This window comes from Chelmon rostratus, chromosome 13 (genome assembly GCF_017976325.1).
Source record: "Chelmon rostratus isolate fCheRos1 chromosome 13, fCheRos1.pri, whole genome shotgun sequence".
Lineage (NCBI taxonomy): Eukaryota > Metazoa > Chordata > Actinopteri > Chaetodontiformes > Chaetodontidae > Chelmon > Chelmon rostratus.
The window spans coordinates 8,044,020-8,285,146 of NC_055670.1; the positions used below are offsets into that span (position 1 = coordinate 8,044,020).

At 43.8% G+C, this 241,127-nt stretch overlaps 15 protein-coding genes across 28 annotated transcripts; 11 read left to right on the forward strand and 4 right to left on the reverse strand.

The window, feature by feature from the left end:
- Positions 1-25,361: 25,361 nt before the first annotated feature.
- kctd12.1 (potassium channel tetramerisation domain containing 12.1) lies at positions 25,362-26,776 on the reverse strand. Its single transcript, XM_041951222.1, has one exon. The coding sequence runs from the start codon at positions 26,757-26,759 to the stop codon at positions 25,893-25,895; it is 867 nt and encodes a 288-aa protein (XP_041807156.1). The 5' UTR covers positions 26,760-26,776; the 3' UTR covers positions 25,362-25,892.
- A 2,554-nt stretch (positions 26,777-29,330) lies between these two features.
- acod1 (aconitate decarboxylase 1) lies at positions 29,331-32,311 on the forward strand. Its single transcript, XM_041950495.1, has 5 exons — positions 29,331-29,436; positions 29,647-29,808; positions 30,203-30,292; positions 30,399-30,598; positions 31,224-32,311. The coding sequence occupies exons 1-5, from the start codon at positions 29,425-29,427 to the stop codon at positions 32,155-32,157; spliced, it is 1,398 nt and encodes a 465-aa protein (XP_041806429.1). The 5' UTR covers positions 29,331-29,424; the 3' UTR covers positions 32,158-32,311.
- On the reverse strand, positions 32,304-35,174 carry zgc:162944 (uncharacterized protein LOC569993 homolog). The gene is made up of 4 exons (XM_041950497.1): positions 34,930-35,174; positions 33,768-33,939; positions 33,329-33,527; positions 32,304-32,841 (listed from the first exon to the last, which is right to left on the reverse strand). Exons 1-4 carry the CDS (start codon positions 35,122-35,124, stop codon positions 32,646-32,648), a joined length of 762 nt encoding a protein of 253 aa, XP_041806431.1. The 5' UTR covers positions 35,125-35,174; the 3' UTR covers positions 32,304-32,645.
- Positions 35,175-35,828: 654 nt separating this feature from the next.
- cln5 (CLN5 intracellular trafficking protein) lies at positions 35,829-38,645 on the forward strand. The gene is made up of 4 exons (XM_041951217.1): positions 35,829-36,004; positions 36,749-36,923; positions 37,121-37,346; positions 38,006-38,645. Exons 1-4 carry the CDS (start codon positions 35,901-35,903, stop codon positions 38,491-38,493), a joined length of 993 nt encoding a protein of 330 aa, XP_041807151.1. The 5' UTR covers positions 35,829-35,900; the 3' UTR covers positions 38,494-38,645.
- Positions 38,646-39,972: 1,327 nt separating this feature from the next.
- Positions 39,973-48,182, reverse strand: fbxl3a (F-box and leucine-rich repeat protein 3a). The gene is made up of 5 exons (XM_041951514.1): positions 47,925-48,182; positions 46,674-47,055; positions 46,419-46,541; positions 44,310-44,481; positions 39,973-43,726 (listed from the first exon to the last, which is right to left on the reverse strand). The coding sequence occupies exons 2-5, from the start codon at positions 47,052-47,054 to the stop codon at positions 43,086-43,088; spliced, it is 1,317 nt and encodes a 438-aa protein (XP_041807448.1). The 5' UTR covers position 47,055; positions 47,925-48,182; the 3' UTR covers positions 39,973-43,085.
- A 1,174-nt stretch (positions 48,183-49,356) lies between these two features.
- On the reverse strand, positions 49,357-112,945 carry mycbp2 (MYC binding protein 2). 11 transcript variants are annotated; one of them, XM_041951354.1, is made up of 83 exons: positions 112,334-112,945; positions 109,973-110,048; positions 101,911-102,126; positions 99,962-100,115; positions 99,493-99,689; positions 97,809-98,051; positions 96,801-96,872; positions 96,577-96,673; positions 96,397-96,470; positions 94,077-94,215; positions 93,789-93,865; positions 92,120-92,324; positions 91,835-91,999; positions 91,502-91,660; positions 91,194-91,398; positions 90,867-91,012; positions 90,254-90,340; positions 89,805-89,909; positions 87,414-87,533; positions 87,206-87,287; positions 86,721-86,838; positions 86,170-86,528; positions 85,841-86,013; positions 85,235-85,360; positions 84,837-84,964; positions 84,372-84,463; positions 84,104-84,238; positions 83,924-84,007; positions 83,724-83,820; positions 83,405-83,597; positions 82,847-83,121; positions 82,333-82,554; positions 81,921-82,112; positions 80,643-80,849; positions 80,371-80,508; positions 80,045-80,223; positions 79,815-79,957; positions 79,608-79,708; positions 79,288-79,506; positions 78,949-79,171; positions 77,905-78,023; positions 77,627-77,714; positions 77,416-77,465; positions 77,124-77,296; positions 76,794-76,938; positions 76,437-76,643; positions 75,935-75,990; positions 75,747-75,862; positions 75,452-75,549; positions 73,573-73,689; positions 72,722-72,862; positions 69,186-69,410; positions 68,021-68,153; positions 67,810-67,935; positions 63,968-64,147; positions 60,029-61,669; positions 59,704-59,873; positions 59,337-59,584; positions 59,057-59,224; positions 58,443-58,600; positions 58,149-58,348; positions 57,771-57,920; positions 57,527-57,687; positions 57,036-57,192; positions 56,658-56,882; positions 56,463-56,528; positions 56,050-56,289; positions 55,820-55,909; positions 55,647-55,727; positions 55,295-55,561; positions 54,549-54,832; positions 54,314-54,410; positions 54,019-54,138; positions 53,820-53,921; positions 53,593-53,721; positions 53,306-53,438; positions 53,111-53,214; positions 52,037-52,225; positions 51,839-51,946; positions 51,463-51,672; positions 51,268-51,375; positions 50,106-50,271; positions 49,357-49,968 (listed from the first exon to the last, which is right to left on the reverse strand). In XM_041951354.1, the coding sequence occupies exons 1-83, from the start codon at positions 112,603-112,605 to the stop codon at positions 49,853-49,855; spliced, it is 14,157 nt and encodes a 4,718-aa protein (XP_041807288.1). In that variant the 5' UTR covers positions 112,606-112,945; the 3' UTR covers positions 49,357-49,852. The 11 variants fall into 11 exon arrangements, with proteins under 11 accessions (XP_041807288.1, XP_041807294.1, XP_041807291.1 ...); XM_041951360.1 differs by having other exon boundaries at positions 69,375-69,410; positions 90,254-90,364; XM_041951357.1 differs by having other exon boundaries at positions 69,294-69,410; positions 90,254-90,364.
- A 3,354-nt stretch (positions 112,946-116,299) lies between these two features.
- Positions 116,300-125,421, forward strand: scel (sciellin). The gene is made up of 26 exons (XM_041951466.1): positions 116,300-116,428; positions 117,766-117,797; positions 118,474-118,540; positions 118,777-118,839; positions 118,985-119,059; positions 119,161-119,193; positions 119,335-119,376; positions 119,469-119,504; positions 119,676-119,744; positions 119,831-119,893; positions 120,371-120,439; positions 120,542-120,613; positions 120,709-120,765; positions 121,482-121,550; positions 121,637-121,690; positions 121,778-121,816; positions 121,900-121,968; positions 122,051-122,098; positions 122,199-122,249; positions 123,003-123,071; positions 123,234-123,287; positions 123,402-123,464; positions 123,559-123,624; positions 123,741-123,849; positions 124,795-124,897; positions 125,038-125,421. The coding sequence occupies exons 2-26, from the start codon at positions 117,779-117,781 to the stop codon at positions 125,052-125,054; spliced, it is 1,476 nt and encodes a 491-aa protein (XP_041807400.1). The 5' UTR covers positions 116,300-116,428; positions 117,766-117,778; the 3' UTR covers positions 125,055-125,421.
- Positions 125,422-127,533: 2,112 nt separating this feature from the next.
- On the forward strand, positions 127,534-138,778 carry slain1a (SLAIN motif family, member 1a). 2 transcript variants are annotated; one of them, XM_041951367.1, is made up of 9 exons: positions 127,534-127,985; positions 129,558-129,694; positions 132,888-133,004; positions 134,416-134,526; positions 134,748-134,897; positions 135,674-136,003; positions 137,156-137,344; positions 137,515-137,848; positions 138,660-138,778. In XM_041951367.1, exons 1-9 carry the CDS (start codon positions 127,534-127,536, stop codon positions 138,733-138,735), a joined length of 1,896 nt encoding a protein of 631 aa, XP_041807301.1. In that variant the 3' UTR covers positions 138,736-138,778. The 2 variants fall into 2 exon arrangements, with proteins under 2 accessions (XP_041807301.1, XP_041807302.1); XM_041951368.1 differs by lacking the exons at positions 127,534-127,985; positions 129,558-129,694; positions 132,888-133,004; positions 134,416-134,526; positions 135,674-136,003 and having other exon boundaries at positions 134,837-134,897.
- A 1,680-nt stretch (positions 138,779-140,458) lies between these two features.
- On the forward strand, positions 140,459-141,276 carry wu:fc50b12 (uncharacterized protein LOC103911624 homolog). Its single transcript, XM_041951034.1, has 3 exons — positions 140,459-140,479; positions 140,556-140,719; positions 141,042-141,276. Exons 1-3 carry the CDS (start codon positions 140,459-140,461, stop codon positions 141,274-141,276), a joined length of 420 nt encoding a protein of 139 aa, XP_041806968.1.
- A 1,869-nt stretch (positions 141,277-143,145) lies between these two features.
- kbtbd7 (kelch repeat and BTB (POZ) domain containing 7) lies at positions 143,146-147,636 on the forward strand. The gene has a single exon (XM_041950918.1). It carries the CDS (start codon positions 143,500-143,502, stop codon positions 145,372-145,374), a length of 1,875 nt encoding a protein of 624 aa, XP_041806852.1. The 5' UTR covers positions 143,146-143,499; the 3' UTR covers positions 145,375-147,636.
- A 1,287-nt stretch (positions 147,637-148,923) lies between these two features.
- zgc:101559 (uncharacterized protein LOC492776 homolog) lies at positions 148,924-151,584 on the forward strand. The gene is made up of 2 exons (XM_041950920.1): positions 148,924-149,189; positions 150,302-151,584. Exons 1-2 carry the CDS (start codon positions 148,932-148,934, stop codon positions 150,746-150,748), a joined length of 705 nt encoding a protein of 234 aa, XP_041806854.1. The 5' UTR covers positions 148,924-148,931; the 3' UTR covers positions 150,749-151,584.
- Positions 151,585-152,930: 1,346 nt separating this feature from the next.
- Positions 152,931-164,347, forward strand: katnal1 (katanin p60 subunit A-like 1). The gene is made up of 10 exons (XM_041951272.1): positions 152,931-153,104; positions 153,927-154,087; positions 154,639-154,807; positions 154,919-155,046; positions 155,148-155,253; positions 159,419-159,577; positions 159,697-159,823; positions 160,156-160,290; positions 160,417-160,543; positions 163,107-164,347. The coding sequence occupies exons 1-10, from the start codon at positions 152,943-152,945 to the stop codon at positions 163,303-163,305; spliced, it is 1,473 nt and encodes a 490-aa protein (XP_041807206.1). The 5' UTR covers positions 152,931-152,942; the 3' UTR covers positions 163,306-164,347.
- Positions 164,348-167,877: 3,530 nt separating this feature from the next.
- Positions 167,878-179,171, forward strand: tspan7b (tetraspanin 7b). Its single transcript, XM_041950731.1, has 8 exons — positions 167,878-168,000; positions 173,254-173,442; positions 173,745-173,819; positions 173,929-174,024; positions 174,652-174,807; positions 175,053-175,136; positions 175,689-175,774; positions 176,577-179,171. Exons 1-7 carry the CDS (start codon positions 167,935-167,937, stop codon positions 175,755-175,757), a joined length of 735 nt encoding a protein of 244 aa, XP_041806665.1. The 5' UTR covers positions 167,878-167,934; the 3' UTR covers positions 175,758-175,774; positions 176,577-179,171.
- A 7,755-nt stretch (positions 179,172-186,926) lies between these two features.
- Positions 186,927-188,614, forward strand: LOC121616062 (mid1-interacting protein 1-B-like). Its single transcript, XM_041950673.1, has one exon. It carries the CDS (start codon positions 187,255-187,257, stop codon positions 187,744-187,746), a length of 492 nt encoding a protein of 163 aa, XP_041806607.1. The 5' UTR covers positions 186,927-187,254; the 3' UTR covers positions 187,747-188,614.
- Positions 188,615-190,640: 2,026 nt separating this feature from the next.
- si:dkey-100n23.5 (cyclic AMP receptor-like protein A) lies at positions 190,641-234,482 on the forward strand. 3 transcript variants are annotated; one of them, XM_041951410.1, is made up of 13 exons: positions 190,641-190,789; positions 194,224-194,276; positions 196,351-196,405; positions 197,421-197,477; positions 197,567-197,627; positions 199,894-199,981; positions 202,951-203,040; positions 203,547-203,585; positions 208,109-208,187; positions 210,780-210,827; positions 215,651-215,733; positions 227,119-227,266; positions 232,717-234,482. In XM_041951410.1, the coding sequence occupies exons 1-13, from the start codon at positions 190,709-190,711 to the stop codon at positions 232,882-232,884; spliced, it is 1,050 nt and encodes a 349-aa protein (XP_041807344.1). In that variant the 5' UTR covers positions 190,641-190,708; the 3' UTR covers positions 232,885-234,482. The 3 variants fall into 3 exon arrangements, with proteins under 3 accessions (XP_041807344.1, XP_041807345.1, XP_041807346.1); XM_041951411.1 differs by lacking the exon at positions 196,351-196,405 and having other exon boundaries at positions 190,649-190,736; XM_041951412.1 differs by lacking the exon at positions 196,351-196,405 and having other exon boundaries at positions 190,653-190,789.
- The last annotated feature ends 6,645 nt before the right edge of the window (positions 234,483-241,127 follow it).

A 241,127-nucleotide genomic window follows, 5' to 3' on the forward strand; every position in this document is an offset into this window, starting at 1 on the left:
AAGGAGAATCAAATGGCGTGTGTGTGCATGTGTGTGTGTGTGTGTGCTGGAGCTTACAGAGAAACATTATGCTTGGCTGCTCAGAGGAATAGGCTCTGTAAAGAGCTGGAACACAGCTGGATGAGCTTAGATGTGCCTGCTCTCCCTTCCATCAAAAAGTCATTCCTAACCCTAACAGCTCATTGTAAGCTGCTTTTTTAATGCACTCCTCGTGGACGAGGGAAGGAGTTCACATTTTTTCTGGGGATTTCCAGCCGGGCCCGTGTGGATGATTTTTCACCTCACAATCAACACAGAAGAGCGAGGCCAATAATCATGCTCCATTTCCACCCCTCGGTCGCGTTTTGATGCTTTTTTAAAAAAACTTAGGTGTAGCTTAGACTCACCAGAAGGGGGCACTGTGATTTAAGATTTACACCAAAGAGGACTGCAGCTGGATGTTAACTGCTGTTGCTTGCACTGCCAAGCATGACATTTACCAGCACATACTTTATGAGAAGTATAGCTGCTGCGTGTCCTTAAAATTCAGCCACAGTAGTTCACAAGCATAACGTTTTACCGGATATGTCAGAACATGAGCTCTGGCTCTGAGCACTCAGCAGCTTGGCTGTTAAACCAGGACAATCCGTGCATTAATTGGGTTTTATTTCTCAGTGAAAAGAACATGTTTTTGAAGTCATTTTGACCTACAAGTCGACAGTGTTTCATCTGGAGACATCTCGGACGTGCAGCACCTCCTGCCGTTTGCCACTTAGGAGGAATGCCTTTCACACTTTAGAGAAGCCATTAGGCGCTAATTCACCTGCAGCTTCAACCGGTGCTATTATTAGTCATGTAATTGCAGACACCGTCTCACCAGACCTGTTGCTATGGCTTGCAGGCACCACGCGCCCTGCTCGAAGCGCCGTCATAAAGTTCAATTAACTGCACACAGTAAAGAAAATGGACTTGTAAATTCCTAAAACATGTGCTTATGTCTCAGGGGAGAATCTTTAACCAGGAAAAAGGTGCAGCAATTTCATTTTTTTTTTAATTTAGCACAATTTAATTGAATTCTCTTCTGCCATTTTCTTGCTCCTTCTGTCTTTTATTTCATTCTCTTTTTTTATTCTTTTATCTTTGACACTTTTAGCAGTATTGTTACTTGATGTGCCAAAAAAGAAGCGTACTGTATTGAAGCAAATGAATAAATCACAGATAATGTGAGCAGGCAGTGGTTTGAGAGATACAGAGACATTTCACACAACAGTGAAAATGCTGCCTTTGCACTATCTGTTATGCGTTCACGTAAGCTGTGATTACGTGGCAGTTACAGCTCTCATAGCTAAAGCATGACTGCACTGAATTGATTTGATTACGGCACACCTGCAGCTATTGGAGATAATCTGATAATGTTAACAGGTGAAGATGAGTATGCTGTGCATGTGAATGGAAGTAATTGTCCCATATCTTGTAAGGCTATAGCGGCTATTATGAAGTGTGTTTTTGCTCAGCAGCATCTCACAAGCCATGCTTTTATTTTAATTCTTTATCTTAAAACTGAAAGGATTTGCAAAATAAAAGCGCTCGTGATGTGGAATAAGTTAAACACTTGGCAGTCAGGTGTCCTTCATGGGAGGCACAGGTGGATATCAGTTATTGATTATCAACAGATAATCACCTCTCATCCGCTGACATGAAGACATTTCTTCAGACTTGTATAGGGATATTGATCTGTGACCTTTGGTTCAATGAGGAACAGCCTGGATTCCTACTTGTCCTCATTAGGAATGTTGTCTCTAATCCCCGACTCACAAAAGGGCAATGGTGTGTGCTTTTAAAGTGGGTTAATTTGATGACTGAGGGCTTAACAGTAAATATGACACACTCACAAGAGCAGGTAAGTTGTCTGCAGTCGATCATTAAACATGAGTCATCATGAGCTCCTTTCTTATACCCGCTTTGACAGAGGAAGACATTTTTCTCCTGTTTTCTAAAAAACAGTCTGTCTCAACAGAGGGGAAAAGGAATAAAAAAGCTTTTCCTTTATCTCTCTTCCCCTGAAGAGAGGGGAAGAGAGATAAAGCCAGAAGACTCCATGCAGCCATGTTACAATCAGGAACAAGAACATCTGTGATTTCTCTCCGTGACCTTAAAGAGCACTCCGATTTATTTTCGTTCCTCTGCATAGTGGCTGAGGAGGGAAACATATCGCCGGCAACGAGACGCACTGGAGTTGCTTTTCCGGTTGGCAGGGAGTAGCAAAGGAGTGTAGAAAGTGTTACGCGGTGGTGAAATGATAAGACCGCATGGTCACAGCTGGGGCACCCTGATATGCTTGAGACTGCATTATGCCCAGGGTGACAGGGGACCACGTTTTCTGTCCCCGTACTAATTCATCCTGCTTCAGTCCTATAGCTGTGCATGAGCTGGAATAGTGATTCTCTGTTAAGCATTTCCCACTCTTTATCTGGTGTTTTTGTGCTTTTCAAGCAGGGGAGGATGTACGGAGGAGAGCAATAATTTGCTGAGACTGAATACTATCAAATTTATCCACATGCCCGGCATTGTGCTCCGCTCACGTTTTCTATTCGGAGTCTGGATGCTGCAGCGGTACCCGTTCATTAAAGCAGCACCACCTCACAATCTGCTGCATCTGTTCAAACATTACCCTGACAGGAAGACAGATGTGCGAGGGGAGCGGATGCAGCGTATTTGGCGGCACGTCACTCACAGTCCAACTCAGTCACACTGAACAAAGCAGAATTCGCTTAATGAGTTGCAGCAGCAGGCACACTGGTTGACTTGGAAAGGTGTGTGAGCCCACAGATGGGAACTGCAACGCTTGTCTGTCACAAGCTGACAGAGACGTCACACTGAGGTTCATCACAGACGCCCATTGCCCCCGCCGCCGCCGCTCCCAACCCCTTGTCCTCACTTGTCACCCAGGATTGAAGTTAATTAGAATTTTATCAGAGGAAAACTTAAAAGAGAGGGTGGCGCGCTCTCGAATCTGCCCTTCATGTGATGTCAGGAGAATCATTTTGACATTTGTGCTGCACACATCGCTGCAAAGAAAGACGGGGTGGCGTGATGGAGGTCCTGTTTGTACCTGCCACCCACATCATCCAGCCCACCGTCATACTCACATTAGCTTAAATGTCATCACGTAGTACGCAGTTTGGCTGTTTACAACATTTACAGCAGGTACACAGAAAACATTCACATCCGAAGTGACAGAACCCAAATACACATCACAACCATGTACCCAGCTGTCTCTATAGTACATCAACCCTCAAGCATATCACAATACTAATAGAATAGCAGCAGGTTCATTATCTTACAGCACAAAAAAACAATAATAAATGTCAGAATTTAACACATTACAGAGATAAGAGATTTTGTCGCATTTAAAGTACCATCCAGGATTCAAAGAGGTCCTGGCTTTCAGAAATGACTTCTCTTACTCATAGATAATCAAATGCAGCTGTTCACCCCTCCCCCAAACAGCTGGCTCTTGCTCTTAACAGCAAAAATGAGCATTTGTGCTGACTTCGATCTTTTGTTGTGTTTCTGTTACAGGTTACGTTACAAAGAGACTCTAACGAGCAAGCTCTGCTCTTCAGCACGAGAGCAATGCTGCTGCGTCCTTTCCACGTCTTCCACGTGGATCATCAGCATGTGAGCGTGCAGGCCGGGACGTACCGGAGCTTCTGCACCGCTCCTTCTTTCTATCATGGAAGTGAATTAGTACAGTATCATGTCTGCAGCCATCAAAGGGAAACGTACAGTAAGACCCTTTTGCAGGTTTCTCATCAAACACTGAAAAGTCGGTCAGAGGTGGAGTTCAACTGACTCCTGCTGTTTAATTAACTCTTGTTACGGCGAGCTGGCTACTGCTGCAATTTTTTATTTCAGATTGCAAAATCAACAGTGGCAACTAAAAATGAGAAGTCTGGGCTGCTGTGTCGTCAGGGTGGCGAGAAGTGATTGGCAGACATTCAGTACTTTTTTAATGAAATAAATAAATGTACCAAGTGATAAATCTGCTCCTGTTATCATCCTGAACTGCATACATGCATCTGACAGGTGTAGCGTAGCAACAGTAACTATGGGGTTGGTAGAGCTTAATTTTATGTTGAGTTTTCCGCTGAGTGACGGAGGTTTTGAAGCAGCGGTTCGACATGTGTGTTAAATTCCTTGTGTGTTAAATATTTACCTGGAGCCAGCAGCTGCTTAGCTTAGCTTAGCATAAATACTTCTTGTTGTAGCTTCTTCGTTATTTTTCCCCCCACGCGTATTCGAAGAAGACCCACCCTACTCTGCCTCTGATTGGCTCAGACCCTTACATTTTTTCCCCTAACTCTAACCAAGAGTTAGGGGACACTAGCCAATCGAAAGGACACTGAATGGCTCATTTCAGACATTTTTATTTCAACTATCAGGGTTTCGGAACAATGAGCACAGCCTGGCCAGTGGAGACCTGGTTTTAGATGAGCAAAAATGCTAAAATTTGTTGCTTTTACACATTTTGGTTGCTTCTCAGATTAAACAAACAAGAGATAGCCTGTTAATTCTGGAACTTTTTAGTTGTTGGAAGCGGGGTTGCGTAACCTTTGGACAGAGCTGACAGTGGTATAAATCTACTGATCTAACTCTAAAAAAGAAAGCAAATAAAAGCAAATATCCCAAGATGTTGAACTACTCCTTTAAACACACCTACACGAGTGTTTTCAGTTACTCTGACTGATTAAACCTCTCCTCAGGTTGAAGCCGGGTGAGGCTTGTGATATCACAAAACTCTATTGAGCATGACCAATAATAACAGGGTGAGTGGTCCCGTCCTAATAGACAGGAGAGTCTGGTTCACACCCCCACACTGTCCTGAGAAGAGGCCTAAACCTGCATGTGTGGATATCATCATGTCCTCATCTTCAGAAAAACCTGAAGGGTGCAGAGTAACTGTTTATACAGGAAATAGGATGTACGAACTAAATACTTCTCTGTTTGGAAACTGTGCAGGTCAAGGCTGTTTGTGTTACCTCGTATTTGGAATATGCTTTAGTATGTGAGGTGAATTGAAAAAATCTCACGTTTCTGGTATGTCGAGATTAGATTACAGATATGCAGAAAAAGTGTACTCCTTCAAATGATTTGTGTCTGAGCTGTGCTTGGATTGAGTTCACGATAAATCTAAATGTGCAGCTCCAGGACCCATTAACCATCTGTGTCATATACACAAGGCAAGGGCAAATGAGGTAAGAGTGTGTGTGCGTGTGTGTGTGTGTGTGTGTGGCTATGCGGAGAGTATACAAAAGGGAAGCAGAGCCGTTAAACTCATCTCTGGCAGGACAGTGTCACACTCTACGAGCCACAGGGAGCTCTGCAGAGCGTTTGTGATTGTGCTCGAGTGCTGCTCATTCACCGCTGGCTGCAGTAATGCCAGGACTTTGTTCCACTCTCTCTCTTTGAGTAGCCATATGGGCGACTCAGTAATCCTCTGGATAGCCTCAAGCCAACCTGAAACAGCAGAAACAGCCCGATTAACACACTGACGGCAAAGCCATTTACTGTCTTTGTTTCAATTGATTATGTAACACATGAGAGTGAAGCGGGGACTGAAACATATATTTTGGTTTATGCTAATGCAGAATGTGTTATACCTTTGAGGATATGTACTCTTTAGCAACCTGTTGAGAGACTCTGAATGACCAGCGGTGAGGTTTACTAAAAGGCTGTCGTGAACGCAGTTCATCTGTGGATTCATCTGCTTTGTTCTAATCCTTCCTTTCATTTGGCCTGAAATAGGGTATTTTTGTGGAACTCTAACCACTTTAGGCAGAATGCTCTGTTATGCAGATTATATAATGGCAAATGTTCGGCTCAGTGCAACAGAGAATTTGGTTGCCAGGTTTTGACAGCCCAGATGATGCAGCGGGGTCACGTTTTACAGGACCGGTTAACTAACAGGTAGAAAAATCTGGATCTACAGACACAGTTTGTGTTTCAACAGCCATGCACAGAGACTGAGAGAGTCTGCTTTCTCAGATGTACACCTTGAAGCAGCTATAACTGATATTGTTATGATAATATATCCAGTGACAATGTGATTTATCACTCAAATCTGCGGTTACACTCGACTTTACAGAGATTTATAGTGAGTTTCAGTTCATTGTTTAGCTGTCTGGCTGCAATTTGACCGTTCTGGTTCACTCTCACCTTCTCGATTTGAGCAGCAGCCGTACACGAGCTGCTCAGCTGCAAACAGCGGACAGAGTTAGTGATGAGGCGGTGAACACAGTGGAGCATCTAGCAGCTAACAGAGGCAGGTATTTCCCTGAAACAGAGCTAACAGAGATGGAAGACTGGACTTGCGTTCATCAGGTGGCCTGATAATGTTTCTCTGCAGCTGCAGGATGTGTAATTGATCGCTTACGCCGCCCCCGAGTGATCAGAAAAATCAGTTATCGCAGGTTTAACATGCAGCCATGTTCATTCATACAGGCACAACCCAAACTGCCCCTCCAGTGTGTCTTTCTGTTCTTTTACAGCCTTAATAAAATATAAAGGATACAGGATAGGAAGTTCCAATCATGAGTCAGAAGCTCTTTTCAACAGCTCAGTTAGACTCGCTCTCAGGATTATCTCTAGAGCTATGGTCAGTGAAAGATAATGCAGTATAATGGATAACATAAGGGATCTTTTTTTTTTTTGGATTTGCTGGTGAAGCAGGAAATGGATCAGATTCTATTGCTTCCTTTCTCTGGCCTGAAAAGCTCTTAACCCAGAGTGACACAGTGAGTAAGATCATGTTGTTCTGTGTCAGAGTCGGAAGTTATTTGCTCTTTTTTGAGCTTCTGGTTTGTGTGAAACGTTTCCTTTGATGATGTGTAAAAACCAGACTGATGACACGCTCGTTTCAAGCATCTTGTTTCTCAGTGCATCTTTTCAGAGCTGCGGACGTCACTTACACAAAGCAGCACTTTATGTGCCTGACAGTGACTCCGCTGCCTGACACACAAGTCATCTTCACCGTGTGTGTGTGTGTGTGTGTGTGTGTGTGTGTGTGTGTGTGTGTGTGTGCGTTTTTAGACAGCGGTATAACAGTGAAATGCGTTCTTCCCCCCGGGCGTAGCTAACACACAGTATCTAACACAGAGTGTGTCAGGTTTTGACTTTGATTGATGTCAAGCATCGGCCCTTTCATCTCAGACGTTTGTAACACATATTGATGTTCTCAAAGTGTATTTTGGGCCCGTGGTTGGTCATGCTGCGCACCATCTTTACTTTCTGGAGTTTTATATGTCGCCGCCCTCCTGGGAAAAGAGTTTCCTTGCTTTTGTTTCTTCTTGGCTGTCTGTCTTGTGGGAAGATCCAACCACCAAAACAGGAAACATGTAAAGCTAAATTCTTGTAAATAGCAGTTATGTCATTTCCTGTGATTATCTCTCTTGTCCTGCCTTGTCTGTGTCTGGCCTACGCAATGTTAAATGCATGGGAATCAGTTATTTCTGACTTTGTTAATTGTAAGAAATCAAAAGGGAGAGGCACTAATTGCTGTAATAAGTGCTGCGTAGATTTAGAATTTAATTTGTGAGGCCATTAAATGGTATTACGAAACCAAGTTGTACTGACAATTATCAAATTATCAATTAGGGATTAAAGCACAGATCCTTCCTCATCCTCTGTCTCCTGACTTGCTGAATGCTCCTCTCACTGCCCTGACTTTGTGTCTCCATCGAGAAACACGAGACCGTGGAGAGAATAGATTCCTGAAAGGGCGGCAGGCCAGTCAAGATGGGACTTTATCGTCGCCACTGCTGCAAACGGGCAATATTTCATCTGAAAAGCACCACTAGAACGTGAAGCTGTGAGTCCAGTCCTTTGTTTGTGGTCCATTCAATGTCATTATCTCCCATGCAGAGCTGTAATTACTGTATGGTGAATAGCCTTCTAGAACCCATCATTTCCTGCACTGTAAGCCTCTTGTTTTGTTCGCGCTGCAACAGAGGAGCTGAGCTATTGTGAGTGTATTGATATTAACAATTTTCATGACGGCAACACTGGAGGTGGTTTTGTGCCTGTGCCATCTACATACAAAGAATGAAAATGGACATCAATGAGAAGAAGGGGCCCTGACAGTCCCTGACATGACATGAGCTGAGCTGCACTCATTGTGAAGCAGAGGCTGTAAAGGAGCATAATATTAGCAGCGTGCTGTACACCCATGGGGCTGATGGAAATCTAAGCACTTGCTTTATTTGAAAAAAAGAACTTATTCCTCAGATTTTTTACTGTCAGACTGCTGTCAGTGCTTTAATTTGGACTTTTAGGCTGCGAAAGGGTGAGTTCATCTTTCCAAGGCTTTTGCCCTGAAGTCCCAGGGGGACGGGACGTTGATACGCCAGCTGCTATCTGCTTCATACTTGACTGCAGGTCCGCGGGGAATGGAGCTGGAACTGGAGCTGGAACAGGGTGCCCCTTAGAGATTCCTCCAGAGCCGTCGCTCCTAAATCACTGTTTGACAATTTGTTTGTTTTGGATGAATGCTCGTCATTCATATTCACATTCTGAAGGCTCTCAGTGGAGAATTAAACTCCAGTGGCTGTTCCCCTCATATCCTCGTTAATTTAATATAAATACAGAACCTTTGCCATTGCTCCAATGTACGCAAAGCTGAATTAAAAACCTTTTCACCTTGGGAGCAAAGGTAAATCCTGAGCTCTCTGTTGTGTTTTATTAGCCAGCACACCTCGTCTCATTTGTCTCTCAATTAAAGTCTGGCTGTGCATGTGCAAACTCTCCTCTCTGATGAATTCACGTCCTTGAGATTATATTGTCTTAGCTATAATGCAGACATCAGTGTGGCGCTGGAACAAATGTCCAAGGGGGCCACGAGGCTTATAGCAGGGGGGCACAGTGGCAACATGGTCATGCACAGTGAAAGTGAAATCATTCGAGGGTACGCTCCCCAGGAGAGGATTTTAAATCACAAAAATGCGACATTCTTGGACTTTCACCAGTAACCAGTGACTTTCAGACTTAGCTGACTTACTATTAGCAGAATAGCTGAATAGTGTAAACGTCATATTTTGACGATGCTAGAACACTCAGGAAGGAAAAAGCTTTGCGATGGAATTCCATTTGTCACACTCTTTGCTGGACTTACTCTGATGACGGAGAAAATATTGATATGCTTTTATACGAGTGAAGTGGCACTGTGAATGAAGTGTGAATGAAGCACGGTGGGACGCTGCCCCTGGTGTCCCCTCGTGGAGCCGACGCTTGCAAGCATTGATTACCGGACAGAAATCTCCACCAGCTTCACTCAGAGTGCTTTCATGTTCACAGTCTTAGCCACAGATTCCACGGTTGGGAAACAGAGTGACCACCGCTGTACCCTTGCCTGTTTGCAATCCAGCATTACCTCTGTTCATCATTAAACCGCGTTAAGTGCTCCGAAGTCGTAACAAAGCAAAGAGAAGAGCTACGCTTGTTAGAGTGTTTGGCTTGTTAACTTGCTAATGGCCTGGGTGTTTGCTCGGGGTTAGCGTGGAAACATCACTTACTCCCATTTGGGCCTAAACTCAATTTCATGCTCTCCTGAGCTGACACTTTATGTCCTTAGGAGGAAAAGAAATGCAGCGGTTTGAGCAGAGGGGACCATCCCTGTTCCACGCCTCATACATGTGCGTTTACTGTGTCTGTGCAGGAACAACACTGGACCCATGAAGTGTCCCCGTCAGGGTTTAAAGCCTTTAGATCCTTAACAGTCCTGCTGCTGTGGTACAAATATCACATCTCCCACTTGTATCCTGATCCTGCCTGCATTTTGCTCCAGAAGATCTTATAAAGGGCTCACACATTTACACTGCACACATATGAGTTATAGTACAACTGCAAAACATTTTACAAAAATGCCACAGAAATATGACGATTGGTGTTTTGATGCCTGTGTTGGATTGTGCATTGATTCCAGCCGCATTACGTTTCACACATGCTACGTGATCTGTGTCATGAAGGAGTGACACATCCTTCATTATGAAATGTGGCGTGTTCCTCTGACACTTAGTGCCCGACAGGGTCTGCTTTTGTGCTTGCCATTATATCTATCTATGGGGCTACAAAACTAATTTTCACCACATTCAGCCTTTATAGCCCACACAACGGTCTTATTGTTGCCATGGTTACCACATACGCAATGCTTCAGGCTCGAGAGCCTCTATGATTTTATATCTTTAATTAGATATTAACAGTATTGACAACCTCAGCTGTCTGACAATCAGCAAACCAAAACATCTTCCAGCTAAAAGCCAGTTGTCTCCTTGCGATCAGAGTTTCTGCCGTGCGACATTCCTGCGGTTCAGTTCAAATCATTCTGGAGAATAATCCCTTTTCTTAATTAACACCACTAAGCCGGGCAGTTTTTGATAAACACCCGGTTTTCATTGTAATGCAAGCCACTTGAGGATCTTAAGACTGAGCATGTTTCTCTAAACCGCTGACGGCTTTCTGAGGACTTCACACAAACCACGCCAGCTACTTCAAGCTTTCTCACTGGCGGTGGCGTCTCACGAGAGGTTACATCGTTCACGTATCACAATTAGTATTTTTCTGCTTTTGCTTGAGAAATCACCCTCTAAAACCAACAAACTGACATTTTTACACTCGGTACTCGGTTTTTGCATGCAAATAAACACACAAGACAAAATTGTGAGCTCACTGAATGCACAGATATGAGAGTGAAGTCGATGTTCTCTTCCAAACTGTCAAGCTATTCATTTAAGTTGTGTAATGTGTGTTAGACTTACAGTTACTGCCAAACCAAGAGATAGCAGTACATCTTCTTCACTGAGGATGATGGAGCAGAGCAGGGAACATTAAAGGGGGATCAGTAGATGGTGCATTGTTGTGTTTGTATGTTCTTTCATCTCACATCTTTTGTTGTGCTCATTAATCCTCCTGTGCCCTTTAGTAATCTCTCCCAGCCAGCCTGATTTCCTGACTGAGGAGTGGCAGCTGTTGACCTCTGCTACGGAGACAGATTTAACTCCGATTCCAGAGGGTTGATTCGTTTTTTCAACTGTAGGCCGTGCTAAAGCAGCTATCTGGTGATTCACCAGCTGGAACGCAGCTGTTGTAGGCTGCATTTCCTCCAAAGCACCACCCTCGGTCTTCCTGACAAACCCTCTTCAATCCAATAAGTGATCAATACCACTAATATGTTATCCCATCTGGCCTTGTCCTACATGCAGAATGTCTTGCATTGGGTCAATCGCTGCCCAGGTAGGGGGGAGATTAGCTAACTAAAGTGAGCAGGATGAGGCAGAAGGTGCACCCTGGGAGAGGCTGGCTGCTCACCTCAGTCCTGTGTGGGGCTGGCGGGGGGCTGACAGGAAAACCCGCTGCACTGCCCGTCTTCTTCTCTCCGAGATCAGAGCGCTGTTCGAGCGCACACACACATCTGCTGTCTGCTAAGACTGAAAAAGAGGAAGTAAAATGCAGGACAGAATAGATCCTCTTTTACCCACAAGCAGGATTTCTTTCATTCAGTTGCACCAGCGAAGTTTTCTTCTTTCATCTTCAAACAGGTTTGGCCATGAAGTCCATCAATATCCTGCTTCATCAGTCATGCTTAAAGCAGGCAAATCAATCTGCAATATTCAGTGTGTGTAGATATTACCAAGCTGTACTATAAATGCTCTAAGGTGCTGATGAGGGTGTCAATTGCTTCCCTCATTTGCTGGCACTATCATTACACTATTACATAATTTCTTTTATATAATTGTTCTTGTTCCCCAATGGCATCGCAGGAGAGGGAGCCAAGCTGACAGCCAAGTACCAGTCAGCTCTTATTATACCTGTAATTTAAATCAGCATAAATGTCCCGCCGTGATCCAATGAAAAGGCTGACTGCAGAACACATGATATCATTGCACATTGCTGATAATGATGTCGCTGCAGCAGGATTTGGTCGTGGGTGACTCACTGTAATGAATTCAGCCACCTCTGCATTTCAAAGTCGTATCTGTGACTTATCACTCTGCTGTTTTTAATCAATATTTCATGGCTGAAAGAGGATCAAGACTTTCTCTGGCTGAAATGATTCCTTGTAAGTACCAAAGGATGTCCTGGGAGACATGTTCAAATAGAGGAAAAGCATTTCCCCTTTGATAATACAAGGGCTCTCGCATGCAGAGACTCGGCGAGTTTCCTTCCAGGTTCACTTCCCCCTTTTAAAGGAAAAAAGGCTCGAGCAGCACTGCTAAACCAACTCTGAGTTACAGCAAGAGTGCTGACAAAACATGGCTGGTGGAAATCTTTGCCACGAAGCTAACATTAATAATTTAGGGAAGCAAAATAACCTGAATATAGCAATTTGAAGAAAAAAGAGGAAATGAACACAACACTCTGAGAGAACTGTGCCAGGAAACAGAGGCCGGTAATTAGGTCCCTGTAAATTCAATTGACTTCCACACCAATTCAAGCAAGCATTAATTGTAAGGGCGAACCGCGCAGCACATGGGTCAGCCCGTTAGAAGCGGATATTAATTTCAGTTGAATCACCGACTGTCTCCTCTAGTTGAGCCGTTGTCGGCAATTAAACAGCGCCGGGGCTCAGACAGCGCCTCGTTCTGAGCACAGCTATTCCTCCAGGAGCCACACACACATTCCAGCACCGGACAAACAACAGCAAAGGGGGCTGAAGAGAGAGTCAACGGCATCAAAGCCGGCTGGCTGGCAAACACCACTCCTGTAAACACACACACACACACACACACACACACACACAGAGAAATGAAATAGCCTCAATGCAACAAAAGACGAGGTCGTCACAAGCCAACGGTGTAAAGGTTTGACAGAATTATTTACCTAATGGGAGTCCAGCTGTGCGTAATCACACAGAGGTCAAGTGTCAGCTCACCTTTCCCTGAAAAACATATCAGCTGTTCTTTTCTTTTCTTAGCTCCTATTTTTTAATACTATTAATATTGTATTTGAGGAAATCGGCTCACTGTATCTGCTCTTGCTGAGAGTTTGATATGTGAAGACTGATACCACTGACAAACTATGTTGCTTCAGGCAGGCTGCAGCTAGCTTAGCTTAGCATAAAGGCTGGAAGCAGGTGAAAACAGCTAGCCTGGCTCTGTCCAATGGTTAAAAAATAAGTTCACTTCCCATGATGCTTTGGGGGATGTAAACATGAAGTAGTTACTCAGTAAATTACGCTCTGTGCTACAACTTGAGCCCAGTTTTTTATTTGATAACATTTTGGCAAACAGACGCCAGTAAAAGTCTCCCAAATAAGATGTTAGCACTTCCTGGTTGCAACCCATGGATGTACAGACAGCATGAACTTACTTTACTAACGGATACTGAAGAAAACTGAGGCACACTCTGGAGTTATAACTATTATATACTATATATACTACTACTATTATATCTGCTGCTGCTGGCTGTTGATCAACGGGCCAATAACTGACTTCAGAACTAGTAAACACCTGTCGCTTTCACCTCACGCAGTGCCCGCCTCACCCCGCTGCACATCCCCTTCAACGCTGCTTCCTGGGGAGGAACGTCTCCCAGTCTGAATACCTGTGCTCTGAAAAATTTACACACCTCACAGTGGGTAGGCTTCACTGGCACAATTTCCATGGTGAAACATACCAAAGAAATGGAGCAAAGCAAAAGTATCTGCATAGCCAGCAACACTTAAAAACAAGAGTTTCCTTTAATTACCTGCATGCTGATAAAGCAAACTGATTACTGAGTGCTGTCTTATCTTTCCTGCAGGACCATATACTGATGTTTTTCTTTGTGAGCAGGCATGATGGGTCCCAGCAGTCAGTGGACTTTCTATCTGTCATTTTGGTGCTTTTGATCAGAAGAAAGTGAAATCACACCCTTCAAATCCCACTTGGGTGAGTGGAAAACAACAAAGGCGAGAACAGAAGCGAGATGTAAGTGATGAAGAAAAGCACATGTTGCCTCAGCGATAATTCATTGTACACTGTCGAATGCAAAAATCTGCTCCAGTAGGATTATTCTTTTGACCTGATGGACCTGAAAATTGTGACCGCTGACAGACACAATTGATTCGAGGACAGTGGTTCTCAAACTTGGTGGCTTGTGACCTGTTAAAGTGAAACTGTGCATGCGTCATCACAGCTGTACGGAGCCCCGAAACTGACAAAATCAATAAAAGATACGTCACAGGTACAGCAAAATTCAGCAGTAAACAATACAGTTAGTTCAATAATTAAGAGCATAATTTAATCACGCATTTTCCTCTTTCCCCCAAACATCATTTCCCATTTTCTTCGTGCATGCAAGAGGACTGTGAGGCTAGCTAGCTTACCTGAAAACAAGCTAAAAGCTAAATGCCAGCAGCCTCTTCAGTCAGATAAATTAGCTGACATTCATGAAACTACACCAGCCACTGCTTGGACTGGTTATCGTCCATACACTGGATACCGCTAAAGTAACAGTAGCTAACAAATTTTACCCAGCTGGCTAACACTAGCGCTAGCTAAGCTTGGTAGTGTTAATCTATATGTTAGCCTCAATGTAGCAGAAATATGTGATGTTTTTGCTACTGTCTGCATTGTTAAGCGTATCGCCACCACTCACGCTGATCTCACAGCCACCAATTTTTATTAGCAGGACGTCTGACGGTTAAACTACAATGATTTCGACTCAGATTCAACCAACAAAAGAGCCCATAGTCAGGTCACCGCTGCCTCCCTGAAAAAACAAGCAGCTGACAGGTTGTTGGTATTTTCTGCCACCCTGGCACCATGTGACCTTTACATTTCCAGAAAACCCCCCACGAACGACCGCGGCGTCGCTTAAATGTCACCTGTCTCGGTGTGATCCGTGCTTCGCGGTGAAAAAGGAATGCACCGAGTGCGACTCTGCGGGCCACCTGTCGCACTGTCGTCACGAGCCACAATGTGATCTGCGTGCATCAGAGAGAAGCGTTTATTTACAGCCAGTGAGTCATCTAGAGCTCGTGCCATTAAACCTGGATTCAAGATAATTAATGCACTCAGCAATAAACTCAACAAGCATGTTAATAAATAAAATAATTTTAATTTCTTTGGCTATCTTGGCAGTAAAGAGTGAAATCTAAACTGGCAGCTTTTTCCCAGTGCTCTTAAATCTTTCACTTCCCACCATCTCCTCTAATCCACCACTTGAATTTGATCCAGTTGAAATGATGAAGGAGACGCTGCCACGTCATGATCAGCCCTCTAAACCTGCTGCCATTTCCACAGAGCTGTTTTTATTTACAGCAGTCGCGCACAAGACTTCCTACCTGCTCCCACGTCACATGATAATGAGCTCTTAGCAGCGATTAAAGTTCTCACACTACAGTTTTGGCTGCTGGTAAAACACAAGCGTGCATTCGTGGTGACTAACATTTGGGATTTAGATGCAGTGATCAATGTTTTAGCAGCACTTTGTCATAGTCAGGCAGTTCACCGGTCTGACAGAGCCAGGCTGCTTTTCTGATGCACTGTGGGGGATCCAAGTGAAAAACCTTTGTAAACAGCAGAAAATATTGAATCAGAGTCAATACATAAGTGGCAGGCTGCTGATCCTTCTGCATTAATGGCCGAGGCTGACGCACGGTTAAATGTTCCTCTGTGAGAGGCGGGTCAGCGCTCGGTTTGACAATAGCATCCAACACCTTGTCTGGTGAGTCAGGAAACCCTCTGAAGTCTTGACTGAGTGGCCCTGCTTTATAAAAGGTAGGACCTGACAATGTAATTATGTTCCAAATAGTAGTGATTTTCATTAAGCATAATTAGATTTTGGAATACTTTCTACTAAAATATGTCAACATTTTGCAAAATGGAAGGAAATAGTTGCCTTAATCACAATGATTCAAAATCATTAATTTTCTCGTATTCAGTTTTAAGATAGGATAAGAGATAAAATTAGATAAGACTTTATCAATCCCCAGATTAATAATAACTCATAAATTTGGGTGTTACAGGCAGCAACATATCAACGGAATAGAGAAATACAAAATACAAAATAAAAGCTATATATACTATATACTATATATGTATAATTTATACAAAGGACTATATAAAAGAAAAAATAAATATATTATTATATATGTATATAATATTGTCACAAATAACTCTAAGAAAATTTGCCATATATATATATATATAAACTGCCGAATATTCTGTAGAATTTCACAGTTTTTACACAAATTGCACATGGTGGGTACGGATAAAGTAAGTACAGCATTTACACTATTGCACAGTAATGAATATGTATGTGTCACAGTAGAATACCACTATGTATGCATAGGTTGAGTACTTAATGAGAGAGAGAAAAAGTAATATTGCACAAGGTTATCTGAGTATGATAAATCACACATCAGTGCAAAAACTGAATATGGACCCAGTGCTACAATAAGCAATGCTGGAGTTGAACACTCTGACAGCTGTTGCAAATATGACACAAGACAACGTCTGCAGGAACAGTAAATGATTGTAAAGGAAATAACACAACAAACAGGTCAAATCTGAGCAGATGAAAAGTTGCCTACAGATGAGATAAAACAACTATACAAAAAAAAAAGCATACAAATACATTCGAATCATGACAGTCATAGAAAAATTTACTTCATATTATATTACACCCTTTTTTAAAAATGAGAGTAAAAATCAGATCATCAATCATATATAATTTAAACTTTAAATTCAAACTACATTCAGAAGTAACAATGTCCAATTTAAAGAATAAAGGTGGTGTTATTCTAGGTTTTTCTTACTTTCAGTGCATATCACGAAAAGGCCAAGACTAAATTCTTTGTATAGTTTCATTTTTTTTTAAAAGGCTTACAAACTTCCTAAAACAGCTGGGCACTGCAGCTTTTCGCAAGTGTTGGATAAATTGGAGTAAATATTGCATTTGTTGGGGACTATATTCAGCTGTGGATTAATCCACTTTTTGTGTGTGGTGAATATTTACAGGATGTGGGATTGACTAAAATAAACTTCACAGCTCCCAAAGTGTTTCAGTTCTTCTTCTCCAGGCCACAGTTCCATTCATAAGTATCCACAGATCTATTCACAGGTCTGGACACATGTCGTTCACCCCGTTACACCCCAACCAGTGACTTTGCAGAATTATTCCTGACAGGGGGGAGAGATTATTGAATGTTGACATAGAAACTGAAAAGGGGGAAACGCACGCTCACGTGCCTTTTGCAGGATTGTTGCAGAAGTGATAAGTAACATGCCGTCCAAAATGCATTTTCAAAAGTTGTTCTCTGGCATGATGCTTTTCTAGCATCAAAATAACTCCACTGATGCTTGCCAGAGCATGCAGTCTAAGCTTTGCCTCAAGGTTGAAGCTCCAGTGGCACAACATTTGATTTGGATTTTCCGTCAAACAGAAACTCGCCTCTCTGCATCTCTATCAAAAACTGCAACGCTGATGAGTTGATGCATTTGCATTTTTGCTTAAGCGTGTCTATGGCAGACTGTGTCATACATGTTAATTGCTGGAACAAAAGAAGACTTTTACGTGCCCTTACACGTGTGCCATGTCTGAACATTAAAGGCTGTTTGCAGAAGAGGAGGATTATTCGACCTAGTTATCTAATCAAGCTTTAACCTGTAAACAAGTCCTGCAGAGGAGGCGGACATCTGTCAGAAAAGAGTCAAGCAGATGTTAGATGTTTGGTGTTTTTTAAGCCAGTTTTTCTATAGCTCTCCACGGCACATCCTCGCTGTGCTCACTCCTGAGCATGGCAGCAATCATCGCCGTGATCACGCATGTCACGCCACAGACTTCCTGCACAGCTCATGCTTTAGTTCTGTGCTGCTGACATCTCCCTCTGTTAACGCCGGCTTTGATGGATATCTCCTGCCTGTCTGTCAGCCTGACGGAGCTCCTCAGAGACAAGTGTTATTTCTCTGTTAATGTAAGCGCAAAAATTAAAGGGAAAAACCACCCAAAAGAAGCACCGTGCACCTCCATAGTGTCCCCGTTGGCTGATATTGATTTTAGCGTGTTACATAATATCTGTAGGGGCTTCCATCGACTCCTCCGGTGTTTTTCCTCCTGCTACAAATAGAGGGTTGTCAGACAGCCAGTGTGCAGATGAGCAATGCAGCAAAGCTCAAAGCTGGATGAAATCACCTGTGAAATGCTGTGTACATAATGTTTTTTTCCACCAAGTCCTGCTTTGGATCTGATACGGCAGATACAGACATTTATTCCTTTTTATCTGAGCACCACAGCTGTCTCTGCGGTCGTGAGAGTTGTTGTTATTTGCAGCATTGAGACTCGTATCATCTTAATGTTTCCTGGTTTGCATCTATTGTAGTTTGGAGAACACCTGTACCCTTTTGTTTTGAATCTTGACTAATGCGAATTTTTAAATGATGTTCGAGGAAGCAAAGAGAAATAAAATAAAGAATAAAGATGAGCCTAATAGATCTACCCTTGCACCCTTTAACTATATATTTTATGTTTTCTCATTTTAATTTAAAAGTACAAGGGGGGATGGGCATTCAATAAAAACAAGCGAGAGAAGAGGACAAAGTTTTGTGCAGAAATATGAAATATGCAACGAGAAAGAAGTACAACAAATTGGCCCTTTTTGACAGATTTGAATTTATTACTGGCTTCAGATGTAACTCAACAATGCATGGTTTTCTATGAATGACAGCTCTTGTGGCTCAGTTTGACTATTTTAAGAGAAGAGGTCATTGATCACGGCAGTCCTGCCTGAAGAAAAACACTTCATTCACATTAAAATGGAAGTAGTACGACCATACCCCTGTATACTGTGCTCTCCTCGTAGGTAGAGACAGGGTTGCGTTTGTGCTTTCCTCTCAAAGTCAGGACTTACGTGTGCAAAAACAAACAACGTCCTCAGAGCATTTTAGACCACAGTATTGTTGGACTGCGTTTATTTCAGACCGCAAATGATCAGTCTGAATCTTTTGGCTTTTGTGTCCTCAGCGTTCTGGCCAAAAAGAAATGTGCAAACTCAAACAAAACCTAATCACATAATAATGACACGCTTCAAAGTGCTTCCTCTGCATGAAAACCAAAACCAGATTCTGAATGTCGGTTGCACTTTTTGGGGAATTAGGAAGGCTTTGGCAGCACAACACGACTAAAAGTATTTGTAATCAATACCAAAGGAACAATCTTTGTCAGCTGCTCCACATTACATCAGTGGGTAATTTTTCATTTGCGCGCTTTTTGTATTTTCCAGAACACTTTTACAGCATAAAGTTATCTTTAAATGTCCTGATGTGCATTAATTGGTCCAAATCAGGGAAAAAAAACTTTGCAGCGTAGTGTGCAAGAGCTGCAGCTCAACATGGATTAAGTGATCGTTTAGCTACTTTACACCAAATGAATCCCACTAAGTTTGGTTCAAAGGAATACTTCGACAAAAAAGTGTTCAGAGCAGAGTTCACCATGTTTTCCTCAGGGTTATCTGACAGACTGTTGCTTGGCCAGGAGCAGCTGGTGTACATTCACCGTACAGACGTGAGAGTGCTGCTCTTTTCCTCTAACTCTCGACGAGAAAGAGAATAAGCCTATTTCCCGGACTGCTGAATGATTCCCTTACATAGCAAAAGCACAGTCAGGGTTCAGTCCAGTGACTTGCAGAGCCGCTTGTGGTGAGCCATTATCCTGCACTACAGTGGAGAAACTGGCAGAAAACCTTTCAATTTTTATTCATATTTTCTTCTCGTCGGACAAAAACAACCGCGCGAGGGTTCTCGTGTTAAGTTCACGTCACTGAAACTGGAGCGCGCTCCCTTGGTGGACTGTGAATGTTGTTTATCAAGTGGATTTAATGGCTAAAGAAGAGGCTGTAAAAGAAACCCGAGGTGCTGTGGTTCATGTTCAAGCCTATAATTTCAATTATTCCTGCAGTGTATTACATGTATTAAGTGCAGTTCTTTGATTGGACCAAGAATGTTGTTGAACATTTGAGAGAAGCTGTTCAAGGCTGAGTCGGACTTTCTGAGGTAAAAAAAAAAGTTGTTAAGAATTAATTGCCTTTTCCCTGTTAGTGCAGTGCATTGTACTGTATCAGTTGCTGCAATTAGTCCCATAATTTCACCTGATTCTGCTTTGCACTTTGGTCCAGAGTAAACACATCAATACATTAATCAAACCTATTTCTGAACTCAGACGTAAGCATCTCATTTGATGCTTTGCCCTTCCACAGTGATTATTTATTCGACTGCACCCTGTAATTTGGTCTCCCATACGCAGAAAGGCGTCTTCTCAAAACCAAGCCAGATGTGGAAAACCCAAAAACTAGACCGATGGCTACGAAAAACCAAATCCTCTGAATTCATGTGAATACCACCGGACCACATGCGTGCAGATGTAACCCTGTCATCGTGGACTAATTCTGCTCTCACAGGGTGACTCAGACAGCTCGTAACAACCTCCCAGATTCAGCTAGACAAGAGAAACACTTCTGACATTATGCTATACATTATGTGACATTATATACATCATTGAAAGTATGTTGTACTTCTTATTGTTCCCACAGCCAAGAAGCGAAAACATGCCTCCCCATGAAGAAAGGAAAGAAATATATTCGAAAAAAAAAACGATCAAAACTGGTTTTTCATACACCCGTCTTTGGTGCAGGGATCAAATATAAACCAGCGTAAAGGGTATGTGCAATCAGGCACAGCCACACAGGCATTAAAACCGTTCAGAACATCAAGCAGATAACAAAATGGCTCGCTTGCTTAAAAGAACATCTGATTTGCAATAACCCTAGAAATGCAGAGAACACTGAAATGAAAGGCCTCCATGTGAGACGAGTGGCCCCAAGTCAGCTTTTATAGAAGCGGAAAGAGCATTTTCTATTCGATGGCTGTAATTTTCAAAGGAACGCAGCTGGCATGAAAGGTGGGAGGCTTAATGGCCACATGAATGAGCAGAGCAGCATCTCAGCTCAGGTGATCAGGACACATGACATTAGTCTGGATGCTGCTGATCACAAATGATGACGATTGCAATCATCCGGCGGGAGTCTAAAAGGAAAGGAGTCTAAAATAAGCAGGCCGTGAACATTAGAAACTCTCATGAAAATCGATTTTCCATGCAATGCACTGTCAGCGACACCATTTGCCATATGTGTGATGTGCTCAGTCTGGTGTTATAAGAATATCAGCAGCAGATCCGGCGACATCGTACTTAAGGCTCAGCAGGACGTGTTCTTCTGTCTCATGTGTTGTCTAATATTTTTTATTTGTGTCAGTAATTTAGGTCTTTCATCCAAATGAGAGCACATGCACACATGGTGGCTGCAGTGGTTCCAGTTTGCTGCACCTTTGCCCCGTGGACCACATAAATAATCATCTCTATCACTAATAGATGATTCCAGGTGATGCTCTTATTGTTGGTCTTGCTGCTGTTATTCTCACATCGCCCCTTCATGCTGTCCTCTCCTCTAACAAGCAGTGAGGTCATGGTCTTCAGTGAGATCAGAGGGTCTGTGCATGTTCCTGTTTACCTGGTTTCATTTCTATTCTGTGCTCACATTAAAGCTGCCGTGCGGCACTTTCACATAGAAATGAATGTCTGTGATATTTGAGCCCTTGCCAGAGGAGTTCACACACTGTTGATTAAGCCTGTCACCGCCAGGTAAATCGCTCTGTATTTCGCAGTATACTGGAGTAGTTTTTAAATCTGGGGTCTGCAGCAGCACCGGGTTGCCAGTACTGATGTGTTTTACGTCAAGCTGCAGGGATTGCTCCGTCAGAGTTGAAGCTGGAAGCAACCGTAGCAACAGCGCAGGCTACAGCAATGCTAGTTTTACATCTTAAGTGCACCACCTGTGTTTGTGTAATTACTGCCACTGCCAATAGGGGGAGACAAAAGTTCCACAAAAACAATCCGATCAAAAGCAGGTGATTTAGGGCTCTAACAAGATGTCAGCATCCTCAGACGTGTTGCTTCTTTTTCTTACAGAAAGTAAAGTGCAGCACATTTTGCTGTGGTTAAATCTAACATCAGACATTATGTTTACATCACTCCAACACCACGCTCACTGATGGAGTTTCTTGTTGCTGCTGCTGAGCCTTTTTACCCCATGAAACACTGTAATATTATGCCTTCACAAAACAGCTTTCCTCCTAAGAACACTGACTGATGCACATCCCCTGTTGTGAATCAAGTTCAAAATGTATTTCTGACTCGGAATTTAATTAGAATAATGAAGCCTTTGGTCTGGAGTCACTGTTGTGATGCGCTAATGAAACCGACTTTGATCTAAAATAAGTCAGGAAGCTGATGCGCATCCTGGACCCATGCGTGGAGCTCAAACAGTCCTGATGTGCTGGGGTTCATGTCAGGGAGCTGCACGTGGAGCATGCGCACAGAGAGAAAAGACCAAATGTCACGAATGGTAGATAAGCATGTTTGAAAGGAGACAACATTAATGTTGTTTGACAATCAAAATGTAATTTTCTCTCAGTCTTGCTGTTTTCCTTCAGTCCTTGACTCACTTTGTCTCACAGCTTCCTTCCTCTGTTCTTTGTTATCCCATCATCACTCACTCTGGAAAACCTGCCAACCCATTTATTGCATTTCCACTTTACTGAAAGGTTACACAGCCACGGGAATATTAAGTAATTGTCAGTAACTCAATCATGTTTATTGTATTATTCTACGTACAGTATAATGTTACAACAATCCCATTACCCGTTTATTTCTTCTCACAATTAGCAGCATCAATACCAACAACAATCATATTGCTTGTTCTGCTCTGTGTTCTTTCATTTTTCCTCCCCAGCGGTCATTAAACAGTACAAATCAATAAGAAATGCACAGGACAACACATTTGCAGTCAGATACTGTGGCTAGTATATCCAAATAATTGCCCATTAAATATCTGTGGCTGACCACTAAAAAGAAGAGCGAAGTCTCGCCTGAATGAAGCATTATCAGAATAAAGATACATCTGAACAAAACTGCAGTGGAGACGAGTAAAAACAAAACATCTAAATGGACTCTCATTTGGGATTTCTTATCATTTAATTTGAATTAGAGATAACGAGCGTCCCTCGGGAGGTGTTAAATCCTGCTCTCTGGCTGAAATGTTTTCATTTAAGTGCACAGTGGGATTGCAAACGCATGTGTTGCAACAGCTTGAACGATGCGTTCAGCAGCGAATGACAGGTTTTGCTGCACATGTTCGAGTGGGTTTCCTCCCACAGTCCACAGACATGTCCTGATGTGTGTGTGTTTGTGTGTCAGTGTGGGTGTGAGTCAGTGATTGTTTGCAGGTCGGTATCTGTGACAGACTGGCGACTGATCCAGGGTGCTTCCCTGAATTTGGGCCAATGAAAGCGGGTGCAGGCACCAGCAGAGTAATTATTGGTCTGGTGTGTAAACATCAAAGAATTTTGATATAAGCCTGTCTTTATACTTTAATATTATCAAAGCCTGAACTGGACCAAGCCGGGTTTGGCAGGGAAGTTTATTCAAATTCAAATCTCAAGATCACCACATGTGTTCATTCCTCTGAACACCACAAGAAACAAAATCCATAAAAAAATGGAAATATTTGGACGTTCTTTACGAGACATCTTGTGTTTGTCCCGATTATTGTGTTTTTACGATATAACACATTTATTTACAGCAAATGTCAGCTTGTTGAAAATGCACCTTCCCATCAGAAAAAGAATCATTTACATATATGAAGGCGTGTGCCAGTATCTTGGCTATTGATTTCCAATGCCAGATACGTTTGAGTCTATCAAGGCTCCTGTTACTGCAGACGTCTGTGAGGAGTCATCTCAGTTACTGCAGCTGCTACTCGTGCACTGTGTCACCCATCTGGATTATGCCGTCTGAACCTGCACACTCTTACACTGCCGCATGTCTGCCTGTCATCCTGTGAGCCCGACTCAGAGAAGCCACCAGCAAATCTGAGGCTTTGTTGCATACTGACACACATGATTGAGCCAGTCTGGGTCTTCAAACACGGCACGCTTCCCCAAACCCTCACAATACGGATCAGGAAATCCAAAAAGTTGCAATGGAAAATATCTACTAAAGGGAGCCAAGTTCAGATTTTAAGAAGTAGCAGCAAACCACTGAAGCTATAAAAAACAGATCTACAATCAGATTTTCAACTCAAGGCTGCACAGATGAATAAGAGGGGAAGAAGATCAACTGGTCCTCAACCTGTGGCTGTCCCAGCGTTCACTCCAGAGGCGCCAGCAGGAAACACTCTGTGAGTGGATGCCAGAACAGGAATTCAGCCGTCATCAGATCGGCTTTTACACCTGGGCTTTTGCTGCTGTAACGTGTCAAAATGTTCCTCAATGAAAAAGGCTGATCTGGATAGTAAGTACCAGCTGTAAACTCATTTTGAGTCATCTATGTGTCCACTATGATCCCCAAACAGATCGCTGTTGTTTATGTGTGTTTTGTTCCTGTCCAAGCAGCACATTCCAGGCCAAACTGAACCAGGCGTATTTAGCACACGAAAACCCAAAGATGCTCCCTTTGGGAGGATGTCCCCGGACCCCCACAGAGGTTACATCACTACCTCTGGTCGATCGGCCCCTCAGTGTGCTATAATCCCACCAATGGCTCTGAATGTAAGGCCGTGTTTTTCATGTCTGATCTGAATGAAGCACATAATCCAGGGCTGGCTGTACACTACGCAGTCAAATCATTCTGCTTTCCCAGCAGAGGTGCACCAATCTACTCTCCATTCACCCAGAGCCCCCTGGCAGGCTGGACCCTCCTATTTTTGTGCAGCTGGACCCTTTCATTATTTACACTTGAAATGATAATGACATCATGTGTGCACAGCTGCACTATTTGCATCCACACGGCATGCATCTGAATAAGTGTGGCCAAACGGAAAGGTGGAAACGGATCCTCCAGGAATATTTACATGCTAACTGCATTCAGATGTGGAGGTTTTCTGCCTGTGCGATTTAATAACAGGGCGAAGTTGAATAGAAAACGCTTTGAAATGGGACTGACGGGCTAAGTCGGAGCTGCGGTCAGGATCAGCTGTAAACACAGTGAGAAACACAGACACATCACTGCCACTCATATTTCAGTCCTGCGTGGCTGCTTCTGGGTTAAAACTGTGCGACAGGGTTTGCTGAGCTGGCAGCTTCGGTGCCATGATGGTTCCTGGGTAGGGCATCTCTCTTTGAGGCTCACTCTTTGATTCCCCACTGAGCAAAGTTTAAAAGGCCGGAGGCAGATGAATGAGGCTGTTTTGTCGCTCTGTACACTTTGTGCAGGTGTTAAGAAGACGACAGGATGACTGGCAAAGGGCTGAGAATGGCAGAGTAGAAGATTTTATTTCAACTCAACAGGTTTAACAAATACATTTCTACCAAGCAAGCACATACACTTACAGTCATGTCAGCGATGGAACTGCTATACGAACCTACTAGATAATACAAAACTCAGCCAAACATGTGATCAACAAGCCTAGAAGTTACAATGACACTGAATACTAATCGCTGCTTGTCTGTTCTTGGATCCCGCTCAGTTCACACAGCACTGAGTCAGTGATGACTGAAGCATTGACATGCAGTTCTCAGAGATGGACGTGGTGGCATTTTCTTGGTGTTTTCCAGGCAGAGGGAGCTTTGGATGGGTGTGTCCACGCAAATGATGCTCTGATCACTGTGAACACCCACATTTCAGGATCCTCTGCTTGTGGAGGATCTCTTCAGGGGCATTTAGTGTCTCTGGTTTTTAACACTGCTGTTTGGCTCATAATGGAGCAACATGTTTGCACTCACTCGCCCTTGACAAACGTTACCATTCAACACAGCAATACTTCTTAAAGACGCCCCCTGTAGATTGTGAAATGTCTATTTACATCAGCGTGACACGTCTGCTGTTTGTTATTCCCGACAGAAGACATATTCAGTGTAGCTTGTCCAGATTTTGTCCTCGTTAGGATCATTGCTGGTGTAGGCGCAGGTGCCTGTGGAGCTGCAGGCCACCATGTGGAAGCCCGCCTCTGTCAGCTTGTCAAACGCCTGCTCTAGAAAATTATACTTCAGGTAGTAGCGGGATGTGTACCTCTCCGGGGGCCTGTCCGGGTCCCTGCTCTCGTTCAGCGTGTCCCCGAACACCTCCTTGGCCAGAGACGTCTTGCCGCAAACCGTGATGCGCGCCACCCTCCTGAATTTGGCGTCGGTTTGGATGTCTCTGCCGATGGTGTACGAACCGCGGTACCCTACCGTGATGTAGCCCGACTTTCTGGAGTCCAGCGACGGGGAGCGCATGGCCCCGCTGACCGACATGGTGCGTAAAGTCTCCGCGCCGCCGGAGGAGCCGCACTGCTGCGCACCTTCCTCCGTGTCACTCTGGCTAATCTCCTCGCTGATTGAATTGTCCTTACTCACCCGGGGGCTGAGGCGTTTGGCAAGGTCCCGCAGCTGGAAAAAGTCAGCCTCCCTCTGCAGTCGACTTTTCTCGGGGAAGTAGTCCGGCAGGACCAAGTTCAGGTCTCGGAGATAATCTAAGATGTAGCGGAACAGGAACCCGTCCCTGTCCAGAAAGAAGCGCCCCTTGCTGTCTCTCGCCAACTCCTTGGGTGACTTCTTGCTGAACATGTTCCACAGCAGCGAGTCCGGGACGGCGATGAGAGTTTTGTGTCTGGTCACGTAAACCTGGCCGCCGACGTTCAGCTCAATGATCTCTGAAAACGGGGAGCCCGAGTCGGCGCAGGTGGACGCTGCGCGCTCCGTGTCGGCCAGTGCCATCTTCTGCACTGATGTGGGATCAGTGGGAGCACTGAGCAAGTCGGTGGCGGCGGCTTGTTTATGAAGCCTGGGCTTACCGCGCGCGTGAGTGTGCGTGCGTGCGAAGATGGGGAGGGTTGACTGCTAAACTGACATTTAACTATAACATGACTGTCCTGCCAAAACTGGAGGCAAGCGGCCCCGCGCGAGCGCCTGTGCAGCCCTCTCTCTCTCTCTCTCAGTGTGTGTGTGTGTGTGTGTGTGTCTGTGTGTGTATAAGAGAGAAAGGGAGAGATTCCTCCAGCATCACTTGAAGCCAGCATCCACGTTTGATCATGTGTCATTTGTTTTTTGTTTTTTTCCTTTCCTGTCGGGTATAAACATAAATGCAGTTTACCCTCCGATGATTGGTTGATCAATGAGAGCAGTTCAATTAGATTTTTTTTTTTTGCATATTCTCACAGAACACACAGAACCAGAAACCACACAGCTGCTGAGACTGATTCCAGCCTTGAAATCAAGAAATGGCTGGAAAATATGGAAAGAGTGACACCCGTTGCAACTCTGATGGAAATGCAGCCATCTACCACACACACACACACACACGCACACGCACACAGACACACACACACACACAGAGTGGGAGAGAGAGTCTTAACCCTGAAACAGCCCTTTGAAGAAGTGAGCACTGGCAATAATGTTCACTCTCAGGGCTTAAAATTCAAACTGGTGCTCGCAGTCAGTCGGCTGCAGCAGGAGCGCTCAGACCGACCAGTTTTCACCGCTGCATCAACTTCTGCATGACAATCATTCCCTGAAGTCTTACTTAAGACAAACCACAACGGCTACCTGCCTAACAAACCGACCGAGCCTTCACTTAGCTCTGCCCCAGACCAGAGGCCGAGGCTGAACCCTGTAATGTGATGTTTAACTGTGTGGGGGCCGATCTGTGCACAGATTGAAGAGAAGTTCTCGTTCTGTGACTGTGTGGACAGACAGGAGTGATCCTACAGCATTGATTCCCAACCCGTGGGCCATTTGGTACTGGGCCGCACAGAAAGAAAAAATGATTTCCATTATTTTGTTTTTTCACAATTTGAAAAACAGGTGGTGCCTGACAGTGCCAGTCTGCAGCCAGGTCCTCTTGACATGATTAAAAAGTGGATTTACGTTCATTATTATTGTTATTATTATTATTAAAGAGAAAATACCACAGTTTTTAATGCCGATCTTATCATTTAATTTTGTTTTTATCTGCTACACCTTTAGACTGGGCCGTGAAAATATTGTCAGACATTAAACTGGGCCATGGTACAGAAAAGGTTGGGGACCACTGTCCTACAGGACTGGGACAAAACACACACACACACACACACACACCATCTCTGCTACCCAGTGAATTACTGCTGTTTAAGTGATATTTGATGTGTCACTATGACATTATCAACAGCACACAGCACTGCTGATGACCTCTGTCACTGCTCATAAGAGCCATTTAAACCCTGCCAAACCGAAAATGCAGTCGTCAGCTGCTTTTGTTCTGTGTGAGGGTTCGACAGTGCTACAGGCCAAAAAACAAACAGACTATTGGAAAAAGAGGCATCATGGCAATATTTACTGAAACGTCTGATGCACATAAGTTCAGAGAGAAAAAAATACTGCAAAAGACCCTCTTTTCTGTATTCTTGGAATAAGACCCACCAACTCTGACATGGATAATGAACAAGAATCAATAAATGATACTTGTACATGTGGGCTGTTCAGGTCTGAGCATTTTGTTCATTAGAGCAGTGATTCCAGGGCCAGTTGTACCTCAGCAGCTCCTTCAGTCGGCGGGGGGTACATGCAAAGCTCAACTGAAAAATTAGCTCAACTGAAAAATAGAAATTGTGATGTGTTTAAAAGTATATCCAGTTATTGGGTTGTGGGACGTGGCTGTGTCAGACAACCACTGAGTTACAGGGTTGATCCGTCTGTATATACACGTTCATATGAACATGCCTTTTCACCATTCACTTCACAGCTGAGGTCAGCGCTGGCTTGTTATTACTGTCTTCTCAGCAGTTTGATGGCAAACATCCCTCTGTCATGTGATTGTCATGAGTGATTTGGTCAAAACTTGTGTCATTTTCCTATTCAAAACTTCCCATTGCAGAGACATGAATTTCCAATGTGTGTCATGTAAAAAAGAAACTGATTGCAAAAGGCAGCAGATAATAAGTGTCCAAGTCAGTTATTTGACCCGATTAAGCCCTCTTACCACTATATTATACAGGATGAATTATAATCTCACAGTCGCACAGGCTTAAAACAGCCAACAAAGTTATAGGCATGCGTTCACTGTGATGACTTTTAGGTCTGCTCATTTTTGTTAACCTTTCTGTCTCAGAGGCAACCAGGATGTTTGGAACTTCTTTGCCATCTGAAGCTACATTTTGCTTTCAAGCTTCAGCATTTGTAATTAAAACGAAGAAAAATTAAGAGTCGATTGGCCAATATGGTCAAAATGATGACAAACGAACCGAATATTGCGTCCAGTCATTGTGAAACTACCCACTTCTCATCATGATGGTTTCTTTTGCCACTTTGGAAATTTGGAAGAACAGGCTTCAGATAGTGAAATTACCTTTAAAAGACGCCTGCTCTTGGATGTTTAGTCACTTGAAGACGTTGTTGATCTGCAACAATGCTACGGAAGGTACTACTGCTTTCTTTCATACTTACATATTTTCTTTGATTAGATTTTTTCACTATTTCACTAAATGAGATTGAATTTTTGGGTTTAAAGACAGACAGATGCTGCATATTGTAGCTCCTCTGCCTGGATAGATCATGTACAACTGCACTGTCTCTGGAGAGGTTTGCATTGCAGAGGTTTGGACTGACTGGCCCGGTTTCACCTTTCCAGGGTATTACAGAGAGCTTTGGAGCTGCTATCCATGCCCTCAACACCACTCAGCTGACAGATGGCGTGATTAACAGGAGCAAACGGATGATGCTGGACACCCTGGGTGTTGGTCTGTTAGGAACCAGGACAGCTGTCTTCAACAAGGCTCTCAAGTACAGTCAGGTACGTTGAATTGAATCCCATACCTTTACATATCCACTATATCTCTGTCATTGTGTGTGATCAACACCAAATCCTTCGTTATTCTGGCTCATCAGAAGTTGTCTGTGTTGATCTAAAACTAAAATAATTAGCTACTGATTGTCAAAGTTCTCCTCCAGTTGACAAATGCTACTAATTGAACTGGTCTGACCCACTATTGTGCGCTGTTCGTGATTCATTTCATTAGTCCGCTTCCTGTACTTCTTCAATAAGCCAATTAGTTGATTCAACCCCTTTTATGATGCCATTTGTTCATTATTTTGTTGGCTGGAAATTGGGAGTGTCTCCTCTGAGCTCAGAGCGACATCTATAATTAAATGCACACTTACCCTCCTGTTAATTTGTCTGATTGCAGTCGTTCGCGTCGAATGAGAGGAGCAGTGTTTGGGGTAAATCACGGATAACTCTTCCTCCTCCTTACGCTGCATTTGTCAATGGCATTGCGGTAAGCTCGCTAAAATAAATGCATCATAATATATAGAAAACAGAAACATGATATGGTGGCTGGTTGGACCTCTGGTCATCGGTTCTGTCCCATTGTTTGGTAACAGGTTCACTCCATGGACTTTGACGACACGTGGCACCCTGCTACTCATCCCTCAGGAGCCGTGCTACCGGCCCTGCTGGCCCTCACAGAGTCACTGCCCAGCCGGCCCTCGGGTCTAGACCTGCTGCTGGCCTTTAATGTTGGCATCGAGGTGCAGGGCAGACTCTTGAAGTTCTCCAGAGAGGCCTACAACATCCCTGAGAGGTGAGACATTCAATGATATTAACCAACATCAGTGTTAATGCTCAGCTCTTCTGTCCAACTGTAAGTCAAAGCACTCTGGAGAGTGTATTAAAGGGTTGATTCACCCAAATTACAAGAAGCGCAACACCTACATCTAGTGGTGCAGTATGTAGCCATGCAGATGGAGGTGGAGCTGATCAATGACTTTTAGTTTGTGGTTCTTACAGCACTAAAAAAAAAACACATTTCAAGAATGCGGCAGCTGTCAACATCTGTCTCCAGAAAGTGTCCCTATCTCAATAATCCATACACCTCGCTGTCAGCGGTTTTCATACAGACAATTTCTTCAGTAGAAATTAGTTCTAATAGTAATAAAAAAAATTCTCACAGCAAAGTCGATGGATTAATAAAAAAGCAAGCTGCTGTGAAGTTTTTCAAACAGAATTTTGGAAAGCTGTAATGTTCCGTTAGACATCTTAAACTGACCCTTTAAAGTATCAGAACTAGAGCACCAGCTAATGGTTCATTCCTTTTGACTAATTAATTTATTGATCTATAAAATGTAAGAACTTTGTTTCAGTTTCTTGCAGTAATTAAAACTCCAGTAGTGACACTAATGTTTGTTCACGTTTCCCAACACTCTCAGATTCCACCCTCCCAGCGTTGTCGGGGTGATGGGCAGTGCCGCGGCCTCGGCTAAGCTCCTGGGTCTGTCCCCTGCACAGTGTGGTCATGCTCTGGCTATCGCAGCCTCCTCTGCTGGGGCCCCGTTGGCCAACGCTGCCACACAAACCAAACCTCTCCATATTGGAAATGCTGCTCGGAGAGGCCTGGAGGCCGCTCAGCTGGCCCAGATGGGTCTGGAGGGGAATCCGGCCATCCTGGATATGGACTGCGGGTTTGGTGTTTACTACAGGGACTACAGTCCGTCAGCGATGCCAGATTCTACTTCTAGGGACTTTAAATGGATTTTGGAAGATCAGGATGTGGCCTTCAAGCGCATCCCTGCTCATCTGGGGATGCACTGGGTTGTGGATGCAGCACTGGAAGCCCGCGCAATGCTTAAAAATACAGTCGGGAACTTTGACCTCAGCCAGATCAGGCGGGTCACGCTTCGGGTGCCTGCGTCCAAGTACATCGACTGCCCCTTACCCGCCACAGAGCACCAGGCCAGGCACTCGTTTCAGTTCAACGCCTGCTCTGCCCTGCTGGACAACAAAGTGACGGTGTCTTCTTACAGCCAAGCTCAGATTAACCGGCCCGCTCTGACGGAAATCTTGTCCAAAGTCAAGGTGGAGACCCCTACAGTTAACCAGCCCAGCTTTGACAAGATGTACTGCGAGGTTGAGCTAGAAACAGATCTGGGGCAGAGTTTTGTGGCCAGATGTGATACCTTTTACGGCCACTGGAGGAAGCCGCTGAGTCAAGAGGACCTGGTGGAGAAGTTCAGCGGCCATGCGTCGTCCGTGCTGTGCACAGAGGGAGTGGAGGGCGTGATTGATGTGGTGGGAAACATTGAGGAAGTGAGAGACAGCTCAGTCCTGGGTTCATATCTGAGAATGACAAGCAGTCAACACTAGCAGTTAACCATCTCTCACACTCTGTGATTCTGCAGTGATCGACGAAGACGGAGCGTGACGACGTGTGTGAGGTCATTTCAGATTTTAAACTTGTACATGAATGAAATATCATAATGTAAATAAATAATTATACTGGAAATAAAGTGAACTGGAAAGTGGACATTTTATTGCTTTTTTTTTTTTTTTACAACACCACACCAGCTGTTGCTTTTCTAAAATGTGATCAACATTGCCATCATGAGGCTGATCCACTGCATCAGAACACAGCCCGGCAAGACTGAGTCAAACAGACTTTTGCTAAATAAATCAGATCATATAGTGCACATTACCACGACAAGCGGATCTGGAAGTGATTCTGATCGAGGAGTTGCTGTAACATAATTTTCTATTTATCTCAGTCCAGCAGGCAGCTACTGTTAAGCTCACTGAAATCACATCCCGCCATTTTCTTTGCTCCCCCCCTTTCTTTCTTTTGAGTGTCGGCAGAATCAGGCAAGTTTCAGCACGTCCTGCACCATCGCTCCGATTCCGTCGAATATCTCGTGTATCGGGGCGTTGCACATGAAGGCAGAGGTGGTGACCAGCTTGTTCTTCTCGTCAACGTGGCTCTCGCCGACACTCTTGCTCACGTGCTTGCAGCCCAGCTGGCCGATGGCCGCGGCAGTGCCGGTAGTGTCGGGGTACCTGAGAGCAGACGGAGGCAACACACGATGTTTAGCTGCATGAATTTGTCACAAGCACAAACAGTATGTGCGGTGAAAATGTGCAGGTCACAATTTTAAGGCTGGAGTGTCCAAATATGCAAATGTAAATGTAGGCAAAGCCCGGCTCCTACATTACCCACAATGCAACTCCACCACCGACAGTTCGGCTGGGGATTTGGGCTACTATGGTAGTAGCGGCTAACACAGCCTTGAGCTGCTAGCCTCAAGCAGGTGAGGAACAGCTACAGGTCTGATGAGCTCACTTCACGCCCATATTTCTTCATTTCTAACTTGAAGTCTTCAGACCCAACCTGCACCGACTCAAGTGACATCACCTGAGGTAATTTAGCAGATATCACACAGCTTCCTCTGGAGCCACAAAAGGATTCATACAACTTTTTTCACCTTTGCAGAAGTTCAAATCTGTATATCCTATATCCGGGGGGGTTCAGATGAGTTAGACTCACTTGTCATCCTTCTCGAGGCCGACGGTGACCTCACAGCCGGGAAACACCTTGGCAGCCAGGACGGGTGAGATGCAGCACAGGCCGATTGGTTTACCCTCGCCGTGGAACGCCTGCAGCGTGGCCTTAACCTCGTCATTGACAGAGCAGTCCTTCCCCTGCACTGCCCATGTACAGAGGTTCTTCGCTGCCCCAAATCCACCTACGAGACATCGCAAACATGAGATTCATTTATACGATAATCACCTGAACAGCAGTGCAAAGTTTAAGTTATTCAAGCACTCTTAAGAGCATTTTAGTCAGGAATACTATAGGTTTTTATTAGACCTTGTGCTACTGAGGAGTACCTCCAGAGCTTTTCAGTGTATTTGACTGAATCAACAAAGCACGAAACAACACAAGATGAGATGAGTAACAGGCTGCTGTGTTGTTGTGACCACACCTGGGAATATAATAGCGTCATGGTCCTTGACACTGAGTTTAGACAGGTCCTGGATGTCTCCACGGGCCAGTCTTGCACTCTCCACCAACACGTTTCTCTTCTCCTCAGATGGCTCTCCTTTCAGGTGATTCACCACATGCATCTGATCAATGTTGGGGGCAAACATTTTTACCTGCAGGGGATGAAGCACAGGTGAGGACTCTCATTTCATTAACAAAAAAATACCCAGCACTCATTCAGACCACTACTGGTCATTAGTTTCAACTGGAACATTTTTCTTCTGTCTATAAAATTTGAATAAACAGGAAAAAATGTCCATCACAAGCTCCTAAAATCCAACATGATGTTAGCTAACTAACAAAGATATTTAACTTATAATATATACATAAAATGGGGAAAAACGACAGCCAATTCTCTCATTGGAGCATCAGGAACCAGAGAACGTTTTGCATTTTGGTGAATAAATAACTTAATAATAATAAGCAATTGTCAAAATTGAAGTCAGTTATCGTCAACATTGATTAATTGATAAATCCCATAACCGTTTAAGCACTAGACACATTTATTTATTTTTATTCAATTTATTTATTTATTAGATTTACAGAGTGCACTGCCTGCGACAGGTTGCCAGTTAGAGCTCTGAGACTGTGTTTTGTTTTTGGTAATCCTGTAGATGTGAGGATTCAACACTCTCAGTAAGACAGCTGAAGTGGGTATTTTGGAAAGTTTATAATAATAATAATAATAATAATAATAACGTACTTTATTTGTATAGCAGCTTTCACTTTGCAGCTCATTTACAGTGGCTGATAACATGTGAGTGTGGGCATGTGAGTGTTGTTTTAAGACCAACAGGTAAAAGGTGAAAAAGTCCTCTAAAAGCATTACAATACAATGTGTACCTTGGTCAGGGTGCATCAAACAGTGTGGATGGCAGTTTGAGGTCAGGCCACCATGAAGGAAGTTATAGCTGTTGTTCAAATCTTACAGCATGCTGCATTAAAGCAGGCCACACTGGAAGCTAACTTTTAATGAGGAGACAGACAGACAGACAGACAGACAGACAGACACACACACACACACACACACACACACACACACACACACACACACAAAGCATACAGTATCAGCAGCACTTGCGGAGCAGTGCTGTCTAACTTACACTTGCACCTCCTCTGCTCAGGTGGACCAAAACAGCGGAGGCCTCGTGGATCTCACTGCCATCATAGACCCCGCAGCCCGCCAACACCACGGCCACGCGCTTACCCATCTGCGTTGTGTAGTAACTTTTGTTCACTGCCTGGACTGTCCTGACTGTCAGTATGCTACGACCACAGTGGTGCAGCAGGGTGAGCATGGCGGACTGTCAGCGGGGAGGAAGGACGCTGTTTCTTCTTCTTCTTCTTCTTCTCCTTCTGCGCTGAGCGGCTCTTTGAATCAGGCTTCTCGGAGCGTTTGGCGCCATCTTCTGTATGAACATGTGCACTGCAGCTTTTCACTAAAATAAGATGTTTAGAGGGGGAAACTCAGATGCGATATAACACAATATTACCGTCATACACTCAGTAGACGTTAGTTTCTTTCAACCTTTTCAGCTTTTTAAGTTTTCTCTGAACTTCAATGCGATTTGCTCCGAGGACATACCGAAATTATCACATAAAACAGCAAAAAAAAAAAACAAAAAAAAAAACATAAAATGTAATATGTATAACTACTGCAATAATTAAATAAGTTGGAGCTGATTTATAAACAAATAAATATTGATCAATTTAATTTGATATTACATTTATTGACAGGTAGTTCATTGCTTTTTTAAATATTCCACCAGAATTCAAACCATTTTTTTGTTTTGTTTCCTGTTTTCAATTATTTAAAAAATGTTGCAATATATTCATTCATCTATTTTACATAATTTCATCAACGTTACCCAAAAGTGACATGAGAAATAAATAGTGAAATGCAGGTCAATCAGATAAATGAATGTTGCTTTCACGTGGATAACTCTTGTCATGTGATTTCGTATCATCAACAAAACCATGTGACCAGTAATGAGGAAGTCGCTTCAGAGAGGAAGGATCATGGGAAGAGTACGTGCCTAACTTTGGCCGTTTCGTGTGTTCTTGAGGCTGCAGCATGACTCACGCGAAGGCTGTGGTGTGTTTAAAGCTGCTGCTGTTTCTTCATGTTGTCGCTCAGTTCCGGGACGGTGGACAGCAGCAGTGGCCCGTTCCCTACAGGTACGAACCCCGCAGACCGTCGCCTCTCCGTGTTGGCTCTGCTCTGGATCGTGAAGTCATGTGACACAGAAAATAAAGTATCTGATGGGAGAAAGTTTCATGGTTTATACTTTCTTCGTCTCTCTCCAGATCAGCCAAATGTCGATGTTATGCCTTCTTTCTTTTGTTAACCAGACATTATGTGAATTTTAAACACATGTCGCATTCATGAACTGAGTTATCTGAAACTAGTTTATCAAGGTGTCGCAGGTGCGTTCATATGACTTTGGAAACGTTGGAATCTGGAGCATCTCGCTCTATGAACTTATGACAAATGTCATTTTAGAGACGTGAGATGCAACAAGTCTTGAATTTGAAGAATTTTGTGCAACAACAGAGCTAAAGATCACAGTTCTAAGTATTGCTTATGGTTTTGATGTAATGACGAATGAAGATTGGCTGATTGATACAGGGCAGTTTTTACTGAACAGCAGAAATCACATGAACATTTCCCAATCTCCAAAATTGGAGTTACTGCAGGTACTAATTATAGCCATTTTTCACATTTATGAAACCGTATTGTCTGTTTTATGTAATTAAAGACCTCATTGGACATGGTCTAGATTGTACTAGAGGTAGTCAAATCTGACCTGAATAGGGACCACAGAGACTTAATGGTGGTTAATCATGTTAGAGAAAAGCTTTTGCAGTGGTATAAAGTCTCCTTGGTGCTGCCATGGCCGGCATCCCTCGTGTCATCCACAGACGGTTTGATCGTCGCCCTGCCGTGGACTCTTACTGTGAAGCTCTCTACCCGTTCTGTCCCACTGGAGACCGAGATGGACGGATCCCCTACATGAGAGACAGCGACGTCATCTCGGTTTACCGACTGCAAACGCCTGTGTGGGAGTTCAAGTATGGAGATTTGCTGGGGAAATTTGTAAGTACATGAAACCTCTAGATTAAACTCTAAAATCAAAACAATTGGAAATCGCTACTGCGTTGCTGTAGATGGTTAAACAGGCCATATCTGACTCAGGCTCTTAAAATGGAAGTGCAACTTGCGACTTTATTCATAGAAACCCAGCTGCACAACCCTCACCAATGTCTGCTGCAATGTCCCTGTCTGGTTCACAGCACATCATGCATGACGCCGTTGGGTTCAGCAGCTCAGATACGGGGGCCAACTACACCATGGAGTGGTATGAGCTCTTTCAGCTGGGTAACTGCACCTTCCCTCACCTCAGACCCGAGGCGCCTGCACCTTTCTGGTGCAACCAGGGAGCCGCCTGTTTCTTTGAAGGCATCGATGACTTACACTGGTCACAGAACGGCACCTTGGAGAAACTAGGAGAGATCACAGGTACAACTTGACTTGTGTGATCGTGTATCTTTGCTCAGAGAGACCAACAGAAAAGTCTAAACACAGTATGAGTGGATTGGTTTTGGAATTTAAGCTATGACATCTAACATTGGTAAAAGGCTGGTGACAATCTTTGAGCATTTCCTCCCATTGGCGTCCTTAAAAAATTAAAAACGCATCTGTGAGCCACACGTTCCTTCATTATTTTGCTGTGTTTTGAGGCAATTCTACATTCACCTACCTGGTGCTGTAAATACTCACTAGTACAGCAAATATGTGCTAATCCGCAGCTGAAAATAGTCCCCAACAATTGTGCTACTTATTCCTTTATTCCTACGCAGTTCTGCATTTTAGAATTAAAATAAGTCAGGTTTTGGAGGCACAATGCTGGTGATAGCAAGAAAATTGTTATTGGAGTCAGAAGTTTGTGGTGCCCTTCCTCAGCCTAAAACTGGCAGTTCGGATGGTGTCGTCCATGTCTTTCTCCCAGTGCATTCTGGGAGCAGCTACAACACCTCTGTTGACATGGAAATAAACTTCTTGGGTTTAGGAAACTGATAATGCTGCTCTGTCACCATGACTACACAGTATTTTGACTTTACTTTTACATTCTCCCTTTGGGGTTCCTGGTCCTACATTTTTTTTCCTTCCTTCACCAGGCAGCCAGTTTAACGACATGGCCCAGTGGGTCCAGGACGACAACGAGACTGGGATCTACTATGAGACATGGACGGTTCGCTCTGACCCCGGCCCGAATGCCAGCGTGTGGTTCGAGTCTTACGACTGCTCCCAGTTTGTCCACCGCACATACAGGAAACTGACGGAGCTGGGGGCCAAACTGTCCAGCAGAACTCAAACCAATTACACCAAGATCTACCTGTACAGCGGAGAGCCCACCTTCCTCGGCAACGACAGCGCCATATTTGGACAGCCTGCCCTAAAGAATCTGGCAGTGGACATCCAGAAATTTTACCACACGTTCCGACCACACCAGTCGTTTATAGACTTTGCCATCAGTCTGTTGGAGGCTTACAAAAAGGTCGTGTTGGACAAGAGCTTCTATCTCTACTACAACTTTGAGTATTGGCATCTGCCAATGAAGCCTCCCTATGTGCAGATTACATATGAAGAGGTGCCTTTGCCTTAAGTGAAACCTTCACTACTGTGTCTTCATCAGTGGCTGCCAATAATAATTCTTTTCATTAATAATGAATCTGTTTTTTGTTTCTGTGTTTCTTGCTTCTTGATTAAAGGACTGTCCAAAAGACAAAGATATTAATACTAATAATAAAAAACAGAAAAGCAGCAAGTCTTCAGGTTTTTGAATTTTAACTCAACAAATGTTTGCAATTTTTTTTCATGATAAATGATTTTAACAATTCACCAATAATGAAACGATTGATGGAGTTCTAAGTTCTTGACCCTGGAACAGCAGTTGACAAAACAATGTCGTCACAAGGTCCATTTAGTTCCTGTTCTGGAGCTCTCAATCATATTCTATGATCTTCATAAGCAGATGGAGTATGCCCAGTTAAAGGTGCCCTGTCCTGTTTGCATTCAGTGTTTTTTTAACAGAACTCACCGTGTGCATCCTCGAAGCATCACGTTGTCTCCACTTGAAGGGAAACCTGTGAGGGTGGCTGACTTCTTACACACTGGTCCACTACAGAGGACACTTCATCATGTTCAATATGTCCAAAGACATGTCTGTCTATCCATAGACATGGTTTCCATAGTTTGTCTTATGCTTATAAGATTCAAAGAGAGACAAACAGCAAACATACAGTACACCGGTCGGGCTGGGGCGCCCTGAAGAGGGTGGTGTCAGTGGTCTGGGTGGAGAGGCAGGGTCCGGGTCTTCAGATGGTGCTTGGTGCCTGAACAGTTGTTTAGTGCTGCTGCGTCCTCCTGGAATGATTGGTTGGTTGAGTCTCTAACCACTGATTTCTCTGGAGACTTTTCGTAAATGTTAGTATTTATTACTTCGGTCTGTTAACAAACGAGGACGGGGCGAGCTCCACCACTTAATGAACCGATTGAATATAGGAGATTACTACAGGTGCTCAGGAAGACTTTGTAAAACTCTTGTCTGTAAACAGTTCTTTTGCAAATGATTGTTCTTTTTGTTTAGTGTCAACTTTTTCGGAATCAGTGTTGCAAAATTATGGAAATATAGAAGCTTGTTTTACTGTATTTACATAATTGATGAAGTAAGCACAATGAGCGCTACGAAGAGCTCAGTGCTGTTATAATGTTGAGACCATATTTAAGCCAGCTGACTGTATTCTTTGAATACAGCCTAATGTTGGTGGATCAAAACTCATTTGGATCGGAGTATTTCTGAATTAAAACCCCCACTGAAAGTTTATGAGGATATATTTGACATTCAAAATGAGAGCAAAAGTTGAAAACACTATTCTTGAGAGGCCATAAAAAAAGGACGAGGTCGTTTCCATTTTTCTTGGGCTGAAAATGCAAGCAAGAGGAAAACTGCACAACACGGGATATGACGAAACGTCAGCGGGACGAGGTCAACAATCGCAGTGGAGAATCCAACTACCGGACCTGTGTGTGCACAAGAATGACTGCGGTGTTTGGAAAACAATCAAATGACAGATGCGAAGAGTACATTCACAATTTTTTATTACCAGTATAAGATCACATGTCTAAAACAATAATTTTAATTTCAAGACAGGTGACCAGTAAAGCAAAGTAGACAAAGCATTTGCCATACAGAAGCCAAACTAAAGGACAGTACTGTCAACACCAGTTTACTCCTTTCAGAACTTACTGGAGGACTCTCTCAACAAATGAGGTTAAAATAGCTGTACTGAAGTGAAACACGTTTTACTCGTCCGGCTGGATTTTCCAATAAAGACAACAGGAAAATGATTAAAACCAGAGCATTGAGACACAACCTTCACTTTAGAGCTGCTGGCACTGCAACCATTTAATGCACTGCACAAATTATGAGACATAATCAGGAGATATGTTGCTGTACCATTGAGATGCTAACGGACATGAGCACAGACTCTAAGCACAGGAATCTACTTCAGTGATAAGAGACCAACACGATCAACAGACGATGTTAGTTCAAGCGTCTGCACTTCCTGCACTAATCTGACAGTTTTAGTCTACATGGCTGTTATTACATGAAATGTCTGAGATGACATGAATAACAGGGATGAAGTTTGGAAAAAAGCTCTAGATCTGCATCATCTTCAGATCCTATTGACATGCAGTGTAGTCCAAAGGTTTTTCCACCAGATAACTCATTTAGCTTTTTAGGAATATAAACATTTTGTCAATTTAAGTTGTCAACACAATTATGTAGCTTTTAATGATATATATATATATATTGACATACTAAGTCAAAAGGTTTAATTTTTTGAGCAATTTCTCCTTCTAGCTGCTTCTGCTGATTTTTACAGCCTCGTATTCTGGCTTTTGTTGTTGTTGTTGTTGTTGTTGTTGTTGAGCCACCTTTCTGCCAGAAAGTGGATGATCTTTCACACAGTGTAAGACACAAACTGTGGCATTCCTCTGCAGAGAGAGTGCCGGGTTTGATTCACTGACTGGAATGTAACTTCAGGTTCTGCTCTGGATTAATATTACTTGCTAAATCCTGTGTTAAATGATTGTAATAGTGGACTTTCTGGACCACCTGCATGCAACAAAATCAGAGTGACCGAGGTGGAAGTGTCAAAACCATAAAAGTCTAATCTTCTGCTGGTCAGCTTGCTGGTTATAACGACTGCTTGTTTTGCATAACTGATTAACACGAGTTCATTACAAAAGCAAAGTCCATATCAATAAATTACACAGCTTATCTTCTCTAGTGACTACAGTATGAAAAAGATCCATCTAGTAAAGGATAACTCGCACTCTGGTTTTATAAAAGACATGAGCCGTTGGTTAAGGAAACTTCAAACCCTGACAGAGGGCGAAATAAAGAAATAAGTACATTTCTATCCATAATAATCAAACACACAGCGTTTTATATACAGATGCATTTGACTTCCTTCTTAAAGGAAAAAAGTTTGTTTCACTCATCTGACTTGCCAAATCTCTCTCAACTGAAATGAACGGATGTTTCGGACAGGAGCACTAGCTGTATCTGCAACGACAGGGTTCGTAATGACAAGATGAGTATTGCTTCCCCTCCTGTATGTCCGATGTGGTAACGCGATACAGAGCAAACGTGGGCTAACAGAGGGCAGATATTCATGACAGGTTTAGAGCTTGAACAGGCAAATAGCAGAAGATACAAATGAAACCTATTTAGGAAATATCATTTAATGCACCTGAGAAACACAAAGGGTGAGTTCTGCATTCCCAGCGTGAATTGTAAGCTAATAGCCGCAGAGACTAGCCTATAGAATCGTTATGAAGCAATCTGATCATGAAGGTTAGATACTCACCCAGATCCACCTCCAAATTCAGACATTTCTGTGCACTATCTATATTTACATAGAATTATTTCTGATTTATTTTTTCAAAAATCAGTATTTCTTCAATATACTGTCCTTGAGATCTGACTCAACAGAACCCCAAGCACAATCTAAATAATTATCATTAAATCTGGGTCCAACTAAGAAAAATTGGAGCATTATAAAGATTGTTTCCTTGCTTTCATTAGGACAGCAGGAGGAGTTTTTCCTGACTGTCATTTGGTGTTCATCTAAGGTGCTTACGAAATCTATGACTGTACAGAAACTGACTTTGTACAAAACCGAGAAATTACGTTGTCAAGCCAACTGATGTGTGATGCGAGAAAGAAAATAAATCTGCATAACCTGGAGAAAATAAAAGCCTATGACATCGATCAACACTGTACACCTTCATGTCACAAAGACAGACACTTGTATACACATTTCTGTTTCTCTCCTGGCCAACTAACATCTTCCACAATCACAGGTTCTCTTCTGATGCATGGCGAGGAGGAAAAGCAATATGTCGTCAACTCTACTGCTGTTATTTATGTTTAAATTAGATTAAAATTAGGTGTAGGACCCAGCCACTCTTCTGCAAAATTAAGTGAATCTCCCACCCCCACCCTGACTACCCCTGACAGAACACCTTCTGCCACAAACTATATACAAATAACATTGCAGCCATTTGGAAACCTCCAATGCCGTATTTTGTTAGAGTGCAGAGCTGCTATCTCAGACAGGATTTAAGTAGGCCAAGTGGTAGTGTAACGACATGCAATTGTGCACCTAATCGCCACAACGTAAAAAAAAAACATTAAAACACGCACTCAAATTTACAGACACACCCGCACGCACACTCACACAGACATTTCTCATAATACAGATTATCATAACTAGGCTACAATGTCCATATAACTCTACTTGCAGTTATAAAAACATTGCTTTTTAGTCAAATAATTCCACCTGCACTGGTGTGCGTGCTGATTGTCCAATACGTGAAGAAGCCAGCCTGTCGAGGTCTTTCTCCAGATTAGGCACAGCACGATTCAACGGTCTATTCTGAAGCTAACTGGCAAACATCTGTGTGGTATTTGCATGCCATGATAACACTGAATAGCCGTCAGATGCTTACATCCCTGCCCTGCCCAGCACACAGGAGTTCAGCAAGTTTATGCTCTTCATGTTGGCACCCCGTATTCCACTACAGCCGAGCACTTTCAGGCTTTTCAATGCAAATGTGGAGGCCATGAATTCTCCACACCACAAACTTGACGTACTGAACTCTGTGTGCCTCTTTGGCTTCACTTTACCAAGTCGGCATCATGTCTGGGAACCAGACACGGCCCAGGTGCTTAGAAACCTCCCAGTGGATCTCATCCAGGGAGTATTTGTGATCTGGAATCAGCACCTCCTCCATGATGGACAGCTGGGAAAGCCTCCGGCCGCACATCTTGACAAACTCCACAAACGCGCTACAGGAAACCTCGCACTCACCCAGGCCGATGGCTGACAGCTGGGTGCAGTGCTTCGCGATGCGGATCAGCTCCTCATCCAGGGGGCGCAGGCCGTTGGCGCACACCACCAGCTCCACCAGCCGAGGGCAGTGGAGGCCAACGCGGCCCAAGACCTCCTTACTGACTGAGCGACCAAAGTAGAGGTGCGTGACAGGGATCTCCTCGTTGAAGAAAGGGCCGAACTCGTCCTCATAGAGGAAGAAGTACATGACCAGGTTGAATTTTGGCGAGTGTCGCACCATGGCATCCCAGCTGCTCTTCTTGATGGTGTGGAAGTGCTGGCCGGGGTTCTCACTCACCACGTCGATCCGCAAGTGTTCCAGGTGGACGTGTTTCTCTGAGGAGAGGGCCAGCAGGAGTTCATCACTCAAGAGGTGGTAGTTAAGGGCTAGCTCTCTCAGCCCATGACACTGGTCTGCCACACACAGGATCCCTGCAAATATGGACAGATTATTTGTTTTTGTTCTAAATCCAACTCAGCATGAAGTTCATTTTTAATTTTCAAAAAAGGGTAAAGAATTCCTGAAAACATGACAATTTGGAGGAGGACACATATTGGACATTGCTCATAAGCAATAAAAACTATGTATTTGCAAGACGAGGAGCGTTTTGTTCATTATCGTAGCTAACAATTAAAAACAGTTCCAGGAAAATGTGTGCAAGAAAGAGAAACAGGATAACCACATAAAAGTTCATTCATAATACATCATGCTACGTCTGGCAGTACACTACCTGAAATGACAATGCTGTATGAGGGCAGACAAGAAAATTACAGGCTCCAAGTAAACCACTGACTGAATGGAAACACTTACAGCCTTATGACTCAAAAGAGGAAGTCAAAACCATTTGACTGAAAGGCTAACACAGGCATTGCTTGAAAATACTTGGCACTGAATATTATCCAACAACCACAATAAAAACCAAAGAAAACAAACATACACAAAAACCATGACAAGGCTGCTTTCTCTCATCTTAAGAACTGAAAACTCCTACAAGAGTGTTTGCGGCCACTTTACCTGCCGGGGAGACGTGAGGGCAGCTGCTCATCTTCAGCAGTTTCAGGGTGTCACTGTTGTTTGCCACCAGCACTTTCAGTGACGGATCATCCACTGGCGTGTCGTCAATCTTGAGCGAAGACAATGATTTGGAGTTGACGAACACCACAGTCAGAGCCGAGATGAAATGAGACTGTGGGAGGACAAAGACAGCACGATGAATTAGAACACTGTCAGAGCCTGAGAGGACCTTTAAGAAGTCGCTATCAAGACAGCAGGTCTCAGCTTTTGGTGGCATCATCTAAATAATATATATTTAGAATGATGGTGGCCCATATGAACTGTGCATTATCACATATCATACATTTTTGGTTGTAGTCACATAGAAATACACACAGATTGGTGCCATGGATTTTAGCAAAAATAAGTTGCTCAGATTCACTAGTTATCCAAAGTACAATTAACAATAACAGACTAACGTTAATACATTGAAATTACAACATTTAGAGCATTTACACGTTAATGTATTCCAAGGTTAAAAATAGGGACATTTATTTTTTTCATGCAAACCTGTCCAGTCTGTAATTCATGGCCAGTATAAAGACAAGACATTTCTGCTCTGGAGATGTGGCAAACACGTTATACAAGGTGAGAATACAGTACTACATGGTGTTGTACCCACTGTGTGGGTGCACCTGCTGTCGCACCCTCTGCCTCCTCAGGCTTGGCCAACAACTACTAACTGGACAATTCCTCTCCAGCCTTGGTGCATCTCATCGTGGCTTAAGTGGGATTAGTGCATGATCTACCTTAAACTCAGTTGTGCCTGGATTACAACACATACTGAATGTAAACATTTGGACAATGGGTTCCTCAAGCATTGGCTGCCTGATAAATAACTGACAAAAGACTATCTGGCTCACTACTACTTGATTCCTGGGATTATCAGAAAAACCTACCAAACATTTTATTGGACAATGGCAGAAATTTGATGTTGACCTACAGCTAGTTGCCTTTGTATTAGGTACACCTAGCTAAAACTGATGTAGTCTAATATATCAGCACTGCAATAAATTCTAGCTACATAAAAGCTTTAAGTCAGTTTTGGTTACAGCTATTTTAGAGAGGAGCTAATTTAACTCTCTAGTAACTTTGAAGCCTGTTGTTTGTGATACTGTTAAACTGTACTGCATTATACTGAAAGGTGTTTCTAATATTTAGTCTACAAGGTAGACAACACAAAATCATCTGCTGTCGTTATCATATTTGTGACTGTGTTCAAATCTCCAATTGTTTCAAAACATAAAAACAGCAGTCCCCTTTGTTTACATCTCCTTCTGTTTGATTGGAATATGGATTTAAAGGGGCTAAGCAGTATAGACACTGGCCTTTCCAGCTGTATCTTTGAAGTTTATGAATTAAGCATTTTGATTTAAGTCACAACTGCAACTGCAACACCTTCAATCCCAAAACAACAGTCGTTTTTTGTTAGTCCAACAATCAGTCAACAAACTTCTGCAACTGAACAGAAAAACGTCTGCATAGAATGACTGAGAAAAGGCAAGCACAACACTTTCACTGTCTCCTTCCTGCAGCAAAAGCTAATACTTCTTGTGCATGCAAAGGTTCTGCAGGTTTCTGCTGACATTAAAAAGAGATTCTTCGAAACCCGGATATGGAGAATGTGGGGACACAAAGTAGACGTAGACGTTTGTGTGAAAGTTTCAAGTTTCAATGATAACAACTGATGACAGCTTCCCAAGACAGCACGATTTTCAAGAGTTCATAGAAAGAATCTCAGAGTGCACTCAGAGAGACAAAATAAAGCTCAAAAACAACATCCTGTGTCCTTCAGAGGACTTGAAATTGATTGCATTCCTGTCCTTTGCCACGCATGAGAACAAACACTGCTTTTCAGCTCAATCCTCAGATGAAAAGAGACTAGAAAAACTATGCTGCTGACCAATTACTGACATCCTCAGTTTCAGCTTTAAGGACAGCACCATGGACAGACAATAGCAATACATAATAAAACAAAATTGTTAAGTGAAATTCCTTTGATTTTCCTTGTACATCTGACGAACAGAATACTATAAAGACCAAGATCCCTCGTGTTCATGTGAACTATACCTTTGGAACCTCCATGAAACTGGGCCTGGCTGTAGAGATGAGACCCAAGGTCTTCAGTGAGCAATTCACCAGCTGGGAAAGAATGTCACATGCTGCCTCTGCAGACTCTGTACTGCTGTCCACCTGCCAAGCATAAACAAAGACTGAGTGTCACTTCAGGAAGATATAACCATTTTTAGCCAAATGGTGCTAGCGCTTAAGCCCAGAATCAGGGTGCACATTTTGACACAGACTCAAGCGCCTTTCCACGCTTACCTTGAAGCTGACATACTGCAGGTGGTTGGAGTGCCTCTTTATGATCTGTTTGATGAGGTCTGGATGTGTGGCTTTCAGGTAAGAGCTGGCAGGCTGGTTAAGCTCAAACTCAAAACATCTCCACAACTCGGGCATGTGGAAAGCCTGGTTCCACCCGCGGCACACCTGAGAGGCATAAGCCCGATCCAGCAGTGGAAGGTACTGGAAGATATGCAGCAGCAGCTCCTGAGGCAGTCGTGCCCAGTCACTGGCACGTGACCCACTGGCCACCACTGCCTCCGGATCCTCGCTCGTCTGCTTCCGCACCTTCTTGCAAATCTCTGGTGGACTGCTACTGGGGGAGCCGTTGCTGCCCTCCTCTCCTCCTTTCATCCTCTTCATCCTAAGCAATGGCGGTAACAACCTTGTTATAGTCCAGCATGGCGAAACACACAGATATTTAACTACACAGCTCAATTATACTAATTAACTGACTATGAATCAAATCACTAACTTAAATATCTAATATAAATGTACGGCATGCTTTCAAATATAACTTTGAATGTAGATGTATGTGTGCTCTTCCTGCATTTTTAAATTGTAATATAGTGCAGCATCAGGGGTTTGACTGAACTTATCCATTTAATATTTGTTTGTTTCTTGCTGTGATTGTTTTCCTTGAGCTCGCATGTGTTCATCTCTTTTGGTTCTGTGTACGTGCATTTAAAAAAGAAACCAGGATATGACCAATATAACAGAGGTGTAAACTGATTGAATGTTCCTCATCTCAGTAAAAATATAGATGTTAATTACGCAGTGATGATAATGCTAATTTTGGAAGAAACGTGTCGGTTATGATATGACGTTAAGCTATATTAGCTGGAGGCCAGGCTGAAGCAGGTGGCCATCCATATACTCATGTTATGCGCAATATTAATAGCTCACTGTGCAACTTACCAAGTTGCAACAACGCTCAGGTTAAATTGAGCGAACAAGACATGATTTACATTACTCGGTAAGTCACTGTGACAACGCAAGGTAACTTAAGGCTAGCTAGGTTAGCTGGCTAGACTTCGCGTGACACGAGTAAACACAGAATTCAACAGCAGCAATCACGCAAACTCGTGATAGGACTCTGCCTCCAAATAGTATCTTGCCCATGCAGTTAAAATACAGGTCTTTATTCACAGAATGGCCCACTGCGCATTCCATTGTGGGATATTTGCTAATTCAACCACAACACAGCTAGCCAAGATTGACCACCCATCGTACCTTGTTTACACTCAGCTAGCCGACTAGCCGTTAGCAGGAAAATCCGACAACTGCTTTGACACTTCAGCCCGGGCCCACGCTGGAAAAGCTCATTCGCACCAACCAAATAACACGCATCGGAGAGCAATAACTAAGCCGTTTGACGATAGAGAAGAGGTAAGAGACGTTTTAAATGAAGACACGGCCAGAACCTAGTATCTCCACTTGGATGACCCAATTCCTTCGCGGGAGTTACGGTTCCCCTAAACCTGAAATGGCGAATTGTTGTTGTGACAGCAGCGGTGCACCATGGGAAATGCAATGCGAAATGGCTGTTGATAAGATCGTCTGAATTCGGCAGATGACTCACTCGAAGGGCAAAAAACATACACATATCCTGTCTTGTTTTTGCTAAAGCGACTTCAACATTTCACTTCAAGAAGAACAAGTAAGTAGAGAAAGTGACACCTGACTGAATTAGTTTTGTAGAGTGCCACCAAGAAATAAATGTCAGAGTAATGCATCCTCGTATTTTTACAGTCTCTGCTGAGATGCACCAGAGTTTCAGACTTTTTATTTTTGTATTTACAGAAATGATGTACACATGAAAAATTGAAGCCTTCAGCTGGGTCTGGTACCTCCATGTCTTCAATATGAACAAATCGGAGATTGAATGGAACTGTCACCACTCAATAAAATAAATGACACATGTATACTTTGCGAAACAGAGAACCTGGTTTATTACCATTCAACTCCATCCACCACAGATATTACAGAGCAGATTCACAAGTATTAAGCTTTTTTTATATATAACAGCAGCTGCTTTTTTTCCACACTCTGTTCCCCTGACCCCCAATCCCCCTGCCTCCTACTAGGGAAAAGCATTACAGGTGCACAATTTTATTTGGTGTGAAGACTGGCCCCACAAATCATTCAGCTGTAATCAGTCTCACTGCGAGGTTTTTTGTTTGTTTTTGTATTACTGTAGGATTTGGTACTTTTTTTTTGACAGAGCTACAAGTAGGATTTACATCCAGCTTCATTCACTGCAGGCGCCAGGCTCCTCCTTCTCATTCCCAGACAACAGAAGAGATCTGACATTTAGAAGAGGGGGAATTACGACTGTCTACTGTATAAAAATGTACAGTGGCTTTATTGACATACATTCCATAGGTTAAACAGCTGCAAAATAGGAGGCACACCCAGTATTGCACTTCATTAAAAGTTCTGGCTCAAAACATAACCCAGAATATCAAACAAAACTGAAGTGAAGAGTAGCAACTTCGGAATACAGCTATTTTGAATAGTATCATTATATACAAGATTAGATAAATCGTACACTATTTTCCTCCCAAACATAATATTCTTAACAGTCTTATCCACCAACTCATCTTTTTTTTTGTCCGTCAACCCATGATGCACTTGACAGTGGAGAATACTGTACAAGATTACGAAAAAAAGTTTACATACAACAATGTTTTAAATTTATAGTTAGGAAGCTGGAAATACGGCCTGTTCCTTTTTTTTTTTAAACCCACGCTGATCCACAGTTGCCTTTAAGCAAATTTATTTCATATTCAATGTTTAATCTGTTACACTTCAGTGATCAGGAGGTGTGCAACGTCTATAGAAGCCGAGGGAATACAACGGCCGCATGCAAACACGTCACAAGTTATTTTCTTTTTTTTTTTCTTCTTTTTTAAAACTCTATTGTTCTTTTCCCCCCGTTCAGGTTACTCTGAATCCCAAGGAGTCGCAGCTCGTGTTGGTGGCAGAGCCTGGATACTGATGTTGGTAGAAGAGCAGACCTGAGGACTCTTGACGTAGAGCAGAAACCTGGTCCAGTGTCCAGGAGACTTGACAATGCAAGAGCCGAGTTTCACGGCTGGGCTTCAGCAGCAGCCAGAAATCACAGTAGACGAACTGGTTTTCAGTAAAAGTCTTGTTGTTTAGAAGGTGTGGGCATTTCTGCACACCCCACAGCCCAGTGCGAACTCCTCCCCCGTTGGGGGGTGAACCACATGTAAAGGGCACTCCGTACCCTCCAGCTGCTTGCCTTTGGGCCCTGTGATGGAAAGAGAAAAGACAACATGTTGCTTATTTTTTCTTAGTTATTTTTGTCTGGTATTTCCTGTCAGCCATGTACACTCTGAATAATTCAACATTTTCCATAAGAGTGCAGTCAACAGATTCGCTAAACACCTGCAGGACAATGGGGGAGTTCCTCCTTGGGGACACTGGTCATCCTCTGGAAGTCGTCATGGCAGGCGTTGCAGAAGTGTGTGGTGCCAAAGCAGAAGAAAACAGCCACAGAGCAGCAGTACCGGCACTTATACTCCAGGAAGTCTGTGCCATGCTTGGAGCACATCTGGTGAAAAACACATACTAATTATAGCTGTTGTGCAGCAGTGACTCAGGGCTAAACATTGTAAAGAGGAGGAAGAGGAAGAAAAAAGGAAGAGGGGGAATACAAATACAAATACAGGAGGGTCCATCGGCAGAGCTGTCTGGAGAAAACAATAAAACTGAACCTCTAAGCACAATGGCCTGAGTAGGTATAAGATGCTCATTCTGCATCACCTGGGTCTTGTATTCACAACCTTTGCCACCCATGACACGTTGTGGTCATGCTGAGCTACCGAGAGAAATGTGGTCTATTAAGTAAGATGCCCACGTGATGAGATTTATGCTGGTGAAATTACACACACCTTAAAAAAAAAGCATTGCATCAGACATAATGATGGCATGCACTTTAATTTATGGGTGAATGGTTTATGTGAAGAGAGACTCCAACATTCACAAAGAAAAAGAAACTAAAGGGAACTAAAGAACAAGATGAAGAAATAGTAGCACTGTAGCTGCAATCAATTGTGGATAGGTTGATCTGATATCGCTCAAAACTGTACTAAGCAACCAACTGACTGACAGAAACTGCAACACATTTGTATTCCCACTGACCACAACAGGTTACATGATAGAACTCAAAATACTGTTAAAAATTCTGTTTTGAGATACAATTCTCAAGTTTCTCACACAACATCTACCATGAAATCACTTCTTTTCCTGAACACTGAAGATTTATTGAGCGAGAATTGGCAGTTTGCAGTTTTTACAGTAAACCATTCTGATGCACCGTGGGGTCAATTTCTGATAATTCACAAATCTGGCCAGATGGTTGATGGAGGACAGTCTGAAGATGAGAGTGTGGGAGGAGACAGTTTTACAGTTTTTGAGAAAACCAGAGTGATGGACTTCATAATACCTGCCAGCTCAGAGCATCTGAGTTTGGCCTAGGACTGGCCCTATGTGCAAACTTTGTTTAGGCATGGGAAGGGAGATTTATTAATAATAATCATTTACCCACCTGAGCCCTGGAGACATCCGAACACGCTCCACAGATCAGCTCGCTGGGGTCGTAGTCATCTCCCTGTCCTGCCTCCGCATCGCAGCGAGCCTCTCCCCCAAAATAGGCCTGGAAATACAGCCAGCCATTAATTCTCATACCTCTAAATGACATCATTTAAAAAAAAAACAAAAAACTTTATAGTTTGTATGGTACCTTCTTGCACTTGTAGCAGACATAGTATGCATATCTGTTCATGGCAAAGCCTGCAGGGTCGTTGTGGAAACGTGCTCCTGGTGTAGTTATCGCCTCACTCTTATGTAGACCCTCATACTCCAGCCTCATCAGAGCCTTTCTCCTCACATCCTCATAGAGCTCTTTAATTGGGTCGAGCAGGTCCTTGATCACAGAGTGATTGATTTTGTTCTGGAGGCAAACAATGACACAAACAGACCAGCCCATGTTCATAAAGAAAGTTCTGTGTAATTGCTGATAGTGTCAATGTCTATGGCATGTCACAAAGAAGACAGCAGTCATAGTCAGCCTGCTGGGTTAATCTCTTCAGTTAGAGAGGCTCACGTTAACAGCTTACCTTACAAATGGGACATAACATGAACCCAAATGTGATTCGGGGCCCGAGCCAGCGATTTTCAAGCACACGACGAGTACACTGAAGGTGGAACACATGAGTGCAGTCCAGCTGAAGACGCAACAAAGAGTTAAACATTAAATGAGAAGAAATTGAAGGGAAACTCTTTCACCAATTGGTCAAACTGATAGTTAGAGCTACCTGTACTGCAGGAGCAGCAGAGAGCGCCTCTGTGAAGCAGATCATACACATGTCATCTGCATCCTGTTTCAGACAGCCAGTGTTCTTGTCACAGCCATGCAGACATGGAAGGCAGCTGTCCTCATTCTTGACTCCTCCACAGGGGTGTCCACAAGGATGAGTTTTACTGCAGGCCAGTTTAGCGTACTCCTGAGGGAGACAACATGAGAAACTGGTGAGGCCGAGGAGCCACAGTAAAATATACACTTTGCTGCATAACTCTACATTGCTCAATATGTGCCTTGGGTATGTATATGTGTAAGCAAACAACGGCACATCTATGCAGCATAGCTAAAGCGTGCTGCTAGCTGGCTAAGCTTAGCTTATCTTAGCTTCTAGTAGAAAGCAATCGTTAGTTGTGCAACTTGAACCGTTGAGCACTGTTTGTCATAATACAGAACGTATCATGGATCATGGATCACATTAGCTAGTTTAGTGTTTGGCAAGCTAGCCAACTAGCATATCCATTCAGATAGCATTCTGCCATTGTACTACAGCAATGTTAGCGAGCAAGAAAGCTACGATTAGCTAGCTAGCTGTAACTCCGTAAAGCTAGCTGATAACGTAATTTGCAAATGGCAAGAAATTACCAGCCAGGTCAGCCATGGCAGTCTGGATGAATTAGCTGATGTTATCCACTCGATAATATTTTGCTATATGAGCGTGCTCAGAATTTGTCCAAATTAGCAAGCAAGCTTGTGTTAGCTAACATTAGTCAGCTAAAACAACAATATCACAATATATTTGCTTTGCAGTAATGGTAGCTTTGGCTTTAGACTTTGTGTTGGACTCTGTGGTGTAGTGGATGCCATACAAAGAACTGCTTCACATTCTTATATATTGCACATTTAATTAATGTGATTGTTTTCGTTGTACGTACTGTGAAATGTAAAAAAATTAATACTTTTTTAAAGATTGTTTTTGGCTTCAACCAGGTAAACACAATGTTAATGAACTACCCAGATGACAAGACAGCCAGATAATAAGTGTGCAAGTCTTCTTGTTAACAGCTGATTAATAGTTGATGTTCAGTACCTGGCAGTCTGGGTCTGAGCAGACACTGCCCACTGCCGACAGCTCTGTTCCATTCCTCGTACCACAGAACCTGCAGGCATCTGAGCTGCTGGAGGCTGGTTTACCTGTACAAAAAATAAGACATGTCGGGGTAGAAATATAAGATAAAGTCATAGTCAAGAAAAAGCACAGTGGTATGCTCTGTTGCTATATTACCTGTGTGCTCTCTGAACTCCACCATAGCCTTCATAGTCTTAGAGTCTGCCAGAGCCATGAGCCAGAAGAGCTTGGTCCTCCCACAGCCTTCATGGAGATCCACCTTTATGGCCTCCTCTTCCTCCTTGAACACCTGAAAACAGCCATAAAGGTAAGTTTAAACTCTTGCTCATTCTACTCCATATTCCTTTAATAAACTGTTTCATATTATCCAACTAAAGAGCAGTTAACACTGCTGGAAGAACCACAATGCTAACAAAATGGGAGGTGGGCTGACTAACACCAACCTGTCTCTGGTGAGAGCGTGTGCGTCGGTGCAGGTGGAGGAAGCGGTCACAGTCGGTGCATAGGTTGCCACACATGTTGCACAGGATGATGGCTGCCGTCTCACCATCGTCATGGTTGTCACACATGGGCTGTGGCGAGAAGAGGAGGAAATCAGTTTGTTGTTCTTCTGATTATCTGTCACTTATTTTCACACACTGTAGCTCTTCGCCTTTTATATCTCTCTTACCATCTGCTTCTGCTGTCCATCTTTGCCCATCCAGCGACCAGAGGACAACCTGTCAACATGGTCCTGGTCCAGCACACACAGCGAAGCTAAGGCCAGCCACAGCTATGGGACAGAAGGGGATATGACATCAGATTAATTAATATCAGGTATTTGTAAATATAGATACATGCTGTGCGTACGATGGCATTTGAGTCCTTACCCTTGTGGTGGCGATACAGCGCACAGGAGACCGATGCTCCTCCTCCATTTTGGTCAGGGCTATGATGGTCTCAGCTATTGCATTTTTGGTGACTCTGGACCAAGCATCTGACAGGTGGCCCTAAAAATGGCAAATTAATGTCTTAGAGGTGCTTTCCCCAGTGCAACAATACACGAAACATGACATTTTTGACAAACAAAATTAACATACCAACATGTCAAAAGATGGTTCCATATCAAAATTAGGCTCGAAGGGAGCTAAAAGGAAAGATAGAATGAAACAATAGGAAACTTACAGCTGCCATGTCTTTAACCAGCTTTATGATGATCTCTGCTATCTGAGGAGGAGTGGAGCCTTTCATCCACCAGTGGCTCTCCCCTCTGCGGATGTAGCTGAGCATGACAGAAAAAGGGGCAATAAGTAAGAAATTCAAAGGCAAATGCCATTTACTGTATCTAAAAAAAAAACAAGTCTCATATAGTAATATCTTGTTTATCCAAATTTTGGAGGCCTAGCAGAAACTAACTCACCTGGAGTTGAAGATCATGGGCAGCGTGACAGTGGTGACCCCTTTGCCGGCAGCCATGCCGGCAGTGCCAGAGATGGTGGTGCCTTTGGCTTTCAGCTGCACAGTGAGGGCTTTTGCGATGCAGCCCAGGAACATGTCAAGGATGCAGAGCTTGTTCCAGTCACCCTTTTCTGTGGAGTGGATGATGTCGCTGATGTCTGCTGGCGGCAGAGCCTTCACTCCAATGATGCTGGCAAGTCGCACTGGTGTAACCTCTGGAAGGACGCGCCGAAGCAGTGACGTGACCTGAGGTGAGGGTTAGTGGTTATCAGATCAGATAGCAAACAAGACATACTTGTGCAGTGTCATGTTTACTAACTTCAAACCACACATTTATTTCAATGATCAACAACCGAGTTAGATCAATATCACATAAAAATGTATAAAAATGGTCACCACACCCATATATGCATATATAGGCTGATGCTCTCTATAATGGCAGGTGTTACTCTCTTCAACTACTGCATGCTGATTTTAAAAACCCTTGCATTTATCACAGCCATAAAAGTTTAAACATAATTGGCATTCCCCATGTTAGCAGTCTATGCAAACAGATGAAGAGTTATACACCTACACAGCAGTATAATGCTTATTTCATAACATAAGATAATGTGCTATAAAGAACAGACAATCTATAAAAACATTTTTTTACCTTTAAACACTAAAATGCACATGACAGAATCTCTAGTTGTGTGTACCCTCGCCCACCTGTCTCTGTACTCTCGGGGAAGCCGTGTGCAGCAGAGAAAATAAGTCTTGCATGAGTGTTAGCTGCTGAGCTAGGTACTGGCGGCCCACATTGGAGCCACTCAGAGCCAGAACCATGGACAGGAGCTCAAAGCAGTAGGCATCTGAGGAGGCATCATCGTCACTGGGCTGCGAGTTAGCGTTCTCTTTGCTGGAGATGGCGTGCTCCCACTCCTCCCTCACACGTGTGGCCTCCATACGAATGGCCTGGACTATGTGCGCACACACCTGGTAATAAATACACCCATTAGGTCAGAGGGCTGAGAGTGTAATAACTCATTCTGTTGAATGATTTGAGGAACTGACTATTTACCTGCTTCTGGAGGTTGGTCAGCTTGCTCCTGCTAAAAATGATTCCCACCATGTGCTCTTTAAGGTCTGCATCAGACGGAGCCTATTTGTGAAACATGAAAAGATGTAAAATATCAGGTTGAAGGTTAACAAATCAGATAAACTGCCCATTAGTCACAATGTGACAATACAGACCTTGTCTTCTCCCTCAGGTGAGGAAAGGAGGTTTTTCTCCTCCTGTTCTGGAGTTGGCTCTGCATCTCCACAGATGAGTTTTCCAAAGACCTAAATGTACACAACAAAGTAGAAACAAAACAAAATTTCCAAGAGGCTCCAGCTATTTGCACCAAACATGTGCATTAAGGTTTCAAACAGACAGTACAGTACAATAATAGAAAAAGAACTTTTGAAGCAGTTAGACAGACCTGTGAGGTGATGAGGCGAAACACTCGTAGAGTCTCAGCCTCACAGTTCTTTTGCTGGGCCATGCTGGCTGAGATCTGTCCGAGGATCTTGATGCTCTCGCCCTCTTTCCAACCGAGGACCTTCACCTGGCGTACCCTCAGGGTGTTCTCTGGGCCTTTCAGTTCCACCTTGATCACATGATGATCCCCTCCAGGAAGCTCGCTCGTCACCCAGCCCATGTGACGTGAGTCCAGGTCAACCTTGGATGAAAAGGCATCAGGATACTCACACTGTTCTGCCATGTGTGCATGTAAATCTGTAGTGTATTGTAATTCTAGATCAACCAAGGTGCCCCTCATAAAAACAACCCATTGAACATCCCACATATTACACTGGTTACACTTTACATTACTACCAAAGAAACTGACCATACCTGCTTGATTCTGCAGAGGTCCTCTATTGCTTTTCCACACAGGAATGTCACTGATGTCACTTTGTTCTGCGGATATAAAACCAGACATCCCTTATACATACATATCATCATGGCCTTAATTATGCATTTATTCTACAAGATGCAGCATTTTATCCCTCAAACACATAAATGTCTGGTTTACAGTTGCTTCCTTACCCCGATGTCTCTGGAGTTGTCCACATGAACAGACACATTGGAGGCATTAATGCCTTTCACACAGCTGATGGTAATGCTCTTGGTTTTGTTCTTGTCCTCATCTCCAGACTCCCAGAAGGTCTCTGTGGAGCCGTCAGTTAGGCTGCCAATCATGGCTGGACGACTGGACGTCTTGATGTCTACTACACTCGTGAGATCCTTCAGACAGGTCACCAGGCAGAGATCCTAACATCGCACACAGATATGTCAGCGCCAGGTTAGTGCATGTCATAATCACAGATGCATAACAAACAATGGGACCGTTATTGCCGGTTCAATCTGTGTTGACCAAGAGAAGGCAGATCCAATGTGTAAGTAAATCAGTGGCCTTTTTCTTGCCTGGCTCATTGCTTCATAGCCTGACTGCACACTGATGTTGAAGCTCTCCTCGCTGTCTCCATCATCTGACTTGGACAAGATATTGTTGATGTGATGGAAAACATTGCTCTGGTGGAGGAACTGATGGTCGGACTGCTTGAACTTGAGACTCCAGCATCTAGAAGAATAAGTCGAAAAGTTACTTTCCCATAATGTGCACAAGAAGCTCAGAACTGAAAATAGACGCAGTGATAATTCCAAGTATCATATTACTGTTGACAAGTAACATCACAGTGCACAAAACTAGCTTGTGACAGGTTGTTGCCTCTCTTATCTTTTTGCAAGTTTGCATTTTCCTTTAATTAAGTAAACACATCAAAGCTCTTCCCTACAATGTAGAAAGAAGCCAGGATCAAGGCCATGATCTGTGAATCAGAATAATTTGAAGTCGAACCATTTGAAAATGTAGGTTTTTGGGTTGGTATCATTCTCCAGTCATTCAGAAACCGTACCTAAGCGCCATCTGCTGAAGTGAGCTGCCACTAGGGAGTGACATCATGAGGTCAGAGATGGTCTGAAGGAGGCGGTGGAAGGTGTGGGGGAGTGGATGAGCTGCCTCCCCAGCAATAACAATGTCTGACAGAGGATGTTCACAAACGCCAAGGTCTCTTTCCTGTAGGGCGAAGAGAGTAGATGTTTATAATCAGAAGATGCAACAAATTTCTGCATAATTTCTGACATTTAACAAATCATTACCTGTTCCACGATTTCTTTGTTCCCCTTGTTCTCATCATCTTCCTCGTCCTCAGGTTCAAAAGGTGATGGGGTAAGAGATGCTACAAAATGCCAAAGGATGTCGTGCAGGGAGGTGGTCTGGATCACATTGCACAGCAGCCAGTTGAATGCCTGACAGTGACATCAAGAGAAAACCATACTAATGAGTCTTATTACTATACACAAACAGTACTAAAGTGCAGCTTCAGTCTATTAGCTAATTAACCATATAACTGCTTAACGATCAATTTCAAGCCAACTAACTGCCTTTAACCCTGAGTTACACAATAAAAGTAGTAATAATTTCTGAAAGACTGAGTTCAGAGATTCAGAGAGATATTGCAGCTGAAACATCTGTACCTCCATGGCAAACACCCTGCAGGCAGACTTCCTCAGTGCATGCCTCATGGCCACCTCCAGGCCCTCTAGGTCATGGTGCTGGATAACAAAAGCCAGGACAGGCCACTGGAAGTTCCTCTCCCCCTTACTGAGGGAGCCATGGGCTGAGATCAGCCTGGATAGCTCAGGAGATGGGTGCCGCAACAGGGATGATCCCACCTCTGTATGGGGGACAGAGCACGTTGAAGTTACAGATGATGCATCATTTTTCCTTGAGTACCAGTAATCACTTCTCAAATGATTACGTGTTATTACCTGCATCACCACTATGGACCCTGCGTCTGGGCACAGCTTTGACCCGGGCTGGAGAAGGTGAGTGCTGCTTGTCATACTCAGACGCTACGACTGAGTAAGACCTCTGAAACACTGTTCGCTTCGCCGTGTCGCTGTCTGTGATTGGACTGGTCTCAAGACTAAAAGAGAGCAGATACGTATCAACCATTCAGAGTTTAAATAAAGGGCTAGAAGAAGTGTTTTTTTCTGTAGGAAACTACTTAGATAACTACATAACACCGTTTAATTTGTATTGCTTGACAGAAACACCTAAATTGGTCCTAACCAGAGAATGCGGCAGCCATGCTCTTTTGTACTGTAATAGATGAGACTGGTCATAATAAAAAAGGCCTAACAATTAAGGCACTTTTTCTGAAAAAAATGCTTGCTGTCAAACTATGCAGGGTACAGGGGTGACAGTGGGTATATGGGTGGTATATCTGGAGGTCTGCTCTAAACATTTGTTCATGAGTATGGGAAAATGACTTAATATCATGTTTGAATGCCTATGACAAAATCTATAATAATAAGCGACAGCTACAATTAAATAAGCAGGATAATAAGGGAAGTAGGAAGCAATTAAAAACATGTGTTACCTGGGAGGCATTGATTTCATGTTGCTCTCTGGTTCCTCAAACACATTAGGACAGGCGTCAGGTGTGACTGAAATGTAGGGCGCGGGTACAGATGTTGAGCGCAAATACCTCATCTCATCTTGGAAGAGGTTATCATCTGGGTAGGCCCCAAAGTTCTCAGTGTGTTGCCTGAGGGATGAGAGTAGAGTGGGAGAGACTCAAATCATTAAACAAGCACATGTTACTGTGGGGGTTTCTTTTCTGTAAAAGAAAACCTGTTATTAACTGAGCTGCTAGCTACCTAGCTAGTGTCTGAAGGTAGAGGCAGCCCATTTTATTGGGGAGTTCGTCTGACACTCCCTCCTTGAGGCTGGGAAGCAGCTGGGAGTGCAGGGGCCGGGGAGGGTGATGGCACAGCATGCTGGGCTCTGCAGCACTGCTGAGGGACAGCAGGAACAAAGCGTTCGCCCGGATCACCTGGTGGGCCTCCATAGTGGGCAGCGCCCTTGGGGTCTTCACCTGCAGAGGTTTCTTCCTGGATTGCTTCACCTGGCAAAGAACATGCAGACCGCTGTTGATACAAGTCTGAGAAGTCCGTATGATGCAAAATTCTGACAATGTCACACGGACATTCATTCAAGCACTTAAAGCCTGCAGCATTAGGCTACCTTTTCCCTAGCAGCCGTCTGTTTCTCTCTCAGGTATTTTTCCCGACAGCGATCACACACCAGGTACCAGGTGCTGCCTCCTATGCCTCCATCTCCACAGTTCCCAGCCCAACCACCACAGAAGTGGCCAATGCTGTTGTAGCCCTGGCCTCCAGCATAGCGGCCACAACCTACCAAGGAGGGATGTTACAGTACATTTTGATACAAATTCTAAGTCACTTTAATCAAAACATTTCTGTGAATACAACATGCAAAGAAATATTTAAATGACTCATGCCTTTATTAAAAATTACAAAACCCTTCCCAGAACCTCCAGTATTCTTACCTGGGTGAGCCTGTCTCATATGGTAGGTGACAGGGTAAGGGTGAGATTCCCCACACAGTTCACAGATGGTGTCTTTCTCCGGTCCACCCATGGCGAGCTGTGCCATCTCTCCAAACAGATTGCCTCTTGGGCGCACCTCAGCCTTCTCCCTTTTCTTCTTCTCCTTCTTTGACTTTTTACTGTCTTTCTCATGTTCCTTCTTTTTCAGGATGGCACTGGACCCAGGGCTGGGGAAGATCATGTTCTGAGTGGCTGCCTTGATGGTGGCCATAGAAATGTCCTCCCAGAATGCCACCAGATGTTGTAATGTTAACGGCAAGATTGACTTCGCCCTCAAAGAGGGATGAGAAGTTGTCTCATAGGAAATGGCATCTCCTTTGCCGTCCTCACACTTCTCTGGCAGCGGGGGTTCTTTCAGCATGGACAGCACCTTATTTTTGTTGATGCTTCCCATTTTGGAGATGTCTGGGCCATGTGGAGCAATATTAAACATGTTAAGTGCAGAGGAAATCTCTAAGGAGTGGCGGTTCTTTAACTTGCTCTCCTTCTCCTCAGCACCCTGTCCTCCCAGGGAGCTGCGGATGGGGGCGTGCTCTTTGGTTAAGTCTGGGTTGAACTTGAGGAAGGAGGAGCAGGCCATTGCATCGTGGACAATACCCTCATGCCACAGGAATGCTGCAAAGACTGCCCGTGCACATTCAGCCACAGAGGGTGACATGGCCTGTTTGGCAGGCTCTGTGACCCTTGATGTACTCTCACCTTTAAACAGAGGCCCAGATTTGTCCTTCTTAGGGCGCGTGTGTCGACTGGAGGGTTTGCGACTGACTTTGGGTGAAGAGCGGCTCTCCAGCTCCTCTTTGACAGGGGCTTTGCCAATGCTAAAGTGCACCTTGCATGATCCCTCCTCAGCATTACGGAGCTCAACATTCTCATCATTGGCATCCTCGTTGGAGAGGAGAGCACTGGAGGTGCACACCTCAACCACTTCACTGTGGAGGTTCTCTTGGGTCACATGAGGAGAAGGAACACGGTTCTCTGTATTACTGATGACTCCTTTGTTTGGATCTTTAGGAGACAGTTTGGGTTTGGGAGAGGTGGACCTGCCCCTAAGTGGCTCTGTAAGTGGAACCTTCTTCTTTCTAAGCGTGTCTGGGTCCAAAGTGTATGAATCTGATTTGGACCTCTCTCTGGGAGGGTCTAGCCGGGCTTTGGAGGAAGGGCTAACTTTAGGTGGGAGGTTCTTGTCATGGTGAGTTGAAGAGGAGAGCTGGGAGGAGGAGGTGCTGGAGGGACTCGACCTGCCTGAAGAGGATACGCCTTTTTGTTTTGGGGAGGAGGAGCGAGAGCCAGGGTTCGGGGACTCAGCCCGAAGTCCTGGGGTTCTCCCATCTGCCTTTAGGGCCTGCAGAGTGTTGTGATTGGGCGAGTGAGAGCGGCTGTGAGAGTCAGACCTCAGTTTGCCCGTGTCTGAGCGCAGGATGAGGGCCTCACTGGCTGAGAGTCCACCCTCCCCTGTCTTGATCCTGCTCTGTTCCAACGAACGGCTTCCGCGACTCTCCTGCTTGGGCGAGCGATTCTCCTGCCGGTGTTTGGAGGCTGGGGACATGGGGCGTGCACCGGACATCAGGTTCCCTCGCTCACCTAAATGTTAACAATTCAAACACAGTTACACTACAAAAGTGGACTAAATCATTGGAGAGAGTGTAACAATTAAACTCTAAGGGCAACGCTTAAGACCTGAGTGAAAAAAAAATGTAATGTTGAAAATAAGGTAAAATGAAATGAAGGGCAGAAAGAGAGACAATGCAAGTCCCAAAAGTGAAAGATGTTGTACCTTGTAAAGCAAATATGAAAGCAGTGAGTGATATTTTTACTTTACTAGCTGGGTGTTTTCCCACAGCTTGTCTGTCTATTACTGTAGGAGACAAACTCTGGTATGGATGAAGATGGCTTGTGGACCATGAAAGAGCTGATGAAAGTTGGATTCCAGCCCAGTCCTTGGACCTCTCCTTACTGGATCTAGCCTCAGTGTTAACTAAAGAGTGGAAACTTTAATAGCCATGAGTCAGTAACCACAAGCACCCTGGGACTCAATAGAATTTAAGGTCCACATATTTTTAAATGTTACTTTAAACTAATATTCATATGTGTTCATTATGCAACTTCACCATTTCCTCTTTATTAGAACATTGTGTTTAGTCATGTCCTACTTTAGGGCCATAGTTTCTAAGGTTGGCACAAACCAAAATATTTTTCACAAGCTAACATACAAAACCCTTTTTTCATCCCAGAGCAGACTGTGTTTTTTATTGCTACCCACCCTCTGTTGAGTCGGTGGGAGGCATGCATGCTGTGATTACCCACCCTTTTGCCTTAGAGCGACAGATGAGAGAGCAGTACCATGCCCAGCCACGGACACACTGCTTTTGTGCACACGCTCACGAGAAGCAAGGCTGCGTGATGAACCATCTACAGCGGAAAACAGTGGAGCAGGTAAACGAACAGGGCATGGAATGCAAGGGGGCCACCGCAGAGAGAAAGAAAGGAAGCATAGAGAGGCAATGGGGTCAAGTCAAGAACTTGAAGTAGAAAGAGGCAAAAGGATAACACGTTAAAGTGATGGGAAAATCAACAGAGATGTAGAGAAACTGACAGACATGAAGAGAGAAACAGTTATATAAGAGGAAAAAAAGAAATTACAGAGCCCTGGAGGTGTTGTGCGCACGATACAGCAGTCTGTGCTCTAACTTTAATGGCTCTAGTGGAGAGCAGCAACCTTTGGTGTGTCACATTCAGACAGCTGGAAGTTGAAGACGATGACAAGGAAAACATTTATGAAATGCTCCAACAATTGTCATCAAGTTTTTATGGAGAAACCGTCTGTAATGTAGGTTTAAAATATCTCAAAGATAATACAGCATTGTCCACATATCTCAGACCAAGATCAAAATAAAACTGTATTAAATCCAAATGATCCATAGTGAGTGTGAAGGACAAGAAGACTGACAGCAAGAAAGTGAAAAATTATCTGTATGCTAAATTTAGAGCACAAATTATTATTTTATGCACACACACACACCATTTTTGATTCTCCACAACACTTCCTGGGCCCCGCGAGAAATAGACAACCACATAGAAAATTAAAAATAAACGACTACCACAAGTAGAGAGACAGTTGCAACAGAGAGGAAAAGACCAACAGGCAGAAGGAGAGCTACACAGGCTGAAAAAGTTACAAACAGATAAACACATATTCTGGATCCTGTTTGAAGATAATCTATTTCATATTGTAGTATTTTGTATTTGAAGTATCCAGTGTAAGTACAAACTACTAGTGGGTGTTATCTGTAATGTTGTTAATAGGCGGATATTTCTAGGAGTTGTTGCAGCCTGAAAACTATTTAGACTACTGTTGTTTCTATTTGCAGTGAAGCTCCGGGCTGGTTGAGTGAGAAAATGAAACAAGTCATTAATAAAGGATGGAAAATGCAGATCTGAAGTCAAAGCAGCAAGGAAGGCGATGAGGAAAAGAAGAAAAAGCTGACTTAGCAAGAGAGCAAGCAGAAAAATAAGCAACTCAGCTTATTACTTAGCATATGGCAAAAATATACCTTTTAACAAGACGTTTAGCCTAGTATTTAAGTTTGAAATCTTGTTTGCAAAAACAACTGAAAATACCTGTCGATGCATATTTTATGAAGGTGGTGTCACCTGATTTGTTTTTTAGAAACAAGATTCAAACACTGAATAATAGACACGGTGGCTTGTTCAGGATATTTCAGCACTTTAGAACATAACTGCACTGTTATGTGTCACACATCACTCCCGCCCTCCCCAGAAAATCCATAAAATAGAACACAGAACAAATCAGGAAAACGAAAAGCTGGGAGGAAAAACACCTGTGCAAGCAAGCGCTGTCAGAAAGCAGGACAGACTTACTCAGAAGCTGTGGTTGTGGCTGAGACAGTTGGGAGGGGGATTGTCCAAACACAAATGGGCTGTGGACAAGGGAGGAGGAGGAGGGAGGTTGGGCGGCTTGCTCAAATACGGAGGAGGAGGGAGCTGCTGAGAGGAAGGGCCCAGACTGAATGGAATTCAGTATGGCACTCAACCGGTCACCTGCAAACATGGAGACAGAGGATGGGGAAAAACTACAGCTTATGCTATGGTTTGAGGTTTCCAAAGGGGGTGAGGATCATTCAGAGTTTATTTTCTATCAGTCATTCAGTCATCTCCCACAATGCAACAGATGCACGAAATGGGAGGAGTGATTTGAGCCGCCAGGGTCCCAGAAGTAAAAGTCCTTCTCGCTTTCTGTACGGACAATTCTAGAAGACTGGCAGGAGGAGCACTCCAAAAGCTTGGATGGGCACCCTAATGTGAGCAGCTGGGTGAGGAATCATCTGGTCCGACTAGATGATTAAGAAGTCGAAAGCTACGAGGCTGTCTACGTTAAACATTTGGAACAAAGTGAACTATGACTCCCAAGAGCTGTAGTTTGGGAAGAAACCTCATCAAGCTTACGTACATTTCAGTTGCTTACACTGCTAATAGCAAGGTGAAGCGAAACACTAAACTTTTTAGAAACCTGTCGATATATTTAGCTGTTAGAAAAAGATTACTTTTAGATTCAGTGCCGATGTTTGATAAATCCAGCTGCTATTGTGTCATGCTTTGTTACCGTTTGCAATGACGACGCGTGATCAGTTGTTTTTTTTTTTTTCCCAACTCTCAGTCACATCTCTGATTGGCTTCCTCTCTAGAACAATGTGAGCTGTAGCTCAGGGGTATTGTACTGTTTATAGTCACATATTCCTTTTGTATACAACGATAATGTCAACATTTTTTAAAATTAATTAATAGTTTTTTATTATTAAAATCGAAAAAAAGGTCTTTGGGGAAATATCAGAAATGTCAGCTGGAGGGGAGTGTCAGTGTTACACCTCGGAAATCGAAGGACAAAGGAAACAAACTGTTGGCGGTGTTGAAGACTAAAAACCCCGCCGCATCTAACCGGACTGAAGTGACATTTACAGGTAAATTTATACATGTCCTTTCATGGTGATGACATTATTTGATTTTGTTTTAATCAAATTAAAAAGCAGGTTAAAGGAATATTTTTTTCGCTCTATGTTGCAGAGCATTGCAATATCATTAACATGAAACCTTCCAACAGCGTGTTAAAAAATGACTTCCAGAACCAGCAGCTCCTCCCATTTCGCAGCTGTATTTGGGAAAAGGATGTATACAGTGGGGGGCGGGGCAAAGAGGGGTCTCACTCTTCACAAGCGTGTCCTCATCAGAAATACTGTATATTGAGCTGACACTGCATCAGTCATCAATCAAAAGTCTTCTACTCTCTTGACACCAATGCTTCAGCTAACGACTATTTTTATAGTTAATAAATCTGTCAACTATTTTCTCATTAATCGATTAATCCTTGTTTGGTCTATAAAATGTCAGAAATGGTGGAAAAACAGCCCAGGATGACATTCTTAAATGTCTTGTTTTGTCCAAAACTCAAATATATTCAGTTTCCTGTCACATTGGAGTGAAGAAACCAGAAAGTGTTGACATTTAAGAAGTTGGAATCAGAGAATTTTGATTTTTTCTTCTTAAAAAATGACTCAAAGCAATGAATCGATAATCAAAATAGTTGCCAGTTAAGTTAATTTAAACACAAGATACTTGTGCTCAAAAAGAGGATTCATTCTCAGTGAAGAACCTTGGAGCTCTAATCTGCCTCTATACATGCCAAAGACTGAACCATTAATTGTTGCAGCTCTTCTTGACACAACTGACTAGCTGTCAACTAGATACAAAACACAGTCACTATGTAGTTTTTGAGCACAGCTGCAATGCAGGTTTCTGAAGAGACATTTTGAAGTCTGGAGTTTATATTTGTTGCCATTTCATGAGGTGTTGGAGCCAGAAATGGGAGGCTGCTTCAGTGAAGCTGAGATGGGGAAATCAACCACCGTGACCGGATACTGCAGCCTGAGAGACCTGTCTGGAAGGTTGCTCTCCAACTTGCTCAAAGAGCTTTGGCACAGGCTGCCATATCAAGCTGACCAGTGTGAAGGTGATTTATTTATGACGCTGCCTCACAGCATGATGGATCAATCACACAGGTGGCTCCAGATTCAAACCTTCCGTTAGAAGGTTCAGGGGCTATCACAAAGTCCTAGAGTTACAGAGGCCTGCAGCCTCCAGAGGGCTTGCACAAACATTCAACATGCTTGTTTAGAGGGGTTACTATTCAGGATACATGTGTTTACTCCTGTAATATAAAAATATATAAAGAAAAAATGCAACCAAGGAGCATCTCTGACTTCAGGAGTGCTATCTGATTGCTCAAACCACTTCCAGAGGAGATGGTGAAAAGACCAAATGTTTAAAAGGTATAAATGCATCCATCTCTCCATGTCACAGAGACTTTACTTCTCCCAGGTGTCACCACATCAATAAGCGGTCTATGCCTCTTACACGGTCTTGCCGGTGCTAATGCCAGCCAAAGTGACAATGAAATTAGTCAACTTTCTTCTTGTCAGAAGCATTTGCAGCTGTACAGAAGGCTTAACAGCATGTTAGCGTCCTGCGTAGCAAACAGATTCAAGTGTATTCCCATCACCCTCCAGAGTGGAGAAAGGCCTAAACATATTTACATTTAGCACAGCAGACGAAAGCTGGAGGCGGCCAGACAAAGACACAGCCTTTATTCACAGTAACAGGAAGCACTGTGATAGTGAGAGAGAACACTGTACTATCTGGATAAACACGGTGCTCTGATTAGCGTAGCTAAGTGTCTCAACAGGTCAGCCTCCTTTATCAAGCAGGAAGAGGTAAGCCGTTTGAAAGACAATTGACACAGCGTCAGCATCATATTCAGGCAGAAAGATACACAGACATATTTGGGGCCGGCCGATCTATGATGGTGGAGCAGAACTGATGAGTTCATTCAGGTGATGCTTTCAGTATGCAACCATATTTTTAGGAAAACAATGATTATGTGAAATGATCAAAGGTTTTCTAAGAGGCTAATCTAAGGCAACGGTGGGTGAAAGGGTGAAATCACAGACATGTGTTCAGGGCCAGATATTGGTGTTGAGCTAGCCCACAGTACCCCCAACTCAACGGACCCTACAGTAGTCCAAATGAACAAAAGCACATTGACTGGCCCATGCACACAGACACAGGCATATGCCTGGCATTGCAGAGATGTTGGGCATGAAATAACGAGAGTAGACGCAATAAAAAGCATGCATAAATAAAAAGAGATGACAGATCAGTGACTGACGGCATCTGTGACGTCAAAGACACTGACTGACCCGTATCGGATCACATATACCTTGTGAATGTGCTGCTATAAAATCGTGGAGGTCAAGTGATTTGCAAATCCCTCGTGTTTTGAATAAAAGAGGAAGTAGCACTTGCTATTGTGATAGAACTGCATAACCAAAGATGGTGAAAATGTCTATATTTCTACAACTAAAATGGGGTAATGTGTTGAACAACTTATCAGTCCAAAGCATGTGGAGATGTCAAATTGAGTGTATGTTAAGATAAAGCAGGGAATAGTCAAGCCAAGGGTGAAGAGTGAAGTCAGAGGTGAGGACACGTCAGTTATATTTGGCTCGAGCCCGAGGACTCAAACTGTAAATGTGTAAATGTGAATGACAGCACAAAGTGGATGTTGAAAGCAAAGTGATATGCAGATCACGGATATGTTATTGATATTTTATTTGTCTCTTAAAACCTACTCTAAACCGAGCTGACCTCACCTTTGTTGTTGGAGATGCCATAGTCAAAGCCCTGCGCTCCGTTTGACGCTGTGGCTCTGTTGAAGGCCTGTACAGAGAAAGGGCTGGGTGGCGGGGTCTGGGCCCCGTGCTCAAGCAGTGCTTGTTCTAGAAGAGCAAATGAAATGACGCATTCTTACAATTCATCACATTTTGAGGTTCACAAGTTTTCCCCCCATTGAGCGTGGCTTACCGTCATCGTGGCGAAGGTACTGATTTCCGCCGCGGTCTCTGGCCAGTGACCAGGCCTCTCCTTCATCACTCTCACAGAACTCCACTACACTGTTCTTATCCAGCTGTACCCAAGTCCCCTCTGAGTTGACCACCTGATATACAAACAACACTCTTTATCCATACTCACACACACTTGAACACTTGTCACTCGCACACAGCACATCCGCACGCTCTGTCAACCCTCATCTATCAGAAAAACAGTCACAGCCATTTTCCATATCAACCTCAGTCCATCCATGTTATCACTGCACAGACAAAACCATGACACAAACTCTACTACAGTAGATCACTAACATGCAAACATTCAATTCATCTGATTGACACATACAAAATCCACAGCAGTAGATCACATGAATTTGATTTTGTGTATCAGCAGACACTGCGGGACAAAACTGATGTAGCTAAAATCAAAAAAAAAAACTTACTATAAGAAAGGGGTAGCTTATTGAAAGGTAAATGCATGAGGTTGTTTTTTCTCAATTCCCTGAAATATTATCATTTTGGAAAAACAGACATAGACGGAAGTATTAGTATTAGTATTAGTATTATGTGCAGGCTGCACCCCTCAGATCCAGACAAGGCATTCCAGTACAGACTCAGAGAGGAAACTATTGAACAGCATGACACACCACAGCAGCCAATGACAGGTCATATCCAAAAGAAGGGGAGGCTCCATTCATCACCAAGCCAAAGACAATTTAGACGATTCAAAGTACCAAGTTATTGAAAGGATTGTTAAAAGTGCAAGAAAGGTACAGTCAAGGCACAGAAAGGCTCCAGCATTGTGTGATCAGACTTCCACTGGGAGGTCTTGAGGCAGCTGAATTTGACACCCTGAAACTGCAATGGATTTATAAAAACTGAAATTAGTAAGTCAGGAAGCACGCGAAAATGTTGCAGCCACAGGAGTTGATAAGACCTCAACAAGCGGAAAGATACAGAACACACACCCACACCCAGAAGCACCTGATGTATTCCCGTTTGACAGAGAGATTACATCCTTTCTGAGAATGAAGGCCAAAATCTACTAACATGAGCTACAGTACATTACGTGATCTAAACAGACTGATTTATTCAAATCCTGCCACAAAAAACACATTGCATTATTTGGGGTGAGTGCGTACCTCGCCTATGGCCTTGACCTTGTTGCCAAGAACTAACATTCCAATGGGGATACCCCTAAGGTTTGGACAGCTTCTGATGTTGTGACCAGAGGGGCCAGTCTTCACTACCTTATAAAGCCCCGGGCCGCCGCCCTGCCCTGCCCTGCTCTGCACCCGAATGGGGGCCTCGTGGGAAGGGCAGCTGCTCACCTCCTTTACGTTCTCCTCCGATTGGCCCCTGACCTCCTGCAAGAGGTAAGAGCATGGGTTAGAGCCAAAGTACAACAACACAACAACAGGCTGGAAAAATGTAAAAGACCAGGACAAGGTTCAGACGACTAAGTCCTGAAATACTATCGTGAAGAGCCACTGTAAGCACTGTCACAGAGTGTAAAGACCTACCAACCTAGTCTGTATAAACATAATTAAATTATTCATATTAAAGGTGGACCCTGGTTCATTTCTCATATGGACACCTGGACGTGTGCTGTGTGGTCTTCAAGGTCTTAGAGCAATACACATTTTGGGAATTCTTTGCTTTCTTGCCAAGAGTTAAATGAGACGATTGATACTACTCTAATATGTGCTCATTAAATATGAAGCTACAACCAGCACCTGGTTATCTTAACTCAAGACAGACTCAATCGTTTGAGATCCTAAATATTAAAACAACAATTTGCAGTTCACAGGGGTGTGATGAGTGAGCCTATTGTTTGATCGTCCAGCACATAAGCCCCATAAAACTGTTCTCACACTTCAGTTATGTGTGGATTAACCAAACGAGATATAATGTGTTCATTAGTGAACTTCAAAGATATCGGCAGATGGATTTTGTTATAAAAGTCAGTCAGGCTCGCAGTCCCTGTTTCCAGTCTTTATGCTAAGATCTAACCAGCAGCTAGCTGTAGTGTTATATTTACTGGACAAACCTGAGAGTGGTTATCTGTCTTATCTAACTCTCAGCACAAAGCAAATAAACGTGTTTCCTTATAACTATTCATACTATTTCTTTACACTACTTTGAGAGGCTGATGACTACAAACCTGATTTGAAAAAAGTTGGAAAGCTGTGTAAAACATAAATGCAATCATTCGCAGATGAACTGTGTTCACCAACAGTTTTACAAAGTGTACCCAAGTCCATGTAGTAACATCCTTCATCCAATCACATGTTCACAAAGTGGTGAACCTCGCTCCATCCCCGCTTGTGAAGCTCCTTTTATACCCAATCATGATACTATCACCTGTTACCAATCACCCTGTTGCCCTGTGGAATGATCCAAACAGGTGTTTTTGGAGCGTTTCACAACTTTCCCAGTCTTTTGTTGCTCCAGTCCCAACTTGTTTGAAACATATTGCTTCATCAAATTCGGAATAAGCAATTATTTACAAAAATCAATGAAGCTGATGAGGTCAAACATTAAATATATTGTCTTTGTACTATTTTCAATTGAGTATATATGAAAACGGATTAGCAAATTATCACATTCTGTTTCAGTTATGTTTTACACAGTGTCCCTTTTTTTTTTTAATCAGGATTGTAGATATCACGACACGGATAACAGAAAACCTATATTGACTTTCATCCTCAGCAACAGTATGTGATATTCCAAAACTAAATAAAATGCATGTAGTGTACATACACTTTACAAGTTTTAATATAACCGAAGATCCACGTACTTGCAGTAGATACAACATATGAATTCAACATCCATTCAATATTGCAGTGATGCAGTTAAATGACCAACAGACCATGGACCAACTTATATTAAGTGGAATGTTCACTAAGTTTCAGACAGTCTGAAGGGAGGCATGCTATGACACACATGGACACAGCATTATATATCACAAGCCTTTCAAACAAGACCTCATGCAACAGACTGGACATTAGTATCTTCAACCCCATGCAACACACAAGCTTGAACAGTAATTACTTTAAAAAATCCAAAATGTGATCACTGCAGGAGTCCATGGGACAGCAGCCGCTGACATACTACACGTCACTGTATTGTCAAACGTAAACAAAACAACCATGCAACTGTTGTTCGACGTCTTATGCCTGATTGTAACACTGTGAGAAGACTACAAAGTCACAAGGGGTTCAAGAGGACAAGTAGAGTAACAGATAATCTATGGGGCAGTCAAGCTATTTATCCCTGCTTCATACAACTCACCTGTGGCGGGAATATAGTTAAGGGAGTCCACGACAAAAAGCCGATATCCCTGACTCCTTGGCTAGCGTTAAAGACATTCTGAGCAACAAATTGTGAGACAGTCAAGAAACAGTAGACGACTTGAGAGAGGAGAGAAAAAGGGATGGGGGAAGACGCTCATGTATTTTTTTGGAAGAAAAAAAAATGCTTTGGCTTGGCTCCTCTGGTTTTCCAGCACCACGGGTTATTTGAGTGGGTGAAGAAGAGAGGACAGACTCTGACTGGTGTCAGACAGGCCAGTTAGTGAAATCGTGGAGCACTGATAACAGGGGGCCATGAGGAACAGCGAATACAGGCAAAGCCTTGCAATAAGTGTAGGATCAAATGCATCAAATACAAATGTCCAGTTGCAGGGGCAGAAAAAGAATTGAACGTTTACTCCAAACACCTAAGGGTAATGATTTCCAAATCTCTGACCAAATGAAAGACATATGAAGAAGAAACTTCCAAAAAAATTCCCCACTTGGATGATGTAGTGTGTCATGCTGTTCAGACAGAGACCTTACATGAAAGCCTCCGAGCACCTAAAGCATCCCAATGCAAAGGTGGAATTGTAGAGCAATAGAGGTACAACTTCCCACTGAAACGTTCTGTGGACCAGTGATTGCTTCATGACAGAAAACCACCACCTGGATATTAATGTCTGATCGCTTTGCGAAACTTACTGCAATATTCATGTCTTAAATCATACCCAGCCAAGTTCCTTATTTAATTCTGTTGCGTACTATGGCGGTTTTTGTGGCATGGAGCAAAATGTGAGAGAAACCTTCATTATCACATGCTGGGTGTGTGAGTGTTTATGAACAGTGAGTGAGAGGCAATGAGGAAAAGAAGACTGAACAGTGCAGACCAACCAACTTTAGCACAGGATGAAATTGCTCCTTCACTACCTTCGTCATTGTCTGTCAATTCCTGCATTGGGCTTCACTTGAATGCACTAAACATATACGACCTTGGCACGTGAGCATTTGCAAGTGTTGCATCAAACTAAACACACGATGGTCACATTACGGTAAACTTTTCGCCTTCAAACATGAGTTAATGCATGCACGCTCCCAGCTCCTGCTCTTTTGCACAGTGTGTTAGTGAAAGATTCATAGTCAGTGTTGCTCAAATAGATGTTTCATGCAAGAGAAGACCCCAACAGTTATACTCTGATGAAGTTCTCAATTTACCATGCTTCGAGTACATTTGGGGAGTGGGTGCCAAACGCTAGAGTCCTTGAAAAAAACATTGTTGTTCAACAGCAAAGATGATCTCTGAGCTTTTCCCCAAATGAACAGCGCAGGAGCCACTGTCATTATTAAAGTGGGACAGACTGCTCGGCAGGCCTTCTTCTACTTACGTCGGCTGGGACCAGTAGGCTCCTGCCCAGGTGCTGGTTAAAAGAGAGGCACCAGGCTTCAGTGTACCCATTCATGCTGGGAACATACTTCTTTACTGTTTCATCATTGAGCCTGAGCCACACACCATCATCATTGTGGATCTATGGGAAAACAAGCAACAGAGCAGAGCCATGCCGTCCTGTTACTATGGAAACAGGATGGGCAGCACCCACACGCACCCACACACACGCACACATACACACACGCACACGCACGCACGCACGCACGCACGCACACACACACACACACACACACACACACACTTCTGAGGCTGCAGGAAAGTCGGTTGTAGGGTGAGACATACAGGAAATGTCACTAGTGCTGCTAAAGTGAAGCTAAAGAGTAGGAGTGTAGATATTGTGCAGGTTCTGCAAAATATACTAAACATGTGTTGCATTACAGCTAAGCCATTGAGTAAATGCTGTGAGCGCTATGATTTTATTCAATAATGGATTTAAATGCATCACATTCTTTGGATTTATGCTGCAGGTATTCAAGCCTTTCATGTAGCCTCAGAGTGCTTTGCAAAAGTATGAAGCAAAATAAAGGAAGAGCAACAAATTTATAAGCTTTGAAAGAAAGTAGTTTAGAGAGGTAATAACACATAATACATAGAAGCCATCAAAGAGGACTCAAAACTGCTTTAAACTATTAATCTAGACAAAAAAGTTTAGGATTACGATGCCTATGATTGTATCTTTACTGATTTAAAGACGACACAAGGAAATAGAATAAAAGTGGATCGTGCCCCAGCTAGTATACTTATATAGCATAACTACAGCATAATTCTGCCTGGTCTAGAGTCAATTACCTCGTCAATGAAAGTGATGGTGCCATTGACATGCACTATGCCTATCTGTTCACTCTGCAGGGAGGGGTGACTACGCACACGCAGGCCTGCGCTGTCCTTGGACACAAATTTGCGGACCTGAGAGAAGCAGAGGGGAGATGGAGACTGTGAGCGGCAGGAGCAAAGAATAGGAAGAAAAAAAAAAAAGAAAGACAAGAAGTGCAGCAGGAGGAGAAAGAATAGGAAGCAGGACACGTTGACAGTGGGAGACTGCATGCATTAACCCACACAGAGTCTGCTTCCAAGTACACGCAGAGAAACAGCGAAAGATGAGGAGTTTTAGGAGCTCTATTTTCAGTAGCACCAGTTGGATAGCCTTAAACTTGTTTTCTCGATCTACATTTATACTAAAACACATTCCAAAGCAATTGACACAGTGCTGACTGAAAGCACATACTTTTGCACGTTTCCCCATTATGGATTGCAAAATCCAAATACCATAAGTTTCACAAAATGATGCTTACCCCAACATGCCTAATGTCACTTTGATGCATTATTAGCAGAGCTGTGACTGTCTGAGTATTCGTGCTGAACCGTCACCCCACAGGGGGTCACGGTTTGGTGCATGCAGTCGCATGCAGACTACACAGCATGTTGACTGGTGCACAAACTCGGAACCAAAGTGCAAAAGCGAGTTCCGCCTGGAAGCTTGGAAAATAGCTGTATGTCGTTAGCAACATGGGTTGAGGTCAGCACAACAAGCCGATCGGCGTGCGAGTCAGTCACACTATGGCGAGCTCGAATGAAACAACAGAGCTGGAAGACCCATCTGTGTCCTTTAAATCAGTTGTCTGAAAAGAATTCGGGCTCTTGGTCAGCTACAACAGCTGCGGAATGAGAGTTGTGGTTAAGACAACGATGGTGTTTCAGCGATGCTATACCACTGTGCAATACATATGTTTTGGTGCATTGAATGTTTGAATATAGCGAAGGCAGGACTAACTGAAACATTCCTCCTAACACATAAGTTCTCTTTTTATTTTCTATTTTCCAATTTCATAGCAGATAGAAGATGTTTTGCTGTTTTCTGGCTTACTGTCACCTATCGCCTTTAGGGAAAGTGTTTGTTCAGTGATTTAGTATGTCGTTGACACTGCTGTCTGTTCAAATTAAATGAAAAAGAACGTATTCTTATGCATTCAGGGTTTTTCTTCTTGTTGTACTGAGCTTGCACTGAACTGTGACTCCTAAACCGTGTTACGCACTGAACTGAGAATTGTACCGTTACATCCCTAATTACTTGCATTGGATATTAAGTGCAATATATTCACAAGGGGATCATTTGCTCATTCAACAAAGTAAAGTAACATCACACTGGAGTCTTTCTTATCACAAATGTATAGGAGTTTAAAGTCTGGTAGCCATGGTTTAGTCTGCCAAGTCCTGATAAACGTTTCTGCCTCTCTTTGCCACGCCAAATTTCCACATTTGTTTATTTTTAACCCCCATAATCTTGCACTGCAGAGATAACGTCAATCAAACAATTTTTGTGTCCATTGCTTTCTATGGACCGCCATTTGTTTTGTTTGTCAGACCAGCAAACTAAAACAAACCCAGCTAAAAGCTGCAAACAGGTGTAAGATGTCAGTTCTTAGTGAGAAGGACAATACTAGCAACCCTTTCACATTACAGGGAGCTAAATATTGGGCCCTACAAACATGTGGTTTTTAGGGTAAGAGTTTGGTTGAAGTAGATATCGTTACAATTAATACTGACATGTAAAAAAAACAGGGTAAACTGTTTCTGTATTTGATGGGTTATTGAAAGCATACATGCAGTTCATAGGTGTGTTTATGTGCATGTTCATGCCCCTGTTGGTTAATCAAAAGAAACAGCTCACCTTGCTAGGCTGAGGTTCAGCCTTTGGTTTGACCATCTGAGTGCCAGGTGGTATCATGCCTTTGGGTGGGTCTTTGACTTCTACCTCCAAACCAGCATCTAAAAGACAAGACCGTTTACAGCTCAGCACTGCAAGACAGCAGTTCACTGTCCATTCTGAAGGCCTCATTATATTTATTCCAATGCATAGCAGCAGCATTATAGCACGCTACTTGGTGGGTGTTAAACAGTTGGTGTTGGTCATCAGTGCATTCACTGCATGGGAAGTAACTGTAAAGGCTGTTTTTTTGACATACCTATTTCAATGCCATCAATGGTGACGTGGATTGTGTAGAGGCCTACAGCTCCAGGAGTCCAGTTGGCGCTGTAGGTTCCATCAGTGTTGGCACGAATCAACATGTTCTCACTGGGTCTGGATGGGAAATGATCAATAAGTATAAGTTTGTCTGGATATCACGCTTAGTTTCTGCATCACTTCACTTACCTCTTTGGGGTCGGGGAAGCAAAGCGTAGCTCTTCAAATGAGTAGTTTTCATATGCCTAAAAAAAGAAAGTATGTATGATGATTAATGATGTTGATGTACCCTAAATCAAAACTGTGCTTCTAAACAGGTCTGTAATACTTATCTCAGACCTATGGAATTCTAAATTGTGTTTCTACACGAATCCTTTGGCCAGATTTCATTACTTGTTTTTTAAAGTTTTATTTTGTACTGCTTCCTCAGTGTTACCTCAATTCCTCATACCTCCTTCTATTTGACCTACATAGGTAAAATATGAGGCAAATGCAAACACAAAAAAACAGTAGCTATTAAAAATGCAAAATCCTAAACTGACATTACTTGTATTTCCAACAGGGGCTACAGGTTGGCACATAACAGATCTGATAATGACCAAATGGCTCCCCCTTGTGAAGCATCTGCAGCCTTCTCAATGTAAACAAGTGAGTCTGTGAGTGAGTTATGAGCCAGTTACATGAGGCTGACCTTCATCATGGTAATAGCGATGTATCGAGCCTCTTTCACGATCATCGGCTCGTACGTGGCCTCCAGCTTGGGCATCGGCAGGCCACCGAAGGTTAGGTCAGGGCCAGAGGACGAAGGCGAGGAGCTTCCAGGTAGCCGCTGCAGCTTCTTCACATTCTCAGGCTGCATCGACTTCTTCTGTGAAACAGGAACGGCCTTCACCTCCACCTGGACATGCGAGAGAAAGGAAACATAAGTCAGAGGTGTGTGACACTGGAAGGATGGTGAATAATACTTAAATGACCTGCTTCAGTGATCTGTCACTGCAGGTAAAATTATTCTGTCATTTCAGGTCAATAAAATATTCATCCATCTGACCTTCATGTTAGGAACATGCACCACATCCCCATACTGGTCTTTGGTCTGTACAACCACAGTAGCTGGCCATCCACAGCGTATGTCATCTTTGTTCAGGATGAGTGATGTCTTCTGGGGGTCTGCATAGGAGTCTGGCTGTAGCCACCTGGAAGGAAGAAAAGAACAAATGGAGAGACACGGGGTAATAAATTCTTCATGTGGAATGAGGGAATTTTAAATTTGCAGGTACAAAACTAAAATAAAATTTACAACCAACACATATTTCAAAATAAAAAAATTCATAGTTCATCTTTTGCTCTTGTCATATAAGCAGGATTGGCAGAGACAGACCTGGCCAGACGTCCTCCACTTGAGTTCTGTACACAGGTGATGAAGTCCTCAAGGAAAGAGTGCTCATTGGTTTGAAGGTGCAGGGGCAGATTTCCCTCTAGGGCCTCCAGAATGGTGGGGGAGTGAGACAAGGCCAGACCCTTCCCCAGGATCCCTGAGTGGGACTTACACACCTGGGTAAGGTCAAGGGAAATAAGAATCAAGAAAGAAACAGTGCTGAGGAGATGAAAAAAAAAAAAAAATCCTTTAAACGAGACCGCAATAACATCTCTGAATTTAAGAGACGCCTCACCTGAAGAGAGGCTTCCTCAAGAATCTCGAGATCCTCCTCCAATTCATTACCTCAAATTAAAAAAAGATTAAATAACACGTGAATGATATACTCACAATGCTACACAACATTCATCTGCTCCCAGCACACACACAACTGGTATCATGGATTTTTAGGAAAACACAATATTCATGACAGCACCAGTGAATTCCCTCATTCACTGTTTCCATACCTATAGGTAGGGCCAGGTCTTTCTTCATCAGAGCTGCAGCACACACACTGCCCAGGTAGGCTAATTCTTTCTCAAGCAGGATGGTGCCCTGAAATGTCCATAATGCTACGTCAGGAAACATTTTTTCGGCCTGGGACAATGCACAAACTTAACACTTTACAGATGACACACAGAATGCAGCACAGTCATGAGATCTAACAAATCTCAGACACAATACAGAAAGATGGAAAGCCAGCCTGCTACGCAGTTGACAGAGGAATAAACCAGCGTGTCTGTACCTCATCAGGACCAGGGTTGAATTCATATCCCACAGCCACACACTTGAAGCCATAAAAGCAAGCTTTCTCATCTTTGACGTAGTCTGAGGCGGTTTCCAGTGAGAACAGAACTTCATTTCCTGAAAGTGGAGAAGACAGTAAAATAGAAGATGAAAAGAGACATGTGAGCTGAGTTCTGTGGGTATTCATTGGTAAACTAATGGCTGGCTGCTGTGGCAGGTGGCTCAGTAAAGCATCATTTAGATTGTAATTAAAGCACATATGAGAAAAATTAAGATCAATTTCGCATTTGCCTGCTTTTCTTGCTCAGCATAGACATTCTTGGCACAATGAAGGCAACTGTGGGGCTTTTCTGCCCTCAGTTTCTCCTTTAAGGTATGCAGCAACCTCAGACTGTGAACTTGAAAGAGCTACAGAGCTTGAGAGGAAGTGCTACCGCCAAACAGGCTTCATTCTTGCTGAGAAAGTTGCTTGATCCTGTGATCCTATCTAGGATGTTATTGCACAGATATAACTTGTGGATGGAGCCACTGAACACATGCTTTTCCTCATACTGTTAATTAATGTGTGCAATTAAATATCAGAGAAGTGTAACATCTTTATCTTATCACTTACTAGCCAAACATGCTTTTAATATAATGTTAAAAGCACTAATATTAGGAAGCAGAAGCTGTCAAATGTAATTATTACTTCAGAAAGGTTATTGTCTTGATTTGAAAGTGAAGAAATGTATTTTTTTTATTTTTAGCGAACATTTCTGTCTCTATACTTAGTCTCAGTGAAATGTGGTAGGTGTTTCAGGTATTCAAGTTCATGTCATGATTGCTGGAGCACTTAAAGAGACTTGAGAAGAATCAAAGACAGTTATGATATCAGTCTTTTCAAGGTAAACTTTATTTGTACTAAACTACAGTATATTGAGGCATCTAAGTCTACTAAGTCTCTTGTCTTTTAGAATTTGTTTGTGATTCTGCTCTTGACAAAACAACACTGTTGTAACGTTCGTCACTGTCAGTAAATGTTCAACTGCTCGCCCTCTCTTACCTGGCAGCACTAGGACAGTGGTTGGCCAGCCCGTGGAGCCTGAGAATTTCTTGAGCTCAGTCCAAGTGTTGATGGTATCATGGATCAAAGGTTTGCCCCCCAGGCTGGACAGGTGAAGGGTACGGCTGGGGATGAGCAGGCGAAGGACATCCTCTGGCTGCGCTGTGCCACACTGCGGATCAAACTCGATGGTGGTCCAGCGGACACAGTCTGGGAATGATACCTAAGGCAAGGTGAGACAGAGCAACATTAGTTTAGACTCAAATCATATTTGTGTCTCTTACTTTTTCCAGATGTAACTTACTTGCTAAACTGTTAGCATGCCAGAGGATATCTTACCCTGTATTGTGTGACGCCAGCTTGTTTGTAAGGGTGGTCGCTCTCGATTACTGAGTAGTGGTTTGAGGTGGTACAAGCTGACAGGCCCTGCTCAGGCTGGTTGCCAGTCGTGCTGTCTGTTGACTGGTTAGGATTGAAGGTGGGTGGGGCATATTTTTGGTTGAGGGCAGAGACAGCAGGTAGCAGCTCCTGAACAAGTCCAAAGACCTCAACAGCAGCCTGGATAAGGAAGAGGAGGCATTTCACCACAATACCACAACAAGGAGAGACAACTGAGTAACTCCAGATGAAGGGTTTGCCATCCTGGTTTAACCTCTTACCTTGGGCACGGATGCAGCCACAGGGCCAATATAGGCCAGGATAAGGGGCAGGAGCATGGAGAAGAGGCTGGAGGAACTTAATAGCTCAGGAATATCATCCACTGGAGACAATAAAGGACAATGGTTAAACAAATATGATCCAAATTCAATATAAGGGGCTCTATAGCAGTTACCATTGCTTTCCTATTACAGGTTTTTCCTGCTTACCATCGACAGCAAAAGCTCTGTGAAGCAGGTCCTTTGCAGCTCTGACCACAGCACTGACCACAGACAGAGCTCTGCTACAGTTCTTGTCCTCCTCATTGGCTTTGCTCAGCAGCTGAGACTGGAGATCCCCGTCATACTCACTCCTTCAGCCACAAGAAAAACTCAATTCAGGAAAACAAAAAGAAATACTTCAGAGATGGGATATCAGAAACTGTTGGCTTTGAGTTTACCTGTAGTAGAGAATCTGTGGGATCTGTCCTCTGGTCTGGTTGGTCCCATTGCTACTCAAGCTGCATGTGCTGAAGGTGAAGGACACACCATCAGAGCACTGCACAGTGGTCATACCTCCATCCCCATTGGCTGTCCGGCTGCCGTAGTTACGCAATCGGACAGCATACTTCACCCCCTCCTGCAACAGAATAAATTCATTAGTAAGACAGTACGCATTATAACCAAAATGTAGAAAGTCAGAAAATAGCTATAGCACGTCACATTCTAACGTCTGTATCTCAGCAGAAGGTCACTGGCATGTATTATTCCTCTATATCCCGGGTACCTTGAGTGGCACAGCCTTGTCCAGGCGAATCTCTGAAATATCACTGGGAGAATCATCAGTGCTGTAGGTGCCCTTCACCAGCTCCAGGGACGTCCACCTGTGGGAATGTGCTGAGTCTCCTGGGTGCTCTGTCTGCGCCTGAAGGGTGAGGGAACAAAAGTTGCAAAAATGAACAAATAAACAAATAAAAAGGCTGAAAACTACTCAAGCAACACCACAATACGCATAAAATCTAACACAATAAAAGCTGAAAATTCCTTCTAATCGCTTACATCATCTGCCAGCACCTCCAGTTCATACTCATGGATGCCCCCTCCTCCGTAGACGCAGACGCCCACCAGCACAACGCCTGGCTTGTCCACTGTCAGACAGATGGCATCCGGAGAGCCATTGCCTGTGTTCCAACTCCGGCCCTGGCTCGTTTTGGTGAACCGGTTGGGAGACGCTTTCACGGAATGGAGCGAGTTCAGTCCATCAACCTAAAAAGCAAGGACACGACAAGAGATGTAGCCAATCACCTCAAACTGATTGCATAACCACATCGGACTGATGAACACATTTGAGGGGGAATGCCTCTAAGCTTTACGGCAAATATCAGCAAACAGCAAAACCCTGAATAAGCATCATCCTCCGCATAAATGTCAATACTGAGGAAAAACATTAAAACATTTCAAATTATGCTGTACCAGTGATGGATGTCATGTAAATGTGACGGGCAGAAAGTATTTTATTTTGAGACAAAAACAGATTATGGATGGTCTTTAAATGATACATTGTCTGAAATAATCTGAAAGAAACGTCTGAGACAAAAACACCTCGTGTTTGTGGTGCGTTAAGTAATACAAACTGTTACTATTTATGTCATCCTGCTGACTACAGAGAGCCAGACACAACTGCAGAGGGACCTAACCAGGTGCTCTGGGGAGGAAGAGCCGTTTCCCTGACAACAGACTGGGGAGAAAAACAGTGGTGCCGAGGGCTGCTGTCCAGTGACGGTAACTATGGCAACGGGAGCTTAAAGTCCTGACTGCAGTACACGGGGGTACGTGTGTGAAGAAAGAGTGATGATAATTAAATGAAGAGTGTGAAAGTATCTATCCCACCCACACAATGACTCAACATACCGTAAAAAACAAAACAAAATCCAATTCCACCCTTTCTATTACTGTTTGTTGGCAACGGTAAAAACACCCCCTTGTTCCACACATAGGCAGTAAGTATGAAAAGTTAGTTTGGAATATATGGTACAAGGAATGAGGAAAGACATGCAGTCTAGGCACCAGATCTAATCTACAACTTATAAAGTTGAACTGTGAGGATTCTGACTTTTAACATAAAGAGGAGCTGATTCAACTGTGATCCAATCTGTTTGAAAACGAAAATGCAATGACTATGACTAGCACAAAAGACACAACAGATGACACTTAGATGAAGTGTCTGCTTAAATGTTTGGATACATGTTAGCCAAAGATAAGCCCTGCGGCCCCGCATACATGTCTGCTGTGTGTTTTTGTTTAGATGCTTGTGACCATCAGTGCGGGTTAAGTCACCTCAGAGCCAAGAGCAGAGGCGGTGAGCTCGGAGACGATGGAGGCCAGCAGACCACAGGTGTTGGAGACCAGGTGTGGAGAGAACAGCTCCACCTCCTTCCTCAAACTCTTCCTCACCGGCAGCACCACAATCACCAGCATCTTCTCCAGTACTTCTCGGAAGCTGGTCATGCCCATCAGGTTCTCCTCCGTCTGCAGGAGGAATAGATGGGGAAAAAATATTATATTACGCTTATGATTTTTTTATCCGAGGTATTTTAAAGAGAATGGGACGTGGCGATGACAAAATGCTCTACATGTTCTCCATCCATCACACATTTCCTGGGTCACCAACCACGACCATTAAGCTCCAATGTCCACCATTTTGAAGTGAGGAGACCTGATTTACAGGACATGACGTGCAAAAACTCACATGGCTTAGTTTCTCCATATGAGCCACCAGCAGGGGGAAGCGGTGAGCGAGGGCAGAGTCATTCTCTGTGCTGACTTGTTTGACCAGTGAACGTAACAGCACTTCCCCGTCGTACGCGATGGGCAGGATGGATGTCAACTTGACTGAGGTGTTGCACAGGGCTGACATTACGGCCGCCAGCAGACGGCTGCTGGACGTTCGGAAGTTGGCTTCAGCAATGTCCTAAAAAACATGGAGGACAAGAATGAATTTCTGAGTCTAGAATTTGAAATTTTCTACCATGTTGTAGAACTTTAAATGACTCCTGATCATCTTTATAGCTTGAAAAAATCAGTTGATAAATTGATTGTCAGAAAATTATTAAGTATTTTGATAATCATCGCTAGGTTCAGGTTCTCAAATGTGCTTCTGTTATTGGAAACTGAATAACTTTGTGTTAAAGACTATTGCTTAGACCAAATAAACAATCTGAAGTTTTTTCAGAAGCACAGTGAGATGCTCTGCTGTTACTGACCTGGTCCAGGCAGTTGAGCAGGTCACAGAGGCAGGCCCACTGCAGAGCTGGGGTTGGGTAGAAAGAGTGGAAGCAGGCAGTGAAGGTGTTGTGGCACTCCTGCAGCACAGCCTCCAGCAGGGTTAAAGGCTGAGACAAGTAGCCCTGTGGGTCGTTGTCCAGCTTGGTCAGGCAGTTGTCCATGCCTTCTGACAGGATCTTCTTCAGCAGACTGCGTGTCTTTCCCACGCATTCTGCCAGCTTGCTCGACTCCTCCACCACAGCTTTGGTGCTGGCTAGAAATCAAAGAAACACAGAAAACAATGTGAGATCTTATCAGAGGCTGCACTCTAAACACGAGTAAACCTGAAATGTTTACTACTTTATATCAAAGAAATATAAACACAATGTAGTGTGCATAGGTTTTAATGGAAGTTTTAAATAGCACATACAGTTGTTGTATACAGTTATAATTTCTAGCTATAATATACAGTAAAAGCAGCAGAACTGTGATTTTTGCCAGGAACAAGCGATTAAACTGCCATGACTAAATTGATGTTAACTTCTCTGTGCTCCTACCAGCGATGGGAAAGATCTCACAGATGTAGACCCTGAGCAGGCGGAGGCAGCACGTGCCAACAAAGCGCAGTCTCTCCAGGTCCAGCAGGGTGGCTGTGTACTGGAAACCCTTCAGGCCTCGCAGCTCCTCCACACCCAAAACCAAGGTGGTCCAGCTCCAGTGAAGGATACTGAGCAGAGACTCAAAGCACTCCTACAGAAAGGCAGAGGAAGACAATCACACACAGCGCTGTAAAGAAAATAATCAAATGTCCAGGCACTTCTGCAGGTAGAAACAAGGGGGAGGCAAAACCCTTTTCAAATCAGAGACGGTACTCACAACTGAGACTGTACGAGCGAATGAGCGTTTGAGGATATGGACTGGTTCACTGGTCTGCTGTTTCCCTTTCGATGCATTGCCATCATTTGAAGGAAGCCTAATGTTGACATACGAAGAAGCAATTAAAACAATTACTTGACAAGCATATGGACAAAGTCAGCATGTATCGCTGTTCATAAAATGCAAGGAATTTTGCTTGCCTGTAAAGCAGCTGTGGTATCTGACCCGCGTTAACATCTGTACCGTTGTTTGACTTCTTGGAGCTTTTGAACTGAAAGACCACACTAAAGGGGCAGAAAAAAAAGACAAATTAAAGGGCTATATAACATGAAATGTGTATAAATGCACAAGTATTATGTATGCTGTGGGATCAGCTTTACCCATCATCAGTAGTAATGGTAGCCTGTCCATGGGAGCCACAATCACTGCTGGGACCAGACACTCGGGCCCACGCCACATACCACCAGCCCAGCTGCAGCAGCACCGGCTCATCAAACATCATGGCATATTTCTCCCTACAATTTAAAAAAGAAAAGAGAGACCAACATTAATAGCTATCAAATATGGCGATCATATCATTGCATAACATCTTTAAAAGAAATTGTTTAGGGAACCGAGGACAAAAAATAAGGAATTCATAAACTTTACCTGGCAGCGCAGTCATAGGCCAGTACGTCAGTCTCAGCCAGCAGGTCACCGTCTGTCTCATGGTCACCCCCATCAGGTCCCAGCTCAAAAAGCTGCACAACAACAGGACTGGGTTAACAAACTGCAAATGCCTGTAATTTGATGCCAGGTCCACCTAATCCACTGGATCACTTTTAGCAATTGTATCTATTACAATGCAGCATTTCAAGCTTAAGGTCTTTGCCATATTTTCAATTGCTGAGTGAGAAAAGTGAGCAACATTCCAACTGACAGCCCAGTGTTACTTTAATATGGCACATTTGAGATACCAGTGTAGAGAATTTGCAGCAGAACAAGCTATGGATTAATTGTCAGTCGTGGCACAAAGAAGGTTAATTCTGAAATTGCAGCCGTGATGAAAAAAAAAAAGCCTGAAATGAACATTGAATGAAAGGCCAAGAAATCAAATGTCTCAAGGCGGCTCACCTTGATCTTGGCAGTGTACTCCCCACGTCCCCCGAACAGGCCCAGCCCACCCAGCAGGATGTCTGCATCAGCACAGAAGCGGATGGCCTCCACAGAGTGGGCCGAGTAGCCCCAGCCACCACCGTGACCTAGAACATCAAACACGGGATCAACGCGGCTGTGCGAGGTACACAGAAGTTGTTTATCCATTCATAACCACTTGGGTTGTTTACAAAAGAGAATGATAAACTGACCTGACCTGAATATTTAGCTTTCACATATTCAGCAGCTTTGACTTAAAAGGTAAAATGTTAGCCTAGCTTGATATAATTACAAACCAAAACACATAAAAGCCAAATGTATCTCTCAGTGACTTCATACATCATTTACCATGTATCCCGTACAAAGAACCCACTTACTCTCAAAGCGGTTCACCACACTGTAGTCCTCCTTGGAGTAGACCTTCATCACAGCCTGGGTTTCTTCCTCTGCACTGGCTACACCCATCTTAAGCTCTTGCATGGCTGCCAGTGTATCCAAGCACCCTGAGTGGATAACCCAGTATACTTCCTCTCAGTATTCCTTTTTGACTCAAATTCATAACCTGAGCATACCTGCAAATACCTAATCTATGGTTCCCAAGAATTTTTATTTAACTGAATTATTATTATAATAATTATTATAAGACTTTAACTATAATACAACAGACAATCAAGACAGCAAAATGAAAAACTTACAATGATTACTGCTTAAATTGAAGGTTTCACAATTTACAATTAACACAAGTTTTAAAATCAGATCCTACATAAAATCTTTCGGTCTTCTAAACAGTTCCCAGAATGATGAGCTACAGCTGATTAAATTAAAGGCAATGAAAATTAAAAATAAAGGAGTGACACTGACTACACCATAGCCCAATAAGAGGAGTTGGGTTTAGACACTGATAACATCTGCTTTGAAGAAACACAGACATTCATGAAAAATGAATATGACCAAAGGCACTTTGCAGAATGGCTGAGGATTACCAAGGATGTGTAGGGCTCCATGAGAGCGGGTAGTGGTGGCATGTGATCCTGAGGGCAATGCAAGCTCTGGACTAAGGATGCTACAGCGAGCCTGTAGGTCCGTGGCAGAGGGCATCCTGGCATCAGCTATTACTGCATTGTAGCACAGCATCTCTCTTGAGATTGGCAGGAACCTAAAAGCCCGAATAGGGCAGCAGGGAAGACACATGAAAAGTCAAAAAAGTTAAATTCATCTATGTAGCATTTTAACTAAATCTTTTAACATAGGAGTAGTACATAACATGGAATGCAAACTGCATTTTACTGCTCTATATAGTCCTTGGACTGACCTCCATATGACATCATACACAGGGTCCAAACACAGGCCGAATCCCTGCAGGTCCTCCTGCTCAGAGTCATTGAAGGTCCTACAGCTTCCATCCATTTTGTTGATGAGCAAGCATTTAAATGGAGGCGGTTCAGACACTGAGGAGGGCACAAGGCCAATAATGTGTTTGCTGGCAAAGATCTCTGAAGTAGCTAGGACATGGGAGTTGATAAGAGCCTCATCGATCCGCAGGAACGTCTGGTCGCCGCTGGCACCAATCCAGGTAGCCTTTCGTCCATATTTGGCACCAATGTTGGGCATGGGGGATGGCTTGGCATTCCAGTAGGGCATGTCTAGGATGGGCCGGCCAAGCTGCCCTTTCTGAATAACAAGGAGATATATATTCACTCTCGAGAGCAATTTGTGGTCAACTATGTCAAATCAAGTGTAAATCAATGGACATTTAAAGTACTGCCATCGTCACTAAAACATTACGTTTCAGATTTCAACAGGAATTCTGCACGCTCTAAAAAAAGCAGGCGATTACACATTCAGAAACAATGATTTTCTTACCGAGAAGCTGCCAAATGTAAACACCTGTCCATCCATGAGAAGAACGGCTGTGTGGTTGCTGCCTGCCGTCACCTGTATGCTGGGACCTGGAAGGGCCTGCACCAGAGTTGGAGAACCCCTAGTAGGTAGAAACATGCAGTTTAGGTTGTGCGTCCACATGAGTGCAGTTTGTTTATCTATGTATGTAATAAAATTCTAAATACTTCAAAATGACAAAGCGAGACACTGGACCTTTAGTCTGAATGAACAAATATTGGCCTGTAATACCCACAATAAGTGGGTAGCTTTCTACACACGAATCTAGCAACAACAAACTTTGTGTTATCTCTTCCTGGTGTGTTGAATTATGTGCATGTATTGTTGTATTTCATGTAGTCTTTCACACCTGACATGGAGACTTGTTTGTCCACTCTGTTACCATTACTTGACTTGTCAACTACAATAGCAGACTGTACTTCATTTTCCCATGAACAGTCATGATGTACCTGGAGTTGACATCTCCGTGCCCGAGCTGCCCGTGTTGGCCGTACCCAAACGTGTAGACATCTCCATTCTCCATCAGCACCACTGAAAATCAACATTATCATGACTGTTATTTTCTCTACTTCAAGATAAGCCCCTCTTGATAGGTGATATGCAGACAAATACACCCTGGTGGCTGACCGGAAGCAGCTATGAAGGAACTTAACCTACCTGAGTGGTGAAAACCGCAGCTGACCTGCACAGCTCGCAGCTCGCAGTCAAACCTCACTGCCCCCGGGGGGTAGGTGGTGATTTTACTGGCATCCTTCTCCCCACGCTCACTGCTGCCATCTACAAGGCAAACACTCAAGTCAGAACATTAGAGTAGAGAACGGGGGAAAGAAAGTGAGGTTTAGTGGCAACTTCAGACCGCAGAGGTGGGTGTCTCTGCACAGTCCTGGAAAACGGAGCTGGAGGGAAAAGAGGATTCAAAAGAAAACAGGGAGAAAGGGGAAAAGCATGCCGAAACAGAACCGAGGGAACAACACCTCTATAACAGAAAGGCTTTTGGCAACCAGTCCCATTGCAGGTGGACAGACTGTTTGTTTAGCAAATAATTTCAATTTTCTTTTAAACATCTGTCAGTGTTCAATAAGGAAGAGGAAAACTGGTTTACCCTGAGCCCTGTGTAAGAGGTCCCAGTTGTGGGTGTGAGTGGAAAAAGTTGGATAGACCCATGCATTACAGCAAATACAATGACTGTCGATACCTTTTTGGACCAGGAACCAGCTCATTGTGGTTCACCTCTGTAACTGAGGACAGCCAGATGAGATACCAGCTCGGTTCAATACTTGAACTTCACAGAAAATGGCTCATGGCCCAAACATTCCTAAGGGAGGGTTGATAAGCTGAAGAGGAAAGTTGAGCTCAAATTGAGCTCATGGAGTCTCAATGCCAGTGAAAAACAGAAGTGCTCTTGAGGACATCCAAAGCACACTTGGAGCTTAATTGAGAGGTCACACACAGAAACATCAGTATTGTCAGTGGGGGAGATCGGAGCACCCGTCCCTCCTCATGAGTGTAAAACCATGAAGAAGGATGCTCAGGGGAAGTACCCCATTAACCTAGCCTTACAACTGTGTATCAGCCACGATGAATGGTTCCATAAAAGGAAAGTTTTTCAGCAAACTGGAACAGCCTCAGTTTCTTAAGTGACATTAAGGAGGAAACGACTGCTGCTCAGAAATAGAATACGATGTGGCGTCATTGTTTCCATATGTAACAGCAGAACAGGCCACTTAGCCTTAACATTGAATTTCTCTTAGCAGGGTTCTCAAATCATACATGTTAAATGGATGATTAGCATCATCAAGGGCACAATGCTAGGCCCCAACAATTAAGCCAACTAATGTCATCCACCAGCAGTTTCAGACCTGCAATTCCACTCCAACCTGCACCACCTACTGGCAAGAAAAGCAGCAACACAGACAGGCAGATGTAGAACTGCAGACTTGCAGAAGCTACAGACACAAATACCAGCTGTTCTTTTTATATTTGTGCAGGCAGCAACTGTTTATATGTGTTTGATATTTCATGTTTTAAATATTGTCAGCTAAAATATAAAGTCAATAGGAGAGAGAGTTCAGAAGGCTACAGGTGTCATTGTGTGTCCTCCTTGTAGTTACTTAACAAAGGAAAGAAAGATGGTTTTGTTGTAACCACATTTTGTTTTTCCACAGGAAAAAACCCTAGAGAGGGATTCAGGGGACAAAACAAAACAAGTAAACTACAAATCTAGCCTGTCTAGACTGTGTTCTGCTGTTGGTGCTGAATCAGAAATGTGGGACTTAAAGAGATAATTTACGTATCAGTTGTTCACTGGTTCAATAGTCAGCTTCAGACTATGAACATGTACACTCTGACAGTCAAGTGGCCTGAAAAGCTTAATGTTGTGCCACGATCATGGATGTTCAGCTGTTTGTGAGTGATTTCTAAGCCCTTCCCCTGAGATGCTTCACATCTAAAACATGTATTTTAAAACAATCCTGCTCCCTTCCTTCAGTGTCATATCTGTCAGCCTGTCATTCATCAAAGCTTGCTCTCCCCAGTGCTCGCAGTTTCGTCTGCTTGCAATGCTGCAGCCGTGCCCACAAAGTGACAAATCAGCTTCTATGGGAGTGATGGTAAATCCAGTTAGACAAGGACATTGATTTCTGTTTGGGTCTAAACAACAGCAGTGGGCAGAGCAGGCATCCTACTCAGAGAATTAGAACTGTTAAACCAGAAAATGAATTAGCATAACAGACTTTATATTTATCGTACCTCGGTATTTTCCTGTGTTAATATGATCAACGCAACACAAAATCAATCAAATTCAAAAGGGAAGCAGCCTGACGAGATTGGTCCTTAAACAGGTCTAAAGGTTTCACAGTCATTTCCCCACTGTGAGTCACAGTGAGCCCTCTGAGCCAGCAGGCTACACTGTTTGTTGCCATGAGACCCGGTGACGACTTAAGAGTCCTGACGTCAGAGAGTGAGAGAGGAGGTGGGCGGGACAGCCAGGTTTTGAGACGAGTCAAAGGGGTGTCTCTGCACCCGTTGAGTTAGTGAAGACCGTAGTACCTTTGTGCTTGTCCCGTTTATGCCTTAGTGCTTGAAGGGGTCTTATTCTGGCTAGGGCCTGCTCACGCTGGTTCATAAAAATGGGACCAGGAAAAACAAGGGGGCCTGGGGGAGAAAGAAACTTTCACATGCATGCAAAATGCTCACAAATGGGAAAGAACACATGATAATACTGCACCACAACAATGCACACACGCTGAAAAATAATTGAGACACAAGCAAGGGGGAAGTCACCAGGGCACAACACCCAAGCTCACTCAGCACCTGAAAGTTACTCAAAACTAAAGGGATGGACATACTGTTTGTAGCTTCACTCTATTCGTTAACCTCCACTCCCACCTTCTCACTCGCCTGCGTTTGATTATCTATCATAGAAATCTTAACTTCATAAAGTAAAAAAAAACAAAAAAAAAAATCTTTCCATAGCTCTGTTTAGCCCTGATCCATACCTCTGCCCTCCTCCAGCCTGTGGCGGCGGTTGATCCTCTGTCGTTTCTCCTCCTGACGAATCTGAATGTGCTCCTCAATGTTTACTCCTGGAGGGGGAGGGACAGGCACAGCTGAAAACACAAAAGGCCCCAGGTACAGGCAGCCCAGACAGGATGCAGGAGGAGCGGGAGGAGGAGGGACGACGGAGCAGAGCAGAACAAAACAAGACAGACATCAATGAGTGATGAAGAGACGTGATGGACAAGCAATGACTCGGCACGACAAAAACAGAAGGATGAGCGACGTGTGCGAAATACTGCTTCCAAGCAAATGCAACAGACAGTGTGATATGTGTAGCATAAGCAATGTGCTAGCATAGCTCAGAAGGATGTACAGCTTGCACGCATCCCTGCTGAAGACTGAATACAATATACTGCAAACCACTGAAAATTGGAGTATTACATCACGTATGTATGTGCACGAGATTAACATGCATGTGATTTTATCAGACTTTGCGGCTTTAAGTGAAATGCAAACAATGTGAGTGGTGACACAGGTAGGATGTGAATATCGTATGGATGACACAGCAAAACAGGGAGAACATGAAGTCATGTCGGATAACAGCTGGCATACCGAGCAGCAGGTCCAGCGGAATCATCTCCTTCACAGCGTCGAAGATGCCTCTCTGTCTGGCCTCTTGACCATCCAGCTCCCTTGCACAGGCTTTGCAGCAGCCACACGCAGAGCAGCCAGACTCTCCAGACCCGCAGCCACAGATACTGGGTGGTGGACAAATACACAGGTGCAAACAAAGATAGAAAAAAAAATATTATATTCCCATAGCTAAGAAGATCATCCCAGTCAGTTGGTGGCTCTTGGCAGCACTAACTGATAAACACAAGTGCTGGACAGACACTGTAATGACCACCTTCATCCCTCCCAGCTTTTGTGTCCTCTTACCCTCCTGGCACTCTGTCTGGCCGTCCACTGCTGACACAGCTGGCACCGTAGCCAGTGCAGTCTCCACACACCGTGCAGACCATGCACTGGTCCAACTTCCACTTGTGCATGCCAGGCTGGCACATCATGCTCTTCTCTTCCTTCTCTTCTAGCTCGTCCTCCAGGTCTTCATCCATGGCTGTGGCCATGCTCTCCACGCCGAACGCTACAACAAACGCACGCACAGACAGCAAAGCCAGATTGAGCAAAGTACATGTTAACATGACGATGTTAAGGATGCTGTATGTGAGACACCATAATCTGCTCACTTTTCCCTGCTTGGCTCATCGATCCGGTGTCTCTGCCACACTGGCCCTTGTTATTCACGCCAAATGTCCACACTTCACCGCTCTTGGTCAGAACACACGTATGGGCCTTACCCATGGCAACCTGAGTTACGAATTGACCTTTGAGGTCTGTCACCTGGCCTGTGGAAGAAAATAGTGATTATTGTCAAGTGAATAAAAGGGCTTCCAAAGGAGAAATATTTATAGACAGCTTAATGTTTATTCTTAAAAAGTCTTTAATCTGTCTTTATCAACACAATGCAGACAATGACAAGAAACTGAGGATTTGAAATAGCCCTGTCCCAGTTAACTCACAGGTGCTGTCACTGTAAATAGCATCTTTGCCAAACATGTAGAGCTCTCCATCCTTGGTGACGATGCTGCTGCTGCCATTGTTACAAGCGGTGTACACTGCTGTCTTAGTCTCCAATTTGATCATCTTCTTGGGCTTGTACGGCTTGGGCTGTCTGCGACTTTTAGCTGTGAAGGAAATTAAAAACAGATGTCACCATCAGAATTTGATAAGATATGGCTTTGATTCTGTGTTTAACAAAGGCTGAATGGAATGAACAGTTTGCAGATAGTTTGAAATTGTCTTACTGGACTCTCCATCCTCTCCCTTGCTGGCAGAGCCGGTAAAGAACACACTTCCGTCTTCAGCCACAAGCAGTGCATGAGACCCATCATGGCCGACGGAGAACTGAGCGATCTTGGGAGACTTGGTGACGGGCAGTTCCACCCATTTACCTGCTGACGGGCCGCCCTGCTTTATACCCAGGCTCTGGTACTTTCCTGTGTAGTAAATCTATGAGGGGAAGAGGAGGGAAGGAGATCAAACACAAGGATCGAGGATCCACAGTATGTCCAGTTTGTGGCAAAAGCTTAATTAAGGTGAGTTTGTTTGGCATTTTTTTGCCAGAGGCCACTGTAGTAGCCAACAACCCTGTTACATCAACACAATGTTCTTAGTGAAACAAATGAGGACCCTTTGTTTTCTGAACACAGCCTTAGCCCATGTGTGTTGTAAGTAAGTCTGCTGCTGGAGGTGAGAGAATTTTTATAACACAAATCATTTGACATTCACTTTGCAAATTACAATTACACAATCGCAACAGCACTGCGTGCAGAGAGAACAGTAGCTTGTAAGCCACAAGCAGTCAGCCTTTGAATCTTATCCTAATATCACATGTCTGGCATAATTTCCAGCCCAAGTGATGAGTGAACTTTGTGCCAAGACACAGGTCAGCTGCTCCTATTTTTACTCATCCAGCCAGCCTGGGTTTGGGTAATCTGCAGATAAAGTGTGCAGTGAGATTAGGCCTCGACACAGACACATATGTGCAACAGGCAACTGCTCTGGACTACTATCTACAGAAGAAGCACAGTGCACCACACCTACAGTGCAGACACACACCCAACCACACCTTCCACGCACCCATTCAAACGACATAGTTAGCATTCTCTTCTCACTAACACGGTCTGCATAAAAAATGCCAACTATCTTTCTCAACAAAGCACTGCTTCCCTACAGTGATTAGTCGAAGACCCTGCAGTCTAACAGTCGAGCACTGAGCCAGACACACACATATTATCTACACTGTTCACCATCAATCAAATTTGTTAAAATTTATATTCAAGTTTGTGTTTCTACTCTTACATAAGTTCAGAAACAACAAAGCTTCACTTGCAGTAGGCCCTTGTGTGCTTTCCTGAAAGTGGACATTACACTATAGGCCAGAGCCGCTGCTTAGCTTGGTGAAATACTCTAATCACTTCCAGTTAGTTAAGCACGGACGTCACTTTATAAGCTCTGGGTGCATATAACCACTAACAAGAGAAGTCCAGAGCACAATAAACAGTGCAAAGACCATGAGACATCCAAGTACAGCTCCCTCATTCTGTATTATTTAAAGACAATTTAGCTTAGAGGGCCACCAAATATTTCCAAAACAAGAAGACATGTCTTATTTTTGTGCTTTAGTACAGCCTGATCCTAGGAAAATCTGACTATAGCTAACTACATACAGATGTAACTAAGGGAATGTTAATTTTGTACGATGGGTTTCATGTGGCCAGTGTAACATATAAGGAAGAAAACATAATGGTGAAACACAATTAATTTAGAGCCCCCCCACAGGTTCACCGTCTAAAGTGCCTGGCCTGTCATTAGCAAGACAAAAGCTGTTGGAGCACGATGGCTGAAACTGTTCCAACTTTCATTTTTCTTCCACATTGTAGGCACACCACCAGAGAACATGTTCCTTCTCACCTTTCCCGAGGCAGTTTTCATCAGAGCAAACTCCCTGCCCGCTCCAAGCAATGCTGCCTCTTCATCAAAGCCTGTGCCTGAGAGAACAACATACTATTTAGAGACAAATACACATAGAGACAACGTTTGGAAGTATGCTTTCTTTTTATCCTTTTGAACAATTTCTGACACATTTGCAACTCTGTCCACGCACACACATGCGTACAGTGTGAAATGCCTGCAGCAGGTGTACGTATGCATATGGAAATCACTACTCACGGCCTCATTCAGACATTGTGCATCACTTACTGATGATGTGCAGATCCTTCTCGAGGTCAAAGAGAGAGATGCCGCAGGCGTGCAGACATTTCCTTGCCAGCTTCAGCTGCAGTTCCTGCTGCAGGGCCGGGTCTGAGCTCATAGTATAGATCCGCACCACAAAACCATCCTGCAGGAGTCAGGGCCAACAGGAGGAAATGTGGTTTAGTTTCATGACTCAACATTGCTACAGTATGCCATTTAGAGTCCACCGAACAATGTTAAGACACAAGAAATCCCCAATTTAATGAAAACATATTCCCACTTCACCAATAATCAAAATGAATCAAGCTCTTACAGGAACAGTTTTCAGAGATACACTTATTGGTGCTGTTGCTGAGAGTGAGAAGACTAAAGACACGCAGAATTCTGCACAATAAATATGACCATTTAGTGTGCACACATTAGAGTGATATCAATAAATACAAATATTTCGAGTAGAGATGGCAAAAAAGCAAATAAGCACATTTCCCAAAATGTCACAATAATTTGTGTTGAGGACACATGGTATTTCAGACTTCAAAACATTTAGCTATGCATGTGTGAGTGACTGTTAATGCATGTATCTGTTTTTGCACAGTGGGGAATGAGGTAAATCATTACAACTGGGCCTCACATACCCCCCACACACTCATAGCTAATGTGCTGGATGCAGTTTGGATTAACACATGGATTACAACCCTATTAGAGAGAGGTCTATCAACTGTAGCTGCAGTACGTTTAGGTCAGTCTACAGGGGGGCCTGGCTTAGAGTTACAAAATCTGTGCATACAGTTTTTAATATTAGTGAACATAGCAACTTAAAAGCCCAGCCACGTCAGTGATAAAAGCCTATCCATTTATCTTAACAACACCATGAAGTGTGTGACCTCTATCAACCACTCACACACTCAATGCAAAGCACAGGACGAATGATACAACTGCCAAAGATGTGGGTTACTCAGACTACAGGGGATGTGGCTGAGAGGGACAATTTACAGGGAGGGAAGAGAGTTGACAGAGGCACACAACAAGAAGATAGAAAATAGAAAATAATTGGGAGACAACAGGGATATAAAAAAGTATGAAGGGTAGCGTTGGGGTGATCTGGTTTCACTGTGTGCTAATGATGACAGACTCATCTATTGTGCTTTGATTCCTGCAGAGCAGAGCACATGTGTCATTCAAATCATTAAATAAGCCCCTCTGTTGCCCCCCGGCCTTCCTGATTTTCCTCCCTACATGTTACCTTCTTCCTTTGACTATCCTCTTGACCTCCTATTGTTTACCCACATCATCCTCTTTCTCCTTTTTCCAGCATCTGAAACCCCCTCATTGTGTGTCTCACAGGGTTTTCCTCAACCGTTAAGCGTTCTGCGCGGTGGTTGCATTTGCTGGCTGCTCACTTAAAATGCATGTAGCTTCTGAGGACTTCCCAATCCCCCCCATCCACCCAGCCACCGACCCACCCCCCACAGTATCCCATCCCCTTGATTAGCCTAGAAACCGCTATCCGGGAGGAAGGCTAGTTTCAAGGCAGCTATATGGATTTCACATCTCCCCCTCCCCCACTCACATTACAGAGTGCTTATGCAGATAACTGCTTGAGAGATTAAGCTCTCTGGAGTATACCAACATCTGGTGCCACTGCCCTCGCTGCCACGCCCACATATACACAACACACATATAAACACAGACGCAGCTATACCCCTTCTGTGGCACAGCTGGTGATCAGCTGAGGGCCACTCAAAGTGAGGCTGGGACCTCTACAGCAGGGGAAGTGACAGACGCTTCACAAAACAAAAGATTTGGTTTTCATGAGGGGAACAACACACATTGAAAGAGACGTTACTCAGCTGCACTAGATAAAAAAAGATGACAAACGAGAAGCAGGGAATGGTTTGATTGCCCCAGTGTGTGTATGATCTTCAGTAGGGACAACTGCTCACAAAAGCTCACTGACAAACACTATCTGAGATTGAAACCATCCATACATTAGCCACTGTAATGTAGTTCAAGATGACCGAGACAATGACTGTTCGAAAGTACAACTGAGTGCCTGCAGGGAATCTAACAGTACTACAGTCTCATAAGACTTTAAATGCACATAAAGGCAATAATAAAGTCCAGTATCTCCACCATGTTTCCAGCACACATAGGGAATTTTTTTTTCTGGCATCGATTACACTTGTAGGGGAACTCCTGAAAACGCTGCTGATTTCCCTCACCGATACGGACTCAATTTCAAATTTCACACTAAAATTTGCTCAAGAGAGGTCATGCATGTCATTGTCATGGTGACAGGGAGCTTTAGCATGAGCATTAAACTTACATCTTTACAGGCAGCAATCTGGTTGATGTACTCTCCGTCCGTGAAGATGATGTTCTGTCCGTCTGAATGTTGACCTGCAAAGAAAAGCAAAGTGATGATGAATATCCCCGATATTTTGTTTGTCGTAATTTTGATGACTTAGCTCTCACTGGCTATTTCTGATTCCTGTTTTCTTTGCACCTGGCATGATGACAGTCCCCTCATGCTCCAGAGTCTCAGGGTTGATCTTGATGGCCGACATAGTGTGGTTGCTTGTGTCCCGATACAACAAGTACCCCTGAAAACACAACACAAACACTGCTGCTGATCTACAATCAGTAAGGACTATCTCTAATGGAAACGTTACACACTCAAAGTTTCTTCAAAGCCACTTCACTGAAACAAGCGTCTTGATGAAAACCTACCTGAGCAAAGCCCAGCCACGATCTCTTCTCCTTTCGATTCCTGATACGAGACGTGGAGTTGTACACGTGGCCCTGTGAGGCATTGATGGCACATTAGCAGGCGATCACATACACTGACAAACCTTAACTTAGTGTTGGCTGCTGAAAAATCAAAAGATGACTACAAACACTGGTCAATCATCACAAAACTACTGCTGCTAGCTGACAATCTCCAGCTGGGAAACACTACATATGGTGCCTTTGTGTTTAAATTTGATTTCGTCACATGATCCTGTGCACAACAGTGAATAAAGGCTTAAACTCAGTGTTTCAATAGGGTTGATGAGGAGCTACTGCTGCTTTCAAGAGCCACTGCTAGCATGTGCTGCGTTTTGTTGCATACATCAGACACAGACATACTACTCAGTTGCCAGTTTATCAGGTAAACCAAGTGATTATACCGTGTTGGGCCCTAACCCCAGGGAACAAAGACAGACCTGCATGTAAAGCCAAAAGTCTCAACAAACACCCACAGGTGAAAGCTAAAGCCTGATAAAATTAACTCTCTCTCCCCACAAACACCCATATTTGCAACACACTTGCTTGTTAGTGTAGTTGCTTGTGTTATAGTAGTAGCTTGTATCATCCAATCCAAACCTGAGCATTGTAACCTTCGTGAAATTAGGATTTGTTGTAGGACTGTTGTATTAGACTGTATTAGATGTAGTTAGGCGTACCTAATACGATGGCAACTGAGAGTATACATAGTTGCAAATCCAGTGAAAACAATGTATCTCTACTAAATTGTCAACTTCTCCAGAGCCAAGAAAAACAACCCATCCTTCCTTTAAGCTTTGTGACGGTGCAGTTTTAAATAATCCAATTTAACAGTTTGTTTATCTTGAGAATTTTCCCAACCCACCACGAAGCACTTAATCCTTCTGTTTATCTTACAAATTCTAAGCCACCAAATTTGGAGATAAGTGGTCGTCTCGACAGTGACAGCACGCAGCTTCGAGTGCGACGTACCCTGACAGTGCCGCTGTATCCAGAGCCCACTTTGTAGAGCCCGTCCTTGCAGAGCAAGTAGAGGAAGGAGCCATCAGTCTGTAGAAGACAGCGCTCATCCTCGTCGATGGCCACCTCTTTCAGGACCCACTTGTTCATCAGGGCTGCGCGTTTGATGCCATTCCCAAACCAATCCTGAATTTGAATCTTTCCCACCAGGACAGCCTGTACACTCCTCTGTAGCGCGTTCAGTATGGTGGGCACCTGGTGAGATTTAGGAAGACAAGGAGCTGAAAGATTGTAGGGTGGCAAAAGACATAATGGAGTGTATTTTCTGAAGCTGATCATGCACCAGGTGGGAACTGGCTTCTGAGCTTATTTCTTGCTGATCAAGTCAGATTCTCACATTAGTGACTGACACTGTGGTTACTGTACTGGCATTATTGCCTTTTTTTCATTTTACCTGAATGCATTTTCACACACACATTTTTCACATCATTTCTATGGCAGGTATAACACACACATGGCTGATCTCACCGGTAAAACACACACACACACACACACACACACACACACACACACACACAGAGGCGTGTACAGCCCGTCAGCCTGCCTGCCATTCTGATGATTCATACACAGTCCGGTCAATGCCTTAAAGATTAGCAACCATGCACGCACGCACGCACATGCACATGCACATGCACACACACACAGGCCACAAAGTCCCTCTGCAGCCGTGGTCAAGTGTATCCTTATGCATCCCCATGCAGGTACAGGTGAGACATTCTTCATCACAAAGCCTGCACATGAATGTATGTACTGTTTAAGTTATAGCTTTAGCTTTTAAAGCAGAATAAATAATTTAAAAAAACCCAAAGGAGTGGAGAGAGAGAGATCTAGAGATTGACGCAACCAGAGGACCAGCTAATTGGCGTAAGAATGCAGGAAGGGTAATGTAATCAAACAGGAGAATCACAGCAGCCTGACATTTTCCAAAACTCAATTTGTGCTGTCCAGACACTCCCAAGTCTCTCTGCTCAGAGTAAATGCATGGATGAGCCAGAGGTTATTTTTTCCTTCCAAAACACACTCTGGTGATCTAAAGCATTCTTACAAATCTGAAGGAAACACTTGGATAATAGAAGGAAGTGGTTTAGAGAACATGACAATTCAAATTTAATTGTGTATATAGGAAAAACGTCATCCCGGCTTGTGCTTCACTGAATATAAGCACCAGGGTCACCTGGAATTCCTCTCCTGAGATAAAGACGTTTGTTCAGATAAGACAGTGGTGTGAACAGGTGGTCAGTGCAAAGGTAAGATCTGATTATCTCTAGCTACTCGTGCCAGGAAAGCCTAGCACAGGCATGTCCAAACTATTCCATAAAGGGCCATGTGGCTGCAGGTTTTTGTTCCAACCAATCAAGACGTCACCTAATTATCAGCTGAAGACTGAGATCAGCTGATTAAATGAGACCAGCCTGGTGTGCTCCTCCTTAGTTGGAAAGAAAACCTGCAGCCACACAGCCCTTTATGGAATAGTTGGGCATGCAGACTGGCCTAGTATAACAAAACAAGACAAGTGCAAAGCATAGTTCAGACTCATATTTATCTTATTTTAAGAGATGTAAAGATAAAGATGAAGCAAGCAGGCAATTGTGGAATCAAATCACCAAATAAAGTCCAATTCAAATTGGGTAACTACCTGTATTGTCTGGCAGGCATGGCTGCCGTTGTTGGTGAGGATGGCGGAGACGGCCTGCAGGATTTTGCCGGTGTCACCCCAGGCCACCACCAGACTGAAGAGGCAGGCGCAGGACAGAGCAGTGATGGCCTGTCCTGTCGGGTCATTGGGCCCTGTGCTCCGGACCGTGGTCTCCAACAACAACTGGAAGAGAGATTCTGAGCAAGCACACAAGTAGTTGGCGGGTTAGAAATTTGTAAAAAGAGAAATACGAATGCAAGGCTGAAAAAATATATGAAACAAATTACAATAAAATGCAGTCCAATACAAAGAGCATCTCAAAATGATTCTCAGGGTGCAAGAGCATATCTTTGATAATAAAACTGAAAATTTCCTAACTTCACAAACAAGCTCTGTTGCACGGCTATTGCACTGTATTGTGTACACATGCAGCAAATAAAGTCTTACGTGTGCGCATTTTCAGCCTTACCTAGCACATCGGGAGGCTCAGTCTGAAAGCCCTCAGGCTGTTGTCCCTGCAGCATGTCCAACAAGGCCTGCAGGCTACGCAGGCACAGCGAGGGGTGAGAGAACCGAGTCTCCTTAATCAGCTCAAATACCCCACACAGGCCGATGCCAATGATCTGCGCACACACAGACGGATGCACATTTCTATGAGCTAGTGAACATCACGTTGTCATACTGCAGTCCAAGTCTAGCTAGGCAAGCTGTCGTACCGCTTTCCACAGCGAATGAAGATGAGACATACTGACATTGTGCACGGAAGCAGTTTTAAAAACAATCACCACTTTCTGTCCACTGTGTCAGTTCACACGTAACTGCCTTGTAGTATTCTAACTGAAAAACAATTGGTAAACAGACTGCTGGAGTGGATGTTTTCTTTAAATAGCAAGGCCTCATGAAACAACCTACATTTAGCTGTGGGGCTGCAGTATGTACAGTTACTAAGGCTTCAACATCCACTATTAACATTTTGAGTAATGACAGACCCACTGGAGTGAGTGGGGAAGGGAGGCAGGCAAAGGAGTTTGGCCTAGAAAAGGATGCCATTCTGTCTCTCAGTATGGCTTGTTAGTGAGTCAAATAATGCTTTAATGTTCCTTCCTATCTCAGTGAAGAACTTGTTTCGTAACAGCGAAATGAAAGCTCAGCATCAGGGATAACTAATGTGAAAAAGTATGATAGATGTTGGAAGAGACAAACAGTAACAAGACATGCACAATACTGTGCACAAAACACTGACTAGATATAGCTTAACAGATATTAAATAGCCATTCTAGATCTTTCTGTTCTAGCTAGTAACCGACATAATATTTTGCCATGGATTACAGCCACTCTGTCAGTGTTACTTTGGTTAAATACACACACAAGTATGTGCACACACACAGCAAAGATTCTCAACACATGGCTTGTTAACAAACGTTATTAAAGCAGAAATTAAAACTAGATCACCCCAAAATATTATATCAACAGTAGGCATTTCATTTAGACGATAAAATGGATACAGACTGTTACAAAATGAAAACTTTCCATCTGTGACCTGCTAACCAATATGTACGGCGAGCACAAAAGTTGAAATCGACATACAACTCTCTTCATGCACGTTTGTACACACAATTGTACAATAACTGTGCTGTCACACTGTAGAGATGTTTGTCCTGTTGTAGTACCCCTCTGTCAGATACAGAAAAGTAGGGTGTCAGATCATTTGAAGGCATCTCTGCAGCCTCATCCTAAACTATGTTTACAATTGATGTTCAGCTCATTTACGGTGCTGCCGCTGCCTCACTTGGATGACAAGCTGACGGGCGACTCCTCAGATTTGTGGAAAGGAAGCCTTTTACAAAGTCAGGAAGCACTGTTAGCTTTATCCCTTAATTCTGCCATTTGTGGCATAGAACCTAAAATAAACCTCTGACACAGCAATAGGCTGGTTAGTTTACTGACAGGGCAACAGGGCATGCAACAAGCCCACATGACAGTTCATTTTTGTGACATTTTACTGGAGTACAAGGCAAAATAATCAAAACAGTCCACTGTACTTATAGACAGGATGTTAGAAAATTATTGTCGTTACAGGTTGAATATTAATTTGTCCTCACTTACAAAAAATAGTTGACTTCTCAGATAAAAACTGACAGCCCTGATACGGAGTAATACAGACAAACTGTAGGCTCACAGTAGAAGAGGGAGTTGGGCCAACAGAGCAGAGGCTGTAATCCTCACAGGATGAGCGATTCAAACCTCTGTTAGTGTGTCTCCAATTAACACAACAATAAAAATGAGAAGCCCGACATAAAAGGCCAAGGAGATAGAGGACTGTTGCATCTATACGATAAAGAGCACAGGCTGGCTCTTGTCTTGATACTGCACACTACTAACACCACACAAGCGGCCAGTGCAACCCCCTGTTCATACCTTTGGCAGCTTCACGGCTGGCTCGCGGTACTCTTCCTCCTCCTCGCTGTCTGAGTCGCCGCTCTGCACCGAGCTCCTGGAAGCCAGCGCTAGGGAGGCCTCTCTCTGCTGCCAGTCCAGCACACAGTGCCGCACGTTGCAGTAGACATTGAATGCAGATGGGTTGCTGTGCAGCTTGATGTCCGGCACGCAGAGGGCTCCATCTAGACTCTCGGCCTGTGGAAAAACAGAGAGCGGTGGGTGGTTGGCAAGATCAGCAAAACCTTTCCTTGGTGACCACAAGTATGATATCTTTTGTTCAATTGATACACTCTTTGGCACACCAATCATATATGAACAGCAATGTCAATTAACTGTACAGATTTACAGTTGGTTGGTTTCTGTAGTTTGCTTGAATTGGTTCACTAAAAAAATTACATCACTTTAAGCCTTAACATCATTTTACTAAGTGTGATGCTGCACTTTGGGTCCTGTCTCTTATCACTGACATGTTTATGCAACAGGAGTTGTAAACATTATATTACATGTACTGGCCATTAGTTTCAGTTTGTGTTCGTCGACTGTTCGTGCAGCAGTTGCTTCAGAGGGAATTTTAGTGTACATCCGTTAATGACACCTAACCAAAACAAGTCCCAAGTGACCACAATAAGTGGGGTAATTTCTGAAGTGAGATGTGATTTTCCTTGGCTTTGCAAGGAAACTCACATCTGAGAGGCAGAGGCTCCTAAATCTAAACCAAAGGGACTGTCGGCAGATGTTAGCTGTTACGTTTGACTTGAAACACAATTATATAACTGCAATAGGTTGGGAGTGTGAAACCTCAGTTGAACGCAGTTAGGCTTTATGCAATCGGTTCTGGCATTGTCCTCATGTCTAGTCAGTGACACAGTTGTGACATGAAATGACGCCTCCTTTTTCTTTGACTCCTCAGGAAGCTCACTTTTGTACGCACTGAGCTTGGCAAGTGTTAACCCATTTCAAGTTCAGCTCAACACAGCCATCAGTGTTACAAAATGGCTTACCCAACATTTTACATAACCACCGCAGAACATTTTCAACTCAAACTCGAACACAGCATTGACATATTATCACGTTAATGGCTGACAGTTGCTTATTTATATATCCGGCACTTATGGAGAAACATCAGCTTTCATTTGAAGTCCCGTTTCTGGCTACCTGGCAAACTCCGGTCCAATAGTCGCTGTGTTTTAGCTCTGTTTTTGGTCTCTACCAGCGCCTGAGGGAAACATCTGGCTCTTTAGCTGCTAAATGCTTCACTGTGTTCACCAGGTAATTGCTTGCTGTGTGTGTCTGCTGTTTGGTGCTGGGAAGGTAGTGTACAGTGGGGTTTTAGAGTTTTTGTCTGTCTGCTACAGCCAGAAACGACAGTATGAGAGCGGTGAGAGTGAACCAAAACAGTGAAGTTGTGGACTGAACAGCTAAACAAAACTAACTAAAGAGAATCAACAAACCCAATCTTTATCAAATTAGACGCACAAAAAATTAAGACTTGGTCAACTTTAAACCAGGTCAAATGGACAGTCTTTATATAGCGCTCTAGTCTGCTGACCACTCAAAGTGCTTTACAACACAAGCCTGCATTCACCCATTCACACATGGTAGCTAGGCCAGCGGCTCATTACGAGCATTGACACACTCACACACCGATGCAACTTGGGGTCAGTATCTTGGCTTGGAAGGATACTTCGACATGTAGACCGCTCTTCCTCCCGAGCCACAGTCCCACACACATTATGTACAAAGAAAAAAAAAATTACTACCTGGAAGCGTCCAAAAGTTGTTTAAAAAGAGACAATGTCTACATGATTTGAGAGGAATTTGCATTTTTTAAAGTTAATTAAAGAACTAAAGTAAAATGACTGTTTTTGTTTTGATAGTTTGTATGTTTGCTGTTGTCTGATAGTACCTTTCGAGGGTGAACATGATGTAATGTAAAAAGCGCTGTCACTGTAAGCTGCAGCTTTAGCCGACACTTTGTTCAGACTGCAGAATTATTTCATTTTATTTTTATTTTTATATTTGATTTGAGACCAAAATAGCAACAAAATGCCTGGTTTTATGTATTTCAAAGAATAAATAACTATAATTACCTTCATTTCACAGCAACCTTTACAGCGCAGCAGAGAGCTGCAAATTTCAGAGATAATTCTCTGTAGGTTTAACACTACAAGCAACCCCCCTTCACATCGTCTTCACTTTAGTTAGCGGGGGGCTTTAGTTAGCGGTGTTGTATTGTATTGCTTTATACTATGAGGAGTTTGTAATATTGAGTCTATCATCAGTGATATAAATCAGGTGGACGAGCCAAAAGGGAAAATTTACAATAAAATCATTACAGCACAGCTTAAGCACTTACAACCGAATAATCATTCTGATTAGAGAAACAACACTCCACCGAGAAACTTGATAAGCTCACTAATTGATAAGCCTTCTCATCCCACCAAGCAATGCATTTTTAACTACAGTCCTGAGGTAACCTCCGGAGAATCCTATTGATCGATTGTGCCTCTCTTGCAGTGTTGCGCTTTTGGCATCACAATCACAGAGGTGATGTCATTTATTTGGGGAGAGAGGTCATTCATTCTCAGCTCAAACCGGTGGGGAGGATATTAGCTGCCCTCTGCGCTCCTGCCTTGCTGCTAGAGTAGCATTTGGGACAAAGTGACTGTAGAGCATACACAAAGGGGCACATTGCCTGGAAAGAGCATTTCAAACGATTTAAAACAGACGCTATAATAACCCAAACCTATAAAGCAAAGGAGAGATAATAGGTTTCTTGGGAGATGACAGGAAAACAAAAGGGTGGAGTAGGGACCAAAATACTGCATGTTGGGACTAAGCATTTCAGATAGAACATTTAGCCTTTTTGGCCCACATGTGCAAGATCCTGGCGGTTGATTTGTCTAATATTCTTGTGCACGCAATATTCTGATTGTCTCCATTGTTTGGAAGCAGTTAAAAGTCCTAAGTTGACGGTTCCTTTCATTAAACCTAATATTCATGAGATCAAATGTGATACTCTTACAATAACAGGAGTATTAGTTCCCTATTATAATGTTTTGCTAAACTTGGAAATCACAAGTAAAGAAAAGGGCAGCCCTGGTAGCACTGACAACAAAATCTGCATTCGGCCTACACAACACTAGACCAGGGCTGCATAGTGCTCGCGCTACGAAAAAGTTGGTCTGTGTGATGACTGAAACTACAACAGCAGCACCTGTGCAACAGAGCTTTGAAAAGCCTGCGTGTGAGACAGTTTGAAACGGTGCTAAAATGCTCATCTGGCCGGAGATCGTTTTCGTTTTAAAACGCTGCTCTAAATTAAAACATATTTGTGTGGAATCAGCCAGGGCCGCTTGTTCGTGGGAGGCGTGTGCTTGTCTGTGAGTGAACTGATGGTACATCGCTATTCTCCTCGGTACACGTAGTCTATCATGAGCTTAAAAATCACGTCCCTGCTGTGAAAAATCCTTACAGCCAACACCAATTCCCACAATCCCTGGGGATCTGCAGCCTTAGTGGTACAGGGAAGCCATGCTTCCTAATGCATGCTGGATTGTGCAGAGTTGCAGTTACATACAAGACATTACAACAGATGACTAACATACATTTAGCTCTAATCTCATATAGAGTAAATGTATAAAAAGACTGATAATTGACTTTCACTGACACATCTCTTTTTTGAATCTGCCATAGGCTAAGTTAGTTAACTTGGTATCAGGACAGTCATGTTATCTTACTTATTGTGATGCATCAAATTCGAAATGCTTGTAACAGTCTTGTTAAATAATTTTTGCACCCGTGAAATGATATCACTGCTGCCTGCCCAAAAGCAGCACTAAAATCTGGCACTTTCTACCACTTGAAAGGGTCAGACCCTGCTGCAAATTGGTGGTGGCAGACAAAGAAGAAGAAGAATCTCGGAAGCCAGATGCGTCAGCTACTGGGTATACCTCTGAGCGAGATGTGCTACACGACATGGGAGATGAAGCAGGATGTTCAGGTTATCAACCAAAACCAAAACCAAAACGAGCCAGCAAGGAAGAAACAACGGACTTAATTTAATGTCTGCCCACCCTAGTTGTGGCCAATGGCTTCAATCTTTGGATCCTAGTTTTTAATTGTACACTGATTCCCATCTGTGTAAACCACTAATAAGAGAACAAAAACACTACATATATTCATACTGTATGACCAATATGAACTTAAAATGATACTGTATGTAGGCATATGATGATATAAGTTTACAGAGATATGTACTACTCATTTAAAGTGAAATACATGGATACAACCCTTACTAGACCATAGCTAAACCCAACTTTCTTGTTTCTGCGAGAGCTATTATTAGTAGTAGTATTATTTTATTATCTGAAGCAAAGATATCCTGAGTGTTACTCCAAAGATGACTGATCTTGTACATTTCCATTGTGCATCGTTTGTTTGGGATGGTTGCTTTGATTTGGGTGAACTTTCAATATTTCAATGTTTCAATCAACAATTTCAGACATGTTAGGTCACATCTGATTGGTTACATCTCGTAAACAGAACGTGAAGCAGCTGGAACATGGTCTTCATGGTGCTAGTGATTTGTAACTGACAGGTTTCACTGGCGCTGACAGTTTCCAATTTAAAACCGAACACATCATCAGAAGCTTGTCATTAAAAGTGAAACCCTCAAGCTACGTCATAATGCGTGCATACGTAAGGCCCGATGACCTGCTGATGTTTTGTGGTTTCTTCTCACTTTGTAACAGCAACAACCCATAACACAAACATGCTGCTGACCTGATGGTCTCTTTTGTGCTTCTGTCTGCACCTCACTGCTGATTTAATGGCCATCTAAGAGCTTTGGAGAAGGCGGCTATAGAAACCCTGACCGCACTTAGACAGCTAAACATTTCAGATGGCTGGCTTCACGGAAAAATGAGGAAAAAAAAATAAAAGTTGTCTTCCAAAGCAGAAGCTCAAGGCAGAGTGATTGCTAGTTTGCATGACCACATCAGATAATATGCAATAAGAGACGATGAAACTCCTTAATATTCATCCAGTAATCCCTCATGATGTTAAAGGCAGAACGTGCCTGTCTCAAACTCTGACTATACAAAATCATGTCTTGTCCCCATGCCCTGGTCTAGGTGTGCAGGGGTGGAGGGAGCACTTTGCCCGACAGGGTTACATAGAAAAATCATCGAAGACTCTATTTAAACGGACTGACAGATTTTTAACTCATTTCCCAGGTTGCACCTGTGTTTCCTATCCAGGTAACTACTTGACACCATCTTTGATGGATTTGGAAACAGGAGTCAAAACAGCAAATATTTCCCATCCAGATAATTGAAAACCCTGAAAACCTTGTGAGTTGAGTTGTGTTCAGCTTTGTTCAATACCTTCTTACCGTCGCTTCTTGTTTAGCTTTCTGAGATACAAATGCTTCACTCAAGTGTAGCACTAATGCTAATACATGAGAGGCACAAACTGGGGCTACTATCTGTCATACTTAAAAGGCAAACAACTTTCACAATCAATCCTTTTAATAGTTATTCTGTCTATAATCTATCATCTATCAATCATTTGAAAAATGACATGCTGTACAGTTTTATTTTACTTGATGGACCCGTTCATTTTGCCATCTAACTTCCACTAATCCACAACATCTCTGTCATATCTATTTCAGTTTACCCAGCAATAGCTTTTTGTGCACCACAGGTTATGAGTACATCAAATTCATTTCAGTCTCATATAAATTATGCTCATATGTAGCTATTCTGCATTATAAGATCAACAGCTATATTCAGTTTAATACAGAAAGCAGTGTGACATATCTATAGTGCAATAAAAAGTAAGGATATGCAGATGGTGGATGGGCATATTCCCCTCAACAATGGCATCTTTGAAACTCTTCACACACTAACTATGACCAGTTTTTTAATTATGACCAACTGCTTTTTTCTGCCTAACCTTTCCGAACACTAATATCATTGCAATACATAGCTGAAAAAAGGAGCCAATTAATGTTTTGCAGATACAGCTACAATATGGATATTGTGATAGACTGAAAAGTAAATGTCGGGTACTGCTTGTACACAAGACGTTACATCACCATCTTTATTGGGATGATGAGACCCGAATCGCCTTTTGTTGTGACTCAGCTTTCACATGTTTCTAAGCACAGATGCAGACAAAAGGAGAGACCCTTTCAAACCGCACTCTTGTCCGACTATGACGGTGTGAGAGGCTTGACAGAGCAAGAGCGAGTACAACATACACGGATTAAGCATGACTGCCCATGCAACTGCCCATGTTATTATGCCTGCCTGTCATCCAGCCTTGACTCCTACTCCATTCTCTGTCTCTATAGTTTATCTTCTGCTGTTCCAGGACATCAAATCACTGACCAAGTCAACCTGAAGAGGACTGAACTGACTAGCCCACTGTACATTGAATTTCCTGTCTGGGATAGTTTTGAGGTGAAAGGTGACAGAGCAGTAGAGCCTCTTGCCCTTCTCTGCTACTTTCACAATTATCACTTTTGCTTTTGCCTGCCTAGTTGTTGAAAGAAAATCAGTATAATATACTTACATCCAAATACCAACTAACAATATTACAGGCCAACCATAGAAAGGGCTACTCGCTCACTCTCGGAGAAAAACAGCAAGGAGATGAGTCAATATAATCTGAGTGGATTATATTTGTTGTCATAACTTCAGGATGAACGAGTTAGCCTATGTTGTCCACGCAGGGCCTGCAGCACGAGCAAAAACAAAACCACATCCACTGATAAAGACTAGGTTGCCACTTTGAATGAAGGAGATGGAGGCAGGCAACTGTTGCCGTGGAGATGTGGAACACATTAGGTCGCTCGGCAACAGGCCATCATGCACAAGCCAGAGCCACTCCCATGTGTCTCACATTGTGCCTATCCACCTCTCCAGCTTCATGTGTGGATAGGCTTCCTGGCACCTGACCAGTCCAGCCAATGAAAATTAGGATTCTGCCATCACCTTCAGGACTGCAGAGAATCGGACCTAATCTATAATTCCATCGTCAATCTGTTAAACTCATTCAGTACAGAGTTAAACCAGCTGTAGGGACTTATCATGGCATACCTATGGCTCTGACAGTACCAAATTAAAACTGTCAGCCATATTGTTCTTATTAATATATAGAGAACACATAAAATACAACATGTAGTAGAAATCAAAGGATGTCTACAAAATGCTGTAAGTAGTACTAAGAATGTTGGGCATGACTATACACCCCTAATAAATATTGCTCCTACTTATGACTTAATACTGCAACAATTTACAACCCTGATTCCCAAAAAAATTGGGACGCTGTGTAAAACGTAAATAAAAACAGAATGCAATCATTTGCAGACAGACTGTGTTTTCAGACAACAGTCCTCCCAAGCCCAATTATCCAATCATGTGTTGACAAAGTGGTGAACCTCGCTCCATCCTTGCTTGTGAACCACTGAGTCTTTCCAGGATGCTCCTTTCACACCCAATCATGATACTATCACCTGTTACCAATCAACCTGTTTACCTGTGGAATGATCCAAACAGGTGTTTTTGGAGCGTTCCACAGCTTTCCCAGTCTTTTGTTGCTCCTGTCACAACTTGTTTGGAATGTTTTGCTGCATCAAATTCAGAATAAGCAGATATTTACAGAAACTAATGAAGCTAATAAGGTAAAAGACAAATATATTGTCTTTGTACTGTTTTCAGTTGAGTGTGTGTCAAAAAGGATTATCAAATTATCACATTATATTATATTCTGTTTTACACAGCTACCTATTTTGGAATCGAGGTTATATATTCTGTGGTATCATGGTATCATGTATTTATTGAGAGAAATAAACAATTTTGGCAATTTAGTAAATATTGTAATGGTTTAAAAACAGCCATTCCAAAGTGTAGCCTTGTCCTTACAACCCCTGTGAACATATCTATTAATAACATCCAAATATAAATCCAGCAGTAGCAGCATCACATAGAATGACAAGTGTAACATTGTGTAACAGTTGGTACTGGTCTCTCACCTTTGTTCTTGATTTTACTTTTGACTTGACCTTCTGTCGCCTTTTCAGTTTCTTCTTACTCAAGGCCTTCTTTCCCCTGAAACGATATAGTGATCACTCAGTATTGCAATATATAGGCTACTGCATGATTCGGCAATGTTTACACTTAAACACAGCATAACATTCAAGGCATTTTACTTTATCTTATCACAGACTTTATTATAAATATGATGATGTGATGAGAATGGGAGGTAAAGATACTTGTCATCAACACATTCTTCTTCAAGGCAGTCAGGATGTTGGAACAACAAATCATTTATCCTTGTATTTGTTTAGAATAGCTATCAGAATCATGAATCTGTTACTGATGTCTTTAACAGTGATCTCATTTTCACTTTCTCACCCTTGCAGAGCAAGTCTACATCTTATGCACTTCTGAAGTGTGGTGTATCCAACTTACATAACTGTCAGAGGTGTAGCAGTTGTCACCAGACTCAGTTGTTTGCCTTTGCAGAAAATCCAGAGATGCTTTTGAACTCTCTCTGAATCTGTGCATGGGCTTTTTATGATAAATTTTACTTGCAAATCGGGCTGCCAATGACCACTGCTAGGGACCACAAATAGACTTACAACTAAAAACAAACAGGCAGTCCAGGAATTGATAATCATTATCGCTCACTACTAAATACAGAAGGGCAATGCATTTTAAATGTGCCGCTGATCAGCTGTTTTAAAAACAGTGATATAAGGATTCGGTCCACTACTTGCTTGACGATTTATCTATTTATTTTAAAGCACAGATCCAAATTTTATCATTTGAGAGTGCAACTCAATATCAACTTCTAGTTGCGTGTCACCATACAAAAGAAGGTTCTTGAGCATACAGCAATGGGCTGGGTTAGCCTTACTCATCAAAAAAAAAACCACTGAAATCAGACTGGCAAAATCACACAGACACTGATATTTACAGTGGCAAAGTAAATGTCAACAAATCCATAAAAGAAAAAAAAAAAGACTAACTGGCAGCTGCTCCCAAAACAGCTTCCTAAAGCTTGTATGTATCTCTGTGTATACAAGCTGCATCTTATGCATAAGCAACTGCAAAATCCGTCACAATCAGATAAACAAAAACAGACCGGAATTAGATATTTGTTCAAAATAGCATGATACCACTGGAGGGGTTGAAGCACCAGCAGATTTTTTTTTTTTTTTTTTCTCTTCTTGCTCACTTGTAGAGACCTGTGTGTATTCAGGAGTTGGTTGTGAGTCCACTGGCGCACTGAGAGTAATGTCAGACACTTGAAAAACCCGTGCTTAAAGCGAGCATTGTAAATGTGAGGCCGAGAATAACAGTTCAGTTTGTGAGGGAGGATGCTGCAATCATCCAGCTACTCAGTCTACAACCTGACTGACTACAATGACGTAACTGTATTGCCCGCTCATGCCAGAAAAGCAAATGAGTTCATCCACCTCCCATCACATCCTCACCCGTACACGTCCAACGCTTGACACAATTTTGCGTACAAGAGCAAAACGCTGTATTTATCACGTGTTTGCGTGAATGTCTGGTCATCATCATCTCCAGGTTTCCTGAAAGATAAATCGCCGGTTTACTTTCGGGTGACCTGGGGAAGGGCTGATGCTCCTCAACGTCAGTTAACGTTAGTTAGCTGTCGAAACAGTGACGCCGTTGGGCCTAAATACACACAGCCCACTATCCCAAATTATATTAAATGACTTGGTAATGTAAAACATGGCGACAACCCAAGCAGTGACTGTTTAAAGATGTTTTACAGAAAATGTCAGTATTACACGAGAGGCACGTGTGTTTACGTTTAGCTGGTTCCGTTAACAGCTAACGTTATTGCTCAAAACAAATTGACTGTTGTCAAACTGCTGTCATGACGGTTAGCCAGCTAGCTTCTTTGGATATAGACTTTTTGACTTTTTTCTGGTCGCTCTGACCTCAGTGGGTAGTGATTTTATTTCACTGAGTCAACGTTGAACCATAACACAATACCTAGAGCAGCCAGGGTGCAAACCACTCGCGCAAGAGTGGACTAACGTTACGTTAGCTTAGCTTTATCCGATAAGCTAGGGAAGTCAAAGCCAAAAGGCTACACAGCAAGCTGATCCCCACAGGAGAATGAACCCAAATTATGGAGTTCTTGGCTAATTGTTTGCTGTCAAAACAGTGACTTGTGTGGCAAAAGCCTGACTAGCTCAATAATCATACAACACAGTTAACTTGGGCATTAGCTGATGTTCAGTGACGTACCGCTAAGCAAGGGTTAATGTTAGCTTACGGTCGTTAGCTCAGTTAGCCCCAGAAATGACAGACCAGCATCGGCGATATTTGTATTTTACACGTTTGCCACTCACCTTCCTTGATTTATGCCTTGCTCTTTATCATTGATAGCGGTGGTATAAATCCGCCTGTATCTTTCGGCCAGAGCTCGCCCTGAGAGTAAAAGCTGGTACCGAGTCCGACAATCCGACTGGGCTCCGGGTGTCGGACAAGAACCCATTCCCGAACCAATGGTGGAGAGATCGGCTCCTGCTCCAGAAATGACCCTGACACCCAGCCCCATCGACGGCGATGAGGAGGGCAGAATCCCTCCACCGGCGGCCGCTGCCGCAGCAGCACACATCATCGTTTTGGAGAACAATGCATATATCACACAAAAGATATCACAGCTAGATAATATCTAGCCATCAGATGCAACCCACTTGTCATTAAATCCGCCACATGTCACATTATTTGTCCATTCCGAGTCGCAGAAATACCACAATTAGCATCCACGGTCCCCAGTTATTATAAGCGCAAATCGTAGCCAATCTGGTGGTGCAGCTACAGCGTATGGTCTTCCGATCCGGCCACAGCGTCAACACGGTGCTTGACTCCTGAAAACATATCTCCTCGAGCCATAACGCATAGTCTTGTGCGATAGCAGAAACGTCACCGTTAATTTCCACGGATCGCCTTGTCGTGTTTCGGTTTCATTCGTTCCTTGAATATTTCTTGACCCCAGAGAGGCAGCACCCTCAGTTGGGCTGCCATCTTAGCTCCATCATCCCTCCCCTCCCTGGCTGAGTCTTGCGTCGCTAGCATGCCGGGATATTTTCATACGACTAAAACCGGGCGATGCTATCATTGATTTATTTGAATGATTTCCTTTCCGTGTACAATTATTCTGACATACAGTTCATTTGTCAGCACAATCGCAGGAGAGAAGGATGTAGCATAGATGGAAGATAGGACCATTGAGGCTATTATGCATTTAACATTTAATTTGTAGAGGTCCATCCAGAGCCCCTCCCAGTTTGATCTAAAATTGGCACATTTAGATACTTTTATAAGCAGTCCTGTTAAAAAAAACACCAGCTTGACCCTTAAAAACAGTGTTGCATTGGATCTGTCTTCAGCCCACTCTGATTTCATAGTTTCATATCTTCTGATCTTTCACAATCCAGCTACTATGGCTCCATGAGTAGCAGCTGGGATAGTGGTCAGTGATAGCATGGTGCTTCCCTCCCCAGTGACCAATGTGTGGCTGTGAAAGGTTGCCATTTGATCTCAAACGTGCCTGTTAAAACAACTCATTACTTTGCACAAGAATAGCAGCCATCCTTCGGTTGTATCATAGTGGCACAGTGGTCCTCATGACTGAGCAGGCCCTAGCTGAGGTCTACATAGCTCTATGTACCTACTCTATGGCAAAAGATGCCCCTGTGTATAAATACAGATGATGTTGCTTGGTGAGATAATCGATGCGCTGTATGTTTATGTATGCCTAAAAATCTAATTGCATGCATGGCATACTGAAGTGCCTCAGTCATGCAACATGCGGGCTATAATGATGGTAATGCATTTTCAGCTTCTGACAGGACTGAGGGTGCAGGAGGAGCAGGAACACTGCAGGGGGAAGCTGGGAGTCACCGTGTGTTTGGTAAACATCAGTCAAAATGGCAGCAAAGGCCAAAACACTCTGCAATGCAAAGGTGGACGCAGAAAGCAGGTGCAAGCGGTGCGTACTAAACAGATATGTACATGGTATGTCACTCATGCATGTGTGTCTGACTGAGTGCATGTGTCAACATGCTGTTAGCAAGTAAAATTTCCAAACTGCTCCGTCCTGCTGAATCTCTCCCTAACGTAAAACTTGTATCTAATGTCATCTTTTTGAAAAGGTGGTGGGGATTTATGTAGTTGTGGATGTGCGTGCGCATTTGTTGAGAGAGAGTGGGAAATAGAGAAAGAGATTTACTGAGGCCGTAGTGGTGCTTTATTGGCTGTGAGGCTCTGCAATGGCCCAATGACAAGAGAGGGGTCGGTCTACAGTCTCTTCTCATAGCAACCCAGGAAACATTCAGAGATTATCATGCGCAATATCAAAGTGCCATCATGTATCACTGATGACAAGTGACTGAAGAAGAATTTATCAACACTGAACTGAGGGACAGGCCTGTTAGGCCTGCTGGATATGAAAAGCAGCTCAGTTGAAGCATCTTGTAAAAATCTATCACAGATGCAGGATCAGAAACTGCTGACATCGATGGCCTTCCCTCTCTTAGTGGACTTTTGGTAGAAGGTTATAAAAAGAGAGATGATTTGGAGCTGGACTGTGTCACCTGAAGATGCAGCCACATCCAGAGGCTGCTCATTTAACCCCTGGTTGTCTCAGCTCCGTGCTGCTAGGACAAACGGAGGGAGGAGGGGTGAGGTATCTGGGCCAAGATGATGCCATGGGTCAGGCAGGAACGTCACAAGCGTGAGGTGAAGTAGCTGAGATGAAATCCAGTTGGTATACACCCATCCAGGAACTGGGGTTGCGGTGAAAAGTCTCGATAAAGTGCCGGAATGATATGAAGGTGAGTCACTGTTTGTCCTGACACAACACCTGTGACAGTGCTTCAGTCCAGAAAGACTGGAGTGGTGGTGTTCATAACTGAGGGCACAATTATTGTGCCAGTTTGTGTTTCTCTCTGGAAATGAAACACACATCGTTTCTGAAGCTGGTGTGACTTTCACGCTCACTACTCTCTTCACTCTCTTCCAGTCACCAAAATAGAGGAGGTTACAGTCATGCTGTCATACAGTGCTGTTTTGACTAACTGCCTGTTAAATGATCAGGACATGTGTTGCCTTGAGCAACTCCTTATATTTATTTATTTATTTTAAAAGAGTTGCACAACCGGTATTGTCATTTCCATATAGCTCTATCGCCACCCAGTGTTGGTCATTTCCACTTGAATTTATGCACCTATAACAAGGGCAGGACGTTAAACAGGACAGTGCTAAACTTGAGCTTGATTGTTCTTATTTTGTTCCTTAAATAATTCCCTTTTTAAATGTGATATTCAGCCCTGCTTGTTAATACAGCTGTAACTTTCTCTTAAAAATGAGCCTTGGACTGGTGACACTAATAGTCTGATGATTGGAAGGAGTCAGCATTCCTTTCGTGCTGTCAGTCGTGACTAGGAGGGGTTCACCTCTCGGGATCATGCCGTCACACCCCGGTGTGCTATGCACCTTTCATGCCTCTTATAGTGGCACTCCCACTATAATGAAGGTAGCTGCCACAGACGAGACATTTAGTTCAAGTGTGACTGTCACTTAAGTTTTACGTGCACTCCTGATGATTTATCAAAGAGCCCCGTGTCTCCTGAAACTGTTACCGCCGTCTCCTACTACAGGCATTCTGATTGGTACGACTAGTCATGGCTTTGTCTTAATTGATAACACATGACATTAGTTGCCATTCAGTAGACGTTTCATTCAAGGTTTCAGTGCTTAAGGCTGTACTGAGACCTGCTCAGGCATCGGTGACCATTTGTGTGAAACTGTGTGAGCCCATCTTCATGTTTAAGTTTCTTAATGACCTGATGGTAAAAGCGTAAGTCTTCTCTCAGGTTTTATGGCGTTTGCTGGACCTCAGTGAAAGACGATTAATTGTATAACCTGAGACTGAAAATCATTACTTTTATTAGCATACAGGTGTTAAGTCCACTCTGTCAGCCAGGTATTGTATTACAAAGCCAACAGGATATTAATACATATTTAAAATGCAGGATAATATGTATATATTCAAGTTCACTTCTATTGTACACACCCACGCCCACTTCGCAGCTAAGCTTCCTTGACACCTAAGTTGATTTGCAGGTCTTTCAGCACCTCCACCCAATTCCATTTTTTCTCAAACCTACAAACAGACGGCAGAAGAATTATTACTAAGGTCTAACTGGTGATGATGGAAAGAGAAAAACCTAGAGTGAGAGGTGGGGAGAGAGTAGGAAGGTTCTTTGATTGTTGTCTGAAGCCACACCCTTGGGTGGCCTTGGAATCTCCTCCCGTAAGGTTAAAAGCAGAAGGAATGACAAGGGTGTGATTTCAAAGTACAGAGTGATAGACAGGCGTTAAGACCTGAGCTCCAGTGAGAGTTTCTACCCAGGGGAGTCGTAAAGCTTTCTGTGGAGGTACGTACCCTGTCTCTTTCCGTCCTTTGTCAGTTTCCATTTTACACTAAGATTTTTATGTCTTGATTTCAGGCTTAGATAAAAAAAAAAACTGCTTAAATGGAAATGTTATGATTTTATGTGTGATATTGAGAGGGTTGACACAAGATGCTTTGCACTACGGTGCAATGGTTCTGCGAAAAGAGAGGCAAAAACATTTTGTAATCCAGGATTATGTAATGGTGTAACAATGTGTTCATTACAGAATGTACTTTTTTGAAAAGTACCGTAGCGTGAGGAATGAAATGCATGTCTGACTGATATACTGATTCAGACATCACACACACACATACACTCACAGTAGGATTTCATGAAAATGATATCTGTGAAACAGGTGGATCCTCGCAAACATTAGCAATTTGCATTTTTTAAGCTCTAACTTGTGGAACAGCAGTTTCTGCCTTGATGAGTTTTCAGTCAACGCTGCTAAACTACATGAAGATCATTGATCTACTCTGCTACATAATAATGTAGAAATAAAATATTTAAAGCGTCCTTCAGGGATCCAAATAAGAACTGAACTGTGTTATTGGGCAGTGTATTGGCATTATTAATATACAATCCTTCATCTATCTTAAAACTGGTTTATTTTTGACGATCATCGACAATCTCAACAGTTCGGAAACTCCAAAACAAGTTCTGCTTTACCTGAAAACATAGTGCAGACAAACACATCACTCAACTCACTAACAACACTCGTCAGACAGTGAGATAACTGATAACTGGACAAATGTTGCATTTACAATCATAACTTCCCTCCCAGCTCTCGACATCCGCATTAAGCTCTCTGATATGGAAGCACTAATGCTGGAGTGTGCATGTTGTTGAAAGGGCGCAATCTTTATGATCAATAGCTCGTGGCATGTCGCCAGCATGCCCCTCTGTTTTGCTGACAAAGGTGTGTTTGAAGAAGGTGTGTCATGGAGGTATGGTGGGCGTGACTTGTCAGTACGGATCAGGACAAACCAGTTTAGGGCTTGATCAGTGAGTCTGGGCTTGAGCAAAACTTTAGTTGATGTACTTCAGACACAGAGACACAATGTTCACAAAACCAACCTGATGAGAAAGAACATAAGAGGAGTACACAAGACTCACATGTGCTGTAGATAAAAAGCATTTATTCCTAAGCTGAGTTGACTTCACATGTCTACTGATCTCAGGTCAAACTTCAGCACAGAGAAAGCTGCAGCTATACTATACTGTACTCTCAGCCTAAAGTGCCACCTAGTGGCTAATGCACTGTAGTGTCATTATTACCTGATTACCTGAATTTCTTGTTTCTTCTTTCACACTTGCAGGCCAAGTTACAAAATGAGCCGGTATTCAGCCGGTAAGTGTTAAATATCAAATGATGAAATAGCAAGAGTGAAACTCCATACAGTGATGATAATTTAGAAAAGAGATTCCATATTCAAAGTTTCAATTTGTCACATGATGTTCAGACATTCCTATTTCACCTTTTGTTCTAATCATTATTATTTATTGCACACTAATCTTTAACCACAGCCTTAAGAGTATCCCAACCTTGCATTTCACTGCACATACGGAGCATGTGGCAAATAAAATGTATATTTAATAATTAATTTATTCATCATCAAGTGCAGCAGAGGCATACCAATCCATCAATTAGTCCATTTCAAAGTAGTCTACAGATGACTGATCAAGTAGATGATAAGACAGTACGAATGTAAACAGTAAAACTATTTGACACTAATGCACATGAAATGAAATAATATGAAAAAATAAAACTTGTTAAGTAGATAAAGGACAACAAAATAAAAGCATGCTCTTGAGGCTGTGCGAAAAAGGTTTGTGTACGCTAAGAATTACAAAGGATTAAAAAATAAATATATGTAATCTAATTATTAAAATGAACGCAGATGATAATTAGTACATATTTCAACGGCTCTGCTGTGTTAAGTGATAACCTGCTTGAAAGATGTGCAGCTGCTGCTTTGTGCATGTGAGCTGGAGGCACTCAGGTTTTCCCCGTGTTATGTTTGCAGCCAAGAGCACTCTCCTGAAAGACAACAGCTGGATCAGAAAGACGGATGATGAGGATGAAGACATCGAGTAAGTCGTGTAAACATGATGGGTGAAACACAGGCGCAGCACTCCACACCACGCAAAGGCGCTTGCATACATACACACAATCTGAGGAAATGGCAGAGCTGCGACCTGTGATTCATATCTCAGTTTAACCTCATCTTAAAAAAAGCCTCCCTCTGCATTTCTTTTGCAAGACGCAGTGTTGAGTCATTGCTTGTACTATGACTTAATTAATGTGTTATTCTTTTTCCCTCCTCCAGCCGCGACCCAAACTTTGGCAAATTTGTTCTAAGCCACCACAGATCCAATGAAAATCTCGAAAGGTAAAACAAACAGTTAAATTTTTCCTCAAATAAAGAATAAAATAATGAGAAACTATTGTTTACTGTGGCAACTGGGTGTAATGCAAATAATCGTTTGAGTCATTAATCCTTTCACTTATTGTGATATATTGTCTATTGCTCACAGTCCAGGGGCTGAAGAAACGAATACCACCAAACCATCAGTGCGCCCGTCAACATCTGTGCAGGCGCTCACCAAAAGGTATCATTTTTATTAGGAGCTGGTCTATTTCTATTATATTTATGAACTGATTTAGATAGCAGATTGTGACAACAACATCCGACTGATTTGTGTCATTGCAGATTCAGTGGAAGTCTGGATGAACCGAGGAGCAGGTTGGTGCAGTCTTTATGCAGCATTATATTTTTGTCCTCTGCAGACACAAAGTGCAGAACTGTAACGCCTTAACTCTTTAATACTGACCAATCCTTCATCCGAGCCAAGGCACTATGGTAATGCTTTTATTCTATTGGCAGCACCCTCCCTCCCAGCAAGACTACATCCTCCTACACCAAAAGGTACATATCCATAAGGGCAAAATGCAACAATGCAACAATATCTTAGTGACATTTTTAGGGATTTATCTGAATAATCTGCCTCTTTTTTGCAGCACATATTCAAGCCCCAAACCAGATTCTTTCAAGACGTATGTAAAGCTCCAGTCTATTACACATAATGCAAAAATTAGCAGAGGAACAATTAATACATTGTGCAATTTTTTGTTTATCATGCAACCAGAGGAGCCTAAAACAAACCAACAAACAAAAATACTACGCCTATGCATTTATTAATTTGATTTATATTAATCCTCCTTTAGCACCACAACCAGTACGGTCACCAAGGATGGAACCAGTGGGACCACCACCACCACCACCCAAACTCTAAAGTACAGAATATTACACAATTAATATGTTATCATCTTGTCATATATTGAGTCTGTGTCACTCTGATGACAGCTGGCTTTCCTTGCAGATCTCCTGGGGCTACTTCTCCCACCAAGACATTCACTGAGCGGGTCAAGTCCTCAAGCAAAGGGTAAAAATATGCTAACATTCAGTACTCTTTAAGTACCAGTACTTTCCTCAAGTTAAAGTGCCAGTGCAACAGTGTAAAAATACTCAATCAGCAGTCCTGCATTCAAAAAGTAGAGCAGAGGTATCATCAGCAAAATGTACTTCAAGATTTAAAAGTGAAAGTACTCGATGTGCAGGAAAATGGCCCCTGTGTTAGTGTGTAAATACACCAGCACAAGTGATCCAGTGATGTAATAATATAAAAACACTGATCGAGAGCATTCTGCATAGTCATTCATACTTAACCAGCTGTTCTAAGTGGATCTCAAAATAAATCTGAGGGCTCATGAGGTGATTAATGGGGTAGGCAAAAGATGTAAAATTCTGCTACACAAAATTTAGATTCATTTTTTGTAAACCATGAAGACGCTGTGTTGCTGCAGAGGTGGAATACTGAGGCTTCATTGATCACATTAACACATCTGTGATCTTCACACAGGGCACAGTACTCACAATACTCACCCACCAGAACAACCAAAGTGACTGAGACGGTTACCACCAAAACAGAGTAAGATTTTTTATTATTTTATTAGATTATTTAAACGTCTTGATTTAATCATAGTAGAATTGAAATCTTTGCATCGCCTTTAATTTAACCCGTGTTTCCAAGCAGTGCGGAGGACAAACTATACGACACACTCATCCCCTTCTCTGCCAAGGATGATTTGACAACTACAGACAGGTGATATTTTCAGCCTAGAAAATGATTTATATTGATCATGACACCAGGCAATCAGCAGTTAAACACCATAATAAAGTATATTTTCTACTTTACAGCAAAACAACTGTCTCCATGACTAAAACTGTGCCAGTGAACAGCAGCGCTGACACTAAGTGAGTTTTATTTATTGGCTTGGTGTCCTTATATTCAAGCTGAGTTCCAGTACCTTTATTTTTCATAATTAATATTAAGTAATATGTCTGATCAGTAATTATCGACAATAATTGCCATCAAAGTCTCAAATATCTTACGCCTCTGTGCCACAGAGCTCCACTGTTGTCGAAAACACGTAAAAACACATCCGTGACCGGTTGACATGTTCTTTCATTACAAACAACATGGCCCCTGTACTTCATTTTCAGTCAATCCCACATAAAACATCCTGCTGCAATAGATACACAGTATAATACCTAATGTGTATTAGTCCACCACTGAAAATGGTCCCCAACAAATGCACCATTTACCCGTTTGAGTAAAGTTTGCTAAAAACTACAGTTTTATCAGGTACTGAGAGATGAACTAACATATTGTTGGTGTTGTGGGATTTGCTGCTGAAAAGAAAAAAAATCTAGACTAATGTTAAAACTATGACTTCAAACTATGAGTGTATAGTATGGTCTCCCGGGGCTTGGTGCCCCCCTCAGTATGTCTCTGTGCTTTACAGCCATAGAGCTAGGTGAGCAATGGAGAGTTAGCCTATTGCTTTTTTTGTTTCTTTGTTTATTTAAGTGAGACTACGTAACTTTTGTAACAATTATAATATTCTTTTTAGAAAATAAAGTTGAAGACTTAGACTTAAATGTACAATATAACCTGTTTTTCTGTGCAGAGTGGAGGACAGCCTTTACGACACACTCATCCCCTCAGCTGTCAAGGGTGATAGCTCACCCACAGACAGGTGATATTTTCATTCATCAAGCCTGTTGTAAATTAATCATAGAGATAATCAGCAAGTATAAATGAAGCATGTTTTTTCCTTTACAGCAAAACCTTTGTCTCCAGTACTGAGACTGTGACAGTGAACAGCAGTCCTGATGGGTGAGTTAGCGAAGGACAACTTTTACACAGTGACAGTGACATTAGATACCAGACAGTCACATGAAATGTCTTGTTTTGTTTTTCCAGAGATGGTTTCAAGACTACAACCACAACAAGGACTTCTACGTAAGATTAAACCCAGTATCGATAATTGTTTTACATATATATACTCTAATCACCACATATTAATTATATTTTTGTGTTTGCAGGGCTGAGGATGACCTGTATGGCACCCTCCTGCCTAAATCCATTACGTCTGATCTTCCTTCTCCTGTGAGGTGAGACGTCTCATGAATAACCTTCAACAAAACACAACCATTTAATTATCCTGTCAATCAAACATCACATTGTCATTTCCAGTTCCAGCATCACAAGGAGAGAGATAGTCACAGTGGACAGCAGCAAAGGGTGAGTGCAGGAAAGGAATGACTGAGATTGTGCAATGGTTCTTTCAATGTGCAGTACAGTTATCCCAGTTTCTTCTGGCTTTGTCTTTTGTGCCATTTAGAGGGGAAAGCCCAACTCTGGCATCACCATCTCCCACCAAAAGAACCAGCAGGTAAACATGCAGATTACCGGGCAGTACAGACCTTTAAAGAGGGAGTTAGGATAATAGAAAACAGAGAAAACTGTGTTGCAATGTATGTATGTACAGTGTAATACTCCAGCTGTAAAATCCAGAAAATAAGTAATTTTGGTTTTAGCTATATACGGGTTATATAATGTACATAAAATACTATAATCAAGAGCATTTTTTAATTTGTCATACACAGTGAAAATCTTTAAAGGCAAAGGCTACTTTTAAGCTTGTAAAGGTTTAGCCCTCAAACAAAAGACCAAACAATGTTTCAATTATTTTGCATTTTAAAGAGAGGTCTATGACTGAATGACTTGTTCTTCATTTCTTTTTTTTAAGTGTGTTGACTGTATTTCGCACATTTACGTAAATGCTAACATCAGCATGTTAATATGCTCAGGATGACAAAGCTAACATGCTAATGTTAAGCATGTGTAATGTCTATACTATGTTCACAGTCATAATTTAGTGTGTTAGCATGTTAGCATTTGCTAATTAGCCAAGTACAGCTGAGGCTGACGGCATTTTGTTAGTTTTGCAAGTATTTACTAAACAATTAAGAATCAATATCTAACAAAATCACTATCTAGGATTATAATTATATATATATATATATATATATATAATGGTATCTGAATTAGAATAGCAATAGAAACATTCAAATCAACACATGAATAACAGAAATGTTCATTTGATACCATGTCCAACTCATTCGTATGCCTCTTTGACATGCAGCTACAGCTCGTACACTGATGATATTCCCTCCACTCGCACCACCTCCTACACCGTCAGCACCACACCCAGGTAATCATTTAACTATTATCAACTCAACTATCATCTCCCACACTCACACACAGACACACACACACACACCTCTTGCAGGGGTGTCTCTGCCTATACAACCGGTTGACAATGTGGCTGCAGTCTTTCTATTATGCCTGATCTGTTGTGTGTTTGCACACACAGTGACGACTACAGCAGCGACCGTAAAACCTACTCCTACTCCAGACCAAACTCCAGGTAGGAAGCCGATCACACTGAAACTTTTTTCTTTTCATGTTCTCTGAGTGTACAGCGAGGAAGAAGTCTTCTAAATCTCACATGTGATCTGTGGTTTGTTTTCATTTTCTACAGTTATGAGTACAGCAGTGTCACCAGTCCCACCGTCTACACCACACCATCGTACAGGAGCAGCAGGTATCTGATGGTTGATACTAATGCACAGACATTGCATGAAAGTAAAGCAAGACTCTCTCCCTTGTAGAAATTGTTAACTGTGTAACTCTCAAAGCAGATCAGATGATATTCTGGCTGATCCTAGCTCCTCCATGAAGAGTGCTTATGCACCTCCTGAGAGGTTGGAAAAGTGTGACATCGTTCTCTCTTGATCTTAGTAGTTCACAACTACTAATGAATGCAGAGTATATAATGATATTCTTTCAGTATACTATAATCAACGTCTGTCCCACACAGGACGGTGCTTGAGAAAGACCTGTGCAGCTACTGCCGTAAGCCCTTCATTGGTGATGCCAAGATGGTCCTGGAAGACGTGAAGATCAACTGCCACGCTTCCTGCTTTAAAGTGAGCACATTAGTTAGTCTCTCCTTCCATAAAAGCTGTGGATGATGAAGTAAAAGGAATAGTATCACACTGTAAAATTGACTCTATTACAACTGAAATATTACTTAAATAAAACTACACAAGAATTTCGTACAAAAAAAGTATACTATTGATTTCTTACTACTAGCATTAAAGTGCATTTTAATGCTGTAGCCGGTCAAGGTACTGTAGAGCAAATACTTGCACTGTTTGTAGTTTAATCTGAAAGAATGCGTCCTGTTTGAAAAAGTGATATTTTGCATATATGCCTTTTTTGCATACTAGACCTCTTCACCCTCACCCTTCAGTCGGTGTTGTTGTACCTGTTAGGGTGGGACAGCTTTTCCCACAGGCCTTTCTCACAGCAGTTATTTTAATCTGTCATCATGAAGCACAAGGTCATGTCATGTTTCACCTAGTTTGTTGCTCACAAATTCCACATAAATTTGTGAGACCTGCAGGGCACTTGCATGCCCATGCATGGTGGTTCCCAGTGATGGTGTCTGTTTTGATTAGTGACGCGTCAAAGTCATCTCAACAAGAAATGACCTCACGTTGGAAATCACAGCCTGCATGCCACAAATCTGGTAAAACAGGCCCCTCAAGTCAAAACAGCTAAACCCATTCAGCCATCATTTATATTAAGATTCACACCATCAAAATATCTTCTGTGAAGCTCTTACTGGGACATCACAAAATTCCCTTACTTACAGTATACCCAAACTAGACATCTTATCAGCTGGAGTGATTGAAAACACGTGCATGCATGTTCAGAGCCTTCAATCTGCAAAGTAACAAGTAACCGCAGCTGTCGGGTGAAAGCAGTGGAGTAAAAGGCACAACATGTTGTTTGTGGAGTGTAACTGTGCAGCTGACTGCTCAGCATGTACCTCTTCCCTCATGCGAGTGTTTGTTTGCGTTTGGCAGTGCGAGGTGTGTCACAGCACTCTGGGTCATATGAAAGCCGGGGACAGCCTGTGGATCTACAAACACATGGTGCACTGTGAGAACTGCTTTGAGGTCACCAGAGGTAAAAAAAAAAGAAAAAAAAAGTTTCCTTTCAGTCCTTTATCTTTTTGAGTCCAGTAAGAAGAGTTTATATGTATTTGTTTATTTTGTTTGCTGAAAACACCTTGAAATAACAGGCACTATATTTATTTCCCCCCACAGAGAAGTGGCGACGCTGAGTTTTCCCCAAACCTTTGCTGGAGGCATGAAGACGTGTGATTAAAGATAAAAATGGATTACTGTTCATCAGTATGTTGTGGGGGACATGGGTTCTGCTATGCTTATGTTTTAAAGCTAACAGCGCTTTATCTGGGTGCACTAACAAAAACTTTCTGAACCCTTTCTAGCAACGTAGTTGTTACTGTATTGTTGACACCATGATATTGCTGTGTCTGTATCTACCCCTTTCACAAATATGAGGAGGCATTTCTGATGTAGTCTGGAGCTTTCAGGGAGAATCTTGTGGGTAACATGATCGAGATATTGCAATATTTAGGGCCGGGGGCTTTTTTGTGTGTGCAATAAAATATATCTTTATCTGAAAAATGAGTGAAGTTATTTTATTTTGTTCATATTGTTTACTCACATCATCTCATATTTATGAATTATGGTGATTAATAAGGATTAAGACCATGTATTAGGAAGATTTTCACAGGATAAAATCATTACCAAATTTTACTAATTGTATTTAAATTCTTCAGTACTTATTCCATTGTTAATTCCTTTATTTTACCCACATAAAATGGAATATATTCAGATTTTAATAGATTCTATTTAATATAAGAGAACACATTTTTAGTGTTGTATTATAAAAAATTATTATCTTTATTGGATATATTCTATTTAAAAAAAGTAATTTAGAAACCTTAAAATTAAAAAAGACCACAAAAACATAATTTATACAGGTGTGCAGCCGTATCCTGCTATAAAGACAATAACATTTGACTGTCCCTATAATAACTTTGCTGTACTCACAATGACTTTACTGTGCCCCCAGTGATGGTCTGAATCTCCTTGTGTTATTTGCCTGATTATGTGACGACCCATGAAGACGTTTTTGCGCAGCACTGAATAACAATTGATTGAACCTTTTCAATACAGACGTAGCCCATCTGACCTAAACTCACGTCTTGTATGCACAATGGTCAGATTTACAGTATATGACGACACAGAGGTCATGTCCTCTGCACTTCCTCTGGGAATCTGTGTGTTTACCTGTCCTGAGTTACTTATTTATACATTCACAAGTTTGTGTGTTAAGTCCTCACCAAATTCTTGATAACTACTAGGGAGTCAAAAGGGATTGAGTCGCACCAATGAAACTTAAATGTCTTACCTACTACAGACTTTACTGATGTGTCACTATGTTAGCAACGAAATATTTGTAGCACTCTCAAATCAAACAGAAAGTCACTGTAGCATCACAAACTGTACCATAATGGGCAAATTTAACAGGCTAAATTTAACAGCCGGTTCTTCATGAAAGTATTAGCTAAAAATGTGTTAGCAAAGTTAGCATCATTCATGCTTTTCAGAGTGAGAGGATACCGATAATGCTAAACTAACTGACTATTAGCATAACACCTGGTTTGATTTATTACTTTTGTGAAATGCAATTTATCATTTTCAGTTTCCATCAGTATTAACTATACATTTATCAATTGTCATTTTACATAGTTATGCCCACCATATTGAATAAAACCTGTTGTGCTCTTCAATCTAAACGAGTCATAAATTAGCAAGCTAACGGCAGCTAACAGGTTGGTTCGTCAGTTAGCTCAGTTAGCTACAGTCTTGCATCGTCTTACGTTAATCGGTGTAAATGTTTAGTAACAGCAAATCTCATTTGTGTGATGCAACCTGGTTTATTTCATTAATCTTCACAAAAGTATACAAATCTGTTATAACTGGGCTAAACTTTGACTTCTGAAGAGCTAGCTCAGGTGGCTGCTGGGGGTCTAAGCTAAATTCAACAAAAGATAACACATGGCTCTATAAACAGTAGATATCTTACTGTGATTAGGCAACCAGATGGTTTCTTAGATGAATTCAAAGATTATTAAACTTTCCTCCAGCATAAATGTATTCCTGACAGTATGGAGAAGAGCATAATGGCTTTAATTTAGGAGAAACAGTGTAGAAATGCCAATTAAACAATGACATGCAGACCATTTTCGAGACTTTCCTGATGGTTTCTGGGATTGGGGACATGGACTCATGAATTCAGTATTTCTCCAATGAAATCATGATTTAGGTGTGAATTTTATGTTTGTACTTAAAGGCTACCAATTTGTACAAAAATACCGCTTGCATCCATTATGATTTAAAAACCTGGGAGGAGATGCAGAAAACGTGGAAACGTCAAAGAGAACAGCAAACACTCATTTCAGAGCTGGACGTGTCCATAATAAGTGGTTCCTCAGCGGTGGTGTGATGGGAGTTGAACTCCGAGCTGCTGACCAATGAGATGCAGCCTGTGCAATCATCCCAGCAGCAGCAGCATCAGTGTGTGTGTGAGAGTGTGTGTGAGTGAGTGTGTGTGTGAGAGAGAGTGTATAGTAGCCTCAAACGGGGGAATCTGGACACCCTCTCTGGATTGAATAGGACCCTCTGCAGGCAGGCCGTGCTTTTTGCCCCTCTCAATGTGCTTTTTACCAAATGGAAGCAGAGGTGTTGAACCCCCAGATGATGGCAGACGTCAATGGCAACAATAAAATCACCAACGCGGAGCTGGAGGTGTTAAAGCTTCAGGAATTGGTCCGAAAATTGGAGAAGCAAAACGAACAATTGCGGACTCGAGCGAACGCTGTAAACAATTGCTCCGTCGGCCCTCATCTCCAGACCTCGTTGTCGTGTCTGCACGGAGGCACGTCGTGCCCGGCTGACAATTTCTCCAGTAAATATGGCACTCCGAGCCCGACGCAGTCGCATCCGTGTGCCCCCGGACCCCGAGGCTCAGCCGACGAACCGTTCGCCTATTTTCAGCCGAGCTCGGTGTCTCCCGACGCCGCTGGGGAGGACAGCGGCGCCGCCGGAGCCGCAACTGTTTTGGATGAGGTGGATGTTTTGGACCTCAGCGTCGTGCTCCCTGTCGGAGAGCCTGATAGCTGGTAAACTACTCTGCTTCTCTCAGCCGCTTCGTGTTTGTGAGCTTACAGGAGAAAAGCAGTTTCTGTGACCCTAATAGATGCTTCATAGGCCACAACTAGCCACAGTTCTGTCACATTACGTGTAATGCTACCCTGCCTGTACCCCTTTATTGATCACTGTATTGATTCATCTCTTGGTGGGATAGACTTGCAGGCACTGGCAGGCAGAGAGACTTCTTAGAGGAGGAAAAGGAAGAAAAAACAGATTTGGCTGAAGCTATGAGCATCCCAGAATGCACAGTGCATGCAGCATGGGTATCTATTCAGAGCAAGTGGGATGAAATTAGAAACAATGACCCCCTTCAGCCTGTGATCAAACAGCTCGGCTGTGTGCGTGGTGTTCAGCCCCGGGCTGAACTACTTTGAAGCGCTGTATCTGCTGACTTGGGTAGCTCACACACTGACATGCTGACTGCTGAGCCGTCTCCAGCTTTATGTATCCGGTGTGATGAAGTGGAAAATGTAGCACACGGCCGAATGCAGCACTGATGGGATCCAGCAATCGCCCACCGTGCCAGTGCATCCTCACCCCGTTTAACATAACTGACTGACCCCCGAGCCAGTGTAGCACCGTGGCCTAGTGGCCGAGTGAAACGCCAGCTCTTCTTGGTTCTTGTTCCTCTGCCTGATGCAGAGTGACACATCATTTTTTTAACAGACAACAACTGAAGTCAGCTTGTGTCATTGGTCAGATACACTGATAGCAAGCAGCCGATGAACGGGGATCCAGTTTCCTGAGGTGATAAACTCCATTTCTCCTGTTTTTTGTCTCGCTGAGGCACAGATAGCTATGGCTGCAACAAACACTTATTTTCAGTGGTCCTTTGATTATTTTCTCCATTAATAGATTCATCATTTGGTGTATAAAACGTCAGAAAATTGCGAAAATTATATTAAGATTATAATTTCCCATGCAGAGCTCAAGGTGGCATCTTCAAGATCCAAAACCCCCAAATTTTCAATGTACTGTCATATATAACAAGGAGGCAGTAAATCCTCAAACTTCTGAAGCTGAAGTCACAGAGAATATTTGGCATTTTTTGTTTAAAAAAAATGACTGAAATATTTAATTGATCACCCAGATCAATTATCTACCGCCCACAGTGAGAGGAAATAACATCACAAACCCTCCTGTGTCTCACGGTAGCAGTCACATCCTGTACATCACTGCACTGAAAGCAGCTGTCACCGCTCGAATTTCTGTTTCACGCTGTTGGTCCCTTAGTTTATGTTGTTGCCAGTAAAATGCCAATTGCTCCTTGTGGAAATTTTGAACTTCTAGGGTGTATTGGCATTTGGATTTTATGAAAATCCCTCCCTGTACGCAGTCAGGGGTTTACCTTTGCTAGAAAGTGTCCTTTCCTCACTGCCCTGAGAAATATTGCCACTGTAAAACACGTCCCTCCAGATCTCTACAATATACAACAAAACAGCCTCTAGCTTCATTCGCTTCAGATCTCCCCGTAAAGCAACAATATGGCCCGTGTTATAAAGGTGTCAGGACTAAACTGTGGCTTGTGCTGTGCGTTCCAGGCTGTACGTGAGTCCCAGAGCCAGGCTGCAGGGTGAGAGCGTCCTCAGCCCTCTCCAGTGGTGCAGGCAGGTACTGGACCACCCGGGGCCCGAGGTGGAGCTGGCTAAGATGACCCTCTGTCACAGACTGGACCAGGGTACAGTGTATTTTCCGCTCAGATTAACAGCCTTCATCTGCGACAGCATCTGGACATCTGTCCCTCTGGCTGTTGACATGTGATCATAAGCCGTGACACACTTCACCCACAAAATGTCTCCACGTGCAGCAGGATTTCTGCCGCTATCTCAGCCGTGGGAGCGTTCCTCTGCACACAGCTCAATGGTTCCCAAACCCTTTGACCATTTAAATAGCCCTCTTTAAATTTATGGGTTTTAAAGTACCACAGCCACCTTCCCACAGAGTGATTATTTCTGTGGTCGTTGGAAAGTCTCCCATTCACACCTATCAGTATCTCCAGAGAACAATTAAGATTGATTGAAGGGATTTGCTAATGTGCTGATATAAAAACCATTCCATTTGGAGGAACTCGTGCTGAGCTGTTGGATGGCATTACACTGCGTTAAGTGGAAAACAGTGCAGAGAGGATTATAAAGCTGTGGTAAAATGATCATTACGCTGCACCACCAGCAAGTGGTTCTGCATGCACGTGTTTTCCATGTTTTAAAGGAATGTTGAAAGAGCAGAATTTGAGAGAATAAATATATATTTTAAATTCAAATTCATGTTTTTAAAATATTAAATGAGTACATGTTAAGGCGTATGCTTAGTGACTTTGCTGCCCAGAGGTAGATGAGGAGATGCCACTCTTTTATCTGTATGTTGAAGAATGTAGCTGGAGCCAGCAGCTGGTTAGCATAGCTTAGCTTAAACACCGGAAAAAGGGGTAAAAGCTAGCCTGGCAGGTAGCCAGTGAAGAGTCCAGGAAGTCACTGTTCCAGTTAAATAGTCCATATAACCCCCTTAAAAAAACAAATTCTCATCTTTACCCTTTTTTTTTTTTTGCAGCTGTCAACGGGCTGATAGGTGGACTTTGTTACTGTCTGACAGAGCCAGGCTAGCTGTTTTTATGCTACGCTAGAATAACCGACTGCTAGCTCCTGCTTAATACTGAAGCGACAGACATGAAAGTGGAATCGATCTTCTGTGTGTCGTGGCAAAGCTTAAACTTAAAGCCACTGAGGGACTGTATAGACGAGTTAATAACTGACTGTCCACAACGCACCGCATGTCTGGTGAAACAAACACAGTCCAAACATCCCTCCGTCTGGCTTTACATGGTGCATTTATTGCTCAAAGCTCACAGATTTTCTCAGTGTAACAGTCAAACGGACCCTTCCGTCTGGCAACACCTGACACCTCCTTGAAAGTTCCTACCTATATCCTATATTATTGACAGCACAAAGGTGACATCCCATGTACAACCTGAACTACAAACAATACACCGATCTCACTTTAGGAAAAGGCTCCTGCAGAGTGTATTTACTGTACGTGCACACTAGCGTCCTGGTTTTGAATCTTGGTTTTTATTATATTTAGAATATACTGGAACAGACTAATAACCGGGTATTAAGCTCGCTGTGTACATGTTTATAACATTATCCAGATTTTCTGATCGCCCGTGGTGTTGCTGTCTTTGACTCATCCACATCAAACAGATCTGTCATTTCCGTACCGACTGAGTCACCTCAACCGCTGAAGACGAGCCCACTTTGATTTTAGCTGGATTTTTTCCCTAATCATCAGTAATGTAGGATGAGAGTGAAGAAACAATTTATTCACTGTCAGACTTTCATTTTCATTTCAGCATGTAGACTAGTGTTTCATCATATATCGTCATATTATCATCATATTTTGGGTTTTTCTGAGTAAACCTACAAGTTGAGGATGCTTCCTCACTCATGACAGACCTGGACGCAGTGTTTACCACAATATCCATTGTTTCTACAATAGATGATTCTACAGGTGATGTTTAAAACAGGAACCAGGATAGCACAAAAACCGTTCATTACCAGGATACTAGTGTGCTACCGAAGGACATTTGCTGCTGGACCCAGTTCTGGATATGGTGCTTAAGAGTTTCTACACTCATGCACAGGGATATGGTTGCCATAGAAACCATGCTTACATTAACTGGGTTTTTGAAGCAGATTTGCCCAGCACTCACTGCTCAAACAGCCTGTACAAGAGACTCTTGTACTGTTGCACGCCGCCGTATACACCGCGTCTATGTGTGTGCTTTGATTTTAAGTGTTTTCTGAGATCAGCAGTTATATTCAAACTGTTGTGTCCAAACAGTGGTTCAGTAATGTATATTTGTTAAGTGTTTATTTGGATGTTCATTACCCTGTGTGTGTGTGTGTGTGCATGGTTCAAGGTCCTCTTCTTCCTCTAAAGCTGTATTCAGTGAAGGTTGGCTCTCCTCCTCTGGGTCATGAATGCATCCTTGTCCCTGAGCTTCAGTAGCTGTTGTTTGTGTAACTTGCAGTGAATGCTAGTTTTATCCAGTAGTGGTTGAGCCTAATTGTGTCAGGAATGCCAAATGCTGCACTCTGACAGGTGTGTGCCACTTTGACTACCAATCAGTGGGGGCGAACTCAGTGTTTGCACACTGAACACACATTATCTAATGTCAGTCAAGTCACTCCAAGCCACATTTACTCTCTGCCAGGCAGCATCAATAAGTGTAAAAGAATAGTACCACTTTCTAATCAGACATATTCTATTAGCAGTTTAACAAGGCTTTACAGATTGTTAATAAGCCATTAAAAAGGACGTTATTTGAGCTGACAGACAAACCTGGCAACCCAAAATCAATAGACTGTCAAACCGTCCATAACAGTGGTTTGCTGATCTATACACTTTATTGTGTTTTAACCATTATTGAAGCCATTAGCTACAACTCACAAACCTTTAATAAAGTGCACTTAACAATATTGTTATACCATGAAATTAATACAGCAGGGAAAATCTAATTTAAGCAGCGTAAATGTGACTTCTTCCCTCAAAGTAGACCATCATAGATCTCATTCTAATTTTGGGAATGGGTTGTAGCCTACATGCACAATCCCTGCTTATCCTAAGATCCCTCTAAAAATCTGTAGTTTAGCCCAATAAGCTGCAGCAGTAAGCTAAACCTCGTCTTAGTGCATGAACCTCTTCTGTGGCCCAATCATTTCAAACATCAATACTGATCTGTAAAAAGCAGATTAACAGTTGGCCAGAGTGTGTTCAAATATGATCGATGCACTCTGTGTGTGTGTGTGTGTGTGTGTGTGTTGCATGGTAAAGAAATCAGACTAACATGTCCTCCGCTGCAATCTTGTGTCTAGCTAAGCGGAGGCGAGGACTCTCCTCCGTCCGTCCATACAGCTGCATAGAGGGGCTCTCCACCCTCAGCTGCCCCGTCCTGCCTTACACCAAATCTGCTGCACTAACCGAGTCCCCAGGTAACGCAAACATGTGCTGCACCCGCATTTAACTCCTGCTAACCGCTAAAGGGTCCCTAACTTCTGATGGGCTTCATGCAGATCAACGATACACACTCACCTGGACTGGCTTTAAGTAGCCTCACTGTTATCTGTAGATCACCTATTTTAAGGTGGATCTCTGTTTAACATGTGTCAAAGAGGACAAAGTAGAGCGAAACCCAGTGTTTCAGTGACGTGACCTTTGCAAGAGAAAAAAATGTTGATGATGTTGGCATTTGTTTAAGTGCTGCAGCGATTAACTGAGTCAATGAATTGATTAGTTGACTGACAGAAAACTAGTCAGTGAGTCCAGTCCATTACAATCAATTGATCATTTAAGTCAGTTTTCAAGCCTAAATGCCAAACATTATCATTCTGGGTTGTTAATATTAGTAGTATTAAACTGTTATCGTGTTTTATTACATAAGTATCTCAAAAATGATGACATTTATTGCCAGGAAATTTTGATGTAGACATATACATGGTCCCAAGCAGATAAATCCTAAACAATTAAGGTGATCTTGTGATTTCTCTCAACACATATAAGATGGATTTGTTTCCCATGAGCCTTACGTGTACTTTGTATTTGATGTGAGTTAGCACATGCTAGTATGCTAGCATTCTGAACTAAGATGATGGGCATGGTCAGCATTAAATGTCTGCATGTTCGTATTGCCGTTATGAGCATGTTAGCATGCTAAGCATAGACAGTAGTAGTAGGTTTAAGCTTCTTCATTTTTCTTTAAGCAGGGTAGTTTCACTGAGTCTCTTTTTTTCTGCTCCACATTCCCACAGTGACACACAGTGACACATTGAAACTGCCCAGTACAACCTCAGTCTGATCTGCTGGCCTCTGAACAGTGCTGCTTTTTCATTTTCCCCACCCAGTTTTATCCTGCTACCCAACCCCGCTGCTGCCCTCCTTCTGAAATCCAACAACATCACAAAATAACAACTAAAACAACTGAAATTTGAATGTGCCAATGAAGACAGACATCTTAAATTTGGCCTAACATTTAAAGTGACCTTCATTGCTCCAATTTAAACTCTTTCTGGACCTCGTAGTCTCCATTTAACATCCAAATTAATAGGAAAGCAGAGCCAAAAGCATCTGTTGCTTCCAAAATACTTCTGGAGCTCACAGCATAAACATAACCCAGATTCTTAAACAACCTGTTACTTGCAGTTTACAATCAGATTACAGCAAATTCCAGCGAAGAGATTATAAGGTCGTAGCCTTAGACAGATGGAGACAAGCGAGCTCGAACTCCACCAGAAAACACCCTTCTGCCCCTTCATCCATATTTTAGATCGACACAAATGTCACAAAGTGAGTGTTAGGCTGGTCGTCAGTGATGAATCTTCTCCCTCCTTTGCTGTGTTTCTCAAGCCCCGTTGCCGTCGTCAGGTCAGTCTTTTCTCCAGTCGACTCTCCCGCTCAGGCCCAGCTGCAGCCTCAGCGACAGAGCGCCCACCTTCCTGTCAAACTCCGCTCTCCACAGTAAGTCCTCACTGACAACGTGCCCTCCCTGCTCTGCCACTCATGTCTGCAGTTTCACCTGGCGCGATTCACCGCCCACCTCTCACGATTATACACACTCAAACGTCACATGTTGTGGAAACGTCTTCTCTCAGTGCCTGTATCTGATGCATATTGTTAAAATCACTGCAGTTGTCCCCGTTTTTCTTGGCTATAGAAAGTGTGTGTGTGTGTGTTTTTAGGTGTGGGTCGCCGGCATGCAGCAATCAGCCCCCAGTCTTCCTTGGACAGCGAGGTGGGTGTGTCAGAGCTGGAGGAGGACTCCATCTCGATGAGCTACAAACTGCATGACATGACAGACGTGGAGGTCATGGCACGACTTCAGGAGGAGAGTGAGTCCACTGTCTGAGTGTCTTGTAGGCCCTGTGGGGGGTTGAAAAAAACAAATATACCCTTCATAAAAAGTGGACCTGAAGTTTGGAGTAAACAAGTCACCACTGCAAATATTGCTATGAATACTAGGTTGCAAATAAACAGCATTTGTCCACCTCTATGTATGAATATCTTTGATTAAATCATTGCATATATCTGACCTACATGTAACAGGAGACCGCAGCAAGGACGCACTATTCTATTGCGTCGTGTCTTAAAATGATTTTGCAGATTTTTTAACCGATGCATCCCACTATGGAGCTCTGTCAGTTGTCACATGCTGCAGAATTGAAATCCCATAAATTTGCTCTGCATCTCATATTTAACAAATTCACACTTGCCTCTTAATGAAAATATTTGAGCAGTGTTCTTTTATATAAATACTGTGCATTGATACTGCTCTCTATTCTTTGAAGACTTGAGATGATGCAGGCGAATGACATTCATAGCCTTCTGAAGAGGCTGAAATGGATTACTACGTTGCCGATGTATGACTAAAACTAAGATGAAGATTTGACCTTTGAACAGTTGAACTAACCCCAGTATGCAGCAATAGACGTTTTGTCTTGTTGTTAAATTATGCAGGAGATTTCAGAAAAACACTTTCCTGTATCAGTCTGGTCCTGATTCAGAGACTGAATAATGGATGAGGGGCGCCTCCACAAGGAAATGTATCAGATGAGGGTGAGGTTCATGTTTTTTCCGCAGATTAAAGCATTGATCTGTCACACCGTAGGTCTCCGACAGGACTACGCCTCTACCTCAGCCACAGCCAGCCGTCGCAGCTCCAGCTTCTCCTTACACTCCCTCAGGCGCAGCGAGATGGATCTGGAGGAGGAGGACGAGGAGGACGAGGTGTACGACCAGCTCCCTCCTCCGCAGCCTCGACTGTTCCGCACAGGGTCTATGCAGCGGGGCAGCCTGCCCCACTCTCACACCTTCTCTAGTATCAGAGACTGCAGACGCAGCTCGGCCACGCCTCAGTTTTCACTCAGTGGACTCTCCCAGTACTCTGGACCCTCCAGCCTGACCACAGAAACACACACAGGGTACAGGAATAGCACAGGTGAGTGCTTAATGAGGTCCTTGACCACTTGACGTTGTGAGATCTGTAAATATCCTCCTGAATAACGACGTGATGAGGGTTCAGGTTTTTTCAGTGAAGTGAATATAAATGTCCCAGTTCAGACTGAAAGCATCTTAACAGAATTACCCACATTCACGACGTCACTAATTTCTGACCAGACGACTTCTGTATGTGCCAAGAAGGATTTGAAGAGTGTTTCTTGGTTACAGGATTTAAAAAGCATCCTCGGTTAGGGTCAGTGTGTCAGTGCTCTTTTCTGTCAGTAGCATGACATGGCTGCCATGTGTGACGCTGATTTGGATTTTATTATTTATTTAATGAAGTGAATGAATGGAAATAGTCTTGGAAATTTTGGCAAATATGCTTATTTGCTTTCTAGCTGAGAGTTAGCTAGCAGTTAGCTCAGCATAAAGACAAGATCACTATTTAAAATGTTTGATCTTTTTTGTTTAATTTGTACAAAAACCAAATTGTAACATGACAAGGCGCTCAGACACAATGAGGCTGGACTCAAAAGCAAAAACTCATAGACACACTTGGAACTCAAAAAGAGGCTTGAAGCCGGTTTAACGACAAAAACTCTCAGTATACAAAATACAACTAAAGGTGTTCAGAGAAAAAGGTAACTAAAGGCGCTAAGGTTTCTCAAAAAGGCAAACAATGAACAAAAAACACAAGTCGACAAGGCAAGATTTTGACAAGGTAACTAGACAGGACTGACGTGGACCAATGACTATACAAGACAATCTGGCACAGGACAGGGGAAAACGCAGACAATATATACACGAGGTAACGAGCAACAGGTGGAGACAATCAGGGCGGGGCAGACAATCAAACAGGCGGGAAACACACCAGGAAGTCAAGGGCCTGAAATGAGAGGGAAGTTAGGTTTCACAATAAAACAGGAAGTGCAAGACACAACATGACGCTAGTGAACAAAACCTCAACAAACACGACGAGACATGACACAACAATGACAAGTTGTGGTTGGAGAGGAGGTTGTGTGCAGGATTGTTTCCTGGCTGGAAGCAGTGACTTTCATACTCCCCAAAGTGTTCCTTTAATATTGGAAATGTGAGTGAAAAAAAGAGTCGACACCTACAATACCTGATCTGGTTTGTGGTTGCATAGACAAGCTACGGAGAAGCATGCCCAACCTGATCCGAGCTCCCAGCATGCCCAGTGTTCCCAGCATTCCATGCCTGGCTTCCCCCGTCAACCCACCCTCCCACGGTCCCTCCTCCTTGCCAACGATATCCTCCCTGCGGAGCAGCCAGAGCTTTGACTCATCCAATGGGCTCGCACGACTCCAGTCCTCCAGTAAGACTCTTTTCTTAAAGCCTATGAATAAATCAGCCATACGCGGCTCATTTTTATTCATGAGTGAATGTCGAGCACTGTTTTCTGGCTGCAGTGCGATCCCAACTGCAGTAATTGCAGTTCTTCTTCTTGCTTTTATCTGCAGTAACTGTTCTCTTGCTGTGTTTCAGTTCCTTCCCCAGGGCAGCTCAGTCAGCGGGTCCAGAGCGTGGGCAACTTCCCCACCACTCCCCGACACCCACTAAAAGCCACAGCCTACGTAAGCCCCACAGTGCTGCAGGGCCCCACCTCTACCTCCCTGTCCACCTCCGTCAGTCTACACTCCATCCCCAGCAGTGCCGCGCTGCCTCAGCCCCTCAAACCCAGCAGCAGTTTGGTACCACAGCCCCTAAAAGTCAGCGCCAACCCGCCGGCCATCCCTCGCAGCTCCCTTCCTCGCCCGGCTTCCTTTGTAGGAACGAGTGGAGTTCCGCGTGCAAGCAAAATCACCCAACCCACACGCAGGTGAGGGCAGATATACTGTATGCAGTCTACTCTGTGAAACCTTTTAAACATGGCGCTTTTTGAAACTGGGTTGGAGCCGTGTCCCAAATCCATACTGCATTCTAATTTTAGCTATTCTAAGTTTTGATTGTGTAGGGTGTTCATGCTAGGAAAGTGACACAGTAAAGTACATTCATTTTGCACGAACTGTTCTCCCACAATGCAGTGCACAATAGACATAAAGGAGCTACCCACAGCCGGAAAATAAAGAAAAATAATTATGTTTTGAACAACTTAAAAAACAAACAAAACACAAACAAAAAGATCAAATGTTAATGTTAATTTTTATTCTAAAGTTGTAGGTACTATATATATGATTAATATATAGTACACTCTGTATTATAAGGCAGTTGAAAGAAATCCAATCTGCCAATGTTTTGATCACTGATTTATTGGTGGAGTCATTTTTCAAGCAACAAGGCCAAACATTTTATTTTCCCAGGTTCTCATGTGTGAGAATTTGCTGCCTTTCTTGCTCTGACATTACAGAAAATTGAGTATTTGGTTGATTAATTAATCAAAAGAAATAATTGGCAGATTAATTGGTGATGAAAATAATCATTGGCTGCAGCCCTGTGCTCTATCAGTCTGTCATGTGGCACTGGGACAGAGCGCAGGTGTTTAAAATGGTGCACTGATTGTCCTGAGGGAGGCGCTAAAGTTAGAGGTCAGACTTTGAGAGGCAAGCTGAATCATATGCTCGAGGAGATGATGCATCTTTTGATTCACTTTGATTCATTCAGGCATTGATTCAATTTCTCTCTGCCTGCAGTTTGCTGACCCCTCCAAAGAGCCTGGCTGCCCTGAGCGCCCTGAGGGATGGCAGCTGGAAAGACGGCTGCTACTGAACCCAAACAACATTAAGCGGTACACAGGGTAACGCTGCACGGGACCCAACTGATTTCAAATTTTGCCGTCAGGAGGGCCCAGTCTTGGGCTGTGACCCAAGAGAGAGTGACTGTTAACATTTGCAAAAGGCACTGCTTCTCGCTGAGAACAGTTCGGGTCCAGCAGGCTGGATCTTTACTTTACTACCTGCTGAAACACAGACTGGCATACTATGACTCAACCTGGCAATATTCTGATAATCAGTTGTTAAATGTGAACTGGATCTTCTTTGATATGTGTTTTTTGAGTTGTCATTGTGGATAGTTACGGCTTTCTTTTAACAGAATGAACATTTCTCTCCAGTTGAAGGCTTAGAAAAGAATAGGCCACGCTCTTGTACATGCTTTTGATGATTTCATATGCCTAACTTTGCGATTATTAATTTTTTGTCAGACTGTGGTGTGAGATATGAAGTTGAACCTTTTGTTACATCCCGTGCCTGTTTAAAAGTAGTGTTATTCATGTCAGTTATATTTATCGGCTGGACCTCGCAGCACTTTTGATCAGAATTCTGATTAACGCGTTAAAATAAATGATCTGCTTTGTTTCTTAAGTTCGACATTCCGTTACGGTAAGTGTGCAGACATTATCTTTTGGCTACTTCCTTGTCATTGTCGTTTACATAAGAGCTGAGATTTCTAATGTTCTTTGATAAACGCTGCAATGATATTGCACATAGAGCCCTGATGCTTTTTATGGATGACAAGAATTTAAAGAGGAGGTGAGTTTTTAAAGTGAATAAAAGCCTTTGAAAATATTTTTGTATTCCCCCTGTCTGTCTTGAATATAGTTCACTCTGTGGTTTAAAGGAAATAAAATAAATTCTCACAGCGTTTAACTCTGCACTGTTACCCCGCTGTGCACAGTTGACAAGCTGACATTCTGTAATCATATCTGTCAGTAATTGATGTACTTTTTGAGTGAGTGACATATTTATTTAAAAGGAACAATTGATGTTAAACACGTGTGTTTCTAAAAAGCATTGCTGTAAATGTGTAAGCTTCTCATTTTGACTAAAAACAACATTTGTCACCTGTTTGTCTCAACAGTCGAACTTAATGAGGCAAGATGCCCAACTGAAAATGCATTTTTCCAAAAGGAAATATTGTCTTGTAGCCCCAAATGTGAAGCTAAAGGTATGTGAAACAGTTAAGGCAGCTGTGGCATAAAGGTGAGGTGCCATCAGGCGAATAGCGTTTCCTGGTTAATTCAAGTTAAACAATGAAAAATGCAACAGATACAAAGCAGCACGAATCACCTGCCACACTCTGCAGATGTACAATTCCATGCATACAAGTCCAATTACTGATGAGCTGTCTTAAGTCCTCTAAAATATAACTGCAAGAGCCTCACTCTGATTTTAGCACAGCAGATTTGTTTACCTGCAAGGGAGGGTAGTTTAACCTGACAGTTGTTAGCTCCACCAGGGCTCCTGCAGCTTAAGTGGCTAATGTTTAACAGATTAGTATGTTGATGGTGAATCTCCCCAGTAACACTCAAACCACACTCATTTTTTGGCAGACTGTACCTCAAGGTAAGTGAATACAATCTCTGTCTGCTATCTGGAATTTTGTACCATAAATGTTTGTTTATTTTTTGTTTTTTACAGAAATCACTGACATCTGTGCATCTCTCTGTTAAATTAGGTTTATGAAGACAGTTACTGCTGATCTTTTGGAGATAATGCCCAACAAAGCCCAAGAGGTATGTGCAATCTGTTTTCATTTTCACTTTTGTGTACCTTAAATCAACAAAGATATTTCATCTAAGTTTTTTTTAGGACGCTGTAATTAACCTGAAGACGCTGCAGGAGATTTCCAGCCAGCTCGCTTTTGAGTGGACGGTCTTGGCGTATGAGCTTGGCTTCAACAGAACTGAGATAAGGCGATTTCACGCCAAATCTACACAGAAGAGTGTCCAAGCTAGGAGCATGTTGGAGAGCTGGTACAGTGTGTGTGCATGTGTGTCTGAGCGTCACTGTTAGCATGCAGAAGACTGTATATTGTATCTGTCGCATCATTGTGTGCATTTATTGCTTTAAATGTCATATTTAAAACCCACATGCATGGGTCATTTGAAACAATTGCATACTTCATAGATTCAAATAGGTGCTCAGGACTTCTCATGTAATGCCTTTAGCTCTACTGGGCTTTGACTCACACTGTCTCCCTCTGATACAACTCCATTGCACTGTGTCTATCACTGACTTCCTCCTGTTCCCTTCCTCTGTCTCAAATGACTCTCAGATGTCCACCTTCATCCACAGGTACGAGAAGTCATGGGACAAGCTCAATAAGACCAAGCTGCTGCAAGACGGACTGGAGCGAGCAGGAAGAAGGGACCTGGCTGAGAGGCTGCGCTGCCTCCACTGGGGCCACCAGAAGCTGAGCCATAGGGTGGAGCTTCCCTCCGCCTTTCCCTTCCTTATCACAGTCCACAAGACCATCCACAACCAAGACGCACTACGCAGGATCAACGAGCTCAACCGTAGACACACTTAAAGCTGGGTTAAAGTGCTCATAGCTGTGGCTATGCACACAACCATACAGTATAGTAGGTGACACTGCACACTTTAAGTGATATGAAAAAATTCTATTTAATGTCACTGAAGAAACAAATGAGAAGCACAGGCCATGTAGATGTTCATGCCACTTTTTTTTCTCTTATAAGAAATTTTAAGTTTTGCAAAGCCCTTTTTTGGACCCGTCTCAAATTCCTTTCATTTAATTAAAATTATATATTTTTCTTCAAAATCTTGAAAAGCAATTCAGTCTACTGTGATTTTAAAAAGAAAATGTTTGACATTTTTGCATGAGATGTGACAGAAATGCTTAATTGATTATCAAAATCATCGTAGATTAGTTAAATGAATAGACTATTTCTAAGGGTGGCAGGCACATGGGGTTGTAGTCACCTGAGTTAATAAGAACTACATTACAGAATCTGGAACAGAATCAACTTTATTGGCCAAACATGTTGACACATACAAGGAATTTGATTCAGTTTTTCAGTTGCTCTTAATGTGCTTACAGTATGTGTATACACAAAGAATTATGGACATAAGACAACAAAAAACTAAACAAAGCTAAATAAGCAAACATACAGCTATAATGTACAGGCAAGTATGAAAAAAGTTATTAACAGAAATGAGCAGAAAATAAACAATATGCATGTGAAAGTCAACTACGTGTGAAAGTTTAACTGTGTAAGGTTGTAGTATGGCTGTTTATGTGCATCTAACACTCTGCTTTAACAAATGTGTCAATAAAAGGACATTACTGTTACTGAGCAATGTGTATATTTAACAGCAGCAGAATTGAAAAATACAGGGATTTTTTTCATATTGCAGGAGTTTTGTTCAGACATTACATGGATGATTTGTTCATGAGTATGATGCCATCCTTTTGTATGGTTGTTTTGTCATACAGTGCTCTTATAACGTCTACAAGATGGAAAGAGTGATAAATAACATACCCCAGGTGTGGTGGTGGCATCAGAATTGAATATTAATTGAAAATGGGTTTGGGAAGTTACAGGTATTTAAAAGGACATGTTGTAGGTTTTACAACAGGGTTACGTGCGGAACTGTTTCTTCACCAGGAGCAGTAACTTTCTGCAAACCCATAAATATATGTGTCAATTCTACACCTTGGTTTTTATGTGGATTAAACACAACAACAACAACAACAACAACAACAATAATAATAATAGATAATTTAAATTCAAATATCTCTGATATGTTAAATCTAATCATTTTAATGGGTAAATATCATATTCACTGTGCGAAGTGGAGAAATAGTAAACCCTCCTTTCTCTGGTTTATTAATGACTTTAAGACTGACTTTAATAAAAAAATAAAAAAATAAAAAAATTAAAATAATAATAAAATAATAATAATAATAGTAATAATAATAATAATAATAATTGGATAGCATTTAGATTAAATAATTCAAGTGTAATATTAGCAGTCCAGGACTTTCACGCTTCATTTTAAAGGAATCTTGAAATCGATCCCGATCAACCAAACATATATTTTTACACTAACCAATCACAGAGGTGAAGCCTATCTTAGCAAGGTTGTGTGAGAGACCAGTGAGCCAGAGCGGAAGTCAGGTAATATTTCCTTCAAAGTAAGACGTTAACTTTCTTTCATTTTGGGGTAAAACAACTAATTTAAGAAGTTGAAAGCGGGAAACGTGAAAAATGCCATCAAAATAATGTAATGTATTATCGAATCTCATACAAAATGAAACGAGGAACAATTGCTACAACGCTTTTACATGACATGGAGCTTTATTTTGGCTATCTCTCCCGGAAAATGTAGTACCGACCCCGGTCAAATGACTGTTGTTTTACGCGAACCCTGACCATCTCCTACACTCAAAACAGATGACAGCATTGACTTGAAAGATCAAGGAGAATTGACAGTACTACCGCAGCGACTCTCGACATATCATTTCTAGACTTTGTCTGATTTAAACTCGACATTATGGCCACTTGCAGACCGAGAACCGTTTGCTTTCAGACACACAGGCGACCGTTCAGCTGGTAAATCGCTGGTAATGCATTTTTCTCAGCATATGTCTGATTTTCTCTTATAAACGGATGTGTCATCATCAGCGCACGGAGCCCTTCTCGTTATTGAGCATGTTAACCGCGTGACAGCGGGCTGTTCGAAACCTTCACCGACGCTAAACGGCAAATCGCCCACTGAAGTTGCAGCAATGGCTTCGGCGCTGAGCTGCTTCAGTGGTCCCGAGGTGTTGGAGGACGTCAATCACGCTCGGGCTCTGATGAAGGAGCTGAAGTTGCTATACGAATGTCGGCTGCTCGGAGACGTTACTATCGGAGTCGAGTGTGATGAGGAGGAGGCTTTGGGGCACGGCGGCGAGACGGCCAGAGGTGACATTGACCAACTTTTCCTGTGTAGCCGCAACGTCCTCGCCGCCGCCAGCCCGTACTTCAAAAGCATGTTCACCGGGGGCTTAAACGAGAGCGTGCAGGAGAGAGTGGTCATCCGCGGGGTGGACGCCGAGTCCATGTCCGTCATCATCGACTACTGTTACACGGGCAGGGTGACCATCACCGAGGGCAACGTCCAGAGGCTGTACGCCGCGGCCAACATGCTCCAGCTGGAGTACATCAGGAAAGCCTGCTCCAGCTTTATGACAAGGAGGTTGGACCTCTCTAACTGTGTGGGGATGCTGAAATTTGCAGACACCTATGACAACCCCGAGCTGAAGGACAACGCGCAAGCTTTCATAGCCAGGAACTTCAGCCAGGTGTGCAGTGGAGGGGAGCTGTGTGAGCTGGACTTGATGCAGCTGAAGGAGCTGCTGTCTCTGAACACCCTGGACGTGGACTGTGAGAGGAATGTATGCTCGGCCGCTTTGCAGTGGATAGAGGCCAATGCGCCACAGAAAAGGGAGGACGCGTTCCAGGCGCTGAAGTGCGTCCGCTGGAACCTGTTTGCGGAGAAGGACAAATGCTACCTGGAGGGCCTCATGGCGAGGCCTGTAATTGAAAAATACCTGGCATCCTTCTTCAACAGGTCCGCAGAGGACGGCTGTGGAATGTCTGGAACTCTGGATGCACCGAAGCACAGAATAGGCGTGAGCGCAAAAGAAATGATTCTCTTCTTCGGCCTACCCAACGACAACATAATGTGCTGTGATCCGTATTCAGAGGACCTGTATTTCATGGCTCCTCCTTTAGAAGACCTCAGCAGTCAGGATTACAAACGTTCCACCATGGAGTCCTTAATAGCCTGTGCCACACCTGAAAACAACTTGTTCCTAGCCTCCCACCTCTCAAAACACTTCTGGCTGTACAACCCTGTGCTCAACAGCTGGCAGGAGTTGGCAGAGAGACCACTGGGGAGGATACACTCTGGGATGGGCTACCTCAACGGCCATGTGTACCTTCTGGGAGGAAGAAATCCAGTGACAGATGCCAGACTGAAGGAGGTCGAGTGTTACAGCGTGCAGAGGAACCAGTGGACGTTTGTGGCTCCTCTGCCTCACTCTTTAGGTAAAATGCAGGTGGTGGCGCTAAATGACCACTTGTATGTGGTGAACAAAAGGAGAATGCTCTGTTATGATCCCAAGAGGAACCGCTGGCGCCACTGTGGCTCACTGAGAAGAGACAAGCTTCACAAGGCCTGCGTGTTTCAGGACCAGATCATCTGCGTGTGTGACATCCCTGTGGTGAAAGCCTACAGCCCCACCAGGGGGGAATGGAAGAGGCTGGGTGACATTCCCATCGACAGCCGTGCTCTGAATTACCAGGTGATCCAGCACAACAGCAAGCTGCTCCTCCTCACACAGACTTTGCTGCAGCACAACAAAAACAGGGTCCTCATCCACGAGTACGACCCAGCCAGGGACACCTGGAAGAACGTCATGGCCGTGTATGTGTCCACCCTGGGGCCCGTGTGTGTTTCAACACGCGTGTACCCAGCATGCCTGGGCTCCGCGCACAGCTTCTCTACAGAGGAGGACGACGACAGTGGCTCCAGTGCCGACTGGGACTTTGATGGGTTGACGGACGCGGACTCGGACTCTGGCAGCTCAAGCTCTTTCTCGGATGAAAACTGGTAGTGACAATGTGTTCCTGTGTCAAAGAAAAGTTTAATTTATTTATAATTTAATGGATTTTTACAGGGTTCTGTCTGCCAGGAGAGGTCACGCATCCGGATTCAATTCAGTATTAAGACCAGTCATGTACAGTAGAAGCCATCACAGCCTTTACTTCACCCGTATGGCTGATGGTTATTTAGAAAAGGAGATAAAAAAAATAAATTAATTAAAAGTGTGAGGACAAAATGCCAAGAGACAAGGGCTTTGTTCTTCATTATGGATCATGTCCTGCTAGCATGAAGGACAGTATGATGTCTGGTGTCTTGTTTGCACATCAACTCAAGTCAGGCACATGATAGAAGTATAGCTGTCCAGCAGTTGGTTCCCCGGTGGAGTGGATGATCTGCCTTCATACTTTGGCACATTAGTAAGGGCAGCTGAATGAGGGTAAACCAGAAGTGTTCCACTCCATAAAATTAGGGGAACTGGCGAGAGACAAATGAACAGAGAATGTTCAAAAATCAAAGCAGCTGTAACTTGTCTGTAAGGTCACGCTTAAAAAAACACTGAATCCTACACTTCCCATAATGCAGTGGTTTCCAAACTGAGCCTTTGCAGTGAAGATGCACAAGACCAAAGGAAAATTGTGGAATGAAACTAAAGTGTAATATACTTTTTCACATCAGAGACGTTTTAACTTATCAAACACAGGTGTTACTGACGAGATAATTAATTGGCGGAACTTAGCCATGGTTAATGTAGTTACGTCCATCTTTGCGCTTCCTGCCAGGACGAGTCAAAATGTTTGTGAATATAATTGCTCTGATGCCACCAAGGCTGTTGAGATTCATGCAGGGAGTAAAATGGCATTTAAAGTACAGGATTCACAGACTTTTGACAGGGAAGAAAAGGAAAAATGGTGACGCTCGTCAATCAAATCCAAAATACAAAGACATCCGTTCTTGCTCTTGAGTTTACTGTCAATATTGCAGGCGAGCTTTGTGTCTTTTGTGTGTAACGCCTCAGTTAGCTATTTTCCTAAGGGGGACTTTACAAAAGGGTGTTCTACTGGCTTAATGCATATAAATTGCTTTTTTTTTTGTCAGAACCACACACTCCTAGCTTGCAAAGCAGCAGGTATTTCTTTATACTCGACAATGCTCCTCCAGAGCTACAAAAGACATCACAGGTAAAACTGTTTGCACTAGTACTCCCCATGACTAGTAACTAACTTACTTTAACATGTTAAAATGGTGGAAAGCTCCTTTAATGCTTGTGCTGTGTTAACGTGTGTGACAGAAATAATCGCTAATAACGTTTTATTTAGCTTGAAGAAAAGAGCACACCTGCTAATGACTGGTGTAAAATCATAATTGTGACTTTTGGGACATCGGGCAGCTCAAGTGCTCATGTTTATGACAGACAACTGGTCATTTACAGGGCTTTACAAGTCGCTGTCCTTTTTACGTGGGTGATGCCCACCGAGACGTCACACACAGCTGGTGTTGTGAAAACTACAGTATGAAATGCAGAAGCCAATGCACTGTATGCTCACTCAGGTTTAGGCTTCAGCCTGTATGCCATGATTGACTTCTTTTTTTTAGATGTAGTATAATGAGCTGGTTTTGGTGACAAAAGATACATTTTATGAAGTTTATTTGAAATTATGCTATACGGAGTGTATGTGTGTGTGTTTTCTTATCTATGATTTTTTTTTTTTTTTTCCTTTGGTAACTTAACATTTTTGTCACAGTCAGGAATCAAAAGTCACCAGTGTCTTGAGTATTGTTTGGTCCTGATGAATTGTTTCAGTTGAAGGATATTTTGTCTGCATGTAATAAAACTCTTTGGAAGCCATTGTCCTCCCCGGCCACCCCGTACGCTCATTAACCAGTTTATTAGCTGTGTTGAAACACACAGAGGTCTCTGATCTGTTGCAGACAAAATACCAGAACCACCTCTCAGTTTACAGCTCATAGCATCGACACCTCTGTAAAGCAGTTTCTACAAACACTGAACATTAAAACCTTCATGAACGTAGGGATTGTTACAGGGCTGTTGAATGAGATTGTGCTTGTTTTAGCTGTTTTAGTTGTACCAAATACACTGGTCAATGAGTGTAGCTCTCACAGTTGTGTCCCTGTATGGTGGATAGAAGTTGCATTGTTATAGTGTGTGTGTGAGTGCGTGTGTGTGTTTTTGAAGGTGAAGGGGTGATTGCTTGTGGTATGGTCTGGATTAAAAGCTGTTTTGGTGTACAGTATGTGTCAAATAAATATCGTGTCTGATGCAGAGGAGCATTTGTGTGTGTGTGTTTTTTCTGTAATTGTATCTGAGTTAGTGTGCAGAGTATAAAGTACAAAACAAGTGCACAACACAAGGTCACATTTTCAACATTGTAGTATGAATGTATTTATATTGCGCTACATGTTGAAACTGGAGGTTACAGGGGGGCAGCAAATTGTGTTTTAAAAAGGTAAAGCACCACACTTGGAGTGGAATGGAGGATGGAGTTTTAACTGAACACCCTTTTCTTCCTTTTCTGAATATTTCTAAAGCACGAAATAGGAAAATAACAGATGATTGATTAATGTGCATTACAGACTTTGTTATTTATTCATGAACTATATACAACATGCAGTGTGTTGATGGTCAGGAACTGGTGCATAAATAGAGATTTTGTTTGTTTATATTTGCATATTATGTTTGCATTTGAATTTATGGGAGGATGTGTGCATATATTAGTTTAATATCCATGTTGGATATCAACTGGGTTACCGACTGTGGGTTGCACATATTTGTATGAGGTAAAAATATTGTGCTGTTCAAGGGTGAGTGTACATACAGCACTGTTTGGTTTATTGTTTATTAACATGTCTGACTAATGCCATGACATGTCATGTGAAATGCCAGACAAGAAAACAAAACTGAATTCATACATTTATTCATTCACAATACAAACAATATAATAATAACACAAGTGAATGAAATGAAAGATAAATATTAAAAATGAAAGTTGAATCAGATAAGAATCCTTGCAGATAATAAGGAAATACAAGAAGGCAAATATAGTTCTGTATTGTTTTAAGATTAGTTTTATATTGTTTGGCAAACGTATAGATAGATAGATAGATAGATAGATAGATAGATAGATAGATAGATAGATAGATAGATAGATAGATAGATAGATAGATAGATATACTTTATTAATCCCAAGCTGGGGAATTGCAGTGCAGCAGCAGCATTACACACAGTGAAATAAGTGAAAATAAGACTATAAAGAACAAACTATACATAATAAAAATATAAAAATAGTGAGCAGTAAAACGATTATATACATAACAAATAGCGAGCAGTAAAAAGATTACATACATATTCGAGAAAATATGGAAATAATTGTGAGAGCTGAAAAAGACGTTTGCTCGTGAAGAATTCACCAAATGAATTAGAAAAATTGTGACCAAAATTGTGAACTACAGTGTCTCAACCGTGAAACACATTCCAGCGACAGCTATTGGTCCATCACATTCTCGCGATGTTTCAGCACCGTTCACATCCAGACCGCGAGAAGATGAGCGATGGCAAGGGAAAACAAACCTGGGGAGGAATTTGACACCGTTTTCAGTCAAAACGACTCTTTAGAGCTCTCTGCCCACCACGATTATGACACCTCACAAGTTAGGATTTTCAAGATAATCGTCATCGGAGACTCAAACGTGGGAAAGACGTGTTTGACCTACAGATTCTGCGGGGGCACTTTCCTGAAAAACCCCGAGGCAACGATCGGGGTCGATTTCAGAGAGAGGACGCTGCAGCTCGATGGGGAGAGTATCAAGGTGAGAGGATCCCACACACACCCAGGCTTTAATGTCGCACACACACCTCAGCGTCCTGCACGATTAACACAGCCATCTGCCAGAGCTAGTGGACACAGAGGAGAGACTGACCTGGAGTCTGTTTTCAGACATTCAGAGGCTGTGCATGGTGATGGCGGCTCCACAATACATAGGCCCACCTCTGGAAAGTGACCAGCTGGAAGGCTACGAGGCCCACCATCCCTCTGTGAAATAGAGTATCACTTTATAGCAGACATTAGAACCTTAGAAGAAAAGGTATACAGCAGAGGTGGAACAAGTCTTCGTCTCTGTGGAGGTTTTTTTCTTTCATCAAATTGGAGTCATAACAGCATCTTGACTTGTCATAGCAGGAAAAGCAGGTGTTACTAATAACCATTAACTGTGACTGTACTTCTGTCCCAGTAAGTCATGACAGTGAGCCAGCATGCACAGAACCAGGACCCCGAAACTGAAGCGGCTAATCCAGCCTACATGAATGTACTTGCACCTGTGCATACTGTGATCTCTGTGGGGGAAAGGGCCTGTCCCTCTCTCCAAGGTGCCACATCTCCAGGTTTTGATTTGAGTTACATTTTCTGCTGCCTTCCACACTCGCACTTCTTTAAAGTGAAGCATTCCGTTTGGCTTGTCCACCCGAGCCAGTTTGTGACAGCTGATATTCAGTATTTTTCTTATTGTCAACAAATCCCCCGAAAAGACCAAACCAAACGATCAATCAGTCCTGGTAAGAAGTGTATTATATAGTAAACAATAAGTTAACTTTGAGTCTATCCCACATACACAACACATACTCAGTCATTTGTATTAATTTGTTGCCGAGTTGTCCCAACAAATGCACCATTTATTCCTACCGAAAAACTACACAGCCCAGCTTTTCCAGGAAATCACTCTTTTAATTAGTCTTTTTCAAAAATGAAACCAAAAATCTTCTCTCTAAATCTAACTCTCTCTAAAATGGTCACAGATTTGTCAGGAAGTATTGACAGATAACACATTGTTTGAAAATTGGCTGACAGTAAGACAAATATTACACCTGCCTTTTCCTTTGAGTATAATGTAGTCATGTCAGTGTCTGGTTTCTGCTGTGCCAGTTGCAGATCTGGGACACTGCAGGTCAGGAGCGTTTCAGGAAGAGCATGGTGGAGCACTACTACCGCAGCGTCCACGCCGTCATCTTCGTGTACGACGTGACCAGCCTCTCCTCCTTCGAGAGCGTCCCCGAGTGGATTGACGAGTGCAGCCGACACTCTGTGGGGCCCATGGTGCCGCGCATCATGGTGGGCAACAAGTGCGACCTGAGGGACCGCCGGGAGGTCCCCACCTCTGCTGCGCAGTGTCTCGCCGATAGCTACAACTTCCCTCTGTTTGAGACTTCAGCCAAGGACCCTGCTGAGAAGGAACATGTTGACGCTATCTTTCTGACTTTGGCTTATAGACTGAAGAGCCACAAACCCATGAGACTGAAGCAGCTGAGTGAGAGCAGCGTCAGGCAACTGTGGAACCAGAGAGAGCAGGAGGCAGAAATATGTCAGTGCTGAGGTCACCTTTATCCTGTGTGAATGTACTCAGAGTGTGTACAAAGGTTATCACAGCCTTCAGGACCAGTAATGGTGCTGAGGGAAACAGTGTTTCTCCCTGATGCCGAGACTGAACACAGATAAGCTTCTTATGATCATGAGATAGAAAAGAAAGAATCTCACAGATTTGACCCTTTTTCCTGCCTGATGTAAGGCACAGCTAGTGACAGTATGGAACTATAAATATGCACAATATTAAATCAACATTTCAATGAAATGCATGAATGGATATGGAGGTATGCCAAACATGTGTAGCTCAAACTGCACATAAAATAAGCATTGCAGAGTGCACTTTAGTACCTACACAAATTATATGCAATCAGCCATCTAGTAGCACGACAACTTATCTTCAATATTCAATGCAGACTGTGAATTAAGGAACAAAATAGATTTCAGTGTAAAGGGACCAATAAGGTAAATTGAAACAGTCACAACTGTGAAACTGAAACTGTGCAATCATTTTTCTTTAAGAAATGTCTTGAAGTAATATTTCAGCTCTTAAAAAATAAATATGTAAGCGCAGCATGAGTTTTGTGTCGGCTCGTTCACCCGCACAGTTCATTGGACAGAGCTCACTAATGACAAAATGTAGCCGCCTCTTGGGACAAAATGCAAATCCACATAGTTTGCTTGAAACGCATGAGTGAATACATGCTCAGTGGTCTTGTCATGCCAGAAGGTATTGATGATGTGAGGTAAAGTCACAACTGACTTTTGTTGCATGTGTACAATAATGCAAACACTATCCAACAGTGTGGAGATTTGTGACAATTTTAAGCTGCAAATCAATAAAAGTGTTTTTATCAGTATATTTTTTGGATTTTTGAGGTTTCTGCTGTGTCATAATATATTTATAAAGTCCTGCACACAAAGAAGGATAAAATAACACATTCTATTTGTTGACTTTTTTCCTATTTGGTTAGTGTATTTGAGGATAAGGACTGAAAAGCAGTAACTTCATCCTTCATCCAACCAGTCAGCCAACATGGATGAGAAATGTTCAGAAAAACATAAAAATTGGAACATCTACAATTGTATTACAACTCTGTTAATGAAGATCATGTAATGTAACCGAAAGGCCCAAAACAACTATTAAAGGGAGCTCAACCCCTTGTGATGAGCCTGTTTCCCCACCTTCATCCTCGTTTGAAATATTTGACTGGATTTTAGCGACAACTAGTGGCCAGTTTCTGCACAGCTACAGCACTGATGATACGTTACTGAAATCCTGTAAAGTAGAAATAGTTTTACTTCAAAGGTGTCACCAACATTTAATGTTATCTATGAAATACAGCTTGTAATGCAACTCCGAAACGACATCAAATTTTGTACTGTGTAAATGTGGAAATTTTATCGTGACACTTTGCTTGAGTAACGTGAGGTTACCAACAGCTCTCTTTGGTGTTGACCTCGATTAATGATCACGCAGCAGAGTTCTCATATTTACGAGCTTGCCGTGAAGTCAGTGAATGCAGCACAATAAATGAGTCGTCTGTATTCTTCACGCGGCGTCTGTTTGCGGCCATGGTAACACTTTCCTCAATGCTGGACCTCTGATTCAAAAAAGCAGCACAAACAAGTGCTTTTCATGCAGGTATGAGAATTATTTCCACGTTTTATATGCTGCTAAAGAATATAGTTTAAGTTGTCGGTCGTTTGTTTTTGTCTACATGCATATTTTACACATGCTGGGAGGATTAAATCGCGTTTACGTTATTTATTGCCACACGATTCGTTTTGTTTTCAGTCTGTGGCCTAGCAGCAAGCTAGCAAAGCTAACGTCGGCAAGATGACAGGGTGTAGACAAGAAAAGGAGCTAATTTAAACTGGCTTGATTTAACCGTCAGGTGGACTGTGCGATAAACATGTTCATTTAAAATCGTGCCTGACATTAGCTAGCGTAAGCAACTTGCTTTGCTGGGTGTAGTAGTTTAATCTGATTGGTAACTGAATTGCACAGAGCTGCACCATCCTTTAATAAGTAACTTAGGATTTACAATGAGGAGACCGGCCTCGTTGATCAAAATGTAGTATTGACCTAGATTAAAACGTTGTAGCGAGCAAACATTAACCAACAGATTGTTTCAGCTCTCAGGGAAAGTATTTAACGCTAGCTTACTTGTTTTGTCCCCTCACCATATAGCTGTTATTCAGCATGAATTTGGCAGAGATATGTGACAACGCCAAGAAGGGCCGTGAGTATGCTTTGCTGGGCAACTACGACTCCTCCGTTGTGTACTACCAGGGCGTCATTCAACAGATCCACAAGCACTGTCAGTCCCTGAGAGACCCTGCACTTAAAGTCAAATGGCAACAGGTGAGTCCCCCAAACCCCAGACCCTGGCATTCTTCCACCAGACATCCTTACAGACGAGCCTGTGCTGTGACTGCAGCTCAGCACTACAAATCACTGTGATATTTAGTCAAGAGGAAGCAGGAAATGAGACAATGTCTAACACTTTCCTTTAATGCCAACACTGGTTTTATGTATAAAAAGAGAAAGCAAAGATTGTTCTTCTTAAAAAGCTTGCAGGTGAAAGTGTTGATTTCTCTGTTTATAGTGTTCTGCCATCATTGGGTCAGTACCTGCATCTGCTGTGTGCTGCTCATCTGATAATGTCAGTCTATCCAAAATATGTAGTGAGAAACATTGTAAAAGCTTGCTGTAATGATACAGTATCAGTTAACTTTGCCAACGCTCACTCTGTTTACTGGACCCCCAGTACCCTTTACTCTGTGACTTTAATTTGCTTCCATCAGGACAGAGGTTTTGTCTCCAAATGGTTGGCACCAACAGACATTAGGTATTATGTTTTTGAGCAAAATCTAATTTGGCCTGTTACTAGCTGTGGTGCAACAGGGTGGTCCTCTTGTTTCTGGCTTCTTATTTTGTCTAGATTGGTTTGTTAGCAAGTATTTTTTGTACTTATTTAGTTTTATTCATGGCTAGACTTTTTTGTATTTGTTATCTATTGCGTGCTGTCTGTAAGCCAAATAACCCCCCTGGAACATTATAGCATTACTCTAAACCCTGTGTTGTTTTTTACTACATTCGTATACACACATCATCTGCAGTATTTCCAGTAGGATGTTCTGTGATGCAATGCTAATATAATACACTCCTTCTGTTGGTGATCAGGTCAGGCAGGAACTGACTGAGGAGTATGAGCAGGTGAAAGGCATCATGGGGACGCTCGAGAGCTTTAAGGCAGAGAAGCCAGTTGACATCCTTGCCCCTCAGTCTGAAGAGAGATCTGAGGATCCAGCAGTGTGGCCTCCTCCCACCCCTGCGGAACACAGGTGTGTGTGTGTGTGTGTGTGTGTGTGTGTAGAAGTTACATGTTTGACCCAGAACCTTTGTGTGGGCCAGTTCTTATGTCGTTCCATGTGGGATAAAGGACAGCAGTGTGCTGGTATTATATTTTTTTCTTCCAGTGTGGTTCCTTTTTTCACCTGCTTAGAATCTAAATGTGATCTTCTTCTTTACTTCTTTACTTTCCAGCAGAACTGGTTATTGATACTGCCCAGAAAGTGTGTGGAACAAAATACCTCTACAAGGAAGCACTTTGAAGTCCAAAGAGACATATTTTGCATAATCTGTTTCATTACTACCACCACAATGTGACTCACCATGTATTTTTTACTGTCTGGTCATTAAACGGCACATCCATCTCCACTGAGAATTAGCAGGGCTTGTTTAAAGTTAATGCCAACCTGTTAAAAACATATTCACACTATGTTATTGCCAGTGTTTCTCCATTTGAAAATTGTCTTTGATGTTTCCCTCTGCAGGTGTGTCTTACTATTAGCCTTGTGTGTAGTTTTATTCTTGTGTATTTGTGTCTCTGTAGGAATCCTGTTGCAGTGAAGCGCCCCAACAGTGCGGTGAAGCAGCAGAGGAAGGAATCCCCCGGTCTGCAGCATCGAGGGGCAGGGCCAGGAGGCCGGGGTCAGGCCAACCTTAAACCAGACCGGCCGGGATTCAGAGACGCCCGAGGCACGAAGGCCAAAGATGATAAGGTTAGACTACAGCAGGTGACTGGATGGATTGATGGATGGCTGAAAAAAATCCAAAATCAGTCACTGAAAAACACCTCTTTTTGTTTTTATTATCTTTTTATTCTTAATCAGGGAAAGAAAGGGGTTGGAGACACATCAGGGGATGCAGAGCAGAAGAAGTTTGATGGCACGGGATACGACAGCGACCTGGTGGACTCACTGGAGAGAGATATTGTGTCCCGTAACCCTAACGTACACTGGTATGGTAGCATGCAGTATGCACATTCTTACTTTATACGTTTTGCTGCTGGGGAAGTTTTTTTCTTAGCACTGCTGACTGAGGTCTCTGGATGAACTGCAGGGATGATATTGCTGATCTAGAAGATGCTAAGAAGCTGCTGAGAGAAGCAGTGGTTTTGCCCATGTGGATGCCTGACTTCTTTAAGGGCATTCGTCGCCCCTGGAAGGTACACACACACACACACACACACACACACACACACACACACACAAATTATCTTAAGTAAATACTCAGAGCTGTGGAAAAACAAGAAAAAGAAAGTAAAGTGTGCAATCATGTGTGAACTAGTGAATGAAGGGCATAGTATGTTGCAACACATGTTTTATCTTATAGATAATTCAGTCATCTGCTTATCGTTCACTTGTGTTCTACTTTGATGTTTCTTTGCTAAGGTGAGGATGACTGAATTACACAGAAATATGTTCATAAATAAACAAATCATCATAGCTGCATTTCAGGTAAATGCATCATAAAATCATCTAATCCAAGTAACAGTAATTTGGCAGCACAGCACCAAGTGTGCATGTCAGTGGCATCATAAATGTTATTGGATGTAGTCTTTCACAGGCAATGTGCTCCAGGTGTAAATGCTGGAGAAAAAATACGCTCTGGCTCCTCTGAATCTCTTCCAGTTCTCACCTGTAAATAATGACGTAGACCTGCTCAGGGCTGAGTGAACATTTTAAGATCTGTCGTAGCTCCACGGTGTAGCGAACTTGTTTGGTGCAACCTGTTTTTACAAAGCTATAGCTCAACTCCCACGCTATGCTCAAACTAAGCTACATTCGTGCCCAGTACAACAGCCTGCTGTTATTTTGCTCAAATCTGAACACAAACTTTAATGTGAATGTTTACACATGTTTGCATCGCTATCATCTTTCCTTGTGCCTGTGCAGTCATGCTGCCTCTCAGCATTTACATGACTCTGCTGAATGACCAGTTAGGGAGTTTTCTTCTGTACCAGCCTCTGTTGAACTTCATCATGTGAGGCCTCTTCCCCTCAGGTCCACCATGTGAGGGCTAATTTATTATCGGTTTCATAGCAGCACAGGGCCTTTCATTTTTCTGATGTATGCATAATTGAACGCTTTACTTAGAGCCCCTTTTCAGATTACTGAAATGCAAGATTAAAAAGTTAGCTATAGAAAAAAAAGACATATTAAGTTTATGATTGTTTTATCAGCACACATTTAGGCTATTTGTTTCATTACAGGTGACATTTAGTGTAGACGTTAGCAGGTCGTCCCCTGCAGGATTTCTTTTTATTACTGCATTCTTATGCAGCCAGCCTAATCCCACCTGCTCCTACAGAGATTCTGATCAGGCCCGCCTGCATCAGTGTTTTTTACAATTTCATGAAAACAGGGTTTGTACAAAGCCTTGAAAATGCTTAATTTTAATGGTGAGGTTTTCAAAGTTAAGGAATATGCTTGAATTCAAATATGCTCCTTGACAAATGCTTGATTTTCAACAATCATTTCATCTTCACAATCACTCATCTAAAGTGAAAATATTTGAAAAATATTTCAAATGAAATGATGACATCATTGTATTTGTTTGTTGAAATTAGCAGTTAGCATGAACAGCTGTTACAAGTCAGTGAGTAAAGCTTACAATAAGCAACATGACGATATACACTGATTGCTGTGGGTATAAACGAATTCTGTAAACTTCATTTTTCGCAGTTACATTTATCGTAACAATTTAGATGTGCTGATAAAGGTTTTGAGAGTCTGGACCTTTTTGATTTAGAAACTGTGAAGACTGCTTGAATTTTACTCTTAAAAACGCTGTGAAAACCCTGTGAAAATGTTGTGGGTTGGGCCACAGGTCCTTTTGTGAGTCATGTAGTCACCATAGCAACGACACAAGCCAGTTGCAGAAATGTCAGACATCAGAGCAGCAGTGACAGTTTACAAAGGAGATTTGCATCAGGGATGGCAGTTTTGTTTAATAGCACTGACATTTAGACAAAATGTATGTAACACCACAGTGAGAGTCGACAGTGACAAAGTAGACTGGAACTTTATTTGCTTGTGGGGGGTTTACAGTTTAGTGGAAGACAATTCATTTGCATGCATGGCTAAGCCCAATAACATAATAACAGCCTCTCTTATTTTCATGTATCAGATTTCATCCTGTGCTCATCCAGCGATGATGATGCTGAACACTGGCATTACCCCGAGTCTACAGTGGTTGTGCTGTAGCCTCATGATCTCGTTTCTTCCTGCTAACTAAGTGCAGCTCTGGCTTTTACATAAAACACATTGACGAAACAGCTACAAGTCAGTGTTGTTTTTGTATTAGGTCTCTGTTGAGTTTCCATGAATCAGACCTTAAACAACAAACACCAGGCAGAATATTTAAGTTTTTCCTTTATTTTACCTGTTTACATTTGAGGCGACATGTTCCTGGCCAATTATACCTCATATGTCACTAATTAAACGCGAATCGAATGGTTAAACATACTTGTTCTGTCTCACATAATCTCTCTCTTGCTCGCTCTGTTGTAGACACACACATGTAGAATTCACAATTAACTCAGGTCATCAATTATGCAATTAAGGCATTGATATACATGTTTGTTGTTTATATGCAAGGCATTACATGTGTTTAGTATTTTAAAATCATTCTAACAGGCAAGCTTAATCAGATGTGTAGGTTGTCAGTCATGGAGTGGATGCAGCATAGCCTGCTCTGGTTTATCAGCCCTGTTGATGTAAATGCTGTACTTCCATACTTGTTCGTCTCTTATGGGTCTGAATGACATACAGCGTGTGCAGCAATTTAATATATTTGAAAGCTGCCACACAGGGGCTTAATGCTGAGGATTACCAGTAAAATCACTGTTGTCCAGCATTGTCCAGACTCAGTGACGTAGTTGTTTGCTGTTCCCACTTGTGAATTTCCCGTTTCTATCAAGAGATAGATAGTTAGTGTACCTAATTAATACCCAAAGGGAAAGTAAATCATTGCAGCAGCCAGAGACATTAAAATACACGACAACAGGATATAGATAAAATGACAACAAGTGCACAAAATATTTCCAGAAGTTTCATCTCAATGCGATAAATGTGGCTCACCAAATGCAAACTTATTGCACAGCTATGTCCTGTGTCCCAACCTGCATAACCTTTTGGTCAGGGATATTTAGAATATTCTCAAAGATGTTGAAGGTGGGGTTAGAACCAGACCCAGTGCTAATCACTTTAGGAATTTCAGTAGGCACAAGGAGACTACAGGTAGCTCAGCAATGTCAACTATCTCATGGACTTCTCACTGCTAAAAAGCTCATTCTTCGTTTTTTGGAAGAAGAAAGAAGTGCCCACTGTCAAACACTGGCTCACTGAGTTAACAGAAACTCTGCATGTGGAAAGAATTAGGTTCTTTCTGAGAGACAAACTCAGAGAATTTGATAAGATTTGGCACCCCTTAATCTCCTATTTGAAAGGCTAAACTAATTCAAATCCTGTATATCAACTACATCATGCGTAACATTAGGTAACACTCCAGGGAGGGGCTGAGGGTCTGAGTGTGAGGATGGGTGGGTCAGGTTTTTTTTTTTCTCTCTCCCTTTTCTTCTCTTCAACTTCTTTCTGTTTATGTTCTATGTTCATATTATAATGTGAGGACCATTTCCTTTTTTTAAAAAAACAAAAACAAATGATGAATAGCCCTCCTCACTGTTGTTCACACTGTATGTGATAAAAAAAAGAAGAGAAAATGTTTTTCTGGCTGCCATGTACCATGATGCCACTCTTTGCAATAAAAATATTTGAAACAAAAATGACAACAAGTACAAATACAATAACAACAGGTACATGAACACAACAGTCACAAGGAGCTGCTACGTCAGACTGCTACTAGCACGGAGCTACAAAGGATGCATTAATTGCATTTATTACACATATTCGGCCTGGTTCCAGACCTCTGAATAATTGCCCACATCTCCATGTTTGTTCAGTGATTCAAATAGAATGAATGAGTCCAAGCGAAGGAAGAGAAAATAAAATCTAGTCTGATTATCAAGCTTTACAGTTGAGGTTTGCTAGATCTTAAGTATTTTTGCACCATTAAATAACCTGCTAAAAATTGACTCTGCGCATACATCGTTATGTGAAGATCAAACATCCAATAAGAAAAACACGTTTGACTGGAGCGGGTGTCAAGATAAGTTGGATAAATAAAGGTTACTGGAGAGGGCAAGTGGATGGATGATCAGTTCAGAGAACATACCAGCCCGCTCAATGAGAGCCACTGGCTGATAGTAAGAAGCTGGTTGAGAAAATACTCTAGGTGCACATGTGTTGACACCGTGTCTTTTGCTTTAGGGCGTGTTAATGGTTGGCCCTCCTGGGACAGGGAAGACCATGTTAGCCAAAGCTGTGGCCACAGAATGCGGGACTACCTTCTTCAATGTGTCCTCCTCCACCCTCACCTCCAAATACAGGGGCGAGTCAGAGAAACTTGTTCGGCTGCTCTTCGAAATGGTAAGTTGCATGTACACGCACGTGGTCCGTTTAGCAAAACCTCACAACACCAAACTGAATGTCTCAATATTTTGTCACACAGCAGCAAAAAAGTCTCTTGAACTATTTATTTTTCATAGGCGCGGTTCTATGCGCCAACGACCATCTTCATAGACGAGATCGACTCCATCTGTGGAAGAAGAGGAACATCTGATGAACATGAAGCCAGCCGCAGGGTCAAATCAGAACTTCTGGTTCAGATGGATGGTGAGTGGAATAGAGAAGTACAAAAATACAGGCAGAGGGCAGCGTGCCTGCAGATAGATACACAGCCACACATTTCTAGTGGGTCATAAGTGGTAATTGAGAGGAATTACTTTTATGTGAGTCTGTGCATTGTTTTTTAGGAAAATGTTGCATAGTATACCTTTAAACACGGACAAATATGTCAATCAAAAGCATAAATTGTAGCTCAGTATGAAACTAAAACAAATTCAGTAAAGTATACTCGACAGATTCCAAGCTCGTATGTCACCTGAGTGGCATAGTAATACGCAGTTTGTACTTTAATGTTGCTTTTGTGTGTGTTTTGTGACCAGGTGTCGGAGGAGCTCTGGAGAATGATGACCCCTCTAAAATGGTGATGGTCCTCGCCGCCACCAACTTCCCGTGGGACATCGACGAGGCGTTACGACGTCGGCTGGAGAAGCGGATCTACATCCCCCTGCCTACAGGTGACCTCATCACCCACAACAAACCAGACCACGGTCACTGTAGTGGTCTAACCATGGCTGCACACAACAGTCCCAATCCTCATATGTGATTTATCCTGTTTTTTATGTTTGTGTGTGTGAGTGTAGCTGAGGGACGTGTAGAGCTTCTAAAGATCAACCTGAGGGAGGTGGAGGTGGCTGCTGACGTGGACCTGGACCTCATCGCTGAGAAGATTGAGGGCTACTCTGGCGCAGACATCACCAATGTCTGCAGGTGTGTGTGGTAGTGTGTGCACAAAATGGAGAAATTGATTATCAGCTCATCCCCTTTTTGGAGAACACAGTAATGTAAGCATATCACAGCTCTAAAATGTGTCCATTGCTCGAGTGTGTTTTGACTGATGATCAGCACACGTCACTACTGGAGCAATCAGTGCTTGTGATTGCACCAGAAGCACTGCAGCGCTTTTCAGAAGAGGCTCTCCACTCTGCTGCGCTGAAAAGGAAGCCACATAAAGCTGCACAGAGCTGGGCAGGAAGTCAGATACAGGAATGGTGTAGAGAATCAGGTCCATTCGTATATCAACAATAATACTCATGGTAGAAGCAAAAACATCAAGGAGAAATGACCAAATCAACAAAATCAGGCTGAACGCTTTTACAACACTCCCTGTGCGATATGAAACAGTGGGGAGAACAGAACAAAACCACATCACAGCCGGAACGTGACGCCAACCTGCCTGGTGGAATGAAGCCATTAAGTTATGTAAAATAATCTCCAGCACGCCATGACAGTGCTCAGAGATATAGAGAGGCAGAGAACTGAGGAGAAGTGTCTCTAACCTTCTGACTGGTCTGAATTTAATACTTGAGAACAACAGGGACATGGCAAAAAATGTAAGCGCATGTTTGCCTTATTTTACCTTGTAAATACAGTATAACTGCTCAGCCACACAGAGACTGACCTCCAAATGATGTCAGCAGTCACGAGTGCGTATGGCCTCAGGAAGACTCTTCTGTATTCTTTTAGTTTTCTGATCCCGCTGGCACACATGAAATGGCAGCGTTCAAGTTCAAATAAATGAGTGCAGATCAAAGGACACGCATTAACTTCGTCCATGTTCACATGATGTGGGTTATTTTTACATACTGATAAACTCACTAAGCTGTCTGTTGATGAGGTTTCTGTTTCTGTTACTTGGTCTCTATCTCTCTGCTACCTCTCTGAGTGCAGTGTGTGGTCATTTGTTGACAGAAGTGGAAATGTATCTAAGTAGGTAGACTTCTTCTTCACTACAGTTTGGAGGTAAACATTATGCATACTCATCTACATGTAATTGATAGCTTTAATTACAGTTACTTCAGATTTTTAATATTAATATAATCAACCAATCAATCATGATGTGTTGCCCTGCAGTATATAAAGTAGTTCAAATTAGCTCCACCTTTGCTATCTGCAACATTTGTGATGCTTGTACATTAATGCATCAATAATTATAATTCAGAATAATCTGATAAAGTATCATTCTGTAATGGACCATTGTGCATAATGATCTTTTTTACTTTAAACACTTTGAGTATATTTTGATGATAATACTTCTACACTTTTTCTTAAGTGAAATTTTTAATGCAGGACTTTTTCCAGTGTCACTGATCTGTGTGACTTTTTTTTACAGTCTACACAACAATCCCTTAAGTTTCAATCAGTGCAGCCGTCATAAATTTGATTTTAAATAATAGTTTATATTAATGGGTTTTATCGTTCCCCTGATTTACATTTGAACCACTATTTCCCTGTTAATGATCAATGAGCTCTGTAAAGTGATCATTAATCACCCTTTTGATGTTCAACAATGATAACCGAGACATCGTCGCTGATGATGGTCTACATATGGTGAATCAGTGGTGTGGTTGCTATAAATAGCCACAGTCACGTGTAGTAGTCGTGCGTAATGACAGCTGCTCTGGTGCTGTTGGAGAGTCTCGCGGATGCAACACAGTCGGTAAAACCACACTTTTTCTTTGCCATTCTTCTCGTTGATGGGTCTAATGGTGGAACAAGCAGACTTATTGGTATTCAAACAGATGGTTAAGTGGGTTTCTATGTCCATTTATGGAGTGGAAATGGAGCTTGTGCATGTGCGCCCAGTACCACAATGACTGAGATTTATAAACAGAACCAGACATACGCACAGTTCGGAAATGGAGTTTTATGCTTCTACCCACTGCTCTTCATAGACCATTTCCTCTTGTCCTGTGAACTCATGGTATTACTACAGATTCACACAAAAAGAGGCTCAGAGGGAAGACTTCAGCGTATTAACACAAATGACGGTGACTGCCAGAAGTCACCTTTTCTTTGTCTCTAATTGTTTTTGTTTCCTGTTTTTGCTGTTTGTTTGTTTCCCGGGAGCCGTCTCTTCACACACAGTCGGGATTGACTCACATGTATGCATTATGCATTGATCACTGGAATATGTTCATAAGCTGAACATTACTTCTAGTTGGAGTTTAGTCATTGCTTTAGTTAAACCCTTCTTGCCATCCCGTCTCTGTCCTTGCGGCCCTATCTGCCGTAGCTATGCTGGGAATGGCCGGTATTTGACATTGCCCACGTTTTCTCTGCTCATCTCCAGCTTGCATTGTTTCTTGACCTTAGATGTGTGTGTCAGTATCATCCACACACAGCATGTAGCCAGCAGGAGTTCAGCCGGTTGTGGCTTGCTGATCACAGCCTAGACTCTATCAAGTAAGACTCCTCAAATATGGAATCCAGATTGGCAGAAATACTATGCAATACTAACATCCTTGACCCACTCTGCTCCCGTTTTTACCAGAGATGCATCTATGATGGCGATGCGCCGTCGAATCCAAGGCCTGAGCCCCGAGGAGATCCGAGCTCTGTCCAAAGACGAGCTGCAGATGCCTGTGACCATGGAGGACTTCACCCTCACGCTTAAGAAGATCTCCAAGTCCGTCTCTGCAGCTGACCTGGAAAAATACGAAGCCTGGATGGCCGAGTTTGGGTCAGTATAAAGAGTGGTACCATTTTCAACCCAGAGGGACCAGAACCTTGAAAGGAGGACTCCCAGCTTTGAAAATAATGAAAGCCTTGCAGAGGTGGGACTCGGGGAGTGTGTGTCACAGAGCGTAGTGAACTCTAGTATGTGAACCAGGCAACACGTCGGGGATAAAGATTGTACTGGGGCTCAAGTTCACATCAGAAGACCGGTGCCTTTGAGAGAGCATGATGAGAGCTTTCAGTGGCTTCGCTCCTGCCCTTCCACATATTCTCCTCTCGTTGTTGCTTTGACACGATTGGCGCGTAGAGACTATCAATCATCCAGCTGCCGACTGACTTAAGAGACCTGAGGAAGCATGGGGGGATTTTCTCTAACACAGGGAACTTTTAATGTAAAGAGTAGCCTAATACACACAGCTAGACCAGGGAATGCACACTAGTTTTACTTACATATTATGCCTCTTACAAGAAGAAGATTTCTGTTTTCTTATCCTACACTCCTCTTGCTTTGTCTGTGAAGCATGTTCTTGTGTTCAGAGTCAGATGAATCAAACTCTGTTAACAGCACAAACTTGTTTTAAATGCTTGTTTCAACCTGACAAATGCCAAGTGTTTACAAGTAGGTGAGTGATCTTGAGATTTGATTATTTGGATAATCAAAGATTATGGCAATATGGTGAACGAAATATTGATTTTGCAGTGTTTGAGTTATATGTTTTAGTTGCTTTATGTAACATAGTTCATCTGCAGATTCACTCAAATTAAGGCATTATAATTCCAACTTTCTGTGTGTGACTTGAGGTCACACTTGTCCTTTTCATTAGAGAAATTAAAAACTTTAAATTACAAGAAGACATGAAGAGCAGCAAGAGCAAGAGGCCCATTGTCTTAAAGAAGTGTGTGTTTGAGCACTTTTAATGCATTTCCCTGAGCCCGTGTACTTAGTACTGACTGAACACACTTGAAGAAACACAGTGTCTGTGTAATGAAGTGACTGATTATATGTTTGTGTTATTTTGTTTTAATATTTGTTTTTAGTTTAAGTTCTGTTGAGACAAGCAAATGTAGGAACATGGCCACTAGACCCACGGATTGTTTATTAAAGGATACAGTTCATTCTCGCCTACTTATTGGTCTTGAAGTCTCTTAAATTGAGCCCTAAACTGAGTCAGGTTGTGTCTCGCATTCAAGGAGCTTAAGTAGATTGTAGACAGACCGTCCAGCTGGAATTCATCAGGCTCTTCAGTACTCAGGTGAAGAGTCTTCCTTGAGGTGGAAACACACAGTGACTTGAGCAATAACATGTACACACAGCCTCAATCCATAACCTGTGGATGTTTGTTCCTGGTCTGTTTTTCCTGTTGGTTTTACATGTAATTTTAGGATGACTCTAGTGTTAAGGTCATCCTGCTTAGGACAAATAAACCACTGAAAGCTCCATTCACTGTCTGCCAGACGCTGCCAGTAATATCTGTTAGTGCTTCTTGTTTCCTGCACTGTAAATAATCTTGTTAGTCACATTCCACATTAAATCTCACTAGAATTATTCCAAGAGGCTATTGAAATATTTAATATGAAAGTTCATTCTTGAAAAAGCAGTTTGACCCCCCCCCTCAAAAAAAGGAGAAGCTGTTTAACCGTAACACACTGTCTTCATCATCAGATTGCCGTTTCTCATTTGTCATGGAGATGGATCTGCTGAGAATGAACTCCGCTGACTTTAACCAAGCATGAACAATAAATCAAATTAGTGCTATGGATGACATCATAAAGGCTACTGAGCCTGCAAGACAACATTTCCGTTTCCACGACAACTGAGCAAACTCCCTGTGATAGGGCGAAAAGCTCAGAAAAAAAGCTAATAAAATTTAACTTAAAATATTTTTGGATTTATTAAACCACAGTGATTCCTGTTCCATCCATGTTTTGGATCTGTAGCAGCTGTGTAACAGGAACATGTATAGAACAATGTGTGTATTTGGAAAAGACTGAAACAGCATCATATGGTACGTAGCACACTTTGCTATTCTTCATGAATGTCATTGTTAACATTTTGAGAGATGCACTCTGTCATATGTTTCTTTATTGGTTTTCACTTCTCCAGCTTTTAAACACTCCTGCATTTCTTTTCTAGGTCAAGAGATGTGCATTTCACATTTGCCTGCTTATTACTTTTCAAATGTAGGATAAATTGTGCAGAGGACTCGTCTCTGTGCTGCTGCTCAAATGATTGTTTGTCCTTTGATGAATCTAAAATGGTTTTTACTGCAAGTGGCTTCAATGTCAAGCAGTCTTTGTATCCCCTAAATGTGCAAACATTGCACTGCACTGGTACTGTAACTCTGTTATAAATGCAAAACATTTTCCAGAACCCCTGAATGAAACCTGATAACCCCATAAGACACCTGAAGCTGTGTCCCTGTAAAGCATAGATTTGGTTTCCAGAGTGATAAAATATTTAGCTAGGAAACAAAAAATATTCAAGTATTTTGAAATTATTTTGCAGCACATAATTGATAGCACATCATTTTATCCTATGTATGATGCTGGTGTCCTCTGTCTATTAATGGTGGCGCTTGTAGTACGTGACAACCACTTGTCCATTGTTATTAGACTTGTTTTCAGTCATATTAAGGCAACGATTCAGAGCAAAGCAAAGCAGCAGGATGTCAAGAAGGTGGATGTGTTGGATGTCTTTCTAACTGCGGAGACTTACCCCTCGGGGCCAGAGAGCCCTTGATAGGAACCCTGGTCAGGTGGGTCATTGTACATTGATTACCAGTAGCTGCAGTATTCAAGTATATATTATGCATGAGCAACATGAATTAATTTTCCTTGTGTGGGATCAATACAGTTAATCTCATTTTATAAATCAGTCACACCCTCTTTAAATAAGAATCAGCCCTGTCTGCTGTCTATAGATTGATCATTTTTATGGCAATATCCAAATTAACGCTACACTTAAATATATACACAGGTTGAAATAAACTATTTGCTTTTAGTCTCCTTTACATGTGCTTCAGTACAATTTAAAAAGTATTTTTGTGTGAGTAGACCTGGTAATTCTCCATACTGTAAGTGCTTAGTAATAGAACAGTTGTGCATGTAAAACACACAATCAGCTCAGATTCTGCACTTTTTAACTTGAACCTAATAAACTAAAGTCACTCAGCAATTGTCTTGATACAAGTGAGTCATCATCTCTCAGTTTCTAATAAGCGATTTTGGTCCACATGTCCTGCAGACCTGTTCCAGAAGGTAAGTAGTCCAACAGTCTATTGGAGGGGTCTTCCTGATGAATTAAAGAGCTTCCACAACCTGGCAACCCAATCGTTATTATGGATGCCTCTAAACTCTTAATAAAGAGTGACATATCACAAAGTGGCACCCTGTGTTATGGTAGCACTTTTTCTGATTTATGCTCATGGTCATTGATAGGAGTCAGTGGTTCAGAGTGAGGGACCTAGAGATGTTGCCAGAAAAATGAAGAAAAATTGAAATTCAGTTTAATTGCGTCACCCGTTTTAGTTGGATCTGTTCAGAAATGTGTTTTACATGCTGCTCCTTCACCTGGATGTTTGACCTTCACTGCACAGAATGATGCACAGTATGAGCATTTTTCAAGTACGTCTGCTCAAAGATATCTCTATGTATTCACCTCAAATATCAGTTGTTTTTTTTTTAAATCCTGACAAACATGACTTTGTAGCATCACAAGTAGTTCAGAGGCCAATGGTGACTTACTAAAGCACAGCACTTAAGTATAGTTGGGCTAAAAAAGCGAGTGAGTGTTTGAGTGCTTCCATTTCATGCAACTCTATACTTGTACTTTTAAGAGGGAAATATGGTGGACTGCTTTTTCCACCTCATCATTCATCCGACAGCTGTAGTTACTGGATACAGTTTAACATTTTCCATACAACATCTATAACCACTGAATAAAACATGATGCATGGTTATAATGTTGCATTGTTACAAATGTATAGGAGCTCTCCACCAGAGACAACATAAAGATGCTGCTTCCATCTTAATGCATCAGTACAAACATCATCTGCTCACAGGAGCCATTCTCTCACAGTATGAGTAGATACTCTTGCTGTAGATACCGCAATTACAATAATAATTCTGTACTTTTGCTTGAATAATATGTTGAATGCAATTACTGGTGGTGGAGTAGTTTTGCAGTGTGGTATTGCTACTCTTAGTAAAGGCTCTGGATACTTGTTCCACCACCACCTGACAAATACTTTGCATCGTCACAGATTCTGCATTTTTCAATAAGGGAGAAGCAATAGATGTAATTATAAGATTTCTTTACTTTTTTTGAAAAAAGAAAAACGCATATTAGACACAAATAGCATTCTAAGAGAGTATTTTTTTAACATCTAGATAATAATAACAATGACTGTTTTGGCCATAATTTACATAACATTTTAGGCTTCACCTAATTGATTTTAATTGCCTCGGCTCTCGTTTGACTGGGGAATAAAAATGCCATGAATCATAGCACGCGCTGGTGCGGCGCGTTGCTCCAGTGACGCTGTGTGGCTGCATCAGCGCGTGGCTGCAACGCGACAGCTCGCGCAGAGAGACGGTTTCCTTCCCCCGTTATTAACACAGTGGGTGTAACGTAGCGCTCCAGGATGGAAACTAAACCGGTTATCACCTGCCTCAAAACGCTCCTCATCGTCTATTCCTTCGTGTTTTGGGTACGTAGCCTCTCGGTGTCGTTTTCTAAATAACAGCCTCGCGGAAAATGATCGCAGTCCGCCGCTGTGTGTGTGTGTCTGTGCGTGTGGTTTTTTTTGTCGTGCGTGTTGAAGGGGTGGACAGTGAGAGCATCATCGACGGAATTGTGCTGTTGTTTGATTCTTTCGACGTTGCTAACTTACCGCCGTTTCAGATGTGTATTTTGTGGTCTTCTGTGATGTAACTTGCGTTAAGGTTACGCATATTTTTGGCTGCTGGGCGTCAGTGGCGTGAGCGCATAGCACACATAGCTTCATGGTTGTTGTCAGCAAGCTAGCGCCGAGGAGGATGTTAACATCACCGCGACGGTTTAACTTAAACGTGACGGGCCTTCTGTGTGTGATAAGGCCCGTTCAAAGACCATTTTCTGACGGCACAATGGACATTTTTGAGTCGTTGCTATAGATTCTTAAAGGGATCTTGCGCCGTTAGTGGGCTGTATTCTGCCGTACACATATACTGAACCCATTGACTCCTATAGAAACACCTGTTTAACAGTGAGAGTCCAGGAAAACAGCAACACTTGAACCATTTAATGTGAATAAAACACAACAGCAGGCCACTGCTGTAAATACCTGCAATAAAAACTACTGCAGTTGTTTGTTTGTTTGTTGATGCCAAGGCTGTACTTTGTGTTGAAGCTGTATACTACAGCATTGTACTAAACTAGGGCTGCAACTAACTGTCATTTTTAAATTATTAGTTCATCTGCCAATAATTTCTGGTTTCAGAATAGACTGTTTTTCTAAAGCCTAGAACAACGTCTACAAATGTCTTTCTTGAGCAACCAGAAGTCCAAAACCAGGATATATTCAGATTACTATAATGTAGTGTAATGCTCACGCCGGAGAAGCTTGAGCCAGAGAGGGTTTTACCATTTTTGCCTGATAAATGACATAAATGATTGTGGCGATTGTTTGCAGTGTTTATGATATTTTGTCCACAGAGAAAAATGAGGTAGTAAGCACACTGAAACTTGCAAACTCTTGATAATTTTAGTGATGCAGTATTTCGATCTCCTAAGTCTTTGTCAGGCAAACATCCACGTGAACCAAGAGCAGGAGATATACAGTATACAGGCTAAATAAATGAAAATAATCATTTATTGACATTTATTGGGAGCTTGCAAATTTCAGTGTGTGGACAATCTCTCCTTTTCCTTTGTTTGCTTCTTTTTGTGCTGCACCTGCACCCAGCTGGGGCTGTGCACTGGCAGCCATCTCTGCTTGATATTATGTTTAACGCATTTACATACTGTATAATGGAGGAGCAAAAACATTAGACACACCCTACAAAATATACATAACACAGCACCACAATAGCCTCAAATTATACCAGTGTTGAATCAGTACCTCTGGAGGATTGTAGCAAAGCCTTGCTCTGGTTTGAATTTATAAAAAAAGCCATTTTTACAATGCTAAGCAAGCAGTATTCAACAACACTCATTTGAAGAACAGCTTCTGCCCATGTTTCCACTGTAATTAACGCTCTTTGTAGTACGTGTCCTCAGGATTTGAGGCAGTGGATCACTCAGAAAGCATCTCTCAAACCAAATACATTTGGTTCAGACTGCTCTCAATTTCAGGAGGAATTACTTTGGGATTATCTTCAGGACTGAAACAGTATCTCTTCTTCTCTGTTTGGTTTTCTGTGGTTTGGAGATGCCTTCATCTTTCGATTAGCCGTTGAGTCTCATCCGTGCAGGCCACAATATGAATGTAAGACCACGTATTAGCCAAGATAGCCACAGTACAGTGTGACTAACTGACAAGCAGAATGATGAACTTAGTACGGTCTTGACCATAATAGTGAGTCATCACAGGCTCATTCTTGTTTGTTAGATTTCTGATTGCAGCCGGATAGAGCCAGGGTGAGAACACGTGCACCAGATTTATGTGGCTATAATGTGTTTCGAACGTGAGGAGTGCTTTCTCTGCATTCACTCTGAACAGGAGGAAGTGAAGATAGCTTAAACTCTGCTACTTGTCCCTATACAAAAACAAAACTAACCCCTAAAAGATTGCAGAAGAACATGGTGGTGGAACACAGAAGTGAAATCAGCTGTTCAGTGGTAGTATGCAGGACTGCGTACTGCAGACATGTGCTACGGATATGAACTTTTATATTTAGTCAGGATTGGGCCATCTCTTGGCGCTCCCTTACATCTACAGCATCAGGTTTCAGATGTCAAAAGTGCAGAAGAGCCTCACAGCTCAGTGGCTCCCATCAACCCCGAGGGTGAAGCGGCGAGACGTTCGCTGGCACAGAGTTCCGAGCGAGAGAGCTGCCTCCGTGTCGGGCCTCGGTTTCACTGTCATCAGCTTGTCGTGGCGAATAACGTCCTAAGTGTGAATAGCTACGTCGCGCACACAGACGGGACAGTTAAATGCAGAGCAGGTGGTGGAGTCTGCGTGGTGTCCTCGCCAGCATATTTTGTCATCGCACCTTCTGTTTCTTTATTAGGCCCGGGGGAGGAGGAGGGACGAGGGGCGACCTGCTTTAAACTCTGTGCTGTAACCAGGGTGGCCGGCCTGGCATTGAATTTCAAACAAAACGTGCAGGGTGGAGGGAATGGGGGGGTTCTCTGCTCCAGGGAGGAGGAGGAGGGCGACGAGAAAGGGGGTCTGAAGCTGTTTGGGATTCAGCAACACACATGAAGTCGAGATGACTTGCCCCTGTTCCTTGGATTTGATTTCCCTGTTGGCTTCGAAATGAACACTTTAGCACTGACAAGGTGATCCTTTTATTTGTATGCGCCAGCAGCTCTTCGGCAGCCAGACATTTTGCTGCCGATGATATAAACAGTGTCATCCAGAGCACCGTCCTCTAAAATGTCAGTCTCATGCTCTGCCTCTTAGAATCACTGTTACAAGAAACCGTAGCTGTCATTACTGACGAATGAAAACATCAGCTTGCTGGCCTTCAGTACAGCCGAGCAGGGGCTTGAAGGAAGGGAGGCTTCATATTAGAGCTGCAACAGTTAGTCGATTCACAGAAAATGAGTCAGTAGATTAATCAATAATGAAAATATTTGTTAGTTGCAGCCCTACTTTATACATTACATGACATCAATTTGACTGACACTTCTGTCTAAAGGGTGGTTGGGCAATATGGTGATATACAGTATGGTGTGCAATTATGACTTCAGCGCAGACCTTTCTGGTTCTTCTCAACCTTTTTGCCTTTTAAAACAGATCTTCATTTGGATATTATGCAGTCTCAGTGCCAGAGCATTTATACACACTCACAGAAAGTGATGATTACATGATATATGATTGCACTACATGAAAATCAACACCTTGAGAAACCGCATCCCTCCTGAAACCAGGATACTGGTAGGCTTATAGGAAAATGTCATCCATGTGCACACGTAGCAACTGCAGGAAACAACAGGATGAGGATAAAGAGATTACAAAAACATTAAACAGCTCTTCAGATGACTTTAAATAGAAAATCTAGTGGCTCTCAGTTCTCTCTATGTGGTTCAGCTCCATCAAATGTCGTGCCACTGAGGATTTATCACCTCGCATCTAACTGCCCACAAGTTGTCAATAATACCCACTTTTAAAGGTTTTTGCTTACGTAACAGAAACCACAGCTACATGTTAAAGCCATAAATACCAAGAGATAAGTATATTAGCTTTATTGTCGGAAACCAACAACGATTCTGATAATCAGTTAACAAGTTGTTTTTTAAGCAAAAATGCCCAAAACATACTGAATACAGTTTCTCAAATGTAAATATTTTGTCGTTTTCTTAGTTTTCTATGACAGTAAACTGCAACCTTTGTCAGCTTGGGCTTTAGGAAGTTGTGATGGGCATTTCTTACCCATTACTTATATGTATTTTCAATTTATAGGCCAAATGATTGATCAATGATGAAAATAATCATCAGTTACAGCCATAAACCATCAAATCTGTGATTTAAAACTCCAGTTTTAGCTTGTCAGGAGCTGCCATTCTGTGTGTTTCAGTACATGCGCTTTCTCTCACTGTTACTCTCAATCTCATCAACTCCCCCGCACCTTAAACTCATTGTCCTTGTGTGTCATAGTGTTGATATGGAAATTCATGTGTGTGGATGTTTGCATGAGGCGCCGTCAGGTTCAGCCATTTTACTCAGCAGCTGTTGTAGACATTTTCAACTGCCTGCTGATGTCTGCCAGCTATTCTCACCGTGTTGATGTCAAAAAGGCGCCTTATACCTGTGTTTAAACTGCAACCAAATTCAGAACAAAACAGCAGTGGGAGGAACAGGCGGAGACAGGGGAACCTTTGCCCAGTCCTTATTACGTGCACACCCTGCCAGCAGGCCGAAGTGTAAACGTTGTTAACACAGTGATTAACCTGCAGAGACTCGTTTCAGCTTTAGGCAGAGAGGGACATGGCAGCCTAAGTGTATGCAAAGAAATATTTTTTGCATTGTGGTAAATCACTTCTGTATTATTGTCATTTTTTTGCAACATGACATTAGGCCGTAGGACATCGCTGAATTGCTGAGTTTTTTCGAAGAGCAAAACTGATGGAGTCTCCCCACTGCTCTTTCAGTCATATTGGCTCATTTTGTGCTGCAAGCTTCTTCTCATCAGTTTTCAGGGTGCACAGAGACATTTTGTACAGACTGCTCGCTCTCTAACCAGAGGGCCTGGCAGCGGGACGGCGAGCGGCCTCCTCTTGGAAGGAAGGAGGGTAGCATGATGAGTTGGCGAGAACCAGATCATCAGCAGCCGTTCCACACCCCGCTCTCTTTCCAATGCCAGCAAGACATACCCAGCTGAGACACACGCCGCTTCAGCTGCCTCGTACAACACGCTCTTTTATCCGCAGCCTTCATTTGAAATGCTAAGAGAGGCGCAACAGGAGGAAGCGTCTCGCCTCGGATCAAAGAGCTTCTTTGACATGTCCCCTTTCCTTTTCTCTTTTTTTTTTCTGTGTGTGTGTGAGTGCAGGCATATTCATAAAGCAGGTGATCACTATCCCACACTCCAGATAAATTTGTGTCTTCTGTCTCTCGTCTCTTCCTCTTTACTCTAATTGCTCTCCTTTCTTGTTCCACCTTGATCCTCTTTCTCCTCCTCCTCCCCCTCACCACGCAACTAAAACACAGCCATTGTAATACTGCAGAAGTGCGGAGATAAAGGCCTTTTCCCTGCTTTCATTCTGTTCCCTGTGGTCTCTCTGTTACATCCATCTCTCCAACCCCACCCTCTAGATAACAGGAGCCATCCTGCTGGCAGTGGGAGTATGGGGGAAGTTGATGCTGGGCCCGTACATCTCTCTGATAGCCGACAACTCCACCAACGCCCCGTACGTCCTCATTGGCACCGGCACCGTCATCATTGTTTTTGGTCTGTTTGGATGCTTCGCCACCTGCAGAGGAAGCCCATGGATGCTGAAGCTGGTGAGAGGTTGTGGGAGGTTGGGTGGGGTGTTAACATTGCAGCAGGAGAGAAGAGTGTTGTGGATGCTGATTAATTAGCCTCAGGTCACATGATAAAGGGAATAATGGCTGACCTCTATCCTGTGGAGAGGGATCAGAAATCGAATAGATGCTGCAGGGCACTTTGTTCAGTTAATGGTGGAGAAGTGAGTGTGTTTAAGTGTGTGTAAGTGCATGTGTTTGCAGGCAAATGATAAATATCTAAGGCAGGGGTTTTTATGCAAACTATGCAACTCTCCTTCTTCCGTCTTCTCTCTCTGTAGTATGCCATGTTTCTATCGCTTGTCTTCCTCGCTGAGTTAGTGGCTGGGATCTCTGGATTTGTGTTTCGCCACGAGGTCAGCATGCATCACATTTAGCAACTTTTTAAGTCCAGCACTAAAGCTGTGTAAAGTGCCCCTCTGCTGTTAACCTGTGTGATTGTGTGTGTATGTTTGCATGCTGTAGATAAAGGGAACCTTTCACAGGACATACACTGACGCAGTCCTCAACTACAATGCTGAGGATGAGGCGAGCCGCGCTGTTGATAACTTGCAGCACAAGGTAAGTGCCCTTAACACCAGCTGTCTTTTTAATATCAACAGTAAATCCCACAAAAAGACTAAAAGAAGAAGAATTCATTTATGCTACTAACAAGCGTTGTCTGTGTAGCAGTAGCATATAGCATAGCTTATTTGACTGTGCCATAGAGTTCCATTGTTGTCCAAAAACTCACATCAGTGAGCTTCACTGTTTCAGTGTGACATATTATTTCATTATGATGAACAAGGGAACTGTAATTTACTTTGAGTCATTCCCACATATTCATACACACCATGAATACTCACTTGTGCACAAAACATGGATTAAACCCTTGGCTGAAAATAGCCCATATTAAATGCACTACTTTCTCCTGTTTGATTAGAACTGCAGTGTGCAGGTGTTTAGGAAATGATTTCCAAGTGAAACTATATATTTTGGACTTGTTTCTAAAGATTTACACCTTCAGTAAGAACCAATAGGTGCTGAGTGCAACAGACGAGGTAGAGAAGTTGGAAACTATTCAGGGACAGACTGACGCGTTGTTTTGGTCTCCACATGGGGTTTGTATTTTGAAAAATGTGAAATAATACCTTATGTTTTAATCTTCAGCTGCTCTCAATGTTCCCTCTTTTTCTGTGCATTTTCTAGCTGCGCTGCTGTGGAGTTTATAACTACACCAGTTGGTTTGGCAGTGTGTATTACCCATCCAATGGCATTCCTGCCAGCTGCTGCTTTAACTCCTCTGACTGCAACCCAGAAGACCTCCGCGATGCAACTCTAGCCCCGAGCAAGGTCTACCACCAGGTCAGTATGTCATGTCGTATTTTCCTACTTCTCACTTGTCTGTTGCTAGGAGCTTTATTTAGTCTGCGAATCTTTATAAACTGTATTTACATCTGCAGGTCCTCGTTCACCTTTACAAACCATCTGCCTATTCCACACACTAACAACTGCCTCAGATACTCTCCCAGATATCCATCTTGCCTCTAATTTGCACATATAACTTGTCCCTGTACCCTCTGCAAACTAACCTGCCACCTGTGTTTCAGGGATGCTATGAGCTGGTCACTTCCTTCATGGAAACCAACATGGCCATTATTGCAGGAGTGACGTTCGGGATCGCTTTCTCACAGGTAACAGTCGAGAAGAGTTGATGTTGTGCAGGCGATGGTGTGCAAATAAAAGGTAGCACATGTAGTGTTTTAGCATCAATAAATGGCGTAAAAGAACACATTTAGATATGAAGACGTTACTGAAAACGGAAGAAACTACAGACACAGCTTAGTTTTGGCTTGACAGGAAATTCACTGCATCTCTTAGTGAAATATATATATATATATATGTGTGTGTGTATGTATATATATATGCATGTATGTATGTATGTATATATATATATATGTGTGTGTGTGTATATATATATATATATATATATATATATATATATATATATATATATGTATATATGTTTAATAGTCCTCTTTTGTGGAACAAGGTCTGACATGTAGTGTATGTATTCCTTCCTTCTTCTACTACACAAACACATGGAACAATGCTAGTAGATGAAGGACATACTGTTAGTGCCATCAACGTTACAACAGGAATGAGTTGGTTTCACAGGAAATGATGATTTGAATGTTAAACTAAAACTTAAACTTTTTTGAAGCCCTTTTCTGTCTGTCTTTCAGCTGATTGGCATGTTGCTAGCCTGCTGTCTGTCCAGGATCATCACAGCCAATCAGTATGAAATGGTCTAGCTGATGTGACGTGGCAGGTGAGAGACATTTAAAAATGCACCCTCACAGACAACCACACACATTTTGGGTTAACGCTGCTACAATTATTATTTTTATATGAACAATGAGTACAATTACTAATGTAATGTAAAAGGTTGGTGGAGACCAAAACAAGTTAAAAGGAAAGTAGGTATTGGTCTTAAACCTCTTTCACATATAGTTCCCAGTAAATGACTGGGGTAACCTTTCAGGCACTGCAGGTGATTTTCACTGTTCACACATGCAGCTACATTCAGGAACATTTTATCTTACACCTTTCATACATGCCACAGCAGTGCCGGAACAGATTCCAGCAGATAGCGGTAATGCAACACTTGTGGATTCCAACTACAGTAAAACTCGACAGAAGAAGAAGAAGATGCAGCAAGACCAGATGTACGTGTACGTGGTGGAAGATGCGTCTTATTATTTTTAGTAACACTTTCATCAGACAGATTTAATCCTCTACGTGCCTCTAGCTGTACTGTTACTGGTTTCATTCACACCGCAGCCGTGCCGTCATTCTTGAAATGTTACCAGGTCTTGATCGGAGAAATTGATGGTACAAATTTCCCTGAATATCGATCCCTGCTCCCATTAACGCATGGCCCTCTGCAGGAAATGTCCCTGGATATTGTGCTTATCTGTGCGTGTGTGAAAGGTGCTTAACATTCTCCGGGTGGCCAGAAACAAATCTCCAGATGTGTCAACAACAGCTTTCTAAGTGATAATATGTCAGTGTTGCTGCCCCGGTACTCATGCACAATTCACCCTTCTTTCTTTGTGTTTTTGTCTTTTCAGGGAGATGAAGAGAAGAAGAGACAAACAGCCTTGACACATGACAAGAGTAAATTCCCGAAACACTATCACATGTCTGTATTGGAATTTACCTCCCTCCGTCTCTCTGCCTGTGATCTTAATGTAATATCTTAATGTATCTTATTGTAAAGCACCATTCCTTGACTCACTGCTGTTGCATCAAAACGTTCTATACCACACATCACACTGCTGCTTGATGTAGAAGTTGCTCATGAGCACATGTCTCGGATCAGTACGGCCTGCGACCTACAACGACCAGGTAACCCAGAGTTGTCGGAGTTGACAGTGGTGTTGGTCTCGGATAGGTGACCGGGTGCAACTTGGCTTCTCAGTTGGTTGCAGCATGCTTCACCGACCGCCATCAGAGGACCACTGCACATCTTTGTACAGAATGACATTACTAAAGCTTGAAAGTAACTCTTTAATAGATAGGTTTAGTTTTGCATTTGACTTTGCTATCGCTCACCATTGTATATTCCTATGGTTGTGACATTTTGTGAACTGATTATGTGTACTGAGGATGATGTTTTAAGTTTATATGAAAAATAAGGGCACTGACAAAGGAGAGAAAAGGGAGAATTCTTAGAGAGTATTTTTAACAGCAGACAAGGCACTATATTGTTTTTTGACGTGATAATTTAACTCAGTAGCACATTACAAGATACGTTACATGTTTAAAAGTATGAGCTCAAGTCTGGGATAAATACAGAACAACACAGATTCCATGTGGGAAATTTTACAGGCAAACTCCCCCAGTACCCTAAAATAATGCTCTACTTTGCCCTAATTTACAGCCAGTACCCACGCTTAAAGTGAAAGAAATCTATTCATCAGGCAAAGTGAAAGAATACAAATCAGTCACAGTGTAGACTGAAGGCCAGGTCACACCAGAATGTTGCTAATGGACTAATAAGTTCACACAGTTTATTCAAAAGATGGAGTTGTACCATCGACTCCTGTCTCATAACTGTCTGCAAGTCATCCCTGTTGTTTGCAGCAGTTTAGACTCCGACAGAGGAGGTTAAATAGTGGATGATGCAACACAGTTAAAAGCAACAAAAGCGTCATCAGTGTTGTCCCTCTGTTCCCTTATAGGTCAGTTCTGTTAGTATGTCCATGGTCAGCACTGTCAGGATGACTTGCTATTGGTCAGTGGCACGAATTCACTTATGCAAAGTTGAACTGACGTGAAAATGTGTGCAGATTTACTGTACATGGTCCCCGCTAACAAATCCACTTATTGCAGAGATTTTATTCTAATGAATTGATTTTGCTGCGGCATTCAACACTGCTGGTGTGACCCGGCCGGTTAGCGCGTTCGAATGGCAACATGGTCTCCCGCTGTTTGGAACAACCATTGCCGTCGTCTTAGGGAGTGTTGAGATGTAATGAATCATACAATTGGGGATGAAAAGTGATGAAGCTGTGTGAACAACAAAGAGATTAAGACAGAGGTTTAAATCCTGCCAACTTTCACACCTCCACACACTTGGCCAATCTGAAAAGTGGCTTAAGTCCAGAATGTCACCATTTAGCTTGAAAGCTGAAAATATTGTCTTTGCTGACCTCCATTGGTTGAAGTTCTCACCTTGTTTCAGTGATGTAGAGGTGTACCTGACATCACTGTTGGGTATTGTTACAGGTGCAGCAAAACCAGGATCATGGGTGTGAACAGGCTTGAGATTTTCAACCACAAGAGGTCAGTGAAGCACAGATTTTCAGCCTGTTCTGTTCATATCAAACCGTTCGGGTCATTAAATGCTTTCTTCTGGTGGAACACGATGCCAGCTGTGTGCTACAGAGAGAGACCTCGGCATTAGAGATTTGCAGGACTCAAGCAGTGTTCATCTAGTATTTACAGTATTCTATGTCGTGCATCAACATGCCATCATCATCATCTGTAGATATTTATTGGAAATGTACTTTATATGATGTAATGTTTCTCATTCTAATATGCTAATCAGTATAAATGTCGTGTCACAGTTTTGATTCTGCACTCTGTGCTGTTAATCTGTATTTGTTTGATAGTTTATAGGAATATCGCACTGAAAAAATACTTGTGGCCAATGTTTTGTTGAGAGTAACGTGCAACATGTAGCTGTTTGAATTTAGCTGTATATTTATTATGGTTTGGTTGGCATTAAGTTTACACTTTCACCAAGTGATTTTCTGTCTCTCTTTCAGTGTGAGTGTGAGCGTGTGTGAGATTTTGTTCTCTATTTTTATTTGTCTCCTTAACCTCGAGTGTGTATTTTCCTTGAATGACAAGGGATGTGTGTGTGTGTGTGTGTGTGTGTGTGTGTGTGTGTGTGTGTGTGTGTGTGTGTGGGAGAGAGAGATTCCTGCTGTATTCAGTTTTGGTCAGTATTTGGTTGTGGCTTTTCAAACCTCGTTGCTTTTCAAGCTGTACATTTATTTAGTGAATGTATGTTTTCCAACACTCTGAAGCTTATTTTCCTTCCCCAAACTGACATTGTCTTGTAAATACTAAATTGTAATACCATCCTGCTTACACATGGGGTCACCAGACACTCAAAAAGAATTGCACCCTGCTGTCTACTATTGACTAAGTCACCATCAGTGGTCTTATTATCAATAAATATACAGAATAACACTCATAGCGTTTGTCCATTTTGTTTAAATTTGATGTCTTATGTGTTTACTAAAGCTGTATGTGAACGATGCTTGTGATGATCTTGGTCGAAAATGTCTCCACGTGATTACTTCTGAAGGTGAAACCGTTCTTAAACTAGTAGACTTTGCTGCAAAGCGCTGATACATTTGTCAGGTTATAATATGAACAACACATTTTATTTTTGATTTATTAGCTGTTTTATCATTTGGAAAACATAAAGTGGTCATTTGGGCTGTTTTCACATATTGATGGAGACACGCGATATTTTTAGCTTCAGGATTGGTGTTAGAAGAGGTACAGTGAAACATAAAGGAAAAGCTGGGTGGATAAAGGAATGTGATTCCTACGTCAAACTGTAGGACTCAAGCAGCAAAGAATGAGGAGAAGAAAATCCATATCAGGCACAGGACAACCAAAATGTGGGACTTGTAGCTCAAGAAAAAGACTACTTTGGTTGTATCTGAGTTGTCAGCAGCAGCAATTTCCTCCTGCTCAATGGAGGCAACAGAAATCAACCTGGTGGGCTTTGAGTTGTTGATATAGGTCATTTTCACTCCATTGACTAAACGTCACACACAAGGATGCATGTTTATGACTAAAGACCTAAATCTGCAGACAATTTCAACTTGCCTGTGAATGAGAAATAGGTGAACTTTGAGTCCCATAAAAGAATCTACACACTTTTAACAATGTGGTGACGAGCGCTGCCAACAAACACTGGGCGCTGGGTTAAATTAGGAAAACAGCCCATTTTCATTAATTAGAAGGAGAAGATGGAGAGAATTTCCCTCATTCCGAGACAGACACGCAGGGGATGTTGTGGCAGATTATCAGCACCACGGACCCGAAAAGTGACAAAGACAGATTGACACTATAATACAGACTGCGTGACCACAAGCTGCCATTGAGGCACAGACATGCCAGCTGAGAGGAGACAGACAGTTGTGCCAGCAGGAGGTTGTCACACCGCGGTGAGGTTTGTCCCGTCTTGGGTTTTTGTCTTGTTATTTCCTGTTTTTGTTTTGTGAACCTAACTCTCCTCTCGTTTCAGAGCACTTGCCCTCCCTCATGTGTCACTGGTGCGTCCTCCTGATTACCTATTGTCTCCACCTGTTGCCTATTACCCTCCATGTGTTTAAATAGTCTGCGTCTCCCTTGTCCCGTGCCAGTGTGTTTTTCGTCAGATGGTCGTTTCACCCGTGCCCCCCAAGATCCACAGCCATAGTTCAAGTTGCCAAGTAAGCCTTTGATCCTCTTCGTGAGCGTTTTGTGTTTTGAAAATTTTCATAGTCTAGTTCTGAGTTTTTGAGTTCCTTAGTTATTTCCTTGTATAATCATAGTCCTCCTTGTGAGTGTTTTTTTGTTGTTCAGGTTTAGTAGTCTTTGTCCTAGATATTTCATAGTCCTCCTTGTGAGAGTTTTTCAGTTGTTTTAGCCTAATAGTCCAGTATCGAAATTACCTCGTAGCCTAATCATTATCCTCCTTGTGAGCGCCTTTTGTTTCATAATTTTCAGAGATAATTGTTGATAGTTTTGTTATTTTTCCTCCTTCTGGAGCGATTTCTGTTTTCTAAATTTTATAGCCTCGATCCCTCTCTTCAGAGCGTTTTGTGTTGTTTTTCTTATAGGTTAATTTGTTCCCTCATGTTCTGGCCACTACCTGGTCCAGGACGTGTCAATCTAGAATAAGTTTCATAGCCACTTGCTTTCACGTTCATCGAAGAGGTCACTGGTTGTTTTTGTGTGTACAATAAAAGCCTGTTACGTTGCCACTCTGCACCTGAGTCCTCTATTCAGTCCCGGCCTGACAGAGGTGAGGACAAAAACACCCTTTGTGCTATACGCTGCAGCATGTATGGAGACAGAGGAGGCAAGTTCTGTTTTAACACCGAGAATGTGACCCACTTTCAGACCAAAGCAAAATTCACTATTTATAAGAGGAAGCAATGAGTTTGCATTAGAGGCAGACGATGTCACAGCCTGAGAGAAAACCATGAAAACACACATGAAACTCCTCTGACTCACATACAGGCGTATTATTTGTTTGGAACAGTTGGTTTCTCACTGTAAAATGCTAAAAAGAGAGGGGGAAAAAACATGATTCATCTTTTCTGAAACTGTGGCAGATTTTCTTCGACATCCGCTGAACCTCCCGACGCTCGTTTACTTGATGACATCACTGAGTACCGTCCACGTCCACGTGGGGGCGCTTAGGCATCAGCGGAAAACGGAGCTGTGGAGCGCGCGAGAGAGAGAGAAAAAAGGCCGCATGTGTGGGAGATAACACACACACACACACACACACACACACACATTCTCCGTCTTTCGTGCGCACGTCCTCCTGCTGCTGCGTGCTGCATCGGAAACAAGGCCGGAAAAGGCGGTGGGAAGACGGATAAGAGAGGCTGTTACTCGGGGAGATCGCGCTAACCGGGCTCGCTCCAGTCTCGTTACGCAAATTACCGGCAGAGCGGCGCGGCAGTGGGTCCGCTAATGGAGCGTGCGTGCCGCTGGCTTCCGCGCCTCCGCCTCCCCCAGCCCCCCCTCGCCTCCTGAATACACTTAATGGGTTATAGGCTGGAGGGAGGCATCCACCGGGGAAGCGCTATTACTCACACAGGCGCACAGCAGCCCCGCGCTCAGGAGCGCACGGACACGTTCAAGTGCAGTCAGTCCAATTATGGAAAAAACGGCTGGTTGGAACCGCTACATTTTACAGCATGATGTCTGACTCTGAGCATGTGTTTCTGACACAAAAACCTGTGCAGAACTAACATCCATCTGTGCCGAAACAGGTGACACCGTTGCATTGGTGGAACAGTCATGCAGGGAAACAGGAGCACCAGTGTTTTAGAAACACTGCTCATGATCTGAAGTAGCTCACCCCTCCAAACACAAACCTTTGACCTGACTCTGATTGGAAACTCTTTTTTTTTAAATCACTTGAATTTGTGGTATTATATATTCTGTCTATTTTACTCCCAACGTGAAGGTCTGTGTGTTCTTCCAAAGTCTTTTTCTTACAATAAATTTGAGTCAATCTACTTAAAATATCCAGAAATCCAGTTACCGCGAATAAAGGTGCAGGTTCAAGGTACCATACATTAATATCTTTTTCTTAAGCTTACTGAAAATTAAATTGTGGTTATTTAATTTGAAACAGAGAAAGAAACTGATAAACTTAACTAACTTAATGTCTCAGCGGTTTAAAAGCGTACTCCTCTGACTCAGCATTGCACTCCTATAGCACACTCAGACTCCTGATGGACACTTTAAAATAAAAATTGACACAGAATAGCAGCCGAACCAGAGATATGTCGTTTTCATTCCAAACATTCCTCTTACATTACCCATGGTGCAACCTGACTGCTGACAGTTCAGAGCTTACTGCACGCTCCTGGCTGCTAAAGTCGCCCCGAGCTGCTAGCCTCGAGCAGAAACGAGGCGCAGCTCGAGGTCTGTTGAGGCTTTCTATCCCCCCCCCCAACGTTCTTCATTCTCTGACTAGTAGTCTTCAGCCCGGCCACTGCCGACTCAAGTGACATCACTTGAGGCAGTTCACCAGATTGCACACAGCTCCCTCTGTGTTTGCACATGCAGGATTACTTCCCAGGATCTGCCAACGGTCTTTGGTGTGTGAGATTGACGGGTTTCCTCTTCAAGTTAAATAAGTCAGCGTGACTTAACAGGCCCCAGCGTTCATGTAGCACCTGAGCTTTCCCTGCAACGACAAGTCAAAATGTCTGCAGTGCAAAAGGTCGATTGAAAGCTTCTGTTTGTCTCACTAGAGTTCAGGAAACTGACTGCGTTAGAATAATTGAATGCAGCAAATAATGATTAGCCAGGTTTTTTTTAATTTAAATTTGGTTTTGAGCAGAGGCAACTCTCTATTTAAGTAGATAAACAGTTTTAGCATCATAAAGCTAAATCTTTATCCCTGGTCTAACATGGGAGTTCAACAAGGCTGCATGGCACAGATACTGATACCAATATTCACTTTAAGTCTCACCTCCTCATATTTCACCAGACTATGGATTACATGCTATGAGCTGAAGCAAAACAAATGCAACACGGGGAATGTTTCACTGTTGAGCTGCAGTGGAAGGAAAGCAGCAAACACAGGGCATGTTCTTCTTAAAAGATGGCAACTTTGGAAGATATCCACTCTGTTTTGTCTAGCCCAGACTGCTGGAGCCTCACATCCATGTCACATAAACTTTTGATTTTTTCTGTCTGTCTCTCTTCACAGATCATAAACTTTTGTGCAGCATCACCTCCACCAAAAGCACAGTTGGAAGGGATTTTTTAATGGCCAGTATGAACAGGAGGAAGCAAAAGCAAATCCTGTTCTCATGGGCACCTGACTCTCGTCAACCTATCCTTTGAAGCGGTCAGATTTTATGTATGCAGTGTTGACAGTGGGATTAGCCCCTTCAGTCCCAGCCGGAGAGATGAGCCGAGGTGCTGCCTGGCTGCTGAAAGGGAGCGCGCCGGGTTCGCGGAGAGGGTCTCGCGCCACACGTGGTCACGCTCAGTGTGCTGCTCATCACAAGAATCATTTGTTTCAGCGAAGATTACCGGCTTCAAATCATAACATTAAGTGGCTCGGCGCAAAAGGAATGTGTTTCCAAATGGCAATTTGATCAGATTAGAAATCTCATTAAATCTACGACGGGAATGACTTCACTGCTTTAATGTGATCTTTTTTATGAATTTCATTTTCACGAACTTGCGTCAGGAGCACATGAGCTTTCTGTCTTCCGAGCACACACAGGAGACGTCTCTCTTCTCATCCACCGTGATACCTCATTTACCGCCTTATAAAGTAATGTAGCAGGACTGGCCCGCTCCACCCGTCTGTTTGTGATGCGAGTCGTCGCAGCTGCTGTTGTTCTAATTGCTCTTGCTGCTTCGCCTCCAGCTTCCCTGCTGAACTAAGACACCTGTGCCTGAACTCTTTTCAGTAACATACAGTTGTGATGACAAGTACTAAGGTTCCCACTCAGGCTGCCTGTTCCTATAGCGTAGCACCCCACCCCTCCCTTCTTCCTCTTCCTCCACTTCCTCCTCCTCTCTCCCCCCCTCTCCTTGAAGCCTTGTGGGATGATGATGACACCCGGCGTAATCGGTGGATGCTCAGCTTCTGACATGACACACAATCGAGAAAACCCTTCCGAACTGATCCAGGTTTCATCGCTGCGCTCAGGCTCTGCGCGTCCTCTGACAAGTGGAAGGGCCTCTCGCAGGAGAATAGAGGAAGTCAGTGAGGTGGGGGCTTGATTGACAGCCCTGTTGAAAAAGCAAACGCGGCTCCTGTTCCTATCTGATCTCTGCTCACCAGTGGTGCGCATTTGCTCTGCTGACCTGCTTTTTTCCCTCCCTAACTGGATTGCGTTTGTGCAGCTTTGCTTCCGAGGCAGATTTGAAGGATTGAGGGGATGCAGTTGGACAGTCAGTGGTGGAAATGACATAATTACATGTACTCAACTACAGTGTTCAAGTACAGCTCAAGTACAGTTTCATTTATTTGACAGCTTTAGGTCATTAATTTGCAGAGTAAGATTATAGATACAAAACCTATGAACATATTATGATATATGATGAATGGAGAGTAAAACCAGCTTCACCCTCATACATCATTATGTATCAGTATTAACAGTCCAATAATATCTAATATAATAATCGAACACCAACAATCATTCTGTTGCATTTGCAACAGAATGCGATTTTTTTTACTTTAAATGGAGCATTATTGCAACGTGGAAAAATTCTGCTTTTGAATTAAGCAATGGATATGTATACGTCACCACGCTGGCTTCAGGACAGGGAGTTCTGGTGCTGGCAGAGGTGTAAACAAGAGAGACACGCCAGGGATAAACCAAGAGGAGGCGGAAGTAGGATGGGACAGAGGCAGAGAGAGAAACTAACACAGCAGGTTTTGCCGTCCATGTTCACATTCTCCCCATGCTTGTTGAGCAACAATTTTTGCACAGTGATTCATTCACCAGTATCTAGTACAAACTGCCTATAGACTTCTCTTAATGGGCACGGAGTATCAATCAGCCATACCCTTCCCTTCCTAATTTTTATCATTCCTTTGAGCCTATCTCTTCATACATGTGCATCCATTTCAAATTCAGTCATTATGAATCACTCAGACATGTTTGTGTTGGACAGCAGACAGGTGGATTTCTTTTTGTTGATGGCCCCGCAGTGAAAAACATGTTTCTATAGTTTCAGTCTGACCAGAGGTGTTTACCAGAGCTCAGATTTCAGAGTGGGTACTTCCTCGTACTGCATGGAGCACTTACGGCAGGCTCTCTCTGTGTGGGAGTCCCCGTGTTTACCGGCCGTTACAAGAGTGGGGGGAAATCAGCTGTCCACCATCACTGCTGGAAACTCACTGGCACAACAGTTTGGTTTTAAGTGTAATCAGATAAGCTTGTCAGTACTGTAACTGGCTTAGACTAAAGTTACCCTGAGGGGAAATATCCCGGCCCATGATGTATCCGTAGGGACTGCTAGTTCGGATGTTGTACTCAGTAAAGAGTCAATTTGTACTTTAATGACATTTTCATTCAGCATTTTATCTCTGCAATTATGTTAGAATTGGATGACTGCAGGAGGAATCTATTTTGTGGGGGTGCTCATTGATGTGGCACTTGGACAATTAGTCAAAATGAAAGACGGAATAACACAAATTCCATTTTTTTCATGAACAGTGGTGGAAAGTACATTTCCTCAACTGCTGTACTTTACTTGAGTATTTCAGTTTTATGCTACTGTATACTCCTTTTCAGAGGGAAATGTTATACTTTTTACTGTATTTGGCAGCTGTTGTTACTTTTAAGAGTAAGATTTTGCATAAATCCACCTTTTTGGATATGTCACGTCTTCCAAAAAGGCCATGTCATGCATCAGATGTTTGTGAGTTTGTAGCAGTTCCACCAAAGATACATGTCAGGACAATGTACATAATAACAACAACAATAATAATAATAATAATAATAATAATAATAATAATAATAATAATAATAATAATAATAATAATAATAATAATAATAATAATATTAATAATAATAATAATAATGGTCGTTACACACACTATAAAGACAGACAATATGAATTAAATCAGTGATTAGTATAAAGCCGGAGTGTTCCACCACGTGTTGCTTCTGTTTTCTATATGTGAGCCGTTCAACAGTGCCTTCCTCATTGGCCAAACGTCCACCTGTCCCGCCTCCGAGACAAGGCTAGTCGTCTGATTGGCTTCACTGCAAGACCAAGCAGTGGGCTGATGGCTTGGTTGATGAATATGCATGAAACCGGTCCGCTCGGTCAGGCCTCACCCAGTCTGCCTCATCGGAACAGAATGTGGGAAGTGGTGATGTAACATCAGCCGCTGTTTCACCGAAAGACAAATCATAGTTTATACAGACTGGACAGCACATTGCACGGTAAGTTATGCTCGGGATGAGGCAGCGTTGACCGGTTAACCGGCAGCTGCTGTGCGTAAATACGCGCGGAGAAGCGCTGAGCGTATTCGTTGGATAAATGACAGCTGTTTGTTCCTATAGAGCTTCTGTTTGAAGTTGAAAACAGCCCTAACTGTCAATCTGGAGCAACCCCTCCTCTTGAAAATGTGCCAAACATCTCTGCTCTGCTGTGTGCTATTTCAGGTCATTTGGGTCCGGTTACAACTGCAGTGGGAGAACTTGCCAAACAGGTTGTGTACCCGCCTTGAAAGCACGACAGCGAGTGCATGTATATAAATGCGCAGACGTCTTCACACGAACGAGAAACTACGAGAGGGGCACGAACACTCATCAAAGGGGAAAACTCAACCACAAGCACAGCTCGCCTGATTTCCAGGACAGCCAATCCCCGTTACAGGCAAGCAGACGCTCCTTTAAGCCGATCAGCCCGGAATTAAAGCAGGGCACTCTCAGAGGAGAAACAAACAAGACACGCAAGTAAGAGCTTCGCTTTCCTCTCTGCTCCAGAAGAAAATCACCTCTCGGCAAGATGATGATGCAGCCACTAGAAACCCCCAACCAGAAGAACTCCCTCTTCAACGCCATGAACCGCTTCATCGGCGCCGTCAACAACATGGACCAGACCATCATGGTGCCCAGCCTGCTGCGGGACGTCCCGCTGGAGGAGGACAGGGGGATGAGCTCCCTGAAATCGGACGAGGACGAGGGGGACATGTACAGCTACTACCAGCTGCTCAAGTCCATCCGCAGGGACATCGAGTGGGGCGTCAGGTGCGCCGCTGCCGATGAGAGGCGCAAGGAGAGCATGATGATCACCCGAATGAACTCGTCCGCGTCCATCTCCTCCTCCACGTCGCTGTCGTCCGAGGAGGACGACGAGGAGGAGGACGAGGATCTGGAGAAGCAGTTCCAGTACCACCTGACCGGGCTGCAAGGGGTGCTCTCCAAGCTCACGCTGCAGGCCAACTCTCTCACCAACCGCTACAAGGAGGAGATTGGGATCGGAGGATGGGGGCATTAAACCCGGCATCCCCAGAAACTGAAAGCCCCCAGATTTACTTTTTATTTTTTAATAGACTGGCTGAACTGAATTCTCTCGATAGGCGTCTATTGCTGCTGCTGCTGCTGCTGCTGCTACTGATGAAATTTGTGGACAAACATTTGAATGGTAGTGAAAAGGGCAGCTCGTTTGTTTTCCTCAGGCCTACGTGGTGTTGGTCTACTCTGTGCTAAATACTGTAGATGTGTTGATCCTGAAGAAAGCCTGTGCATACTTAACACCACACTCATCTTTGCACTCCAGAGTGTGGTGCACATTACGCGTTCAGCCGGGAGACACAGATGAAACATATTTAAACCATTATTTAATGTATAATTTATTACCTCACACTGTGTGTTTGGGAGCCAGATGTTATTTCAAAAGTTGGAGAGGAAGTGGACTGAATGAACTACAGGACTTGCCGCCTGAACCGCCCCGCTGAGTGAGGGCCGCTGACAGGAGATTTCTCCTGTCTGTGATGCTGATGATGTCAGCGGGGTTCAGATGTATTTGTCTGTGTATGACTAGTTCTCCTTTCAAATCCGATGTGTCTGTGTCTTTAAATCGTGCATGCATGGAAGGAGGCAGACGCTTACTGTAAAGCTGCCTGTGATCTCCTCATGTCCTACATGGTCAGTGAACCAGAATCAGCTGACAGTTCATCTGCATAGGGAATAACGAGGGTTTCCATGAGATGCTTTGTTGTTATTGTCATTTGTCCGCTATTGTCACGGTACTGATGGAGAGAGTCCATCTGTCAAAGTCAACGCTTTTGTACGCACCTTCTGCAACATTTTGTACTGAAAGCCTTAATATTTGTTTCTAAAATAAAACTTTTGTATGAACTTCATTCGTTTGTTATGTGTTTTTTCATGAATGCAATTATATTGAACATTAAGCTTTAGCACAAAACTGAATTTGGGAAATATGCAATACACACTTAGAAAATGTTGGACAAAACAAAAGCCTGACACCATGAACGCTATTTTCTGCATCTCTTCTTGGAAGAGTCTTCAGTTCTTATTCCCTCGGCTCAGAAAACAGGTGTCATCTTTTGCAAATCACAGACAGCATGTAAACACTGCGATGAGTCAGTTTCAACTGCTGCCGTCCTGTTGTCAACTGCTGTTCAAGAGTTTAAGATAATGTTTAAGTTCTGCACCTAAAACGTCCAGGTATTTGGTTTCAGAAGCGGGTAATTTGAGTTTCCCAGATCATTTGTGTTGTGTGAGCTAAACACTACTGAATAAGAACAACAGTTTATGACACTGTGTTTTTTTGCCACCACCTCATAAGGTGAAACAAAAATCACATTTGTTAGAAACACCATCATTTTCACACAGCTTCCCTCAGCCACTAGCAACGTTACAATAAATGTGTCAAAGGGGAGAGGTGGTTTCAGAATTGCCTGCAGGCTGAGGAATGCTGCCTGTCATTTAAATTTCAAGTGACAACACCTTGACCCATCTGAACTCTGCAACGAAAGAGCCTGAGGGATAGTGGTGGTTAGTGCTCAGTGATAAAACATCTGTAGGGCCCATTCAAATACATCAGCAGTTAAAAGTTTGCTTTTTATGTTAACATTTATATATATTTAGAAGAATCATATATGCACACATGTTGTTTTATGTAATACTTTGACAGTAGGAAAAAAAAACAGATCCCCCCTCATTGTTGTTTGAGTAACTGACAGTGACAGCCTCAAAGGCCACCAAGGGAAATGGTGCGGATGGAGTTTCAGTGTCTCAAAAGGTCAATAGAGTGCAACACACCCACTTTCCACTGGCATTCTCTCTCTCTCTCTCTCTCTCTCTCTCTCTCTCTCTCTCTCAATAATATAAGAATTATTCAAATAATTGTTTATGTCAAAAAATATCATCCATCCACCCTTTTCAGTCAATACCTAGAATGACGAATGACTTAGCAAAGTTAATCAATTTTAATATTGCTCCATTTGTCCTTTCAGAGCAACACGAAACAAACTCTGCTGGAAATGCAGATGAAGCCTCACAAAGGGAGCACTCCTCCAACATGCTAAAAGAGACACACCTCCAAAATTCTTTCTTTTCTCTGATTTGGGCTGTTCACAGGCAACGCAGCTGCATTTAGGACAAAGGTAACATGCCTCCCTGCATCAACTGAGCTCACTGGTTTCTGAAGACACCCACTGAGATAACCTTATCATTAACTTTAAAATGAATATCTTAACTTTATCATTAGCCTGAAGGTGAGGTCCTTTACTTGAACACAAGAAGCATCACCGAAGTATTAAAGTACCCCATTACAAGTAAAGTTTGGGCATGCAAAATCTTACTTAAGTAAAAAAAGGTAAATATGAGGAGAAAGTTCAATGTACTTCAAGCATCAGCAATAAAAGTATTGCTGATGCATTGATGTGAGAGGAGCATTTACTGTTATAGGTAGTTTATCCTACAACACTGCATTTTATTCTTTACGCTTGTTTTATATGTAAAAAAAAAAGATAGTCAGATAGGTCTGGTGAGGTAAAATGTTCAATATCCCCCTCTGAGATATCGTGGAGTACAAGTACAAATTAGTAGAAAAGGGAAATAATAATTTCACATCTAAATACTATAAAAATGTACCTTCCTTTTGTAAATGCATTTAGTTACAAACACATCCCTGACTCGTGTTGAACTCCACATAAACCAACCAACAAGTATGGAATGGGATTTTCCCCATACATAAAGTGTTGTTTATTCTAATTAATGTTAAGTACAACAAAGAAGCAGTGACACTCAGTGAGTATTGCGACAAAAACGTTACAAAGAAGCCTCTGCACCTCGTCGGCGGCACACAAGTCATTTCGGCCAGTGGAACTATTTGTCCCTTCGTGCGCGCCGTAGAATCAGGAAGTGCACGAAAAGCGACAGCAAAACAAAAACAAATTGGAACGAAATCATTTCAAAATCATTGTCTTGAAATGGACGGTGAAAATCCAAAGTCCACGGGTAATGAGTCACGCTGCGTTTTTTTCAATACAGATTCAGACGACTATCGATGCGTAAGTAACGTCAGCTAGCGTCACTGTAAAAAACACACTTTTAGCTTTTTAGCTAATGTGCTAGTTAGCTACACAACGTTTACGTTACTCGGGAGCATTGCTAGTTGTGGTTAATTATTAACTCAAACTGATTGGTTATTTGTTGATCGATTTATAAGTTAACGAATGCAGGCCAAGCACCAGCATGGTTCCCAATGCTAAACTGTCACCGTACTACTAAGATGTCAGTTATCTAACATACTAACTGCATTAACCTATATTGCTCTGTCGGACATTAGCGTTACATTGCAACTAATGAAAACAGAACTAGCTTACTAATGGAGAGCTAACATTACTCAGTTGTGTCTGTCAAGCTTATAAGCTAACTAAAGCTAACGGACCTGAGCATTATCAACTGTACGCCTCTCAGCTGTTGTTAACTTAGTCATACCCCCCAAAACATTTCGTTTTCGTTAACGGTACTAAAAAGATTTGGGTCACAGATATGCGGGAAGAGTCTGTTATGGATAAGATGAATAAAGATAGGTTTCTTATCGTGACATGATAGTTGAACCTGTTTGGCCACATCAGATGTTATCTGAATGTGAAGGAGAGCAACAGAACAACAGTGGTAGAAAGGTTAAGTGCAATGTTGAAGGGCGTGTGCTTTACTAAAGCATGTCAGTCTGTCTATATGCTTTACCTTTACTGCACTGCATTTCTCAGTGAAATATTACACTTTTTACTCCAATACAGTTACTTCACAGCCATAGTTACTCATTACTTTGCAGATTAAGACTTTATAAACCGAATCCATGATCATTTCATTAAAAAAAACAATGTGTCTTTACAGATTTAACTGCCCAACAATATTAAAAGCAGCAAATAATTTCCCTGCATTGCACAACATGAAAGTATTGCTAACATGATGCTTATATGCTGATAATACTTCAATACTAAAATTTTGAATGCAGGTAATGCAGTAAATGATCTCCAACCACTCTACAACACTAAGGCAGCTGTACAGTAGTTTCTAGCCAATTCACGATGACGCATTTTTAATGACGTCTAGCTCTCATTCAATGAAGTTTTACCTTGCTTACTGTTAGCTGCTTTGGACAAAGCATCAGACAAATGAATACAGTGTAATGGTTTGTAATGTTGTTATGTGCGATTGCAATTTACTGTAAGTCGTTCCTGCAGGATCACTTTACAGCATAGTGCAGTCTAATATGACAGCACTAACCAAAGAGTTGAATTAACACCTATCCGGCAAAGTCTCAAGCACAGTAACTGCATATTGTGAGCTTCACAAATGTAACTTAAAATTAGTTTGCGTTGAATTTACACCCTGGACTGGGGTGAAAGATGATGATAAACCTTTCAGTAGTTCCCTCATCTTCAGTATCACCAATATGGATCAGTTGTAGTTTGTTGCTGAATCAAGGCTGACATACGGGCAGATTAGTTAAAGAAGCAGTGTTGTTTCTGATGCAGTGAACTTGTTCTCGTGAGTAGGCAGAACTTTGTGTCCCTGCAGCAGTAGGCTGCTCTCTGGCTCTGACTATATCAAGGGAAGAATGCTGCAGTAATGCTGTCTTGCCTAGAGCCCAGATCCCTCTAGTCACTCATAATTATAGATACAGATGGCCCACATAGACCAAGCCAGCTACACCAGTTTAAGTTTGGTTCATAGAGCTGGACTAAGGTTAATACTATATTGACATAGCTAACAGTTGTTGTTTACTAGTCGTATTTGTACTATTTTGGATTTTATCTTGGGACGTTCACTTCTGGTCAGTTCCGTTCAGTTAATGGACCTTAAGGGACGGTGTTAAAGCAGATTGTGTAGTCACTAATGGATTAGTCAATCAACAGAAAAATAATCACTAATATTTTGATTGACTAATCATTTGTAATTTTTCAAACATTTCCCAGTTCCAGCTTCTTAATTTTGAAGATTTACTGCTTTTCTTTGTTTTATCTAATAATAAACTGAATATATTTAGGTTTTGGAGTGTCAGTCAAAGAAGATAAATTGGAAATTGTCAATTGTGTTTTTTTGAAACTGTTTTCTGACATTTTACGGACACGAATAATCGAGAACATAATTGGCTCGTTAATTGACAGTAAAAGGTCATTAGTTGCAGCTCTCATTACTGTCCTCATTCAAAGTGAACAGTCAGATCTCTGTTAATATGATAAGGCTGTCGTGACTTCAGGTTTATGGCTCATCCTTTCAGTATGTAGTTGAGATGAAAATGAGAGGGTAGCTCATGATAATGTATTTGCCCATCATTACCATGTTACAGCTGTTTGTGTGACTTGCATATCACGGGGAGAAAAATCCATCCCCCAAAATAGCATAATCAACTTTTCAGAAAGCAAGATCCCTCGATCACTCATGCACTATTTATGAAACAATTTGTAACAAAGTGCAGAGTCTGAGCCTTTTTAACACTCCTGCAGTTCCATGTTGGGAGCCATCATTCAAATGTAATTAAAACAGTAATAAACTGGCAAAAAAGGCCTCAGAGAAAAAAGTGGCAGTGGTCCGTCTCTCTTAGTGAATCAAATCCTTTCTGTCCGTGCAGTATAAGTGTATCCAGAAAGCATACGTTACTGCAAAGACAGGTAACTACGTGAAGCTGGAAATCTGCTTCTGTACATCTAATAAAAACAGTCACATGTCCTGGCTTTGTGGCAGTAAACGGCTCTGTGTTCTGTATAGGGTAGCACATGGCAGCAGCGTTTTTGCACAGGTGATTACATGTTATGAAACTGATTGAAGGCAATTGTTGTGACTGCTCCAGGGAAGCAGGTGTCTGACACTGTGCGGTAAAGACCGCAGCAGTGATGTACCATTCTTTTCATTCCGTCCTTCTTCTCCTTTCTTGTCTCTCTCCGACTAGCTCTCAGATCAGCTTCTGCCTGAATGTTGCTTTGCGCGAAATATGTCGAGTTTCAGGTTCCAGCCCTGTTCACACATCTGCCTCTCCTTATTTCATTTCGCTCGGCTGTCAGTTGACAGCCCTCTGTTTTATTGCATGTTAAAATGGGCGAAATGCATGTGGAGGAGCCATGCGCCTAACACCTTAGATATCTTTGGTAACCCTATGTGTTTGCAGTTCTCGTGCTGTGGGTTGCCTAAGGGTGTGCAGATTCCATTTTATTATACTTCCTGTACACATGCTTGCACAAACATACACAAACACACAAAAGACACGCTTAAGCAAATGGCAGTCTTGTCAACCCAGTAATTTCTAAGCCTATGATTATAATGATGGCAGGACCGTATTTGTATTGCACTTCTCAATAAGTTTGCACAGTGCTTTTCTTTAAACAAAAACATTACACAGAGTCAGCACTGCAGATGTCACCTTTACACTTTAATACATTGTTTTTATTATTTATTGGTATGAGCCATAGAGTAATACATTGTTTCTGATTTACAGGTGGTGATTTTAACAGTAAAACGAGCCACAGGAACCTTCTCCTTAGTAGGATGGTAAATATTTGCTCAAATTATTTCTTTCTCAAGTGATATTTTGTCTTGAACACCAAACACTGCAGCTCAACTGTTCATACCGATAGTGTTCTGTAAGGTAAATTCTGTCTATGGTTCAGTTCTTGAGTAGAATTGTTACATTTGTGTGTCAGCGTGAGGGACATCGCTAAGGATCAAGATTAAAAAATTGGATTTATAATCTTGTTTTCAAATGAAGCTGAACAATTTATCTCCAACCCCATCCCAGGCTTACAGACTGCAGTACAACCCTGTTTCAGAAAAGTTGGGACAGGGTCATGTTTAGCACTCTGTTGCATCACCAACTGCTGTCATTTTGAAAGTGGACATTTTCCCATCCTTGCTTGATGTCCGATTTCAGCTGCTCAGCAGTTCAGGGTCTCATTTGTTGTGTTTTACGTTTCTTAGTGCACCAAACATTTTCGATTGTTGACATGTCGGGACTACAGGCAGGCCAGTTTAGCAGCCGGACTCTTTTACTACGGAGCCGTGCCATTGGAGTATGTGCAGAATGTGGTTTGGCATCGTCTTGCTGAAATAAGCAAGGCCTCTCCTGAAAGAGACGTTGTCTTCTTGGCAGCGTGTGTTGCTGCAAAACCTGTATGAATCGTTCAACGTTAATGGATCCTTCACATATATGCAGGTTACCCATGTGTCATGTGCACTAATGCACCCCCATACCATCACGGATGCTGGCTTTTGAACTGTGCTGATAACAAGCCGGATGGTGCCCCTCCTCTTTAGCCCGCAGGACGCGGCGTCCGTGATTTCCAAAAATAATTTCAAATTTTGACTCATTGGACAACAGGACAGTTTTCCACTTTGCCTCAGTCCATCTTAAATGAGCTGGGCCGTGGTGTTTCTGGATCTGGTTTAAATACGGTTTCCTGCATTTGCAGTGAGGAGCTGCGTTCACAGACGATGGCTTTTGGAAGCGTTCCTGAGTCCATGTAGTGACGTTTGAGGCCTGAAGATCACTGCCAGCTAATTTTGGTTTTTGGTCTTCAGAGATTTCTTCAGATTCTATGAGTCTTTAATGACATTATGTACTGTAGACAATGAAATCCCCAAATTCGTTTGCAGTTTTACGTTGAGAAACATAATTCTTAAACTGTTGCGCTATTTGCCAGTGTAGTCTGTCGCAGAGTGGTGAACCCTCCTCATCTCTACGTCAGAAGATTCAGCCTCTCTGGGAGGCTCTTTATATAAGCATTGCCAGTAAACCTGATTCATTGTGAGATGCTCCACCAGCTGTTTCCTTTTAGCATTTCACAACTTCCACTGTCTTTGTTGCCCTATCCCAACATTTTTGAAACAAGTTGCTGCCGTCACATTCTAAATGAGGACATCATTTTCAAAAACAGCCTGAAATTTCTCAGTTTCAGCTTTTGATATGTTGTCTTTGTGTTATTTTTAATTAAATATGGAGTTTTAATGTTTTGCAAATCATCACATTCTGTTTCTATTTACGTTTTACAGAAGTGTCCCAACTTTTCTGGAAACAGGGTTGTACAATGTAACTGTTTAACTCAACAATACTTTTGTTACATGCTAAAAACAAACCTTAAAACTTAAATTACTATGTACAAATTGTAATACTTCTTGGAAAAAGTATTTATAATATCAAACATTTTTCCCATCCATTCAATGGTTAGTTGTGATATTGTGTGTGGCATCTAGTGGCCATTTGATGAACTGCATCCTACCATTTGGGTTCCAACATTTATCCTTATGGTTGCTTTTTGGCCGGGGACCTCACTCCATCAAATGTTGCTGAGCAGGTCTTTGACTGGTTTTCTGACACTAATGCGGCTTTCATTAGTTTCAGTCTAAACAGGCATTAATGGGCAGTGATCCTACCACGCGCTAAAGAACATCAGCAGTTAGAGTAGAGGGTACAAGAGAGCCTGCAGGGACATGTGCTGGAGTTGTTATGATGTATTTCTGTGCAGTAAGACAGTATATCATCGTTAGAGCGGCAGTTGGCCTGTCCTGCTCAAACCGTTGCCCCTGCAGTTAGCGAGAAGCGTCTCACTGTTGTCCTCTCTCTCCACAGCATTTTCATGCTCTTTGTGATCTGGCTGCTTCGCAGGTATCACTCTTTGGCTCAGGTAAATTTGCACGACAACGCACGTCGTTTTCTCCTTTTTTTCTGCTTGCTTCATTGCCACCGGAAATATGCTCAATTAGCCACGGCAAATCTTGGCATAATTGAACCCACTTAAAATGCACAGATGAATCAATTGTGGAGTTAATTGACTCATGGTCATTCTGTGGTAATGACTGCCGTCTCGTGCTCTCCCCCCTCTCCAAATGAAGAGGTTTGCATCATACTTTAGGTCTGACGGCACACTGAATAATATCGGTTGGACGATCCCTTTTCCTCCGCATAAATATGTTTTCTTTCATCCCAGAGGATCAGTTTGTTTGTTTGACTGCGCAGCTTGTGTGGCGTTTTTGAAGCCGGTCCAGCACGTCTGTCAGGTTTAGCGGCGCTCCACGTTATCCTCTCCTAATCTGAAGTAAATGACATCTTAACGTGGGGCTCTGATGGATCCTATTACCTCTGGACCTGGTCGCACAGAGTGGCCTCCCCCCTCCTCCTCCTTTTCTTCCTCCTCCCCTCCTCCTCTGACACAACATAAACCCCCACCTCACCTCCATCCCTGTACAAAGGTTATCCGTCAGTCAATATTCGTCGGTGCTCTCTGGCCCTCCTGCGTTCTTTTTCTGTCTCCTGTTCCTCCTCCTCCTCCTCGTCCTGCTCCTCTCTAGCCTTGACAGGGTCATTGCTGGACACAAATTGATCAAGGGCTGCGTATATGTGTGAACTTGTGTGTGCGTTTGGGCGTGTGTGTGTATCATTCTGTCTCTTTATGTACCTACCACGGCAACAGTTTGTACCCTCTCAAACTTCTGTCATGCACAGGTTATTGATTTATTGCATATATGATATAATGACTCTGTGATATTTTCACTGAGTTGTCACTGAGGTGCCACACCAGCCATCATTTGATGTGTAATTTTCCCTTCTCTCTAGGTGAATTTAAATGCACTAGGATATTTACAAGGGCCGTTTTGTTAGAGATTCCCTCCTCATGTCTTCCTCTCATTTTCACTGTGCAGAAGATGATTCTCAGCCTGACTGTAGCTGCCTTCTTTGACAGCGTAGCGTATGTCATGGTGAGTTACTCTTGCTGCTTTCGTTAAACACACACGCTGTCTTTTTCGGACAGTTTGTGAAAATGTGCTGTCCGTCCTTCCTTCCCCAGGGCGAGTCACATCCAGAGGGATCGCTTTGCGACTTCCAGGCCTGGTGGCTGACGTACTTTGGTAAGACAAATCTCCATTAATTCCTCATTGGGACACTTTTAACAACAGTGTTGAGTAAACCAGCAAGGAAGGAGCAAAGATTCAACATCATATATCACGGTGGAAAATAATATTGCTTTGTCGTTTTGTTTTTTGGCTTGAGAGCAGACTGCGCCTTGACGCTGATCGTTGCAGTTTATAGCACCATCCTTCACCCAGGGCTTTTGGAAATGCATTGTGGGGAGTTGTTTGCGGAGGAGATGCAAGCTAGAGACTGAGCTTTTTGAAAATGATGAATGTTTTTTAGATATATAGTTGTGAAATCACTGCTATTGCCAGACTTCAGTCCTCAGCAATGCTGATGAAAAGGTTAATGATGAATCCAGCTTTCTTTTGTCTTATTTTTCTCATCATAGCTTACTGTACATGATATCTGTAGTTATATGCTTTCTGTTGCATTTAACAGTGGATTTATGTTTATTCTGTCTCATGGTATCGGTATAATTTTAATGCGCAGGCTGTTTTATACGTTTAATAGCCTATCCTCCCGTATTTTATTGCATTCATTTCGTCAGCTCGGCCTGTGCGTTCTATCCTGAAGTCCTGGATATGCATCATTTGTCAAGGGTGGTTACACACTGGTTAAACTTGCACATCCTTTTGAAGCTCTAACACACCCATACGAAGAATACCACGCCCGAGACGATGGTGCAACACTTGGGAGTCGAGCACAATGCATTCACCGTGCCACCCTCAAACCTGACGCCTCAGTGTTTCATCACCGCTCCCTGTATGAGGAGATGATTGTCCTCCAATGACAGCGCAGGACTCCGGCTTTTCACGTGGATTAATCATGCACATCCACAGGTTTTCAATTTTGGGGATATAGGCACGAGTTATTTGTGATTTGGATTGACGAGGCAGGGTTGTTTTTACATTAAAAGTCATGTTTCTTATTTGCATTGCTGGCATTTTTTTCAATTACGGCTGCTTTAACCTTGATTAGCATAAGGATTCTTAGTCAGGACTGGCTGCTAATATGACAGCCTCGCAGGCCGGCAAACAAGCACACACACACACACACACACACTCAGACGGATACGGGGTAATGGGCAGTGAGTTAGTGCTGCAGGGGTGGGTGCCTGTCACCTCGGTTTATCACGAGGATCCTCACGCTGAGGACAAACGGCCGTACATAAACACCGGCTGAACGGGCACTTTGTTCTGTTGCGAAGCGTCGAGTCTAGTGGGAGCTGCGTAGCGCGGCTCTGCTTTTAACTCCGACCAATAAAATTTTATGAAATGCGTTTGAAATGGAGGAAGATGGTAGCAGGGGCAGCGTCAGGACAGGTGGTGGAGCTGAGCTGTGCGTCGTCAAGTTACAGCAAAGCTCGGGCTGCTGTCTGGTTATGCAAGATGCGTTTGCTGTTGCTTTGACAGTGATTTAGTGTGATAATGATATAGACAGCCAGCCTTTTTTTTCCCTTAGTCACTGCACTCTGTTCCTAAAGGTTCACTGAGTGTAAAAGGAGTGTGTGTGTGTGTGTGTGTGTGTGTGTGTGTGTGTTTTGTATATCTGTGTGTGCATGTGTGGGGCGTTTGTTGTGTGAAACTGAGTAAGCTGAGTATGTGGCTCAGAGAATCCATCATTGTGACGACCAGCCCTGCCTGTCTTGTCAACAGATATGCACACACGCACACACAGAGACAGACAGACACACACACACACAAAGGAAATGGGCTGAATATGAGGGCAGAAAAAGGGAAGCGAGCTTTCTAGACTCTCTTGTCTCGCTAAAATACGTTCTTTTTTTCTTCCCTCGGCTGACTTCGCCTCCCTTTCCCTTTCTTCATTTCTTTTTTCAGTTTCTTTACAGTCATACTGGTCCACTCCGTCCCCCGTCCCCCACCCCCACACTCCGCTCCCCTCCTCCTCTTTCTGTTTTCTTCCTCCCCCGCCCTCACCCTCGCCTTATCTCCCTCTGCTTTTCCACAGTTCATCATTATCTCTCTCCGCGCTCCCCCCTCTCATCCATCACGCTAAGCCACAGGTTTCCCTCATATTACTGCAGAATATGCCTTCATTTATCAAAAAGTGGAACACACACACGCACACGCACACACACACACACACACACACACACACACACACACACACACACACACACACACACACACACTCTCATACATACATGTGTGTTCGGACTCACGGTTGTGGATATGCGCGTGTGTCGTGCAGGAGCTGTTTTGTGGTTTGACCTTATTGTCTTTCTGTATGTGTGTGCAGACTGGAGTGCCTTGGCCTGGGTTTGCCTCATCACACTGAACCTGTACCTCAACCTGGTCAGAGAAGTAAGCACCAACAGATATGAGATGTGAGTAGGGGACTTAATTATTCCCATCATTGATTGGTTGATTTACACATTATTTTTTTTCAATATTTTTTGATTTCAGATGTCTTGTTTTGTCCAACTCACAGTCCAAACCCCAAAGATGTTGAATTTACAGTGTTTTAAAACTGAGAAAAGTAGTAAATCCTCACGTTGTCACCAATGTGAGGATTTACTACCAGCTGGAACCAGAGAATGATAAACATTTTCATTTTTAAAAATTGATTAATAAAATAGTTGCCAATTTTTTTTCTGCTGGTCCACTAATCAATTAATAGACTAATTATTTAAACTCAACATGCCCATACAGGTCCTTTTCTGTCTCTGTGTCCACCTCTGTGTTTCCCTTTGAATGCGTATTTGCCTCTTGTCTTGTTGCGGCCATTCCCCTCTGCGCGTGTGTTTATGTGTGTGTATGTGCATGTGTTTGGTCTGCCAGAGCATGTGTCTCCCCGCAGAGCATTGACAGCCCCTCCACCCTCCTCCTCCTCCTCCTCCTCCTTTTCTGTTCCAGCCAGCCGACGCTCTAATTGAAAAGGGAGTGAGTGTCAGCCGTTAAGTGTGTGTGTGTGTGTGTCTGTGTGTGTGCGTGCACACCCTTCTTCACGCTTTGTGGCTCTATGTTTCTGTCGCTCAAACTCCCATGAGCACTCTCCACGACACGAGTGTGAATTTGCTTGTGTGTGCGTGTGAGATATTTTCTCATTTTCTCTGCCTCGTGCGGAGCTTTGTGACACAAACACATATTCTTAAAAAAAAAAAAAGAAAAAAGAATGTATGCGCTCTGTGGGCGGAAAAGATCGCTTTAACAAGTTAGCGCCAACTCTGTTTCGCAAGTCGATTGTTCATGGTTGTATCCTGTAGATGTGTTTGGGTGTGCACAACTCATTTACCCCTCGAGGGGTTGGGCCGGTAAAGCAAGGTACCCCTCCGACCCCCCCGGGAGCCTCCTTGCATTGATTAGCAATAAGCCAGACGATATAATGGCGGTATAACTCAGGAGAAGACGGCTTTATGGCAGCAGGAAAGGGGGCAGTCTAGGGGGCCAAATTTGGCTCACGTCAGAGCCTTGTCAGCTGGGTACGTCTCGTGGGTCCAGAGGGACTGGGTGGGAGGATGATGTGCCTGTATTTTTCTGTGGTGCAGGTCACACATGATGAAGAAAAACAGCAGCCAGAAATAAACACGCTTAATGGGTTAGAGCGAGGCGAAGTCAGTGCATCGGGGGGTTGTCGTGTATTGACTGTACATAGTTAAGCTGTATGTGTTTAGGCGGGTGGGTATGTGGCTTTGCATGCATGCACAATTACCCCTCAGCCCCCTAACCCAACCTCCCACCCTCTCTCTCACACACACACCAACGCGCACACACGCAGAGTGACGGCACAGTGTGATGGTTTATAAATGAACAAATCGCCAGAGGAGATGGAGAACGGAGGCTGGATGATCTAAGAGTGATTGAAGTGGATGCAAGAAACGATGGGAAGTGTGTTTGTGTGTGCGCGCGTGTGTTTGTGTGCGCTCGAAGGACGGATTCAGGCGAGCGGCGTGAGACGGCGAGAAATGAGATTGAGCCCCGAGAGAGGTTTCTACATGAGGTGTGCGCGCGCGTGGCTGCACGTGCGTGGGTGTGTGCGTGCAGGTGTGTGAAATGCCGAGCGCGTAGCAGTCCTGCTGTGCCTCATTAATCCCATGTTGCGCGCAGCTCCGGACCTCGTCATCTCCCTCTCAAAGCGCTGCGAGTGTGTGGGGTATGTGCTGCAGCGCGTGTGTGTATGTATGTGTGTGTGTGTCTGTGGGTCTGTGAGCTCTCGACATTGATTTCCTGACAAGCCCCCCCTGCACCAATCGTCACACCACAGACTGGCAGCACTGATTTCACCATTTGTATCTCTCCTCCCACCACCACGCTCTCTCTCTCTCTCTCTCTCTCTCTCTCTTAATGTCTCTCTCTCTTTCTCCCGCTCTTGTTCTCTCTTTTGCTCTTTCACTCTCTCAGTTACCGTCGCTTTTTCAGCCCTTTCAGCATTTCCTTTTTCTCCCCTTTCTCCCTCGTTTTCCCTTCGCCTCACACTCCCTATTGTGTTTGGTCTAAACGCTCTCTCTCTCTCTCTCTCTCTGTGGATCTATGCATTTCCTATATCTCTTTTCCACTCGTTATTCTCTTCTATTTAAACCACCGGCCGTCTCTCTTTCTCACCGCCCACACGCTCTCACGCTGCTGTCTATCAGATGGGGGCAGAGTGGGGGATACAGTGTGCCCCCGTGAAATAAAAATGAGAAAGTGTGGGTCTGTGTGTGTGTGGTGCACAACTGGAGAGGGATTGAGTGTGTGTCAGCCGTGTCGCCACCGCTCGATTGACCGCACTTGGAACAAGTCAGGGCAGGACTTCCACTCAATTGACCGGACGACGCTGTACGCTCTATAAAGTATCGACGCCGACACCAATGCCCAAGACACTGGAGCACACACCTCATCTGTCTCACACACACACACACACACACACAGAGGGCTGTTCAGTGATTGAGATTTTTCAAATTCTTAGAAAGCTGTCACACAGGTGTTCTAAACCCTTCTCCTTACAAACTTTGGCAGTTTAAAGTGAAAAAACTCGATTTTTTTTCGTATCTAGTCAGCTTTGTGTTCAAATCCCGTAGTCACCAGCACCCGCTGAGTGGGAATCCGCGTCCTGTTTGTGGTTTTGATGCAGACATCTCTGCAAATCATCTTTTCCACAACAGTGAGGGGTAATTATGGTTTATATTACCATGAGTAATTGGCAGTCTGGCTGTATAGGCATTTGTCTGCACCTGAAAAATGACCCCGATTTGAGTGCCAACAAAGGGATGAGCTGAAGGAGAAAAGAATTGATTTAGTTATAGGGTTTTTCTCTCAGGGGAAAAGCTCCCCAGTCTTGGTGCACATAATGAAATAAATGTCTGCCTTTTATCAGGTTGTACCATCTGATGGCGTGGGGGGTGCCTCTGGTCATGGCCTCTTTGCCGCTGCTAAAGGGTTACTATGGCCCCGCGGGGGCCTGGTGGTGAGTACAGCCAACCGTCCAGCTACTGCATCATTTTTATGTATTTTTTTTTCTCAGCCAGCGACAGCATATTTTCCGCTAAATGTCTTTTTTTTTCAAGGAGGGCCACAGCACTGGCCTCATTCCAGCTCTAGAAGGGCTCCTTCCCTCATAAGATTTTATGCGATCAAAATTGGCAATTATCAGCACATCTTTGAAAAGTAAAACGCCCCCTCAGACTCTCCAGTTCTTGTGGGGAAAAGGTAGGCCATTATTTGTTTGGAGGGTAGTTAAAGGGGTGAGGAAAAGGGGAAGAGGCCGAGGAGAGGAGGCGGTGGAATGAGAATTGGGACAGAGCCTTAATCTCCGGGCTCGGCTCTCTCTTTCCACTCTCGGCTTATTAATAGCTACAGCTGCACAGCTTTTCCCCTCCGCAGTCACACAAGTCTCTCTTCCGCTCTCCCTTTCCTTTGTAACCCCCTCATCGCTCTCTCTCTCTCTCTCTCTCTCTCTCTCTCTTCCCCCAGCTGGATCACAGACGATCACGTAGCCTGGAGATTTGGGATGTAAGTAGACCCTTTCAGCGCCGGCATCAAAGCTTCCCTCACTGGGGGAGATGGGGAGGTGGAGCGGGGAGGAGGGCTGTCTCTGCGGGGAAATGTGAAGGGTTGCATGTCAGGGGAGCCTGCAGGGTTTTTTCCCTGTTGGTGCGAGGCCAAGATGTGTGTGTGCGCGTCTGTGTGTGAGTGTGTGTGTGTGTGTGTGCTTGCACATGCGGGTGCACATATGGATGTGCCTGTGTCTGCCTCTGCCTTGTCAGATTTAGGGGAGTTGCTACACTGTGTATTTAAGTGTTTAGGACGGCTATGAAGGATTATGCCTGTCGACTGCTTTCTGCAACTGGCCCTAAGTCTGCGAGGGCTCTGCCAATCCCCGGCGCAGACGCTCAGCCACACACACACACGCACATGCACACAACAACACTTCGCTATGAGCCAAGGTAATCGCGTTGCTGCTCGCAGCATCAGCAGGGAATCAATCTTTCAAAACAAATAAGCATGCACACACACAGGCCGACTCACACAGAGACAAACACTCACACACACGCACACACTCGCGCAGAACAACACAGTGCTATCAGCTGTGCTAAACGAGCCTGTGTCTGTTTTATCAGTGCTCCTCTGCTCCCCGGCTCTTTCTAGTTTTCCATGCTGTCGTGGCCCAGGGGGACGAGCTGCTCAGAGGATCAGGGAATCTTCATTAGCTCTAATTACATCAAACCAGACGAGAGATTAGAGGCCAAGGCAGCACCCGTTAAGGAAGAACGCATCGGCTCGAACACACGTGCCCTGCTGACAGCGTGCTGGGAAAAGGCGCAGGAGAGCAGAGGTTTTAGTATTAAAGGTGAAAAGTGGAAAAGGTGGGAGGGGAGACATAAGGGGTACAGTTAGAGAGACGGGGAATTACTCAGCAGGAGAAGGAAAGAGGGGCGGCATAGCGGTACGGGAAGAAGAGGAGAGTGAGAGAAATAGATTGCCCTCGTCTCTGCCCACGCCCCGTAGTGTGTCTTCATCAGAGTTCAGCGAAGCGCGCCGACAGGACGGAGGAGGCAGGGGAGGCTCGGAGGAGGAGGGTGTGCAAGGGGATGAAAGAGGAAGGAGAATGAAAAGCAGAGGACAGCGTTTTGTGATGGAGGTGCAGAATTTCAGGGGTTGAGTCAGCAATTGGAAGCACTCAAGCTTAGCTGAGTCACCGCTCTTAGAGGTCCCCGTCGGTGTGTGTCGTGGGCCCCGGTCAGACGTAGCACCGAAAAACTTAGAGAATTACATCCAAACGTGAAAGCTTATAATTACCATGGTGCTTATAGTGAGCTAGCGAGCTGTGGGAGTCGCTGGTCGGCCCGTCCGCTTCTTTGGTCTAGATGGAAATTTCCCAAGATTAATTGATGAATTTCATGGGATTTTGCACGTACATTTGTGGTCCCCGCAGGATGAATCCCAGCAATTTTAGTGATGCTCTGATTTTTCCTCTGGCGCCACCATGAGAAGGCATCTTTTGTTTTTTTAATAGCATGTCTTGACAATTTTTGGATAACATTCATTACAGATATTCAGGGTACCCAGAGGATGAATCCCAAAGACTAGCTGCCCTTTTGTCTAGTGCCACCAGCAGATCAAAGTTTAGTACAGACATTCATGGTTCCCAGAGATGTACCAAAAGCGATCTCTTTGGGAATTTCATGCCTAGTTCAAAGCAAACTGATAACAGGAAAATGACGAGAGAGAGAGAGATGGGGAATGACACGCACAAAGATCCCCAGACGATTCAAACTGGCGATGTTGTGGTTTGCATGTTAAAGCCATTACAAACTCGTTTCAAAGCGAACAGCAGTTTGGCTGGAGACCCGTGCATCTTGTTGCCTTTCACCTTTCACATTAGTGCATGCGGTGAGAGACAACCTGCACTCCCTGCTCCTCCCTTTCTGGCTCTCGGGTCGCCCCGTCTCTGCCTAAGTGGTCGAACAGGTAAATCGTGATCTTTCACTCAGCTGCAGGATCTTGTTGTTCAAAGTCGACGGCCGTGTTAGCTGCGCGCTAACCAGCGCGTGCGTGCCCCTGCCGCACTCTCGCCTCCTACCATGCACTTCAATTAAGGCTCCTTTCGTCCAAGCCTCATTCTTCACTTCAGAGCGGTGCTGGAGGGAAGGCCGGGCTGAGGCAAAGAGATTGAATCTCTGCTCGTCTGTGATGATCTTTCTTTTCTGTCAGTTTCAGGCTTCCACACTTGCTCACTCTTGTCCTCTCAAAACCCCTCTGTGGTTATCCGTCTTTCTATCCATCCTTCCCAAGTCGATCTGATGGCTGCAGCTTCTTTCTGCTATTCCTTTCATTCTCACCCTGACCTTATCGCTCTCCCTGTCTTTTAATCACCCGATGCCTCTTTCTTGTCCCTGCTCTTTCTGGTCCTGACCCACAATCTGCAGTCATACATGCACCTTTCCATCCTCACCTCTGTTCTTGTCTTCACTTTTATCATCCCCTGTCCACTCTGAATTTTCCCTCTCTCTGCCTCCATTTCATTCTCTCTCTCTCTCCCTCTCTCATTCTTTCCCTCCCATCTCCTTCGCTCTCGCTCTCGCCCTCGCTCTCGCTCTCTCTCCGGGTAGTGCTCAGCTGTAGAGCACAGCGGACTCTAATGGCAGATCATTATCATGCTAATTAGAGCACTTTGTAGCTGCCGCCCGTCATTCTCTCCTCCCCGCAGCCCCCCCACGCTATCGTTAAAAAGGCCACCCCCTCCTTTCCCCTCTCCACCAACTCACCCACCCCCCATCTCGTCTCTCCATCATTAGCGGGACGTGCGCTGGTGTAATTGGACGCTGTTTATTCCGGAGAGCGGGTTATTAAATCACACCGAGGTGACGTTCGCGCAGGTCTCCCCATGAAACGCTTTCATCATTGTCCCATGCCGTTATTGAACCTGCGCAGATGCGCACACACACATGCACTCGCGCACATGTTCAAAGAGGTTGTTCTTTGTATATCGATGTTCCCTACAAGATGTGAAAGAACATGATGTGTAAAGCGGCTGTTCCCCGTTTCCTGCTGTGAAACAAACGCCTACTGTTTTGGATTCCCCTGCCAATAAAAAGTTTAATTTGATAATGATCAGTGAGATTTTTTTTTTCAACCCTCAGGCTTGGAAGACAAGTGTGGACAAAGTTAAATTAGGCCAAGGACCTAATATTTGCCTTTTTAGATGCTGTCAAAGTTGCAGTTTTTAGCACACACCAAGGACTTTTCAGGAGCAGTGTTGGACATTTATTCCCAGTCCATTTTCCTCTGAAACCATGTGTGTATTTATGGGTCAGAGACCGATTCAGTCTCTCTGTTTTGAGTGTCGGCTGATTTTCTTCGCCTCTGGATCGTGATTAGGCTTATAATTACTCTTGATGTTCTTCCTTTGCACGATCCAGTATGTGTATCACATAGGTGCATTTGGCCAGAGCCTCCCAGCCTGTGCCAGGTGCTCCGGAGGACTTGGCTGTCGCACAGCGCGGTCTCGTCTGCTCAGAGTTACTGAGGCTGAACAGAGCCGTGGTGGCCAGGAACCTGTCTATCAAAGCGAGACAAAGGCCCGTTTCATGATTACAGGGAGAGGCTGAAACTCCTCGGAGCTTACATCACCTCCCAAGAGGTTGCGCAACACAAGGCTGCCATTCCAACAAAGCCATCACCCCCGTTTCCCTCGCTCGTCTCGCTCTCTTTCATCCGCTCAGAAATACCTGACATGTTATTTTTCTCCCCCGTGCCTCCCCTGATTGTCAACCCTTCATCCCGTAGGAATCCAATGCATTTCCGGTGTTGTGACTTTGGTGGCATTATCTTTTGTTCTTTGTCCCCCTCGCTCTCTACTCACTGAAACTATGTGCAGTAAGGGCCAGAGGTGCTGAGTCAGGCGTATTCCACTCTGTGCTGGTTGTGTTCGTGCATCGTGTGTGTCCTCCATACATCAGCTATTTACAATAATGCTGCCCACCCGCTAAACAGTCTAACCTGTGCATAAATGTACTTACATGTGGGGACATGAGCAAAATGAGGATTGTTTCATGTTTAAAACAGAACAGCAAGACAATTTAAAGGCTGAATAACAATTATTTTGCTGTAGGTGAAACATCACCTTTTGTACAGGTCTACACCAAAACTTATCTGACGGCCTTCTCATATTACACCTGCAGGGGAAACCTTATTAAATGAGTTTCTGTGGTCTAATCTGCTTAGACAGCCCTGATATATCATCACTGATCTCCTAGTATGCTACTATGACATGTCATGCAATAAACTTTATTAGGATATATGACACTGCATGTGTGGATTTAGAAATGAAATGTGTTTTTTTTTTTCTTCTTTATGTGACATTTTCCTTTGGCCTAAAGTGTACTCCACAACCTCCTGTTTCTCCTCCTGAAGCAGGACTACAAGGAGGCCAAAGAAAAACAACCCTCACAGACAAAACAACAGGAATGATCTTTTAATGTCATCGCTCATTTGGAGTTTTCTTACTACCCGCTCGTGTTTGTGCTTTGCAGATGGTACGTGCCCCTGTTCAGCCTCATTTTCCTGATGATCTGCTGCTACGCCAGGATCATCTGCGTGGCCAATGAGAGGGTGAGTGCTCAGCATGCGTCCAGTCTGCAGCAGCAGCAGCAGCAGCAGCAGCCCAAGACAGTGGCAATTTAGCTAAATCCAAATGCATTGTGACCTTTTAGAAAAGTGACATTAAAGCGAAAGCTGACAGCTCTGAGGGCTCAGACAGGATTGCCGTTTGTGTTCGCATACTTCTGTTCTTGTGAAAATAGAGAGTCAAGAAAAATCTGTTGAAACTCTAACGCCATAGTGGCTTTTATTTATTAAGCACAAAATGTCCAAAGTTCACTTTTCCCAGCTACTCAAATGAGGATTTACTGCTTTATATGATTGTAAATTGGATTTTTGGACTGTCAGTCGGGAAGCTGTTTGAAGACCACAGGCTCTCTGTGCTCGTGTGATGGCTGTATTGTACCCTAAACAGTCCATTTGTGTAGATAAGAAGTTGATTAATTGATTTACCACTTAGCTGAAGTCTTTGTTGCTCCGTGCTTTTCCATTGTAAGGGTGCAGTAGGAGCCCAGAGGCAGCATTCCACAAAGTTCACATAGCTGCCATTCCCCTGATCTGACGACACCGCTCGATGTGGCTGCAGCACCAGCGGAAGGGCGCTGGCAGACTTGTGTTTTAGCAATATAAGATGTGGCTTTAGCCCGATCCTTCTTCGCCCTCGTTTTGCATTTGATGAATCACATCAGGCTCGCAATGAGTTGTCGTCGTGAATGCCGGCTTTCTTTGTTTGGGTGGAAGAGTGAACAATGGCACGGTGAGACAGATTCAGAGATAGCCGGGCTGCAGACGGACGAGACCAGAGACAGACAGCAGGTAGCTGAAGGGAAGGGAAAGGAAAAGACTGCACGGCTCTTTATCATGAGTGTGATAAAGAGAATGAATGAATGTAGCCGCTTCGCAATCTGCATCTCATAACTCATTCAGCTCACAGCATTCAGCTGTCTCTCCCTCCACCTCCTGTCTCGCTCTGTATCTCTGTTTTCCACCTTTCTTGTTTTCCCTCTCCCTCTCTTCTCCTTCCCACCTCCGTCTGTCTCCGTCGCTCTCTCTCCGTCCCCCCCCTCCTCTCTGCCTCCATGTCTCTCCCCCTTCTCGCTGCCGTTTTGCTTTCTCTATCATATTTATGAAGAGCTCAAGCCTTATCTCTTTTCAGCTGCAGGCTGTCTCACTTGAAAGAATTTCAAAAGCTTTGAAAGCAGGGTAGGTGGCGACGCAATGGGGAAAGGGATAAAGACGCGCCGGCTGAGTGAAGAGAGGTGGGATGTTAGCTGGACGGAGAAGTTTCTCCGCTTTCCAGAGACCAGACCGGGGGAGAGCGAGAGGGAGGATCGTGGGAGAGAACAACTCTATTTCTCATTAGTTTACCAAGTCCAAGTCATTTACACCAAGATGATTTAGAAAAACACGGACTCATTCTGAGCGACTGTGTGAGCTCATACTAACTAGAGGGATTTGAAAGCTAATGAGTCATTATCAGGGCAGACAGAGAGGTCTGGGAGTGTGGTGGTGTGTTTGTTTTATGGATGCGATCTGTTCATGCCCACTCCTTCCCTCCTAAGCGTCACGCCTCGACACTTAACTGGCTGAATTGCTTGACTTTCGGTGGCACGTCTTAATAGAGTTTGCAACAAAAGCCACGTATGTGCGCTGGAGACCTGGCCGGAGCCTAATGATATTGCCACTTATTATCGGTGTATGTTGATTTTGATGGATCGTGGTGCTCAGCTGGACGGCAAAGGGCTGCTCTGGAGCGAGTTCAGTCGAACCAAAGGGCTATCCTTTTTTGTGTGTGTGTTGCGCTGCACGAACACACCATGGTCACACATAGATTTACAATGACAGTCACGTCAGCGCGGAGAAACCATGGCAACATTGAGTTAATAAATAGCAGAACAGAAGAGCTGTTAGCGCGTATCGTTCATGCCGCCTCTTTGTGTGTGTGCGTGTGAAGCTCACTCCGGGCCTCCAGAGATTTGTCTCTGATGTCTTGGGTTACATAAAGCCTCTGGCTTCCTATGGCCCCCCGCCCCTACCCCACCGTTACAAATCTCGGTCTCGTGCATGTGATTGCGAGTGTTTGTGTGTGTGTGTTCCTGCGCGTGTCTGTTGACATTTTCCCTGCACTCCCCCGAGAGAGGAGACTGAGTGAAAAGTATTCCCACGTTCTCTCCGGAGAGCTCAGTTCTGCCATGTTTGCTCCACTTTTTCCCTTTTCTTTAACACTTCTTCTAAAAAAAATCTCCCCTTTCTGTGCACCCTTTGCTTTTTCTTCTTCTTCCTCGTGTCATATTGTGCGCACTGGAGCTGATCTGTTGCCTCTCTTTGTGCGATGCTGGGAGCTGTTTAAGTGCTCCCCTCTGCCTCTAAGCTCCGCACTCTGCTGTGAATTAGGCAGTTTCGGCGGGATGGAAGAGGAGTTGGAGGGATAATGCATTGGTGTGACAGTCGCTTGTCACCGCAGGCACAGACCTCTACATCTAACGCCGATGCTGTCGAGGAAAAACTAACTGATTTAAACGATCCAATCACAACTCTGTTGTTTTTTTTGGCCACCGTAACTGCCCTGACCTTTTCTTTCCATTTTGTGTCTTTTCTGCACAGATGCAGTCGTGGCGGGGAACTTTCAACCCAGAGAGAGAGAGACGAAAGGTAATGGCCTGTCTGACCATTGCATTTCTCAACACACACACACACACACACACACACACACACACGCACATGCATACACACTGAGCGTGAGGATTAGGATGTGTGCAGGATTAACTCTTGCGGTCACGCTGGGTAGGTGTCAAGCAGCAGGAAGTAATTTGACCTTGTGACACTTGCACCTCATACTGTGCGTGTCTTCCTGTGCATGACTATGTGCATACGTGTGTTTTGTATTTGGGGACTGTGGCGCCTCTGCTGCGGACCTCACTGAAACAGAAGGGGACAGAAGAGGAAACAGAAAAAGCTACCTGTAAAATGTATTCATGCCGAGAGACGTCAGATGGGAGAAATAGGACACGAGGAGCAGGGGAATGGGGGAATGGAGAAAGAGAATATTGATTTGGGAGAGAGTTGGCTGCTTCTTTTTGGAATTGTGATGTCTTTTTCTTCTTAGCTTTAAGGGGCTCTCCACTGATTTTACTCGAGCGTAGGCTTGGCTGGTTTTTCCGAAGCTATCCGGTGAAGTCCTCCCGAGCCTGAGAAAAGTGACCCTTGTGAAGTCATCAGGCTTTTCTTGGCATGGTCTTAGAGACAGCAAATTTCTGCTGAACAGAGGGCCTGCATGGGACTGAGAGAGTGGAACTTGCAAGATGTGGACAGGAAGGGTGTAACAATAAAGAGGTTATTGATTGCATTGTGGGAAATAGAGGATGCAGAGTTTTCAGTGCTTGAGCCATATGAGGAACTGAAAGTCAGGATATCTTGGCCTCTGCTGCTTTGATTGAAAACATTTTTTTTAAATGCATGTCTTGTAAGTCCCATAAGTTTTAAGGAAGTGCAGTACCATGTTGCTAGAGCATCCCTTTAAATGAAATAATGGATTTCTTGTAAATTGCTGGTTCTGGGATGTGCTTCTTCTCTCTCCTCTGCATGTTGTCCTCCAGCAAGTCTCTAAACGTTTACCTGCCCACACGTTGTGCACAGCTAGACGCCAAATCATTAAAATGTAAAGCCTGCAGATCCACGTCAAAAGCATCCTCCACGAGGGTGATCGGTGTCACAGCACCACTCATGAAAAGTTAAAGGCAGCAATCCCGAGTTGTCTCGCTTTTAGTGACCTCGCCCGTCCTCCGTCTCCTCCGCTCCGTCGTTGCACCTCCTCCACCCTGCGGGGTGAGGTGCGGAGGGCAGGTTAGGGTTAAGGTTATGTAGATGCTGCCCCTAAGTGGCAGATGTAATTACTGCACACTGAACTGGCGTAACCCCCACCGGTGACGTGTGTGCGCATGAATATGTGGCAGCAACACGCACACACACGTTCATGTGGGCTAATTGCTATGTGTAGCTCAGGGTGTAAATAAGTCAGCAGTGGTTTTTATCACACTCTCCGTTTCCTCGTATTTCTCTTTCCGAGTCGCTTTCCTCGCTTCCATCTGTTTTTCTCCCTGCCTTCCACTTTGCGCTCTCTCTCTTTCCCCCCCTCCTCTCTTTCTTTCTCGCTCTCTTTCTCCCTCCCTCTGTCTCCCTCGCTCTTGTACTCATACCCAGCATGAATAAAGCAGCAAGCCAGGTTCATGGACATGAATATTTATGAGAGTTTATGCACGCGCTGCGATGCTTTAAAACAACAACAACAGCCTCCCCGATTCTGCTTGCCAAGCCAGTGAGCTCCGGTTCATATCTGTGCTCTGTGTGTGTGTGTGTGTGTGTGTGTGTGTGTGTGTGTGTGCCGTGTGTGTGTGTGCTGTCTGTGTGTGTGTGCTGTCTGTGTGTGTGTGTGTGTGTGTAGCAGCAGGTGTAAACTAGAGAAAGCGATTCCTGCTGGGTGTCTGAAGACCGCTGGCTCTGATGATTTCCATTCACACGGCACATCTCCCTCCCTCCTCACCTCACATGTTCTCTGTTACTGTGCTGCACACACACTCACATACATACACACACACACATGCACGCTTTGCTTTTTGTGTGTAGTTTCCTGCGTTCACCATTCTCGATCTTTTTTTTCTCTCTCTGACTCAGCCTGGCACCATCCCCCTCCCCCTCTATCAGTGTGTGTGTGTGTGTGTGTGTGTGTGTGTGTGTGTGTGTGTGTGTGTGTGTGTGTGTGTGTGTGTGTGTGTGTGTGTCTGGCTGGAGTGATGACGTGCATAACTAGTGCTGGCAGTTATCAGGGCTGTCAGTCACATGGTTGTGACGCATCGTTGTGTGTCTCGAGCAATTTGTTTGTGGTCAGGCATGGCTACACACACATGCACCGCAAGGTCTTGCAGCAGCACAGGTCAGCAAGAGGATGCTCGAAAGAGGTGTTAGAGTCAAGCCACGCACGCACGCACGCACACACACACATACACACACATACACATACACACACACACACACACACCTTTAAACACATTTGCACAACTGCACACACAGCAGCTCAGTCCCGTCGGGTAGCAACAAAGCTGGCTGAGCAAACAGCGAGCTGCTTGTTCGTTATCTTCCCAGGGTGTTTGTTTACTGATCCACACAAGCTTTGCCTTGAGTCACAATGTGAAGTGTCTACTCGTGTGCCTGTATGCATGTGCGCGTGCGCAGCCGTGTTTCTGGGCGAGTGTCACCTCTGCACATGTGCATCCTCACTGACAGGACGGGTTTTACTTTCACGTATCGCCAACATCCCCGAGAGCATCCTCGCCGCAGGTGAGCTGCGAGGACGGTTAGCAGGACGCGTGGCTTTGACCAAATGCACACACCTTCTTTTGTTGAGCTGCCGGCTTACCTCTGTTTTTTTACTGCTTTTGGGTTTCGCCTGTCTTGAAAATCTTGGCGGATTTAAGAAAAGCAAATGAGGCCGTCAACGTATTTGAAGATATCTGAAAGTATTCTATTTTAAAACTAATTGAAACACAGCATTTTAGCTGTGAGAACAATGTCACCGCCACCACTTTACAGTTGTTCCGGAACTTTCAGCTGTATTACACGGTCTTCCTCAGCCAGTGAAGTTTGCTTAGCTCAGAGTTTCGATTTCCATTTTTCTTTTTCTTTTTTTAAAGACTTCCCATCTGACCTCTTTCCTTAAAAGAATCTGCATCTTGAGGAAAAACCCTGTGATGGATATTTGTGTTCATGCTGCAGCAGATGTCAACAGTTGATGAGAACTGTCTGTGGCTCATGGAAAAACATTTATTTATGAAATTTAATGAAATTTGAGATGAAGTTTTAGTCCTTGAATTTCACTCTAAAAAACCTTTTGAAAAGTCCTTGAATTTGATCCTGAAGAGCATTTGGGGACGTCTGCAGCTGGTATTTTTAGCGTATGGTTTTCTCTGCGAGTGAGGGTGCGTGCGGTGGGTGGTGAAGGGGGTGGGCTGCTCCTGATAACCGTCTGTAATCTAGCGTGCGTCATTAACGTCAGGACCGCTGCGCCCGCCGCACATAATTACGGTTTCATTCCCCTCTGCTTCCCGAGCAGCGCAGGGGCCTCTGACACGGGAGGACTGTGATTAAAAACACGAGGCTCTTTAGCCGCGCTCTTCCTCCTCCTCCTCCACTACTTTTCCACATCCTGTCTCTTGCGAGCTGGAATTCCTCAAATGCCTGTCTCTGCACCTCACCTAAATTTTATCTGAGATCACTGGCTCCGTGCAGACTTTCAGACCCAATTTCTGGAACGGCTTTTCCCCCTAAAGAATATGCACACAGTGGCTCATACACCCACAAATCTCCCATGGCTTGCCCGTTCCCTCTCTCCCAATGATGCATTCTTCCCCGCGTACACACACACACACACACACACACACACACACACACACACACTTTTTGAGATGATAATAGGCAGAGCTTGACACGATCACTGGTGTCAGAGCTTCCCATTTTGATAGACATTAATAGGGTAAAGCTTAATGTTTGCGTTTGGGTTGCACAGTTCCACACTGCCATGTGGGACTTTGACCGCGGTCTCCATTCTGTTGATCACACACAGCCAGCATACGTTACATGATGGAAACTTGGCTCTTATAGTCAGTACCCCCCCCCCCCGCTAAGCGCACACGTACACACACACACAAGATAAAATACCACCGGGGGGCTCTCGTGATTTTCATTTGAATTGTTTAAAATGCCTGCGTTAGAGCTTGCATGCCTCGGGGTCTTTCTTGTGAGTAATTAATTTCCAGCATGTGGGGGTAGAGACCACAGCTTGTGGGCCTGCCTCCTGGCACCGACTCTGTGTGTGTGTGTGTGAGAGAGAGAGAGAGCGAGACAGAGGGGCTTTGCGCTGGCTCGGCTACTGCGTCCTAGCCCAGAGGAGGGAGGGGAGGTGAGGGGAGGGGGCAGTGCAGCGCAGAAAATCGATCCAGGGGCCGCGCTTCTCAGCCTCTTCCGGACGCAAGAGTCCTCCTCTCCTGGGAATTAGATAACGGCTTGTAAAAGCTCTCCACCGCCAGGCTCTCCCCCTCCTCGACTTTTAGCCGCTGCCGCATCTCTCAGTCTTCCTGCCTGCTCGCACAGATATTGAATTCACCCCGTTCACGTTACGCCAAAGTATTGGCTTCCATTTTAATTGGAATCATCCCCGTTTCTCCTCATAACTGTGTGGATATTGCGTATTATCAGCAGGTTAATATTTTATTAGGTTTTAATTGCCCTTTGTTGTTTGCCTCAGTGCACTGATCTTCCAGTTAAGAGTTGTGTGTGTGTGTGTGCGCGCGCGTGCTTGTATGCGTGTGTGTGTGCGCACGTGTGTGTATGTGTGACAGAGAGCGAGAGATAGAAAGACAAACGTGTTAATGTGAGCTTTCAGTTTCTCTACGTGGGTCATTAGTCACTTTCCTCTCCTCCAGGTTTCCTTGGCTGAGGAGATCAAGCCGTTGAAGTGGTACCCCTCCGTTTACCTGCTGGTGTCTATCTTCCCCCTCATCAACAGGTAACACGCACGCACACGCCTTTACAGCTCATTGGCTCTGCGCTCTGTTGTTTTATTTGCATGTTGGCTTCTCTCGCGCTACTATCTCATCTCCTCTCAACCTGCCACCTCCTCCTCCTCCTCCTCTTCCTCCTTCCCGCTCTGCCTTTCCCGTCCGTCTCTCTTGCTCGCTCTTATCTGAACTCTCAGAAAGCTTCGCCCTCTCTGTAGCACGAACACTAAAGGAGATTGCTCGTGTGTGTGTTGGAGGCACAGAGCATTTTATTGGCTTTTTTTAAACCAGGGCTTCGTCGGCTGAGGGCTGGTGGGAGGAGGCGGGTGGTCCAGTAAATGATAACCCCGGCGCTGTTATTACTCCCGCTCTCTCTCTCCCTCTATCTCTCTCTCCCCCCTCTCCCGCTTTCTTTCATTTGCTACCGCTCTTTCCTCCCTCCCCTCCTCCACGTGGAAGCGGTGTGATTGACAGGTCAGGGTTACTAAGTGATTAGCTGCGGCGGCTCTGCTTGTCGCCACGGCGATGTAGGCGGAGACACAGGTCAATTACAGGGTCAACGTCTCTCAAAGGCTCTGCTTAAACACCGCCCACCACCACCACCAACCCCCCTTCGCCCTCTCCTCCTCCTCCTTCACCTCTCCATCCATTCCAGCCCCCCCCTCCTCCTCCCGTGCCCCGACTGTCGGCTGATGAAGATGACAAACTGCATCCTGCGCTAACCCCAAAACCACCCTCCTCTCCTTCCCTCCCTCTCTTCACTCCCTCCTTCCTTCCTTCCCTCCCTTGATGTCACTTTCTCTTCCTCTTTTCCGCTCAAAACATCTTTGTTATGTCCCGCTTATTTCCACACTTCCTTGCTTGGGTTCTCTGTCTTTCTCCTCTTGCTTTTTTTGTGTCACTTCCCCACCTCCTCCTCCTCCTCCTCCACTTTTCCTCTCCTCTGCCACACAAAGCCCTCTCTCTCTCTCTCTCTCTCTCCCTCCCTCTCTTGAGCAAACACGCTCTCGCTCTCTCACTCCGCTCCGCTCCGCTCTGCCTTTCTCCAGAGAGCGAACAAGGAGAAAACGGGAATGAATTGCTCTCTCGTCGTCGTCCTCCACCTCCTCCTCCTCCTCCTCCTCCTCCACCACCACCAGCAGCGGCGGCGCTGGCTGTATATATCTCCGGCTCCTATTAATTTGTTAGCCTCCTCTCCCTCTTCCCCTGCCCCCCCCCCACCCCCTCCAGCTCATATCCTCCTCCGCCTCCTCCCCTCTTTCTCCTTCCCTCCCCTCTGCTGAGTGCTGGAGTGTGTAAAGTGTTTGTCACGGTGCCGTGCCGATGTCGCTGTGCTCTGCCGTGCGGAAGCTGCGCACGGCAGACAGCCTTAGTGTGTGTGTTTCTGTATGTGTGTGTGTGTGTGTGTGTGTGTGTAGGCGGGTGGTTGGTTTCGTGTCAAGGCGAATGTGCTGTCGCTGCTTGTTGCCGCGTGTGCGTGCGCCTACGTGCGTGTGTGCGCACTTGTTTGTCCGCCTCGACTTGAGTGTGTGCTTTTTGCATGTCTGTCTGGCATGCTCGTGTGGTTGTGTGTGTGTGTGTGTGTGTGTGCATGTGTGCGCGTGCGTTTTTATTTTGTGTGTGCATGCCTAGCGTGTGTGTGTGTCTGAGTGGGGGATTATTTCTATCTGAGCTCCAAAGCCTCCTAAACAGGGCTTAGAGAGACGGCCCAGGGCAGCAGCTAAAGCCTTTGGGTAGAGCTCTCTCTCTCTCTCTCTCTCTCTCTCTCGCTCCCTCTCTCTCTCTCTCTCTCAATCTGGATCCCTCTCTGCTGCTCTCTCTCTCTCCCTACCATTTCTCCCTGCCCTGATCCATTGCGTTAATACACAGACACTCCCACACACAAACACACTCTTGTTTTTGGCCCTCATCTGCTACCACACACACACACAAACACGCACACGCACACACACGCAGTCACACGCCACACACAATTTTAATCTGTTCCAAATGCACACTGGTAAATGTGTTAATTCGACACCAGCTGTTGCGAATTGAAATGGGAAAGCGCTCCTACTTTTCCTCGCCCGCGCTCGCACACATGCATGGACGAGTCATTATACATCATTTTACCACGTCTCTCTCTCTCTCTTTCTCTCTCGCTCTCTCTCTCTCTCTTTTGCCCTCATTTGGCAACACAAAAGTAGCACCAGACACTCACACCTTCGCACTTATCCCTCCTCCTTCTCCTCCTCTCTCTCCCTCTTTGTCCTTCTTTTCGCTCCCTCTCTGCCACTTCACTCTCTCTCAGCTCTTTGCGTGTGTGTGTGTGCGTGTGTGTGTGTGTGCGTGCACGCGTGCGTGCGAGCACTGCCCGGGCACAACTAGAGTTTTCACAGTCTGCTTCTCACATCGCCTCCCCTGTGTGCTTTATGGTGTGGGTGTGTGTTTGTTTACAAGGCTTGTCTAGATTCCTACTGTGCGCGCTTGTACGCCTGTTTGCATAAATAAGCCCTCTCCCCGGAACCTAGCCGCCGATTTCTGCCGCACGTCGCGGCTTGACGTGCAAGCGCTCCTCCTGGACAGCCTGCTCGTCTTTTACGAGGGCTTTTTGCTCTCCTTAAACAACCGCCCACCCCCCTCCTCCCCTTTTCCCCTTTTGACACCAAGCGGGGAGAAATCGGCATCCCTGTTCAGCGTCTTTTTTTTTTTTTTGCTCTTCTTTCAGGCTTTGTCTAGAAGGCCAAACCAGAGCAAAGCACATGGCAGGAGAGCTGGTTGCCTTCGAGCAATTGGGGTTACGTTCCCTGCAGAAGGTTGCCTCTGCGCGGACGGATTGGCCCTGGCAGCGGGGCTTGAACCGGTGATGTGTCTGTAACCTTGAGTTCACCCTGTCGCTCCAGGAGGCAGCTTGCATCCTCCGAGTTATTCTTGGTTTCCCTCAATGCAGCGTGTGGGTTTTGTGGTGTATAGGCCTATATGTGCTTGCAGCGGATTTTTGGATGGGCTCCCTACAGCGCCTAACCCCCCCCCCCCTTCTCTGGAGGAGATCTGATTTTCCTGCTCCAGGCAAGCAGCGAGAACAAGACAGTGTGTGCGTGCGTCTGCGTGTGTGTTTCGGTGTGTGCCTGCGCTTTTTGTGTGTGCGCCCGCACGCGCAACCCGGGCCAGGCAGACCTTCCCCATCTCCGTTCTGCGCTTTGAAAAACGAGGGAGGAAATCTCAGAGCAGCAGTTATTATTCATCCCTCAAAGCAAACGGGGAGGAGGCGGAGGAGGAGGAGGAGGAGGGAGGGAGGGAGGGATGGATGTAGGGAGGAAGAAAAGAGCGAGCCAAACGGGAGGGATGAAGGGGGGGGTAGGGGGGGATACATTAACTCTTATCTCACTGTATTTGGCATTCTGCATCCCAGGATGCGCTCTTTCTCTCTCTCTCTCACACACTCCTGCTTTCTCTTTCCTTTCTTCACTCCCTTCCTTCCGTTCCTGCCTCTACGCCTCTCGGAATATCTTGCATTCAGCGCGCGGGGATGTGTGTTTGTGCCTCGATGCGTGTAGGCTGGTGTGTGGTTTGTACTGTATACCCTAATATCTTTTGTGTTGTATTTTGTTTACTTGAACAAGTGAGCTCCTCAGATGCTGAAAGGCAGTATGCAAGGTTCCAACTCTCATCTTTATTTGTCTCCAAGCCTTTTTTATTTATCTATCTCTTCACATTCAATTTACTGTATGAGAGTGGCAGCATTGGCCTGTTTACTAAAATAAGTTTTGAACCTGATATAGCTTGCAGGTATGTGATTTATTTATTTATTTTTTTCAGATTTGGCGGCAAAACTCTACCGTTTCTCCTCCTTTCCATGTTGCTTTGATCTCTAATCTTTGCAGGAGTGATTCCAGGTTTCCATGACTGGGCTCAGTCAGGATTAGCCGAATTTGATTATAATTTCGCACACTAGAACTTAGCACATCAAGAAAGCACTTAGAGGGACTGCTCGAACCGTCGGGTTCGATGTTCTCATTATTCAGACTCTTTCTCTCCCTTATTTTCACGCAGATAACACAAACCTTTATCAATCAAAGATGTCCGTGGTGTCACATGTCATGCTCTTTGAACACCCTGATTGCCTGTGTGATAGCTCAGCCACATGTGGCTGTGTGGCCTAGATAATATTTAGGTGGATATATGACCATGCCTGCTGTGTGTGCCCATGTGTGTGCACTTGTGCTTTGGCGTCTCAGGCAGTGATCGGTGTGTAACTGGAGACGGAGAGCCCCGTAGCCATTCGTCTCCCGTTGTGCAGCAGCGGCGCTCCGCTATTCATCCCCATTTAGCGAGACAGAGAGCTGGCCTACAGAGCGGTGCGAAGTGCAAACACACACAGGGCAGGCACCCGCGTGGAGGCTGGACACCCACACACACACACACACACACACACACACACACACCCACACCCACACACACAGCGGACATATACAGACACGATAATAAACATATATTTGCATGCATGGAAATCAATATGCATACATAAAATACTCATATTTAATCACACATTGGTTACAGGCATATAGGCATGCTCATACACAGAAATACAAACATTAACACACACATGCAGGCAAATAAACTATATGCAGACCTACAAGTCCCTATATACGTACATATAAGCCATAAAGACGCATACACCGACACACAAACTGCATACAGGCACATATAGGCACATACATACATTCATGTACATGCATGTGGCGTACACAAGCACATGGAAATGCTGTAGGAGATACCAGATAACCTCCGTCTCACACACACATGTGCGCACATTCACAGGCGCGTGCAAACACAAACGCACGCACACACACACACACACACACACCCTGCTCCCCCTCCCTCTGCTCTTTCAGGCACGTCTTTAAATATTCATCACTCTGGCTGCTCTGAGAGTGCCGTAAACGCTGCCTCACACTCCAGGGAATCGCTAAAGCCTACTCTATCATCTGCTCGCCCTCCCTCCTCTCTGTCTCTCACACACACGCACACACTTCTAGCCACAGCCACTCGCAAGGATAAACTCACGTGCACCGACACTCGAAGGCACAGCCAGTGGCATCGCTGGACACACAGACACACGCCGCCACATGAATCAGGCCGCACGGAAACACATGCGCGGCGATCTTCAATGAACAGATTTTGTGTGTGCATGCTTATGTGTGTGTGTGTGTGTGTGTGCGCGTATGTGTTTACTGGCTGCTTCCAACACAGAGGGTTGAGTGGTGTTGTGTTCCAGGAAACAGGATGTCTCTTTGTTTGGGTTTTATTCTGTTGGTGAACGTTAGCCGCTTCATCCCCCAGGGTCTGTGTGTGCCTCTTTGTCTGTTAGCGAGTGTGTGTGTGTGTGTGTGCGCGCGCGCGCACTCGTGCAGGTGTGCATGCGCTCACATGCTTGTGTCTGTGTTTGTGTGTTTCAGCCTGATTCCAGAAATATTTGGTGAAATGTTCGCACAGACGATTGGCCAAAAAATGTGTGTGTGTGTGTGTGTGTGCTGTGCGTCTGTGGGTGTATAATGGGAGTCATACCCTCAGCTGTGACAGTTATCCCCATCTTGACCCCGTGATCAAAGTAGATCATTCACGTGTCCCCATCCATACTGCGCCATAGATACTTCACAAGCATTAGAGCTTATGCACATTTGAGTGGCTGATCACATGTTGTCACTGAACAACGGAAGGCTTGTCTTTGCTGCCCTGAAGGCCACCACACATGCACAGTAGTGAAGTGAACAGCTAACAGAACCTTTTGAACCACAGGTCAGGTTTCTCCTGGTTGAATATAGTTATTTATAACTTTGCTGCTTAAAATTGTTCAAAGTTAAAGCGGAAAAGATCTCATCATGCTTTGAAGGATTCGGATTTGATAAAAGGCTACCAAAGCTTCATGAAGCATAACTGGACTTTATTAAATTGTGGCCATTTCTTGTCTTTGTTCTCTAAAAGCTTTCTGAAGACTACAGGCAAGCTGTACATTATCACCACAGGTGGTATATAAATCCCTCTATAGTGCACCAGCAATTTGTCCTACGCACTTCATTCTCAGAAATGGAGTTTGATATCACAGCATCTCCTTGGCTTCAATAAGCTGCCATATTTGGACACAGCAAAACCTTAAGGGAGTTGAAAAGAGTTGTGAATCTCATTCTGACCTCACACGGATTTGAAAGATTATGCTCATTTTGGCAGAATTATGCCTTTTAGTCAAAGTTCAGATTTGCTGTCAGCAGCAGCACTAGGGCCTTGTTTTGGCACCGCGAAGCATGTGATTCGTCTGGAGGAAAAAAAAAAAAAATGAAGTCAGGCAGTCAGTCGGAGAGAGGAGGAAGTGTGATCGGGGTCAGGATGACTTCTCTGTCTGGTCGCCCTCCACTCTTGGGAAGGAGTTTTCGGCCATGCCGTTACGGTAACAGCTTTGAGGATGCGCGGCACAACAATTAGACGCGGACGAAGAGGTGAACTCTGACAGAGGGAGGTGGGGAAACTGATGGCTGGAAAGTGGTACGGACTGGCAGGGTGGGATATTGGAAGAGATGGGGAGCGGCACAGGATGAAGGATTTTGCACCGAATCTGGAGGGCGAGAGAGAGAGTGAGACGGGTTCAAAGAGTGACTGACAGCATGATAGATGGAAGGTCTGAATAAGTGAGCGAGGCTCCGAGGCGCCGTGCGAGTGCTAATGATTGACTGCATGCTTACAGGTGGCAGCAGCCTCAAAGCTGCACGTGCCCGCGTCTGTACGTGTGTGAGCACGCGTGTGTGTTTATTGTTGTTGACCGTCCGCTCCGGAGTCGTACAGTATACACAATGTCATCCCTGTTGTCCAACACCGGTCGGCCAACTGTGAGACTCGCTCGGCTACGCCGCACACACGAGCCCTGACAAACACACACACATGCACACACACGCACAGCAGCTCAGCCAGGCATCGCCCGCAGCCACACTCTCCTTCCCACCACTGCCTCCCTCATTCATCTTTCATTAGCCCGGCTCACACAGGAGAAACAGCCGGCCCCCCCTCCCGCTACTGCACGCCTCCACCCGTCTCTCCATCTCTCCCTTCTCTCTCTATCTAACCTCCTCGCCCCCCCCCCCCACGCCTTATCTTGGTTTCTCTCGCACGTAATCTCTTTTGTTTGTCTCGCTCATGTCTTGCAATCTGTCTTTTTGGATATCTCTCCTCCTCCTCCTCCTCCTCTCCCGCGCTCTCTGCCTCCTCTGCTTTTTAGTCTTTTCCATTCAGCCTCACTCCTTCAGCCCTTTCCCCTCCTCTGTCCTCTTCCTCCTCCTCCTCCATCGCTCTCGGCCCTCGTTCCCCTTCACAGCCTCACTCTCGCAGATTCTCACCTCTTTATCGTGTTCTCCTTTCCTCTTCCACTCTCCCTCTCTCCTTCCTGTGCAGTGCCGTTTCTCCGCCCTCCCCAACCCCCACCCCCCCTCCCTTCCTGTCTCTCTTTCTTTCTCTCTCGCCCGCTCTTTCTTTCTTCCTTTCATTTCGCTCTCCGTCTCTCCCTCGATGGAGGGGAAAGGCTCTTCGCCTCTAATTGCGGCTGTTCCGTTGCCATGGCGCGTGTTGCTCGGCACTGCGAGGTGCTGTGTGTGTGTGTGTGTGTGTGTGTGTGTGTGTGTGTGTGTGTGTGTGTGTGTGTGGCAGGCAGATGATTGCTTGCTGCCAGCTCTCGTTTCCCGGACGCCGATCGCATTTCTTTGCGGCAGCAGGAAAAAAAAATGAGACGCCAGAAATAGCCCCCCTTCACACAGACCCACTCACTCTCACCGCTGCGCTGTCAGAGAAACACACATGCACACACACACACACACAGAAAGGCAGACGCACACACAAACACACATCCACTGCATTTCCTCTCCATCTGACATCCTCAATGCATATGACCCAGGTTCGGCTGTATGTATACACCTCTACATACTGGCGGCGATGTGCGTGTTTATGCATGTTCGCGTGTGTCCGGCTTCCTCCATGTGCATGTATGTGTGTGTGTTTCCTGTGTCTCTAAGGAGGTTGTGTGGGGACTCCTGATTTATTTCACCTTTAATGGGAAGTGAAATGAATGTGAGCAGCAGCTGGTCTGGTCCTTGGAGATACAGCAGTAGGCTAACCCAGAAAATAGGCAGCGTGGCTCTGAAACGGTCCTCACTCCAACATGCGCCAGGACACGCAACTCTACGCTCCACTAGCTGCACTGTGCGTTTTATTTTGAGTTGCGTTTAGTTGACACGCTTACCCAGGATGACTTACAACAGGTAGGCTCTCGTTGCAGGTTGGTCTCCAACCTTTGGCCAAGCCGACTTGCGGTTTCTTTCCTGTCGTAACTTTTCACAGGGTGGTTGGAAGGTAAATGGAGACAGATTACTAGCAAATAAACCTTGCAACCTTGTACTGCAAAAGAGGATAAGAGAGGATTATAACCAGATTTGTGGATGAATCTCCATAATCATCTCCTGTGCTTTTCACCTGCAGAGTCACTGAGTTTTTAAGGGAAGTGAAAAACCCAGATCATAATGATGTGCTTATGTCGTTTGACAAAGCCAAAGTGCGTGTAGCCTGTAATTTCAAGGTGCAGCATTTTTGACATTCACAGAAGTGCTGGGCAGTAAACCAAAAATGTACCCAAGCTGTTCTCATCTGAAACCATGTCGGTATGTGTTGTCTGTTCATTCCTTTGGTCAGGCTGTGATGTGTAGTCTACTCCCTTAATGCATCTGAAAGCACAATAATCATATCTAACCCCGAGTGCAAACAAGCAATTACTGTTGGTCAGCAGGTTCATGTTACCTGCGTGCGGGTTCGTTCATAACAGAGGAGGTCCAGTTGGCATCGTTCCCCCTCACCGTTTTAATCAATTAGTCAGCCCCCACTTGTCTAATTCTGATAAAATAACTCCCTTTCAGTCATGTGGGCACACTTTGGTTTCAGTAAAGATGACGTTACAGAGCGAACACGAGCTTAATGTAAACGCTGTCTTTGTACTGTACTGCAGCTTTGATAATGAACGCAAGCATTGTGCCAAAACCTGAAACACAACCATGTCACATAATATGACACGCGAATGGCGAAGAAAAGGTGACGACAGAAACAATTCCACCGTGAGGACCCGGCATCCTGAGCTCAGTTACATTTAAAGAGATGTCTTATTTATTGTTACCAAAAGCCATTTTAGGTTTCACTGACAGCCATATTGTCACATTAATTGCGACGCCTTTGTATGATAAACCAAACACACAGCACCATGGCTGGAATGATTTCTTCTAAATCCACTTCCTTCCCATCGCAAATACAGCGTTGTTACTCGTTACTTCTCCCTGACACCCATGTGTGTTTCTTTTCTTCGATTTCGCTTTGATCAATGCGTTGAAAGCGATTTAATCTTTGACCATCAAGGAAAAGGCTGGGGAAATAAATCTGTATCGCATGTGTAGCCAAAGCCTTGTTTGTTGTCCAAAAGCTATGAAAAAAACACATTATGATCCACACAGGAGAGCGATGTTCCTTCATTATGATAAGCATGGACACCTGTTAATTTTGAGTCAATCCAACACCATCCTGTTGCGGTAAATACGAGTGAACCGAGAATGTATTACTACGCAGCTGAAAATAGTTCCCAACAAATGCACCCTTTACCCCTGTTTGAGTTTGAGTTGTGTTTTAGGAAACTATCTAGACTTAAGATAATATTCGAACTACCAGTATGTCTATGTTTTTAAAGATTTTCCTGAAAAAAAGACAAGTTGGCTGTCCGGCATAATTAGACAGTATATCATAAAAATTGTTATTTTTACTTATTTTTGCGTTCTCCCATAAGACTGCTGTAAGAAGCTGCTGTCGTCTTTCACTTTAATACCATCAGTTCTGTTTTTTCTTGCTGCTGGTTGCTGGAATATACAGCAATGAAAACGCATCTATAAAACACATTTGATATATTTGTGCAGTGTAGATATCGCTATGTATTTACATTTGGTTGCTGTTAGGCACCACCTGAAATTTTAGTGTAGGTGCTTTACTTGTGTCGCTTGGCTGCCGTCACTGTAGCCGCCCAGGCTTGTTTGTTCAGGAATGAGTCCAGCGATGTCGCCCTATTGGCGACTCTGTTGTGAAGTGATTAACAGGGAGAATAGAACAAACAATGGCGCTATTACCAATGATTTCAACAAAGTCATTATAAAGTTAAATAACTGGAGACGTGTCTCATCCTCTGACTGAGTCGGTCCCGAGGAGACGAGTGACTGCGGTGTCTCACGTAGCTGCTCGTGACCACACAGTGGTTCTTTTCTTCAAACGGTTGGTTTTGTATCTTCCTTCCCCGCGGGGCACGAGTAGCTTGGGGATGGCTTTCCCGACCCTGAGGTCAACCACCGTGGCCACTTAGTTCAGTCCGCACGGCCAAGCCAGGAGCGCTGCGCCCGCGGAAAACGCTGTGAGCTCTGTGCGGTTTGATTCTCTCGCTAATAGATCAATAAAAGACATTAGCGGCGGGCTAACCCGACGAGCAGCGCTAATACAGGGTTAATCCAGGGTTAATGGCTGAGCAGCATCATTCTCTGGGGCGGCCATTAGTTTGCAGCCGCACCACACAATATCAGGTTCTCCTCCTAGACATGCCCCAGGCTCCCAGGGAGATAGGCGCAGCGAGGGGAATTGAAAAGAAAAGGATGGAGGATCGCCCTCATGAGTCGAGATGAAAATGAGATATCCAGATGAAACCGAATGCAAAGAAATGGGAGAGATATCAGAGAAGGCGGGATGTGGGGCGGGTGAGGGGGGAGGTGGGCAGCGTGTAGGAAACGTGCACGGAATGAAAAAGAAGGAGAAGAGGGGACGGTGAAATTGTGGTCGGGAGAAGCAGGAAACTGAGCTGCGAGAAAGGGGAGAGAAGGAGAGGAAGGGAGTTGAGCGCTACACTTCTCGCTGTCCTTGTAAAGTGCTGCGTGCTGTCGAAGCGGCAGCCAAGAATGTGTCAGCCCAGCCGTCTCACGCTGCCTAATGGGCTCTTAAACGCTGATATAAAGCTCACTCGCTCTTTCGCCCTCCCCTTTTCCCCTCTCTCTCTCTCTCTCTTTTTCTGCCTCTGCCGCTCGCTCTCATTACCTCTCGTTCTCACCCTGTCCCTCACCCTGTCACTCACTTGTCCTCTCCCTCTCGTCTTCCCTCTTTCCGTTGCTCCGTCCATCAACCTCTCGCTCTCCGTCTTTCCCTTTATTCCTGTCGCTGTCTTCCTACTCCGTCTGACTTCTCCTTCAATCACTCACCCCTGAAGCTCTCTTGCAGGTTGTCTCAGGTTGTCTACTTTATTTACTTTTTTTTTATGGATGAACTCAACACTTCTGTTTCTCTCTCTTTCTCCCTCTCTCCACCAACAGGCTCCATAATGCCTTCTACCCACAGGAGCCATCCTTCTCGCTCACCCTGTTGCACGTCATGTCAGCGCCACTCCACGGCTTGGCCAATGCCTTCGTCTTTGGCCTGGATAGAGATTGGTGGAGCCTACTGAGCCCTACTGGCATGCAGGTACAGCAGCTGCGCACACACACATACATCTATAGTCCAGTCCAGACATGCACATCACAACGTAAATGTGCTTGCAATTTAATACGTTGATCGTCTGCAAAAATTCATTTTTCCATTAAAGTTGTTTTGCCAATCTGACGAGCTTGGGCCTGCTAACATTTCTGTAACGCTTCCTTTTCCATCATGGACATAATTGTTCGTCAACAACACCAAGAGTCTGGAGCCACACTAGAGGCTCTGTGAGGCTTTGAGTTAAATGCTAACATCGTGCTAACATTCTGACAATGACAATGCTAACACGCTGATGTTTAGCAGGTATAACATTGTTATTAACATCTTAGTTTAGTGTGTTAGCATGCTAGTATTTGCTACCAAACACAGAGTACATCTAGGATTGATGGGAACGTCATTAGTTTTGCAAGTGTTTGGTCATAAACCAAAATGTTGGAACAGCACTAGATGAAAATTAACAGGAACACTTGAGTGTCTGCACCAAATTTGATGGCAAGCCATCCAAATGTTGTCAGGAAATTTTAGTCAAAACCAAAATGTCAGCCTCATGGTGGCAATAGATGAAGGAAAAGTCAGGAGATGACCAAAGTCACAAGGCGTCAACCCATTCAGTAGCTGATGAGATATTTTGGACCAAAGTGGTGGACCGGCTGACTGATCAACTTGGAGCCACACCGCTAGCGTGGGGAAAAAAAGCCATTACCCTAACAGACACATGCAGCCAGCCATGACAGAGATTCTTTGTGTGAGAAGAGCTTTACGCGCCTCTGATTGCCATCTGTCCTCTGCGGTATGTCTTTGCTCGCTCCTGTCGGGGTCACAGGTGGCTGCGGCCTATCCCAGCGTGCTTTGAATGAGAGTCCTGTAACTGAATGATTGTGCTTTGCAGTTCTCCCAGCCCTTGAAACGTTCTTGAAATGTCGCAAAATGTTTGGCTACGCTTGTGTGAGGAAAGTTGTCAGTTGTGGAAACATATTTAGAGACAAATGTTTTGCAAGGACTCGGCCCACCACAGTGGCATAAATCCTTTTTTTAGTTGAAGGTTCCCTTTCTGCTATTTTCTAAATCTGTTTTATCAAAGACATGTGCAGATCAGGTGTAGAGCACTAATATTGACCATTCTCCCTTGTAGGATCTATGAAGCTCTGTAAATTAAGCCTGTCTGTCATCAGGGTGATCAATTAAAAACTTAAAAGAATATGCAGATGTTGGTGGAGATTAGCTCCTTAGGAGGCTTAACTGACTGACTGAAAAAACAGACAAAATTATCAGCGTGTCCTCATTGGATCTCTTCTTGCTGGGGTCATTGCATTCATAACTTGCTTACATTCCTCTCAATCTGAACGAGCCATCTCTATCATCTGCATTATCAACACCGACAGACACTGTAAAACCACATTTTCCTGTTCGAGATGAATAAGTTGGACAATAACAGCCTCTAGACAACGCAGTCATATAGCGAAGAGGCGGCGCATCGCAAAGCCACCGCTCTCAGTGCCTGGCAAAGTGCATGTTGAGTCATTGAGGTTGATTAACAACCTTGTGAAGCTCACAGCAATACACAATTGTCAGTGCCAAGGAAAGTCTCGTTGGCAGTGTGCGACAGATGTAAACCATTTTGCGAGATGTAAACAGTTTTTGGAGGCTGAGGGGAGTCGCATGACATGGGCTGCGGCCGTGTCACCATGATGTGTTACATTTGCGTCAGAAAATTTCAAGTTTCCACAAATTGGATCCAGAGCAGTAGACCTACAGCCGAGAGACGTTCAATAAAGAAGCCGACTTGGGGAGTAGTTGTAATTTGTCAAACATCCACTGATGTGAGTATTCCGGCTTTTCTTAGCTTAATGTGACAGGAAGCTGAATATCTTTGGGCTTTGGTCTGTTAGTCGGGCCAATTGAATATGGCCTCGTGGAAATTGTGATGAGCGTTTTTCACTGTTCTCTGACAGTTTATGGACCGAGCGATTAATCAAGAAAATGATCTGCAGTTTATTGATAATAAAATCGAGCATCAGTTGTAGCTCTTAAAATATTTCCAATGCAGCTGTATTTCATAATCGCTGTGGAAGATTGATGAGTTCCAGCAACCCTTGTGCTTCTTATAATTTAAAGTGAACTGATGTGCTGCTCCTGTAAAGCCTACTTGTTTTCTGATATGGAAGAATCACTTCAGAATTTGTAATTAGGCCATTTGACTTTCCAAACTGGCTGGGACCACCTGTGAAAGGTGCATCACCTGTACAGGAAGCGCTTGTTGGGTCTGATGCCAAAATGCTCCCACTGAAAGAGCAAAATTAGAAATCACTGGCTTTATTGTTTTTGTATTGCTTTCACAAATTGTGCTTTTAGGGAAACGTAATGAAGGGAAATTACCAGAGGGACGATGTTTTTACGTTTGAACCGCAAACTTCATTGGTTGCATTTCAATAACGGCCACAATCAATGCAGTTCTCCACAGATTTGTCTCAATCTGCAAACATTGACAGGATCTGCGGATGTGAGTCAGAGCTGATATTGAACCGCAAAGAAAAAAATGGTCTGTGGTCACATGTACACACACAGACACACACGCACATGCACGCATATTGTCACCTACTCGGTATCACCAGCCGCGCTGACGGCGGGTCATGAGCGCAGCGTGGAAGAGTGGAATGTGTGGTATGACCTTCAACCCAAATGTCAATGTTTCGCTGTGGTGAGTCGGGAGAGGGAGAGACACGGAGAGACAGAGGAGGGAAATGGAATCTCAATGTGTTCGTAAATCACGGAGAAAATGCTGTTTGTGTGTGTCAGTGAGAAAGAGAGAGAAGGTGAGACAGAGCGAGAGGGGGAGAGGCGGCGTGTGTGTTCATGCTCTATCGTGACTAACAGCCGGTTGTTATTCATCTTGGCATGCGACTCCCAGCAGCCCCCACACATCAGGTGTGAGATTGGCGGGGGAGAGGGGGGTAAGGGAGAGAAGGAGGAGGTGGTGGCGGTGGTGGTGGGGTTGTAACAGCGTCAAAACGTTCCTCTCTCAATGCAACAAATCTGCGCTTTCGTACCAGACACCCCCCCCGCCCCCCCTGACTCTGCCTCCTCTAGCTCACTCGCCGGCTCCCTCTCTGCCTTCCTCTCTCCTGCTCTGTGCCTGCGGTGCATTTACATGCATTTAAAGGGATTGGCTCAGACTTTTTCGAGTCTGCCTTAATGCGCCGCTCATAGGCCGCACGTGCATCGAATGCGTCGTCGGCCCCTCCTCGCCACGCTTGCCGCGAAGGGAAGCCCTGCTAGTGTGACGACAGCGCAGGAAGACAACATCTGCAGGGATTTTGGATTTAATGACTTAATAACTAGTTTAACAAGACAAAAGTGAAGTGTACAAACAGACTACAAGCGGGCCAGCCAGCACACACTGCACCACTTTATTTTGGTGTAGTCTCAGCTTTGTCAGGCTTTGAATGCTCCCCGTCTCTGGAGATCAACTCTGTATAGTTTGAAAAGACCTGCAGTCGTAGCCTTGTTTCAGACGTCTGAATCCCTGCAGACATCTACATGTTTGGTGATCCAAAAAGCCCTGGTGTTGTCCGGTGATGGCGCAAAGAACGGAAACACAGGAGCCAGCGGCGGTGGTCAGTAAAATCAAAAACTTTCATTTCATTCCACTCAGGCACAGGACTGTAGCACGCTTCCAAGTGACTGCAGTTAACTTTTCCAAATAAAAAAAAAAAGGCTTCGCACCACCACACTCTGCTTCTCCAGCTGGCAGACAGCGGCCTTCTTTAAGACAACTTAGCTTAGCTGCCAGTTATGTTTCATACTCAGTGAATGGTTTGGCACTGGTGGAGGAGCCTAAAAATAGGGCCCCATTTCTATTTATTGTGCCGAGAATCGAGTCGTGATACCAAAGATCGTGCTAAAAGGAATTCTAAAGTTTTTTTGATGACTGACCTGCTGCGTGATTGATTGATGCTGTGATTGACGTTGTGTGCAAACCTTCTCCGGCCTCGTGGCTCCTTGACTCTCCTCCTCCTCCTCCCTCTCTCTGCCTGTCTCCATCTCCGCCTGTCTGTGCTGCATGTGTGTGTGTCTTACCGCCTTTGTTCCCTGTACCCTGTTACAGCATCTCTGGAATTTATCTCTCTTACATTATTTCTGCCGCTCTCCTTTGTGTAGCATCTCCCTCCCACCTGTGTACTCTCCCTCTCGCTCCCTCTCCCCCTCTTCCACTCTTTCCTTCCCTGATATTGATCTGCATTCTAGCCATACAGCTGAACCGCCTGTGGCTCTGCAATGAGCTCACCTCTCACTTCGTCTTCTGCGTGTACGCAGCTCCCGATCCCCTTGTGTCTCAGCATCGCTGCAGTCTTAGACTGCGTCCGCACCGAGCCGGCTCATTTTGAAAATGCTACATGTGTGAAACAACGTGTGTCCACACAATCGTTTTCGGGGTTGTTCTTCTCTTCTCTGTCGTCCCATTTCGGCCAGTAAACATCAAAACTGCATCGCAGCCCTCAACAACAGCCAGTAACTCTCAGCTGGTTAAACTTTAAGCATTCTGCCCCCTCTTGCTCTCTGGGATCACCTGTTCTATGTTTCCGATTTCTGTTGTCAGACAACTTGAAGAGCATGAAATAGCGATTCGGTCTTGGCTACCTTAACCAGGCAGACAGCAGTCTCTGCACTGCTGCACTGAAACATTGATAAAATCACCGTTTTATGAACGCAAAGTCATCTGACAGAGTCGGTACAAATTCAGTTTGATCACAATACCTTTATTGCGTGATTGATTAGTTTGATATTTAAAATAAGTGACCAGAAAAAGGAAGAGGTGACACTCTCAGCTTGAGCAGGCTCAGATCTTAGCAGGTCTTCAGACTGGAAACGCAGACAGTAACGGGCTGTAGGAACAGTTCTGGGTACTTTGGGTGGAAATGCGGCCGTTGTTTTCAAAAAGCCGGAAAGACATGGAGTGGGGGTGCCATTGGACATGACGATCAGCTCTTCCTCCGTTCTGTTTGATGCATGCTATTTTCATGCAGCTGAGTGGAGCAGAAAACGAAAACAACTTCATTCTTCATTCACAACTTCGACCTCATTTGCCCCGAGGGAATCGAAACAAGCATTGGCAATTGGTTGTACCCAGGTTGCCCCTCCTGCATGTCTGGGGTCATTAGCATAAAGTTTAGCGTTTCTCAGCTTCTCCAGGTTGCAGCTGTAATTAGTAGTCTTAAATCGTGGCGTTATTTGGAGGTTGAGTTCGCCATGAGCGGCAGCCTGTCTCGCCTGTACTATTTAAGCCCGAACAGGGAGTTAAACCAGGGTTTGACGCTGTTCTCCAGTGTGTGAAACATCAGTTTAGTGTGAGCGGATGGACAGAACAGAGAGAAGATTTTCAAATTCAGCCGGCTTAATTTTAAACTCTGTGTGTGTGTGTGCATGTGTCTGTTTTCTAGCTGGCTCTGCAGTCGCGGCTGTGTGACAGGACTCGGATCGGAGAGTACCACCCCGGGGCGGTGCGCTACACGCAGGCTGACCTGGCCGACCTCAGCGATGACGACGACGATGACACCAACGTGCTCTTCTACTCTCCTGACATGACCCTGAAAGACCGAGGGCCCTGAGAGAGAGAGAGCTGGAGAGAGAGAGAGAGGGAGAGACAAAAGAGCTGGAGGAAAGGAGAGCGAAGGAGGGTCACAGCCAGGAAGAAACGCAGCGGATTAGAAACTGAGAAGGAGGAACAAGAGGTAGGGAGGGAATGGAAGGGAAGATTGGGGGGACAGTCAGGCAGATAGAAGCCGGAGATGAGCTGTCAGGTTCCATTATTAATCCCCATCCTTTACTATTTAATATCCTAAAGACACACACACATACACACACACACACACACACACACACACACACACACACACATACTGAGCAGAGCTGCAGCTCCCTGCAATACTACCCTCAGACAGGAGCAAGAAAAGAGCGGCTCTAAAGATCCTCCTAATGTTAAAGGCATCTGCTGCATCCCAAAGGTCTTAAAGCGATTTCCCTCCCTGCACCGCCTTCTCGATTCTTGCACTCTGCAGCGTTTTTAAGCATGCCACAGAAACGGAAGAGAGGGGAAACGTACGGGACTGCTGAAAGGCGATCATAACAAGGTGTTAGTTTAGCATTCGCTGCAATTACCTTCTCACTCGTCTGCAGGGGATGAGGTGAAAAGCAGCCTTTAAAAAGTGCCCCATGTGTCAGATGTGAAAGTGTCTGCATCCACGCTGAGATTGATCTGGGTACCGAGCAGTTCTCTGTTTGATAGGGGGGAGATGGGGAACAGTGGAAATTAAGGAGGGGCTTTAAAAAACAATAAAGATGACCAGGTATGGCAAATAAGACCCACAGCATGAGCTTCACGTGCAGGGAAAATCTCCTTCCTCAGACAGTATTTGTTTTTCTGTTTTTCTCTTTGCATATGGCATTGCTGCCGCACAAGTATTCTTTTGAAAGATTGTTTTGTATTTTTTATGAAGTACTACTTTTGTTTGTATTACTGTATTTATAACAGATCAATGTACTGTATATATTGAAGTGTACACTCTATTTTTGTACGTGCCTTGGACTGGAATGTGAAGAAAAAGCTCCTCTTGGTCCAAACCTGCTGCTCTCGCGTGACAGTCCAGCAGTACCGGATTCAGTACAAAGTCGCAGCCTCATGAACAGCTAGAAGAAAAAGCATGTTGTTGATCAAACACACACAGACACACACGCTGTCGCTAAAGTGGCTGCCAAAGCAGGTTGGAAAAGATGACACACACAGGGCACCCACGGCATAGATGGAGCCTTTGATGGTTCATCATCTCACGGCCATCGTCGGTGACGCTGAGGAGGACGTGGCTGAGGTGTGATTGGCGGGATGATAGACCCGCTTTATATTCAACCTCCGCCTGTTAGGTTTTTTCCCATATTTAAGTGGTTTCATCACTGTCGGCGCGTCAGCCGCCTCTCTGACAAGTTGAACTAATGAATCCACACTTGACCCTTTTTACCCTTGAGTTGTTGAACTTTTCTGCTGGGCGTCAGTGACGCCGGTTTGCAGTTCACAGAGCCCCTCCACTGTATTACACACACACACACATACACACACACACACACACTTGCACTGTGCCCCAACCCCTCTTTTGGCACTGTTGCTGGTTTTACTTGACTGTGCACTCCATCAAATAAATGAGCAGGAGAGACATTTCATAACAAAGCTGAGACTGGGCGTGTTTATTTCATTTTCGCATTGATGCAATCCCTCATGCCACTACTCTGCCTCCTGTTTAGTGTGTGTGTGTGTGTGTGCGCGCGTGTGTGTGTGCGAATGGATGTGCGTTGAGACGTCTTTCAGACCTAGGCTGCTTAAATAATGGATATTAATTATTGGTCGGACCCTGCTGGCCCCTGCCGTGTCTCCAAATCTGGTTAACTGGATTTTGATTAATGAAATATGCGCACCATGTCCTCCAGAAAACCAGACCTCCACACAACTATGCAGCTCTCCCACGGACGCTTGAACGTTTCGAGCCCCGCACCCCCTCCTTATAAAGAGCCCGGGAAATAAGCGAATCTCCCTGTCACGCAAGAAGAATTATTATTCCCCCCTCATATCGTCGCGTGCGCCGTAATTGGATACAATTTAACACCCGCGGCCCACGGGCATGTCGGCAGGCGCGCTGCCTGCTATTAGCTCGCCTCGCCTCGCCACCCTATCATTTGTCAGATCTGTGTTTGTGTGCTCCTGGTGGCTGCGCGCGTGCGCGTGCACGTGGCTCGAGAAACCGGAGCCATTGTTGGAGTCCGGCCATGACCTAGCCGTGACGCACGGAAACAGACGGGGGAGGAAGGGAGAGAGAGGCAGGGAGGCGACAGCAGCAGCAGCCCAGACGCAGAAAAACAAGCGCGGGGCTCCGGCACCTCGGAGCGGGAGAGAGGCCTGACGGGCGACTGTCGCTGCGCTCTGCACCTTCCAGCCGGAGCTCCGACTGTTGTTTACAAGAGCCCCGGGATGTGGTGGAGGGTAGACCCCCCTCCCCTCCTAAACTCAGCTCCACCGCCGCTCACAGTAAATACAAGGCTGGATAGAATTAACGGGCACGTTCGAGATTACATGAGTGATGTCTTTAAAAGCAGAAATAATTGACCAGATATTGTCCCGTAGCCTTTTACATCAAATGTTTTAATCGGCCGGCTTCGCTCCGGGCTGTTGGTGTTGAGCTGGGGCTCCGCAGGCCTGCCACGGGCTGTGTGATGGAACAATGTGTCCAGCTGCCATCTTCTCGCCCGTGTGCAGACCTGAAGGAGCGGCATCTCACCAGGGCGTCAAAACGCAAACCTCAATGTTTGTCGGGCTTTAAAGAGTCCGACCGTGAGCTGCAGCCTCAAATGCAGTGAAAGCGTAAGTGGCGTTTTTCCAAAGGCTGCTTTTGTCAGCAAATCCCATGAGAGACCAAAACCAGCAATGCGTTAGTCCGTTTCCAGGCTCTTCCATCCTCCCTGTATGCTACTCAGTCCTAAACTAACGTCCTCCTGTTGGGGACTATTTTCAGTTGTGGATTAATACACATCTGGTGTCCTGTTGCATCGCGTGTTTATGACAGCAGGACACCTATGCGTGATTGACTCAAAATAAACAGTGTTCCTGTTAATTATAATGAAGATCAGTGCCAGTCATTGGTGTGTTTTTAATCAGCAGTGCAGGTCTGTGGCACAGAGGAATGAGATATATCAGACTGTTATATACAGACAATTCTTGTTAGTGAGAAGAGAAACAGCATATCAGTAATAATCAGTGATACAGCCTTTTGCAGCTAAATATTTCTAATTTTATTGAATTTATTTGACAGGAACTGTGCACAATAAAACAACAACCCTCAGATACACATAGCAACTTACTGTTTTCTGAATGGATATTGACCAAAAAGCTCCAAAAGCCCCATGTTCACCATGTGTCACTCAGTTGTGGGTAATTGTAGTAATTGTAAGTTTTAAGACAACGGGGGCTCATTAGCAAATTTTTGCTCAGGGGCCTCCCACACAGGTTAATCCTGCCATTAAGCGAGCGGGTAAATACAAACACTGCAGAATACAACAAGGGGTGCTTGGATGTACTGTGAATCCTGTTCCAGCCCCTGTTACCAGTGCACAAACACAGTTACTCTCAGATGTTTGATGGACATACATCGTTTGTGTATTTCTTCGATGACTCAAGTGCCAGTTTCTAACATGTGGCAGGCAATGCTACACTTATGTCCCAGCGTGGCAAAATCTTAACTTTGACCATTTACATAAATCTTTGGTTCCAAAGGTCAAATGTTTGACTGTACATTCAGGTCTGTACAGAATTTCAGAAATATTTTTTAAAAATCCCCCAGCAAAAGTCCACACCCGCTTCAAATTTTCCAAGCAGTGTCATGAACCAAACTCAATACAATTTTCTGAGTATTTAAAAATACCCACCAAAGTTCCAAATTCTATTTATTAATTTAATTTTCAATTATACATTCTGTATATTTTATCTCCCTATATCTCAGTCTGAATGGCTGCAATTAACAGCTATTTGCACTCTGATGAATCATTCCTCAACTAATTGTTTCGGCTATAAAATGCCAATCACACTTCCACAAACCCCATGGTGACATTCAAATTTCAAATTAATATGCCCAACCATCAGTCCAAAGCCAGAGATATTCCGTTTATAATGATATCAGACAAAGACAAGCAGCACATCTTCACATTTGGAGAGGCTGGACCCAGCAGTGTTTGGCATTTTGCCTTGAAAAAAAAAATCACTCAAATGATCAGTCAGTTAGGCTATCAACGTCAAATAATTGGCCATTAATTTGCTGCTGATCGACTAATTGATTATTGTCTGAAAGTTGTCTCTAAGCTCTGTCTACACCGTCGCACTGATGGAGCACATTCACCTTTTACCAAAATAAACCGTCCGCATTAAAAAAAAATCAACCTAAAAATATCAAAATCAGCCTTAAAGGCCTGCATGTTATGTGTGTGATTGCAGAACAAGCAACATATATGTGTGTTTCTTGAGAATCGCGTGTTTAATGTCCCTCCCTGCCTTCATCCTGTCTAATAACAGCTCGGCTGTGCTGCTGCTGCTGCTGCCTGAGCGGAGTGCAGGAGCGAGCGGAGCTCCAAGCGCTGCGCTCCGGCCCGGAAAGAGTTAAATTAATCTCTCCCTCTCTCTCTCTCTCTCTCTCTCTCTCTCTCTCTCTCCCTCTCGACACACACACAGGCTGCCACCGCCCCAGATAACAGAGGGGCGCCTCTCCCCAGCCAGCCAGCCTCCGCTAATCGCAGTGGCAGGAGGGGGGAGTGGAGTGCCGGCGGCCTCTCACAGCGCTGGGCTTTTTATTGACGCTGCCTGCCTGCCTGTGTGTCATCTGTGTGTGTGTGTGTGTGTGTGTGTGTGTGTGTGTGTGTGTGTGTGTGTGTGTGTGTGTGTGTGTGTGCGTGCGCACACGTGCATGCTTGTGGGTGCGTGTCACAGCGAGAGCGCTATAAAGAGGTGGGTGTGTGTCTCACCGTGTGTGTGAGTGTGCGTGCGTGCGTGTGTGTGTGTGTGTGTGTGTGTGTGTGTGTGTGTGTGTGTGTGTGTGTGTGTGTGTGTGTGTGTGTGCGCTCCCCGCCAGCAGCGGAAAGCAGGGAGAGGCGGGGAGCTGGGAGGGTGGGTGGCGAGGTTATGAGCGGAACTCGACAGAGGCCGACAGACGAGAGAGAAGGAGGGGAAGGAGGAGGGAATGGAGGGAGCAGGGAGGGAGGGGGGGTCTTTCTTGTGCTGCGCTGAGAGCCGCCGCCGCTTCTCCTTCCTCTCAGATAAGGTTCGTTTGAAGGTTTTAATCTTTATTCTCTAGAAAAAAAAAAAAAATGACGCGACTGCTCAACGTTTCTCGCCCGCCCGTTCTGGAAAGGGGGATCGCCGTTTACGATCCCCAAGGTCGGAATAAGACAAGCGTGATTGATCGCACTGGTTATTTTGTGTCACGGGCACAGTGATTGATCGCATCGATGAATTTAGCCGCCTATTGATCAGGGCTTAATCTATAGGTCCGTGTCTCTCGCTGCTCCAATAATCTCTCCCTCGCTCGCTCTCCAGCGAGCAGCAGTGTTTGGCTCGGAGCCACGCTCGCCCTGCCGCGCCAGGCTGTAATTATCCCCGGTGAGGCCGCGCTAACGCAGCGTGGCGCGCCTGTGGGGAACCGGTTAGCCCTACAACACCGGTGGGGGTGCGTGAGCGTGCGTGCCCCGCGCGTGCGCGTGTCTGTGTGTGATTCCGCGTTCGTGCGCCACGGAGGGAGAAAGCGGTGCTGTGTTGATATTTCAGCAGCCCGTATCAGAGCGTTCCAAGTCCTTACGCGAACCTTAGAGCTCTGCAGATCGATTTCAGATTAGAAAATCGATTGAAAACAATTGATACGCTCACTGTAAAGACACCATTGTCTCTGCTATCACAAACACAGTGAGTCCCCATGAACATATTAGGCCCTGTTGGTGCGCTTGGTGATGTTTAAACTGATGTGAGCAATGCTCAGCATCGTGAGCGGACTGTGTGTTCGTGCGTGTGTGTGTGTGTGTGTGTGTTGGGGTGTTTTTTTTAAGTCAGATCTATTGATTGTAGCCTACGTGCACACATGTCCTCTTCAGTGCGTGCTAGTGAGCGTTCAGGCAAGTTTCCGTGCGAGTGTGTGTGTGTGTGTGTGTGTGTGTGTTTGTGCGTGCGTGCGTGCGTGTGTGAGTTGCAGTAAGCGATCCATAACGATCTGCAGGTGGATTGTGCTGATTAGTACCGGCTGCTGTGGACTGAGCTGCGTGCAAAGAGCTTCCTGCAATCTGAGCCTGCCGACGGAGAGTGCGCGCGCGTATGTGCGCGTGTGCAACGTCGTGCTTGCTTTTGCGTTGGCAGTCAGCCCTCTGAAAATGTGTGTCAACGCCGTGCGCGCGCGCGTCTGTTTTGAGGACAGCTCGTGTATATTTGGCTTGATGCGCGCTGAAGGTGTGTGTGTGTGTGTGTGTATGCGCGCGCGCACGCACATTTGAACTTGCCGTGAATATGTGTGTGTTTTTGTCGGGCCACCGCTTCAGTGTCTGATTGCAACAGCAGATGGTTGAATCACCGTGACCTCCCAAAGTGCGGCTCCTTCCACACCGAGGTGCACGTGTGTGTGTGTGTGTGTGTGTGTGTGTGTGTGTGTGTGTGTGTGTGTGTGTGTGTGTGTGTGCGTGCGTGCGTGCGTGTGTGTGCGTTTTGGTTCGTACGACAGCGCGAACACGCACGAATCCCTGACAAGACATAAAATGACAGTTAGAGGACGGGATCACAGATTTGAGCACATTTTTTTTCATCGCTATTATCCGACATGAGCGTTTTCAAAGGCACATGCTGTTCTCGGGCTGGCTTTTCAAACCGCACAGTTCACACACAGTCGTAAAAGTGCAGCCATAAAAAGCCTCGCGCCCACTCTCCAGCCCTGTTTTTCGTGTCTCCCTCAGACTCGCATCGGTGCCCCCCCTTGTAACTGTGTGTTTTTGTGTTGAGCGTCAGAAACCCAGTTTGCCCTGCGGTTCCTCAGAGCAATATACATCCTAATCCAGTTTTCCAGCAAGTGATGGAGAGACCCGTTTGTCTTCTGCGCCCTCTGAGTCAGAGTGGAGGGAGAGGGGGACCCGCTGCTGTGTGCTGGGACTCTGTGTCTTTCCCATCTGAGCCTTCAGGGTGATTATTAGTTGTGTGTGACGTCAACTACTAAAGACCTGAGTATTATAAGAGTTTGCTGTTTTCAGCATTTCTGCACCGTCTTCCTGACTGGCTTCCTGGTGACTAAACTGTGGCCTACAACAGCACAGCCTCTCAGACTGTGTGGAGACTAGAATCAGATTTGGAGCACGGTGAATCTGAAAACATCCCTGCTGACTGTACTGGAAGCGGCACATCAAATCTCTCTCTTGCCCTGTATTTACACTAACAATACAGACAGTGAGGGCGTCGGGGTTGCCAGGTTGGATCCTACCTGCACAAATCTGGGCAGGGGAAGTGAATGGGACATATGGTGCAACGTGCAAAGCCTGACACTCACATTGCCAAGGCTAAAGATGATGTTTTACTTCCTGGGGAAACACACGCTGGTGTGTTTCTACAGACAATAGCGCATGTTAGCGGAACCAAACACGGGGCTGTTTTCACTGCAGACACTGCAGGTATGCTGGTCGAGCGAGCGCGGTTCGTCCCGTGCCAGCTGCCGCTGTGTGACCACACGAAGAATTGAAATGAATTGGATGCGTTGCATTTGCCTGTCGTTCACTTCTCGTCGTGTGGTCAGCTTCCAAAGAATGCACCGTCTGGAGTCTCAGCTTACTGAGTTTTTTTCTTCGACAGACACGTCTGTTGGACCAAAAAGCGCCTGCATTTGAATGTCCTGACTGAGCCACTTGGTGCTGACTTGATGTTTCAGGCGGATTCAGGAAAAAAGTATATTGTAGCATATATCATATGGGCTGGGGCCACTTGGCGATGCACTAGCACGGTCACCACCCTGAAAACCTGAATGGGAAGAGCATTGAATGGCCTGTGTCACACCTCCCTGCTGTCAGCCCCTGGCAAACCATTTGAAAAAGCATCTTTTTGGCCCTCCATCCGTATTGAGCTGGCTTTTCTTTTTCTAAATGAAGCTTTTTGAAAACTCCAGAGTGGATGAATCTGAAAGTCCTCCGTTTCCTCAACCTGCACACAACTGGAGAACTAAACAGAGCTTCAACCAGCTGAGACGCAGCGGAGCGGCCAGGCCGCGTCTGTGCCGCTGTTTGTTGGCCGTGACGCACAGTTTTCAAA

Bases quoted from the DNA above. Each gene is read 5' to 3' on its own strand.
- kbtbd7 (XM_041950918.1), top strand. From the start codon at position 143,500: ATGGCTTCGGCGCTGAGCTGCTTCAGTGGTCCCGAGGTGTTGGAGGAC.
- scel (XM_041951466.1), top strand. The intron at 121,969-122,050 runs GTGAGACGTCTC...TGTCATTTCCAG, and splicing joins GATCTTCCTTCTCCTGTGAG to TTCCAGCATCACAAGGAGAG. The intron at 123,072-123,233 runs GTAATCATTTAA...TTGCACACACAG, and splicing joins ACCGTCAGCACCACACCCAG to TGACGACTACAGCAGCGACC.
- LOC121616062 (XM_041950673.1), top strand. From the start codon at position 187,255: ATGATGATGCAGCCACTAGAAACCCCCAACCAGAAGAACTCCCTCTTC.
- zgc:162944 (XM_041950497.1), bottom strand. From the start codon at position 35,124: ATGCTCACCCTGCTGCACCACTGTGGTCGTAGCATACTGACAGTCAGG. The intron at 33,940-34,929 runs GTAAGTTAGACA...CATCCCCTGCAG, and splicing joins TGAGCAGAGGAGGTGCAAGT to GTAAAAATGTTTGCCCCCAA. The intron at 33,528-33,767 runs GTGTGGTCACAA...GATGTCTCGTAG, and splicing joins TGACGCTATTATATTCCCAG to GTGGATTTGGGGCAGCGAAG.
- zgc:101559 (XM_041950920.1), top strand. From the start codon at position 148,932: ATGGCAAGGGAAAACAAACCTGGGGAGGAATTTGACACCGTTTTCAGT. The intron at 149,190-150,301 runs GTGAGAGGATCC...CTGCTGTGCCAG, and splicing joins TCGATGGGGAGAGTATCAAG to TTGCAGATCTGGGACACTGC.
- wu:fc50b12 (XM_041951034.1), top strand. From the start codon at position 140,459: ATGCCCAACAAAGCCCAAGAG. The intron at 140,480-140,555 runs GTATGTGCAATC...AGTTTTTTTTAG, and splicing joins TGCCCAACAAAGCCCAAGAG to GACGCTGTAATTAACCTGAA. The intron at 140,720-141,041 runs GTACAGTGTGTG...CTTCATCCACAG, and splicing joins AGGAGCATGTTGGAGAGCTG to GTACGAGAAGTCATGGGACA.
- acod1 (XM_041950495.1), top strand. The intron at 29,809-30,202 runs GTACGTTGAATT...GTCTGATTGCAG, and splicing joins AGGCTCTCAAGTACAGTCAG to TCGTTCGCGTCGAATGAGAG. The intron at 30,599-31,223 runs GTGAGACATTCA...CAACACTCTCAG, and splicing joins GCCTACAACATCCCTGAGAG to ATTCCACCCTCCCAGCGTTG.
- slain1a (XM_041951367.1), top strand. From the start codon at position 127,534: ATGGAAGCAGAGGTGTTGAACCCCCAGATGATGGCAGACGTCAATGGC. The intron at 129,695-132,887 runs GTACAGTGTATT...TCTTGTGTCTAG, and splicing joins CTGTCACAGACTGGACCAGG to CTAAGCGGAGGCGAGGACTC. The intron at 137,849-138,659 runs GTGAGGGCAGAT...CTCTGCCTGCAG, and splicing joins ATCACCCAACCCACACGCAG to TTTGCTGACCCCTCCAAAGA.
- kctd12.1 (XM_041951222.1), bottom strand. From the start codon at position 26,759: ATGGCACTGGCCGACACGGAGCGCGCAGCGTCCACCTGCGCCGACTCG.
- cln5 (XM_041951217.1), top strand. From the start codon at position 35,901: ATGACTCACGCGAAGGCTGTGGTGTGTTTAAAGCTGCTGCTGTTTCTT. The intron at 36,005-36,748 runs GTACGAACCCCG...TGTCATCCACAG, and splicing joins CAGTGGCCCGTTCCCTACAG to ACGGTTTGATCGTCGCCCTG. The intron at 37,347-38,005 runs GTACAACTTGAC...TTCCTTCACCAG, and splicing joins GAAACTAGGAGAGATCACAG to GCAGCCAGTTTAACGACATG.
- fbxl3a (XM_041951514.1), bottom strand. From the start codon at position 47,054: ATGAAGAGGATGAAAGGAGGAGAGGAGGGCAGCAACGGCTCCCCCAGT. The intron at 46,542-46,673 runs GTAAGCGTGGAA...TATGCTTGGCAG, and splicing joins TGCAGTATGTCAGCTTCAAG to GTGGACAGCAGTACAGAGTC. The intron at 43,727-44,309 runs GTAAAGTGGCCG...CCATATTTGCAG, and splicing joins CCCTCACGTCTCCCCGGCAG to GGATCCTGTGTGTGGCAGAC.
- mycbp2 (XM_041951353.1), bottom strand. From the start codon at position 112,605: ATGATGTGTGCTGCTGCGGCAGCGGCCGCCGGTGGAGGGATTCTGCCC. The intron at 96,674-96,800 runs GTAGGTTTTCAT...TTGTGTTTTCAG, and splicing joins CGTGGCTGGGCTTTGCTCAG to GGGTACTTGTTGTATCGGGA. The intron at 57,193-57,526 runs GTACGGTTTCTG...TTATTCTTCTAG, and splicing joins CTTCAGCAGATGGCGCTTAG to ATGCTGGAGTCTCAAGTTCA.
- katnal1 (XM_041951272.1), top strand. From the start codon at position 152,943: ATGAATTTGGCAGAGATATGTGACAACGCCAAGAAGGGCCGTGAGTAT. The intron at 154,088-154,638 runs GTGTGTGTGTGT...GTGTCTCTGTAG, and splicing joins CCCACCCCTGCGGAACACAG to GAATCCTGTTGCAGTGAAGC. The intron at 159,824-160,155 runs GTGAGTGGAATA...TTTTGTGACCAG, and splicing joins ACTTCTGGTTCAGATGGATG to GTGTCGGAGGAGCTCTGGAG.
- tspan7b (XM_041950731.1), top strand. From the start codon at position 167,935: ATGGAAACTAAACCGGTTATCACCTGCCTCAAAACGCTCCTCATCGTC. The intron at 173,443-173,744 runs GTGAGAGGTTGT...CTCTCTCTGTAG, and splicing joins GCCCATGGATGCTGAAGCTG to TATGCCATGTTTCTATCGCT. The intron at 173,820-173,928 runs GTCAGCATGCAT...TGCATGCTGTAG, and splicing joins GATTTGTGTTTCGCCACGAG to ATAAAGGGAACCTTTCACAG.
- si:dkey-100n23.5 (XM_041951410.1), top strand. From the start codon at position 190,709: ATGGACGGTGAAAATCCAAAGTCCACGGGTAATGAGTCACGCTGCGTT. The intron at 197,478-197,566 runs GTGAGTTACTCT...TTCCTTCCCCAG, and splicing joins ACAGCGTAGCGTATGTCATG to GGCGAGTCACATCCAGAGGG. The intron at 208,188-210,779 runs GTGAGTGCTCAG...TTTTCTGCACAG, and splicing joins TCTGCGTGGCCAATGAGAGG to ATGCAGTCGTGGCGGGGAAC.